General features: G+C 39.4%; 1 protein-coding gene across 2 annotated transcripts; it reads right to left on the reverse strand.

Moving 5' to 3' along the window:
* Window positions 1–9,146: 9,146 nt before the first annotated feature.
* PTCHD4 (patched domain containing 4) lies at window positions 9,147–228,785 on the reverse strand. Of its 2 annotated transcripts, XM_060403688.1 has the most exons (4): window positions 228,647–228,785; window positions 227,919–228,330; window positions 171,656–172,136; window positions 9,147–28,336 (listed from the first exon to the last, which is right to left on the reverse strand). In XM_060403688.1, exons 1-4 carry the CDS (start codon window positions 228,649–228,651, stop codon window positions 26,703–26,705), a joined length of 2,532 nt encoding a protein of 843 aa, XP_060259671.1. In that variant the 5' UTR covers window positions 228,652–228,785; the 3' UTR covers window positions 9,147–26,702. The 2 variants fall into 2 exon arrangements, with proteins under 2 accessions (XP_060259671.1, XP_004018922.4); XM_004018873.6 differs by lacking the exon at window positions 228,647–228,785 and having other exon boundaries at window positions 227,919–228,349.
* Window positions 228,786–281,005: the final 52,220 nt, after the last annotated feature.

Raw genomic sequence — 281,005 nt, forward strand, 5'->3', positions numbered from 1 at the left:
TCCAAAACTATAATATCTTATTTTTAAAATTTGATTGTTCTGGATCTTAGTTGCGGCATATGGGATCTAGTTCCCTGACCAGGGATCAAATCAAGTTCCTGCATTAGGAGTCTTAAACTCCACTGAATCATCAGGGGAGTTTCTATAATTTTAATAGTACAATTTTTGGATCTGAGATTTTTCTTTCTGATCTGAAGGGGAAGCGGTTAGTTATTTTAGGGAAAGGTGTAGTTGAAAAATTTTACTCATGGCTGGTGTTGCTTGCTTTTCAGTCCTCTTCCTTTCCTGTTAATTTTCAGTGGGGTGGGCCAGTGTCTGTGTGATAGCTACAAACTTGAGGGTTAATGGGCCATCCCCATGTACCCAAGACAATTTATCTATGGATCCCCATGGAGGCTTAATAAATTATTTTGATATCTTGAAACACTACCAAAATCAGAGGCCTGGAGATTGGGCCTGCTGTATCTAACTTTCTCTTTTTTTTTCTTCCACAAGAGAGGACAGAACCTTGTCAAGTAGGTCTTTGGAGGGTGTCCAACATGAACACTCCATTCTTCCCTCTTTCTGTATTCTTCCCAATTCTTACAGCTTCCTTACAGTTCTTTCTTTTATCCCTTTCCATCTGTTCCCCACTTTTTGCCTGTTCCCACACACCAGAGTTTTCTATCCCACAAGACAAAGAGCTTCTTAGCCCAGTTTGGGATCCTGCAAACTCTATTCTCATCTGTTTAGCTCCAGCTGACATTGTGCTGAGAGAGGGAAGCTCTGATCCACTGAAGGATGGCTGAGTCTGGGTGAGTAGTTCAATGCTGGTTTCTAGACCCACTTATAACACTAACTTGCATGTTCTCTTCAATCCCTTAACTTTCCTGAGCTTCACAGTGGAAACTGGTGTTCTTCTAATGAGTTGAGCAACTTACAGTCTCAGTTTTCCCCTCATTTGCTCTTCCAGATCAGATATCAAAGTTCCATCTGTTTTCAAGCTTCCAAAATTTTGTGGACATCTCCTGTTTGCTGTTGTTTGTCTGGTCTTAAATGCCTTTATGGATATATGCCTTCTTTATTTCTCAAATGTTTTGTTTGTTTGATTTTTAGTACCATGAGGGATAATTAATAAACCAGTAGGATAAACATGCCAGGATGAATCTGAAGTGTGGTCTCCTACTGTCTCTGACCTTTATGAATTCATGCTTTCCTGCAGAGCACATGGATTCAATATTCAGTCCCTTTTGATTGTTTTGGTCAAGTGTATAATAATTTTCAATGTAACTCCCTATCAGTGTTGGTTTAAATAATATCTTTGGGATCATTCACCTCCTTTTGTTTAAACGCTCAGGCTCTTAGGTGTTTTCTCTCTCTTTCCTGGCAATATGGCCTCTGAGTGCCTGATGGAGAGAGAAGACTTTGGATTCATGCAGTTTCTTCTGGATCCTCTTGGGTCTGTGACGTAGGGAGGTTGGTTTGGTTTGGCTCCACACTCATTGCTAGGGCTGTGGCCCTGGCTCTTTGCTGTCAATGATAACTTTTCTGTGTCATGTGGGCCTAATTTCCAGGTCTCATCAGACGCTTGTTCCCTCAAGGTCTTTTTATTCCATCTTCAAGGCACCCAGAAGCTTCTCTGTCTCCACATGCCCAGCACAGGCTGTGGGGGAGCAAGAACTTTATTTTTCTAGTCACCTCTCTGAGCTACTCTCTAATGCTGTCGTCCTTCATGCTGGGTTTGACTCAATCATCCCAGAAAGCTCTTTCCAAGGTTCTCTTGGGAGCATTGTCCATTCAAAGCAGAACAGAAGGAAATGTCGTTTGTTTCAATTTTCCCTAAGCCTACATAAAATGCCTCTCCCAACTGGGACTTTGGCACAAAGAAGGAGAGTTGGGACATGTGTTTTCTATGACCTCCCTCTACAGTGCAGTTAGCCTAGAAAGAACAGGCTTACCCTGCTCCTCACATTCTGGAAGGGTGTTTTCCTCCTCCTAATTCTTTCTTGGGAACATTAACCTTTGTGGTTTTGCTTTGATGGTGAAGAAATATTGACTTGAAGCTGTGCAAGAAACACTTTCTTCTGCCAGTTTTGTCTTTGATATATATAGGTGGTGCAAGACAGGTTGTAACTACAGGTCACCAAAGTTAGAATAAACCCAAATGTATACCAAGCATATCATCCTTTTTATAAAGGCTTAACTAAAATCCAAATACATCCTGAATTCTTTGGGGAAGGTGAAATTTTAAATGAATGAAAATTATTCCCGAAAACAACGGAAGACACAAACAATGGAGAGAGCCAACTAAAAGACCCTAAATAATGGAAAGGACATGGAAATCATATATGTTCTAGCTGTGTGAGTTGAGTTCCCTTTTAAAATTTCCCCTGAATCCAATACTACTCACTATTGTTTCGTGTATATGCAGATTTTTCCTTTTTTCTTTTGAGGAACAAAAAGATGTGCTTAGCTCTGCTTCAAACTTGGTCTGAGAGAGAACAAAGCTTACATTAAGGGCAGCTGACATTGGGTAATGCTTTGTTTTGCTTTGAGTGACAAATGATGGCCCACCAGATTCTGTCATATCTTGAGGGAAATATCCTTCAGACAGTACAATGTCTTTACCTTCAAATGCAAGCTCAGCAAAGAAAAGCTTTGTTCCTGAGGCTGTTTTTCCTGGCAGGAGGCAAGGTGGTAGAGTTTGGGAGTGGGATCAGGGTTATGGGCTCCACCAGGTTTACCCTAACTAGACCCTGACTATATTAAATTTCCCAGACTTACCATGAGGACAGTCTCAAACTCAATGTATTATGGTAAGAGTCTATGTTTCCCTTTCCTTATCACTTCATCAGGAAATATAAACAAATGCTATGTCTTAGTCTCCTTTGGAGCCCGAAACTTCCACTGGGCTCCTGGGAGAACAATAGCACCTAAGGCAAAAAGGTCTGTCTCCTAAGAGAATGTATGATCTCATCCAGAAATGTTCCCTAGGAAGTCTTTCTAGTTGTCAATGCCCACTTCCAATCAGGGAGAATTGAACATTCTTTCCTTTGAGCTCTTCCATACTTTGTATGGACTTCAGCCATATTCAACTATTAGTACCCTTAGCGCTTTTGCAGACCATGTGGGATGACCCTTGCTAAAATGTATTCAACTCAGGGAAGAGTGTCCTTATGTCCGGTGCTTATTCCAGAGCCTATTATGGAGCAGGCACTCAATGAAATGACTAATGAGTGTGGACTGCTGAATGAAAGCCTGGACAAACACTTCAGTATGGCAGCTCTATGGACCAGAAAAAGAACAAGCAGCCCTGGAAGCCAGCCTTCTTGTGGTCTTGGTGTTGCTCCAGGTTCTGCAGCCCAGCTGTGACCAGGAGAGGCTACAGAGGGGCTGGGATGGAAATATTTGAAGTTGTGTTATAGTGCCTTTCAAAAAAAGTCTTTATTAAATTTGTTACAATATTGCTTCTTTTTTTTTTGCTGTGAGACATATGGGATCTCAGCACCCCAATCAGGGATGGAACCTGGACACCTTGCATTGAAAGGTAGAGTCTTAACCACTGGACTTCCAGGGAAATCCCTGCATTATAGTGCCTTTTTGCCCTGAAGTCTGTCACAATGTATGTACATCATCTGTTTAAACTGCCCTGAAAGAGAACACTCCAGGTAGTAGAATGCAAGAAAGAAAAAAAAAATGAAGTTCTAGTAAATAGTTATTAAAAACCTAATTTTATACGTGAGAAACAAGAAGTTCAGAAAAGTTAGACCATTTGCCCATTATTCCATGGCTTGAAGATTGTGGAGTCAGAATACTCACAGATCAGGAAACTCAGAAGGGCAACCTGCCTTCCAGGAAGCTGGCCCCATTATGGACAAGGTCTCCTAAGGAGAAGCTTGTTATAGAGGATGATTTATTTCAGAACTCACAGGCAAGATGTGTAATAACTATTCCCATGAAGAAGGTTGGAAGAGAGCATACCTTAGGGCTTTCAAGAGTACTGGTTGAATACATTGTGGTTTTGCAGCAACATGGTTGGACCTAGAGATAATTACACTAAGTAAGCCAGAAAGAGAAAGATATATATTGTATGATATGGAATCTAAAATATGATACAAACAAACTTATTTACAAAACAGATAGACTCACATACATAGAAACAAATTTACGGTTACCAAGAGGGAGGGAGAGAGCAATAAATTAAAAGTTGAGATTGACTAATGTACACATTAATATATATAAAATAGATAACCAACAGGGACCTATAATATAGCACAGTAAAGACTTAATGTCTTGTAATAACCTACAATAGAAGACAATGTGAAAAAGGAATATATGTATACCTGAATCATTTTACTGTACACCTGAAATGAATACAACATTGTAAATCAGCTAAATTTTAATTAAAATAAAAAAAGAGAAGGTGGAATTTTTCCAGTGCTCATATTCTTTTATCATTTAGAAATCTTGATTTAATTGTTCAAGAATTTTGACTCCAGACATGAAAGACTATGGAAAATTCTTCAAGAGATGGGACTACCAGACCACCTGACTTGCCTCCTGAGAAATCTATATGCAGGTCAGGAAGCAACAGTTAGAACTGGACATGGAACAACAGACTGGTTCCAAATCAGGAAAGGAGTATTTCGAGGCTGTATATTGTCACCCTGCTTATTTAACTTATATGCAGAGTATGCCATGTGAAATGCCCAGCTAGATGAAGCACAAGCTGGAATCAAGATTGCCAGGAGAAATATCAATAACCTCAGATAAGCAGATGACACCACCCTTATGGCAGAAAGTGAAGAACTAAAGAGCGTCTTGATGAAAGTGAAAGAAGAGAGTGAAAAACTAGGCTTAAAACTCAGTGTTAGAAAACTAAGATCACGGCACCCGTTCCCATCACTTCATGGCATATAGATGGGGAAACAATGGAAACAGTGAGAGACGTTATTTTTTTGGCCTCCAAAATCACTGTAGATGGTGACTGCAGCCATGATATTAAAAGATGCTTACTCCTTGGAAGAAAAGCTATGACCAACCTAGACAGCATTTTACAAAGCAGAGACATTACTTTGCCAACAAACGTCCATCTAGTCAAGGCTATGGTTTTTCCAGTAGTCAAGTATGGTTGTGAGAGTTGGACTATAATGAAAGAGTGGGTTCCCAGGGCCTTATCCGCAAGATGATAGCTGAAGAGCTTTTGAGAAGTAATGGGGTTCTCTACTTGATCATGTCCTGCGCTTGTGCTAACAATGTGAAGTGGTGGCTGGGACCACTCAGATGATCTCAGGCTGCACAAGGAGGTGGTAAATGTTCCCTCTTGGTTTGCAGCCTTCAGGCTGTGTCCAGATCTGGGCAGGGAGCTTCCAGAGTATCGCTTAGAAGCAGGGGCATGCTCATACAGGAAATCAGCATAAAGAGGCGCTGGCAAACTGTGTTATCTGAGCAATAGTTGAAGGGGCTGGAGATTTTATTTCCTTCCACTTTTCTGGAAGGTGAGAGTCCTCAGGGGAAAAAGAGAGATATCTTTAAATACTGAGGATCTGCTTTGGGAAAAATGAGCTAGATTTATCTTGATTGCGCCAAAGGATGAGCATAAGTTTCAGATCAATGTGAAGATGAGCTTTTCAACAATTATCTGAAGATGGAAGGTGTTGCCTCAAAAGGGAGTGAGTCCTCTATTGTCAGCAGTGTGCAAACGGAAGCTGGATGTATGTAGACATGACTACCACCTTGGGTGAGAAGTTAGGCTGTAAACACTGAGTAGTGCAGAGTGCAAGTTGACCAGGAAAAAGGTTTCCATTTCTGGCATGGTTTAGCTAGTCAGTGTTAAGAAAAGCTATGATGGTTTTTATTTGCCAGATTTGCAGAAGCCACACCTATGTGTGACCAGAGAAATCAGGAAGAGGCCTTAGATATCATTAACGTAATTCATTCACTTAATAGGCAAGGCTAACTATTGTCACTCAGCCATAGAGAGGCAGAGATAAAGGAGATTCTCTGCTTTTTCATCTACCAATGGTTTTCAAAAATTTCCAGGGAGCTTAAGGGGTTGGAAGCAGAATGGGGGGAGTGACAAGCTCCTGGTTTCAGGCTACTATACTCATCTGCGTTATATGTGCCGTTGTTACGCCGATTTTTATTTGAAGAAAGGAGCTGATATCTAAAACTTCAGAAACCCAGATTTACACCAAATAGTGTCCCCTTTTATCTCCTATGGTTCTCATAATTGGAGTAATGGAACTTATCCTCTGCTTCTAGAAATGCTACCAATTGTTGTTTTGAGCACCGATCACCATGAGAACTCAACAGAGAGTGAACAAATGGTGCATATTTTGGGAGTATTGGCTCAGATCTACTATTTTCTTTCTGACTCTGACTTGCATTGCCATTGTGTGACATTGTTCTATTTTTTCCCTGAGCCATGGCTTATTTTTATTAGTGTATTCATCTAACTGCTTCCAATCTTGCTTCTCACTACAGATTCTTCCAACTTGTCCCAAATGTTATTGGGGATTTAAAATGGCCAGTCCCTTAATTTCTATAGTATATGAAAACTATTTTCATCTCTCAATTTAATACTGTATGTCACCCCAAATAGCACCAGCTATTTACGTCTTATAAGTACTACAAATGCATTCTCAGCTTGCTTTCTCATAGCTTTGTTGAGCTCTGTTGGTTTAACTATTTCTGTGCATGTATTGTTTTTCTAACCCACCCTCCAAACCTAGGTTTCTGGTAAATTTCCCTGTATGTTTCTCAGCCAAATTCTTTTGGGCTCTTTAATGCTTGCCTCTTTATGCCTGTATTTTTTGATTTTCTTCCCTTGTGAGGTTTAGGAACACTGACTGCTTTATTATCAGACACAGATTTGGTTTATCAGTTGTTCTGAATCGATAATGAAGATGTAAAACAACGTTTGACTCTAAGGGCTGTGGGTGACACCTCCCTTCAGCAAGAATCATTTCTATTCATTTATTGATGCTGTCAGCCTTCCAACCACAAGAATGTGTAAAGCCCCAGCCATTTGCAAGTAAGATTTTGGCATTTTTATCTAAAATGCTTTCTGCAAGTCAGACTCTATGGGCACCTTGCTTATATATTCATTTTCTCTCCCATTCTGATTTGAATGATTTTTATCAATATGTGGCCCTCATGGTCTTTTTGAGATGGCTTAGATATGTATTGATTTTCTCTCTACCACTGGATTGATGGGTCACCAAACTTTTTACTCACTACTTTACCAATTATCGAAACCTTTTTCTCCCAATAGGCCCCCACCTTTTCTTTTTTTTTTCCTTCAGTACTATCAACTCTCTGGGCTTCCCAGGTGGCGCTAGTGGTAAAGAACCCACCTGCCAACGCTGGAGACTCAAGAGACATGGGTTCAATCCCTGGGTCAGGAAAATCCCTTGGAGAAGGAAATGGCAACCCACTCCAATATTCATGTCTAGAAAACCTCACAGACAGAGGAACCTGGTGGGCTACAGTCCATGGGGTTACAAAGAGTCGGACACGACTGAACACACACAGCACCATCAACTCTCCAAGGAAAAAAATTCTGTTCATCCTGAAAATTAGAAGGCAATGGGCCCAGTTTACCAAAGCTAAGCACTTATGGTTGGTGCTGTGCAGAGTGTTTAATGAATAAAGGATGATGTTTTATCCTTCTAAACTGAGGATAGATGCCCAGATGAACAGCTCAGCTCTTGGTTGTGGCAGGTCATAGTGGGTAACAGTTTATATTGTCTTTTCTGTATTAAAATATCTACCTCGCAGCCCGTTGCAGCACCTACTCCAGCAGAACTGGATATTTTGAGACAAGTGAGCTTGCGTTGAAAATACTTACACTTAATTGGTTTTTTAAAAAATCATTCTGGGCCTTGGTAAATTAAAGAGGAGGTGAAATTTAACTCACCCTGTAAGCTTCCCTTTCTTCCAGTTAGAAAACTAACACACTGTCCCTCAGAGGAAAAAAAAGAGGAACTCTCATTTTGGCTAATACCTGCTAAATTGTTAATGAATAATGGAATGCTAAGCTGTTAAACTTTATCACTATTGATCTATAGTACCACCTTTTCCAGAGACTTTTGCATCTTGATGGGGAACTCTTAAAAGTAGTAAGCTTTCTAGATCACAGAAGGGAAAGCACAATGATACCTGGTCCCGAAGCTGATGATGGTGGCCATGTTGTTCTTGCTTGTCACTCTTATCATTTATCTCATACAGTTTTCTCTCAGCAAATTGGTTCCTTGGAGAAGAAAAGTTTCAATTAAGCACTGTATCTGGTAACATTTCCTTTGTACTTATCTGTTTCACAGGCAGTTCGGCAATGAGAGTGCGGATTTGGGCTTCCCTTGTGACTCAGCTGGTAAAGAACCTGCCTGCAATGCAGGAGACCTGGGTTCGATCCCTGGGTTGGGAAGATATACCCTGGAAATGGGAAAGACTACCCACTCCAGTATTCTGTCCTGGAGAATTCCAAGGACTGTATAGTCCACGGGGTCTCAAACAGTCTGACATGATTGAGCCATTTTCACTTTCACTTCTTACGGTTGCTCTGGTCCCCATTCCTAGACTATCAGGGCTTTGAGGTTTAGTGATTATAATAATCTCAGTACTAGTAGATATTTTGATTTGGGGTTTGGAGTGGAATAATTAGGGCCTACGAGATGCAAAGATTTGGCTGTATTGTTTGAGGGGAGGTCCCTGGTGGCTCAGCTGGTAAAGAATCCGCCCGCAATGCAGGAGACCTGGATTTGATCCCTGGGTTGGGAAGATGAAGGGAAAGGCTACCCACTCCAGTATTCTGGCCTGGAGAATTCCATGGACTATGCAGTGCATGGGGTCACAAATAGTCGGACACGACTCAGTGACTTTCACTTTGATAGTATTTACCATATCGTGTTCGTGGAATGAATTTCTAAGTAGGTGTGATTGGGCCTCTATGAATTGTATACTTGTTCTAATGGTATTCAGATATGCGCAAGGGCTTTTTGTTTATTTTTCCCCATAATGGGAAATTAAAATATCCCCAAATCCAGGTGTGTTGGCTGGATACGATTTTATTTGCATACCACATAGCGGAGGAGAGAAAATCTGGACGTATTTTTGGCATTTTTAAATAATATGCTTCCAAGGAAGAAAAAAAGCCACACAACTTATTTTCTTTGACAAAACTTTAATTAGAAAACCAGACTCCTCTGATTATAAAAAATTACACAAGCTGATAAATCTTGGTAAGTTATAGAGAGAATAATTTTACGAACATTTTATACCTAATAAAAAAGTTAAAATAATTAACAGCATTCATCAGATTAATTTTGTTTTCACATGATTTTCTAATATAAAAAAGCATATAGTCATCAACCTTTATAGAAATCCATATATGTTTGTAATAGCTTTTCATAATGGGAAGGGAACAGTATTTGTATTTAAAGAATGAAATTAATAATCAGTAATGAATTATCAAAACTGCCAAAAGCTGAAGCATGACAAAATTTATGATCAAAGGTGCTTAGGGAATATTTGAGTTTTCTGAATCCAACAAAATGATCTTTTGGAGAAAACCTAGACACAATAATTTGTATTATCGTAGTATTGCCTCAGTTGAAAAAAAAATGCATATGACTAGTGTCATTTTACATATTTTCAAAACAATGACTTTTGCTCTTCTTTCAACAGTTTTGTACCAGAGACGGGTAACCATGTGCTGGTGAATTGTGCTGCCTGCAGGAAATGGTGTTTGATCTACAGTAAAGTGGAAAACTTTTTCCTACCCAGACTCCTAAGAACAGACATATAGTGACAATACAAAGTTTCATGTGAATTCACAGTTTCCTGCAGGAGTTAACCTCTGTCCTGCAAAACTACATCATTTCAAAATATCTCACTCCTTACAGTTTCTGTCCTGGAGCAAAGCAGCATCACACTGATAATCCTGACAGTCGCTTTTCGATGAGATAAAAGAGTAGTTCTGTGTCAAAAAAAGAAATGAAGAGTCTGGGTAGAGTGGAGTAGTCACATGTAATATCTACATTTTTTTTTTATTGCATTCTAATTTTTTTCAGTTTTGCATTGCTGACCCAATCTCATACCTTTACCAAACCATTTTAAGCTACAGTGTTTCTGTTAAAAAGTGGCTGTGTCTCTTTCATCATATCTGAATACTATAAACTGTTAACAGATTGCTTATTTTCCTTTGGAGAATGGCAATGAAAAATGGTGAAGCAAATTGTCTAGTAAAGGTGGCACTATGTTGAGCACTAGAAATTAAACACACAAATGGTTGCCATTAAATATGTTTTTACTTGCTGGTACTTTAACACTTGACATCCCAAAGAAGATTTGATTAGAATAGTTTTTGAGCGAACTGTAGATAATTAGATATCCGTACCTTGAGAACTGAAGATAATACATTTAAGGATGCTACTTTTTTTCACACCTCAAATGCAAATCCAAACCTAAATGTTTCTGAAACACTTCAGTTGATTTATCTTGTGAGCTAAGAGTGGCAGAACCAGACCATCTATGGACTTTTAAACTTGAGTGTTGTTTATGCAGTCTCTGTTGTACCTTCCCCAGGAAGTGTTCCAATAGAAATTATAAAACCACGTGAGAAGCCTGAGTGAATATCCCGGCAATTATAGGAGAGGGAAGATCCTCAGAAATATACTTGATTTTGTAGCAGGCACCCCCCACCAGGTTTAGAATCAGAGGCAGACACAAGAAGAAAATGTGATTTTAGTTTATAATATTCATCACCTTTTTCCATAAATAAGTTCCTTGTGTAGGACAACATGATGCATATGAAAAAATATTGAATATATTCAGCTTACCTTAATTTCGAGATTCAGGTAGGTAAAAAATATAAACAACAATTTCAGCAAGCACAAGGTAGAGAGGAAAATATTAATGAAAATAAAATAGCTATCACATCTCCCAAATATCTACAGAACCTAAGAAAACTTCATGTATGCTGAAACCTGTGTGGTACAATTAATAAAGGATTTTCTGCCACAAAAAATGTAATACTGTTTCACCACCATAAATTACATTATTTTGGAGAAATTCTAATAAGGATAAACTAAGGCATGAAACAAAAAGCAATAAAAAATTAGAATAAGCAACAAGGCTACACTTCACTAGCCATCTGAGTTGGAATTTCTGTGGTTAGAATTGAATAATAAATATTTTGATGTTAAAGAAATAAAAAGAGTTCTAGAATAACAAAAATTTAGAAGAGATTTCTTCCAGAAAGAATGATACAGCAAATATCAACTGTACAGAAAAATGCTTCCTACATTTCTTCTTAAATTGATGAATTCAAACTACAACATTTCTTCTTAATTCTTGCAGCCATTAGAGGACTAATGATCTCACAGAACCTGTAATTTAATTATGAGCATCTGTTTTGAGGAGTAATAAATGAATCATTAATATGAGTTTGGGAACAGCAGGTAAAATACCAATAAATTATTCATTTTGCGGGAAGAAGAAAATGTTCCTGGGCATCAGATGATATATTTAACTTATATTTATGTCAGGCTAGCTTTGGGTGCTTGTGGGCATAACACTAAAATTCCAACTGAAAAGGTTTCAGGCAGAAGCTTTGAGCTCCTTGGCCAGGAAGAAGTAGCAAAGTGATTTCTCTTACTTAAATTTGTGGTTGGATGATAATCTTTCACGTTTTCAGTTATAAGATAAGATATGAACACACTTCCTGCCATGTCAAAGGAAATCACGGCTTTTGTTAAAATTTAAGCTACTGATAAATATTTAAGGAAAGGGAAAGCTGACATTAATATTACCTGGCAAGGAATTCATAGGCTAGGAACTTTCGAATTTTTCAGTAAATCTACCCTGACTTGGGCTTCCCAGGTGTCTCAGCCATAAAGAATCTGTCTGCCAATGCAGGAGATGCAGGTTTGATCCCTGGGTCAGGAAGATCCCCTGGAGAAAGAAATGGCAACCCATTCCAGTATTTTGCCTGGTAAATCCCATGGACAGGGGAACATGGTGGGCTACAGTCCAAGGGTTGCAAAAGAGTCAGCAAGACTTAGCAACTAAACAATAATAACAACACTGAATTACTTCCTAGACAATGAGATACATCCAATGGCTTCAACTTTATAATTGAAACACCAGAACCTTTCCAGGGCCTCCTGAAACTGGTCCACACTTTGACCTAATTCCCTCCCTCCCTTCATTCCTGCCTCTTTCCCTTTCTTCCATCCTGCCTTTCTTCCTTTCCCCAAATATTCATTGAATGCCTAACATAACCTGGCACTGTTCTAGGGTACTGAGGTCATAGCAATTTGTAGAGCAGAAAAAAAACCTCTGGCCTCATGGAGCTTTTAACCTACTGGGGACAGATCAATGATAAACAAATGCTGTGCTAAGGAGGGAAGCAGTGTTTCTGTGCTTTTATAAGATGGTCATGGAAGGCATTTCTAATGGCATAGTATTTATGAATAAATACCATGAAAAAAGAAGAAAACACTTATGGCTAGAGAGTGGATAAAAAGCATTCAAGTTAGTGTGAACAGCGAACACAAGAGGACAAAGGGGATTGTGGCCAGAGAGGAGGCCAGGGAGGAGGAGACTCAGGACAGGCTGGGTCTGGTTCCCTCTATCATGCATCTTCCACCAGCAAGAATGGCTGTAGGGAATGGGATCCTCGGCTTAAGCAGGTCTACTGCGTTCTTCAAATAAAGTTGCCTTTCCTTCATGCACTTATTCCCCTTTAAAGCCAACAGGCCTTGATGCCCAGATGTTCTTAACTTTAACTTATGGACCATGTGAGTCATTGTCAACCATTTTCTGTGGTTTATCACTCAGGACTGTTTCCTCTGTTAGCATCTTCAAATAGATCCCAAGCAATTTAGGGAAGAAACCATGTAATACATTTCCATACACTGCCTAACACTGCACTCAAGGTAATTAAAAGAAAGGAATACATAAAATGATCTGTTAATTAGGAGAACAAGAAGAAATCCACATGTCAAAAAAAAATTCAGGAAATTTTGAGGATGTTGCCATGGAAATGAACACCAACCAAAAAAACACTAGTAGGTCGAAACATAGTTGACCAATTTCCAGTTTGTCTGATGATTTATGTCATTGTCCATCCTAATCTAGGGATTATGAATTTGTAGACTCTTCTCTTGTGCCTTGTAGAAAATGGGGTCCCCATCTACGTAGCCTTCTTCCTTTCTTTATAATAGTACTGCTATCCATTCTCCTTAAGTCTGCCATCAGCTATAATTTTTTCCTCTGAATTTATATCTCCAGTTCCCCAAGATACTGTTACCAAGCAGGATGAGGGTTGTGAATGGAGCAGAGGATTACAAATATATTGGATATTTTAAGTTACTGAGTAAAAGTCCACCAGACCACTAAGTTATTCGGATCACCTGCCATTTGATTGAGATTACTTCCTTAGGTTACGGATGAACATTGGTGATGAAACCCTTTCATAAAAATGAATTCTCTCTCTTGTGGTAAGGTCTTTATGATTTTTCAGACTTACAATAATTTAATACACATTTTTCACCAGTTCTCTACTGAAGAGTGTAGAGTTCAACTAAGAAATAAATGTTGACATATCCAGGCCCAGTTGAACAAAGAAGAAAAGCAGATGCTGTTTGATGCCTCTCAAATCATTCAGTTCAGTTGCTTAGTCGTGACCGACTCTTTGTGACCCCATGAATCGCAGCACGCCAGGCCTCCCTGTCCATCACCAACTCCTGGAGTTCACTCAGACTCTCGTCCATCGAGTCAGTGATGCCATCCAGCCATCTCATCCTTGGTTGTCACCTTCTTCTCCTGCCCCCAATCCCTCCCAGCATCAAAGTCTTTTCCAATGAGTCAACTCTTTGCATGAGGTATGTTAGTGGAAAATATAAATCTCAGATTAATCTCAATCCAAAGCTTGAGATCTCACAATAATCCCAGTGCTAAATTTTCAACTGGACCAGTGTTTTGGAGCTTCAGATGAAGAGAGAAAAGCTGTCCCTCCGTGTATAGATGGACTCTTCTTTCAGAAATTAGTCAAGATTTCTCCTTTCTGTGAGCCATCCTTCTGAATATGTCTTAGTCATTGTCACACTGGATAAAGTGAGCGGAGGTGGCAACAGGGCAGGAATGATTCCTCATTAACATTCTTTGGTAATGCTCTTTCATAAAACAATTTTTCCTTTTTTATTTGTTTGGTTTTTTTCTTATCTGCCTCAGTTTTGGTCTAACTGGTCTATTTATCAGCTTTTTTCCCCTTTGGATCAAATTATGATTTTAGAACTTGTTTATACTTTTAGTCACTAGCTTGTTTTAGTATATTAATAGAGATTAAAAGGATTTACACCCTCAAAGGTTTTATCTTCTGCGTTGTAAATAACACAAATCTATTGATTAACCTGTCCTGGCTTTTTACCTTATCATTTTGTTCCAAACTCATCTAGCACTCACTTCCAGTAAACAAAACAATTAATAAAGTAACTGGTATTTATTATGGCAAACAAACATCGTCTAAAAATATTGAACAATTTCTAGATTAGGATAACAGTGAGTAATTGATAATTCTGGTCTTGCCAATGTTTCATAATACAACTGTTTGGGTTAAAGCAAATAGTCACTTTCCTCTTTTTATAAAAGACATTAAAATGTTCCTCTGAATTATTTGAACATTTTTTTGACCCTAGGATAGGACTTGGCCCATTAATTGGCATATTAAAAGTGCTTGCTAAATGTCTGTTGGATGAATTAGTGAAGGATATGGCTGGTTCATTATGCCATTTTACTTTCCAAGCTCCAAGGTAAATGCTCAAAGTTTCAGTTGTTGAAAACTTTCTTCCAATCAATAATTATTTTCTGTCCCTGTGAACTTTTAGCTATGGCTTCCTCTTTCTAAAAACACCTGAGTTCTCTAAGTATTTAGATATAATATGTAAAGAAAAACTATTGGAACATAAGTTAACAGATCTTTTACTTCTAGAGGTATTTTGGATGTGACTAATATAAGTTTCAGCAAATCTTTATCATATTTGTATGACTGAGAGGGGCCCTTTGGGGTGTTTCGTGGTGGTGGATTTTCCTAATGAAGTATGGGTTTGTCAACCATTGCTTTCGCTAGACAATGGCTAAAAATATATCCTCAGTTTGGCATATATCAAGTTCAATAGCTACAATATTGAGACCAAAGATCTCATTCATTTTCAACATTTATTATACTTATAAAATTTAGTTTAGCTGTTGCATTCCCTCTTAAGAAATTCTGCATTTTTTTAGCTTTTTTTTAAAAATCATCCCCTTTCCCTGTCCTTTGTTATTTTACTTCATGTCAAATCACATTCCCTTTTACTTCACTATTAAGATGTCTAAAGCTCTAGGTTCTAGCATTTCGACTTACTAGAGAGGCTAGTGAGTTTTGACATACCTGAAATTCTTCCCTTAAATGGGGCCTTATTCCCATGTAACCAGCTATACAAGAGAATTCCAGAGAAATTCATAAATCAACTCTCACAGATTGAGATTGTTCAATAACTCACTTCTCATTTGGTCACAGGCAGACAAGTCAGAGGCAAGTGATTTTTAATTTATTTTTTTCACTGAATAAATAATTAATGAGTATCCACGAAGCGGAAAGACCTGTCTGATCTACTCTTTGCCACGTCAGCTGCCATTATTAAAAGCAGTAGGAAAAAAAAATAAGTGAGCATAAACTATAACAGACAGGAACACGTGTTATGGTAAAATTTAAACTGTGATATGACAGACTGTTGTTAGAAAAGGGATTGTCAATGTTTTCACCACAAAAACAAATGGTAATCATGCGATGTGATGGTGCTGACTTATGCGAGGGTGGTCATCATTTGGCAACACGTAAGTGTGTCACCTTAAGCTCACATAATGCCATCTGTCAACTGCATCTCAATAAAGCTGGGAAAAAAGCAGTAGGCAATTTCAACTTGTTGCACATATAAATGATAACAAGTGATTCTTTTCCTAAACTTTACCTCCTGCAGATATGCTCACCTGTCCAGCTTAATTTTACCAAGTTCTTATTTCACTCCTTTCTAGACATGCTCATTCTTACCAAAGGAAATATGTTTTAATTCCTCTGAGGAAAATTATTTCAGAAAAAAATTGAATAGGATAAATGCAAAATAAATTACTGATTGAAATATTAAATCTTTATAGGAAATGGCTACTGAGTATATCAAATATTTCCAGACAAAATTCTGGGCCTCTTGTTTGAAAAAATATGAAATGCTAGATAACATGAAATGTTATTAGAGTTCTCTGGTTATTCATGCAAATGATGTCACTAATGAAATCTGCAATAACAAAACTTCTAAAGTGGATTGAAGTGAAAGTGAAAGTCGCTCAGTCATGTCTGACTCTTTGTGACCCCACGGACTATACAGTCCATGGAATTCTCCAGGCCAGAATACTGGAGTGGGTAGCCTTTCCCTTCTCCAGGGGATCTTCCCAACCCAGGGATCGAACCCAAGTCTCCTGCATTGCAGGTGGATTCTTTATCAACTGAGCTATGAGGAAGTGGATTACGGATTATTAATTCAGTATAATTTTCACATCAGGTTAAAGCTGGTGAAATATCGGTTATCCATGTATTCCCTGTAACGACATTGCATTATTCATTATATACAGTGGACTTGGTATTCAAAAATAGAATGTTCTTGACTTTAACGACTTGAAAATGGTGCTGAAAGTTCATGAATAATTTTATCCAGATTTGGAACTGTATCATGTGCAGCTTGAGGGATGTGCTTTGTCTGTAAGCTTGGGTACCACTCTCTGAGCCCCAGCTCTGAGTTCTCACATGGTAAGAAAACTTTTGTAGTTAATGTTCCTACTCTAATAAAATGTTAAGAAACTATGGCTTTCCAGTAGTCATGTATGGATGTGAGAGTTGGACCATAAGCAAAGCTGAGTGCCGAAGAATTGATGCTTTTGAACTGTGGCATTGGAGAAGACTCTTGAGAGTCCCTTGCACAGCAAGGAGATCAAACCAGTCCATCCTAAAGGAGATCAGCCCTGGGTGTTCACTGGAAGGACTGATATTGAAGCTGATACTCCAATACTTTGGCCACTTGATGCGAAGGGCTGATTCATTTGAAAGACCCTGATGCTGGGAAAGATTGAAGGCAGGAGTAGAAGGGGACGACAGAAGATGGTTGGATGGCATCACCGACTCAATGGACATGCATTTAAGTAAACTCCGGGAGTTGGTGATGGACAGGGAGGCCTGGTGTGCTGCATTCCATGGGATCGCAGAGAATCGGACACAACTGAGCTACCAAACTGAATGAAGTGAGATGTTTTAGAGAGAATTTTTTTGAACTGATGATAAATTACTTTAGATTTCAAGTTAATAAAATTATTAAGGATCTTTAGGACTTCCCTGGTGGCTCAGATGGTAAAGCATCTGTCTACAATGCGGGAGACCCAGGTTTGAGCTCTGGGTTGGGAAGATCTCCTGGAGAAGGAAATGGCAATCCACTCCAGTACTATTGCCTGGAAGGCCATTTGGCTTTCCCGGTGGTGCTAGTGGTAAAGAAAGTGCCCGCCATTGCAGGAGACATGAGGTGTGGGTTCAGTCCCTGGGTGGGGAAAATCTACTGCAGAAGGGCATGGCAACCCACTCCAGTAATTTTGCCTGGAGAATCCCATGGACAGAGCAGCCAGGGGGCCTACAGTACATAGGGTTGCAAAGGGTTGGACATGATTGAAGCAACTTAGCATGCATGCAGGCATGCACACAAAGTCCATCTATTTCAGTAACACTTCAGTGATTTATACATTATAAAAATATTTGTAAACGTAGAGACTTACAAAATATATGTTTGAAGAATGCCAAGGTATCTTGTGTTTGCTTCAAACCTTAGCCTAACCAAGTAAGAATCCTTGATATATAATATCATGGTATTATTTTAAATGCATGTATTGTATTTTTAAAGGGTAAATTTTATAATTTTTAACCTGTAATTCAATAAAAGATTGAAAAAATATAGATTGTTATGTTACACTATGATGTCATGGGATGTTATATTTAAGAAGTTTAATTCCTAGCCCAGAAGAATATTTCTCTAAAGAATAGGGAGCCCAAGGATCTCACTGAGGTTAGAGGAAGAGGTCATGGAACATGACTTTCTGTGGGGCATTTAATATTAGCAATAAGAAATGAAAGTAAGGAAAGTGAATCTATGACTATCCTAGTTAGAAGCATGTGAGACTGTGACCTAGAAAGAACTGGTAAAGTTAATGGACCCTCATAATGAAAGAGTAAGCACCTGTCTCATCTATCACTATTTTAATATGCTAACTGTTCCTTATTATGACTAATGGAGCCAGACTTTTGTTGTTTTTAAAATGAAAGGTCAACATAGCCAGAAATACTGTGAATAATTTTGTCTAGTGGTATTATAATAAATATAACTGAGATGACATTTTTGCAAGTAGCTAAGACTGTGTTATTTTTCTTAAGATTTTTACCTTTAGACTTTAGATCACACAGTTCCTAAACAAAATAATCATGAGAAAATTAAAATTATTATATCTCTGTGCACAAAGTATGAAAATAATGAAATAAGGGAACATTTGCAACATAATTTCCTTTGATTGAGTTAGGAGATTAATTATTAAATATATGTTTGCACACGTAAACCTATGGGGAATAATTTGTTATTTCTTTATTTTTATTATAGTCAGAAAAATCTGGTTTATAAATTATTTTTTTGCTTAGATAGAACTGAGATAAATTTTGATGACAGACCAAATTCAGGGAATTTGGAGACTTTTGAAGGACTCACATGGAAATTCTTGCTTCTTAGTGAGATTTAAAAACTGGGCATTCAGGCAGTTCCCGATTTTGAAGATATGTTGGAGTGAGAATACAACTTAGGAAATACACATATTTTTTTGACATTGACATTTTTGTTCAGAATTCTTTTTTAAACTTTCCTCAATAAGGAGCTTTAGTTTTAGAGCCCAAGATACAGAATTACAGAGAAGAGAGCTTTAAATGGCTTATTAGTTTTTTGCACTATTTTAGAAGTGAGGTTGTTTTCATGAACAACAGGTGGTAAGAATCTATATGTCACAGAATATTAAACAAAAGAATGTTCTTACAGAGAAATATGTCTGAAAATGCTGGTTTGCCATTAGATAAGTATCTAGATAAGACATTAGAATCTCACAATTTCACACTTTCTATCATTATCCTTTATTTTGTTATAGAAATTAGCGTTTGACTAGCTAGGATTAAGAGCAAGTGGGTTTTTGTTTTAGGGAAGAAAGGAAATAAAAGTGCTCAATGTTAACTCTCATTCCTACAAACTGTCTATGCATGAGTGGAGAGTGTTTCTTACTAACAGTTTTCTCTTCACTGATTCTAATGTTTCCAGAAGTGACTTCTGTTTCAGAACTCCAATTTAGCTAAAAATAATAGTAATGGCATCTAGTGAAAAAGAAAACCTAATTACAGTACCAAATACTGGCAACTTCATCTCTTTCTGTTTGCTTAGGGCAAACAAACAAGAGTTTTCCCTCCATTGATAAGAAGTGCACTTGGATTTTTTACTGAAGATTCCACAGATTATTTGATTGTGCACCTCACTATGTGGGCCACTGCCTCATAGGCAACATCACGTTGTTCTCGTTCTGAATCACGTTTTGAGATGTCTGCAGAGAGATACCAGACAACAGTCCTGAGAGATTTCATATAAATGAATATTATTAATCAGAATGCACAAGTAGGATTGCACAGAGGGTATTCCTTTCACATTTAGTCTGTCTAAATTTACAAAGTAAAAGAGCATCAAGAAGAGCTGACAAATAATATTGCTTTGTGGCTTTTAACATATTGCCATTTAATCAAAGGTTGCCTGCCATTTTGTCTTTTAGTACCCTTTTGAGGTAGCTTGGAGAGATCGCTGCCCTTTTCAACTGAGACAGATTTCCTATTTAAGAGCAAGAAAATCTATTGCTGAAAAATATGCATAATTAATGGGAAAGCATAATAAAATTGTTGCTTAAACTCTGCTAAAACTTTGAGATAACTTGCACTGGTGAGTTTAAAGTCTAATTTATCAGCATCTAGCACATTTTATGTTTGAGAAAAAAAGGTGCCAGAATTTCCAGGCTCTCCCTCAAAAGAGATGCCGCATACCACAGCAGAGCATATAGGAATATGGCAAGTTTGGTTTTCTTCCAACTTTCTTGGGTCTACCAATAGCCAGTGAATCAACCAAATAGAATGATGGAAGGTATTACTATCTCAGTTTCCAGGGAGAGATTTTGTTGACTGTTTTACATGAAATAAATTAAATGTTCCCCACAACATACTGCAGGTTGGCTGTACAAAAATGCAAGTTAATAAATTTCTACAAGACTGAAAGGTAACACATTTATACTAACCTCCCTTGTCCCTTACTGATGGCAGTCTTTCTAGCTTCTCCTAGGATATTCTTCAATGAAATCATCCAAAGCAGTAAAGTTCTTATTTCTCCACTGGTTTGACAGACCCCTTCGTGTAATGCAGTTGCTCTAATGACTATGGAAACAGAGGGAAGTGAAGCCATGCTATACTATCTGGCCATGCCATTAGCAATATGGGAAGTCAGAACACAGTGACATGTGACTTCTAAAGACCCCAGTTAAGATAAGTACAAACATGTGACATGGAGCAGGAACCACATGTAACCAGTAGGTGTTCTTATCTTTTTGTTTCTAAAGTTTCCTTCTGATTTTTAAGACTTCATAAATAGTATGACCCATAAGAACTTTCTTAGGGAAAACTTCAGGTAGGAAAAATAGCAGAGATTGACTTTACATAATCTATAAAAGTGCAAAATTAGCAATAATTTTAATAAATACTTTGTTATATTAAAAAATCTCTAGCTTTTAGAGCTCTGCAATTGAAGGTGTGCCCATTTGATCCTGATAACATCTTTAGAGCTGCAGAAGATATTTGATATTATCTGTAGACTAGTCAGCTATACTATTCCTGTATCTGATTTTTTAACCCTATATACATCTCTCTTTTGGACTTCCCTGATGGCTCAGTGAGTAAAACATCCACCTGCAATGCGGATCTTCCTGGGTCAGAAAGATCCCCTGGAGAAGGAAATGGCAACCTACCGCAGTATTTTTGCCTGGGAAATCCCACGGACAGAGGAGCCTGGTGGGCTACAATCCAAAGTGTCCCAAACAGTCAGACCCAACTAAACACATGCATGTGCTTTCTCTTTGAATCATTTTCCATATCATGAGAAAAGCAAGGGACTTCTCTAGCAGCAGCAGAGAGGCCCTAATTAAGTGCAGAGGAAAACATCAACAAAATATTCATTATATGTCAAAGATGCACAAAGTCAGAGCAATGCCAACAGCCTGCCCAGATAATGCTGATCTGGGTACTAACTGGAAGCTTGTTTTCAAGGAGACAGGCTAGTATCCTACTTTCATTCACAAAATGATCTATGGTTCTGATTCACTTGGAAATTCAGGAGTACTTTACCCGCAAAGGTCAGGTTATGAATCTGACAAATGAGAAGGCAATCTTCAAATGGAGTTAGTTGGCATTTGTTCAATTTTGCTAGCAGTTAAGAATCTATAGTTTTGAGGCACCATGCAGTTCTCTGTGCTATATCTTAAACTGTAAAATATATGGAATTTTCCCACCTGTTCTCTGCCCAATGTATAGACATCTGAATTTTTAAGCATGAGAGATTATTTCTCAATATCCTTTCAGTCTTATCAATTGCTGCCTGGTCTAGTTCCACAACACTTCAAGCACAGAACAACATCCTTGCCCTTCCAACTAAAACATGATGGTGGATCAAACCTTGGCCACTTAGTTTAGAAATCAAAGCCATTTGCTGTTGTGATATCTATATACAGTCCCTCCTGTGCGGAACCTGATGCAAACAGGCTTTTTGCTCTTATTCATGATTTCACTGCTCTCATTTGGTAAATATATTTGCTGTCATAATTCTGAAGACAAACCAGTAGAAAAATATTTAGCTCATTTCCCCTCTCTACAGCCTTTCGGCAAATCACTGCTTAAAAGATTGGGATAAATGCCTGCACCACAGTGATGATGCTGAGTTTTATATTTAGATTGAAGATGGGGAGATTTCAAGGGCATGCCAATTCAGGGCTGGATAGGTTTTGAGTCAGTGTCATAAAATTTGTCACCTTTTTTTTTTTTTTTTTGTAACACAGAAAAAGCAAGAAGTGTCTTTGCTTTGTTTGTTTTTAAAGGGAAGGAAAGTGCTCCTAAGTCTAGTTTGGTATAAATGACAGTTTTCAGGCTCACATTTGAAAGGATTATCAGTACCATTTGCAAACATCAACAAAATAGACTGAACAGAAGGATTCCTCTAGAAAGAGGTCAAGGGAATGACTGAGTTCCCCAGTTCACAGGAGACAACACCTAAATTCCATTCTCAAGGCATGATATGGTTCACTTTGAGATTAGCAAACACAGGACACTAAAGTGTGCTTAATCACTGACTAACATAAAAGCCAGACTTACTCTCCAGGATTTTCCAGAGGACATTCTAGAAGAGGTTGCTGCCATTGACACCCAGGGAGGGCAGCTTTTAAATTGTTCCTCCTGGGATGGAAATTTCTGTGAATTTTAGGCCCTTGGGACCAAAACTTACAAGGCATTTATGAATAGGTGATAGATTTTACTAAAAGTTGCAATAACCATGAAAATAGTGTTTTTAAAAGTCTATGTACTATTAGTAACAAGCATGCATAGTGCTAGGCATTCATAACTATTTGGTCATAAAAATATATGACTGTAATTATAATATTTACAGTCAACTTATAAAAAAATACATGTAATTCTGAATGGCAATAGTTAATCCCTAGCTTTAAGCACAAGCCTAGGAGGATCAGCTTGTTATGGGAAAGTGCAATGGGTAATTACAAAATGGACAAAGCTCTCATCCTCTTGAATTCAACAATCAAGAATGGCTATTAGGGCATCACAGGAGCTTCATTTATCTTAATTCTTCTTCTAATCTCACAAGGTAAAACCAAAAAGTCCGTGGAAATAAATAGGAATAAAATTGGAAAGGAACACTCACATGATATAGCCACAGTGGAGGATAATTCTTTCATAGAATATTCGTGCACAACCTTCAAAGAGGTTCACTGGTCCCTGAAAGAATTCATGGGATGACATTTAAGTATATTTTTTATTTAAAAAACTTGTGCAAGGTCTAAGTTGGCATATAATCATATGAATCTTTAATGAATAAGAGGGAAAGAATCTGTTAGCCAAATCTCTTTTCTGTCATTTAGGTGAGTACCTCTTTGAAGCTTTAGTAACCATCATGAAGACTGCAGCTCTTACAGTTCTCTCTAATTCATATTTAAATTCCAGTGGGAGGAAACAAATCCACATTCCAGTTTAAATTCAGAAAGGGTTTGGACTTTGGTTTTTGAGACTTTAAAATCCTCTCACTTTAAGGGAAAAACCATGTTTCAGCAAAATAAAATATTCTACACATCTGAGATATTTCTCATAGCTTTCTTCTTTTCTAGGACTCAATAGGTCATCTTCTAGAAGTAGAAAAGTTCCTAATTTGAACACCATCAATATTTCACAAATGGACCGAAGACAGTGGGAGTAAACTCGAAAAACTTGAAGAGTTGCACACCAGCTACTGATAAAGGCAAAGGTTTGGTGTCACTTGCAAATCATGATCTTCTATTTTAGGATTCATCTTGGCGTTCAGTAAATGGGATTCTTGGAAATGTCTGTTTCACAGTGAGGTTGGGAGGTCAGACGATGCTCAGTTACAGTCTATATTCTTCCTAGACTTAAATTGCTTCCAAGGACTAAGTTAGGGCATTTTGTGTGGTATATTAACTCTTCCAGAACAAGAAATTCCATTTCAATAAATTATTGCTGCAGTTCATGAAAGAGTACCATGGTGTCCTGGAAAAGATAATGTCCCTTCCAAAATTCCATACCTCTAGTCACCTGAACAATGATAAATTCATGTTTTTCTTAGTCACTTTGATCCTTGAAGATCTAAAAAGAACTGTTTTCCCTGTCCAAATAGAGACTGTCTCAATGATGGGGGCATGATATTAGAACTGCCCCAGTGGTGGGGTAGCTATACCACTATTCCCACATGCATTTGGCAACTAGCATGCTTGGTCCTTTCTTTATAAACCAACCTGCCAATCTTCTTTGCATGTGGAATTGTCTAAGGTAATCAAGAAAAAAAATGACTCAAATAGGCAAGCTTTTGTAAAAGTTGGTAAAGTAATGGTGTATGGCACATTTTACAGAGAAATGGACTGATAGCTAATGGGATTTCTCAGCTGATGACCTCCCATCTTTTGAAAAGGATGTAAAACCAATCTTCACAAATGATGAGTCAACTGTGAAAGGAGAGTCCCGTCTCCTCCATCCACCCAATGCCTCAGAAACTTCCCTTTCAGATGTAACAGCAAGGTCTATAGGTCTGCTAGTGTCAAATACCAGCTCATCCTAGCAGAGCAGCTCAGGAGGCAAAAGGCTAGGCTTATCCATGACGCGACGTTATACATAATGTATGACCAATAATCTTAAGTCATGACAAGTATTTTCCATACTCCATCTATTGCTATTTTCCCCACATGAATACAATTGAGAAGACATGGATCATTTCCAATAGAAACTCAATAACCTCGAGGTAGGACAAAACAAACTCCCCATTTAAGAAAGTGAAATTTAGTTAAATGTTTTTCATTTAACTAAAAAGAAACTGTAAAGAAACAGTTCTCCTTTCCCCTTAGTATTCAGGTAAATCGTTCATTCATAAAAGTATGCTCATTTGGTTGTTTCATTACTTCATTCACCTATCAATTTTATTTTTTTTAAAAACACTGAAATCAGAATGGAATAGTTTGCATCTCTTTTCTGAACCTGAGTCCAGAAGCTTGTTGTTTTTGTCAAAGATTTTAATATTCTAAATTCATTTAAATTATGCAACCAAAGTTGGTGGCAGAGAGTAGTGCTCTTCCAGTTAAAAGAGTTGACTAGCAGATTTTATGATCATTGGACATTTGTGAAGTCCTACCTGAAAATTAACTGATTTTACTGCTTGGCATGGGAAAAGGCATTTTCTAGTAATTTTCTGTGACAGGAAGCACAGCATTCATCCAAGGAAGCACCCAACAGATTGAGTCTATCTGCTGGCGAGCAGCTGTAAATTTTAACGCAACGAAAACATTTACCTCAGTACTTTTTTTGAGAGAGAATTCAGCAGCAGTTACAGTTACTATGTCACTCATGGAGAGCAACAATCGCCCTAAGAGGCAGGCCAACCGACAAGCACTTTTCAGGTAACAACAAAAAAAAATGATATCGCAAGAAGCTGCAAAACAATACTGCAGTAGTTATAGAGGCTATTACTGTGGTGATCGTGGCCTGGGTTAATGTTCCAAATATTAATGCAAGGGACACACTAGACTTTATAGGATTGGAATATTTTTTTTTACACTAAGAACCAGTTGAGGGCACATGACGAGTGGCGATGGTTCATTTACTCTATTTCATTCTGCAACAAGTTTCCGCGTTATGTCCACTTTCTGCTGTGTTCATTACCTATATCCCAAGGCAGTATATTTTCACCATCTAAAATGAGAATACTGTAACTATGGAATACCTCGACTTTCTCTCTCTCTCTCACACACACACTTGTGCACCCTTATACACATTTGTATGGACAATACATGCTCATTTGCAGTGGGTGAGCTCCCTAAAAGCAGCTAAATCAGCCTTCCAAAATACAGAGAACCATTTTAAGCCAATAAAAAGCCATAGTAACTATTTAGTATTAACATGAGATTTGAAATCTTGCCCCCATGGCAATTAATTCAAATGCCTTTTGTGTTTTTTTTGCCAAGTCATCCAAAGCAAGAATCTCAAAGATTGACAACATGGAGTATGAATCTAATGGGCCCAAATCTGTTTATTTTGCCTAGTGTACAGGTGAACAATGCTCTTGCTGCTGCACCACTTGAGTTGATGTAGAGTGGCCATTAACATATCTAGATTTGGCTAAGGCTGATGGGACTCTCTGAAGAAAGGCTAGCCCACCTGCAAATGGGCACCTCCCTCCACACAGACATCGATTTACACTAAAGACAAATCTATGTATATGTATATATGGCATATATACATATATATGTACATGTAAAATGAGTCGGGAAGTCCTTTGGTTTAGACAGGATTAGATGTGTACTTCCCAAGTGCATAGGTTTCCTTTGACCAACCTATTCAAAAAACAAATATGAAAAGTGCCACGGCAATTTTGACATTTCTGAAGTCTTCTCTGCTATTTGGAGGCCCTCATCTTCTCTACTCAATCTCTCGTAAGCATTTTATTTTTCAAAGTAGCTGTTCCTTTTGCCTTCTAACACTCTGTCAATTTGTCTGTTCCTTGGAAGAGCTCTTAAGATCACATCCAGAAACTTATCTTTAGTGGAGAACAAGGTTTCAAAGAGCTTTTTACCCTTCTTTGAGTCCCTCTTGCCCCCCTGGAAGTGGACACCATGTTATAAATAATTCACTCTTCATCTGACTTGCCTTGTTACCCCTGGCCAGCCCAAGCAGCTGAGGTCTGAGCTTTATCGGCCCTGCATCATTGTGCAATACTGGAAAAGAAAAATAATCCATTAGTCTACACCCTTCAGACGGTAGTGACGTGATCAGGGTTCTCTTGAATTTCTATGCATTCGATTTCCTCTCTCTCCTTTCGTTTGGCACGTTTCTTTTTCTTGTGGTGCTTTTTAGAAGGGGGGAAAAAGGTTAGGAACACAGGCAAGATAACAAAACAGTGCAGAAGTGTGCAACTCCCGGTGAGCAGCAAGCATTTGAACAGTGTGAAGGTCAGGTTCGAAGGCACAAATAGGAGGGGGACCAACCCAATAAGAAAAGAAGTAACATTTTGCAAAATGGCTGTCCCATGCTCTTGAAGGGAGCTTTTTATACATTGTGTTCGGGTGTGCTCAGTTGCTAATACAAACGTGTAAAGCAGTGGTGCACAGTGGTCAATGGCAAAATTGAAAGTGTAGATAAGGCACAAGATAGAAATGCAATCCATGTCGACGTTCCATAGTGTCATTAAGCCCAGAACGCCCAGCTCAATTGAGGTGACGCTAAGAATTAGCCAGAAGTTTCCCAGAGGGTGGATCACTAGGAAAAAAGTCAGGATTAACACCAGGAGGACACCAAAGCCTGCAATCAGAACAGGCACGGTGACAGATAAGCTGTAATGGTCCATGAACACGAAGGAGGGGTTGAACACGATGAACCGGATGCTCTTTGACAAGGACAGAGGCCTCAACTTTTCCAGCACTTCTATGACTTCCTTCTGCTTGTCTCTGCTTGTCCGGGCCACCAGATACAAGCGAGAAGCAATGATGTTGTTTTCATCTCCTGCCTTGGAGAAGATGATGTCGTTTCGAAAATGCTGGAATTCTGGCTTTTTTAAAAATGAACTTTGTAGGACACTAATAAAGTCACTCTTGTTATTGGCACTGATGTTGCTCACTTTCAGGAACTGGTAATACTGCTCCACCCAGGACACTGCAGTGAACCCACTACAGAGTCTCCGAAGGTCCTCCTGGACACTGTTGTTCCAGTACTCGAGGGGCTCGTAGACGTAGAATCCTATCACAGGGCTGTAGTTGCTGAAATATTTCTGCTGAACCATGGCATAAGATACGCTTGGGGAATCGCTGGCTAGTAGATTGATGATGTTGGCTCCATCACTGATCTGCAAGCACCCCATGAAGGAGAAGGAGGCGTAGATGAGATAGAGGATGACCACAAATGGCTTCACGTAGATGTTGGTAATCCATTCATTGTAATGTTCACGGAGGAAGTGCTGAATAAAGTGGTGCTGGTAGGGGTTCGTCTCGTGATGGGATGTCTGTTGATGTCCATCGCTCATCACTGTCTGGAACCACACAGGCTTGCGGCCCAGGTACTCTGCAGAAGGGATCTTACAGCAAAAGATGCTGTGGTAGCGGTTTTGCTCTAGTTGGCCAGCAAAGACGAGACAGGAGCCAAAGAAGGAGAAAATGTAGAAGTAGTTCAACAGGATGGAGACGCACATGTTCTGGCAGAAGACCTTCACAGCCTCTATGTTGGTGAACGGACTGGCACCCATGCCAAAGGTGATAAAGTACAGGGAGCTGGTCATGGTATAGGTCACCATCACATCCGAATACGCATCTGCCACCCTGTCTTTGAAGGGCAAATTCTCTTTGGTTCTCCGCCATCCAGATAGAAGCTCAAACACTCCTTTCGTTCCATGACCTAATTTAAAGAGAGAAGGAAAAGAACAATTGTTTTCATTGCTTCCTATGGTTCAGGTGGATTCTTTATAGCTTATCTATGCTAACCAGTATGTCCCACTGTAATCTTCAAAGTGCTGTGATTCTCCTATCAAGGTCTCAAATTTCAGGTACATACCAGGATGTATTTGATTCATGTTTCTATTTTAGTCAAGTCCAAACTAATCGGTATTCTGGGAAAAAAGAATCATTTATTGTCTCTTCTATTAATTTGACAAATTACAAATGCAATGTGACACTATTTCATGATTTCCCCCCGCACACATACTGTCTCTCTCAATGGATCATAAGTCATCAAGGGCAGGGGCTGTTATTCACCAATCTTCAAATGCTGCTCAACATAAATTCAGTGCTCGATCAACTGATATATCGACTGATAGTCCCCAGGCTCCATCTCAAACTGACTTATATGCTGATTTGGGAAATTTTAAGGGGATTTTAAACACTTGAAAATGGCTTTAAATTGATTTTACAATGTTAATAATCTGCTTTATAGCCAAATAGCTTAGAAACCGATTCCTATAGATTTGATTAATTAACACTGGATGTGAGTGAGAAAAAAATCTGCCAGGTCACACAAAATACAGAATAAGACCTTCTCGCGGAGAGATCATAGCAAGCAGTTCCTCAGAGAGCTTTTATTCACAGAGTGGGTGATGACTAAATGTTTGACTGCTCCATAAAGTGGATGGAGAATGCTTCTTTTTAACCAGTTTCTGTACATATTTTGATAAGGGTAAACAGATAAAAAGTTTATTCAAGAACTATTCCTTGAGCACCTATTATGTCCCAGATACAGTTAGATATTGAGTTTTTTCTTTTTTTTAGGAGCTTGACAGTTCTTAAGATACTATCACTTGCTTCTTTACTAAAATAACAGAGAGAAAGCAGCTGGGAAAATAAATGTATGATACCATATCTTCAATTAACCCTTTTTTTCACTTCTCTGGATTAGCTCTGTTGGTTATCACCCAGGAATCACAACTGGAAACTTTCTGACTGACTGGAAATCTTTATGGATCACTCTCGCTCTTGTAGGATTATCAACACTACACACAAACATTCTCTATGAATGGATACAAGCTGCGCTTGGGCTGTTCTCCAGGAAATTCATTAGAGAGAAATGTAGTTTAAAGGCACAAAATGACCTAGTTTAAGCAATCCTAGAAAATAGACTTGTGTGGCACCTGGATATTGGAGCTATGTGTTACCCAATTCACTTAGCAGTGTTTTAACAAACTGATCATAATGGTTAGGGTCTTAGCATAATCACTGATTTTGTGTTGTTGAAAAGAGTTGCTAATTGGTCTCTATAATGCTTCTATTTATTTATTAGTTTTATTTGGAGCTGCAATGCACACAATTAAAAACTATATTTCTCAGCCTGCCTTTCAGCTAGGGGTGGTTCACATGATGCACTTCTGGGCAATGCAATGCAATTGGAAGTCATCTAAGGATGATTATTAGAAAATCAGAAGGGACTTTGTTCTAAATGGCATCATGAAGCCATCAGTAAGAACCAAGGCCTACTTTCCTCTTGGATTCTCATTAAAGAAAACAAAATCTCTGTTTGGTTAAGCCACTGTGATTGAGGCTATTATATGCAGCTAAATATTTTCCCAGCCAACAAAACTTTATAGGTAAGTTCACATTTACCAAAACCTCTTTCATAGGTATCTAAGAATTCTAATTTTATAGTTAATTTGACTACAGTATGTATAGGTTTAAAGATATAAATGCTAATTTTTTATTTTAAAGATACATTGGTTCATTCTTCTTGGGAATTATGTTTGATTAATTATCAATTGTTATTGCATTGGAGTTCTTTTTGTCCACAATATAAAACCTATTCATTCTCCAGTGTTATTTCTTTTGGGTCTCCAGTCAGGAAAGATAAGTTTATCTTAATGATTAGAAAGGGTTTTGAAGAGCATATTTAAGTATAAGGCAATTTTTTTTTTTTGAGTCAATGATCTATTTTTTCTTGAAACTAATTACTAGCTCTACATTTATGTATACTGAATTAAGTTGAACAATTCTGAACAACATTAATTATTCATTTCATCTTCTGTAAGACTCCTTGACCAAATGGAATACTTGTTCTCTGATTCTCTTGACAAAAACATAATGCTAGGATATTAGTTAAAGTAATTAAAATCATTCTTTAATTAGAGGACTTCTCTTCTGAAATGAGGACTCTTGCTATCTTTGTAGTCACAGTGGGGAAAATGCTACCTGAGGCCATGGCTAAATCTGGCTTGTCTCTGCTTTTGGCCACTTTTGTGGAATATCAGGTACATTATATAGGCCAGGTTGTTGCTTTATATAGTAGAAAGGTCTGTACGTGTGGGAAGATGAAGCTAACTCCTTTTAGGTCAAATAATCACTCTGTGACGAAGGCTGAAGACACAACTTTGGGGATGGCATGTTCATCCCATTCACAGGTTTAGATATCTTACAAGGTTTTCGTTTTTTCTTAATTTTTATTGGAGTCCAGTTGCTTTATGATGTTGTATTGTTGCTGTTTAGTCACTAAGTCATGTCTGACTCTTTTGTAACCCCAATCTGCCAGACTCCTCTGTCCATGGGATTTCCCAGGCAAGAATACTGGAGTGGGTTGCTATTTCCTTCTCCAGGGGATCTTCCCAGCCCAGGGACTGAACCCAGGTCTCTTGCACTGCAGGCGGACTCTGCCATTTGAGTCATTAGTTTCTAGTATAAGCAAAATGAATCAGCCATACATATACATATATTTCCTCACTTTTGGACTTTCTTCCCATTCAAGTCACCACAGTGCATTAAGTAAAGTTCCCTGTGCTATCCAGTATGTTCTCATTACTTGTCTATTTTATACATAGTATTGATAGAGTATATATGTCAATCCCCATCTCCCAGTTCCTCCCGCCACCTGCTTTCCCCCTTGCTAAACGTATATTTGTTCTATGTTTGTGTCCCTATTTCTGTTTTGCAAATAGGATCATCTATACCATTTTTCTAGATCCCACATACGTACATTAATATATTTGTTTTTTTCTTTATTACTTTACTCTGTAGAGTATTCCTAATAATACTCATTTGATTTATACCATAATTAAATAGGTTTCACCATAATTAAATTCGAACTGCAGTTCAAATCTACTACCTGCTCAGCCGGGTAGTTCTCTGACTCCTTATCAACCTGCCTATGATCAGTCTTTCCAAGTTTTGTTCAGGCTATTTTCTCTGCCTTTCAATACCTTCTCCTGATTGCTACTTATGTTGAAATTCTACCCATCAGTCTGTTAATCCAATTCTCTTCTTTGTCTTACAGCCATTTCTGACAATTCCAGACATACTGACTTTTTTTCTGTTTCTTAAACTCCTATTGCACTAATTTGCTACTCATTTTGGCATGCAAACATGTGTTGTTTTGCTCTGGAACAAAATGATTTTCTCAGGACACGTCCTATCTTTTTGGTTAGATTGCCAGTTCCTCAAGGTCAGGGAATGCTTTTTATGTTACTTTTATACTCCGCAGAACATCTGACAAAGTGATGGATGCTCACTAACCTCCTACTGAATTAAATCAACCTTAATTCTTGATTCTAGATGGGTCTAGAGAATATACTTCTTAATTATTAATTCAAAAATTTACAATGCATCTTTGTACCTATATTAATTGTGTTCAAAAGAACTATATGCTTTAAATTCAACTCAACCCAATATATATTTATTGGAATTTGTTAAGACACGAGGATCTTGCTAGTCAATCATATAAAACTTAAAGGTAAACAAGAAACACAATCTTTTCCAATATCCGTCAGTCCAGAAATCATTTTTATTTGGGTAATTCTGAGATAGTGATTATATTTTCTAAAACATGAGAATTTTAGAAACCATTGTATATGTTATAGGATGTCTAGAAGCATCCCTGACCTCTACCCACTAGATGCCAGTAGCACACTCTTCAGCTATGACAAGCAAACATGTCTCCAGATATTACCAAAGGCTATTTGGGGGACAAAATTGCCCCTGACTGAGAATGATTGGTTTAGTCAAGTGAAAAAACAATATTACCATAGACACATATGTTTTAATCACCTTTTCTCTGATTATAAAAATAAGACACATTTCCATAAGAAATTGGGGAAAATGGAAAGAAAATGGTGAAAAAAACCCTCAAAGTCCCCAAACACAGATAACTGCTGCTAAAAATTTTGTACATTTATTTTAGCTACATATGTATGTACGTATTAACCTTATCTGTCTGTCTAACCTATCCATCCAGCCAGCTACTCACCCATCCATCTATCCAGACAAAAAACTCTTTAATAATTCACAGATCGTGGCTCCTACAAGGAGAAAGTAGGGTTTGGGATTATGTTGTTGCTCTGTCCAGATGGCCTGTTAACTACAAGGATCCTGTTGTCTAACTTAGTTTCTTAAACTGGTTTTCATTCTGAGGCTAGAGTCATTTTTTGAACATCTGCTCACCTGAAAGAATCCCTAACTGTCACTGTAGCTTTTAGAAAGGGTCATATTCACTATATTTTCACCCGTATTCTGAGAGTCCTATTTGAGTTCAAACAACTTACCTGAAACTAAAATACTGGTATCTACTCAAAAGACCATCTGAGGTGACGATGCATGAAATATACACGTGTCACTTGCCCCACTGAACAACGACGTGAACTAATTCCATTGTACTGCTCCCTGGTACCCCAGTCCTAACAGTTCTTTGCTTTTGTCTCATTCCCACCAAAATCCTTAATTCTCAGCTAAGGCCTCAGTTTGTTTTATGAACAACAGTGTTCATGTTCTTGAGTGGTGAAAGCAGCTAATATGCACGTGGCTAACTTGCATAATATGAAAAGAAGGCTTGCACTCTTGTTAAGTAGAGATGTAGGCCGTGTACTGTGAAAATACAGCTGATTCTCTCTGAGAGATCAGGGAAAGCTCCTAAAGGCGTTAGTAAGCAGAGGATTATGCCAATGGTGGTCTAGACTGATGGAATAACATGAATAAAGGCATAACACTCTTAAATTAAAGGAAGGTAGTTGTGTTTTTAACATTTATAATTGATTTTTTTTTCTCTTGGCAGAGAGACTCTATTGCCCAAATTGCACACTTTATTTACTTAAAGTTTCAAAAGAAGACTGCCAAACTTTGACCATAATTTCCTCCCACTCTATTATAATAATATACATTTGCAAACTATATTAGAATAAAATAATAAGTATCTGTCTCGCCTGGGTCATTATTAGATAGCTGACACTTATTTTGATATAGTTTCATGAAAGAAAAGAGAGAGAACTCTTAGGAGTAGAAATGATTGGGACAGAATTAGAACTGAGAGAACAATGCAAGGACGGAAATGAATACGAATAAAATATTTGCATGTGTATGTGTGTGTTGAGTGCAGTTGTGTGGTAGTTTGAGCGTTCATTGGCATTGCCTTTCTTTGGGATTGGAATGAAAAGTGACCTTTTCCAGTCCTGCGGCTACTGCTGAGTTTTCCAAATTTGCTGGCATATTGAGTGCAGTACTTTCACAGCATCATCTTTCAGGATTTGAAACAGCTCAACTGGAATTCCATCACCTCCACTAGCTTTGTTCGTAGTGATGCTTTCTAAGGCCCACTTGACTTCACATTCCAGGATGTCTCTGGCTCTAGATGAGTGATCACATCATCATGATTATCTGGGTCATGAAGATCTTTTTTGTACAGTTCTTCTGTGTATTCTTGCCACCTCTTCTTAATATCTTCTGCTTCTGTTAGGTCCATACCATTTCTATCCTTTATCAAGCCCATCTTTGCATGAAATGTTCCCTTGGTATCTCTAATTTTCTTGAAGAGATTTCTAGTCTTTCCCATTCTGTTGTTTTCCTCTATTTCTTTTCATTGATCGCTGAAGAAGGGTCTCTTATCTCTTCTTGCTATTCTCTGGAACTCTGCATTCAGATGCTTATATCTTTCCTTTGCTCCTTTGCTTTTCGCTTCTCTTCTTTTCACAACTATTTGTAAGGCCTCCCCAGACAGCCATTTTGCTTTTTTGCATTTCTTTTCCATGGGGATGGTCTTGATCCCTGTCTCCTGTACAATGTCACGAAGCTCATTCCATAGTTCATCAGGCACTCTATCTATCAGATCTAGGCCCTTAAATCTATTTCTCACTTCCACTGTATAATCATAAGGGATTTGATTTAGGTCATACCTGAATGGTCTACTGGTTTTCCCTACTTTCTTCAATTTAAGTCTGAATTTGGTAATAAAGAGTTCATGATCTGAGCCACAGTCAGCTCCTAGTCTTGTTTTTGTTGACTGTATATAGCTTCTCCATCTTTGGCTGCAAAGAATATAATCAGTCTGATTTTGGTGTTGACCATCTGGTGATGTCCATGTGTAGAGTCTTCTCTTGTGTTGTTGCAAGAGGGTGTTTGCTATGACCAGTGCATTTTCTTGGCAAAACTCTATTAGTCTTTGCCCTGCTTCATTCCGCATTCCAAGGCCAAATTTGCCTGTTACTCCAGGTGTTTGTTGACATCCTACTTTTGCATTCCAGTCCCCTATAATGAAAAGGACATCTTTTTTGGGTGTTAGTTTTAAAAGGTCTTGTAGGTCTTCATAGAACCATTCAACTTCAGCTTCTTCAGCGTTACTGGTTGGGGCATAGACTTGGATAACTGTGATACTGAATGGTTTGCCTTGGAGACGAACAGAGATCACTCTGTCGTTTTTGAGACTGCATCCAAGTACTGCATTTTGGACTCTTTTATTGACCATGATGGCTACTCCATTTCTTCTGAAGGATTCCTGCCCACAGTAGTAGATGTAATGGTCATCTGAGTTAAATTCACCCATTTCAGTCCATTTTAGTTCGCTGATTCCTAGAATGTTGACGTTCACCCTTGCCATCTCTTGTTTGACTACTTCCAATTTGCCTTGATTCATGGACCTGACATTCCAGGTTGCATCCTATGCAATATTGCTCTTTACAGCATCGGACCTTGCTTCTATCACCAGTCACATCCACAGCTGGGTATTGTTTTTGCTTTGGCTCCATCCCTTCATTCTTTCTGGAATTATTTCTCCACTGATCTCCAGTAGCATATAGAGCACCTGGGGAGTTCCTCTTTTGGTATCCTATCATTTTGCCTTTTCCTACTGCTCATGGGGTTCTCAAGGCAAGAATACTGAAGTGGTTTGCCATTCCCTTCTCCAGTGGACCACATTCTGTCAGAGATCAAATTGCCAACATCCGCTGGATCATGGAAAAGCAAGAGAGTTCCAGAAAAACATCTATTTCTGCTTTATTGACTATGCCAAAGCCTTTGACTGTGTGGATCACAATAAACTGTGGAAGATTCTTCAAGAGATGGGAATCCCAGACCACCTGACTTGCCTCTTGAGAAATCTGTATGCAGGTCAGGAAGCAACAGTTAGAACTGGACATGGAACGACAGACTGGTTCCAAATAGGAAAAGGAGTACGTCAAGGCTGTATATTGTCACCCTACTTATTTAACTTCTATGCAGAGTACATCATGAGAAACGCTGGACTGGAAGAAACGCAAGCTGGAATCAAGACTGCTGGGAGAAATATCAATAACCTCAGGTACGCAGATGACACCACCCTTATGGCAGAAAGTGAAGAGGAACTAAAAAGCCCCTTGATGAAAGTGAAAGTGGAGAGTGAAAAATTTGGCTTAAAGCTCAACATTCAGAAAACGAAGATCATGGCATCTGGTCCCATCACTCCATGGGAAACAGATGGGGAAACAGTGGAAACAGTGTCAGACTTTATTTTGGGGGGCTCCAAAATCACTGCAGATGGTGACTGCAGCCATGAAATTAAAAGACGCTTACTCCTTGGAAGAAAAGTTATGACCAACCTAGATAGCAAATTCAAAAGCAGAGACGTTACTTTGGTGACTAAGGTCTGTTTAGTCAAGGCTATGGTTTTTCCTGTGGTCATGTATGGATGTGAGATTTGGACTGTGAAGAAGGCTGAGCACCGAAGAATTGATGCTTTTGAACTGTGGTATTGGAGAAGACTCTTGAGAGTCCCTTGGACTGCAAGGAAAGCCAACCAGTCCATTCTGAAGGAGATCAGCCCTGGGATTTCTTTGGCAGGAATGATGCTAAAGCTGAAAATCTGATGCTGGGAGAGATTGCGGGCAGGAGGAGAAGGGGACGACAGAGGATGAGATGGCTGGATGACATCACTGACTCGATGGACGCGACTCTGAGTGAACTCCAGGAGTTGGTGATGGACAGGGAGGCCTGGCGAGCTGTGATTCATGGGGTCGCAAAGAGTCGGACACGACTGAGCGACTGAACTGAACTGAACTGTGTGTATTGAATATTCCAACATTCTTCAGGGATGTTGTTGGGGAGTCCTCTTTCTAAATGAAGGCAAATGGAAGGATTGTGCAATAACCAAGAAAACTTAGCTGGATGCTTGCTAACATATCATATTTAATAGTAATTTAATAAATTCTGCTACTCATAATTGAGAAATGAGAAAAAGAAGAGTATATAGATTCTCATCCTTAGTCATGGCAGTGCAGGTCAGCCAGAGTAAATATTTTAACAGATTAAAATATTAAAAAATAGATTTTTGCCCCCAAACACAACTCATTTCAGTCCTAGGTGAGGTGAACAATATTCAGAACTGTTTATAATCTTATCTGAACCCCAAGCAATCCCTCTATGATAAATAAATATGACTTCTAAAGTGAGCTGGATCTTCTCTGAAAACTGATTCCAACCCAGATTTTATAATATTTCTGCAAACTCTGGCACTTCCAGTGTAAACTTTTACACTACAGTCTGACAGTGCTACAGGAGATTCTCTTTGGTTCATGGCTAGATTGCAAGTGACTTCTTTCAAAGTAATGATTTTCTCCTTTACATCTAATACAAATTTTACAGTTGCCATTTTAATCCCAAACCCAATCTGTCAAAAATCAAGAATTCCAAAGAAAACAGTTTTAACAAGGATAAAAGCCAATCAGAACTAATTGTAATTGACCCAATTACTGGGGTTTTCTTTGATATATATATGGCTCTAATACACTTCTTGGTGGACTTTTGATTCTTCCTAATTCTGTTCTGAAGATGAACTGGTGGGTCTAACCCTTTCACTTGAACATGGTAAGCCCTCAGCAGGTCATGAGAGTTTGACATCTCCTATTGCAACAACATAAAAAAAAAAAAGAGGTGAAAATAATACTCCTCACAACTCACTCCAGAGAAAGCTTTCTACTTTCCCTGAGCAGTTATTTCTGCTTTGGTTAACTGTGTGTTCAGCAGTTGTGTTTGTGGAAATCACCACTGAGCTCGGGTGGGAAAAGTATTTAGATTTAAAAAAAATATTTATTTTAATTGGAGGGTAATTACTTTACAATGTTGTGGTTTTTGCCATACATTGAAATGAATTAGCCACTGGTGCACATGTGTTTCCCCATGCTGAAACCCCCCCCCCCCCACTCCCTCTCCACCCCATCCCTCTGGTTTGTCCCAGAGCACTGTCTTTGAGATCCCTGCTTCATTTTGATTTTTTATTGGGCTTCTAAGCTATGTGAGTCTTCTAAGCTATATGACATTTGACCTGGAATGCCAGCTTCCGATGGAGGAGAGAATGGCAACCAACCCCAGTATTCTGGTCTGGAGACTCGCACTGACAGAGGAGCCTGGGGGGCTACAGTTCATAGGGTTGCAAAGAGTCAGACGCAACTGAATCGACTTAGCACACACGCACGCCGGCTTCTGAATGCAACCTGGTTCCTACTTTCTTTCCCATCAGAGCTGAGTTGGCTTTTGAGGGCAACTCTGAGTTTATCTTTTCAGATTTCCTTGCTGCAGGAACTCAGTGCTGCCAAGAGCTAAACTCCACTGCAGAGCCAGCACGCACGTGGTGGCTTGCTTTCTTAGTCTCTCCCTCACGCTGGTGCTCCCATTCTGGGAGAAAGAAACTCCCAGGAAGCTTTTCATTTTCTTCCCAATGCATTCTATGTCTTCCAGTTTTACGAATGGAGTATATTTTTGAGAAAGGGGCAAACAGCCCTGGTAGCCAGATGCTGTCAAGTAGGTCTTGTTGCCTGGAACTGGTCTGGCCCTCACAGCTAGGTTTAGTGTTGCCCAGTTGCCTACAGATGATCTGGCAAAAAAGCCACATCAGACAGGACCACGTTGTGACCGGGGATGGACTGAAACAAAATAAGACCACTCCATCATCATGATTGAGCACAGACAAAATGCAAACAGTGTCCAAAACAAAACAGACCAAACATCCTTTCATCGAGACTGGTAGGATTGATTGCTGCTTCCTCTTTCTTTAAAATTTCTATTTATCTATTTTTGGCTGCAAGGGTCTTTGCTGCTGCACGTGGGCTTTCTCTAGTTGTGGCCAGCGGGGGCTACTCTCCAGCTGCGGTGTGCAGGCGTCTCCCTTGCAGTGGCTTCTCTTGTTGCCGAGCATGGCTCAGGGTGCATGGATGCAGCAGTTGCAGTGTGAGGGCTCAGCTGCCTCTCAGCATCTGGAATTCTTCCAGATCAGGGAGGGGACCTGTGTCCCCTGCATTGGCAGGTGGATTCTTAACCACTGGACCATCAGGAAAGTCCTGACTTCTGCCTCCTTATCAATTACACTTTTATCTTAGTCTGGTCTTCTTGCCTTCTAGGTATAAGAATTGTTAAAGACAACTGATGAGAGATTTACCCTCTCTTCCTGACAGTAACTAACCATGCTGCCTTCAACCCTCTTCCAAATCACCTAACACTATAAAAAATCATAGACGTCCATTCTAAAATCGTCTTCCCCAAATGCTTCATAGTCCCCAGGGGTGTGTGTGCTTCCTGATTGCAGAGAGGCAATAAACCCAAATTTGTTCAACTATCTTAGTATTCCAGATGGTCTTTGGCTAGAAGACATTGATATTTTATACTAAATAAGTAGTTTTGGAAAATGAGTTAATTAAAATTTTTATTACTGTTGACTTTATAAATTGAATTCTTTGAGTGTAGGAGTTAGAAGTGTAAGAGTTGGAACAGGAGCACTGGGTGAGAGTTAATCCCTGGAGGATCTGAATTTTCAAACCATGTCACTAGTAAAAGGGATGGTTTTCTGGTGGCAGTAATATTTCAGTTATATTCTCACTAAAAAGAGAAAGCCAGTTGGACATGTGGGTAGTGGAAAGATGCTCGGAAAGGAAGATAACATGGATGTTAAAACAGGAGAAGGAAGGAGGAGTCATGAGGAACAAAAAATCATTGCTTTAAGCAGAGAAGAGCAATGAACTGGGGAATGACTGGTGGGACTAAAAACCTTTGTCAAGAGTGATCCCTGGGTTGGGAAGATCCCCTGGAGGAAGGCATGGCAACCACTCTAGTATTCTTGCCTGGAGAACCCCATGGTCAGAAGTGCCTTCAGGGCTACCATCCATAGGGTCACAAAGAGTTGGACACGACCGAAACGACAGAGCAAACACACGCAAACTGAACATAAGCATGTACTTAAAAAATAAAGACCTAGAGTAGGGGATTACCTAAAAGAAAAAAATAGTAGGAACTTGAAGGAAAGAAGATAAAGATACGCTAAGTATTTCCTGAGCTAAAGACATTCAAAGAACAAAAATTAGTTAGAAAAATTGGTTCATTCATTTGAAGGACATTGCCTGAGTGCCTCCCATTAGGAAGATATGGTAAAATGTCATCACTTTGAAGTTTAATCATTCCCATTTGTCCCATTTGAAAACCATATCATATCCGTATGCCTGAATTTAATGGTTCATTAATTATAAGCTTGGAGGATCTTCTATCCTACAAAGAGGAGAAGTGATGATAACTTAGGATTTCTATAACACCAAGAGCTGGAGAATGCTTTTAAAATGTCTGCTTCAATCATTAAGAAACACGTTTGAAATGGAAGGACTCTTACATAGCAAATTTAAATTATGCACAGTTGTGGTTTCTTATGAATATCACTCAAAAGAAAATCTTCAAAGTTGTAGCACAAATCCTTGATAAAAGCATAATGCTTCAAAGGGAAAGTTTTCTGGGAGCATCCTTCAAGGTTTTGCTGCCTTTCTTACCAATGAAGATAAATTTAACATCCCATGAATGAGAATTCTCTCTGAACAGAATGGCCTGAAATCAGTGGAAACTCAATTAAACGAGAAGCTCAGGAATTGGATCATCTGATTATTTGAACCGTCATTAAATTAATCAACCAGAACTTCCTTTTTGATTCCATTTTTATTGGTTGATTAACTTTATTGGAAATCTTTCTAAAATGCATTAGACTTGTATTCCTCTTCTGTTACCAGTTCTTAAAACAAGGGGAAAAGCATTATATGCAGCAATTAAAAGGACATACTCTGGAGCAAGATATTTTGCTTCTAGTCTGGCTCCATCACTTTGTGGTGTGTGGTTTGGGGCAAATTAGTTTAACTTCTGTGTATTTCACTTTCCTACTTTGGAAAATAGGGATTAAAAAGGTACCTATTTTAATGGATTAACATGAAGATTAAATGAAGAGTTGTAATACACTTAGAGCAGGCTTGGAACCCAGGAAACACTCAATAAATGCTAGTTTTTTTAAATTTACTGAATAAGATACTTGAGGCTCATCATCAATAAAAGGAGGTAACTTGGCATATTGGTTGAAAAAAGGAGTTTTGTGGGTTTAAGCTTGCTCACTGTGCATATGTATTCAGTTGCTCAACTGTGTCCAACTCTTTGCAACCCCACGGACTGTAGGCCACCAGGCTCCTCTGTCCATGGGATTTTCTTGGCAAGAGTACTGGAGTGGGTTCCCATGCCCTCCTCCAGGGGATCTTCCTAACCCAGGGATCAAATCCACATCTCCCACGTCTCCCGCATTGGCAGATAGACTAAATCCCTGAGCCACCAGGAAATCCCAAGCTTCCTCACTACCGTCTATTAGATGTGTGACCTCGGCAAATAATGAACTCCATCATTTGGCTAGATTGCCAATCTGAAAAATGGAAAAAACAAGCAATACTTGCATCAAAGAATTGCTGTGTTAAGGAGACCCAGACCAATGAATCCTTTTATACAAATACCTGGTACACAATTAGTGTGGCCATGAATGACAACCAGTATTGAACAATATTACAAAGTTGCAGAAATGTGGGAGTTTGCACTGACTGTATACCAGGCCTAGAGAAATGCTTAAAAGTTTTCTTCTGTGATGACTGTTTTGAAATTTGCCTTCCCTGTCATTAAAAGTTCTTTACGGAAAAGTGCTGATTAATAGAGGTCTTTTGTTAACTGGATTTAACTAATGGTGGCATTCCTTACATGAATGCTCTTATTCAGGCTAAGCTAATAGAATCACTCATCCTGTAGGCAAGAAGCTGAAAGGGAGATTTCCAGCCATGAATCTGATTCATTCTGCAGCTCACAGAACAAACCAGACTCACTTCCAGAAAGTGCACCGCAGGGTTTCAGGGCAGCCAGCTCAACTGTAGCACCCCCAGCGGGGCGCCGAGCAAGGAGACCATTTCCTAGAGGGTCCTCTCTAAGCGAGAACTGGTGTCATTTGAATTTTTCCCTGATGAGTACAGGCTTTCTTTGCAGTTGAAAAGGCCATCTTCTCACTGTATTTCCCTATAATCTGTCCTCTTTCAGTGATCTACAGCTGAATTTAGCTCTATCACAGGGTAAATTAACCAGTAGGAGTCACTGCAGAAAAAATTAGATGTTAATTCCCAAAGGCAGGGCTAGAGGACAATGGTTGGGCAGACAGCAAGCTAGAAGAGGGGCGCTGAGTGCAGCTCTTGTGTTCACGCCCCAGTTCACACCCCAGCTGCATCGCTTCCTACCTCCACACCTTCAGCAGCAACCTCTCCGTGTCAATTTCCTCATGTGCAGATTGGAAAAGACCCTGATGCTGGGAAAGACTGAAGGCAAAAGAAGAGGGCAGCAGAAGATGAGATGGTTAGATAGCATCACAGACTCAAGGGACAAGAATCAGCAAACTCCCAGGGGCGTGCTGCAGTCTATGGGGTTGCAAAGAGCTGGACATGACTTAGTGATTGAACAACAATAGCCTGACAGTGTGTTGCTCAGAATAATAAACAAGATCACGCACATCAAGTGTTTACTTGAGTCCTTGGCACATATTAAAAACTCAATAAACAGTAGCCATCACCTTTTATTTATGGTCGAACATTCATTTGGGGTCTTAGCTAAACGCTCACAGTGTAGTACAGCCCACTGTTGTATTTCATTCTTGAAGTCATCAAGAGAGATGACAGTGAATCAGGATAACATACCAGGCCACCAAACATGGCTTCAAGGAGTGAAAGCTGTATGAAACTCTTATTGCTGTCATGGGATAAATCTTATTCCTTTCTGTCTTGAGAATCCTCAGGGACTTTATCCTGACCATTTCGATTAGGCAAAGAGTAATCAAGAAACAATGAAAAGAAAGAGTCAAATGAAAAACCTTTTCAGATAGCTATGACTCTGAAACAACTAACTGGACCTTGGAAGGATGAGTTTGCCCATTTGACCACCTGAAAGTTCTAATCTTAGAGACATAAGAAAACCCAGGAGTATCTCTGCAATTACAACAACAACAGAAACCCAAAGCAGGTTCACATTACTCTTTTCAGAGCATTTTTCACCTCTAATTAACTGAGAACAATTTAGGACCCAGAAATGTTAAGTAAAGAGCTGATGAAATAATGTCAGCAACTTTTAAAATGTATTATCTCTTTGACACTTTCTGAGATTTCTCAAGGGGTAGACTACATTAACTGGTATGGGAATCTTTAATAAAATAGAGGTCTCTCAAGGAAACCCATCAACTAATCAGCAGATATTAATTAAGCTCCTACAGCATGCAAATCATGGTTGAACTTAAGGGGTTAGTCTTCCATGAAAATGGAAATATGCCTGAGAAGATCCACTATGTAAGCATGGTTCTACATTCCTTTCGATGAATAACTCATTCATATCCTTTCCTAAAATGGACCTGTATTGAAAACGTGTGTGTTCCTGCAAAGGAGGAACCCATAAAGGAGGAGACGTACACAAAAGGAGTCCTGAGACACATCATTGCATGTGAGTCTCATGAACAGATCATTTTCCCCTTTCATTAAATGAGTAGGAAGTGGAGATTCAGAAGAAGCAGAGGCATGTAGAGTTTATAGAGTTATTTTGGTACTTAGAACTCAAATTTTCAGTGTGTATGAGCTGAATTTTTGTGACCCCAAGGACTGTAGCCCACTAGGCTCCTCCATTCATGGGATTCTCTAGGCAAGAATACTGGAGTGGGTTGCCATTCCCTTCTCCAGGGAATCTTCCCCAACCCAAGGGTCAAACCCATATCTCCTGCATTGCAGGTAGATTCTTCACTGTCTGAGCCACCAGGGAAGCCCATCTCACCCTAAAGAGAGTAGACCATGATCTTGAGGGCAGTATCTATATCTTACTTTGATTTTTTTATGTCCCTTTCCTAAAGCAGTACTTGGTACTTAGTAAATATTTATTGTAAAATTGATTAATAAATGTGTGCCCTTGAGCTTCCAAGATTTCTGGTGTTCTAGTACATTGGAAAGGGAATACTTACGCCTATTTCTCTTTTCCGTGAAGAGGAGACTTCAGTTCTACTCTCATTTAGATAGTGCTAGAGAGGACACTGGAGAAGTCCTCTTGCCTGGAAAATCCCATGGACGGAGGAGCCTGGTGGGCTGCAGTCCAAGGGGTCGCTAAGAGTCAGCACGACTGAGCGACTTCATTTTCACCTTTCATTTTCATACACTGGAGAAGGAAATGGCAACCCACTCCAGTATTCTTGGCCTGGAGAATCCCAGGGTCGGGGAGCCTGATGGGCTGCTGTCTATGGGGTTGCACAGAGTTGGACATGACTGAAGCGACTTAGCAGCAGCAGCAGAGAGGACACTCCCATTCTTTCCTTTTTCTCTTTGACCACACTCTTCTAAGCACTAGCAATAGCTGATCTGATGGTGAGAGCCTGATAACACTTGTAACAATTTATCACTGGATTGGCTCCTATTCCTCTAAAACCATAAACAAGCTGAACCCCATTTCTTTTTCCTGCACTACTTGTATAACAGATGAAGAAGCAGGGTCAGAGCTTGCCCTCAGCTTTCTCATCAAGATAAGGCACAGCTCCTGGCACTGCCCTTCTAAAGGAAGGCAGGTTATTCATCTCTTAAGGCAGATTATTCGTCTCTTTTCTGACAGCAACTGGATTTGTGAGGCAAACCACAGTCAGTCTCCCATGCAGCTGACTGTTAAGGAAATCTTAGGGAGGGATGCCTTAAAGACCTAATTCTCCTACAGGTAGGTGGGGAAAATATCTAGATTCAAGATGTATTAAGTAGGGATCACTGCATTGACTCTGGCCCCATATAAGGTCACCATTCCAGCTTTACCAGGGACTTTAGAAAACAGTGCGTCTCCATTTATAAGGATGAAAAGTTGTCCTTTAGCTCCCTGGGTGTATAGTCTCCACTGCATAGAACCCAGAGAGAAGGACAGTTGATTGGGTGAGATGACTGATTTCCACACTCTGTCTGTGAGATGACCAGTGAAAGAGCACAGAGCCTGGTGCTACATATACAGAAGGCATATCATAGACACATCATATCAAAGCTGCAGTTTGCTACTCATTATTAACAAATTCTTCCAAAACAGCATTTTGATTTTTTAAAACATTTTTTTAATGCGTACCATTTAAGAAGTCTTTATTGAATTTGTTACAATATCGCTTCTGTTTTATGTTTTGGTTTTTTGGCTGTGAGGCATGTGGTACCTTAGCTTGCCAACCAGGGATCAAACCCACACCCCCCTGCATGGGAAAGAGGAGTCTTAACCACCAGACCACCCGGAAAGTCCCACATTTTATATTTCGAAACTGCATTTTAACTATCACAACTCTATAGCTAAAATTCTAGGGCACTTCTAGAATCTTTTAAGCTAATGTTAATATTTAAATGTCTGCTTAAGGAGTACCATTCCCACTATTTGACCTGACTCTGTTCTTCTCAATTTTCTCCTCTTGCAGTAATTAGACAAAACTGTAAAACATATATAGTGTATAAGGAATCTGCCTCATGAAGAAGAATAGAAACATAGGGTCAGTGAAAGAAGGTCTCATCAATAGTGCTGGAGATTCAGGATTAGTGAGTGCATGCTACCACCCACAGATCTTTTCAAGGGGTTTTGGAAACAAAGTAAATACAAAGACCTGAGCTTAACAGCAGTGGAGCAGTTTGCTGATGGTAAAACTCAGTGGGAGGATAATGGAGCCCTCTACCTCCCAATCTAGAGAAAGCAATGGTAACCCACTCCAGTATGCTTGTCTGGAAAATCCCTTGGACAGAGGAGCCTGGTGGGCTATAGTCCAGGGGGCCTATAAAGATTTCAGACACAACTGAGCATAGCACAGCACCTCCCAACCTGATGTAGACATCCTCCTAGTAAAGGCAAAGTCACTCCAGAAAGACATGCATCTCTTGCAAGAGGAAGACCTCTATGTCACTGTGCAGAAATAAGAGGGAATGAGAACAGAATAGGAAGGAAGGACAGAAGGGAAGAAAGAGGAAGAAGAGAAATAAGTTTGCTTTTTAGGTCGCTACTGGTGGTAAGGCCACTGGATGTCAGAATATCCCTATTTCTCTAGAAATAGGAAGACAGGTCAATGTCTCCCTGGAGAAGAATCCAGTGAAGGGCTTAAGTGTGAAGGTATCTATTTGTGGAAGAGTATTTGGTCCTATAAGAGACAAGAAGTAAAAGACTAAAGCAGAACATCCAAGGGTTAATAGATCTGGATCAAGAAGAGCCTCTCCCCTTTAGAGCATGGCTATAAAGTATTGCATATACCACAAATCTGGGCCTCTCACAGTTGCCATTCTGTGAGTTGTCTTTTCACTTTCTTGATGCTATCTTTTGAGTACAGAAGGTTTTAATGTTGAGAAAGCCCAAATTATCCATCTTTTGCTGCTTTTGCTCGTAGTGTCATATCTAAGAAGACTTTGCTTAACCAAGGTCATGAAGAGATATTCTGACATTTTCTTCTAAAAGATTTATTCTTTTAGATCTTTCATCTAGGTCTATGATCCATTTTGAGTTGAATTTTACTTACAGTGTGAAGAAGTCCAACTTTATTCTTTCTCATATGGATATCTAACAGTCCCAGTATCATTGGCTGAAAATATCACTTTTCCCCCATTGGATTATCTAGGCATCTGTGTCAAAAAATTGACTATAAATGGAAGGATGTATTTCTGGATTCTCAGTTCTGTTCCACTGATGTGTATGTCTATGCTTGTGCCAGTACTACTGGTCCTCATTACTGTGGATTAATGGTAAGTATTCTAGTCTATGAACATGGAATGTCTTTCCATTTACTTAGGTCTTCTAAAAGTTTTTTAAAAAATAGTGTTTAACAATTTTCAGAGTGCAATTTTGTATTGCTTTTGGTAAATTTTATTGCTTAGAAATTTATTCTTTATAATGCTGTTTTAAATGGAACTGTTTACTTTTTTTTTTTTTTTTTGCAGGCATGGAGGCAATTTCATTTGCCTCCTGTTTATTTTTTTAAATTAATTTATTTTTTTACTTTACAATATTATATTGGTTTTGCCATTCACTTTTGGATTATTCATTGTTAGTCCCTGGTGGCTCAGACAGTAAAGAATCCAACTGCAATGCAGGAAACTGGTAGGTTCGATCTCTGGGCCAAGAAGATCCCCTGGAGAAGGGGATGGCTACCCTCCCCAGTATTCTTGCCTGGAGAATTCCATGGAATGAGGAGCCTGGTGGGCTGTAATCCATGGGGTTGCAAGAAGTCAGACATAACTGAGCAACTAACACTTTCACTTCATTTTTCAGAAGTACAGTTGCCTTTTGTATACTGATCTTGCAATCTTGCCAAATGCTTTTATGAGTTCCAACCATTTTGGGGTAGATTCCTTAGGATTTTCTACAATGAGATCATGTCATCTTTGAATAGATATAATTTTGCTTCCTCCTTTCAATATGAATGACTTACTTCATCTGCTTGCCTTACTGTCCTAGCCAGAAATTCCAGTACAATGTTAAATAGAAATGATGAGGGTAGACGTCCTTGTGTTGTTTCTAATCTTAAAGGAAAAATGTTCATTTAAAAATATGATGTTAGCTTTGGGCTTTCACATTTTTTATCCAGTTGACAGTTACCTTCTAGACCTAGTTGGTTGAGTGTCTTTTATCACAAAAGGGTGTTGAGGTTTGTCAGATACCTCTTCTAATACGTCTGTTGAGATGATCATGTCGTTTCTGATCTTTTTATTGAGATAATGTGTTATATTAACTGATTTGCAGATATTAAACTAACATTGAATTTATGGGATAGATTCTCCTTAGTCATGGGGTGTAATCTTATTTATATGTTGTTGAATTTTGTTTGCTAATATTTTGTAAAGACTTTTTTTGCATTTATATTCAAAAGTAATATGGGTTCATAGCTTTCTTTCCTTGTGATATCTTTGGATTTGGAATCAGGGTAATACTGGCCTCACAGAATGATTTAGAATGTGCTTATTTCTCTTCCCTTTACATTTCTTAAACACAAAAATTGTTCCTACCTCTCATATCTTGCCAGGTAACCTTCTTCATTTTGTTTATAAATTACGGCATATCTAAACTTCCTCATCAGTCAGCACTTAGGAAAGTACCTATGTGATTTGAACCAATTTATTCTCATCACCAAACAGTATTTATAATGCTCCCACATGATTTGAACCAATTTAGTATTCCCATGAGAGAAGTCAGGTGGGAGATGGTGAGAAATGGTGTGTATTACAGATGTACAGTGGTTAAGCACAAGAGGGAAGAAATGAGTCGAGAATACCGACCCTCAACGGGGCAGAGAGCTTGGTTCTTAGATCAGAATAAAATCCCAGTATTTCACAAATCACTTGCTTATTATTATTATGGCTATTATCATTATTTTATATCCTACCTTTAGACTCTAAGAAGGGAATCTCTGTGTTTAATATTCTAAATCTTGCTTCTTTTTTTCTTCTTCCTACCAGAGGCTTTTTTTCCCCTCCCTTCCTCCTGTCTTTCTTTTTTAAAAACTAAATCTTCTACTGGCCTGAGATAAACGTGGTAGAGATAACCCACTGATGCCTTAAAAATAAGCAAGTTAATACCTAATGTTAGAGTCTTATTTCCTTAGCTGAACTCTTATCTCCCACTTACTATTGTGAAAACTGGGGAATTAAAGATTTTACAAACAACAATAACAACAAATACCGTGTCTGACCTTGTCTGACTTTGGATAAATTAACATCGTCTGGCTCCTCTTACAAGATGAGGCTTTACTAAAATGCTTCATTTACAAAAAATATATATATTTTTTAATTGAAGGATAATTGCTTTACAATATTGTGTTGGTTTCTGCTGCCATACACCAACATGAATCACCATAGGTATACATATGTCCCCTCCTTCTTGAACCTTCTGGAGGTTCAAGCATTGTTGTAAGATGCTTCTGGAATTCTCAAGGAGGAAGAAAGGACAAACCTTTCCTTCTCTTCATTCCTTAGGATTATATAACAACAATGTATTCTGCCTGAGGACAGTCTCTGGACTAAATCTGCTGGCTAATTCTGTAAATTATGGGAGTAGGGACAACAGAGGATGAGATGGCTGGATGGCATCACTGACTCGATGGACGTGAGTCTGAGTGAATTCTGGGAGTTGGTGATGGACAGGGAGGCCTGGCGTGCTGCGATTCATGGGGTCGCAAAGAGTTGGACATGATTGAGTGACTGAACTGAACTGAACTGAGACCTGCTCGTTACAAGGATTATATAACAACAATGTATTCTGCCTGTGGACAGTCTCTGGATTAAACCTTCTGGCTAATTCTGTTATCTTAAAATGCAAATTATGGGAGTAGGTCTGGTGAGGTCTTTACAACCTCCAGACATTCTTTGGATTCATTGGAGAGTATATAACTTCATTGCTAACACTAACAAGGGGGTACTCTTTCTACCCACTTCTGATGTCTATGTCAGAAACTTTCTCTATCTCCTTTATACTTTAATAAAACTTTATTACACACACACAAAAAATTAAACGCTGAAAAATACAATCATCAAGACAGTATGGTACTGGCTGCTGCTGCTGCTGCTAAGTCGCTTCAGTCGTGTCCGACTCTGTGAGACCCCATAGACGGCAGCCCACCAGGCTCCCCCATCCCTGGGATTCTCCAGGCAAGAACACTGGAGTGGGTTGCCATTTCTTTCTCCAATGCATGAAAGTGAAAAGTGAAAGGGAAGTCCCTCAGTCATGTCTGACTTAGCGACCCCATGGACTGCAGCCCACCAGGCTCCTCCGTCCATGGGATTTTCCAGGCAAGAGTACTGGAGTGGGGTGCCATTGCCTTCTCCAATATTTTTGATACTCCGATACTTTGTGGTACTGGTACAAAGACAGAAATATAGATCAATGGAACAAAATAGAAAGCCCAGAGATAAATCCACACACCTATGGACACCTTATCTTTGACAAAGGACGCAAAATAAAATGGATTAAAGACAATCTCTTTAACAAGTGGTGCTGGGAAAACTAGTCAACCACTTGTAAAAGAATGAAACTAGAACACTTTCTAACACCATACACAAAAATAAACTCAAAATGGATTAAAGATCTAAACCTAAGACCAGAAACTATAAAACTCCCTGAGGAGAACATAGGCAAAACACTCTCCAACATAAATCACAGCAGGATCCTCTATGACCCACCTCCCAGAATACTGGAAATAAAAGCAAAAATAAACAAATGGGATCTAATTAAAATTAAAAGCTTCCACACAACAAAGGAAACTATAAGCAAGGTGAAAAGACAGCCTTTGGAATGGGAGAAAATAATAGCAAATGAAGCAACTGACAAACAATCAAAATCTCAGAAATATACAAGCAACTTATGCAGTTCAGTTCCAGAAAAATAAATGACCCAATCAAAAAATGGGCCAAAGAACTAAATAGACATTTCTCCAAAGAAGACATACAGATGGCTAACAAACACATGAAAAGATGCTCAACATCACTCATTATCAGAGAAATGCAAATCAAAACCAAAATGAGATATCATTTCATGCCAATCAGAATGGCTGCGATCCAAAAGTCTACAAGCAATAAATGCTGGAGAGGGTATGGAGAAAAGGGAAACCTCTTACACTGTTGGTGGGAATGCAAACTAGTACAGCCACTATAGAGAACAGTGTGGAGATTCCTTAAAAAACTGGAAATAGAACTGCCTTATGACCCAGCAATCCCACTGCTGGGCGTACACACCGAGGAAACCAGAATTGAAAGAGACACGTGTTCCCCAGTGTTCATCGCAGCACTGTTTATAATAGCCAGGACATGGAAGCAACCTAGATGTCCATCAGCAGACGAATGGATAAGAAAGCTGTGGTACATATACACAATGGAGTATTACTCAGCCATTAAAAAGAATACATTTGAATCAGTTCTAACGAGGTGGATGAAACTGGAGCCGATCATACAGAGTGAAGTAAGCCAGAAACAAAAACACCAATATAGTATACTAACACATATATATGGAATTTAGAAAGATGGTAACAATAACCCTGTATGCGAGACAGCAAAAGAGACACAGATGTATAGAACAGTCTTTTGGACTCTGTGGAAGAGGGAGAGAGGGTGGGATGATTTGGGAAAATGGCATTGAAACATGTATAATATCATTATAAGAAACGAATCGCCAGTCTAGGTTCGATGCAGGATACAGGATGCTTGGATCTGGTGCACTGGGATGACCCAGAGAGATGATGTGGGGAGGGAGGTGGGAGGGGGTTTCAGGATTGGGAACACGTGTACACCCGTGGTGGATTCATGTTGATGTATGGCAAAACCAATACAGTATTGTAAAGTAAAATAAAGTAAAAAAAAAAAAAGCATTTGAAAAAAATAAATCATAAAAGCCTAAAAAAAATAAAATAAATGCTGAAAAATGATAATTCTTTAATTTCTAAAATATATCCTGCATAGAAATGGTTCTATTTTTAAATAATCAAATCCAATAGGTATTTTAATAACTAGTGTGTTCTGGGTATTAAGGATTAGAGAAAAAAGGTCCAGATACCTTTAATTTTGAAGGGTTTATAGTCTCATTGAAAAAGGACATATCTTTAAGTGATAATTAAATAGGAATTCAAGATACTTTAATCCAGAGCACAGGCTCTCATTTACCTTCTATGTTCAAGACACTGTGTGTCACTCAGAGGTGAAACTATAAGAGTTCAGGAAAATGAATACATGGGACAGCTGAAATGAAGAAAATGCTTCCAAAACACAGAAAGACGATGAGGATATGGACTGATAAAGAAACGGAGGCGTTACCTATGATTTCAGCTTCAAGATTAATTAGCAATGATTTTCCCTTCCATTTCAAACAAAGCATCCAATTTAAAAACTGTCAACTAGTTTTCTTTACTTTGATTTCCTTTTAATCACATATAAATAAGTCCAAATTCTAATCTTTCTCTCTTTTGTTGGTGTACTTGTCAAATATGCCTTATCTTGAGTCAATTTCATATGCTTATAAGCAATCTATGCACACTTACAAATCCTGAAAAACTTGGTTTTCCTTTGTTCTAAAGTACAAAGGAAACATAGATTCACATAGTGCTTTCTGAAAGCTAGGAAAATCACTTGTTGTTGGATCTAAAGAGTTTTTCTGACATTATTTTGACCCATGAGCTAAGGGTCTGGTCAACACATTCACAAATACCCAGAGTATTTAAGTCAAACTTCTCAACGACCAATTTTTGCACGTGCATTTAATTTAGAAACAAGATAAAACTTCTTTTTGAGTTTTGAAACTTAATTTCCCTCCCTCTAGTTTCATCCTGTCAGTGGAGAGAGTCAATTCAAATGAAATGAAATTTGCTAAAATGTAACTATTAAGCATTCTTAATCTGAGTACTCCAATACTTTGGCCACCTCATGCGAAGAGTTGACTCATTGGAAAAGATCCTGATGCTGGCAGGGATTGGGGGCAGGAGGGGAAGGGGACGACAGAGGATAAGATGGCTGGATGGCACCACCGACTCTACGGACATGAGTTTGAGTAGACTCCGGGAGTTGGTGATGGACAGGGAGGCCTGGCGTGCTGCGATTCATGGGGTCACAAAGAGTCAGACACGACTGAGCGACTGAACTGAACTGAATCTGAGTACAAAGATGAATACAAAGTGTGTATATATTTTTCAACTAGAAACTTGACTTGTTTTCTTGAATATTAAAAGGAAATAAATTACTTGTGATGGTGTCTTGGTTCAGGCACATGAATTCTATAAGGGAAAATGACTTGCCTCATCCATTCTTCCATTCAATATATATTTATTGAGTATATAATATACTATACACTAAGCACTACTATAGCATTAGGGATACAGAAGTGATAAAGACAGAGGCGGCCCCTGTTTTCATGGGGGTAAATTCTAATGAAGAAGACAAACAATAAGATAAATAAGCACAAAATAGAATGCATTATGTATTGGTGAATCAGGAAAACAAACAAAAAAGGGGAGTCATATGTGTCTGGAGTAGAGACAGGCAATTTTAGAGTGGATAGGAAAGACTTTACCATAAGAACAATATTAGACGATGTCCAGAAAGAAGTGAAGAAACAGCTCTGATGTCTTCAGGAGAAGAGTATTTCAGGCAGAAGAAACATTAAATTCAAAGGCACCGAGGCAGGCACCTGCCTGACATGGTCAAGGAGCAGTCCAAGGCCAGGGTGGGCTGCAGTGGTTTCTCAGGTAGCTCAGTGGTAAAGAATTTACTTGCCAATACAGGAGACACAAGAGATGTGGGTTTGATCTCTGAATTGGGAAGATCACTTTGAGAAGGTAATGGCAAACCACTCCATTATTTTTGCCTGGAGAATTTCATGGACAGAGAAGCCTAGTGGGCTATATAGTCCATAGGATCATAAAGAGTCGACTGAGCGCACTCCTGTGCTGTGCTTAGTCGCTCAGTCATGTCAGACTCTTTGTGACCCCATGGACTGTAGCCCGCCAGGCTCCTCCGTCCATGGGATTCTCCATCCAAGAATACCCAAGTGCATTGCCATGCCCTCCTCCAGGGAATCTTCCCAACCCAGGAATCAAACTGGGGTCTCCTGCGTTGCAGGTGGATTCTTTACCAGCTGAGCTACCAGGGAAGCCCACAGTTACCACTTATCAGAGAGATCAAGATGAGGGCAGACTCAGCTGTGCAGATCAAAGTAAAGACTTTGGCTTTTACGTGGAGTGAGATGGGAGACCACTGGACGAGATCACCTTGGTTGCTGAGATAAGAATAGAAGGCAAGGATGCAGGTGAAAAAGGATCAGACAGGAGGTCTTTGCACAAATCTAGGTAATATACATGTGTCATCTAGAGCTGATTACATATGTACAGGGGTTGGCAAACTAGCCTGCTGCCCCAAACTTGCTTCCTGACTCTTGAAAATAAATTTTATTGGAACTTAGTTATGCTCATTCATCTACCTTTTGCCTACAGCTTCTCACCCCCTACAATAGCAGAGTTGAAGGGTCTCAACAGAGATCTCATGGCCAATACAATCGAAAATATTTAGCATTTGTCCTTTTACAGGAAAAATGTGCACACTCTGACTTATAATCTCCTGGGAGGAGGATTCCAGCAGTGAAGCTTGCCTTCTGGATGTTCAAAAGAGCCTGTGAAAAAAAATTATCATTTTGGTTCAATTCTGTGCCTTCTATGCACTTTGCAGAAGGTGGAGAGAATTATATCTGGGTTTTAGCAAATGGGCGGAGAAGGCGATGGCACCCCACTCCAGTACTCTTGCCTGGAAAATCCCATGGACAGAGGAGCCTGGTGGGCTGCAGTCCATGGGGTCGCAAAGAGTCGGACATGACTGAGCGACTTCCCTTTCTCTTTTCACTTTCATGCGTTGGAGAAGGAAATGGCAACCCACTCCAGTGTTCCCTTTCCCTTTAGTAAATGGGACAAAATGAAGATAAGAGTAGACTTTCAATAAGAGATCATTGAAAAATCATTCATTTGCTCAAGAAATGTTCTTTGAAAATGCCATTTACCATCTAATGAGCTAGAGAGATATCAAATAAATAAACATACAAGTGAATATAAAATTACCAAAGCACTTAAGTCATGATGGAAAAGACTGGGTTTGGTGGAGAGAACAACAAAGGACATACTTTGTATCTGGGGAGCGCAAAGGAGATGCCATTTGAGGTGAGAAGACCTGAAGGATGAGTGCTGGGGAAAGACAGAAGAATGATTTCATGCACAAGGAACAGGATGTACAAAGGTGGTGAACTGGAGAGAGAATTCGAAGAACTCAGAAGAAAACACACACACACACACAAACACACCCCTCATGGACACATACATATGTGAATGGCTGAGTCATTAGGAAACAACTGTAGAATGAGGCTGGAGATACAGTAAGGACTGAAAAATACTGGGCTTTTGTAGATGATGTGAAAGAGTTTTGCTTTTATTTTCAGTCCAGTGGGGAGCCACTGAAGGATGCAAGGCAAAAAGTCATGATTAGGTTTGTTTTCTTACACAGAATTCTGGTTCCATGAGGATAAAGGATTGAAGGGGGTTAAGGATCAAAGTCCAGCAACCAGTTAGGAGTTGGTGTGCAGCGGCTCTGGAGAGAAATGATGACAGTCGTTTATACTCAGTTGGACAGCATCGCCAGGTGTTCATTCTGTCCATCCTCATAGCACGAAGGGAGCTGAGAATGAGAAGGGAGTATGCCAAACACAAGGAGTTGACAGAAGCCTGGGAGCTGACAAGTGTATCCTGTCTTGTGGCCAAGAGTTCCTCAATTCAGTTTGGATCTATAGGAGGGTCCCGCCCCTCCATGAGCACTTTCACACACTGGGTGTTTAATGAACATTAATTAAATAATAATAATAAAACCCAAACAGTGAAACATGAGACATTTCAGTTCAACCAGTTCACAGCAGACATTGCACAAAGGATATTCTAGGCTGCTTTCCTGACGCTAGTGAGCGTGTGCCAAGCCCCACTCTCTGTCTTGTCCTCCAAGCTGACATCACTTCCACTTGTGGGATGAGTTTCAGCTAGCATGAGCTGGTTTAGGAAGAGAGTATAATATAACCCTTAATAACACGGAGCCGGAGCCTGAATTAGCCTGGGGCATAGACTTTGTCCTTGAGGGAATGAATAGAGCAGGGGTTAAAGGTGAGCCTTTGGAGCCTAAATACTTTCATTTTCTTTCTTTATGCTGCCATATTCAGGCTGTGTGAAATGGGGCAAATTTTTTAACTTCCCTGAATCCTAAGTTCTTCATTTGTAGAAGGAGAATAATGAAATCTGCACCGGATTATGCCTTTAATGTAAATCTTGACATCAAATCAGCAAGAGATGGGTGGTAGCTATGGTGAAACCCTGTGATGATGTGGCTCATGGACAAATGTTTGGTTAGAAGGAGATTAGCAGTTCTGTTTGGATGGCTCCCTGGTGGCTCAGAGGTTAAAGCATCTGTCTGCAATGCACGAGACCTGGGTTCAATCCCTGGGTCAGGAAGATCCCCTGGAGAAGGAAATGGCAACCCATTCCAGTATTCCTGCCTGGAGAATTCCATGGACGGAGGAGCCTGGTGGGCTACAGTTCATGGGGTCGCAGAGTCGGACACGACTGAGCGACTTCACTTTCCCTTCAGATGGCTCACCCTCATCATTTCACTGACTTTATAACAGTGTGACCTGGATGATTTTGGACCCACTTATAGATTTTGGTGGATTTTTACTGTGATGAGTTATTGTCATTTATTGAGTTAAAATATTGCCACTCATGCAGAAAAAGACAAGAAATTTCAAGTCTGACATGGTTCTCCCCAACTTTGTTTTCCAAAGGAGGACCTCGCTGAATAGCATACATCAATATAATGTTTGTATTGTATTCCATCTTCCAAAACACCCTTTGAAACAAACATGCCTTCAAATCTTGGATGCAGATACAGGTTTTTATTGGCCAAGTGGAACTGATGGGAAGGGATTTTGGAAATGACTGCTTGGAACTGAGAAAACTTTTCTCAGTAGAAGACTGTTTATCTCCCCATGAAAGCAATGATAATGTTTCCCAAGAACATGCCAGCCAAATGATCTTGGTCTTAACTTTACATTAGTTCCGATTCCCAGAAGAACACAGGAAGAACGTGCTTTGTTAATGATTATAACAATTAATGCTGTTCTTGAAGTGATACTTCTGGTTTCAGACAACATGGAGAAGACTCATTTCTTGCTCCATCTCTTGCTAAGTATAATCATAAAAGCTCCGGACTTAAAATGGCAAATTAGCATAAGAAGACTTTGAAATGTGGAATGAAGAGGTTACACAGACCAGGGACCTTGGAACATTAACAACTTGAGGTGAGTTTCCTATTCTTTCTTTTTGCCTTCCATACATCCCGGGTTTGGAGCTGGGCTTGGTGCAAGATTTTTGGAGAAGCCTTTAACTTAGAAGTGCCAAAAGACACAGACAAAAACAAAATCCCCCATAATCTGCCTTCTCCATCCAAAGGACCACCAAGTGAGTGATCCAGCAGGATGGCAATATTTATGACAATATCCAACTTACTCCAGACAAACATCATGAAGAAACTTTGCCCTCCTGTCTTACTCTCCTATGACATCGGCAGAGACAGAGTGGGAGCTTGAACTTCACATTCTATCTGGATATAGCGTGTCAAGGGGGCAGGTAGCTCTGAGTCCCCTGTAGATGTCGGCAAAGATCTGCAGAAACCTGGATTCCATGCCTCCTCTACCCTCAACCGCCTGCCAAACTATGCTGCTTTATCAATTTAGAGAGAGGGGCAGGACTTTGGAGAAGAAGGAGCTGGAGAAAAAAATTTCTTTAATGCTTTATGTGGGCAGATCCCTTGTAATTCACATGTGAAACTGGTCAGAATTTAAGACAGAAATACACTGTAGAACACGGCCCAAGAGTTCATGTTGGCCTCTAAGCAGACTGCACACAACGCAGACTAGATTATCACTGCATAGACTGTTAAAACTAAGCTGTCATTTAGAACCACGTCTCATAAAACCGGGACAAGACCTGTATCGACTTGACTAAAAGAAGACTAGGATCTGGAGTCTTAAAGCCTGATACCCTAAATGTCCAGATACTGTTACTGGCATGAACTTCAGACTCTGTGATGGCCAGCGTGTTCAGCACTGTCCCCACACTTCAGATCTTGCTCATTTGACATGACCTAGAAGTTGGGGGTTTGTCTTTCTTTTCCTGCTTAAAGCTTGGAGCCCTGATTCTAACTACCTCCCCAACACTGCTACTGATCCTGATCTCCCCGATTCTAAATACACCCCCCAACTCCTGATACTGATTAACATTTCCAACAGAGGTAACTGTTCTATGTGGTCCCCAGCAGTGCATAGACTCTTGTGCATGGGTCAAATGAATAGAAATATGATTCTGCACCATTTTGTGGGGGTTCTTTGTGTACATAATGCCCAAGGTTGCCTTAGGACTGAGTCAGTTTCCCTGACAGCACTCTTTGCCAACCCAGTCTGAGCTAGAATTACTTCTCCTCTCCAATAACCCAGGCTGTTGAGACCCAACCATGTTTTCTGTTAATACTCTTGTAACAAAATGTTCTGGTTTCTACCAGAAAAGAAAATTTAGCCCACCAAATCTCTTTTTTCATATCTAATTATGCCACAATTATATAAATTCCACCACTAAGGAGCCATATCTTTCCTACTAACTTCATTTCATGAAATATCCGTTTTAATAACTTCTTTTCTAACAGTGAAACTGTGGGTGGCTAATGAGTTGTTTGAGGAGATTACAATATGTGAATAATGAAATAATAATAGTGATCTAAACAGAAAAGACATAATAGTTCCCTTATTCTAAAAAACCTCTCTTGCTTAGGAATACCGCATGAATTGAATGTGAGGCTACCTAGCAGGAAGCCTGCTATACAGTGAGTGCTAACATGTATTTACTGAAATTAAAACCATAGGTTATGTTTTGAATGGTCTATTCACACTAGCGGATATTCCAAATGCCACTTTAATCGTGATGGTCAAAAGGAGTCTAGAAGTGAACTCTCATCTTGAGAAAGAAATTATCATTATAGTTTGAGACAGTGACCTTGCAAGGAAAGCAGATTAAATACCATAGAGAATACGTATCAGATACTTGAGACCACAGATTTGCAAAACCAGCCCAGTTCTCTCATCTCAGGCTAACATTTGCTTGAATATTTTTTCACACCATTTGAAGCACATTGGTAACAAGCACTGAATGCTTACCTAAAGGGAAAGTTGCTCACATGATGCTATTGTAAACCATTATGAATGGTGTGCACAATTGCTTAACATATTTACAATAAAGACAACAATCATATACTCAACATATGATTAATATTAAATAAAACTTTAAGTATTTTAGTATTCTCTAATGTTAAAATGAAGCATTTGATTTGGAGGTCTGGATTTTAAAACTAAGAAAATAGTTACTGTAAGTCAAGTGACAAATAGTTTCATTATCCTCAACTGTCTAATGATGATTTATTAGCTTATAGTTCAAACTCAGTCCCTATGCATTTTCTGTCTTTATTATTTCATCTCTGTGACTCTTTGAAGCGAGTCAATAATATTATCTTCCCTTTTTACAGATGAATAAACGAGCACTAACAACTAACTGATTGGGCCAAGAGGTTAACAATGGAGATGGAGATGAGTAATTGGACTCTAAATCTTACCCTTCCTGGGATCTGGTGTCTGTTGCCTTGCAATACTGGAGACCTTGCATAGGCATCACATTAGAACAAAAAAGCAGAAACTGTTCCTCAGAATATAAGGAGTGAGCCATCTGTCCTCACGGGGGACATGGCAGTTGATGGGGCGGGGGGTGGGGGGGTGGTCTCCTTCAGCATTCCCCCTTGACTAGGGAAAATAACTCTGCTTCTTTGTGGCTAAGTGGATCTGAACTGGTCATTTAACTTTTCTGACCTTCAATTTTCACATCTAGAATTTGCACTAAGAGGATCATAAGATCTTATCTGTTTTTCAATTCTCTGAAATAACATCAGAAGACAACAGCTTCCTTTGTTTTTAGGGTCTGTTCTTTTTAATGGAGGAACCTGTTGAGACTTGACTGTGAAGCTAAAAGAGGAGCTGAAAGGTCAGGGTGACATCTGGTACACTGCACAGGCAAAGATACACACACACACACACATACACACACACATTCCATGTATTTTTTTTAGGCACTTGGAATTTAGTTGAGAGGTCAAGGTATAATCTCTGTTTTGTGTAAAGGAACTATTTCGCCTTTTACGATCATCAGATTGTTATTTATTCATCAACTACTTCTTCATCCTTCCATCAATGCATGTCTTTAGTTCGAAACTAGGTCTTGGAAGCTAGAATAACAGAAACTAAACAGCACCTGGTTTTCTGATCTCAAATATTTGTGACATCTTTCTCTTTAAGATGGGCTGATCCATGATTGCCTCAGAAAGTAGCAAGAGCAAACAAGTAAAAACAGGCATGGGGCTGGCTCCTGGCATCCTTGAATCAGAAACAACCGAAGTTGTCAGTAACAGGCTTAATCTCTCACCACTACAATGGTTGTGTTTAAAGACATCAGCATAAACAAGAATAGATAGATATATGATGGATATATGTTCAGGATGTGTCACTGAATCACTTTGTTGTACACGTGAAACTGACACAATGTTGTGAATCAACTCCGACATATGTTGCTCCAACATAAAAAAAAAAAACAAAAAACAAAAAACCCTTAGGACTTCCATGGTGGTCCAGTGGGTAAGACTGTGCTTCCACTGCTGGGGCATGGGGATCCCTGGTTGAGATCTTGAGGTGGAGCCAAAAAAACTTTCAAAAAAAAAAAAAAGGCAGAAGAGGAGTGAACACAGCCACTCTACCTCCCACACCATCAACGTACTGCTGATGGCGCCCAGGCATCTCAACCCCATTTTTTCTGTCTCTATTCACCGAATTTCCTTTTGCAATCCATTTCATACTTCCCTCTCTCCCCAGTTTTATTTTTTCTTATTTTTAACTCCTTTTTTTAGACTTCCTTGGTAACGTTTGTCCTTCCTTTCTTCCTCCCCTCATCCCTCCCTTCCTTCCTTGTCTTTTATTTCATGACATTAGGACATTACATATTAATAATTACTCATTAACTTGGCTGGGCTAAGGGGTGCCCAGATAGCTGGAAAAGCATCATTTCTGGGTGTGTCCATGAGGACATCTCCAGAGGAGATTAGTATTTGAGACGGTGGGCTGAGTGAAGACAATGCCCCTCACCAATGCAGGCCGCCAGTCCACTGCTGACCAGACTAGAACTAAAAGGGGGAGAAAGACACATTCACTCTGTTGGTTTGCAAACTGGCCCTTGTACATGGAAGGCAGGGATGGACCAAAAGAAGGGCAGCTACTCCAGACTAAGTTGGCAGATTTAATAAGCAAGGGAACTTACATACGAGGTTTGTCTTAGGTGGCTGCAAGACGAATAATCTCTCCATTCGCCCATCAGAACCTTAAAAGTGTATAGCAAAGTCTTCACTGGGCTCAGTCACATATTCAGTCCAGAAGGTCTCACCAACACCTTACTTTCTCAAGGCTGCATCCTTGAAAAGGCTGCTAGTGTGGAATGCACATGCCAAGCACAGGGAGGGGCTCAGGAGTTCCCAGTTGTTTAGATTTAGCTCAAGGGTCAACCGGTAGTCACAGCTTCTCAGTGACCACTTCCAAGAGCTTTCTCTGTTTGAGCCAAGATATCCACTTGCTCCAGCCTTTGGACATGGGTGCTCCTGGTTCTCGGGCCTTCAGACTCAGACTGAGATTTACACCATAGGCCCCTTAGTTGGGGCCTTGGGACTTGGACTGAATTAGGCCACAGTTGGGGAGGGGGCTTTCCTGATTTTCCGGCTTGCAGAGAGCAAAATGTAGACCACAGTCTCCATAATCACACGAAGCAATTCCTATATAGCAAATCTTTATATATATATATATACACACATATACACACACATATATACATATATGTTTATGTATATATATGTACAGACACACACACACACACACACACACACATTAGTGTTTCCTACTGATTCTGCATTGCTGGAGAATCCTGACTAATCCACACACCACAGGCCCTGGCTCTGGTCCGGGCCAAGAAATGTCAGGATTGGTATCTCAAGTTTATGCCTCTAATATTTTAAGGGGCAGTCTGAAAGAAACTGCTATTGACATTTAAGTAACACTTTTGTATTGAGCTGCTTTTAGGAGCTCATTAATAACTAATCAATATTCATGACATCTGACCATGGTGAGCCCTGAGTGGGGGATGATTAAGATCTTGGCATGATTGTATTGGGTTTCCCTGGTGGCTCAGCAGTAAATGATCTGCAGGCTAATGCAGGAAAATGTGTTCAATACCTGGGTAGAGAAGATCCCCTGGATAAGGAAATGGCAACCCACTTCAGTATTCTTGCCTGAGAAATCCCATGGGCAGAGGAACCTGGCAGACTACAGTCATGGGATCACAGAGTTGGACACGACATAGCGACTAGAACAATATGCCTCTTTATTGAATGTACGAAAGTGAAAGTGAAGTCGCTCAGTCATGCCTGACTCTTTCGACCCCATGGACTGTAGCCTACCAGGCTCCTCTGCGCATGGGATTTTCCAGGCAATAGTACTAGAGTGGATTGCCATTTCCTTCTCCAGAGGATCTTCCCAACCCAGGGATTGAACCCAGGTCTCCCGCACTGTAGGCAGACGCTTTACCGTCTAAAGCACTTCAATTCTCTCTAGGACTTTCCTGGTTGCAGACATTAGCCTATGGATATTGCTTCAGAGAGTTCAGAGTTCAGTCGCTCAGTCGCATCCCACTCTTTGAGACCCCATGAATCGCAGCACGCCAGGCCTCCCTGTCCATCACCGACTCCAAGAGTTCACTCAAACTCATGTCCATTGAGTCGGTGATGCCATCCAGCCATCTCATCCTCTGTCGTCCCCTTCTCCTCCTGCCCCCAATCCCTCCCAGGATCAGAGTCTTTTCCAATGAGTCAACTCTTCGCATGAGGTGGCCAAAGTACTGGAGTTTCAGCTTTAGCATCATTCCTTCCAAAGAACACCCAGGGCTGATCTCCTTTAGAATGGACTGGTTAGTTAGCTAATATTTTGGTGTTTTGCTTTGGCCATCTATTCACTTTATGACATTAAATGAGCCAGCAGAGAAGATGTTTACTTGCTGTTTCACCTACCTAAGATGCTTGCTGCTGTTAGAGCTACTCAAAGCACTTGCTCCAGGATGTGAATTAATCAGTTCAAACCCACATTTGCCAGCCCTCTGTAGTGTGGACATTTACCGCACAGAGGCAGGACATACTGCTTGTGAATATATATGTTCCTAAAAGCATAGCCTTATGCTCATTTTTTGGGAATGTTTACTATCTTCTTATTTTTTGCTTAAATAAGCAAAAGTCACATTTTTCCTTAATAAAACCCTTCAGAAAAAGCTTTCCTGTCTAATTTTTTCTTCCTACATGATTTCTATGTAAATAATAAAGAGAATGTGTTTGAAAAATATATTCTTTTAGCTGTGTCAGAAACTCTGATCCTCTAAATCAAGATAGCCCTTGTGAGCAGCAAACTTATCCTGAATCTAAGCCTTTTCTACCTCCTGGTATGGCTTTATTCACAGCACTCTCTCCCAACCCTTAGCAGCCCTTCCCTAAATATTCCTTATTCTAAGAGATTTGTAGTCTTCTCTGTTGGTCAGAGATAATCATGGACTTCAAGATGTTAAGAGGTTTTGAAGAAAAATAAGACATTTATTAAGAGTTTGAGTAGAAGGGCACATCCTAAATATTTTGATTTAAAAATAACAATTGCCTCATTTGGTATAAGAATTTATTCAGATTGTATGTATGTATTCAGATTTTATGTATAAAAATCTATAAGAGGCTGTCATACAGAGTGAAGTAAGTCAGAAGGAGAAAATCTAATATCATATATTAAAGCTTATATGTGGAATCTAGAAAAATGCTACAGATGAACTTATTTGCAAAGCAGAAATAGAGACATAGATATAGATGACAAACTTATGGATACCAAGGGGGGAAGGGAGGTGGGATGAATTGGGAGGCTGGGATGGACCTCTATACACTGCTGCTGCTACTGCTAAGTCGCTTCAGTCGTGTCCGACTCTGTGCGACCCCACAGACGGTGGCCCACCAGGCTCCCCTGTCCCCAGGATTCTCCAGGCAAGAACACTGGAGTGGGTTGCCATTTCCTTCTCCAATGCGTGAAAGTGAAAAGTGAAAGTGAAGTCGCTCAGTCATGTCAGACTCTTAGCGACCCCATGGACTGCAGCCCACCAGGCTCCCCTGTTCCAGGAATTCTCCAGGCAAGAGTACTGGAGTGGGGTGCCATTGCCTTCTCCTACTATACATAAAATAGATAACTAATGGCAGCCTACTGTATAACACAGGAAACTCTACTCAATGCTCTGTGGTGATCCAAATGGGAAAGAATCTTAAAAAGGGGGGATATACGCACACGTATAGCTGATTCACTTTGCTGTAAGGCAACCGTACTCCAGTAAAAACTAACTGAAAAACCAAGGCCCCCTCATCGTGTACAAGAATCTATTAACAGTGCAGCATGTCAGGCACTGTTTTAGGCACCAGAGGTGTAGGAGAGAACAAAGTTGATAAAGTACACCTTTTTACGAAGCTTATGTTCTAATGGGGAAGACAGACATTGAACAAAGCAATAGCAGCAAGGACACGTAATTGAATATACCAGTTGGGTCAAGGGGTGGTCAGAACTTGTGCCGATCACTTGCTCACTGCTCTTGGATCCATTCCTAGACCTTCTCCTGGAAATTGCATTTCTGAGGGTTCCTTGCTCTCTGACTTCCAGCTAGGTTTGGCCAAAGGGAGACACTAACAGGAGACTGGAGGGCAAGGGGGAGGGAAAACCCAGGGCATTTCTCCTCCTTTCTCTTTTCTCAGGCAGGGCATTGTTGAAAAGCGAGGTCCCCTCCATACAGGCTGCTTTGTGAATCCACCCCTCGCGCTCCCTCCAAAGAATTGCATTTTAGAACAGTCCATATGGAAAAATGATTCATTTAGATGCAGGCACTTGTTTACTAGACATCTGTGAATCCTTTGCCCAGGTTATACAGTTTGTAAAAATCCTAAAGGCACAGATAAGACTGTATCTTATCCCCAGCACTGGAAAACCACAATCCTTGCAGTTGCAAAAGCAGCTACCCTTTCCTGGCATGGTTGTGGAGCATAATATACTCAACAGTGAGTTACTAAATTAACAACTGCAAGGAGTTTTTCAATAAATCTCAACTCCAAATTGACCAGTTATTCTAGAAGCAGAAGTGCTTGCATAAATCGCCCTCATTTAATCTCCCATTTCATTAAGGATGAAGAAAAAATTTCTTGTCTTTTTGCTTTGTCTCTGTCTACCGCTTGTTTTTATACTCTCGTAAGTTGATTTCTTCCCCACATTGTACAAACAGAGTGACAGTCATCTGCTCCTTGCTCTCAACCCCCACTCCTTTGCACTCTGCTGTGTGTTGTGTGTGTGCGTGTGGCGGGGTGGTGGTTGTCTGAAATGTATTTTCCAGGGTCTCTTGCCAGCTGGCCTCCATAGATGGGCACTGGTACAAGAGCAGACAGCAGGAAGGGGAGAAGTGGTTTTCTTCTTCCTTGTTTTCTCTGGAGCACTTTCTGCCAGCAGTACAAGTGACAGTGGGGCTTCCCAGGTGGCTCAGTGGTAAAAGAATCCGCCTGCCAATGCAAGATGACACAGGAGATGCCAGTGCAATCCCTGCGTTGGGAAGATCCCCTGGATGAGGAAATGGCACCCCACTCCGGTATTCTTGCCTGGAGAATCCCATGGACAGAGGAGCCTGGCGGGCTACAGTCCATGGGGCCGCAAAGAAACAGACATGACTTAACAACTGAACAACAGCAACAACAACAGTCCTCCCTTCTGCTTTTGATTTTCTCGTTTTTCCAGCATCTTTGTAACTAGTCCCCTGCAGCAAAATCTCCATTTACATATTCATAGAGATTATATTAGAGGTGACACAAATCAGAAATAGCTCAAGTGCAATTTCGTTTCTATTTAGAAATTGTTACACATACAATGTGACTTACCTGAAATTTCTGGTCGTGGCCTTTGGTTATAATTAGACTCTCACTTTTTCCATCAGTTGCTATAATTTGGGATGCTTCTATCCTGCAGATTTTCAAAACAAAGGCAAATAGTCTTGTCCAGCAGGGAGCTAAACCTCAGACTCAGAAAGCACAGCTTTGCAAAACAGTGGCTTCTCCAATAAGCAAGAGTTAACTCAGCTCCTGTCTGTTTCAAGGAGTTTCCTTTGTTCTGCTTGATACAAGTCGACTTTATTAGCGGTGGAGGATCCTGATGCTATGTATTCTGCGGACTTCACTTTATGGTGGTCCCCACTGGGGCACTGTTTTTTATGACTGTCCCCACCAAGAAAAATCTTAACTCATTCCCTTAACGAGGACAAGCATTTCACACTGTTTAGCTTTTCTTCAATCTGGGTGACCTGCAATTCCAATTCTATTATCAAAAAACTAAGGCAATGTTCTGCTCTTTCTTTGCTACAACTTCTTTTTTTTTTTTTTCAGTCTAGTGAAAAATCAGGGAAAGAGAAGAACTGGAATAAAAGATTTTATATTTTCATGGTGAACTGGTGCTTGAATGGATGAAATCATGATTCCTTAAGGGGAAAATGTAAACTCTGAAGAAGAAATTCCTTTGGAAAGCCATTTTTCCATCAGTGGTGGGGCTAGAGTTCAAAAACAAAATGTTCAAAAACAAGAGTCCCGACTCTTTCTCTCCACACCAGTTCCTGTTTTTAAGCATCAGTTTCTTCTTATTTGCCTCAGATGGTAAAGGTTTGGCCTGCAATGCAGGAGACCCGGGTTCAATCCCTGGGTAAGGAAGATCCCCTAGAGAAAGGAATGGCAACCTACTTCAGTTTTCTTGCCTGGGAAATCCCATATCCATGGGGTCACAGAGTTGGACACAACTGAGCATCTATCACTTTCACTTACTTCATTTTATTGCAAAGAAAGAGTCTGTAAGCAGAGATTCAAACTTCAGCATGTTTGAGATTTATGCTGTGGAGGTGTTAAAATGTAGATTCTAAAACCCCTTCCCCAGACATTTTTCTGTAGATTGAGTTGGACTTCAGAAACTTGGTTCTTCTGATGCAGGCCATCTCTGGATTAGATTTTAAAATTCTCCCAGTCACTTAGAAAAAAAAAACTTATGGTTGCCAAGAGGGGATGTTTGGGATGGACATGTATATACTGTTATATTTAAAATGGATAACCAACAGGGACTTACTGTACAGCACTCTGCTCAATGTTATGTGCCGGCCTGGATGGGAGGGGGTTTGGGGGAGAACGGATACACGTATATGTATGGCTGAGTCCCTTCGCTGTTCACCTGAATCTACCACAACATTATTAATCAGCTATGCTGCTGCTGCTGCTAAGTCGCTTCAGTCGTGTCTGACTCTGTGCGACCCCACAGATGGCAGCCCACCAGGCTCCTCCGTCCCTGGGATTCTCCAGGCCAGAACACTGGAGTGGGTTGCCATTTCCTTCTCCAATGCATGAAAGTGAAAAGTGAAAGTGAAGTTGCTCAGTCATGTCTGACTCTTGGCGACCCCATGGACTGCAGCCTGCCAAGCTCTTCCATCCATGGGATGTTCCAGGCAAGAGGCCTGGGTGGGGTGCCATTGTCTTCTCCGTAATCAGCTATAACACAGTACAAAATTAAAAGTTCAAAGTTTGAAAAAAAAGAAGCAGGTTAGAAAATAATACTATACTCCAGATCTAGAAGGCTGGTCTGCGATTAATTCAGAATATGCCTTAACTCACAAGTGTTAACAGGACACTGATTTTTTTTTTTCTTTTATGTTGTTTACCCCACTGCTCTCCACCCAGGGGCCCTTTTCCAATAAAGTATTTTCCTTTGTCAGCACATATGTCTCCTGGGCCAATTCATTTTGAGTATTAAACAAAAACCCACTCTTGGCCCTGGAAGGGGGCCCCCTTCCTGCAACAGAACTATGTGCTACAACCTCTCCCGGGTTTCCAGTTTGCATATATATATAACGGAACTTCTCAGCCTCCGTGATCACATGAAACAGTTCCTTATCATTTCCTTATAAACACATTGGTTCTGTTTCTCTGCAAACCCTGACTAGTACAGTTATACCAATCAATAAAGGAAAGGAAAAAGAAAGGGATGAATCCTGCATAAGTCAGTCTAAAGAGAGCATGAAAACAACACATTATTTATTATGAGGTTCTTTTTTCTCTCCACTTTCATCAGCTTTGTCAAAACTCCCCAAAGCTACTTCTTGAACCTTTATTAGAATTCATTTCAAATTTGGGGCAATAAAATATGTCTGCCTAAGGTAGTGATTAACCATCCATACTGAAAGGTCTACAAGGTAATTTCATGAAAAAGACACCTAATTAAATGTCATGGACTTTTTACTACCTCTCCGCTTAAAAAAGCAGAGCCAGGAGGAGGGTTGCCTCAGGCTCCCGCAAATACTTGTCAATATGAATTGTAAAACCTGAATTTAAACCTTTAAGTTCTTATTTATTCAAAAAAAACAATGCATTTAGTCTGCCAGTGCTTCTTTACGTTACTAGGTGCGGGGATTTCTGTATTAGCTTCATATTGTAGTATTTCCCATTCCTGAGGCACAGTCAGAATTTAAGTACAAGTTAAAGAAGAAAAAAATTTCTTTACAGATAATGACAATGCCTGGCTATGGAGAAGAGCAATGCATTGGTAATAAGTGTTGAATGCTTACCTAAAGGAGAAATTGCTCATATGATACTATTGTAAACCATTATGAATTCAGTGCACCATCCCTTGACATATTTACATTAAGAACAACGGTCATATACTCAATATATTATTAATATTAAATAAGACTAAAGATTTTAATATTTTCCAGTGTTAAAAATGAAGTATTTGGTTTGGAGGGCTGGATTTTAAAACTAATAGTTACTGTAAGCCAAGCGACAAATGTTTTTGTTATCCTCAACTGTCTAATGATGATTTATGAGCTTATAGTTCAAGGTCAATCCCTATGCCATTTTCTCTCTTTATTATTTCATCTCTAGGACTCGTTGAAGCGAGTTAGTAATATTATTCCCCCTTTTTACAGATGAATAAACAAGCACTAAGAATTGACTGATTGGGCGAAGAGGTTAACAGTGGAGATGGAGATGAGTAATTGGACTCTGCATCTTACCTGAACAGTAAATTGTGGAAAGTTTTCAGAAATTTCTGAGTTGGTAGAATAGACTCATGGGCGGTATAGGAGAGATTCTTTTCACATAGAAGAAAACTGAAGTCAAAAGAAAAGTGAAATATAAAATGCACAAACTAAAACGGGATACGGATAATGCCGTTCTATTTGTGATAAATTTGATAATACATTATAGTGCTTGGCATTTATATTTACTATGTTTATTAGAAACAAAGGCTGGGACTTTTCCCATTGCCTCAGAACTGCCCTGCCCTGGGACAGAGGAGCAGAAAGTATCCTGAGAAACTGCGTAACTCCTACAAAATCAGTAACAGTCTGAAAGAAACCTTGGAGTTAAGCATGAGAAAGAAAGTGAGGAATCTGGGGCAGAGAGAGGATGGTTGGCGGTAGCTGGCGGTGCTCTAGGCTTATCTTTTTCGCGTACCAGCTGTCCAGTTTCTGAGCTGCAAACTCCAAGGTCCATTTTAGTGTTGTCATCTACTGAATGGTGAGAAGTTTCTTGGGAGAGTGTGATGTGTGTGCAAGGCTGGAAGTTGTGAGTGTGAACAGAGACTGTTGGTTGCTTCTGGGCTGCCAACTCCACAAAGTGCAGGAAAGCGGCTGGAGTTGCTGGCATCAGCAGAATGACAGGGGACAGAAGTGTAGTGTGACTTGGGGGAAGGGGGTAGTGGTATTCTCCTCTGGGTTCTCATGGTTCTCCGAGAGGGTGGAAGAAGACCTTAGCAGTTCCTTTAGTTCCAGGAAGGTTAATATGGGGGCCTAGGTATAGGTAACCAAAGCATAAGCTGGCCAAGTGAGGTTATACTCCACGTAGGAACCTACATGCTATAGGACTGAAGGGAGACCCTGTTCCACCTCCATCACCCACGCGGAGACTACTATCGCCTGTGGATGTTGTCAGGAGCACGTGGGACCATTGTGAGCCACAGCAGGAAGTCTTCTCCCCATCACCTACATGTAAACAGTTGCTTAGGATCTGCTTTCCCTAATTTCCTCTTCTCCTTCCAAAGTATGGAAGAACTAGATCTAGAAGAGAGGACAGAAGCAGGTGTCTCTAAACCAAAGCTTCCCATTCACCATCCACCATAACCACACACATACACGTTCCCTCCAAGGGGTTAGATGGGGAGAAGTATACCATGCTCTATCTTACAACTAGTGAATGTTGGCTAATGGGACAGAAAGTTAAAGATTTAGAGTGAAACAGACTGAGTTGGAATACCTAAAACTGATCTGAAATTACAGAATCTGTCCAAAATCTGAAGGCTTATGTCGAAGGCAATAATTGGAGAAAAATAAAACCACTTTGTACTTAAATCCTTCTGGTTGGCATGCCTCAGTCTAGCATTTAAAGAAATCCTTTGATTTTAAAATATCTGAATTTAAATAAAATGCAGTTTTTGGTCTTCTAAAGACTCCTTCTCTGAGCTAAATTACAATATAATGTACAGTGAGCAGCTCTGAACTTAAAACACCATTATATCTTTCACAGTTCAATTTATAGTAATAGTTTCAACACTACCATTTTGGATAAAACAAGTACTATGTTTTCAAAGAATCAGAAGAAAAGAATTGGTCGTTCCTTCTAAAATTCCAAAGCCACAAAGAAGGTAAATTGCTCAAGGTCATGTCTTAAGCCTAGTCTAGACCTGTATGCATCGTCACTCAGCCTACACCATTCAAATAACAAATTAGGCTAAGGAAAATGCATCAGTGAAATGGATAAAGACTCTGAAATACTGATGGTGCATATTATCATGTAGGCTGATGTGTTAAAATACAGGAACTCCATAAATTGTGGTGTCCTGGGCTTGAAAGGTTTTCTTTTTAGCCTTCCTTTTTTAAGGATGCCATAACCCATTTAGATCATCTGCCAATATTGAGGAAAACACTTGATTTTTATACATATATTCTTTAGTACATTTTTCCAAACTTAAATAAACTGAGATGCTGGAGGAAAGAGGTTTGAAGGCTTGCAGGTGCCAAATGAATCCACTATATATATGTTTTGAATGTAGAGTTACTGGAAACTTGAAAGATTTATCTTCAGGGATCTCATCTTACTTTCTTGGAGATAAATATGCCTGAAAATTTATTTCTATCCTTACAGTGCTAAAGGCACTCATAAGGGAAAGAAAAAAGTAAATCCAAGTAGTAAGATGGTAAAAACAGTTGCAACCACTGAAAATGCATATGAAATAGAAAAAGTAAAACCCAAGCAGAACTTTTAATTTAACTAGTTGAAATGGTAAGGTCTAGTAGTGATTGGCGATGGGTGTGTTAGTGGAGCTATGGATATGATCTCTCAAAAGGAGATGGGAAGCTTTCACTGGAGAGAAGAGCTTCACAGTTTTTTTTCCTAGCCTAAACTCAAACTAGAATTAATCTTTTCTATGCAAAACCAGAAAGTCCTCTTAAACCCACCTCCAAGAACAGTTGCAGAGGACATTCACAGGCTTTTGGAGGTGGGATTGATCATGTTTGTATTAGAAAGCCACCCTTTCAAATTTTTCATAGCCACCTTTTAAAATTTGGACTTCCCTTGTGTTTCAGCTGGTAAAAAATCCACTTGCAATGTGGAAGACCTGGGCTCTATCTCTGGTTTGGGAAGATCGCCTGGAGAAGGGAAAGGCTACCCACTCCAGTATTCTGGCCTGGAGAATTCCATGGACTGTATAGTCCTTGGGGTCACAAAGAACTGGACATGACTGAGCGTCTTTCACTTCACTTTAAAATTTGCATAGATTAGGGTATTTCTAAGGAGAAAAAGAACTAACTAAAGGAATAGGAAGGTCATTGACAGAGTCAAAGTAATGAAGATGCAATGCCTTTCCATTAAACCTGAAATCGAGTTCTTTGCAATTAGTCCACTGGGCTCCGAACCAGGAAGAATCCAGATCAGCCTGGGGAAATAACACTGTGTGGGATGTAGGAGTGAGTAAGAGATGAGAGCCAGGGCCACTGAATGCCAGATAAGTTGCATCAGAGCTAATACAGAGATTGTTCTATAGTAGGAATTTTGTGAAGATACTGCTGCTGCTGCTGCTAAGTCGCTTCAGTCGTGTCCGACTCTGTGCGACCCCATAGACAGCAGCCCACCAGGCTCCCCCGACCCTGGGATTCTCCAGGCAAGAACACTGGAGTGGGTTACCATTTCCTTCTCCAATGCATGAGAGTGAAAAGTGAAAGTGAAGTCTCTCAGTCGTGTCTGACTGTTCACGACCCCACAGACTGACCCCCAGGCTCCGCCGTCCATGGGATTTTCCAGGCAAGAGTACTGGAGTTGGGTGTCATCACAGATACTTAAATGAAAAGGGATTGGTAGCTAATGTTAGAGTATTTATACAGTGTTTCTACTTGACTAGCTATTTAACAATCATAAATACTATAGAGGTCATTCCATATTGTAGGTTCGGTTATTAATAGTGTTTTTTTCCCTTGTAAAGCGACTAACACTTTCACTGTTCCTTGTAAAATTCTAAATGGAAAAAAAAATCATTGCAAATATTATGGCAGAGATTTTTAGTTTCCTTCTAGTATATTTCCCCTCTGTAATAACAGAACCCCATTCACCTGCAGTTTTTATCTTGACACATAGCTATGTATACTGAAGTTTTCATCTACTGCTGCAACTAAGTATGACTACATGACTAAGTTCTGGGCAATGGAATACAAGAGGGAATGGTGTGTTCAACTTCTGAGTCTGGATATAAAAGCTTAACCCCACCTGCTCACTGGGCGGTCTCTGAGGTATGAACCATGGTGGACCAGTCAGGTTAGGAAAGCCCAGAAGAGAAACAAGGAAGAAGGGCTCTTGTACTTTGATTCCATGAAGTTTAGTATGTTGAAACATGGCTTTTTATACCAGAACTGGGGCTTCCCAGGTAGCACTAGTGGTAAAGAATCTGCCTGCCAATGCAAGAGACTTAGGAGCTGTAGGTTTGATCCCTGGGATAGGAAGATCTCCTGGAGGAGGGCAAAGCAACCCACCCCATTGTTCTTGCCTAGAGAATCCCATGGACAGAGGAGCCTGGCAGGCTACAGTCCATAGGGTCGCAGAGAGGGGGATATGACTGAAGTGACTTAGCACGCACACACTCATACTGGAATTATTAACTGGTAAGCGAAATAAGTTTTAATCATGTTTAAGCTGAACTCAAACTCACATCTAACTGAAATGGTTATTTGCTCATTCATTCATCAAATTGATATTTTATGCATATTTTCTACTAGTCATTATTGTAATGATACCAGCTTCTTGCTCTCGGGCTTCTCTCATAGCTCAGTGGTAAGGAATCCCCCAGCAATGCAAGAGATTCCTGGGTCGGGAAGATCCCCTGGAGAAGGGATAAGCTACCCACTCCAGTATTCTGGCCTGGAGAATTCCATGGACTGTATAGTCCATGGGGTCACAAAGAATCGGACATGACTGAGTGACTTTCACTTTCACTTTCTTGCTCTTAATAGAGTAAAGGGGTTTCAGACAATAAATAAATAAAATAATATATAATTATAAATGTTGTAAACAGAATAGCACATAGTAATCTAACAGAGAGTGAGATAGTAGGTGTGTATGGTGGCTACTTTTAATGAGTTGATTATGGACAGCCTCTGTGAGGAGGTGACAATTAAGATGAGATCAGAATGAGAAGAAGCAGCTATAGGCATATGGCAAAGATATTACAGGTCTAGTTCAGAACTACCATGATAGAAAGAATATCACAACAAAGCAAATAACACAAACTTTTTGGTTTCTCAGTGTAATATAAAAGCTATGTTTATATTATACTAAGGTGTATTCAATATTAAGTGTGAAACCGCATTATGTCTAAAAGAAGAGAAACAATTATGTACCTTAATTAAAAAACACTTTACTACCAAAAAGTGCTATCGCCTGACAATGCAGGGTTGCCACAAACGTTCAATTTGTAAAACAAACAAAAAACCCCATAATATCTGCAAAGTGCAATAAAATAAGACTGGGAAGAGTGTTAGGAGCAGCAGCAGCAGGAGGAAGAGTGTTCCAGGAGAGGGGACAAGCAGGTGCCATAGCCTCAAGTAGACCACGAGCTTAGAATTGCTGAGCGATGTCAGAAAACAGTAAACAAAAAGCAAGTGTAGAAGCATCCAAGGTCAGAGAGACTCACAGGTGTCTGATCATGTAGGATTCCACAACAGGGGTGAGAAGCTCGCATTCTGATAGAATTGCAGTGGGCAGCTTTTGCATGGCTTTTAAAAGGGCAGTGGTATTCTCTGATTTTTAATCTATTTGAAAAGATGCTTTCACTGTTACAGAAGCAGGAAATGGGTGTAACAAAAACAACGCTGTGGGCTCACCAAAACATGTTTTATTTTCCTCCTGGCCCGACAGGAAGACTACATTACCCAGTCTCCCTTGCAGGTAGGTGGGGCCCTATGACTGGCTTCTGTCCAGTGGGATTCGGGTGGAAATGGTGTAGGTCAATTTAAGGCCTCAGTCCTGAAACTTCTCCTGGGAATGCCTGTGAGTTCTTTCTTCTCCCATCTTCTGACTGGATGCTGCACTTTGAGGACGTAAGTGATGACAAAGTCTACTTGAAGGAACCTGGTCCTGACTGCATGGAGCAGAGTCTCTTGCTAGAAATCATCCTTTATTGTGCTAAGCCACTGAAGTTTGGATATTACTTGCTGAAGCAGTAGCTGAACCTGATTGCACAGACAGCTGGCGTGGTAGTCTAAGCCAGAAATGATACTGGCTTGGACCAAAGGTAGCACTGGAGAGATTGTGCGGGGATTAGGTTTGGGATATAATTGCAAAGTGGAGCAAACGGAACTTCACTGGTGAATGAGGTGGAGATAAGAAAGATGAAAGAACAAAAACGCTAGGATTTTTACCAGAGCAATTAATTGTGTAGCTTGTAATTTCATTAACTGTGGGTGTTGGGTGGGGAGACATGGGAAGAGGCACTTGTATGTAGAGTGAGGGGGTCAAGCATTCTGCTCTGGTTAGGATACATTTTAGACACTTACGTCTACATTGAAAGGGAAATGCTGGCTATGTGCATCTGTATCCCAGAGGACAGGGAAGGGCTGAAGATCAATTTTGGAACCATCCAACATGGACTAAATCAATGCCTGTATTCACAGTACTTGTCCACTGACTAAGCTGTTTCTCCTGAATGTTTGGGTTCTTACACTGCTTTTTATTTGGGTTATGAAGGTACACACACGCGCATGTTATTAGAGAGGAACATTACAGAGATGTGAGCCGGGACAGGCAAGTAAGACAAAGTGTGAAGAATTAGACCATGAATAGACACATTGGTTTTTAGTTAAACTTCTCTTCCCAGAAGAATGAAAGCTACCACCCACGTGTCAAAGAAAAGAACAGACAGGAAGACTGGGAATCTCTTAAGTACAGCTAAACAGATTCTGCTGATTATCATTGAGATTACAGAAAGAAGGAAAGGTGACCCCCGCAGTGTAATACCATTTACCACACTGTTGGTTCTGGTCGCTGACGTGAGGTCTCAAACTGTCTACAGCAAAAGTTAAAGAGGCAAATTTTGAAAAAGTGCTCACATTTAAAGAAAAGATTATCACTGTCACTATTCTAAATTTAAGACTAGCTCTTTTGAAAAAAAGTATTTGTAGTTCCACTGCTCTAAGATAATTGCTGTCAACTATTACATTGTTCCATAAACTAATCCCCAAATTTATTTATTTTTTCTTTATGGGGAGTTAATTGGATAAGGAAAAGTGCCACCCTTCAATTTACATTCCTTTAAATATTAGCACATTAACATATTTACCTCTCTATTTGCCACCTGGTAACATTTATCCTTTGTCAATTAACTATCCTTAGACTTTTCCTACCCAAATATCCATCCTCCCATCTTTGAAGCCTTAGCTTTTAACTGTGCTTAAGACCACTTGGGAACGTCCCCTGGAGAAGGGCATGGCAACCCAATCTAGTATTCTTGCCTGGAGAATCCCATGTTCAGAGGAGCCTGGCTACAGTCCATTGAGTCACAAAGAGTTAGACACAACTGAAGTGACTTGGCATGCAAGGAAACTTGATATAAAACATTCCCCAGCCTCCTTCATAGAAAGGTGAAGCTATGTGACCAAATTCTAGCCTATGAAATGTTAGTGAAAATGCAGTATATCAGCTTACAGGAAATTTCCTTAAAAGGCAATGGCAAGAATCCCATACGCACGTACTTCTTCCTTGGACTGCAAGGAGATCCAACCAGTCCATTCTGAAGGAGATCAGCCCTGGGATTTCTTTGGAAAGAATGATGCTAAAGCTGAAACTCCAGTACTTTGGCCACCTCATGTGAAGAGTTGACTCACTCTTCAGAATCAGAATCAGAAAAGACTCTGATGCTGGGAGGGATTGGGGGCAGGAGGAGAAGGGGACGACCAAGGATGAGATGGCTGGATGGCATCACAGACTCGACGGCAGTGAGTCTGAGTGAGCTCCAGGAGTTGGTGATGGACAGGGAGGCCTGGCGTGCTGCGATTCATGGGGTCGCAAAGAGTCGGACACGACTGAGTGACTGAACTGAACTGAACTGAATGCTGAAGACATGGGTATGATGGCCGAATCTCTATCTTGGAAGCTGAGAACAAGGGCAGCCTCTATAGATGGCTGCCTGGAAGCACACTGGGTTCTAGATCATGGGACAGTCACCACAGCGGCCCTGGACTGTCCAAACTTCTACGTGAGAGAGCAGCAGCTTTCTATTTTGTTGCAGTTCCTATTTTATAGATTTCTGTCGCTCATAGTTAAGCCTAATCTTAGCTAATAGAGATATTGAATTCAGCTTCTCATTTTCAAATAAATGGTAGCTTTGAGAGACTTCCTGAATGCCAGATGGTTTTTGGAAGGGATCATGAACTACACTCATTCTATAAAGTCCCCAGGTTTCATATCTTGATTTGATCCCTCCCCCTGACTGTTTCTTTTCCTTTTCTCTTCCCTTCTCCCTGTCCCTGGTCCTCTTTTCGCCATCGCATTCCTGCTCTAGATGTGCGTGTCTGCTTTCCTCCACCAGGGCTTCCCCTGCCTCAGTTGGCCCCTTTCAGGCATTAGAGAGGAGAGGCCGTGTTCAAGCTGGTTGCAGTGCCATTGGTTCATGACTTGGCAAAAGGATTAATCATGAGACTCGGAAGAAGGTACCCCTTTCTCCAAATAGATCCAACCCCTTCCAGAGCATATAGTGTGGCTGGCAGAACCTGGGCTGGTTTTCAATCTCTACTTATTCCCTTGGCCAAGTGCCCTTGCACAGTGAACTATATGTCCATGTTTACAACCAGCCAGTCCTTTATCTGCAGGTTCAGCTCATCTGCAATGTAACTCCTATAAAAATAAATATATATGGACCTCCTAGTTTCAAAAAACAGTCATCGGACTTAGCATCAACGCGCTACTCTTTTTATTGGTTTTCCAGCTTAATGACTCTCTTTGCTTATCTTATTCCTGATTATAGCCAAGAATCCTACTGAGATTCATTTATTGTCTTCATATATCTACATGGTTGATACCATTTTCTGGTAGCTTCTACCTGTGTTTGCCTATTTGGATGTTCATTTTGCTTTTTTTAGCTCTTAGTATGTATTTGATTCTTATTGTCCCTATTCCTCTTGTGCTGATGTCTTTAAGACTGATGCAGGCTGGGGGGATGGGAATGGATATAGAAATTTATTAACAGAAATGAATCAAACTTACTGAGAAGTCCCTGAGTCGTGAATTAAATATTTTCATCATAGAAATGGTATTTTAAAATACTCTCCAAATTAGAGTGTAAGGGGGAAAATAAAAATATTCCATAGAGAGATTCCTCTATGTGCTTTCAGAAATAGTCTGATTTTCTTTATACTCTTTCCTCTTAATTTCTGGGACTCGGTAATACGTACTGTATTTTTTTCTTTTTTTAGAAATTCTAGTTGTCTTACTACTCTTTCCATCAATATAACCAAAAATCTCTGTCCTTACACAAGTTATGTCATTAAAAACCTTTTTTTCCCCCATTTTTCCAGAGTCCTCACACATAAATTCAACTTGCATGAGGCACAGTGTAAAACACCCAGGACTAACTAGCTCCATCTCTCTGTCACTTTCAACCAGATGCCCTTGGGGTTAAGAATGGAAGTCCTACTACTAATATTTTCCCCACTTGCCATAACCATACAGTTTGGTTCCTGTGCCCTTCATTTGATTCTTTTTTTTTTTTCCCCAATGCCAAAAGCAAAGATGAGTTCCAATTTGAGATTTATGTTTCATGTTCAAGATGATGGTGCCTGTAAATCTGCTGTATATGGTATAGGCTCCTTGTTAGGTTTTCCTGGTCTTAAATTTTATTTGTTGGATGGAAAAATGAGTTTGGACATGTAAGAAAATTTGATTGCAAAGGTAAAGAGCTTCCATGGAATCAGCTCAGGGGATCAGTGTCACCTCAGTCCTCTTGGGACAAGCTTCCTGTCCCAGCCAAGGGGATGAATCCCTTGAAATCCTCTGATTTCTGAGTGGTACTTGGCAGTGCTGGGCTGAAAGCTATCACTGACAAAGTGTGAATGGAGGTCAAAAGACTGTCTCAGATAGAGCTCCCTCTGACATTTCTGGGTCTTATTAACACTGCCTTCAATATTTCCACCTGTGTAGGCTCTGTAGCTTGCCTGCTGAATCCTTTATTCTCTGACTGATTTCTACAAGAAATTCAATCTCATGGTCAATATCAGCAGTGTCCTCTTCTGAGCCTTGCCCTCTCTTAAGCCACTGTCTCATTTGCTCAGCCAGATGGTTGGTCCAGGTCACTCCTGGTCAATACTGTCCCTCTGATGCCCAGCTTGGTGGAACTCTGACTATGTGGAAAAGCCCAGAGAGGGGAGACCCACTTCAGAATAAGCATGAGAGGAAGAGAAGGAGAAAGAGGAGGATGTCTAACAAGCTTCTTCAAATTTTTACCAACGTGAAGATTAAGATGGAGTTGAAACTCAGTGGTACAGAGGCATTCAAAATGAGGGAAGATGTTTGGAGGTGACATCATCAAGTGAATGGACCCAGGAGTAAATCTCAGCATGCCACTTGCTTTTGAGTATGCTGGGCAGGTTTCTTAATGCCATGAGTCTCAGTTACCCCATTTGTAAAGAAAAGATTATGGCATCTCCCTTAAAGTCATACAAAGATTATAGGAGATAAATAAAGTATGTGACCTGCTTAGCACAATACCTGGCCCAGAGCATGCATTCTGTAACTGGTATTTTGAGAGACCAGGTCTCAGAACCCTGTAAGAATTTTTTTTACTGAGGCTTGTTCAAAAACAGCTGAGAGCTCAGGACTTCCCTAGGGGTTCAGTGGTTAAGACTTTGTGCTTCCATTGCAGGGGGCATGTGTTCTATCTCTGGTTAGGGAACTAAGATCCTGTATGCTGTGCATTGCTCAACAAAACAAACAAACCAAAAAAACCCTAACAACAACAAAAGACAGCTGAGAGCAGATTGTAATGTTTTCAAGCAAAGAACACAAATACAAGCCTTTACCTCTAAGTTTTTCTTTCTTTCCTTTTACTCAATTCAAATCTCTACTCAAATGTTGCCTCCTAAGAGAAAATTCCTCCAACCATTCCATGTAAAACAGCACTACCCATCAGTTCAGCTTCTTTTCTTTATCTTGATTTGTTTTTCTGTACAGTACTTGTAATCAGACATCATATTATGTATGGTTTTTGTTACTGAGAGTGTGGTTTCCTTCCACAGCATCTAAGCTTCATAAGGCAAGAGACTTTGGTTTATTGCTATATCCCTACTGCCAAGAAGAATATCTGGAACAAAGAAGGCATTAAATGAATATTTGTTGAGAGTTATGTGAATCATTTTTCCTACTTCCTATTTATTAATATATTGTTTTATGGTGAATATCTGCAGCTACATATAGACAGAAGTTTAGGTATGACTGGCAGGGTATTTTCCTAGTATTCTCTGTTTTCTTGGTCATGAAAGTGTTAGTTGCTCAGTCATGTCCTACTCTTTGCGACCCCAGGAACTGAACCCGCCAGGCTCCTCTGTCACGGCATCTTCCAGGCAACAATACTGGAGTGGCTTGCCATTTCGTTTTCCAAGAGATCTTTCTGACTCAAGGATCAAACTCAGTTCTCCTGCATTGCAGGCAGATCCTTTACCATCTGAGCCACCAGGGAAAGTCCTTTAATTTACGGCAACAACTCATGTGGTGGAAATAGATTCTGTTCCCCAAGGACCTGACAAGTCCCTTTTGGATTTACGGTAGCCCGAAAAGAAAGCCAGAAGCATCATGGCTCCTTAAAATTGTTCCTGATTCTATCTCTCAGAGCCCAGGACCTGTGTCAACCTCCACGAGATTCGGAATTCAAAAGCTTTTGTGACCTTCTCTGTTGGTTTTAGTCTCTCTTTCCTTCTCATGAAATCTGTCCAGTTTTCTTTCCCTTTTCCTTCCTGTCAGATGTGGGACTGCTGCTTAGGGTGCTTTCAGTCTCAGGGACAATTCATCATGGCTTGTTTCCCAACTCGCTCCTGGTTGAACAGGCCTCTTTAATGTCGGTTCTTCTGTTGAGCAAAGAACAGGTTCTGGGGGTGGATGATCGCAGCGTCCTCCACTAATGAGCAGTTTGTTGCTCACAGGCGGCTTTTCTATCTGGGTGCCGGTGGGAGGGGCTTCCCGGACCCCTGCCTTGGACGCGGCTCATCTTCCTGCTTCTGTCAAGGCCAGCAGGCACAAAACACCACGCTGCATTCAAGAGGCCTGGGGCTTAACTCATCCGTGTTAGGAAAGGACATCTGAAGGACGTCCTCCTTTCAATATTGTGACTGTGATAGTGTAGAATCCTTGACAGGGCACTGGTCAGAAAGTCACCACCGGAGGTGAGGAAGAAAGGTGAGTTCTGGGTTGACAGTGGCCAATGGGCAGATATCTCCCCTGAGGGTGGGAAACTTCAGTTTTTAAAATGAAGTCTATCAGTTAAACATGTGTATGTGTATATGCGGCATACAGTATATTATGCTAAAGAGATATGACTATTTTTGAAAACAGCTACTTCTTTGATAAAAAGTGAAATATAACTATCCTTTATTTCTATGTGACAAATCTCTGATTTTCTGTAGCTTAAATCCCACATAAAGACTATGCTATCTATAAGATAACTTATGCATTTCTGTTCAGGGTATGAACTTTGGACAGATAGCATCAGCTTGACTTGGGATCTCTTTAGAAAGGCAGAGACTCAGGCCCCGTGCAAGATCTGTTGGGTCAGAGCTTGCATTTTAGCCTGCTCCCAAGTGATTCACATGCAAATTACATATCGAAGCACTGGTCATCAGCTCTAATATTTTGAGATTCTAAGATTATATTTCCTAGGTTAAATAATGTTATTATCTAAATGCAAATAATAGCATGCAGTGGAAAGAACATAGATCTCAATTTGAATGTCGGCTCCATCACTAATAATTTTTGGGAAAATAATCTACCTTCAGTTTTCTAATTTATAATGTGGAGAAAATAATATTGGCTTCAGGGTAGATATGGGGTTAAAAGTGATGCATGGAAAGCACTAGCACATGCAATGTCTGGCACCCAAATCTGATAACTAGTATGATTAGTTCATTAAAATCTATACAGTTATAGGATTCTTGAGACTCAAGTTCATTTGGTAGAAAGCCAGTGTGTGTGTGCTTAGTCGCTTAGTCACGTCCGACTCTTTGCAACCCCATGGACTGTAGTCCACCAGGCTCCTCTGTCCATGGGATTCTCCAGGCAAGAACACTAGGGTGCGTAGCCATTCCCTTCTCAGGGGATCTTCTGGACCTAGGGATCAAACCGGCATCTCCTGTATTACAGAAGGATTCTTTATTGTCTGAGCCACCAGGGAAGCCCAGAAAGCCAGGATCATTGTCCAATGACAACTGGAGCATTGGTAAGGGTGTGGAGCAAAGGGAACCCTTGTACACTGTTGGTGGGACTGTAAACTGGTACAATCACTCTGGAAAAAAAAATTATGGAGGCTCCTTAAAAAACTAAAAATAGAAATACCACATGATCTGGCAATTCTAGTTTTGGGTATATATCCAAAGAAAATGAAAACACAAGTTTGAAAAAATCCATGTACCTGATATTCATAGCAGCATTATAGCCAAGATGTGAAAACAACCTGAGTCTCCATCAACAGATGAATGGAGAAAGAAGGTTCAGTTCAGTTCAGTTCAGTCACTCAGTTGTGTCCGACTCTTTGCGACCCCATGAATCGCAGCACGCCAGGCCTCCCTGTCCATCACCATCTCCCGGAATTCACTCGGACTCACGTCCATCGAGTCCGTGATGCCATCCAGCCATCTCATCCTCTGTCGTCCCCTTCTCCTCCTGCCCCCAATCCCTCCCAGCATCAGAGTCTTTTCCAATGAGTCAACTCTTCGCATGAGGGGGCCAAAGTACTGGAGCTTCAGCTTTAGCATCATTCCTTCCAAGGAAATCCCAGGGCTGATCTCCTTCAGAATGGACTGGTTGGATCTCCTTGCAGTCCAAGGGACCCTCAAGAATCTTCTCCAACACCACAGTTCAAAAGCATCAATTCTTCGGCTCCCAGCCTTCTTCACAGTCCAACTCTCACATCCATACATGACCACAGGAAAAACCATAGCCTTGACTAGAAGGACCTTAGTCGGCAGGGTAATGTCTCTGCTCTTGAATATACTATCTAGGTTGGTCATAACTTTTCTTCCAAGGAGTAAGCGTCTTTTAATTTCATGGCTGCAGTCACCATCTGCAGTGATTTTGGAGCCCCCAAAAATAAAGTCTGACACTGTTTCCACTGTTTCCCCATCTATTTGCCATGAAGTGATGGGACTGGATGCCATGATCTTCGTTTTCTGAATGTTGAGCTTTAAGCCAACTTGTTCACTCTCCTCTTTTACTCTCATCAAGAGGCTTTTTAGCTCCTCTTCACTCTCTGCCATACTCAGCCACAAAAAAAGAATGAAATCATGCCATCTGAAACAACATGGATGGACTTGAAGGGTATTATGCTAAGTGAAATAAGTCAGAGGGAGAAAGACAAATACCGCATGATATCACTTATACATGATCTAAAAAATAAAACAAACTAGTGACTATAACAAAAAAGGAATAGACTCACTGATATAGGGGACAAGCTAGTAGTTACCAGTAGGGAGATAGAAAGAGGGCAGGAGAAGATAGGGATATGGGATTAAGAGGTACAGAGTGCTATGCAGACAATGAGTAAGTCACAAGGATATATTATACAGCATAAGGAATATAACCAATATTATATAATAACTAGAAATGGCAGCAAAACCTTCAAAAAATATGAATCACAATGTACATCTGCAAATATTATAAAGCAACACCACCTCAATAAAAAATAAAAGATAAAAAGGAAGAACCACGAGAGGGCAGGGGCTCTCTGTGGGGACGAGCAGTCTCCTTGTGTTAGTCTCTTTCGGCAGGATGCTGAGCTAGCAGGGTTCTCATTCACTGCTGGTCCTTTTGTCCATGGGTTCCGGCTCACAATCAGTGATGCTACTCACATTTATCTGAGCTTTTTGCCCAATATTATCTGTGTCAGGAATAAAGAGTGACAGATAAAACAGCCACCTTTTAATCTACGTGGTATAAGATGCTATGGTATAGAAGCCAGAACTGGATCTCATAAAAAAAAAAAAAAAAAAAAAAAGAGCAGAAGAACATTCTATCAGGGCTGAGAGTTGGGGTCTAATTCCATGTAGACAAATATCTGACTCATCTTTTCTAGTACATTTCATAAATCTAAGCTTTGGAGTTTTCATTTTTCAAAGGAGAGAATACTGGATTAAATATCTTTACACTTTAAAAGTGGATGATTTCTTCCTTCCTCCCATTCATTTTTTTTTCCTTTTTTTAATCTCATATGCATTGAGATGAAAAATCCATGGATTTTGGGGGAAAAATTATAAATTTCATTATCTTTCATATTATTTAATATCACCCTAAATAACTTATACTAAAACATTTTTAGGATTTTGTTTCTCTCCCTCTCTGTGTCCTCTAAGCCACCCCTCTCCCCCCACCAAGTACAAGTGGTTCAGTTCTTCCCATAATGTAAAGTTTTCATAAAGCATGGAAACACCGGCTTCAGATAACTTCTGCTTCAGTCGCTGACATGGACCTCTCTTGCAGCAGGGGGAGGCACAAGCCTGGCTCCCCCTGAGTGAATGAGTGTTGCCTGCTCAGTCCTGTCCCACTCTCTGTGATCCCATGGGCTGTAGCCTACCAGACTCCTCTGTCCATGGGATCATCTGGGCAGGAATAATGTGGTGGGTTGCCATTTCCTTCTCCAGGGGCTCTTTCCCTCCCAGGGATGGAAGCCGCTTCTCCTACGTCTCCTGCATTGGCAGGCAGATTCTTCAGCATTGAGCCACCTGGGAAGCTCTGGCTCCCCCGACAGGGACCGTAACACAAGGGGACCTGAGACTGGCTGCCTCGGCAGTCTGTCTGGATTCCTTTGCGGAAGTTCTACCACCAGTAGCTAAGGACACTCAGGCTGCCGGGTAGCATCTGTGGCGCTGGCCGTGGGCGTGCGGAGCGACCTCTCTGCCATCCTGCTCTGCGCTCAGGAGCATGTGCTTTGTACTGACGCGAATCCACGCAGAGAGGAGCGTGAGGTTGTCGCGAGAACTAAACCCAGCCATTAAGTCAAGAACGTGGAGCTGGGCCCGTCAGCAAGAGCTGTCTTTCGTCGCGAAGCAGGGAATTCACGCAGCTTCTTGAATTGTCCCCTCCTTAAGGGCTAAGGGCCCTTAAGCTGAACGCAAGTCGGAATCAACTTTGGGATCCCTTTCTGGACCCTCCCTGGAAACTCCTTTGCTAGCAGAAATAGAGCTTCTGTATCAAGCGCCATTCAAATGATTAAAGAGTAACAATACAAGTCTCAAAAAAACGGATGTGCCCAGTAGGCACCAACAATATAGGTGAGCATCCATTTGCCCCTACATTCCACCAAGACCAGGTATTACCATCTTCGATCTTCCCTTTTCCCTGGTGGACACAGAAGTTCAGAACTCTAGGATGAGAGCAGAGGTGAGTGATGGGGGCAGGGGTATGGATGGACAGAAACATGGCTAATCACTTCGCCAATCACCTCCTCATCAGGACCACCATTTTTGGAGAGGGAACAGAATGGCTTACAGTTATGACCTGGCAATCTTGAGTTTCTAGACTGCTGCCAGAAGGGTTATGCTTTCCCTCAGCCATGCTCCACTCCATCCCCATGCCTTTGTCTGTAACGTCATTATGAACTCAAATCCCAAAGAGTTGGGGGGTTCCCTGGGACTGGGATTTTATCAAATCTATGAACAATGTTCATGTGTAGAAAAACTACTGACCTGACCATGAGGTTGCAAACCTACTTATTTGTCTCTTTTCCTAAGTGTGGCTATTGTGAGGCCAGATTCCCTTTCAATCTGAAGTTTACTTTCCCAGAAGGGCCTTCCTCTGAATCACTAACCGTGTATGTGCGTGTGTGTGTGTGCGCGTGTGTATGTGTGCGCGCGTGTGTGTGTGTGTGTGCGTGTGTGTATGTGCGTGTGTGTGTGTGTGTGTGTGTGTGTGTGCATGTGTGTGTGTGTATGCACGCACATGCGTGTATGTTCAGTCGCTTCAGTCATGTCTGACTCTTTGCGACCCCAAGGACTGTAGCCCGCCAGGCTCCTCTGTCTATGGGATTCTGCAGGCAAGACTACTGGAGTGGGTTGCCATGCCCTCCTCCAGGGGATCTTCCCCACCTGGGATAGAACCTGCATCTCCCATGTCGCCTGCATTGCAGGTGAATTCTTTACCAACTGGGCCACCTGGGAAGCCCACCTAACCCAGTACCCAGGTCTAATCAGGTAGTTCTGGGACCTTTCTGCACATAGATGAGGTCTCACCAGGAACACAATTTAAAGGTTTAACTTGTCTCAGGCTTGGTTTTGGGGAGAAATATTTTATTCCCATATGCAAATAAAAGTATGTAAGCAATGCTGTTTGCTAAAGTGAAAAATGTGAGCATGGACTTTAAAATATAGTTTCTATTTCTATGTAAATTTTCCTGTAATATTATGGTTAAAGAGGAAATAACTTGAACTGGAATTTATAAATTGGTAACTTCCATCTTGCTTCTAGGTTTGTGCATTAAAAAAACAAAAACCAATTGCCTCTTCTCTCCCTGCTCCTCCTCTCCTCCTTCTTATTTTAATTCTTAATTCTTATTCTTGCTTGGTAATATACTGCAAGGAGATCAAACCAGTCAATCCTAAAGGAAATTAATCCTGAATATTTATTGGAAGGGCTGATGCTGAAGCTCCAATACTTTGGCCACCTGATGCGAAGAACTGACTCATTGGAAAAGACCCTGATGCTGGGAAAGATTGAAGGCAGGAGAAGGGGATGACTAAGGATGAAATGGTTGAATGGCATCACCGACTCGATGGACATGAGTTTGAACAAGCTCTGGGAGTTGGTGATGGACAGGCGTGCTGCAGTCCATGGGGTCACAAAGAGTCAGACACGACTGAGTGACTGAACTGAACTGAATACATTGTATTAGTTTTTCAAAATAAAAGGCTTTTAATCTTTGCGTTTTTTTTTTTTGTCTGTCATTATTCATATAAACAATTTGTGGTCCATGTGAGGTGAAGGGGGATTTCCTCATTCAGTAGCTCTGTTTTTCCAGGATATTGGCTTATCTAAGCACACATGGATAGCAAAGCCTGGCGTCCATCCATGGGGTTGCAAAGAGTCAGACACACCTGAGTGACTGAACTGAACTGAAGCACAGATGCACTGGAAGATTTCCTAATGACTGAGTTTTAAGAAACTGCTCCTCTGGCAGTGAAAAAAAAAAAAAAGCTTATCCAAATAATTTTGAAAAGAGCATTACTTATCTAAGATGAGTGAAAAATTTTCATCTCAAGTTTAGCAAGGAATAGCCTCTAAAATTGGCACTGACAATTATTTCCATAAATAGGAAAGAGAAAAAAATAAATGTAAGGGAATTCTGAATTAAAGTGGATCTTATTTAAGGAAGGGACTTACTGCTGGGGATGGAATTCACAAAAGGCCTTTTTAAACTAATAGGGAAGAAAAATCTAAAGTTACTTTTAGCCTTTTCTATAGTCTTCATTGATCTGGATTATATTACACCAGTGGGTAACAGGTCTACCATTTAACCTCCCCTTTTTAGCATTTACCCCAAACAATGGTATCTCCCTGAGCATTCCCAGTCCTGGAAAAGCTGATGTCTTCTATCTTTGTTATACCACTTGCGTTGTGTATAGCCCTAAGCTATTGTATTACATAATGTTACACTATGTCACATTAGAGCATCTATCTTGGTGCATAGAAATTCCTAGACTTGATACATTTCTGCCCACTCTACTTGATGCTGTGTTCCTTGAGGACAGGGACCAAATTTTAATAATCTTTTTTCTCCCAGGAGCTAAGACAGTTCTTGGTACAGTTGATACCAATAAATGTGTTTTTACTGTTGAATGAGTGAATCAATGTGCAATGTACTAATATAAGGAACTTATCATAATGGTAGTTGAGAGAAAAAGTATTATAAGTAATCATGGCCTTCCCACTTTAGAGTGGAAATTCATAAATGAAAACAAGATTTGAGCTGAATCTAGCCACATCTGGGATATAGAGAATGTTCTTGGACAGTAGTGCTCTAAATTTAGCTACATTTAGAACGAAGCTGTTTTTAAAATTATGAATTGGTACCTTACACAATTCTAATAACTAGACAATTTTAAATGTGAATTCCTATCAAGTGCTATGTAAGCAGCTTGATATGCAACGTCTTTATGATCAGCACAAAATGAAAAAAACGGTGAGGCAAGTAAAACAATCCATGTAAAAAAAGACTATTTACATATTAAAATTAAAAGCTTATTGGGGGAATGTCATGGAAACATGTATAATATCGTATAAGAAACGAATCGCCAGTCCAGGTTCGATACAGGATGCTTAGGGCTAGTGCACTGGGATGACCTGGAGGGATGGTATGGGGAGGGAGGTGGGAGGGGGATTCAGGATGGGGAACATGTGTACGCCCATGGAGGATTCATGTTGATGTGTGGCAGAACCAATACAGTATTGTAAAGTGATTAGTCTCCAATTAAAATAAATACATTTAAATTAAAAAATAAAATTAAAAGCTTATTTGAGCTAAGGATTTTAACTCCTGAAAGGAAGATATTAAAGTAAACAAAATTCAAATAGGTCACTGAATATTAAGAACCTACCTGCAGTTACCCTTCTTTCCTCTTTATGTTTATAATTAATAAACCCATAATAAGGAAGAGAACCTGGTTAGCCCACAGGGATGCTTCTGTGGCAGTTCACTGTAACCCTTACTCCCTGAATCTTGCAAGTACTTTGAGTATCTACCTGTCTTGAAGAAAACATAAATAACTTTATCCCTTCCTTTCTTGCAGTCAGTAAAATGTTGTAAACAATGACAAATCACCGTTGCATTTTAGTTTATGACACCCTGATGCCATAAACGTTCATAGATGTGGAATTGTGAATTTCCAGACAGGAACTCTAGGCTGCTAGAAGGGATTTGAATCATTGCCTGGGGAGTGGGTCCTGCTGGGTTTGGTGCTATTTTGTAGATGAGTTACGGACGTTCAGTGTGGACATTTATGGACAACTGGATGCCAGCACTGGCCACCTTGATCCTAGTTCACATCTAAGTATCCGTTAGTGGTCCCATCCTTCATGTATTTTTTATTTCACACTAGTGGGAGCAGCCCGCCCTCTTTACAGATCGGTGAGTCAGAGGTCAGGCCAATGGGCAGTGCCTCCTGCTCTTTTTTTTCTTTCTTCTGTAGCTTTTCTGCAGCCACTTAGACTCACTTTTTCTGTGACAAAATGTAATCTTAGGTAAGAAGCTTGCTTTGACGCATTCTATCCACCTCCACGTCCTGTGGTTGAAGCTGGGTCAGCGTCCTTACATCAACTGTCAGAAAATAGCATGATTTTTCTAAAGTGTATGGAAAAGAGGGAAAAAGGAGAAAGAAGTGAGTGGGAGGAGAAGTAGCACATTGGGGTCAGCACAGAAGCACACTCTTTGAAAGGGCAACAAAGCTGGATGTTCTGCAGATAGGACAATATTTTACACCTCAACATTCAGCTATACTAAATAATTCCAAGGATACATTTTCAGCCTATCTGAGTAATTTCGCTTTGCACATAGATGTTTGGGATCTGATAGAAATTCAGTAATAAGGACATTGATTCCTAAAGTAGAATTTATCCACGAGGTTTCTTTTTAGTCTCCACAACATCAAGTCTTACAAAATTTTAGCTATCAGTGTCGCTAGATCATCATATTTCTATGTGTTCCCAGGGGTCTACAGCATACACTAAAGAAAACATTTTAGGAGATTTTCTTTGCAGAAAACCCAAAATGAAACATTCATGAGAGCTATGCATGCTTAGAAAGTATGTGGGGATGCTGTCAAAACTTACACTTTAGGTGATAGTTCTGCATCAGCTCAGAGTAAGCTAGCAACTTCACATACATAGGCAAGGTCTTGGAAATATTTGTGCTTTCATATTATAACTGTTAGTATTATCCAGAAGTTAGTGTACTCATGAAGAGTAATGTTATACTCCAAATTTCCTTTCTGTTACCTGTGAAGGAGTGTGGAGTATGCCTGCTCTAATACCTTGTTTGCCATAAAAACATCCCATGGAACTACATCTGAATACGAATTTCTATATTGTTTTTTACTCTGGTTGTTTAAAAATGGTTAAACATTCAGGGACATAGGGAAGCACTTACTTGGATTCCTCAGGACACACTGTCTGTTTTGCATTTTTAGGAGAATTCAGGCAAAAGTAGGAATAATTTGACCCTTTTTTTCCTCGTAAGTGTAATAACATCAGGCTTCCTCTTTCTGTTTAATGGGACACATTGCTGACAATAACTAGCTAATACTTATTAACCTTGTGCCATGTGTGGTAGGGCTTCCTGGGTGGCGCTAGTGGTAAGAACCCACCTGCCAAAGCAGAAGATGTAAGAGACACGGGTTCAGTCCCTGGGTAGGGAAGATCCCCTGGAGGAAGGCATGGCAACCCACTCCAATATTCTTGCTTGGAGAATTCCATGGACAGAGGAGCCTGGTGGGCTATAGTCCATAGGGTCACAAAGAGCTGGACACGACTGAAGCAACTTAGCATGTACCCATGCATGTGTGGTAAGGTAAGCTCATAAAACTTCCTAAAGGAAAGGAAACATGCCTTTTATCTATCTGGGAACTCCCAAAGTGCTAGACACTACTGCTTGCTCAATATAAAAATAAGTATTCTTATAATACTCCTATTCAGCAAGGCAATACTCTTTTAGGAACACTCTTTCTTATCATAAACTTCCTTAAAATAGGTATGAAATATGGATACCAGGGCTTCCCTGGTGGCTCAGTGGTAAAGAATCTGCCTGCCAATGCAAGGGACTCAGGTTCAATCCTTGGTCCGGGAAGATCCCCTGGAGAAGGAAATGGCAAGCCACTCCAGTATTCTTGCCTGGGAAATCCTATGGACAGAGGAGCCTGGTGTGCTACGTCCATGGGGTCACAAAGAGTCGGACACGACTTACCGTCTGAACAGCAGCAGCAGAGCGTATTTCTTATTATCAGAGAAGGAAAGCTCAGTTCCCAAAACACAAAGATCAATATGTTAGGTATGCAAGGTTAAAGGCATTCATATCTGTGATGGGAAAAGCTGACAGAGGGGTACGCAGATTAGTTTCAATGGTGCAATGAGGGAGGGGTTAAGCTTTTCTTCTGCATTAAAGCAGGGCCCCTGGGAAGCTGTGTGCCCACAGAACCATGGATAAAGCAGGATGTGGTTCTAAGAGGGGATGGTAAATGAACAGGACAGGCTTTTGTGTCCTTAGCAATTACTTCTTGAAACAGTTGTTCATCAGCTGGAGGAGGTTGGACGGCAATTCCTGAGGTCACCCTGTCCTTCTCTACCCGTGGGGAGATTCCACACTGTCGCCTTGAAGCCACCCACCTCTGTCGTCCATAAACTGTCAGTCAGGTTTCCCTTGGTGGGAAGCCTTCAAGCAGTCTCCTCTGATCTCAGGAACTTCTGCACTACAACTTCCTAAGACCTCTTATTTCTTTGCTGATACCTAGCAAAAAATACCTTTAAGAAGGTGTATGTGTGTTCCAGGGAGACAGTTCATAATGGGGTTTAACCTGAAGCCGAAATAACACTGGTGTGAATTGATTTTAGCCCAAACTTAATTGGGTCTGTCAGTCTGTAAATGCCAGGTCACCTGTTCTTCACAGTGTGGATTCAGGGAAGCTGGTTAGGCCCAGTGATTTTTGTCAAGGAGGAATGCTAAAAGACCCACAGACAGAGAGGCTGGAGAGGGGCAGGGAGGAAGAGAGAGAGAGCTTTGAATATCTGATGATTTTGCCCTAGAGAGCCCTTGTTTTCCTTCCATCGAGCAGGACAGACAGCTGACATGCACTAAGGGGATTTTTGTCAGGCTATTGGAAAGGGCAGCTTCCTTACCTCACATGATTTATGAAGAGCACTTTAATTTATATTTGACACTGACTTTCTATACTAATCAACTCCTGAGGTTCCGGAGTGTGAGGTCTGGCCATGTCCTGCTGAGCACACTGTGTCCCCACTGAGCAGAAGCTGCAGCCAGGTCTCCCTGGAGTTGGCCTCCTTGTTCCCAGTCACTCGGCAGCTTGTTGCATGTAAATATCACCAGGGTCCAGTGAAAGTTATAGATACACACTTGGGACTTTTCTCTTTGATAGAGTTTTTCCATCTTTGGAAAAAAAAGTCTTTTCAGGTGGCCAAACTCGGGATTGAAGGTGCACATTGAAAGCCAAGTGTTTTGTCAAACAGCAGCTGAAAAGCCACAAATTAAATGCATGAGTAAAGGAGTACACTCCTAGTGGTAATTTCAGATGGAGGTAAGCAGGTAATTGTATAAGCATGAGTGTTTGAAGAGCAATGAAATGCTTCTTTTACTTGCTGTTAAAATGCTATTTGCTTTTTAAGTACATTCTCCAAGTAGGATGTGAAGAAAAAATAAGTTCTCATTTTCATTTAGGTTGTGTACTCTTTGAATAAATGCACAGATTCCTTTTTTGGCCTGAAGCTGATAAAAGGCGTCATTAGCATAATCATGACATAACAATGGCAGGAATAGTAATAACGCTCCTCTGGAAGGGGCCAAGGAATTTTCCGAGGTAGTGGGTCATAAATCCTCCCAGTATCAGGATGATATTTTTAAGGATGTATGCTTAACCTTCATCTGCTTATTTACTTATTTTGGCTTCACTGGGTCTTAGTTGTAGCATGTAAGATCTGACCAGGTATTGAACGCTGGCCACCTGCAATGGAAGCGTGGAGTGTTAACTACTGGACGCTGGTTATCAGGGAAGTTTCCATGGTGACTTTTATTGAGGGGGAAATTGAGATCTGAAGGTGACGTGATGCAGGGACACCGACTGCAGAAGTCCACGTAGTGCCACAAAACCCGAGAGGGGCCTCAAATTCCATGCAGCATGGGAACCACTCCCACCTAGCCCTTTGGCATTATTCTCCATACAGAATCTCCCTCCTTCGAGAAACATGCTCTTGGGTGCCTACTATTTCCCTCTTTCCTTCTAGCTCTGAGTTGCGGAAGCTGCAGGGTAAGGTGGTTAAGAACATCACCTCTGGACCCAGACTGTCTGGGTGAGGAGGCCCATTCTGTCCGCTGCTGGCGGAGACTTCACACAACCTAGCTCCCCTCCTTAAACTCCACTCCGTCCCCTGTAAGGAGGATTCTCGCCGTCGCTGCTTCTGGGATTGCGAGGAGGATTCAGCGTTCCTCTATGGAGGATCCTTAGGACGGTGTGGAGCCCAGGCTGAGCCTTATTTGCTAAGTGAATAAGAGTCTCTCCTCACTTCTGCTTTCCTCTCACATTTTATTCTCCAACAAAGGCAAGCTGTCTGTACTTTTATAAACTTGCCTCGTAGAGAGTTTACCTGCATGCCTTTGCTCCTGATGTTTTTTCCTTTCTGAAGGCCTTTCTGTCTCAGATAAGACCTCTTCCTTCCATGGCTCCCAGAGCTAAGGAGTCCACTGTGTCCTCCGAGTGGTCCTCTGAGAGCCCCATATATGCTGCAGGGTCCTCCCAGGGAGGACGGAGCCAGGTCACAGATGACACACGCTGGGCCTTGACTTCCCGTATATCCCCACTGGTTTCTGTCTCTCTTTCTGACCAGTTCATCTACCCCTCAGGTCTCTGTTCTGGATCTCTTTCTCCTCTACCTAAATGTCTGTCCACCCCTAGATGCTCTCTTTCACTCCCTTGAAAGCAAATCCTTAAACTGACCATTTCTAAACTTATTTCCAGAGCACTCTTTGGTGTATCTGCCACATATAACCAAACGGTTTCCAGCCTCTTTACTCATGTGTTCCAAAGGCACCAAAAACTCAGTGGATCACAACTGCCCTCAGTATTTCTCTCCTTTATCAACTCCTCCCCATAAAGATGTCACTCACTCTAGTATTTCTCTGAAGGGCCCCATGCTTAAGATTACCTCTTGTTTCTCTTGTTTTCTCACTTTCATAAAAACTCTAATCCATTCAGCTAATGTCAGCAAGGTCTTAGGAAAGCTAACTAACTATATTAGTCAACAGGGTCACATAATAGAGGCCCTTCCCACTAAGAGTGTTTTCATATTAGTTCAAAAGAATCTCCAATATTGGATTCTAGGTGCTGGGAGAGGCCCTTTGAAGGTATTTCTCTTGATGTATATAATTCAGTTGACTCTCGGAAAGCCCAGACTAGATGGCTTATTCCAGGAGTCCTTGGTTTATCATTAATTATAAATTGGAAACCAGAATATCACCTTTTTCTTTTGTCTCTATGTTTCCAGAGCTCCTCCTTACCTCTATGGTCTTAAAGTGGGCTCTGTTCTTTTTCCATTTGTTTCTAAGCCAGATCTAAGGGTTGACTCTCAAATTTCTTCGTCTCCCTTCAGTTTGTGGATGTAAGCCTAAAGTCTGAATACCTCTGCTGAATAAGCAGAAACCTGAGTGTCTGTGAACTCCGAGGTGGAAGTATGTGGTGGTGGTGGTGGTTTAGTTCCTAAGTCGTGTCCGACTCTTGCGGTCCTGTGGACTGTAGCCTGCCAGGCTCCTCTGTCTATGGGATTCTCCAGGCAAGAATACTGGAGTGGGTTGCCATTTCCTTCTCCAGGGCATCTTCCCGACCCAGGAATTGAACCTGGGTCTCCTGCATTGCAGGCAGATGATTTACCAACTAAGCTATGAGGTGGAAGTATAGCAAGCAGTTATCTCTAGCTCTTGACCCTAAAATGCTTGCTAGGCAAATGTAGGTACTGGTGACATTTCACACACACTGGAATAGCGTACCTCTCTGTCAACATGCATATTCCATCTTTACTGGATCTATTTAGTAATAATGATGATTCATTTTCAGGCTTGCTCTTAAAACTGCATTTGAAGTGATTCAAAGAGGTACAAATAACAGCACAAGGAAGATAAGTGCAGGGAAATAAGGTTGAATAGTAGGCAGGGTCAGTGCACAAAATACAGAGAGGGCAAAGACAGGAGACAGAGGTGGAGTAAGAATTAGGTTTGGAGATTTCCAGGGGCTGGAATATAGGGACAAATACAGTAAATTATGAGACTGGATTAACGTTCACACGACGAAAGCACAGCTTTTTTGATATGTTTGTTTTTGACATCTGAGAAATTCCTTTTCCTAAAGGGTAGTTGGTATGCTGTCGTGCTCTATATTCAGAGTAGTATCTTTCAACATGCTCAATGCTAAGTTTTATAAAACTACTTCTTAAGATGACCATCAATACAATAGGTGTTTTGATGCCAAAGCAAAGCTAAACAAAGACACGGTTCCGAGGGACTTGCATATTTTGGTATAAGTGCATGGCTAGTTGTGTATGAAGGTGTGAAGTCGCTCAGTCACGTCCGACTCATTGCGACCCCATGGACTGTAGCCTACCAGGCTCCTCCCTCCACTGGATTCTCCAGGCAAGAGTACTGCAGTGGGTTGCCATTTCCTTTCTTCCCGACTAAACCACTAAACTAAACCACCACCACCACATACTTCCACCACGGAGTTCACAGACACTCAGGTTTCTGCTTTCTTCCTGGGATCAAACCTGGGTCTCCCGCATTCCAGGCAGATGCTTTAACCTCTGAGCCACCAGGGAAGCCCAGGTGTATGGTATAGTGCAAAGATTAAGAGCATGCACTTTGGAGACAAATTGCCTGTGTTTGGACCCCAACATTGCCACTTTCTGAATATGTATGATTGAACAAAGTGCTTTATCCCTCTGGCTCAGTGGAGTCATCTATACAGTAGCAGTAATGATATTATCCACCTCACAGATTTATTCTTCAGATGAAATTAGTTGATATGTGTGAAGGGTTTAGAGTAGCACCCTGACGCAAAGCTTAAGCTATCACTCATCAGAGGGAAAAAGTATAAATCATCTAGAAGAAAAATTTCACACTGTTTAAGCCACACACAATAAATACCATTTCTTGTTGCTGCACTCTTGATCAGAGTTAGGAGAGGCAAGTTTGAGATTATGCTTTTTGACAAGACCCTAGCCTGCAGAAATTCTGTATGGCTGACAAAAGAAGAAACTATATGCTCATCATCAACCAAGTGAAAGGCCGTAGAGAAGGGCAGAAGCCAAGAGAACACAGGGTGAGTGGAAGACCATCCCGCCACTGTGAGTACAGCAGCACGATCTGAGGAGGAGTCCAAATGCGCCTCAAGAAGGAGTTCTGGATCCATTAAGATGCACAGGGATCTTCACGGGCCATAATTTTGTGCATCAGAGAGAGCTTGGCTAATATAATTTTAGTTTGGAGAGTTTTCAAAGCAAGTATCAACATTTATCCATCCTGACTGTATGACTTCTTAAGAAACTAGAAAACATTTTAAGTTAAGCAAATTCCTAATGGATCCTGCAAGATGAACTGGATTCAGATATAGCTCTGGATAACTGAGTTTTAGCTTTGTTATAATACATAGGTCAATCAAGTGTTGGAAAATCATAGTTTTATTAATCGCAGGAGCAGAAGGGGACGACAGAGGATGAGATGGTTGGATGGCATCACTGACTCGATGAACATGGGTTTGGGCGGACTCCGGGAGTTGGTGATGGACAGGGAGGCCTGGTGTGCTGCAGTTCATGGGGTCGCAAAGAGTTGGACATGACTGAGTGACTGAACTGAACTGAACTGAGTTAACTAAAGTCCATTCTTTTAAAAGTCCTCAGTATCAGTTATACATTGAGGCTAGTTTTCATTATTGAGGGGAAAATGCCTTGCCACAAATACAATGATAATGATGACTTATTTCTTCTCCATTTTGAGCAAGAGAAATTTACCTGATGATTATATTAATTATATTAATTTCCTGAACAGTTGATTATCATGCATTATAAAATTTGGAAATTTTAAGTTGCTATGTTTGATTCGATTATTACACTAAACTTAGGACAACTTGAGGTGTTGGCCTTATAAATGCTTTGTAGAATAGCTTGGTCATTTGCTAACAACTTAAAATACTCATGTATACCTATGTACATGTATATCCATGTCACCAAATCCTTACAAAACTATTACATTGAAAGGTACTACAGATGAAAGCGTTCTGAATATAAACCCAAGAAAAAAGGAAAATTAACATGCTCGGTTTCTAGCACATTTTATAGGTCTAAATCTAGTAACATAATCTAGTCACATAAAACTACACACGTATGACTTAACTTGCTGCTGCTGCTGCTAAGTCGCTTCAGTCGTGTCTGACTCTGTGCGACCCCATAGATGGCACCAGGCTCCCCCATCCCTGGGATTCTCCAGGCAAGAATACTGGAGTGGGTTGCCATTTCCTTCTCCAATGCATGAAAGTGAAAAGTGAAAGTGAAGTTGCTCAGTCGTGTCCAACTCTTAGTGGCCCCATGGACTGCAGCCTACCAGGCTCCTCCACCCATGGGATTTTCCAGGCAAGAGTACTGGAGTGGGTTGCCATTGCCTTCTCCAGACTTTACTTGTTAAAGCACATATAAACAGTTTAACTTGACCCCTATGATTTTTAGTTTACTTCTCAATATTCTTTCTTTTAAAATAGCCTCCTCAAACTTCTGAAACCATATCTTCTTCTTCAGAAATTTGGGATTATATTGAAGTGACATCTCTTTATTCCATCTACCACAATCCCAACCCCCAAATTTATATATTCACTCACTTTCTCTTTCACTCACTTTGATTCTGTTATCTTCATCTTTTGGTGAAGGGTATTGTTTGTATTTGACTGTAAAATCTATGTCAGTTTTGAAACGGGAGATTTTAAATAAATTCTCATACTTCTAAATCTTATAAAACAATTGAAATGACTGGCTATGCACAGTATTACTTAACTAATTCTTTAAGTATTTCATTCTTCCTAAATCTAAAATTAAACAAGGTCCATATGCAAGTAACTCTAGTGAAAAAGATATCATTTAACTGCTTTTTCAGTGTTATTTAAAATGACTATTTCATTTCCAGTAAGCTGTTTTGTGTAACAGAGTCACAAATTTAGAAACCAGATCTTTTAAAGAAGTCTCTTGTCATGGAATTAAAGCCATTCCCCTTTGTGTTGTTCTCATGTATTGCAAATAATCTTCCTGTGTAAGGCTGTTCTTAGGTTAAATACCTAAATTAAACTATAAAAACAACCAAGAAGTATATCATCCCTATCATTTGTGACTTTGCCTTGTATTAAGAGATTCGTTCTCACGGTAGTCCAAATTAGAGAAGGAATTCATATGTTGGATTCTTTTAAAACGAGAATATGCCATGGGGCACTCTGCATTGTTCAAATGTCTGCATGAACTCAAGCGGAGTAACACCAGCTGGCACACCCTGTGCTTTCTGCCACCTCTCGTCTACCTCACCACCACGGCTGTCTTAATAGTCTCTTCCCCACATACCAAATCACATCAACGGAGGCCTTACACTGTGAAAACATTTAGAGAGGCATTCATCAAGACCAATGCACCAGCATACCCTAGCTTGGCTGTGATTTCTTTATATAAGTTGACCCATATCTGACTTGCATTTAATTATGCTTTCAATTTCTTCCATCTATTCATTTATTCAGCAAATGTACAGGTTCCTGATTAGGTGCTAGGCATGGTTTTAGGTGCTGGGCTGTAGCAACAGAGAAAGCAGAGTTCTCACTCTTTGCTATTACATTCCAATGTGGAAGACAGATAATATGTTTAAGTATATAAAAAGCATATAATGTTAGGTAATGATAGATGCTATGGAGGAAAACAAAACTAGTGAAGAGATAAGGAGTAGAAAGTGCCGGTGGCATTGTGGTTCAGAGAGAGGACTTGTCATTTTGTTATATGGGTGATAAAGTGGTGTTTAAGCAGGGAGGTGAGGGGGATGGAGACATGTGAATAGGCAGAGAAAGGACTTTCAGGCAGAGAAAATAAGTGCAAAGGCCCTGAGGTAGGAGCATGCTTGCCATGTTGGAGAAATAGCCAGGAGCTCTGGTGGGCAAGAAGGAGGAGTAGTCACTGGAGGGAAGGTCAGTGATTAAATGGATCATTTGGTTATGCTAAGTAGTTGAGCTCATGAGGAGAGGCAAAGCCCCTGGACCATTTGAAGCAGAGGAGTGACTTGATCTGATTTATATTTAATGGCATGACTCAGAGTGAGCAGGTGAGGACACTTTATAGGGAGCTAGAAAGGATAAGATAGAAGGCTATTGCAGTGACCAGGTGAAAAAAAGATGATGGCTTGGACTAAGGTAGTAGCGGTAGTGGTGATGGAAATTATGAGATTCGAGGTGTATATTTTGAAGGTGAATTCAAATGAATTTGATATATATAAGATGACCATCTACTGATTTTCACTGGTCATTCTGGTTATAATTATCAAGAGTATCCTCTTCTGCTCTCAAGAGTGTTCTAGTTTAGATTAGTTTATATGGATCCCTATTTATAAAAGACTTTGTTTTTCAAGCATTTTCTCAAACATTATCTCAAAAAAAAAAAAGCTGATAAAATAGATACCACAGTTCTCCCTGGATAGACATGGAATCTGAAGCTGATAAAGTTTTGGTGACTTTTCCATGTTCACAGGTAGTAATGGTAAATCCAAAACTGGCTTGGCTTTCAGGTAACACTCTTTTTCCTCCTCTTTGGCATTTTTTTCAAGTTGCATCTACAAGGCACAAGCACACTATTCATCCTCTCGGTCAGCCACCCATTTATTCTTTAAACAGCTATTAGCATGTACCAAACACTGTTCGAAGCAGTTAGGACACAACAGTCAACCAAAGGTCCTTCTGCAGACTGTGTTCTAGCCAGACAGAAGAGATACTAAACACAAATATAAGAAATAAGTAAAGTACTTAGTATCTTAGAATATATGCATATGATGGAAACAAGTAGAAGATAGAGAGGATTTGTTCAAAGGGACTCCAGTCTCAACCTGGAAGTAGTCAAGGTAAGTCTAAGGACGTGAGTGAATCAAGTAGAAAAGCGTTTCAGGCAGAGGGAACAGCTGGAACTAGGGAAGGCTCTTGACAAAGGCAAGTAAAGTGTGATTAAAAAGCAATACAGCGGGAAAGCCCATATGACTGGGGCAGTGTGAGCAACAGGAATCATGGGAAGTCTCAGAGTAATAATGGAGCCAGGTCATGCAACACTTTGCGGCCACTGGGAGAACTTGCGATTTTCCTCTGAGTAGAATCTACTGTAGGGTTTTGAGCCAAGGAAAAGCATGCTATGGCTGTTGTTTTAAAAGAATGCTATAGGTGCTGGACTATAGCAACAATAGAAAGAGAAGAATTCTCACTCTTTGATGTTACATTGCAATGTGGAAGACAGACACTAAGTAAGTATATATAAAGCATATAATGTTAGGTAGTGATGTTATGGGGAAAATAAAACTAGTGACGAGATAAGGAGGATAGAAAATGCTGGCTGCTTTTTGATAATGGGCTGTAAAGGGGCAAGATAGAAACAGGCAGACTCATTCAGAACCTACTAAAGTAGCACAATGAGAAATGAAGATGGCCTGGACCAGCATGGTAACAGTGGAGAGAGTGAGAAGCAGTGAGAGTCTAGACATATTTTGGAGATAAAATTAATATTATTTCCTAATGGATTATGTGAGGGAAAGAGAGTTGTCAAGGGACTTTCCACAGATGGAGAATTTGTTGTTAGATAGAGAAGGCAGGAGGTAGAGCAGGTCTCTGGGGGATGGTCAGAATTTTGTTCTGTACCTGTTGGGTTTATGATGTCTGTCAGGTACCAAATGGCTATTAGGTACATGAGCATCAGGACATGCTTGAGTTCAGGATAGACATCTGGGCTGGAGATGTACATCCGGGAGTTGTCAGCACATGGCTTGTATTTAAATCCAAGGACTGTATTAAATCACTGAGAAAAAAAGAATGTATATGGAGAAGATGACAAAGAACTGAGCCCAAGGCAACTCAGTGTGAGAAGATAGGAAAAAGAAAAGAAACTTATAAAGGAGATTGAAAAGCCAGCAATGGCACTGGAATTAAAAAAAAAAAGAGAATTGATAGGCCAGTGGACAAAATACTTCAAAAAGGAGGAACTCAACTGTAAAATATTGCTTATTGGTGGAGAAAGATGAGGACTGAGAACCACTGAGTTTGGCAGTATGGGTGTCATCGGAGACTGTATAAGAGTTATCTGGTGGAATGATGGTGCTTGGGATTCTGTATGACTCAGAAGCTTTCAGGGATGATATCACTGCTGCTGGACCAGGGACCACTCTTTGAGTAGCAATAATCTAGTGAAGAAGCAGAGGGACTGACTCTAGAAACAAGTAGGGAGGGAGGGAAAGCATTGGCTACAGATGCGAAAAGTCAGATTCAGCAAGGAAGTCCCTGCTGAATGTTCCTAATTTCTCAGTGAAACATAAAGTGAGGTCATGAGTTGAAAGTGAAAGCGGGGTGAAGGTGTTAGATCTTTGAGGAGATATGAGAAAGTGTGATTGTCATCTAGGTGAGTAGGGCAGAAAGTGGACTGGGGATGATGGCCAGGCAGCATCAGGACCAACTTCAGGTATGCATGGCCACAAATTTAGAGAGAAGAACCAGTTTGCTTTTGTATTTTTGTTCAAGCATGTTCTGCAACACAGGTGCAGAGTAGGCAGAATTAGATTTAACCATGATTATAATTTCACCAGGTGAGGTCAGCTGCATGAGAAAGGACCAAGGAGTTGAGGGTCTTCCTGAGAGAGTGCTTATAATAATTAATCATGGAATTTAAACTAGGTGAGGAAGGGGGCTTCTCTGGTGACTCAGACAGGAAAAATCTGCCTGCAATGCAGGAGACCTGGTTAGAATCCTGGGTCAGGATGATCCCCTGGAGAAAGGAATGGCTACTCACTTCAGTATTTTTGCCTGGAGATTCCATGGACAGAAGAGCCTGGTGCACTACAGTTCATGGGTTGCAAAGAGTCAGACACGACTGAGCAACTAATATTTTAACTCTTCAAGGAAGAAAGAGGGGCTATGAGGGGATGAGGGACAGTGCAAGCTGGTAGAAGCAGTGTGCTGGAGATTACAGAAGGGTAGAAGGAGAGTTCAGGGTATAAGAAGGAGAGAGATGGAAAGACACAGGTGGTGTTCAGAGAGCAAATGCATGACACTGAGATTTAGAAGTGCGCTGGGGAAGGACTTGGTGATGGCCATAGGAGGAAGTGTCTGAGGCTAAGTGGGGAAAGCTCACCCGGTAAGAGGAATTCAGGGAACTCAGAGGCCATGAAGGTGGATCACCCACAGTGGTTGCAAAATTTCACCTGTATTAAGATGCCATTGAGAGGTTATTACAGCTTGTATGACTGGGCTCCACTCCCAGAAATTTTAATTCAGTTAATTCCCTGGTAGCTCAGCTGGTAAAGAATCTACCTTCAATGCAGAAGACCCCAGTTCGAATCCTGGGTCAGGAAGATCCTCTGGAGAAGGGATAGGTTACCCCTCCAGTATTCTTGGGCATCCCTGGTGGCTCAGCTGGTAAAGAGTATGACTTCAATGTGGGAGATCTGTTTTCGATCCCTGGGTTGGGAAGATCCCCTGGAGAAAGGAACAGCCACACACTCCAGTATTCTGGCCTGGAGAATTCCATGGACTGCATAGTTCATGGGGTTGCAAAGAGTCGGACGTGACAGAGTGACTTTCACTTTCACTTTCAGTCTGGAGTGGGGCCTGAGAATTAGGTGGCATTGATGTCACTGGTTGGAGAACTACGTTTGGGAACCCTGTCCTACAGGTACATCAAAATCAAGAGTTAAATAAGAATAGCAGGGGAGAGAGGGACACTGAATCTGGAGCTAAAACAGTTGCCAAAACAAAAGGAAAAGGATTGACGCAGTTGGGTGAACAGCCTCTATGAGCTGTAGTGGGGCGTATAGTCTGATTCTACTGCAAGGCGAACTTCTGTTTCATTCCTCTGATTCTGCTTTTATCAACAGACTCAACGTGAGGCATATAGAGTAAGGCTGGCCCTTTATCAGCTCTGTGATCTTGGACCAGTTGTTTACCTCTTTTGTTTCTCTGCTTCCCCATCTCTAAAGCAGAGCTATAAATAAATGTACCTGCAGAGGCTGATGGGAGGATAAATGAGTTCATAAAGGCTCAAGTTCTCAGGGAAGTACATGGTGTTCAATAGACTCAACACAGTTGTACCTGTTATTTATTTCTTCCTGTTCTGTTTAAATGAGCTCTCCTGAAGTCTGTCTCCCTCTGAAACTGATCTTTTGTCTCTGATTTGATGAGAAACTCTATACTTTTCTTAACTTCATTTGGAATTCTACAACCAATGGAACTTTGTGTGATTTAGATACCATTCCTTTGAACTAGACATGTTGTAAGGAACAGTGACATAACATGAAAGCACTGTCATTACACAGATGTAAACTATGATAATAACCATAATGGTTTTATTTCTGCAAAGGTCTCTCATCCAGTGTAGAGATGGATTTGACCACAGCTCTTTCAAGATCTTTCTGTCTTGAATCTCATGAGTGACCACAAAGTAAGTCATTGATGAAAATATAGAGAAATACATAGAAACATTTCAATTGCCTCACTAATGTGATTATATAATCTCACTGGACATTGTAACAAATTGAAACTAGTCTGTATGTTGGATTTACATTATTACCATGTCATGTTTCCTGCATTACAACCCATGCAATGTAATTTGGAAGGATTAGGTGGGTGCTTAGCAAAACTTGGAGTCTAGGTTGCTGATATATATATTTACCCTAGCGAATGACTTTCCAAATAAAATCAGAGAGAGAGTGTGGAATTTAACAAGTGAATTTTTCCATCTCCAAAGGGAGTTCCCCAGCTGAATATTCATTCAGCTGAATACTTTTCAAACTTTATACCATGAAGCATTAGCCTTTCTAGGTCACTGTATTGCATCTGAGCCTAAAATTAAAACCATAAATACTTAAAGCTTTAACTTCCATACTCTTTAAAAGCTGGTAAAAACAGGCATTTCCCTTTGCCACTTTCCTGTTCTTTTAAATATGAGAAATAGCACTTTGAAAAATGTGGCTTGAAAGCAGTCACACAGAGAATAAGGGAAGAGAAAAACCAATTTACATGTTTCCATTTTTCTTTCCGTTCTATTTATTCACTCCTGCTTAAGATCAGGCCTCACACGATTTTCTATTGAATTTAAAGAGGGAGGAATTGGCCATCCCAGACTTATAGTCAAATCAATATTAAAATATGGAAGGTGATTGTAAATCTAACATCTCCCATGGCACCTGTTCCATTGCTGGTCCAGGACAAATAACTAATAAATATTGATTCTCTGACACTGAGGCTAACGTATAGACCTTTCATTATCTGGCTTGCTTAGTGAGCCATAATATCGATTGTTTTAAAACAAACTTTCCCTGACTTCCAGCAGGCCTGTCAGCAACGAGATCACTGCTCCCTTCTATGTTCTCCCTTGTCAAGCAGGAGCTATATACATGGGAGCTACATTTTCCAGAATGTTCACTAGCAGGACTGCTAGTTAGAAGTCCTCCAATCAGACCTTGGAGAATATATTTGTGTATATCTTTGTGTTCTTCCAGTCGATGCAAAAGTCAAACGTGCTTTGGCAGATGTGCGATGTGCCGTGTGGAGGCAGCCACAGACTGCTGGCGTGTCTGCAGGTTCCCAGTTTCCTGAAGACTTCCAGAGCCCTTCCTGTTCTGCATGTATGGGCTCTTCTAATGGTTTGGAAGCTCCTGATTCTCTATATTAAATCTCCTGGCTTGAAGTACCCATTTTCTTGATGGAACTTGTCTGATATACCCAGATTGGGGAAAGAGCACGAATTGGGAGGCAGAGGTTCACCTTAGGAATTTATGCTACATAGGAGGCATAGCCATAAAACAGTAAAATCAATGCCACATAGAAGCATACTAAATGCTCTGGAGCTGAACTTGAGTGGGAGATCACTGAAGCACAGTGCTTGTTGTTTGATCTTGAATAAGTTATTTGACGTCAGTTTTCTCATCTGTAAAATGGAGTTAATGACAGTATAGACCTCCTAGAGTTATGTAGCTTAATGAACTAATATTCGTGAAATTTGTAAGATAAGGAATGGTTAGCACTATAGGATTTTTGCTTAAGAAAGATTAATTAAAAAGGCATACATGAACATTCCCTTAAAAGCATTCTTCATGGTAAGTTAGACACTTACCATGCAGATTTCAATGCTGCAAACATTCCTGGGATGTGGACATTTTTGAAATTGTGTTGACACCCCGTCTAGCAGTCACATTAGAAAACTGCAATTTCTAGAACTTGCCTGGCACCCCAGTGGTTAGGATGCTTTCACTGCTGAGATTCCAGGTTTCATCCCTGGTTGGGGAACTAAGAGGGCTTCCCTGGTGGCTCAGTGGTAAAGAATCTGATTGCAATGCAGGAAACCCGGGTTCAGTCTCTAGCTCAAGAAGGTCCCCTGGAGAAGGAATTGGCAACCCACTCCAGTATTCTTGCCTGGAGAATTTCATTGACAGAGGATCCTGGTGGCCTATACAGTCCATAATATTGCAAAGAATCAGGCATGATTGAGCGATTAACACTGGGGAACTAATGATTCCACAAGCCATGCATCTTGGAAAATAAAAGAAAGAAAACTGCAATTTCAGACCCACTTCTATTCTGCTTCCCTTTCTGGTGTAGAAAGCTCCCAAGCCCCAGGACATATCTCTCCCCAGCAGTCCATCTCAGCTTTGGATGAAAAACTGTTATGCAACTTGACCACTCACCTGGTTCATGTCCTTTAGTTCTGAATGACTTGGGACTGTTTATACCAATTCAAACACACTCTCAAAGGATAAAGCATTGCTACCCTCAAAAAGGTTCAAAACAGTGTTGCAGAGAATCCAAAAAGATTCCCACTGGGCAGCTGCAAATGCACCCTGGACAATGGCACCATCACCAGCATAAGCTCATAGCCTCTCAGAATAACTTGAAAAAGACAGACCTCTTTGGCTGATATATTTAAAGAAAAATAATTTTTCTACCTTATAATAATTTATGAGTATGCAGTGGTTGTCCTTCGTGAATTTTCAAGGATTGTAGTGAGAGTAGAAAATAGCAAAACACGACACCATTAAAAAAAAAACAAAACACCTCAAAGCAATAACACAAAACAGATTCCAGGACAGAAAATATAAGCTGCAGGGTCATGATGATCTTTCTCTGTCACTTCTGTCATAGCTGGCGAAGTTGGTAAAGTGGCTCTCACCTCTAGGTACAGACATATCTGCAAGTTCTAGTTTGGAAGAATGCAGGCTTCCTAGTTTCCTAGCAAACCAACGTTTACCCTTCTGTGCTTTTCCTTGTAGACACTGCTCAGTTTTGCAAAGTGAGACACACTTTTTGTTACTTGGCAGATGTCACTCAGGGGAGAAAGAGGAACAAACAAACCCTGTCTTTTTTCTCTCAGGTGTAAAAAAAATTACCTCTGGTTTCTTCCTGTCTCTGTCATCAGTTTAGAAATTCAGCATATGTCAGATAACCTGAAAAATATTTTTCACGTGTTTATATTAACATAAAATGAAACATTCTCTAGGTGTTTTGAAGCTTGTAACAACAGTTGGCAACTTGGTTGTGGATTAATTTTTTTACGCAGAGTTTCGCAAGAGAAATGATTTGGTTATTAGTGCTGTTTCAATCCAGCTAAATGCAGATATCAGTGATTTATTAAGAATAGTCTTTAAGATATGCCTAATTTGCTAATACTATCCATTTGAGGAAAATCTCTGATTGAGGATTGCAAAAGTCTCATTTTGTTTTGTAAATTTAAAATATTTACAAATGCAAATCAGAGATTTGCATATTTAAACATGTACACTGTTGTGCATGCTTAATGTAAAGATTGTAAAGAAAGGCCTGTAGATATTATTATTCTTTGATGATTGTGCACAAAATTTATTTATTTTCATGATTTTTTCTGGAGTTTTCCAAAGCATACATTCATTCATTCATTTGACTAACATTTAATAAATGACTAAAAAAGGCAGAGGAATCAGAGATCAAATTGCCAACATATATTGGATCATAGAAAAAGCAAAAGAATTCCAGAAAAACATCTATTTCTGCTTCAATGACTACACTATGCTAAAGCCTTTGAGTGTGTGGATCACAATAAACTGGAAGATTCTTAAAAGAGTTGGGAATACCAGACCACCTCACATGCTTCCTGAGAAATCTGTATACAAGTCAAGAAGCAACAGTTAGAACAAGACATAGAGCAACAGACTGGTTCCAAATTGGGAAAGGAGTATGTCAGTCAGTATACAGTCAATGTACATTGTCATCTTACTTATTTAACTTATATGCAGAATACATTATGCAAAATGTCAGGCTGGATGAAGCACAAGCTGGAATGGAAACTTGCAGGGAGAAATATCAATAACCTCAGATATCAGATGACACCACCCTTATGGCAGAAAGCAAAGAGCAACTAAAGGGCCTCGTGATGAAGGTGAAAGAGGAGAGTGAAAAGTTAGCTTAAAACTCAACACTCAAAAAACTAAAATCATGGCATCCAGTCCCACCACTTCAAGGCAAATAGATGGGGAAACAATGGAAACAGTGACGGACTATGTTTTCTTGGGCTCCCAAATCACTGCAGATGGTGATTGCAGCCATGAAATTAAAAGCTGCTTTTTCCTTGGAAGAAAAGCTATCACCAACCTAGACAGCATATTAAAAAGCAGAGACATTACTTTGCCAACAAAGGTCCATATAGTCAAAGGTACGGTTTTTCCAGTAGTCAGGTATGGATGTGAGAGTTGGACTATAAAGAAAGCTGAGTGCCAAAGAATTGATGCTTTTGAACTGTGGTGCTGGAGAAGGCTCTTGAGAGTCCTTTGGACTGCAAGGAGATCCAACCAGTAAATCCTAAAGGAAATCAGCCCTGAATAGTCACTGGAAGGACTAATGCTGAAGCCAAAACTCCAATACTTTGACCACCTGATGTGAAGAACTGACTCATTTGAAAAGGCCCATATGCTGGGAAGACTGAAGGCAGGAGGAGAAGGGGAATGACAAAGGATGAGAGGGTTGGATGGCATCATGGACTCGATGGACATGAGTTTGAGCAAGCTCCGCGAGTTGGTGATGGACAGGGAACCCTAGCATGCTGCAATCCATGGGTTTGCAAAGAGTCAGACATGACTGAGTGACTGAACCGAACTACTATGTTTTGGTACTATGTGCTAGGACCTGTAGATTTGTAAATCTAATCTGGAGGGACTCAAAATCTGGGGCTTTAAATATATTAATTATCTGTTGCTGTTTAATCACCCAGTTGTGTCTGACTATTTTGGGACCCCACAGGCTGTATCCAGGCTCTTCTGTTCATGAGATTTTCCAGGCAAGGATACTGGAGTGGGTTGCCATTTCCTTCTCCAGGGGATCTTCCCGACCCAAGGATTGAAACTGTATCCCCACATCTCTTGCATTGGCAGGTGGATTCTTTACCAATATCCCATACCTCTATATTTCTACACTAATAACTGCAAAGGCTAAAATGAAAAGGTAGGCCTGCAGCTGGAACAAGCACACACCACAGTTTTATGAAAATCAATTAAGGACTGAGATAAACCTGACTATAATTGCACCATCCAAGTCTCTCCAATTTTATTTTGTAAAAATAAGGATTAAATCCTAGTCAATAACACATTATTTAAAGAACTTTCAAAAAACAGCTATGAAAAAACATGGCAGAATTCACAATCCATCTCTGACACATATTAATTCTAGCAAGTGAATGTGACATGAAAAAAATGTCCTTGAATAATAAAAGACAAAAAAAGAAATTAACAGAAGACCTGATGGCAATAATTATTTCTCCTAAATTACCTAGTCTTGACGAACCATAAAGACACATGATAAAAACTTTGATGTGAACTTTTGACCTGAGAATGGGCTGGACGCAAATTAATTCAACTCTGAGTACTGTAAAATATTGATGAAAAGAGATCGAAGATGCAAAGAAATGGAAAGATACCCCATGTTCTTGGATTGGAAGAGTTAATATTGTTTAAATGGCCATACTACCCAAAGCAATCTAAAGACTTAATGCAACCTCTATCAAAATACTCAGGACGTTTTTCACAAAACTAGAAGAAATAATCCTAAAATTTATATGCAACTACAAAAGACCCAAATTGCCAAAGCAATACAGAAACAAAAGAACAAAGCTGGAAGAATAACCCTCTCAGACATCAGAAAATACTACAAAGCTACAGTAATCAAAACAGGGTGGTATTGGCACAAAAACAGACAAATTGATCAACGGGACAGGATACAGAGCCTGAAAATAAACCCAGTCGCACCTATGGTCAATTATCTATGAAAAAGGAGGTAAGAATATACAATGGAGAAAAGGCAGCCTCTTAAACAAGTGGTGCTGGAAAAACTGGACAGCTACAAATAAAACAATGAGATTAGAATATCTGTCACACCACATACAAAAGTTTTTCTTCCAGTCCCAGAGAGGCAATGCCAAAGAATGCTCAAACTATTGCACAATTGCACTCATCTCACACGCTAGTAAAGTAATGCTTAAAATTCTCCAAGCCAGGCTTCAGCAATACGTGACCTGTGAATTTTCAGATGTTCAAGCTGGTTTTAGAAAAGGCAGAGGAACCAGAGATCAAATTGGCAACACCTGCTGGATCACAGAAAAAGCAAGAGAGTTCCAGAAAAACATCTATTTCTGCTTTATTGACTATATCAAAGGCTTTGGCTGTGTGGATCACAATAAACTGGAAAATTCTGAAAGAGATGGGAATACAGACCACCTGACCTGCCTCTTGAGAAACCTCTATGCAGGTCAGGAAGCAACAGTTAGAACTGGGCATGGAACAACAGACTGGTTCCAAATAGGAAAAAGAGCACGTTAAGGCTGTATATTGTCACCCTACTTATTTAACTTATATGCAGAGTACATCATGAGAAACGCTGGGCTGGAGGAAGCACAAGCTGGAATCAAGATTGCCAGGAGAAATATAAATACCTCAGATATGCTGACGACACCACCCTTATGGCAGAAAGTGAGGAAGAACTAAAGAGCTTCTTGATGAAAGTGAAAGAGGAGAGTGAAAAATTTGGCTTAAAGCTCAACATTCAGAAAACTAAGATCATGGCATCCAATCCCATCACTTCATGGCAAATAGATGGGGAAACAGTGGAAACAGTGGCTGACTTTATTTTTGGGGGCTCCAAAATCACTGCAGATGGTGATTGCAGGCATTAAATTAAAAGATGCTTACTCCTTGGAAGGAAAGTTATGACCAACCTAGATAGCATATTAAAAAGCAGAGACATTACTTTGTCAACAAAGGTCCATCTAGTCAAAGCTATGGTTTTTCCAGGGGTCATGTATGTATGTGAGAGTTGGACTACAAAGAAAGCTGAGCACTGAAGAATTGATGCTTTTGAACTGTGGTGTTGGAGAAGACTCTTGAGAGTCCCTTGCACTGCAAGGAGATCCAACCAGTCCCTCCTAAAGGAGATCAGTCCTGGGTGTTCATTGGAAGGACTAATGCTGAAGCTGAAACTCCAATACTTTGGCCTCCTGATGCGAAGTGCTGACTCATTTGAAAAGACCCTGATGCTGGGAAAGATTGAGGGCAGGAGGAGGGGATGCCAGAGGATGAGATGGCTGGATGGCATCAGCGACTCAATGGACATGGGTTTGGGTGGACTCTGGAAGTTGGTGATGGACAGGGAGGCCTGGCGTGCTGTAGTTCATGGGGTCGCAAAGAGTCGGACATGACTGAGCGACTGAACTGATACAAAAGTAAACTCAAAATGATTTAGACCTATGTGTAAGACTTGAAGCCATACAACTCTGCGAAGAGAACATAGGCAGAATGCTTTTGAACATAAATTGTAGTAATATTTTCTTAGAACAGTCTCCTGATCCAATGTCAAAGAAAAGAAAAAATAAATAAATGGGACCTAATTAAGTTTAAAGACCTTTGCAAAACAAAGAAAACCATAAATAAAATTAAAAGACAACCTATGGGATAAAATATTTGCAAATGATGCAACTGACAAGGGGTTAATATCCAAAATATACAGCAGTACTTACAACCCAAAACAATCTAGAAACCTAAACAATTCAATTAAAAAATGGGCAGAAGACTTGAATAGACATTTATTCAAAGAAGACATATACATGACCAATAGGCACATGGAAAGATACTCACCATCACTAATTATTAGAGAAATGAAAATCAAAACCACAAGGAAGTATCACCTCATACCTATTAGAATGGCTACCATAAAAAAGTCTACAAATAACAAATGTTGGCGAGGGTGTGGAGAAAAGGGAACCCAGTACACTGTTGGGAGAAAAGTGGACCTAGTACACTGTTGGTTGGAATGTAAGTTAGGGCAGCCACTGAAAACAGCTTGGAGGTTCCTTGAAAAATTAAAAATGGAGCTACCATATGATTCAGTAATTCTATTTCTGAGTATATATGCGGAAAAAATAAAGATGCTAATATGAAAGATATATGTACCCCAATGTTCACAGCAGCACTATTTACAATATTCCAAGATATGAAAACAATCTAAGTGCCCATTAACACACGATTGACTTGAGAAGTTGTAATACACATAAACCAGCCAATCTTAAAGGAATTCAGTGCTGAGTATTCATTGGAAGGACTAAGGCTGAAGATGAAGCTCCAGTAATTTGGTCACCTGATGCCAACAGCCAATTCACTGGAAAAGTCCCTGAGGCTGGGAAAGACTGAGGGCAGAAGGGGAAGAGGGCAAGAGGATGAGATGGCTGGATGGCATCACTGATGCAATGGACATGAACTTGGGCAAATTCCAGGAGATGGTGAGGTCCAGGGAGGTCTGGTGTGCTGCAGTCCATGGGGCTGCAAAGAGACAGACATGACTGGGCAACTGAGCAATGAACAACACAATACACACACACACAGGTGCACGCAGAAGAATATTAGCCACACAAAGAATGAAATATTTCCATTTGCAACATTGTGGATGGGTCTAGAGAATACTATGCTTGGTGAAATAAGTTGGATAGAGAAAGCCAGTATATGCTATCACTTACTGTGGAATCGAAAATACAATGTAAATGAGCATATATACACAATAGAAACAGACTCAGAGATATATAAAACAAATTTGCGGTTGCCAGTGGGGAGAGGAAAGGGGGAAGGGACAAATTAGGGTTATGGGATTAACAGATACAAACTGCTGCTGCTATAAGCAACAAGGATAGACTGTACTGCACAGGGAATTATAGCCATTATCTTGTAGTAACCCAGAATGGAATAAAATCTGCAAAAACATCGAATTATAATGCTGTACACCTGAAACTTAACAGGATATTATAAATCAACTGTGCTTCAATTAAAAACACACCCTTTTGGAAGACGTCCATTTAACTAACAAGTATAATCTAAGAGCAGAGAAGAAGGAGGGGAAGCAAAGGACAGGGGCCGTTGTGTTCTTCTGAGGCTGCTGTAATGACATATATACTTGCTGATGAAGCTTGGGAGCATCTCTCTTGTCCATTCATTCATTCAACAAACATGTATTGAAGACCTGCTCTTTGCCAAACACCGAATGAGGCACTAGAAATACAATGCAGACAGAATAAGGCAAACTTGCTCCTCACTTCATTGTGCAGGTGGTTTAGCAGGTGAGGAGAGGCACTGAGCGATGATAATACAATATGATGTGCCAGTGTGGCTAGGGGAATGTGGAATCCTACAAGGACACGCCAGGAAAATCTGACTTGGTCTAAGTTGTGGGGTCAGAGCCTTCCCTGACTGTCACCTCGGACATGAAGGAAGAGAAGTGGGAATCCACGGGCTTTCCTTTTTCCCTACTCTTCCCTTCTTTGTATAGCTCCTCTTTCCATCTTTTCTTATTTCCAGTTGCTTAAAATCTGAAAAGGGAAATTGACCCAAGAGCCATTTGAAAATGTGGGTAAATGAGTCATGTGTTCAGCAGAAATCATCAGAGGGACACAGGTAGATGCTAAGCAGATGAGAAAAACAAAATGAGAGATCTAAAGCTGACAGGATCCGTTCACTTCTGCAAGGCGATGATACAAAAAAAGGCAATAGGAAAAGAAGACTGTCTTCCATGGAAACTGAGCAGCAACATTTTATTACAGTCATGAGGTACAGGACTCACTAGCTGGATTATGGTAACCTGCTTTAAACATTTTATATACGGTTGATATTCTAAGAATTCTATTTTTAGGATGAAGGTTTATACTTCCCAAAATGAGATGTAAAATTTTCTTTAAACATGTTTCTGGCATTTTAAGAAAAGAAAACCTAACATCTGTATACATCCCACCCAGCCTAAGAAATATAACATTACAAAATGCGTGTGTACATGCATGGGGGCTCAGCCATGTCCAGCTCTTTGTGACTCTATGTACTGTAGCCTGCCAGGCTCCCCCTGTCCATGGGATTCTCCAGGCAAATATACTGGAGAGGGGTTGCCATTTCCTTCTCCAGGGGATCTTCCTGACCCAGGTATTGAACCTGCCTCTCCTGAGTGTCCTGCCTCTCCTGAGTCTCCTGCCTTGGCAAGCATGCTCTTTACCACTGCGCCACCTGAAAAATCTCAGTACTACAAAGACTCTTTCTCAAACGTTCCCTCTTCTCTCTCCTCCCTGAGGTAGCTTTTCTCTTAACTTTTATATTAATCATTTTGTTCTTTAAAACATTACCTCATATGTATGTATGCCTAAACAATATTTTGTTTATTTTGCCCACTTATAAAATAAATCTAATCATCCTGTATATCTCTTTCTAAGATTAGCTTTTCTTTCTTTTCTTCTTTTTTTTCACATAGCATACATTTGAAATTAACCCACATTGAGTTATGGAACTGAAGTTCATTTGCCTTCATTTATTTTACTGCTTGTACATGGATCAATTTGGAAAAACAGATGCCTATATGACATTGTGCTTTCCTACCCATGAAAATCACAAGTTTCTTCATTTAATTTGGTCCCCTTTACTATCTTTAAATATAAATCTTTAGAGTTTTCTTCAATAAAAGCCTTAAACATCTTTTGTTAGGATATTCCTAACAGATTTTAGCTGCTATTCTAAATATTACCACATTAGATTCCTTGTACACATTCTCTTAAGTTGTAATCCATTATTCAACCATATGAACTTTAAAATTTTAGTTATTAATTTTCTATAATATGTACTTATTTTGCAGTATGCGTTTAATTTACAAACAAATTAGATTTGGATATTTTTTTCCTCCCTGATTTCTAATCAATAGCGTTGATGTCAGGATGTAGTCAATATACTGATTTTTTGCAACTTGTTGAATCTTGCTATACCATTAAGATCCTGGTCAATTTCTATTATTTCTTCATTTATACTTAAAAATATGTGCATCCTCCCATTCTTGGTGCATTATGGCCATTAAAATAAATTTGTTCTTTGTATTGTTCAAATATTCTCTATTATTACCAATGCTTTCTGCTAGATTTATTAATTATTGAGAGAAGAATGTTAAAATTTTTCACTATACTATTATATTTTCAATTTATTTCTGTATTTCTGCTGTTTTGCTTTATATAGTTTGAAGTTATGTTATTAGGAATATATAAAGTTAGAATTCTCATCTTTCTGATAGCTAGAGCCTTTCTGTCAATATACAGTGATCTCCATCTCTAGTGAAACCTTTTTGGCCTTTATGTCTTTTTCACTTGATATTAATACAAGGGAAAGTCCCTCAGTTGTGTCCAACTCTTTGTGACTCCATGGACTATATAGTCCATGGAATTCTCCAAGCTAGAATACTGGAGTGGGTAGCCACTCCCTTCTCCAGGGGATCTTCCCAACCCAGGGATCGAACGCAGATCTCCCACATTGCAGACAGATTCTTTACCAGCTAAGCCACCAGGATATTAATACAGTTGAACTGTTTCTGTTTGGTTTCCATTGGCCAATATGTATTTTCCTATTATTTTACGTTCATCTTTTCTCTACATTAGGGTATATATTTTTTAAATGTAATCTGAAAATTTTAAACAGGACAGTTTAGTTAATTTGCCTTGACCATGACTCCTAACACATGTGGATTATTTCTATCCTCTTATTTATATTGATTTTTATGCTTCCTTTTCGTTACTCTTTCTTTGCTTGCTTTGTATTGAGCTTTCCCCAAATAATTTGCTTTTCCCTGTTAATTTTGAAATCATGTGCACAACTTCTATTCTATTTCTTTATTTTTAATGGGTACTCTAGAAATGTTCAGTTGTCTATTTAAGTCAAGAAAATCTGAGGTTTATTGATATCTTTACTTTTCACCAAGGCAGCAAGAACATTTTATAATAGTACTCCTCACACATATACTCATTTTTTGCCCAGTCAATTCTTTCTTTAAAATAAATTTTTTTTAATTGAAGGATAATTGCTTTACACAATTTTGTGGTTTTCTGTCATACATCAACAAGAATCAGCAATAGGTATACCCATGTCTCCTCCCTCCCGGACATTTGTTTCCATCTTGGTACCTTTACCCACCCTCCCTCTGTCCTCCCCCAAAAGAAAAAAATAATAATTTTCTTTAAAAATGTTACTGGTTATATAACATATTTGTTATCAGATATTATTATTGGTGTATATAATATTTACCAAAAGTTTACATTTTCTTTTTCACATTTCTTCTTGGAGCTCACATCTTCTTTCTCAGGTCATTTTTTTCTTCTTGAATAACATTCATTAGCTGTTCCTTTAGTGTTAGTTCATTTTTAACTGTTTCTTTTTTGTCTGAAAATGTCATTATTTTACCCTTACTCATAGGAGATATTTTGTGCTAGACATAGAATTCCATGTTGATAGTCATTTTTTCTCAGTACATTAAAGATAATTATGTTCTACTTTTCATAGTTGTCAAAATGTCAGTTTAACTTTTGTTTCATGATGTCTTCCTTTTCATTCCACTTATTTTTTTTGCTTTTAAAATCTTCCTTTTGTCCTTAGTATTCTGCAATTTTAGTATAATGTAGTTGGTTGGGTATGGGTATGTTTTTATTTAGACTGCTTAAGTTCTTTCGAAATTTCTGATTCTAAGAAATGGGGTCATTTTATAAATTCTGAAATATTCTTACTCATCATTTCTCCCAATACAAATTTTATGTTATCCTTTCTTTCTGGGACTATGAACTAATGTTCATTAAACCTTCTCATTCTATCCTGCGTGTTCCTTAGCCTTTCTTTCATAATTTAGGTCTCTAGGCCCAGTATTTTATCAATTCTTCAGCTCTTATTTTCCAGTTTACTTTTTCTTTGTCTCATCCACTGAGTTTTTAATTATTGTATTTATTGTTTAATTTCTAGAATTCGATTTTGTTCTTCTAGAAATATGCTTCATCAGTTTTGAAAATCTTGAAATCCCCTTATCAATCTTTAATGCCCTCTTTAAAATTTTTAAACATACGCAACGCTCCTAGTTTGTTTATTATACTGGACAAGTCAAAGACCTGGAATCTCTAAGCTCTGATTCTGCAGTTTGTTTTTTCTGTTGACCCTTGTCCATTGTTGTATCTGAGCATGTGCTCTTTTGATACTTTATTTTCTGAAATTATTTGAAGATGGCACTTAAAGTATATTTTTCAAAAAAGTACCTATGTTTGCTTCTGAATGTAGAATTTATAGATAGGAATTCTCAATTTTTTTGTCTGTTTTCATTTCACCCAGCACTAGGGGCTAAAGAGACATGCATTGCCCACTGTTTCCTCTGCAGAATCAATTTTTCCAAATTCAACCAAAAAAGGTACCGTGCTCTGAAGCTCCTGGTCAGGTGTGCGAGCCCAATCCTGCCCCTTCTCTCTTCAGGGGACAGGCTTTTTCTCCCATCTTGCTCAGGCATCATGGAAACCCAAGCCTTCGGCCGTGGGGTCAGCGGTTCCCGTAGGGCAAATGCTGACTTCAAGGCACAGTTACAGGTCCAGATTCATGCTCCCATCTCATCTGTAACCTCTGATCTTTCTCTTCCTTCACTGCCAGATTAGCTTTGCTATATAAAAAAAGATATTCACAAAATGTTCTATGTAGCATTTTTGGGTGTTGGTCCTGGTTGAAACTTTCTTGGATATCTCATCACTGTGGCCTGGGTTCAATTCCTGGTCAGGGTACAGGTTACTCTTTGGGGGTTTCTCTGGTAGCTCAGTGGGTAAAGAATCATTCCAACCTTGGGTAGGTAAGATCCCCGGAGAAGGGCATGGCTACCCATTCCAGTATTCTTGACTAGAGAATTCCATGGACAGAGGAGCCTGATGGGCTACAGTCCACGGGGTTACAAAAAGTCCGACATGACTGACTAACCCTCACTTTTTCATACTGCCATATTTCTGAAAAGAAGAATAGATTAGTTCACTTTTCTTTCTTATTTACCACAAGGCAATATTGGAAGGAAATTACTATGATGTTTCCACTGGTTATTCTTTGATGGTTGGACTGTTTCCTTTTTCTTACCGACGTTTTTTATCTACATGTCTTGAGTGCATATTACTTTGGTAGTATTGAAAATAAAAAGATTATTCTGAATGAGCACTAGATTTACTCTGAGTTTTCTGATAGTGTTGTATAAATTAAACTCCAATGTAACTACTAGAGATGGCATCATTGGTAATCAAAGAGAAAAAATAAAGGTGCTAAGATCTGTAGATAGATAAAGTGAAATAGAAGGAACAAATTGAATAGACAACAGATAATACAACATCAAAGAGGTAGAAATTAGAAGCCAGAACAGTGAGAATTCTCGGAATACACTTTGGGAGAGAAAATGATGTGAAAAGTTGGCATGTGGGAATTTGGAAATGGGTAAAAGCCTGTCTTTGCAGATTTGATGCTAATTTTCCTAAAACCCTGATGGAACAATCTGTCTGGGGAATCTAAACAGTAACAAGGCAGGTCATACACATGTCACTAGAGCAAAGAGTATGAAGAATGATTCATAAAGTAGTTTTCTATAGTTTAATATTTTGCTTTTCAACGTTGAGAAGACAGAAGACAATACTTAGTGGAGAAATGCATCTCATGTTGAAAGTTAGGTGAGATGGGGTGAACAAAGCAAATCATAGCGATGTTGTCTTTCAATTGCAATGGACTAGAGTTCTTGTCTGGAGAATCCCAGGGATGGGGGAGCCTGGTGGGCTGCCGTCTATGGGGTCGCACAGAGTCCGACACGACTGAAGTGACTTAGCAGCAGCAGCAGCAGAGTTCAACAAGATCTTCCTGGACCTGATAAAAATGGCTCTTCTGTAGGAAATACTGTAACTCCTCATGTGTGTACATACAGCCAGATTCTCAGGGTTCTCTGCCAGGTGTCCCTACAATACAACTTTGGACCTCAGACACTAGATCCCAGGAACTTGCTGAAGTTTATTCTTTTATTCATCCATCAAATATTTTAAATAGATGTATTTTTGAGTGACTACTCCTCCTGTGCTAAACCTAGAGATACAATGGAGAAAAAAAAAAGAAAGACACATCCCCACTATTCCCTGGTATTAGTGAGTTTAAAGTCTATTTAGGAGACATAGGAGTCAAGCAAATACTTGAAAACTTACTTTACAGAACTTCCCTGGTGGTCCAGTGGCTAAGACTCCATGTTCCTAATGCAGGGGACACAGGCTGGATCACTGGTCAGGGAACTAGATCCTGCAAGCCACAGGTAAGAGTTCATGGGCTACAATTAAGACTCAGTGCAGCCAAAGAAATAAAAATAAATATTAAAAAAAGAAAATAATCAAGGACTTCCCTGGTGGTCCAGGGGTTACAAATCTGCCTGTCCTGAGAGTTCTTATGCTGCAGCTAAAGATCCCACATGCAGCAACTAAGACCCAGAGTGGCCAAACAAATAAATATATAACATTTTTTTTAAAAAGGAAATTTACATTATTATAATTATGGCTACTTATAAATACTATAAAAGAAAGCAAACTCCAAACCCAAGGGTACAGACACCAGACCTTTGCTGGCAGTTTACTGTTATAATTCACAGGGTGCTGCCCAGCTCTGAGAAGCTGTAGTTTTCATGTTTAGTCCCTATGGTCTTTTCCTTCTTACCTTTTTCCTATGTCATACTAATTATCTATTGCTGCGTAGATACATAACAACAAAAGTAGAGGCTTAAAACAAGGCATGATTGTTGTATCATGGCTTCTGTGGGGCACAAGTCTGGATATGGAATGACTGGGTCCTCTGCTTCAGAGTCCCCCAAAGCTACAAGAAAATGCTGGGCAAGGCTGAGGTCTCATCTCAAGGTTGAACCAGGAAAGGATCCACCTTCAAGCTCATGCGGTTGTTGGCCAGATTCAGTTCCTTGTGGTTGTAGAAATGGGGCCTTGACTGGCAAGGTAGCTAGACTCTGTGCATGGCAGAGGGCACAATGCTATGAAACATAATGATGGCCAAAACATCCATTATTCTTGCCTAATTCTACTGATTTAAAGGAAGCCACAGGTCTGGGACTCGGATTAAACAAGAGGGGACTCACACAGGGTATGAATTTCAAGAGCTGGGAATCACAGGACTTACTGTAGAGTTTTGCCACAAACACACAGTCTTCCAGCTTACTTTATTTTTTTTTTACTGCTACCTGTCTCATTTTGTAAATTTTGTCTTTTTATAAATTTTAGATTTTTAATTGAAGTATAGTTGATTTCCATAGTCATGTATGGATGTGAGAGCTGGACTATAAAGAAAGCTGAGCACCGAAGAACTGATGCTTTTGAACTGTGGTGTTGGAGAAGACTCTTGAGAGTCCCCTTGGACTGCAAGGAGATCTAACCAGTCTATACTAAGGGAGATCAGTCCTGGGTGTCCATTGAAAGGGCTGATGTTGAAGCTGAAACTCCAATACTTTGGTCACCTGATACGAAGAGCTGACTCATTTGAAAAGACCCTGATGCTAGGAAAGATTGAAGGCAGGAGGAGAAGGGGATGACAGAGGATGAGATAGTTGGATGGCATTACCAACTCAACAGACATGAGGTTGAGTAGACTCCGGGAGTTGGTGATGGACAGGAAGGCCTGGCATGTTGCAATCCATGGAGTCGCAAAGAGTTGGATACAACTGAACAACTGAACTGAATTGAAATGATAATTGATTTACAATTATGAATTTTATCTTTAACGAGAAATAGAAAGGATCAACATGAGAGAAGGAGTTGGAATCTGTTCTATTTTCTTATTCCTTTGTCTTTTGTTGGGATTTCTATAATATTCTCCTAACTAGTGCTTTGGGGCTTCCCAGGTGGCTCAGTGGTAAAAAAAGAAAAAAAAAAATGCACTGGCCAGTGCTTGAGCTGCAAGAGATGTGGCTTCGATCCCTGACTCAAGAAGATTCCCTGGAGGAGGAAATGGCAACCCACTCCAGTATTCTTCCTGGAAAATTCCATGGACAGAGGAACCTGGCTGGCTATAGTCCATGGAGTCACAAAGAGTTGGATACCACTGAGCGACTGAGCAACTGGTGTTTTTCTTTAATCTAGCTCTCTTTTGACTCTTACAAGCACACTAATCCCATTAATGAAGACCCCACTCTCACAACCCCCTCTAGAACTGATTACCTCCCAAAGGCCCCATATCCTAATATCATCATATTGGATTGTAGGGTTTGGGCCTGTGAATTTTGGGGGGACAAAAATATTCAGTTTACAACAGGCAGGGATCATCCAGTTTGGAACATAGAAAGGAAAAGAAAAGAAATACATCTCCTAACTTAATCTACGTATTGATTAATTTCTTTCTGGCGCTTTAGTGAAAGTCTTCAGTACATATCTAAATTGCTTTCTAGGTGATGAAATTGTGGTTCTATAGATTGTGATGCTGTGTTGATTCATTGGTTCTAAATTAGTATAGCAATTGTCTGTTTACCTGTCTGTTTTCCCTGGGAAACAGTGGTCTTTTCCTAGTTTTCTTGGTTGTCTGGACACTTACTGTGCCAGGCACATAGTATACATTAAGAGAGGGCTCTCTTCACAAGAATGTGACCTGTACAATCACGACAAGCTGCATGCAGAGAAGAGCCCCACACTTGGTGTGGTGTTCTGCTGTTGCATCTTGAAATTCTTAATTTTTGGACAAGAGTCCCACATCGTTGACACTAAGTCCTGCAATGCATATAGCCATCCTTCACTCAGGAATTATTGCTTGAATAACAGAGGATAGTTTGAACTCAGAACAAGGAAGGCTGGGCATTTTTTCATATTTAGATGCTTAACGACCTTTCCACCTAAGAAGATCCTTCTTTACATCCTAGGAAAAAATAGCTGGTCAGGTATCAGCCTACCAGAAAACAGATTAGAAGACTATTAAGGAGATAAATGTCAACAGCACAAAATAAAAACGGATTATTTTGTATATGAATATATTACTATGATGGGCTTCCCTGGTACCTCAGCTGGTAAAGAATCCACCTTCAATGCAGGAGACCCTGGTTCGATTCCTGAGTCAGGAAGATCCCCTGGAGGAGGGATAGGCTACCCACTCCAGTATTCTTGGGCTTCCCTGGTGGTGGCTCAGCTGGTAAAGAATCAGCCTGCAATGCAGGAGACCGGGTTTGATCCCTGGATTGGGAAGATCCCCTGGAGAAGGGAACAGTTACCCACTCCAGTATTCTGGTCTGAAGAAATCCATGGACTGTATAGTCCATGGGGTTGCAAAAGAGTCAGACACGACTGACCTATTGTCTGCAATGCATGAGACTGGGGTTGTTCCCTGGTTCAGGAAGATCCCCTGGAGAAGGAAATGGCAACCCACTCCAGTATTCTTGCCTGGAGAATCCCATGGACAGAGGAGCCTAGCGGGCTACAGTCCATAGGATCACAAAAAGCTGCTCAAGTTAGATAAGGAAAACAAACAAACAAACAAACAAACAAGATAGAGATGTTGTATAACATACAATGATAATACACCAATGATTCAGGGTATGAGAAAATTTCAGAGGAAAAGATATATTGCATGTCCAAGGAAACCATTTGGAATTGAGACAAAGTAACATTTAGTCCCTGATAATGCTATTACAAAAATTTTTTAATTTTTTGACAAGTATTGGAGGGGCTGTGTCAGGGAGGCTGGGTATGTGCATATACTAGAAAAAAATAGAAAATAAAAAAAGGCCATAAATACATCTTCCAGAGTAGCAGACAATGAAATAAATGATAATGGTGGTAGAAGTCATTTGAGTTTATTTTATTGATAAAATATTGATATTCCACATCTGTTGGAATGTAAGCTTTGGTGTTGGAGCTCCTCCGGGAAGGAATTAGTTGTCTTCTGAGCTATCCCGCTGCAACATTTACTTATCTATCTCTGCTACAGCTCACTTGTCTTTGTACTCCAATTATTCTGTAATTATTTGTTGTCAGTCTATCAACCCTAAGAGATATGAACTCCTTCAGGACAGACATTTTTATTCTTAGCTTCTAAAAGAGTGTCTGTCACAAAGAAAATACTCACCAAATGTTTACTAAAGTAACAGCAAAATAAGTATGTATACACATATGCAGGTTCATGCTCAGTCATGTCTGACTCTGTGACCCCATGGACTGTAGCCCGACAGGCTCCTCTGTCCAGGAGATTTCCCAGGCAAGAATACTGGAGTGGGTTGCCATTTCCTCCTCAAGAGGATCTTCCTGACCCAGGGATCAAACCCATGCCTCCTGGATCTCCTGAATTGGCAGGCAAGTTCTTTACTACTGAGCCACCTGGGAAGCCCTATACACATGTACACACACACACACACACACAAACACACACACACACAATTTGTCTTTGAAATTAAGCAATATACATTCAGGAACAATGAAAATTCTAAACTACTATAGAAACAACACCTATGATTGTGGTGATAATGATGAGGATGATAATGATGGTGATGAGGGTTAGGGTTAAAATACACCCTCCAGAACAAGGAGTTTACCCTTAACTTTTGGATACTAAATGTTTTTTGGGGAGCTTGGATAGCTTTGGCAATCGTATGCAAGACAACAACAAAAATGTTTGACTCTGTGCATGTGTGTGTTTGTTTTTACTCCTGAAGGTGAGGTCCTTATCTTTCATCAGCATTTCCAATGTTCTGGATTATAAAAAAACAAAGTTAAGAATTCTAGTTTGAAGGGAAAACCGTTTTGAGAAAATGCACTACCTGCAAACTAGTGGGAGTTTTATTTCTGAGTTTGGTTGAGATCTTTAACCAAGAAGTAATCTTTGCAGAGACAAAAAAAGAAGTAATCTTTGTGCTTTTTCGTATCTTATTTAGAATATAAGTCAAATCACTCCTACACTATACATCTTGGAAAGAATCGCATTAGGTTAAATGATCTGAGGTATCCTTACAGAAAAGATTCTGATGTGAACACAAAATATTACATTGGTTTAGATTAAAATCACAGGAGTATTTTAAAAATTGGAATCAGTCTGTAAAGCATAAAGCATATAAACTGCATTAATGGCAAGTAGAATGAGGCCAAGTATATCTTGTTCAAAGCACTTTGCACATACAAAAATATTCCAGTAAGAAAAAGTATTTGGGTGATGTATTGATGTAAGTAAGAGCTATGAAGTAATTTCCCAAGAAAACACTGACTGCTTAAATAATAACATCACATAAAACACTATCTGGAGTAAATTGGAAACTTCCTTCAATTTTGAATGCTGTCTGCCAAAATGGATTGCAGGAGCAGAAGCTAAACATCATAATATCTTCCAAATGTATAATTTTCCCCTAACATTTCCTGTAGGAGAGACGTCATATCCTAACTCAATAGTTTACCTTTTTAACTCCTTCCATGTTTCTTCTTTTGACATCTTCTTTTTCCATTTTGCCAGTAAATATTTTTGATCCAAGGTTGGTTGAACCTCCATGCACGTGGAACTCACTGACACCGACTGTAGAAGGATTTGGGTATTTACAGATTTTGGAATCGGGGGACCCTGGAACCAATACCTTATGGACATCGGGAGATGACTGTATATTCAGCTCAGTTCAGTTCAGTTCAGTCGCTCAGTCATGTCCAACTCTTTGCGACCCCATGAACCACAGCATGCCAGGCCTCCCTGTCCATCACAACTCCCGGAGTTTACCCAAACTCATGTCCATTGAGTCGGGGATGCCATCCAACCATCTCATCCTCTGTTGTCCCCTCCTGCCCTCAATCTTTCCTGGCATCGGGGTCTTTTCAAATGAGTCAGCTCTTCGCATTGGTTTTATTACTTGTGATGATTCATACTGCTGACCCACTCAACAAACACGTATTAAGTGCATACTCTGCACTAAGCCTTCTGCGAGGTTTTGAAATACAATATAACCAGGGTATAAACCCTGTTTTCAGGGAACCTGTGTCCAGTGAAAGAGATGGCCATAAAAACCAGAAAGTTCACTAAGGTGGGGCAGTTACCACAGAGGTATGTGGTAAGGCTTGCAGTACTAGTATTATAATATGTTTTAATATATGGCATTGCCAGCTGCAGTATTAGTATTAACTTGTTTTTCTTCAGTGGCTAAGTCATGTTTGACTGTTTGTGACCCCATAGATTATAGCACACCATACTCCTCTGTCCTCCACTATCTCCCAGAGTTTGCTCAAATCCATGTCCATTGAGTCACTGATGCTATCTAACCACCTCATCCTCTGTTGCCACTTTCTCCTTTTGCCTTCAGTCTTCCCCAGAATCAGGGTCTTTCCCAGTAGGCTCTTCGCATCAGGTGGCCAAAGTATTGGAGCTTCAACTTCAGCATCAGTCCTTCCAATGAATATTCAGGGTTGATTTCCCTTTGGATGGACTGGTTTGATCCCCCTGCAGTCCAAGGAACTCTCTAGAGTCTTCTCCAGCATCACAGTTTGAAAGCATCAAGGCTTTGGTGCTCAGCCTTCTTTATAGACCAACTCTAACGTGTGTACCTGACTACTAGAAAAACCATAGCTTGGACTAGGTGGACCTTTGTTGGCAAAATGATGTCTCTGCTTTTTAATACAGTGTCTAGGATTGTCACAGCCTTCCTTCCAAGGAGCAAGCATCTTTTAATTTCATTAGTATCAATTAACTTAGTACTAACACTGTGGTTTTAATACCTGGAATTATCAGCATTTTGTGGCACTAGTAGTGCTGCTGAAGTGTCAGTGAGGCAGGTACACAAATGTGGCCACAGCAGTATTTCTGCTCTTCCAGAACCTTCTAGAACAGTTTTAGATCCATCTCCCCCTCTTTCACACATTTTACCTAAATTGGACTTTTATTTAAATAGTTTATGAAGCACTCTTCTGCTTGAGGAGAGACATTTAATGACTATGTAATGAAGTTTTTGTTATATACTAAGTTTCATTATATATTAATTTTTGATATCTGAGAATGCATATCTATCTTTATTTTTTATTTTACTTATATTCCCATTCATGTTATTTCTGCATAAATAAGTATTGCACTGGGGTATATTATTCTCATCGAGAGATATTATATATGGGTGGAGAGAAAGCTTATCAAGCTACAAGTATTTAAGGATTTAAAATTTTGAAGTGATTTTCAATCTACTTCTGCTTTAGGTTGACTATGAAAGAAATATCAATTCACTTTTTAAAATAATTAATCTAAGAAACCAATTATATATTGGTACAGCCCTTTTGGAAAAGCCTCACTTACAAAACATTTTACATAATAAGCCCGCTCTGAAACATAACTCAACAGAATCAGAGATACATTTATGAAGATTTCCTTGTATCATGACATTTAGAGATAATTTGAATAAATATTAGAAGTTAATTCAGTAAATTACAGACCCTTAACATGTTAGAATGTAGTCAAAATATAAATAATTATGAAAATTCTATAGAAACACATATCTGTAACAATTGCAGCACTGACTGTGTATTACATGCTTGCCTCTGTTTCAAGTGCTTTACAGATATTATTCCATTAGCTTGTCAAGCTGTCCTCATGCAGTAGATAATATGTTCTCCATGTTATACAGATATACTGGGATAAATAACTTGTCCAGGATCAAAGAGCTAGGCAATGACAAGGTAAGGATTTCAGACCAGAGTGTACAGTACAGAATCCAAGTTCTTAAACACTATGCTATGGCTTAAACTGTTCACACACACACACACACAGATGAGGACTGGAAGATAACAGAAACATTTACAAACGATTATCTTAAGGTAGTGGGAACATGCATGTTTTTCATCATTTTTTAAATTGCCTATAATGTATTAAATAATTTTTAAACAGAAAAAAGGAAATAATGTAAAGAATTTGATAGTTAAGAGAAAAAACCCAGCCTAGTTTCATTCAATAAAGACTGAAGTGGACTGTGTAGCATATGAATTTTCAAATCCCATTTTGAGACTTATTACCTAAGATACATCTGTTATTGCAGGTCGTATTTCTATGATTTGTTAAGACTACACAAAAATACTATTGCTAAAGCTGTGCATTCTATTCCTGTTATGAATTTTCAGACCAAGTAACATATGGTGCATCTCTTGTAAAGTTTAATCTGAATTAGTTATTCTATGTTCCTACCCCACCCCCTCCAACCAAAGGGATACTGTAAATGTATTTCTACCAGTCAAATTTAAGAGTAGGTCCATATCAGCTCAGTTCAGTTCAGTCGCTCAGTCGTGTCCGACTCTTTGCGACCCCATGAATTGCAGCACGCCAGGCCTCCCAGTCCATCACCAGCTCCCAGAGTTTACCCAAACTCATGTCCATCGAGTTGGTGATGCCATCCAGCCATCTCATCCTCTGTCTTTCCCTTCTCCTCCTGCCCCCAATCCCTCCCAGCATCAGGGTCTTTTCCAATGAGTCAACTCTTCACACGAGGTGGCCAAAGCATTGTAGTTTCAGCTTCAGCATCAGTCCTTCCAGTGAACACCCAGGACTGATCTCCTTTAGGATGGACTGGTTGGATCTCCTTGTAGTCCAAGGGACTCGCAAGAGTCTTCTCCAACACCACAGCTCAAAAGCATCAATTCTTCGGTGCTCAGCTTTCTTCACAGTCCAACTCTCCCATCCATACATGACCACTGGAAAAACCATAGCCTTGACTGCTGCCGCTGCTGCTGCTAAGTCGCTTCAGTCGTGTCCAACTCTGTGCGAACCCAGAGATGGCAGCCCACCAGGCTCCCCTGTCCCTGGGATTCTCCAGGCAAGAACACTGGAGTGGGTTGCCACTTCCTTCTCCAATGCAGGAAAGTGAAAAGTGAAAGTGAAAAGTGAAAGTGAAGTCGCTCAGTTGTGTCTGACTCTTCTCGACCCCGTGGACTGCAGTCTACCAGGCTCCTCCGTCCATGGGGGATGGACATAATTCAATGCTAATAAGCAGGACTGTTATACTGGAGGCTGAAGGCAATCAAATCCACTTTGGTGTTCAAAAATATATTGTGTAGAATCCTCAGTATTTGAGACAACCCTTTTACTACTAATAGAAAGTCTCATAACTTTAACAAGAAAATCTTCAAAATTAATAATGAAAAGGAATAGAAAATCAAAGTTGTCTTAAACCACTGTGGATTTTGTTTTTATTCCAAATATTCAAAACAGCTGCTGTGCTCATAATCTTAATGATTTAAGGATAATATATGTGTATTAGTCAGGATAGACTAGATTTTGTAGTAGTAGCATATTAATCTCAAATGCCCTTTTTCTTGGACTTGCACTTCTGGCCAAGATAGAATTACAGGGGCCAGATCAACCATCCCCACTTACCTGAAACAACAAATAGTAGGATTAGCGGACAAGACCATTAAAACAGTTATTATAACTGCTTTAAAAAAACCCGACTGGACGGATGATATGAAACAATGGTATTTAAGGAAGTATATAGGCTTTAAACAATTGACAATAGTAATCCCTGAGAAATGGGAAACAAATGACATGACCTTTACTATTACTCCCAGAAGTGACACACACATCCTTTATGGGATTTAGTTGGCCAGAACTATTTACTTAGCTTAACTCTTCAGGACCTGGAAATTGCATGATGAGCATAAACGTCTCTGCCATAGACTGACAATAATGCATCTAATGTTACTACTTGGAAGACTATTTTCCTCTTGGGAAAAAAATGTAAATTGACAATTCTAAATACCTTGAATGCATTTCTAGATTTATGCACAGATTATTTAATTATTGGTATCTACAACAAACCTTTTCCATAAAGTAGTTTTATCTCGGGAATGAATGGCTCAATCCTATCACAATAGGCCTGTTTCTATCTGTTTCATAGCTGTTTGATTATTCAAGGGCTGTGATAACTCTCAGCGGTTAGCAGCATAAACTTTAGTCTAACACTAACGTTTAGTTTGAAATAATATTTCTTTTCTTATGCCATATTCCATATACTGTGAAGATTTGAAAATAGCACAGAAAAGTGGCTCTTTTTTGCAACTCAACTACCTTCTGGAGTATGACAGTACAATACTGATAACTGTATTGCACATTTTACTTTCTTTTTTTAAAACAAACTTATTGGAGCATAGTTGCTTTGCAATGTTGTGCTAGTTTCTGCTGCGCAGCAAAGTGAATCAGCTATATAATGTATGTATATGGATATACATACATATATATCCTTTTCTTGGAGGTTCCCTTCCCATTTAGGTAACCGCAGAGCATGGAGTAAGGTTCCCTGTACTATATTAGCTTCCCATTTGTTATCTGTTTTACACATAGCAGTATATATATGTCGATCCTAGTCTTCCAACTCATCACACCCGGCTTCCCACCTGGCATCCATATGTTGGTTCTCTACATCTTTGTCTCTATTTCTGCTTTGAAGATAAATTCATCTGCATCACTTTTCTAGATCAGACAATTAACAATAGTCATCTCTGAGAAACGGGAAACAAACGATATGACCCTTACTAAGACTCCCCGAAGTGACACACACATCCTTTGTGGGATTTAATTGGCCAGAACTATTTACTTAGCTTAACTACTTGGGGCCTGGAAATTGGATGATGAGCATAAACATCTCTGCCATAGACTGACAGTAACATAGCTAATGTTACTACTCTAAAGACATTTAAGCAATATAATAACACATTTAAGTGAAATGATACGATGTTTGTTTTTCTCTTTCTGACTTACTTCACTCTGTATGACAGTATCTCTGTCTATCTCTATCTCTGCAAATTGCACACTTTTGTTCCTTTTAATGGCTGGGAACTAAAGAGCCTCTTGATGAAAGTGAAAGAGGAGAGTGAAAAAGTTGGCTTAAAACTCAACATTCAGAAAACTAAGATCATGGCATCTGGTCCCATCACTTCATGGTAAATATATGGGGAAACAGTGACAGACTTTATTTTCTTGGGCTCCAGAATCGCTGCAGATGGTGACTGCAACCATGAAATTAAAAGATGCCTGCTCCTTGGAAGAAAAGTTATGACCAACCTAGATAGCATATTAAAAAGCAGAGATATTACTTTACCACAAAGGTCCATCTAATCAAGGCTATGGTTTTTCCAGTAGTCATGTATGGATGTGAGAGTTGGACTATAAAGAAAGTTGAGCACCAAAGAGTTGATGCTTTTGAACTGTGGTGTTGGAGAAGACTCTTGAGAGTCCCTTGGACTGTAGGGAGATCCAACCAGTCAATCCTAAAGGAAATCAGTCCTCAATATTCATTGGAAGGACTGATGCTGAAACTGAAACTCCAATACTTTGGCCACCTGATGCAAAGAGCTGACTCATTGGAAAAGACCCTGATGCTGGGAAAGATTGAAGGCAGGAGGAGAAAGGGACGACAGAGGATGAGATGGTTGGATGGCATCACCAATTCAATTGACATGAGTTTGAGTAAACTCCAGGAGGTGGTTATGGACAGGGAAGCCTGGCATGCTGCAGTCCACAGGGTCGCAAAGAGTCGGAGATGACTGAGCGACTGAGCTGATACTGACTGATATATGTATCATGTCTTCTTTACCCATTCTTCTGTGGATGGACATTTAGGTTTCCTACACATTTCTCTTTCTAACAGAGTTCCTGCCAGACTTAGTTGGGACTTCATTATTGTTCATGTTTCTCATGAGCTGCATTTACTCATCATTATTCTTATTATTTTGTGCCTTTATGATGGGATACTAATGAGATGTTTTTAAATTTAAAAAAATCTATATAATTTCGCCTCACTCTGAGTGCTTTAATAAATGAATTTGAATGCTATGAACATGTGTTAAATTAGGTTGACTTTTAACTTAAATCTATTAGAATATATTTGAAGATAGATAATTTTTCAAGAAAACACAGTTACAAAGCAAGATATCACTTGTAGGTATGCAGGCTTAAAAGTGCACTTTATAGCACTGTTGTTTTTGAAGTATTAAAAGCAGCTTCGTATCTTTTAAATGATCTGGTGATTTAAGCATTTCAATATTACTCTCCTTTAAATAGGTCTCGGAATAACCCGAAATATTACAACAGTGTGAGTCACTTATTTTAAAAGAAGCTTAATAATTTTAATTAATGATGTAAGAAACTTAAAGGAAAAAGAAGCAATCTTTCCTCGGGGCCTGCCAACTATAAATCATGGTGTAGATGTTAGTGTGTGTGTGTGTGCTCAGTCACGAAGTCACGTCCAACTCTGTGACCTATGGACTGTAGTCCACCAGCTCCTCTTTCCATTGAGTTCTCCAGGCAAGAATACTGGAGCGAGTTACCGTGCCCTCCTCTAGGGGATATTCCCAACCCAGGGATAGAACCCATGTCTCTTACGTCTCCTGCATTGGCAGACAGGTTCTTTACCACTAGGGCCACCTGGGAAGCCCCCAGTGTTAGTGTAATAATGGTTAAAAAAGTGAAATCTATTATTTCTTAGGAAAATAAAAACTGTTGGTCTGAAGGAACTCAATACTGTGCTAAGTTCTCATCCTTAGATTAAAGCATTTTGGGGAATAAAAGTGGAGGAAACATAAGTTATATGACATAATTCAGAATAAATGACAATATTGCTTCTTGCTTAAAGACAGTTTAGCATCTAGAATTGAGTAATGACAAACTTATGGCTCTGTGTACACAAAGAAACAGAAAAGATTCAACTGGTCATATTTGGAAATATACTCTCTGTGAGCCTGTAGCCTAATGAAAAGGGTATTTCTCTGAATCTTTTACTTTTTTCATACAGCAGCTTTAGTGCCATATGGAAAACACCTCAAACAGTATCTTATTGATATGTTTGAGAAGGCAGGAAGGTGACAGGAAAAGATGTCTTGGAAACCTGAATTCCTCTATAAATACACACTAGACTCTAAGACCTAGTCAAGGAAAATATTATGAACAATATATATGAGAAAGAGAGAGAAAGAAAAGAAAATGATACAATATGGCACATTTTATATTACATGCCCAACAAATTTATTCCTAATAATGTGTTGTATGGACTTCATCAATCTCTCTAGTTATTGAGCTAAATCCCTAGTGATTCGACTTATTTTGAATCATGTTAGAGTCATGTTCATTTTACTGATTAACCTGCAAAATTCCTATAGTAAAAAGATATATACAGTTTCTGATATATTGCATACATTTTATAAAAATCAATAAATGCTTCTAATCTCTTATGGTTTGAATTCCCTATGATATTGGTAAAACTTCTTGCTTCATAAAACTTCATTGGCTCTTGAGGTAAACAAAATAAAACAAAGACAGGACTGCACATTAAATTAAGATAAAATAAAAGAAAGTAGGGCTATTGAACATGTAAAGCCTTTAACTTTAGGATCTCAGAAGTACAGAGGGAGCTATTGTTTTCACATGGCTGTGTATTTCTCTTGAATACCCCTATCAGTGACGTGCTGACATTGATGGAACCAAAAACAGGGCATGAAATCTGACAAGTATGCCTATATTTGATGGGAGTATATTTTTTGCTGTGTTTTTTGCACTCATTGGTTCAGATAATATATTTGAATATCTAATAATCTTAGGAATCACACCAGAAAATCTGAAAAATATATTTGTTATATAATTTTTGGCTCATCCTTAAAAATTTACATTCACAGATACGTATTCTATGTAAGATTGGAAAATTCTATTTAAACTCAAAGATTAGTAAACTTAAATATTAAAGTTGCACATGAAATAGATTTAATTTTTCTAAAATAATTTTTTTAATAAAGGAAAGAAATGAAATAAAACTGTGCAGCTATTAGAAAGAGGATTTTTTCAGGGAGCTTAAAGAATTTCCAAGTGGGTAATTTTCATTTTACCTTAAGCTAGGTTACATAAAAACTCAGGGGATTTAAAATTTTCATAAAGCATAACTTAACTGAAAATGGGAGAATGCAATTTTCTAATCCAGTCTTCTTCCTTGAAATTTACCCATATAAACAGAAAATAAAAAATATAGAAAAAGTTGTCCTTAATGGAACAAGGGCATATCCACAACTCAAATAATAAGCTGTGATTGCAATACCATCAAGTACAGACCAAAATAATGAAGGAGCTGAGAAAGTTGACACATAACTCCGTCCAAAACCTTGGGTAGTTCACACTGACCCTACAAGTTAGAACACAGTCTGAGCTCATGAGTATATCATAGGATAAGACAGAACTGTTATCATAAAGGAGAAACCATATACCTATGACTGTGTCCATTGTTTATAACTTTGTTTTGTTCTAGAAAAAAGAAACTACGAAATGAGGTAGGGTGAAGGCAAAGAAGGAAAGAGAGATTTTTAATAAAACAGTAGATTGAACACATGTTTCCTCCTGGAGCCCTATTAAATGAAATAATTATTTTCATATTCATTTTTTATTGTATTAGTTTCAGGTGTAGAGCATTGTGATTCAGTATTTTTACAGATTATACTCCATCAACAGTTATTACAAGGTAATGGCTATAATTTCCATGAAATAGTTTTCTTTAAAGAAGGTATATACCTCATTAAAAAAAAAAGAAATTGGGAATAGAGACAATAATGAAATGTTAACAAGTGGGAGGAAAACAGAAAGCAGGTGAAAGAAGAATAATTAACTCATCATGGGGGAAATGAAATGTGTGTGCCTAAACAGAAGGATGCCAGGCAGACTTAAGATGCAGAGAGCTTAGAAGGATTCAGGAATTGGAGGCAAGTGGTACTTTGTCGCTGTTTAGTTGCTCAGTTGTGTCCCGTTCTTTTGTGATCCCATGGACTGTAGCCTGCCAGTTTCCTCTATCCATGGGATTTTCCAGGCAAGAATACTGAAGTGGTTGCCATTTCCTCCTCCAAGCGATCTTCCTGATCCAGGGATCAAACTGGGGTCACCTGCATTGGCAGGTAGATTCCTTACCACTGAGCCATCAGGGAACTCTAAGTGGTATGTTGGGAGGCAGGAAATGGGAGGTTGTACTGAAAAGACAAAGTCTAGTTGAACTCTTTAAAGGAACAGCTAGACTGTCAAATAGGGTGAGGTTTATTTTCTGATTAAATTATCAGAGGGACTATAATTTATAAGATACTAGGTACGAAAAAAGCTCTGGAATGAGAACTTTCTAAAACTGAAGGTTTAAGAGAAAGCTCAGTACTGCAGAATGACATTCCCAGTCTGATTCCTTTGCTCTGCTTCCAGCAGCAGAGGTAATCCCATTAGGCAGGAAATCAAATTGAGCTTTCTCTAGACCAATGCTTTTTAAACTGTGGCTCCACGATCAGGATCAGCAACACCACCATCACCGGCAAACTTTTCCAAACGTAAATTCTCAGGTTCTATCTGCCACCTAAAGATTGACACTTGCCATCTGGCTCTACAAGGATGAAGTGACCAGCCATTGCGACCGCTGGCCTTCAACACACCCTGGAAGGGGTTCAGAGTGAAGATGGGGAACGAGGCACTTCAGGGAAAAACTGGCAGAACATGCCTTCAGATAATTAGATATTTTCAGGAGGTTTTTATGAGCTCAAATTCTTACATCTTCTCATATCTAAAAAAGCACTAAAATCTAAAAGTAAGCACTAATAGTAAAGCCTGCTCCTCATGACTAGCAGCAAACCTCTGGCCAAATATGTGCTTGGTTGCACATACTCTCCTCCACTAAAATCACATGTAATACTGACCTTTCCTCCACCTCTTTGGAGCAGTCTGAAATGTGGTCTCCTGAGCTATAGTTCTCATTTTACCCCAAAGTTGTGAATTGACTCACAACTCTCACATTGTGTTTTTCTTTCCATCACCACACCTACTGAACAAAAATCTGAGGGTAGTGCCTAGCATTAGAACTTTGTGTTTCAGCAAGCCTTCAAGGTTTGTCTGAGATGTTAAGCTTTGAATCTCAAACTCAGATTTGAGTACCACTGCTCAAGAGTACTCTGATGCCAACCGGAGTACTTGGCCATGAAGCATGCCAGTTGGCTCTACCCAAGCGTGCACACAGAGATCCTAGTATGTTTTTAAAAAACTGACATGGAAGAGATCACAAGACAGTTTGAGGAGACAATTGCATAGGCAATACAGAAACTCAAACAGGAAAAAGAACATTGGGAGAAATGTGATACTGAAGAGAGCAGAAGAAGCTTCACAAATTATAAATGCTAACTTCAAAAGTTAAGAGGCTGAATTCACAAAACCTGATAGGATGTTTTTAAAAAAGGCACAATAGGAAAACAAAAATAGAGCTCTTTGGAAATTGAAAGCATGATTGCTGAAATTAAAAAAGAAAAAACCCTCTGGGAGACTTATAAGTGAAGGTCATTCAAACTAAAATTACCTTCTGTGTATCCAGTGTAAGAATGAAAAAAATACTCGCACCAATTCAGAACCCCACATTTCAGAACAATAGAGTTTAAGAGAGATGAAAGCAAGTTACTTACAAGGCCTGGGGAATTAAACTGGCATCTGGTAACTGTAGCAACCACATAATGGAACCTAGGACATAATGGGAAAATGCCTCCAAATTTCAGAAAGAAGTTTCTAACTAATACCCAGCCAAACTATTTTTAAGATGTAAGGATAGAAAAAGATCTCAAAAATTTCCTTGCTAAGCTGCCTTTCTTGGAATGTATTCCATGTGATGACAGATTGAAGTAATAATGAAGTAATCATAATCTAGTCATACAAATGGAGCTGGAGGCCACTTAGGATCTGGTCCCTACACCCTACCCTATTGCACCACTGAGAATTTGAACTTTCTATGATCTATACCAAACCAAAGTACACCAGTTGCTTTTAAAACATCTGCCAGCTGCAACCTTGTGTCTTAAGGTTGTTCCCCCTTGTAACTACTAACCATTTCCAAGCCCAACCAACCCTTGCTTAACAAGCACTCTACTTCTTGCCAGCTCCAATTATAATTCTTGACCAACAAGTCACATAACTAACTGTAGCTTTGCAGTTTTGCCTTTAAAAGATTCCTCCATTCTGTAATCTGGTTGGACACAAAGCAAGTGCTTTCTTGAATCTTATCTCCTGTGTTGCAGTCTAATAAATCCCAAATAAATCCCTATGTCCACTGACTCTCCATTTCTGAAACGAAGCCTAATGACATAAACAAGAAGCCAGAAGATTTGGGAAGTGGGGTTACCATCACAGGGCATAGAAAAAAGGGGTCCTCAAGATCAAATTCAGCCAAAGGTGACAAGCGTGCAGCAGTCTTAAAGAGTAATCAGTTGACTGGTTCTGGAGATACTGTCCAGAAGTGACATCTCCAAGAGGGAAAACTGAACCTAACCAACTACCTAAAGCATTTTGACATGTGGGAAATAACCCTGAATTTGGGAAGAATTAGCAACATTGAGTCGGACACGACTGAAGCGACTTAGCAGCAGCAGCAGCAGCAGCAACATTAACCTAGAAAAGCGAGGCGATGACTAATTTGAGGAAAAGTCTGAACAGGGTAGAAATGGAATCATGGCTCAGTTCTGAAAAATGTTTAGTCATATTAAAGTAATCATTGACTACTGACTTAATCAATGCGATGATATAGCCATAATGAAAAGATGTCAGGAGTGAAGCGTGTGCATCTGAGGTGGTATAAACAGGCTAAATGCTCACATTCCATGATTAGAAGTCAGTACATAATGGATAATTATTAAATAAATCACAAAACAGCAGAATAATTGTGTATGGATTCAGACAAAAGGCTAATGATGAGCCTGGACTCTATTTAACAGTAGAACTCAAACTAAACAATTGGGAAGATAAAGGCTATGTTAGAAATATATATATATATACATATATATATTTCTATGAGAGAGCTATAAGGAAATAAACTGTGCTGAGTTAAAAATATTTCATAATATGGAACAGATGGGGGGCCTTAAAAAGGGAAACAAATATTTTTAAAAATGCAATCCTAATATTTTTGCCTAGGCCTTTTCTCTTGTAGAAATTCTAGAGATGAAATTTTCTTGTGTTTTTTGAATATTGTGCAAAGTTTAGTAAACTTCAGCTCCAAAAATTCTTTTGCTTCTTACAAATTTAAAGTAAATAAAATGTATTCTTTTATGATAAAATACAGCATGTTATAATTTTATTTTCCAATCTGTCATCAATCTAAACTTTCATCCATCTGTCTATTCATCCTTATGTCTACATAGTGCATTGGGTAATATCCAGATTGAGGCTCACCAGTTGTTAATGATGACTATTCTGAGTGGGGAAACTTGAAATTATTTTTTACTCTTGTCTTTATACTTTTTGTTTTGATTGGACTTTTAAAAAATAATGATGCTATCACTATTAAAACATCTTTAATTTTGAAATTAAAGGGATCTTTTAATAAATTTTAGTGCTTGAAATTTGAATGATGTCATTCCCTTTTAATCACACTTCTATATTATAATCTTTCATAATATGCTTTTAGCACTCTGATAATTTAAATTACTTGTTTCCTGTTGCTCATTTCCTTCATTTACTATTTTTCTCCAAGGAAAAATAATTACATTGTACTTTTTATCCCTATGAGTCAGAAAATTGTGCTTAACATATACCGTTATTTATAACTGTCACATTTGAAATGGTAACAAACAGAATGGAAATATTTTTGCCATGGATATTTTTTGCCATAATTAATTTTCTTGCAGAAAGATACAAATATATACTTTGGGAGCTTTAAGATATTGTGGCAGATCAAGTTTTGGTTCCTATCTGAGGTTTTCTATTTTTCTTGAAAATGTTCAAACAAGTATCCAAATATCAAGAAAAGGAAGCTTTCCACCTAATTTTACTTATTGGGATCTAGGAATATAAGAACCACCCCTATCAACAATAATGATAGAATACCTTGACAACAGTTATAGCTGGGGATGTAATCAAAAGACTATTCAAACAACTTAACAACCTGGTGTGTGTGTGTGTGTGTGTGTGTTCTGTCTGTGTGTGTGAGTTGAAATCAGAGCAGAAGCTGTTAAGAGCTGAAGGCACCTACTAGGGCGATTATTAACCCTGAAGTTGCTGAACAGGGGGGAGATGGAGAAGGTTCTCAGTGGGGTTGGGTCATTGGGGATGATGATGGAGATTTATAAGGCTTAGAGAAGCAGCTACATATCTATCAATGTGGAAATATTTTAGTAGTTTAACCACTATCGGTGGCTAACTATAGTCAGTACTATAGCCAAGGATGATGTCCAATCTTTATGGATTCTTATGCTTACAGAGATAAGAGTTTACATACAAATTCAATCCTAAAGAACAAAGACAAAGTTGAAACTTGGCTTTAAAGAGTGCTTTCGAATAAGTCACTGCTTGAAACCTCACCATCATTGATCAATAACTTTGGATTAAGTTTTACTGTCTTTCTTAAAAGTCTGAAAATGTAGTTATCAAGCATGTACATCAAAGCGTGATATACCCTAACACTGATTCAGGGCCCCATCAGGTGATTGAGAACAGGACACCAAGACAAGGGCAATTTTGGGAGAGTGAGGGACATATATAATTACGATTAGGGGATCCTTATATAAACAATAGGATCCTTTATGAGTGAGGTGACAACCCACAAAGAGAAGACATAAAGACGTGGAGGAGGGTGAGTACCAGTAACGATAAGAGTAAGTTACGAGAGATGCCAAAGACATTCCCTACGTGTTAATTTTCCCCAGGCTCCCTTCTGGAAAGAAAACAAGAAAAAAGTTGGCTTCAATATTTCATCTCATTTTAGCAGCAGGCAAATGGCTAACTCTTCAGAGCATACTTCGTTCAAGAGCCAAAATTCATTTTCTCCTCCCTACTTCCTAATGTATTTCATTTTATTAAGGAGCCAACTATAATCATTGTAATAAAAATACAGATTTTGAGAGCTAAAAGAGTTCAGAGATAAAACCATCTCTTGATGATCACACCAAATAAGCAGACCTTGATTCAAATAATCCAGGGTTTCTCGACCTTAACATTGCTGTCATTTTCAGACTGGATATTTCTTTGTTGTAGTGGCCATCCTGTGCACCAGAGTATATTTAGCAGTATCCTGTCTCCACCCACCAGAGGCCAGCAGAATCCCTTCCATTTTGATAATGAAAAATATCTCCAGACATTGCAGAATATCCCCTGGGGGCTGGGTGCAGAGATGGGGAAATTGCCTCTGGTTGAGAACTTTGCAATACTCTAAGAAATAAGACTTGATTTTGGGAAGCATAGTATTTTTACTTCTTGCAGACTTTCCTTTCTAATTGTGTCTCAGTTCAGTTCAGTTCAGTTTAGTCGCTCAGTCGTGTCCGACTCTTTGCGACCCCATGTATTGCAGCACACCAGGCCTCCCTGTCCATCACCAACTCCCGGAGTTCACTCAAACTTGCATCCATCGAGTCTGTGATGCCATCCAGCCATCTCATCCTCTATCGTCCCCTTCTCCTGCCCCTAATCCCTCCCAGCGTCAGAGTCTTTTCCGATGAGTCAACTCTTCGCTGACCACAAATTATCGGCAAACAGGGAAACTGGCCAATAAATGTAAAAATAGCTGTCAGAAACCAATCTGGAATTTAAAACATTTCAAACTAAGCTTACATTTTTATAATCAAGCTGTGGCAGCATCATTCATTTTCACTTTCCTTTAACAAATATTTATTTACTGGGCACCATTCCAGATACTGGGGATTCGATGGTCAAAGAGATAGTTATGTCTGGTCTTTCACAGAACTTACATGTCTGCATCTGCACACACATATTACAGTAAAATGCAAATTCTCAGTAGGTTCTAGCTGATCGTGGACTCTCACGTCTCCTTGAACCCATAGCAATTCTAAAATAACATTCAGGAAATGTGGTTGTTTTAGGTCATGCCACTAAGAATATGACCAGTGGTTAAACATTTTTTGAAAGTGAAAGCGAAATTTGCTCAGTCATGTCCGACTCACAGTCCATGGAATTCTTCAGGCCAGAATACTGGAGTCGATAACCTATCCCTTCTCCAGGGGATCTTCCCAACCCAGGAGTCGAACAGGGGTCTCCTGCATTGCAGGCGGATTCTTTACCAACTAAGCAATTAAATCCAAGCAATTATGTATGCCTGTTTCTATTATAGGTTCCAGGTTGTAGTCACACCAAAATACAAGAGGTTCCCTGAGTGTTCCAAGCTCCTTCTCAACTTCATATTTTAGTGCATTCTGCTGCCCCTTTTAAACTTAAAGCCACCCCTTGGTATCCATGGGGGATTGGTTCCAAGATCCTCATAGATACCAAAATCAGTGGATGCTTAAGTCCCTTATAGAAAATGGCAGTAGGTGTAAATACAGTGTAAGTGATATGTAGACAGTTGCCAACACGCCACAAATTGAAGTTTTATTTTTTGGAACTTTCTGAATTTTTTTCAGATATTTTTAGTCTGCATTTGTTTGAATCCTTGGACGTGGAACCTGCAGATTCTGAGGGCTGACTCTCCAACTCTCCTCCTTCAGCTTAACTAATCTCTTCTGGGAAGCCTTCATCACCCTCAAGGCTGAGTTAGGCTTCCCCAATGGGAGTACGTCAAGGCTGTATATTGTCACCCTGCTTATTTAACTTCTATGCAGAGTACATCATGAGAAATGCTGGACTGGAAGAAACACAAGCTGGAATCAAGATTGCTGGGAGAAATATCAATAACCTCAGATATGCAGATGACATCACCCTTATGGCAGAAAGTGAAGAGGAACTAAAAAGCCTCTTGATGAAAGTAAAAGAGGAGAGTGAAAAAGTTGGCTTAAAGCTCAACATTCAGAAAACGAAGATCATGGCATCTGGTCCCATCACTTCATGGCAAATAGATGGGGAAACAGTGGAAATAGTGTCAGACTTTATTTTTCTGGGCTCCAAAATCACTGAAGATGGTGATTATAGCCATGAAATTAAAAGACACTTACTCCTTGGAAGAAAAGTTATGACCATCCTAGATAGCATATTCAAGAGCAGAGACATTACTTTGCTAACTAAGGTCCATCTAGTCAAGGCTATTGTTTTTCTAGTAGTCATGTATGGATGTGAGAGTTGGACTGTGAAGAAGGCTGAGCTCCGAAGAATTGATGCTTTTGAACTGTGGTGTTGGAGAAGACTCTTGAGAGTCCCTTGGACTGCAAGGAGATCCAACCAGTCCATTCTGAAGGAGATCAGCCCTGGGATTTCTTTGGAAGGAATGATGCTGAGGCTGAAACTCCAGTACTTTGGCCACCTCATGCGAAGAGTTAACTCATTGGAAAAGACTTTGATGCTGGGAGGGATTGGGGGCAAGAGGAGAAGGGGACGATAGAGGATGAGATGGTTGGATGGCATCATGGACTCGATGGATGTGAGTCTGAGTGAACTCCGGGAGTTGGTGATGGACAGGGAGGCCTGGTGTGCTGCAATTCATGGGGTCGCAAAGAGTTGGACACGACTGAGCTACTGAACTGAACTGAACTGAATGAGACTCCTTTATAAAACTCTTCTTATTCCATCACAACTTTGACTCTCTACAGTAATTGTTTGCTTCTTGAAGTTACAGGATGTACCTTGTTCACCAAAACGTACCTAGTAAGTAGCATATTCAGTCACATTGTGGGTGCTAAATGTATAGCTCTTAAGTAAGTAAATTGCTAATTTACTTGGAAGATGCTTAATGTTATAGTATCTATTAAATATATAACTATCCTGGCTGAAGAGTGTGTTTATTCCAATATCAAGACATCCCTTTGTTGTTTCCTTGTATGTGTGCCCTTAGACGCTCAGTCATGTTGGACTCTTTGCAACCCCATGGACTGTAGCCCACCAGGCTCCTCTGTCATGGAGATTCTCCAGGCAAGAATACTGGAGTAGGTTGCCATGCCAGGGGATCTTCCCAATCCAGGGATCGAACCCAGGTCTCCCGCATTGTGGGCAGATTCTCTACCGTACGAGCTACCAGGGAAGCCCTTGTTTCCTAATATCTGTATTCCCAACCAGTTCTCAGTTTCCATTAATTTCTCAATTCCTGACAGTTTGCCTAACTAATCTTGTCTTTTTTTAAAATCAATTTATTTTAAATTGGAGGCTCATAACCACCACAATATCTTAAAGTAATCTTGCCTTGTCTTTAGTGTTTCCTTACTTTGTGAGGTTGATTTTGATAACCACACCCCACCTCCAATCATTATTCTCCGTACCTGCCTTCCTCCAAGCATCCATGTATTACTGGTATACCCACTTATGCCTTTTCCTAACTGTGCTACAACGGTCATTCTTTAGTTAGAGCAATAATACTTTTAAAGTACCTATTATGAGTTTGGCACTGTGCTTAGCATTCTACATACAAAGATAAACACAGAAACTCTTGCTTTTGGAAAGTGTATAATGTGCCATATACTTTTTCTACTTTACACACACATCCCTGGTCATTTGTATACAAGACGGGGGCCAGAAGAGATGGGTCATTTTTGGAGACTGGTCCCCCAGCAAGCCTTCAATTCTTCTATTTTCCCCTGTATCTCATGTCTCCCCTGTTTTGGCTCCCAGATGCCTTGTCTGTCCTCTTCTTCTAGGTTGGTCATACCATTTGAGGACTTTTACAGCCCACATCACTCTCCAACTTTCTATTTTTTTTAACTTTGATAAAGCACTTACTGAAATGGGTATTCCATTTGATATACCTCATTCAGCTTGTTGCTGAAGCCCTCAAAACCTTAAAAAGCACTTATTAGATATGATACAGCACAGATGGAATGAACATGCTCCTGACTGTCTTTGGAGTTGGCGCAAACTCACCATTCTTACCTTCCCAGAGACAGAGGATGAGTTCCTCAGAGCCTTAACAACCTGCTTCCAAAAGGGAAGTGAATTCTAACCAGCCAAAAGCCTGCCAAAATCTCAATTCATCAATATTCCAGAGGCGTTTATGTTCTGAAAGTAGAAATTATAAATTAATAATTCAAATAATATATCCCACTTGAAAATGGACAAAGAATATGAATTGTAATTCACAAAAGAAGGAATTTATACTGCCAATAAGGAGATTAAAAAGTTCAGCCTCTGATCTAGCAATTCCACTTCTGGTTAGTCATCCAAAGAAAACGCCAGGTGACAACATGAATGGACCTTGAGGGCATTATGCTAAGTAAAATAAGTCACACAGAGAAAGACAAATACTACATAATCTCATTTATATATGAAATAAAAATAAAGCCAAGTTCATAGATACAGGTAACAGATCTGTGCTTGTCAGAGGTGGGAGTGGAGTGGTAGGCAAATGGATAAAGGAAGTAAAAAAGGTACAGATTTCCAGTTATAACATAAGTAAGTCATGGAGATGTACAGCGCATCATGGTGACTATAGTTAAGTATTGCATGTTTGAAAGTTGCTAACAGATTAAATCTTTAAAGTTCTCATCACAAGAAAAAAATTCTGTAACTATTATGGTGACGGGTGCTAACTAGACTTAGTGTGGTGAACATTTTGTAATATATACAAATCATCATGTGGTACACCTGAAACTAATATACTGTTATATGTCAGTTATACCTCCACAAAAAATGGAAAGAAGTTTAGGATCAATGATAAGGATCTACAAGTTAAAATTAAAATGCAATAGAATTTTTTGCTTTTCAAGTCATCATCAGTTATGAATATGAAACATTCCAGAACTGGTGAGAGTGTGAGGAAACAGACATTGTCATGTTCTGCTAAGAAGATAAATTACCATAAACTTGTTGAAAACTAACTTGGCAATGAATGGTATATATCCTTTGCCTAGCAATTTCATTTTTAAAGAATTTATCCTAAGAAAATAATTAGAGAAATGAAGAAAACTGCATGTTTAATGATGATCACAGCAGCATTTTAACCAATGGAATAATAGCAATAATGATGATGATAACATTCAATGAGTGCTTACTATGTGTCAGGCACTGTTCTTAACTCTTTGAAATAGGTATTAAGATTTGCTCCATTTTGCCAATGAAAAAATGAAGCTATAAAGAAGTTGAGTAATTCTTCAAGGCTTCACAAATACTAAATGGGGGAACCAAGATTCCAACCCAGGCAAAACATCTCTAGATTCTGTCCATAATTATCAAGAATACAGGGCTGACGGTATTAGCACACATCCATATGATGGAATGGTATACTGACTTTTAAATAATTTTTAAAACATTCATTGCATTGGAAAATATTCACAATATATTGATGAGTGAATGAAACAGAATTTGGGCATAGCAACAGTAGTAAACAGACTTCTAAGGTGACTTTCAGTCATCCCCATCTCCTGCTATTTTCACTCTTCTGTAATTTTTCACCCTTGAGCATGAGCTAGACTTAGCACTTGTTTTTAAAACATAGACTAGAGCAAAAGTGATGAATGCCCTTTCTGTGATTAACTTGCAAAAGATTATGGCTTCCATCTTGCTCACAGATCCACTGTGCTTCCATGAAACATGTTCTCATTTTGGAGAATTTCATGTGACTAGCAACTGAAGACAGTCTTTAGCCAACAGCCACTGATGAAATGAGTCCTTAGCCTACAGCCACTGATGAAATGAGACTGTCCATCCTACAGTATTTGAGGAACTAAATCCAATGAACAATCACTGAATGAGTTTGGAAGGGTGCCATACCCAGATTCCTGACTCCCAGAAATGGTAGATAGTAATTCTCATTGCTGTAAGCTGGTAAGTCTTGGGGTAATTTGTTATGCAGCAGCAGATAACTAAAACATATATTTACAAAATTTTACAGCATTATTTTTGAACACCACAACTATAATAATAAGAATTGGTAGCTTTGGTTCGATAGTTTTATCATGGTTTCTCCTTTTTGCATTTTTATTCTGATTCCCTTTTTAGTGACATAAAGGAATTTCTTTTTAAAGAAAGGGTTACGTGTGCTGTATTTTCTGAGCTTTTATGTAAAGGAGATAATTTACCTTTAACCTTAAAGCTTGAAAGACAGTTGGGATAATTATGAATATTTTATTTGTTTCATATTTCTATATTTTCCCTGAGAATCACAGCTTTTCATTATGTTGATGCCTTTGTCTCCCTCTCAATCAACTTTACTCTGTTCTCCTATTTTTGTTCTTTCTTATTTAATTTTATGTGATTCCCTCACTTTTGTGTTTCACGTTTCTAAATGTGTTTTCCCTTGTTTTGTTGCTTTCAAAGTAGCTCTTCTCTCTAACAATGGTTTTATTTTTTTTCTTCCTTTTTCTCCCTGAGTTTTACAAACTTATTTTTCCTTTTTTTTTTTTTTTTTTTACTGTCTCTGCAGTTTTCCTGTTTCCTTCCGTGTCTATTTTTCACATGTTCGTAGTTCCTAGTGAAGTCATGGTGTTCGTATCTTCCATGGAGCATGCTATTTTCCGGGATAAATTGCTCTTCTGGTAGAATTTCATCATCTGTATTTTGCTTATATTCTTTTGTCCTGCATGTTGTGTCTGGCACCTGCCTGGTTATGAAATGGGAGCAATTCTATCCGGAGCCATTATTGTTGAATCCTGAGGGGACGGTAGCAGAAGTGAGGAGGGCTCGCCCTTCACACCTCAGTTTGGACTTGGCCATCTGAGTCTTCCCTCACTGAATCCTCTCTGTCCTCTATCCACCTCGCCCATTTTCTTTTACCTTTTGCTCTTCAGGAACTCTGGATAGCTTGTGGAGACCCTCCTGAAAAGACAGTGTCTCTGAGATTAAGAGGTATCCACCCTGCTCCCCCTCTAGCCCTCACCCAGGCTTACCCACATCAGTGAAGACTGCTTTTTCCTCTGCTCCATTTTCCATAACACTTTACAGTATCAGGCTGAGTTCCTACCGGACATTTCTCCAACTCTTTCAAGGTTTGCCTTGGCTTCTACGTCTCATTGGGGCCTCCCAGGTGGCACTAGTGGTAACAATCCACCTGTCAATGTAGGAGACTCGAGAGACCCAGGTTCAATCCCTGAGTCAGAAAGATCCCCTGGCAAAAGGCGTGGCAACCCACTCCAGTACTCTTATCTGTAAAATCCCATGGAAAGAGGAGCCTGGTGGGTTACAGTCCATGGGGTAACAAAGAGTCGGACATGGCTGAGCAACTGAACATACACTTAATGTCTTATTCTGCTCTTAGAAAGATGGTCTGAGCTCTTCTCAGAATTCTGCCATTTAACTGCTAAGAAATCTGCAGTCTGCTACAAGACCAAGGAGATGGATACATGTTAACTTTATATCTTCTCTCAGTTCAGTTCAGTTCAGTCGCTCAGTTGTGTCCGACTCTTTGCGACCCCATGGACTACGGCATGCCAGGCCTTCCTGTCCATCACCAATTCCCGGAGTTCACTCAAACTCATGTCCATTGAGTCGATGATGCCATCCAACCATCTCATCCTCTGTCATCCCCTTCTCCTGCCTTCAATCTTTCCCAGCATCAGGGTCTTTTCAAATGAGTCAGTTCTTCTCATCAGGTGGCCAAAGTATTGGAGTTTTAGCTTCAGCATCAGTCCTTCCAATGAATATTCAGGATTGATTTTCTTTAGGATGGACTAGTTGGATTTCCTTGCAGGCCAAGGGACTCTCAAGAGTCTTCTCCAACACCACAGTTCAAAAGCATCAATTCTTCGGCACTCAGATTTCTTTATAGTCCAACTCTCACATCCATACATGTCTACTGGATAAACCATAGCCTTGACTAGACAGACCTTTGTTGGCAATGTAATGTCTCTGCTTTTTAATATGCTGTCTAGGTTGGTCATAACTTTTCTTCCAAGGAGCAAGTGTCTTTTAATTTCATGGCTGCAGTCACCATCTGCAGTGATTTTGGAGCCCCCCAAAATGAAGTCTGTCACTGTTTCCACTCATCTCGGTCCAAAAGTGAATATATTCTTCATAATTTATAGTGTAGATTGTAAGTTTGCTTTCAGTGGTTTGGAGGTGATGTATGCTATTAAAAATGTCTGTAGCAATATCTCTAATTAAAAGAATTGCCTATGTATGAAGCCGACATCAAGTTGTATTTTCCCTTGAATTTTCTTCAACTAATCAACCACAACTTGATCTCTTTTTTTTTATAGCCCTTTCATACTATTTACCTCTCAGATTGTATCCTAAATCAGTCCCTATTTTTTTAAATGTGTAAAAATTAGAAGTTAATCTCCATGAATGTTGGAACCACATCAGACTGACTTACCTTCTTTCCCCCACTATCTAGCATAGTGCCTGGAAGACAATAGGTGTTCAATAAGAATTTTGAATGAAATAACAAAATAACCCACAAATGTAGTATAAACTAAATTGCAAACCAAATTTCATTTTTTGAGGGCACCTGGGTCACAAAGATTCAGACACGACTGAGCGACTGAACTGAACTGAACTGAACTGAAAGCATATCAGGGCTTCCCCAGTGGCTCAGCAGTAAAGAATCTGCCTGTAATACAGGAGACCCAGGTTCAATCCCTGGGTCAGGAGCCTGGCAGGCTACATTTCATAGGTCGTAAAGAGTTAGATACAAATAAGGAAACTTAGCATGCATGCATGCAATGCATATCAAGATAAATAACTCTGAAAAAAATTTAAAAGGGCTAATAAAATAATATATATGATATATATGGCAAAGCACAGAATAGGCATGCCCTTAATGCCTTCAGGGGCTTCCCTGATAGCTCAGTTGGTAAAGAACCTGCCTGCAATGCAGGAGACCTGGGTTCAATCCCTGGGATGGAAAGATCCCCTGGAGAAGGGAAAGGATACTCACTCCAGTATTCTGGCCTGGAGGATTCCATGGACTGTATCTATAGTCCATGGGGTCGCAAAGAGTCAAACACGACCGAGTGACTTTCACTTCACTAATGCCTTCAGAATGGAATTGAATTAAAAAATTAATTAAATATTTGTTGCTTTTGTTTAGTTGCTAAGCCGTGTCTGACTCTTTTTGGATCCCATGGACTATAGCCCACCAGGTTCCTCTGTCCATGGGATTTCCCAGGCAAGAATGTTGGAAAGGGTTGCCATTTCCTTCTCCAGGTGATCTTCCTGACCCAGGGATTGAACGCATGTCACCCTCTTTGACAGGCAGATTCCTTACCACTGAGCCACCAGGGAAGCAATAAATTTAAGAAAATAAATCAAATTAAATATAAAAATACATTTTGGGAGATACTTAGAATACACATTTCTAAAAGTTAGAGTAAAATAAAAATGTAGAGATCAAAAGTTGCATAAATGACAAAGGCAAGAAAACCATGTTTGAGGTAATATGGAGGACAGAAAGAGAATTGTGTGGCTACTGTGTGCAAAGTATTTTTGCTTGCTTTTTTGGTTTGAATTTAAGCATGTTAAAAGAATATGACTGCAGAAAGTTTTGATGATGCCGTATAATGCCAATGTTGGATTTATTCATGATTCAAAATAAGTTTTTGAATCTCAGAACAGGAAGATTTAGTTCTCAGTGGTATATGTAGCTTTCTTACCGTTCAGGCAGACATTCTGAAAGCAATTTAAAAGCATGACATTAAAACAGTTTTGAATATATATATATATATATATTTTTTCTATTTAGGGAAGCACATTTACTATTTCAAGATTTGAAGGGCAAATAACTGAGATTTCCAGGTTTAGTCTTTTGTAGTGCAACCATATGCAACAATCAGTCTTTGTGTGTAATTGAATAAAATTTTGACAAATGCCTGAAGTTAATTTAGCATATTAAGGAAAAATAAAGAAGATAGTAAATGACCAATAAACTCGGCAAATGCTATGCTAAAGGTTCAAAAGCTTATGAAGTTCAAAATTTAACACTTTAAATATGAAGGTAATCTATGCTAACCTGTCAATATAACCTTAGAACCTAGAAAACAAAGTAATTCTAGTTTTTCATTTATAAAAATTCTATAAATCGTAAATGGCATACATGTCAGTAAACAGAATGATCTTTTAACCCAGTACCTACGTAACTTCATGGTCATATCACATATGTAATTTTTAAACAAAAAGAATGACATAGTTCCTTCACCTTGTATTATGGTATATTTAAATAGAAATGAGAGACTGTGTAAGAATAGCAACATTAATAGTCAATAAGTCTTTTATTATGAATATCTTTTCACTAGTAATATTTCTACATAACTATATAACTTGACAATTATAATTGACTTCATAATTACCAAAACCTACAAAAAGGGTTCCCTACTTTGCCATATATTATATTAAAAATTCAGAACCATGATTAAAGGGTAAAAATGATTCTTTTAAATAGAAAGCTACTATTTCATATAGAGTTTCAGTGAAAATCAATAGATATTTTAAAAAATATTGAAGGTACATATATAGGTGAGCACATCATATGAAATGCCGGGCTTGATGAGTTACAAGCTGGAATCAAGATTGCCGGGAGAAACATGAACAGCCTCAGATATGTGGATGATACCACTCTAATGGCAGAAAGCAGGGAGGAACTAAAGAGCCTCTTGATGAGGGTGAAGGAAGAGAGTGAAAAAGCCAGCTCAAAACTCAGTAGTAAAAAAAACTAAGATCATGGCATTTGGTCCCATCACTTCATGGCAAACAGAAGGGGAGAAGGTAGAAGCAGATTTCCTCTTCTTGGGCCCTAAAAATCACTGTGGATGGTGACTGTAGCCATGAAATCAGAAGACAAATCCTTCTCGGAAGGAAAGCTATGATAAACCCTGTGTTAAAAAGCAAAGACATCACTTTGCTGACAAGGGTCTGTATAGTCAAGGCTATGGTCTTTCCTGTAGTCATGTACAGATATGAGAGCTGGACAATAAGGAAGGCAGAGCACTGAAGAATTGATGCTTTCTTACTGTAGTGCTGGAGAAGACCCTTAAGAGTCCCCTGGAAAGCAAGGAGATCAAACCAGTTAATCTTAAAAGAAATCAACCCTGAATACTCTGTGGAATGACTGATGCCGAAGCTGAAGCTCCAATGATAATTTGGCTATCTGATAAGAAGAGCTGACTCATTGGAAAAGACCCTGAATCTGGGAAAGACCAAGGGCAAGAGGAGAAGAGGGCGATAAAGTCTGAGATGGTTGGATGGCATTACCGATTTAATGGACATGAACTTGGGCAAACTTTGGGAGGTGGACAGGAAGGTCTGTCGTGCTGCAGTCCATGGGGTCACAAAGAGTCGGACGTGACCTGGTGACCGAACAACATATATGGGTACAGTTTAAGAAGATATTTACGAATGATTATGCATCAGAAAGGAAAATAACTATTAATACCTTATGCTGCTGCTGCTGCTAAGTCACTTCAGTTGTGTCCGACTCTGTGCGACCCCACAGACGGCAGCCCACCAGGCTCCCCCGTCCCTGGGATTCTCCAGGCAAGTACACTGGAGTGGGTTGCCATTTCTGTCTTCAATGCATGAAAGTGAAAGGTGAAAGTAAAGTCACTTAGTCGTGTCCAACCCTCAGCGACCCCATGGACTGCAGCCTTCCAGGCTCCTGCGTCCATGGGATTTTCCAGGCAAGTACTGGAGTGGGGTGCTATATGAGTAAGTTTTAATTAACAATTTAATGCTCATGTAGTATGTCACAATTGCACCCATCAGGGAAGGAAAATTTTTCCCTCTACCTCAGTCTGTGGCTGGACTAATAATAAAAATGACACAGGCTGATTAACAGGAGAAAAGGAAACAAATTTTAATTTGTGCTCATGGAGCTCTCATAGAAATAAGGACTTAAGAAATGGCCAAAGCAGGCAGCTACTGTACTTTTTAGACAAAGAAAAAGATAAATTTGTGAGAAATTGACAAGAAAAAGAAACTTCAGTTTTAAGTACTTAATTGTTGAGAAATCTAAACAGAGTTTCAGTTCAATTGCTCAGTTGTGTCCGACTCTGCAACCCCACGGTCTGCGGCATGCCAGGCTTCCCTGTCCATCACCAGCTCCCGGAGCTTCCTCAAACTCATGTCCATCCAGTCGGTGATGCCATCCAACCATCTCATCCTCTGTTGTCCCCTTCTCCTCCTGACTTCAAACTTTCCCAGCATCAGGGTCTTTTCCAATGAGTCAGTTCTTTGCATCCCATGGCCAAATTCAGCTTCAGCATCAGTCCTTCCAGTGAATATTTAGCACTGATTTCTTTTAGGTGGGATAGTAAATTAAAGAAGTAATGAGGTTTGTTTATACAGGCATCACAGCCCAAATTCCCAATCTCTGGCAATAGGGTGTCCTTCTAATTCCAGATATAGCTAGGGCATCTTTCATATGGGAGATTTATTTCCTTCTTTCAGGGAGAGGATGGTCAGAGTTTCCTTCATCAGCTGCTTCTTGCTGCTGCTGCTGCTAAGTCACTTCAGTCGTGTCCTACTCTGTGCGACCCCATAGACGGCAGCCCACCAGGCTCCCCCATCCCTGGGATTCTCCAGGCAAGAATACTGGAGTGGGTTGCTAAGCAACTTCAATTCAAAATAATCAATATGCCACTGTGGCCTAGTGTGGGGAATCCCGCCCTGAACCCAGCATAATAGATATGAAATATAAGATAGACTGGAGGAATTTCAAAGATAGGGAAAGTAATTAAAAATTTATAATTTAAGATTTTATTTAGGTTTGTGGTTGAAGACAAATTTTCCTGTTTTCAATTGTGTTACAATTGTCCCTATAACTTTAACATGAGTATAGGGTTAATTCAGTTCTCTGCAGTGAAATGAATAATACAGGAATTTCTAATTTAAATTGTGACCATTCTAACACATTTCCATTTACTTTTCAAAACTGATTTTTATTCATAAAACATCATATATATCTTCATGTGATTCCTGGGAGTTATTCTCAGGCCTTAACTTCTTACTGACTCCTGCCTTCCTTGTACATAGCTGCCATTCTTACTGCTCCTTTAGGCTGACACAGTTGAATAAAAATTATCATAGTGATGGGATTGGTTCTCTGTGTCTTAAGTAAATATTGGAGAAAGCTACACAGCATAAAATGAAGGTCATGCTAAAAATTTACAAGTGGTACAAAGACAGGAGCTTCCCAAGTAGCTCAGTGGTAAAGAAACCTCCTGCCAATGCAGGAGACACTAGGTTGATACCTTGGTCAGGAAGATCCTCTGGAGGATAAAATGCAACCCATTCCAGTATTCTTGCCTGGAGAATTCCATGGACAGAGGAGCCTGGTAGGCTACGGTCCATGGGGTCACAAAGAGTCGGACATAACTTAGCGACTGAGCATAGCATGGTGCAAAGACAGATGTGAAGACACATGGAATTCTGTGAAGTAACTAGCTAGAATGGTCGAATATTTTTGAACAGCAATGAAATTATTTGTAGTAAAAATGGACTTGCCTATATAGTAAGAAGTTGTTTTAAAGCCAGTTACTTAGTCAAAATATTTTTAGTATTATGAAGTTAGAAATATATAAAAAGTGGAGGAAGAGAAATTAATGATATAGACTATAGATATATTCTATATACATATATACTCTATATATGTATATTCTCTATTCCCATTTAATATTCTTGTCTTAGAAGAAATCTTTCATTTAATGGAAGGTGAAAAATCTAGTTTTAGGTAAATAAAATTAATGCTGATTCAATTACTATTTATGTTGGATATCCATATTTAGAAAACGTTTTATTACTCTGCCTTATTTTTACCATTCATTGCAGGTATAGGAAGCTTAACATTTCAACATAAAATTTTTCATTCAAACATTGATAATTTTTAGCAATATTTTAGCAAATATCCGATTTTTAGCAAGGAGTCTAAATAGTGAGAAAAACTTATGGTGATATTCTCTTATACTGAGGTGAGTTTTTTCCTTTTAAAATTTTGTTTGCATTTTTTGGCTTGTTTTATTTTTCAATATCCAAATTGTTTCTGAGTAGAGACCAAAGCAGACGTACATCATGCTAAAATTTCAAACTATACTTATCTGAGTAATTATGTGTATGTGTATACAATTAATATATTAATATAACATATTATATAATATTATGTACATTTTTTCATTTTATCAGACAGAAAATACATCTGAGTTTTGAGAGAATCTGGTAGACAGTATTAATTTTGTTTCTAGAATATTAATTTGTCTAATAATTAGATACTTATCAAGACTTGGAGAGACCATATGCTTAGTGGCAGAGAGTGTGGATGGAGCCAGAACTCCTGTGTTTGTACCCTGGCTCCACCACATACTATCTGATATGACCTTCAGCCAATTAGCAAAATTCTGTCTCAGTGTTCTGATCTATAACAAAATTCATATGTTGATATGATGGATTATTGTGAGGATTAGGTAAATTAATACTTGTAAATGTTATTATTGAGACATACCAAGTGTTCGATACATATTAGTTACTATTAAATCTCTACTTTTAGTTATCTTGACTGCTTGAACATACAATCTTGCCTGCAGAAGTATCTCATATACATAGTTCAGTTCAGTTCAGTTGTTTAGTTGTGTCCGACTTTTTGAGACCCCATGAACTGCAGCATGCCAGGCCTCCCTGTCCATCACCAACTCCTGGAGTTTACCCAAACTCATGTCCATTGAGTCGGTGATGCCATCTAACCATCTCATCCTCTGTCATTCCCCTTTCCTCCTGCCTTCAATCTTTCCCAACATCAGGGTCTTTTCAAACGAATCAGCTCTTCGCACTAGGTGGCCAAAATATTGGAGCTTAATTTTCAATATCAGTCCTTCCAAAGAACACCCAGGACTGATCTCCTTTAGAATGGACTGGTTGGATCTCCTTGCAGTCTAAGGGACTCTCAAGAGTCTTCTCCAACACCACAGTTCAAAAGTGTCAATTCTTCAGCACTTAGCTTTCTTTATAGTCCAACTCTCTCATCCATACATGACTAACTGGAAAAACCATAGCCTTGATTAGACATATACATAGAGGATTTTTAAAAAATTAAATTTCAAGGAGTTTGGTTGCCTATATATATTCTCTCATGCACCAATCCCCAGCATTCTTTATTGTCTTATAATAGTCTATTGCACCCATCCGTGTAACATAGGAGAAGGAAATGGCAATCCACTTTGGTAGTCTTGCCTGGGAAACCCCACGGACAGCCTGGTGGGCTACAGTCTATGGGGTCACAAAGAGTTGCACACAACTTAGTGATTGAACAACTATGGTGTGAACACATCAGTATTAGCAAGTTGTCCCCTGAGGAATTTAAGTTCAGAACCTTGTGATAAAGAGGGATATGTATCTGTTAACTGTCTTCACAGGCTTTAAATGAGATGCTTAATATGTTTGTTGGCATCAAGTCACTGGATCTGTTTTGACTAGTAGAGATGAATTGTGTCTTCTGTCAATCTGGTCTAATGAAACTTGAACCCAGAGCATGTCAAAGACTGATATTTTTTTAACTGTAAGGTCAAGGATCTTCACTCGCACATGTGCGTGCACAGAGACGTGCACACACAAACACACATATATGAGAGAGATGGACAAACAGATAGGAATCTATACGGGAAGTATGAAAAGGAAGCACAAAGCAAGATGGTAAATGTAAACTTCCAAATACATAAAATTATATTAAAATAACTCAAGGGACTATGTTCTTCAGCTGAAAGACAAAAATCATTAGACAGGACAAATCTCCAAAACCACTATATGCAACTTACAAGACACATGCAAGAAATCTGAGAAAACAAAAGGCTGATACTTAAATAATGGAAAAATGCATATTTTCAAAGTATAAATAAAATATTCTGATGAAGCTATATTAATACAAGAAAACAGACTTTAAAGGGAAAGTTTTAGAGATAGAAAGTTAGTTTACATTGGTAAAGCATTTAGTTTACACTGATAAAGTATTTCGTTTACCAAGAAGAGATAATAATACATATTTGTATGTATCTTATAACATAGGTTGTGAAACTATAAAGAAAAGGTAAGAGCTGATTATCTTAAAAGTCAGGATAATGATTACAGAATTGCAAGGCAGATGACGTGATTAGAAGGAGACTTCAGGAATGATGGTTAATGTTCCACGTTTTAACCTGAGCAGTATTCATACATGTGTTAACGTAAAACTACGAGTGAAAATAGTATACATTCAGGTTGCATACCTTTTTGCACATAGGGAAATTGTTCAGTTATTGAATTAAGATAAGCAGGCTGCATAATAGTATGTATAAAAGTCATCTCATTTTGTTTTATACATTGACATATTTATTTATTTCTAAGCTACCCACTCCAGTATTCTTGAGCTTTTCTTGTGGCTCAGTTGGTAAAGTATCCACCTAAAATACTGGAGACTTGGGTTTTAAAGATTTCCTGGAGAAAGGAAAGGCTACCCACTTCTTTTTACCTTTATGCACATACGGAAATTGTTCAGATACTGAGTTAAGATAAATAGGCTGCATAATAGTATATATAAAAAGTCATCTCATTTCATTTTATACACTGACATATTTATCTATGTCCAGATATAGTTAAAAGATATACATGAAATTTTTATCAACAATTATCTCTGGATGACAGTTTTAGACTTTCTTTGCCTTTCTGTGTTTTCCTAAAAATGTATTGTTTTTGTAATAATCGAAACAAATCAATTTAAAAAAACCTTTCTACCCAGGAATAGGAAAATAGGGTTTCTAGCGAGAAGAGAGGTTGGTATAAGGATGCGTATCAACCTCAAAACTGGAAAATGAATAGCTTTGTGGAATGTGAGACACAGATAGGCAGTGGGAAGGAAATACTTGGAAAGCAGCAGTGTTGAAAAGGACTTTGGAGTGAGTGTGGACAGCAAATTAGGTAGAAGCTTGCAGTAAAATGTGCCAAGAATGAGCGCCGATGCTATTTTCAGCTGCAAAAGCACAGGCCCCATGGCACAAAACAAGGACACGCAGCCTCTTTTTATATATATTTTGGAAAATCTGACTCTAAGGCAACAATTTTATATCAAACTGCTTTTAGCTTAAACTAGGTACAGGGAAGAAAATAGCCACCATGACCTAAAAATGACTATGGCGATATGGAATTCTCCAACAAGATAATTTATCATTCTTGCTTTGTAGAGGGCATAACCTCTGTTAGTGCCAGCCTGAAATCTTATCAAGGGTGATGGTAAAAACATGTATGTTTAATTTTTTTTCTGCAGAATCTCTCTCAAAAGAGACATATCATAATAGCCATGAAAGAAACAAAAACATAGGAAGCTTACATGCCTCAAGACTTCAGCTCACTGGAGAAAGCAAAGTATAGGAATTATAAAGTAGGAGAAAGGAATCCTCACACAAGACCCACCTTTAAAAGGAAATACACTGCCCAGTGTCCAAGGGACATTGGGAACTTGAGAGGTCCAAAATGGCAGGCAGAACATGACGGCAGATGTCCAGATGTCAATTGGAAATCAAATTCAGGTAAGCAAGGTAGACTGCTCCTTAGGTAGGTCTACTGATGGCCAGGAGTTAGAATGGTATAGAGTAGCAGTCAGTGCCCTTAAAGAAGCTTGGTTGGCAAGAATTAAGCAGAGAATTAAGGCAGGCAGATGGACTTGAGGGCAGGATATCAGATCCAACAAGATACTGGGATGCTGTATATCTTGCAAGAGACTAAAAGGCTTGGCAGGACATGTAGAAATCCCTCTGATGGTATAAATAAGAAGGCCTCAATTGAAAGACTACTTATAGAGATACGGGCAAGGTCAATGGGAAACAAAAACAAAAACAACAAAAACAAAGTATGTTGAGCTAACAAGAGACTATCAAGGTCAGGAAGCTGTTACCACTTTTAAATCTAAAGGCATAAAGGAAGGAAATAGCATTTCCAGGGTCCAGGAAGAGCTACAGATACAGAGGAACGGCTGTCTGTCAGAGGCTGCAGCTGCTGCCAGAAAGAGTGCCAATGCGGAGAGGGAGCGAGCAGGGAAGGAAGACCTTGACCTCTTTCTCCTTCTGTCCTACTGTCTCCTGGTGATGCCTCTTATTGGCCAAAGCCAGAGAATAACAGAGGCCAGGTGACACAGTTCGTAGGAATCAGCCTTCCAGAACAAAGATCAGGGAAGAGAAGGGCAGAGAAGAAAATCCGTTGATGATGATGATAAGTGCAAACAAAATTATAGGCACAAGTGCTTTTTGAAGAATCCAAGGTGAAGACCAGTTAGGCATAGTGGAGCAGTATGGTAGATCAGTCCAAAAATAACTTACAAATACTTCCTGTATTGTGCTGCTGTGCTGTGCTCAGCCATGTCTGACTTTGTGTGACCCCCCGAGGACTGTAGCCCACCAGACTCCTTTTTTCATGGGATTCTCCAGGCAAGAATACTGGAGTGGGTTGCCGTTTCTTTCTCCAGGGGATCTTCCTGACCCAGAGATTGAATCTGCATCTCTTGTATCTCTTGCACTGGCAGACAGGTTCTTTACCAGTGCCACCTGCGAAGTCCTTTGTCTTGTGCTAGACCCACTATTAGTTGCTAAGGATAAAAAGCAGTAAATTGATTCTTTCTAATGAAAGCTTTGCAACCTAACGTGAAAGTGATGATAGGCATGTAAACAAGGATAGGCAAGAAAGGAAATCAGTTATTTGGGGGTTTGGAAATCATTAAAAATTCCCATAGAGCAAGAGATACTTAAGCTATGAAAATCAGAACAAAGCAGAGAAAGAAGGGAATCTCTAGAAAAGGAACATCAAGAGACAAGAAGCAGCCTTGTATATGTGGGCATACAGCAGTTTTGTCTTGGTCTGAGCAAAGAATGTGAAGGAAATTGGAATTAGAAGCTGCAAAGAGATGAAGCTCGTGGGTCTCCTTTGGCAGACAAGTCCCCCTTGGCCAGACTCCTATAGAAACACAGCAGTGCTAAGCTGAGTGAGTAGATGGGGTGTTGGTAACCATGTTTGGAGAGGCTGGGGAAATACAGGGATTCACCTAACCTGCTACTCCTTTAAGGTTCTCGTATTTCAGGAGAAGGTGAAGGAAAATGAACAGAATGGGCAAAGGGGTAAACAGACTGAAATAAATAGCACAACAGAAAAGAGACAGTAAAAATAAAATAAAATAAAATACAAATATTAAAAAAATAAAACCAAACAGAAAGTTCACAGCGGGAACAGAGAGAAGGAACTTCAAACACTTAGAAATCATAGAGAGACAGTCCTTCTCTGAGGATTAAACTCATTTCATCAATAATCAAAGGAGAAAGAATGTCTCCTACTCCGAACAGAACCACTATTTACTTACTTCATTTACTATCATAGTCAGCAATATTGAGTCATCTTAGAGAGAAAGCTTATCAACGGTGGTGGCCAACATAGAATGGTAAGGTCTAGCAATGTGAGTTCTGCATACACAGAACTTCCCAGAGGAGAATGACATTGAATCTTGGAGGCACAGGGTGGGTACTTTGGCAGTATTCTTTGTGGGGAACAAGAAGATTCATTAGACATCACTGAGTTTTAATTTATGCTCATCATATAGCCTTCTGAGCAATAGTTTGTCGTTTTAATACATTTTGAGAAAGGGAAGCCTTGCCAGTGTAAATCACTTTTTGAAAAGGTTATCAGAGCAGAGATTCTGGCTAACATATTACCCTTGTCAGCTTAGTTAATGGGATTCTTTCCCTGAGAATCTAGTTTTGCCACTGTGTTTTTATAATGCATTTTCTTGACCCATAAGACAGCCATTCTAACCCTAGAATATAGTAAAATTACAATTAATTCTATCCTTTGGAGTCTCATGGCAGTCCTACTCAGTTCTGGCAACCATACAACCTCACTGCCTCCATCTTTTTGGATTTTCTGCATCTTAAAAATAGCTTGACTTGTCTGCAAGAGAGAAAGGTAAGGTGTTAAGGTTTTCTTAGAGGTTTCTTAGAGGTTAAAAAAAAAAAACACAAAACTTAGAGGTTAAGTTTCTCTAGAGGTTTCCACCTCTAGAAACACTTCAGCAAAAAGACTACAGGCTGTCTGTGGATACAACAGATGATCAAAGTACAGCCACACAGACTATAAAATATACTTAATTCATCTCAAGTTTACTTTCTACCTTCCATTTTATTATGAAGGAGGCACTCTAGGAAGGTAAAGGATGGGCAGTTGTCAAACTATTTTTTAATTCATAAGAATTTTTCCTCAAACTAAGTCTCTATGGAGACTTGAGTTGTAAAAATATCAGAGTAAAGTGTACGTTTGGAAGAAGGAAGAAGTAGCCAGGAGTTCTGCCGGCTTCTTTCCCAGGCCTATTGCGCCATCAGCACATCCTGGGGAGCCCCTGGGGCTGAGTTTGAGAACTGCAAACAGAGTCAAGGAAGCAGATAGGAAAAATCAAATAATAAAAGTTCTGACCTTGGCTCCACACCAGGTTTGAGAAAAGGCCTCACGATTTTATTCCCTCATTTAATGGAAACAACTGCCCCACTTTCCTCTGGGCCAATAAGGAAGCCATTTTCATGATCACGTAGTCAGAGGGATACTTTGAAGGTGCGCTCACACCTGCTCAGTCCCTAAGTCATGTCTGACCCTATGACTGATGGACTGTAGCCTGCCAGGATCCTCTGTCCATTCCATGAGATTTTTCCAGGCAAGAATACGACAGAGGATTGTTATTTCCTTCTCCAGGGGATATTCCCAAGCCAAGGATCGAACCTGCATCTCCTGCATTAGCAGATGGATTCTTTATGGCTGAGCTACCAGGGAAGCCCAAGTGGTGCTTTAGGAGGCAGGAAATGGGAGGTTGGGCTGGAAAGAGGGTTCTTTACCGATTCTTTACCACTGCTCCACACGAGATGCAGAAAACAAAAGAGAAAACATTTAGACATATACTCATGTTTGGAAAGACAGTCTCCTCATTACACAATCATTTCACAGGCTTTGTTTAAAAGCCATGGTTCTAAAATGTTCCAAAGAACATGTGCAATTTCAAACAGCTTTTCATCTATTTCTAAAACATCATCTTTATCTCTGTTGTGGGCTAGTGAAATTACAAGTCTTTTCTTCAATAAATAATTATTGAGCATTTCTTAGTTACAAAACATTGTACCAACTCAGTAAACTATATGAAGTTGCCCTGGTCCTTGACTTTGACAGAGGAAAGGAAGAGGAAGATGACTGAATTACAGAGGGAATTTGTCAATTTGCTGTTAATTACAATCAGTCCTTCCTATATGCATCACAGTTTCACCCCAAATCCACAAGTTAGGTGCCTTTCACTGGTTTCTCTTTGAGTGTGTGTGTGTATTTGTGATTTTGATTGGTTTTAATTCAATGAATTGAGCTATCTAATCTTTTTCTGCCCCCCCCCCCGTTTTTTTTTTTTTTTGCTAAAACAGTTTAACCTACTCTTATGTCCAGTTCTGTCTGATAAAATTATCTTTTTCCTTCATTATTTGGCTTATAAAATTGACCATCATGGTTATACTCTATGCTTTTTATTATGTCATCTGAAACACTATTAGTAAATATTATTAGCTAATAGTTTGCTGATTTATAGTATTAAGTATGATATTTAGTTTAGGATGTTCCACTTAAAATGGGAATAATCACTGGGAATATCACTAGCTGGGACATATTCTTACTCCATTTAGGCCAAGTTAATGTGAAGAAGCAATTGAAAAAGTAGTAGTTTCTACTTTATATTAAATTGAAACTCAGGGTTTGAACCTCTCTAAGGGTATGATGTTGTGAAAGTGCTGCACTCAATATGCCAGCAGATTTGGAAAACTCACCAGTTGGCCACAGGACTGGAAAAGATCAGTTTTCATTCCAATCCCAAAGAAATGCAATGCCAAAGAATGCTCACTACTGCACAATTGCACTCATCTCACATGCTAGTAAACTAATGCTCGAAATTCTCCAAGCCAGGCTTCAGCAATACATGAACCATGAACTTCCAGATGTTCAAGCTGGCTTTAGAAAAGGCAGAGGACCCAGAGATCAAATTGCCAACATCTGCAGGATCATCAAAAAGCAAGAGAGTTCCAGAAAAACATCTATTTCTGCTTTACTGACTATGCCAAAGCCTTTGACTGTGTGGATCACAATAAACTGTGGAAAATTCTGAAAGAGATGGGAATACAGACCACCTGACCTGCCTCTTGAGAAACCTATATGCAGGTCAGGAACCAACAGTTAGAACTGGACATGGAACAACAGACTGGTTCCAAATAGGAAAAGGAGTACGTCAAGGTTGTATATTGTCACCCTGCTTATTTAACTTCTATGCAGAGTACATCATGAGAAACGCTGGGCTGGAAGAAGCACAAGCTGGAATCAAGATTGCTGGGAGAAATATCAATCACCTCAGATATGCAGATGATACCACTCTTATGGCAGAAAGTGAAGAGGAACTAAAAGCCTCTTGATGAAAGTGAAAGAGGAGAGTGAAAAAGTTGGTTTAAAATTCAACATTCAGAAAATGAAGATCATGGCATCTGGTCCCATCATTTCATGGGAAATAGATGGGGAAACAGTGGAAACAGTGTCAGACTTTATTTTTGGGGGCTCCAAAATCACTGCAGATGGTGATTGCAGCCATGAAATTAAAAGACGCTTGCTCCTTGGAAGGAAAGTTATGACCAACCTAGATAGCATATTCAAAAGCAGAGACATTACTTTGCCAACAAAGGTCTGTCTAGTCAAGGCTATGGTTTTCCAGTGGTCATGTATGGATGTGAGAGTTAGACTGTGAAGAAAGCTGAGAGCTGAAGAATTGATACTTTTGAACCATGGTGTTGGAGAAGACTCTTGAGAGTCCCTTGGACTGCAAGGAGATCCAACCAGTCCATTCTAAAGGAGATCAGTCCTGGGTGTTCATTGGAAGGACTGATGCTAAAGCTGAAACTCCAATACTTTGGCCACCTCATGCGAAGAGTTGACTCATTGGAAAAGTCTCTGAGGCTGGGAGGGATTGAGGGCAGGAGTAGAAGGGGATGACAGAGGATGAGAAGGCTAGATGGCATCACCGACTTGATGGACATGAGTCTGAGTAATCTCTGGGAGTTGGTGATGGACAGGGAAACCTGGCGTGCTGCAATTCACGAGGTCACAAAGAGTCAGACACGACTGAGCGACTGAACTGAACTGAAGGGCACACAGTGATATCCATAAGCCAAGGCTTGCTCGAATGGTAGTTTTTTTGTCTTGATCTGGATGAAGGCATCACTTTCTCATTACAGAGGAAACCAACCACAATGACGCACAGATATTTGATGTATACATAAATCACCATGTTCCAGAAAGACAGGTGAAAATCAGTGTACAAGGATTCCTCACTTCTCAGAAACCTAAGGCTGGCCTCTAGGATCTTCACATTAATGCAAGATTTATCTCATTTTTCTCTGCTAATATTCCTTTCTGTTCAATATTGGAATATGAAAAATGCTGACGTGAAAATGAACTGAATCTTGGAAGCAAGCCTCCAGTTTGTAAATGGTTTTTATCTGGATGAGACTTTGTTTTTCCTCAGAAAAGCAATGGCATGGGCTTAGTGCATTTTCACCCTTCACGTTTCAAGGTTTGAATGGCAGTGTTTACCTTGAGGCAGCACTGCAGAAAATCCCAATCTCATTGGCAACTGCAGCTCTCCTGCATCAGGAAAATATTTTTTCTTCGAACATTCTGATATGACAGTCAACTTCAATCAATGAGGATAGTTAAGGTTGCTTGTGATAGATGTGTATTTGAGAAAGGCTTAGATGTCCAAACTAGAGAAGTGGTATGAGTTGACAGAGGAACCGTTCTACCATATCCTGGATAAATTGATGCTTTTTCCTTTCCCTGTCTGCTTAAATATTGAAGCCTGATTCATTATCTGATTTAAGAAGTAAAAAGATAAGGGTACAACATATTAGAAAGCATGAGGCTTATTTACAAATTTTTCCATTTAAAAAATCTAAACTAGCGTGTCAGTTACCCTTGAGATAAACACGATCACCAAAATGGGACCATATTCTCCTTACCATGGGTAAAATTGTTACATAACAGTACTCTTCCTCATTCCTAAACTCCAGCTACCACTGGAAGAAGCTCATTAGCAGTAAAAAGTGCAATAGATGGAGGCGGATTCCAAAGAACATAAGAATCTTAAGGAGTTGGGACGTAATTATTAGCAATGTTGGACAGTGCTACACAATGCAAAGTACATATTCAATGCTATCTCAAATGCTTGGCATAAAATTCAGCTTTCTACTTGTTATGCCAAGATCGGTTCCCTTCCCACCTCCTTCAAAATATCTACAAATACCAGGTATTTGGATAACATCTTAACTTATTAAAAACTTTTGTCCCAAGAGGTCCATTTCACAGCTACAAAAAGAACAGAGATCAATATAATGAAATGAAAAGTGAGGAAATAACGAAAATAGGGACATTAAGATAAACAACCAAAGTTAAGCTTCTCCTTGCAAAAGCCACCAATAAGTCAGCATTTGTAAAAGGCATTCTATGGGCACTTTGAGTAGACCCTTGAAAAGATGCCAAAGAGACCCACTTTCGACCCCCAACAAGCCAAAAATCTAGATGAGAATACATATAGCCTAAATGTTAAATGAATGATTCATTGAGTAAAGAGTAAAGGTGGAAAAGACGTCAAGCACCAATGGGTCCAACTCCCTCATCTCATGAAAGAGAAAACACAGCCCCAGAAGTCACCTGAACTGAGAGGCACCTGACTGGACCCCAGGTCTCCAAGCTTCTAAACATAGAGACAGTTCCACATCATTGGCCAACGTTTTTCCAAAGGGGATAATTATGCATCACCAAGAGCGGGATGGCTGCAACAGACATGGCTAAAAAAGAGCTCCAATGAGAGAGCTTCTAGCAATGGGGTTGTTGTGGGAAGGCCTTTGATGAGTTTAATGACCATGAGTAAATTAGGTCCTGGGGCAAAACCAGCTTATTGAGAAACACTTCAAAAACCGTGATACAATTGTTAAAAAAACTTTAGCCAACCATCAAGCCTTAGAATGCTCATTATGTGTTAAACATTGTACTGGTTCAAACTGAGGAAAATAAAAGTGCCCAAGAAGTAACACATTATGTCCCTGGCAATACCTTCTGCTTCCTACATCCAGATCCTATCTCCAGAAGAATCAAGAAGAGCAGCTACCTGTGCTTTTGATGAGTTTTCCCAATTGCCTCCTCATTAATCACCTATCACCATGTAGGCTTAAGACATTAGTCCAAAGCAGTATTTAGACAGTGTTTTTTCCAAAAATTTTGACTGTGACCCAAATTAGGAAATACATTTTATATATCTAGTATACACATGTATATTAAGCTATAGCAGAAATAGGATGCAGTAATACACTATTATGTGCAACATCTTTTGATCTTTCCCATACCTTTCTACTCTCTTTTTTTCTCATAAGTTAAATATAAATGTGGATCATGATGTGTTAAATTAGTTTAATGACTCTAATAGATCATAGGACTTCTCAGGTGGCACAGTGGTAAAGAATCTGCCTGACAATGCAAGAGTTGCAGAAGATGGGGGTTCAATGCCTGGGTTGGGAAGAGCCCCTGGAGGAGGAAATGGCAACCTACAAAAGTATTCTTGCCTGGAAAATTCCATGTACAGAAAGCCTAATGGGCTACAGTCTGTGAAGTCACAAAGAGTCCAGCATGCACTCAATGGATCATAACCTATTTGAGAAATGCTAAGAGATCATCCATTCATTAATTCCCCATATATTTACTGAGGGCCTACCCAAGACCAGCACTATTTGAAGTATTTGGAAAACAGGAGTAAAGGGAACAATGGAAATTTACATCCTTTGGGAGCTTACATTCTATTGCAGGGAGAACAAGTTAAAATATAAAATATACTGTATGTTAGATAATGATGAACTTTAAGGAGAAAATTGGAACAGAAGGGGAGATAGGAAGTACTTTTGAGGCACTTGTGGTTTTCAATAGCACGGCCAGGAAAGTTCCCACTAGAAAGGTGACATTTGTATAAAGACCTGCAGGAGGTAAGGAAACATCTAAGGAGGAGCCTTCCAGGGGTAGAGGAGAGAGAGACAGGCTGGACCTGAGGTCAGAGGGGTAGCAGATGCTGGATTTGTTGAGCCTTGGAGATCCCAGAATACCCAAGTCTGTTAAATTTGGACCTTTGAACATCTAATGTCTTTAATCTAACATTTGTCTTCCAATCCCAAATGATCAAATCATAGCCATTTTCATTAGTAATAATCTCATCTCAAAACCTCTGTAGCAAGCAGCTCTAGAATCCACCTCTATCTCTCACTCACATCATGACTGTGCGGCGACTGCATTTTCCAAAGATGGCCACAACTGTAGCTCCCAAGCCACACGCTGTTCTGGAATGAAACTCTGCCACTCTCTCAGTTTTCTGCCACTGTCTCAGTAAGTGGAGACAGTGCCCTCCTCTGGGATCTGGACTAATACTCAGGCAGTAGAATAGGACTGATACGATGCTATATGACTCCTACGTCTAGGCCAGCCCTAGGACTTTTATCTCAGTCTCGTGAAATACTTTTACTTGGAGCCCTGAACTACCATATAAGAAGTCTGACTACCCTGGGAACACCCTGCTGGAGAGTTCACATTTGGATGCTATGTTCAACAATCCCAACTGAGATTCTCCTTCAAAATTCCCAGACTAGCCCTGTGAGCAAAGAAGTCATATTGAAAACTGTTGTTCTAGCCTCAGCTATTCCAGATCTCAGATATTCAAATTACTTTCAGCTAAGGCTCTAGACATTTTAGAGGTGGGAGGAACTCATCTCATTGAACCATTTGCAAATTACTGACCCACGGACTCCATGAGCATAATACAATGGTGGTTGTTTTCTACTGCCCAGTTTTATGGTTTTTACATGGGTTCATGCTAAGTCGCTTCAGTCGTGTCTGGACTCTTTGTGACCCCATGGGCTGTAGCCGGCCAGGCTCCTCTGTCCATGGGGATTCTCCAGGCAAGAATACTGGAGTGGGTAGCCATGCCCTCTTCCAGGGAATCTTTCCGACTCAGGGATCAAACCTGTGTCTCTTACGTCTCCTTCATTGGCAGGCAGGTTCTTTATCTCTAGTGTCACCTGGGAAGTCCCTTTGTGGCGTTTACTATGTAGCAATAGATAACCAGAACAGACTCCAACCTAAGGTGGTTATCTGACCCTGCAAAGAGTCATACTACTTTGATGCTACCAGTGTTTTGCCGTGATGCTGAGGCAGAGTAAATCCTCATTACCTTTATTGTTTGGCTTGGTTTATGTAGAAGAGACATTTGATGCTCATAAAATAATCCATTTACTCTCCTACATTTTCTCTTCTCCCTCGCAGTCAGCTTATGGCCATATGACTAGTTCTGAACCAACAGAATGTGATAAGAAGTAATTAAAACACTTCAGTGACATGGTAGTTCTAAGTAGGTGTGATTTCTCTAATTATTCTCTCTTGTGTATTCTCTCTTGTGCTGGAGCACAAACTCTGAGAAGATGTTGACTTCCCTGAATTTCTGTTGGAAAAGAGTGCCCAAAGAGAGCTTCCAGATCCCCACCAAACTGTGATATGAGCAAGAAATTGATCTTTGTTCTGTTAAGCTAAGTGGATTCAACACATCTTTTGTTATTGCAACATGGTCTAGCTGACCTAACTATTACAATTTTCATGATCTGTCATTATAGTCATTCCTTTGCATACACTATAAACCCCCTGTTTCTCCCCCCCCCCCCCAACCCGGGAGTTTCTATCCAATTGAATTCAACTCAATGCCTACTCAACTCCTCCCAAAAGCAGCGATATATGGTTGGAGGAGGGTACTGACTCAGCAATCTCTCTGACTGATTTCTTTTTTAAAATTCATGAACAGTAATTTCAAGGGGGCCCTTGTGCTTCTTAGTTTGTTCCCCTAAATTTTCCTCTTTAATTCATTCTCCAGTTTTCTGAAGTGACACTTCAAAATGCCTTTACTTTCTTCACATTAACGCCTCCTTCCCCAAATTTATTCTCAGCTGATGACTTGCTTCCTCTTTTACTGACAAAGTTGAAGCCACAGAAGAGGATTTCCACCCCTGCATGTACCAATCTGTCTGGATCTGTCCATATATTTTACCTTCCCTTTTCTTAACTGTAGATGAGCTCTAGTTGTACTCTGAATCTCATCCTATCTCTTCTGCTCAATGATATTGCTTCTGCAATCTCTTCTTCTCTCTGCTTTACTATAAAGCTGTTTCTACTGCAGGTCAACAGCACATAATCATTACTTCCCTTTAGGGAAAAATCCCTTGGAAGAATTAGCTTTACTCACTGTCTTCACTTTCTTTCTTCCCAGCTCTGCTGAATCTCTTTAAATTACCCTGAGCTCTCCTCTAAAGCAACTCTTGTCGAAGTCACCAATGACCTTCAAGTTCCTAAATCAAATGACCGGTTCTCACTAGACACAATTTCATAACAGCTATTGGAACAGTTGATCTCTTGCTCCTTCACGAAACATCTTCTTGACTTGCCCGCTAGAAGTCTATTCTCTCTTGATTCTCTTTGTATCTCACTTGATAGACTAATCCTTTTTAGTGCTCTTTTCTGAATCATCTTCATCTGCCCAGTCTGCAAGCATTGGAAGACTCCCGGGCTTGATTCTTAGACTTCTTTTATTTTTCATCAATATTTATCCTTCCAACTGATCTTATCAGATTCAATGGCTTTTGTTATTAGCTATTTCATGATGAATCCAAAATTTATATTTTCAGCTCCAGCTGAATAGATTTTACTTCTGAACCTGATCTATATATTGTCTTATATAGGCAGCTCCACATTTTCCTACCTGGATAATTAATAGCCATCCAACTTAGCAGATAGAAAGCTAAACTCTTGTATTTTCCCCCACAATGTATTCCTCCCACGATCCCCCTATGGCAGTAAATGACAACTGCTTTCACTTAGCTATTCAGTCCGCAAAGCTTGGGGTCATCTGTGACTCCTCTTTCTCTTACATACCATGTCCAGTCCTTCAGCAAATCCTGTCGATTCTATTTACCAGTTTCTATCCTGAGTCTAATCCCTTCTTACCACTGTCACTGCTCCCGTGCTATTTCAAGCCACCATTGAAGTCTTCATAGCCATGAAGACTTCGCAATAACCTCTTTCCTAGGTATGAGGTATAACCCATAACCGTTCTTGTTCCATTGAGACTCATTTCCATACAATGTAAGTCAGATCACACTCTCATCTCAAAATGCTTCAGATAGCTTAGCATCTTAAGTATTAAGTTCTCAGTGCCCTATATGACATGGCTCTGTGCTAACTTGCATGAAACTCAGGCAGGTACCCACTCTGCTCCAGCCACACGCCCTTTCATGCTTTTCCTTAACTTCACCAAGGAAGGTCTATTTCAAAGCCTTTGCATGGATAGTTTTCTTTGTTAGAGACATTCTTTTCTCAGTATATGGCTCCTACGTCCTTTTATTTAGCTTTCTGTTTCAATTTCACTTGTTTAAAAAGGCTTTTCTCTGCCCACTTATGCTCTTTATCTCTTATCCTGTTTTATGACATAAAGTAACATAAGTACTTTATGTTACTTATCAATAATATAACAGTTTATAATTATTTGTTTACTGCCCCACATCTTGCCTTAGTAGGCCTAGAATGTAGGATCCATTTGGGTGACAACTTGATCAGATCTGTTCAATACCTTTTACTCTAGGACATGATAGGTGCTCAACAAATATTTGAATAAATTAATAGCTAAATGAATATGGAGCTCAGTTTTGAATAATGAATGAGAAAGTCTTCTATCTGAAAACCCTGGGTTCACCTGAAAAAAAAATCACAAGTCATCTGCACATGTCCAGTAGAATCAAACTGACTAAAGTTAAGACTGCTGGCATATAAAACAAACTCAGGATGGACAGCAAAAATAATAGTGAACCAAGGCTCTTAATGTCCCTGGCAGTGATCCACAGGAGATCAGCAAGAGATACAGCAGGAGCCAGCTTGGCGTCTGTGTGTGATATTAGCCCATATTTCTCCTTCCTGAAAGAGGAAACCCATCCACATAAAGCAAATGAGGTGAAAAAAAAGCTGACAATGAGTTATAAATTAAATTAGTGGCATTCTCATTGGTTTATGCTTGTGCAGAGAAAGGACATTAGGCTGGAGCTAAAAGGGGTCATTTTAGGCATTTTTAAAGAAATTAAGTCTAGATTTCTCTCTCTGAAATCTTTTCTAGAAAGAATACACATGCTTATTTTTAACTTCTTTCTAAGCCTAAATCTTGAATGTACAACTTGACAAACATACCTTTACTTACAGGGCACATGTAAGCTGCTTCAGTTGAGTCTGACTTTTTTCAGTCCAATGGACTGTCGCCCCTCAGGCTCCACTGCCCATGGGATTCTCCAGGCAAGAATACTGGAGTGGGTTGCCATGCCTTCCTCCAGGGGATCTTCCCCACCCAGGGATAGAACCCACATCTCTTATGTCTCCTGCATTGGGAGGCAGGTTCTTTATCACTAGCACCACCGGGGAAGCCCTACTAATACGGACATCAGGGCAAAATATGAACATTGGTACAGGCTTAAAAAAATACAGGATACAGAAATATTGTACACACACTTCTGAAATGACACTGGGGGCATTGAGTGGATGGATAGTCAGAAAAAAGAACACGAAGATGAAACATAAAAGGAATACAGGCAGTCAAAAATAAAATGGTTGAAGAGTAGAACACCTCAGTGACATACTCAGCTTCAGGGATAAGTTCTAATGAGGATGAATGGCTTGAATCCTGGAGCATAAAGGAGCGAATATTCACTACCTTAAAGAAATCCATGAAGGAACACAGAAATAGAGGCTTATAAAAAGAGTTGGGCCTCTTTCCCTTATTTTCAACTGACATTGGACTGTGCAGTTTTGACACCATGTAAACTAATTCATCAAAGGACTACTTTTAAACAATGCTGTGTGTACCACCAGGAGGTATATATCCGCCAGACTCAGCTTATGGATGCTTGACATCACATACATCTCACCACTGTCACCGAGATGTGCTTTGTGGATCTGAGGCTCTGCATGCAAGGCTGTGATTTTTCTGTTCTAAAGTTCCCCTTCCATCTCTCTCTCTCTCTTCCACACACACACATACATACACACACACGCAAGTCAACAAAGTAGAATGGAAATAAGAAGTCTGAGGATAATACATACCTTCAAGGTTTTTACAAAAGAATGACAAAATTCTAACTTCAATTGAGAAATGAAACGAATAATATTATAGGATCTTGAACATTTTGACTGAAGAGTCCAAATACTTCATCTCATAGATGAAGAACTGGGACAAAGGGACTATACATAATTTGCTCAACAAAACATACAAAGTTAGTGGAAAAGCTGAGATGGAAAGCCAGATGTCTGAGCTCTGTGGCATGTCCTTTTCATTTCACTAGATCTCCATCTTGGTATCTTTACTATTAATATTAGGATCATTTTACAAGCAAAACAAAGCACAACAAAACCAACACTCCCTTGATGGAGTAAAATCTTCAATAATAAGTATATGTTTACAGGTCTGTTGGTGCCATGTTTTCAGAAGAAAGCAGAAAATTTCCTTTAAGAATATTTTAAGAACTTGAATTGCAGAAATACTGAAGAGTAACCATTCACCGGGCTTCTGGAGTCTGTACAAATCCAGTCCAGGGCTGATTTGTGGTTATAAAGATGACTGAGAGAGAAGAAAATGTGAAAGGTGTGGGTTTTAGGTTTTGAACATTTTCCTCACTGTGGCTTTCAGTGTTCTTATTCTTTCTTTAAGGAATGAAAACATCACTCTGATTTATCTGAGCGTAGGATACAACTCAGCACCACTAAAGACAATTTTTCTCCTTATTTGTAAAAGCTATGTAATTGCATACTTTATAGAATGTTCCTAATAAGTATTTCCACTACCTAATTATATTGCTACCAGTTTTAGAAAAAGCCTTCTCAGCTCTAAGGTGTCTAATTTGTCCATCTTGAATGATCCATGTTTCATTTGTGAATCATGCTGCATGATTTATAAGAATCTTGTATTTAGTTAAAATACTGAGCTCCCAAACATAACAAGTATAAATGGTTCAAATCTAGACCTATGCTTGTCACTGGTGGAAAAAAATTTCATATATTCCTTCAGGAAATAGAAAAACTTTTTTTGTTAACAAGATGAACACGCATTTAAAGATGATACACAGAATGCAAGAAAAACTCAATTTCTTGAATCCAGGGACTATTTCCTAGTCATCATTGAACACACTGCACTTAACACCCCTGGTTAAAAAGTAACACAATAAATCTTACTGAGTCTCTACTCTGCTACTCTGTACTAATACCTTTAGGATATTCTACTATGTTCAGAAAACAATTCTTTGACTTATTTTTTATCCTCATTACTTTATTCAATCATTACCCTCATTTTTAAACTGATAATCAAAGCTTTATTATTATTATAATGATTGTTGTTATTATTATTCAGTTTTAAGTAGGAATTCTATTGTACCACGGTGGTCAAATTGGTACTGACTTTTTGTTTATCCTCTTCTTATACAAGAGGAAACTGAGAAGGGGATGAGCTAACAGTGCTGCAGTGAAGATGTGTTTCTAGATAAATCCATTTTGCAGGGCTGTTTTCAAAAATGTTTGTTTCAGTCAATATGAAAAGAGTCCAGATCACCTTGAAGACTTTAACCACATGCCTATATCTTTGTTACTTAATAATGGAACTATAATTTATGGCTGATATTAAGTCAGGGAGTGCAAAGCAATTATCTTATAGCTGAAAACTCTCCTGTGAATATCAGTTCACCATCTAGAGACCATTTTCACAGCTTATCCTTCACTTTATGTAGGGAATTGTATCACAAGGGACAGAACTCTTCAGCAGTACCACAATATCACCATTATCATCTCTATTCTGATAAGCTCCATCAATCTTGTTGATGAAATGTCACTCACTTTTCTTCCCAGACTTGATATTCTCTTTGCAAGAAACACACACACACACACACACACACACACACACACACACACATTCCACTTTCTACACTGTTTATGTTTGTCTGGGGAAAACACATAAGAAGGAATAACCTTGACTGAGGATATTCATGAACTGTTTTCACCAAGATATCAAATAATTAGAAGACTCATCTTTAAGTGGGCTTCCCAAATGGTGCTAGTTGTAAATAATCTGCCTGCCAAAGCAGGAGACTTAAGAGACATGGGTTTGATCCCTGGATTGGGAAGATCCCCTAGAGGAGGGCATGTCAACACACTCCAATATTCTGGCCTGGAGAATCCCATGGGCAATCCCAGACTCCTGGCAGGCTACAGTCCATGGCTTCATAAAGGGTCAGACACAACTGAAGTGACTTAGCACAACACACACATCTTTAAGTGGTTGCAGGAAATTTTAAGCAGAGGTGGGGAAGTGGAGTATATTTTTGCAAAATATTTGAAATGAATTAATAGACAAAACTTCATGAAGAAGTTCTTTGAAATTAGAATTTATCAGTGGCTCTCAGAATTTTCATCCCATGATATCCACTCTTGACCACCATTAATCTGAGGATTCAAGACAAGTATGAACCATAAAGTTTTGTGTGAAGCAGAATTTAGATCTCTTTAAATTTGTACCCCATGATCTTCATCCTATGATCTTTGAAGAAGTTGAGCAGAGAATTCCAGTAGTGTGTACTTAAAAAAAAAAAAAAAGAAAGAACAGCATTAAAGTCCCTAGTGTAAATGGGAAGATGGCTTGGTCAGCCTACAGTTGACTGAAAAAGGACTAAGGGAAAACAGACAGACACCACCCTGAGTAAAATTTCACATCATCACACAGACACACCGATGCAAAATTAAAATAGATTTCCACCTGAGAATTCAAGAAATGTTCTACCTTGCCCCACACTGTAAGAAGCCGATTACCACAAGGATGGATAGTTACCCATGGCGAAGAACGGGATTCCCAGCAGGGTGGAATTGTACTTTCCATCTGTGATGAAGAAGATCCCAGCTGCAGTAATGATGGAGATGCACACGGTGAGCACCCCCAGGAGGCCCAGGAAGGGCTTGCCACGCAAACAGTCCTTCATGGAGCTGGAGAGGGTGGCTGTGGTCAGGATCAGCATGAGGCTCACTAGGACCTTGCTCCTGGCCAGGATGCTGGTCTTATGAAAGTCTCTCCAGAGGCTAAAGGATGCTAACGAGTAGAGCTGGAGGTCCTGGTGCTCCTCCTGGAGCTTCTGCATAAGTTTACAGAACTCATTCTCCCACTTCTCCCCTATGAGGTCTTGAGTGGCAGAGCCATAGGTCTGGAGGTAGTAGGTGATTTGAATGGCTCTGGCTGACTTGACCCGCTGGTCCTTGCTGTTTGGCACTTCCACTACCCCGCCCAGCTGGTGTCCAATAAAACTGTTTCTCCCATCCTTGAAAACAGAAAAAGGGGAGACTGAAGTTACCAGGGGGATGCAAATTCCAGAGAACAGATTCTTACTCTAAGTGAAGGGGCACAAAAGGCAGAGGTAGGCTCTAGCAGTTGAGGAACTGATGTGGGTGGAGTAGAATGTGATGAGTTTATATTTAACCTTTTGGAGCTCCATGAGATACCATGCAAGATGACTGGGATTAGAAAGAATGCAGAGTATCAGGAAGTTATACAAGACTCGCCACATGCATAGGAAAATGTACATACAGATTATGTTGATCTCACCCATAACCTCATTCTTACCGTTTCCTTTTGGAATAATCAATCATAACTCCTTTATGCATGATCAAGTTTAATTATTCACTTTTGTGAATAATTAAAAAGTGAAGCATGGCATGAAGTTAACAATCTTTAAAAAATTATAATAATAATGTATTTTAAAAATATATACTAAACTTTCTAAGGCTAACACACACACCTACATCAATACACACACCTCCATTAACACACACACACACATACACTAACACACCCAAGCATTACAAACATCCCTCCTTGTTTATACTTTGGGAGTTCACCTGTGTATTGTAGAACAAGTAGAAGAAAATATTGCTTTTAAACAAATAATTTAATAGCATTGAAATGTTTACTAAATATAATGTGAGCACTTGTTCTCTCATTACAACCCAATCCACTGGTTGTAGGTTGACCAGAAAACACAGTGGACAGACCCTCCAAATGAGATGGATAAGACTTCAGGTGGGGTTGTCAAAAGTCATTTCAATTTCAGGATTTTACATGAAGTAGAGTGGACAAAATCAAAAGAGTGAAGTGAAAGTCGCTCAGTTGTGTCCGACCTATACAGCCCATGGAATTCTCTAGGCCAGAATACTGGAGTGAGTAGCCTTTCCTTTCTCCAGGGGATCTTCCCAACCCAAGGATTAAACCCAGGTCTCCCACATTACAGGCAGATTCTTTACTAGCTGAGACACAAGGGAAGCCCACCAAAAGAATAGAGAATTCAAAAGGTGGACACCGAGTTGCTTAACCAGATTCATAGCAGTTAATTCTCAACCAGTGTGCTGTACATTCAGAAAGAAATCCCAGACAGCCAGCATCAAATTTTAATTAATTTTGCCACAACTGTCATGTACTGTAATGGCTGTGGTTTTTAGATGGATTATCGAACCCAGTGGCAGGTTGCAGGATGGATTCTGATTCTGAAAATGTGTATCAGGTCCTGGAGGAGACACAGGTACAAAGGTGAATTTATGTCATGAATAGATTGTGCACTTGCTACATCAGGCAAGACGTTTATCTTGTGAAGATATAAGGGTGGAGAGTCAGAACGGGAAACAGAAAGGTAGCAGATAAGGGCCCCAAATCCAACTCTGTGGTCACCACTACTATCTTCACAGGGCTGTGAGGCGCTGTGTACTCAAGGGACGTTATTGTGGACTCATTAGATCAGATACTTATATCTGAAGTATTTGTTTTTGTACCAAAGCAGCCCTAGAACTTGAGAATGTGTGGAAACACAAAAAACTTGAGAAATTTACAGAGAGTACAAATATTATTATGCAGGTCAAGAAGCAACAGTTAGAACCTGACATGGAACAATGGACTGGTTCAAAATTGGGAAAGAGCACATCAAGGCTGTGTATTGTCACCCTGCTTATTTATCTTATATGCAGAGTACATCATGCAAAATGCTGGGTTGGATGGAATCAAGATTGCTGAGAGAAATATCAATAACCTCAGATATGCAGATGATACTACCCTAATAGCAGAAAGTGAAGAGGAACTAAAGAGACTCTTGATGAAGGTGAAAGAGGAGAGTGAAAAAATTAGCTTAAAACTCAACATTCAAAAAACTAAGATCATGGCATTTGGTCCCATCACCTCAAGGGAAATAGATAGAGAAACAATGGAAACAGTGACAGACTTTATTTAAGTGGGTTCCAAAATGACTGTGGATGGTGGCTGTAGCCACGAAATTAAAAGGCACTTGCTCCTTGGAAGAAAAGCCATGACAAACCTAGACAGCATATTAAAAAGCAGAGACATCACTTTGCCAACAGTCAAAGCTGTGGTTTTTCTTGTAGTCATATAAGGATGTGAGCGTTGGACCATAAAGAAGGCTGAATGCCAGAGAATTGATGTTTCTGAACTGTGGTCCTGGAGAAGACTCTTGAGAGTCCTTTGGACTGCAAAGAGATCAAATCAGTCAATCCTAAAGGAAACCAACCCTGAGTATTCATTAGAAGGACTGATGCTGAAGCTGAAGTTCCAATATTTTGGCCATGTGATACGAAGAGCCAATTCATTGGAAAAGACCCTGATGGTGGGAAAGACTGAGGGCAGGAGGAGAAGAGAGCAACAGAAGATGAGATGGTTGGATGACATCATGGACTCAATGGACATGAATTTGAGCAAACTCCAGGAGGCAGTGAAGGATGGGGAAGCCTGGTGTGCTGCAGTCCATGGGGCTGCAAAGAGTTGGACACAACTGAGACAGAACAACAATAACAAATTTTATTAGTAAAGACCATCAAGAATTGCAAGAAAAATTTAATAGTCACTCCATATACCCATTTCCTCCCAGCATGTTAAATAAAAACAGTCTATTTTTCTGCTAACAGTCTCTATTTCTGCTTTGCAAATAAGATCACCTATACCATTTTTCTAGATTCCACATATATACACTAATATACAATATTTGTTTTTCTTAGTCTGACTTACTTCACTACAATATATGGATACCAAGGGGGATGGGTATAGAAGGAATTGAGAGATTTGGATTGACATATATACACTATTGATATCTATTGATAAAATAGATAGCTAACGAAAGAATACTGTATAGCACAGGGAACTTTACTTAATGAACAGTAGTCACCTGAATGGGAAGGAAGTTCAAAATGAAGTGGATATATGTATATGTATGGCTGATTCATTGTGCTGTACAGTAGAAACTAACTCTTCGCAAGAGGTGGCTGGGAGGGATCGGGGGCATGAGAAGGGGATGACAGAGGATGAGATGGCTGGATGGCATCAATGACTCAGTGGACCTGAGTTTGAGTGAACTCCAGGAGTTGGTGATGGACAGGGAAGCCTGGCGTGCTGTGATTCATGGGGTCGCAAAGAGTCAGACATGACTCAGCGACTGAACTGAACTAACACAACATTGTAAAGCATCTATACTCTGATAAAAATTAATAAAAAACAATTTTTCTATTTAACTAAACCTAACTCTAAATGAACAATATATTTCTAAATAGAGTTGTGAGAATATTTCCCCTTCATTTGGCATTATTTCCCACTCTCTATGGCATCTCTGTAATTTCCCCATCTTTTTTCATGTTAAAAGCCAAACTGAAATTCTGGCTGTAGGTTCCCAACGCTCTGCCTTTAGTAAACTCTCTGGAGTCCCCCAGTGAGCTGCAGGTGGAAAGGTGAGGTGGCATTGAGGGAGGAAGTGGGAAATCCTGCCCTGGTACTGAGAGGTTTTCAAGGATGGCTTTTGTTCTTTCGGTACAGGTCAATTTGCTCCTCTTTTAGGCTTGTTTATTTTCACTTTAAGCTTGGTATATGTTTTAGCTCCACCCTTGTTTCCACTTCTTTGAAATCCCATCTGCGATGTTGACTTGTGCTTCAAATTATTTGAAAAAAAAGTATTTTAAAGGCTTTATTTATTCACTTAAGAAAGTGCAGTTCTGTCTTTACTCATTTCTGTCATCAAAAAGATTTCTGAGGGATTGTTAGCAGCAGAACAAAGATTTATGTCTCCCTCAGGCCTCATTTGGAGATTATTCTGGATCAAAGAGGGTGCTGATAATGTGTCTGGACAAAAGTCAAAATTTTGAAGAAGGCAAAATACAGATTTTTAAATAGATGGTCTATACTGGGTTTGGCTAGCTGTTAACTGCTTCTTTTAAAATTGTCTAATATTCATTTTTTACAAAAATGACTTTATACAAGATATGCTTTCATCTCATTATATGTAAATGAATGTAACAAATTGAATGCCTTTCTCTCTCTTAACCTGCTCTACTTCACACACTAGGATAAAATAAACAGTCTTTGGACATCCTTGAATCAAAAGCTCTATTGAATGAACATCTTGTACAAACCATTGGCCCAATCAAATCTACTCAATACAGTCCAGAAATAGACTTCTGCACATTATTTGTAAGAGAGAATTCTACTCTTTTATGGTAGAAGATTCAATTCATTTCCCAACACATGAGTGCTTCTATGTAAGAGAATCAAAGAATGAATATAATAATCATTCTCTGGGTAGAAATTCCCTGGGTTTGTAAGGAGTCAGGTTGGATTCATGGAGGGAACATTTAATCATGCGACCTGGGCTGTCATGTGCATCTCTTAATAACTGGATAAGAAACCCTTGGCTGGTTCATTTCCCCTTCTAAGTTTCAGTTTTCTCATCTATAAAAAGAATGATATGAGTAAAAATGTTTACATAATACTGAAGAATTTTTTCAGCTCTATCATGAATTGAACTAATATCATTAAGTGAAAGTGAAAGCAGTGAGTATCAGTCGCTCAGTCATGTCTGACTCTTTGCGACCCCATGGACAGTAGCTTGCCAGGCTCCTCTGTCCATGGAAATTTCCAGGCAAGAATACTGGGGTGGGTTGCCATTCAGGGGATCTTTCTGACCCAAGAATAGAACCTGGGTCTCCTGAATTGCAGGCAGATTCTTTATTCAGGTCTCTAACCCATATCCTTGGGTCCACTTCTGCTCTCTCTCAATGTCTACTTCACATGGATGCCAGAGCCTGCTTGGACAGTTCTAAATAAGCTCACATCATTTATGCACCTAAAGCCTTCTACTGGCTTTCACTTGCACTAGGGATAAAATAAGAACCGCTTGCTAGGTCTGCCAGGCACTGCATGGCTTGCTGCTGGCCAAGCCCTCAGGCCTCTTCTCCTGAACCCCACTCCAGCTGTCCTGGTCCTTCTTTCTACTCTGAAACACACCAAGTTAATTTCCACCTCATGGCCTGTGCATTAGTCACCCCTCTGCCCGGTGCTTCTGTGCTATGGCTGAAGCTTCTTCCTCACAGAGGGCTTAGCTTCAAAGGGACCCTTTGAACCACGTAGTCTAAACTAGACACCTTCTTCCCAGTACTCAGTCCTGTTGGCTTGGCCCAAAAGTTCATTCAGATTTTTCCATAGGGTGTAACAGAAATATTTTGTTTTCTCCCTACTATTTCTACCTGAAACCATCTTATTTAACGATGTAGTTGTTCCTCTTCCGTTTCCTTCATTAGAATGTGTGCTTGTTGAGAGCTGGCACCATCCCGTTTGCTGGTAATCTCCCTGAGCCTAGAACAAAGCCTGGTATATAATAAACACTCCATAATATTTGACTCAGTGATTCACGCTGAGTGTATTTAACTAATCACGGGTTATCTTTTAGAGGCTGCTTCCCTAAGAACAGGGAAAGTAAGAGATAATATAAGTGTCTGAGATTAGTAGGCAGTCAGATGAAGAGAGGGATAGTATATAGAGAGATTAGAAGTTGGTAGAGAAGAAAATAAACTTTACCCTTTTTTCAATCTCTTTTATCTAATGTGACCTGAGTCCAAAATATGTTTTCTCTTCTATTTTTCACTGCACAAGCAAGCATGTGCCATAAGCTAGTGAACAGACAGGGGACTTGGGGAGTACCTGGAAAAGGCATTTATGTACATCATGGGGCTGGATCATGGATTATGCACATCATGGAACAGCAAATGATGTTTAGGGAACCAAAGTAAGTGATGGGATTTGAGACTAGACAAGAAAGCGAGCCCTCTTCTGTAAGGACCGTGAAAGCTTTAATAAAGGAGTTGGACTTACTGTCTTGTAATAGGAAACTACTGGTAAATTCTAAGCAGGGGATGACATGATTTACTTTCTGGAGTGTTCTCTCACTGTACCGTGGGAAATGATTTAGGGAGTTGGGGTGACTCTAAACGAAGGAGGTCAGTTAGGAACTCCCTGCAGTATTTCAGTTTCTCGATGCAGCATGAAAAAAAAATGTCTCTGGTAGGTGAATGGTTCCAAGGTGAATCAATAGAATTACAGGTCACGATGCTATCTTACAGCCAGGAAGCTCATCACATTATCACATTAACTCTTCAGGAGCAGTAATGCCAGAAAAAAAAAAAAAAATCTTCCATTCTTCCGGTCTTATTTTGTTTATGGCTACTACTTTGTAGCTTTTAAAATTACTCCCACCCAATCCACACCTCTGCAGTAGGAAATGAAATCAAACTCTTTAGAGATAAGATCAAAGCATAAATTCTCAAAGAAATACAGGAGGAAAGAGATGTTAATGTTTAAACTGTTGTGCAGAGAAACAAATTATTCAATGATGCTTTGAAATTATAGGGGACTAAAGTTCATATCTGCTCAGTATATGTGTTAGGTTGATATTAAGATACTTTCTGTACAAGATAACTTGGCAGCATAGCTCCTGTCTAGAACAACTGTACTTTTGATCTCATTGATTTTCAATACAGTCAACACTGCATGGATACTGGAAATTTTTAGATGGTCAATAGTCTTTAATTGCTGAGAAGAAAAACCACTATGTATGGTACAGATAGTGACATTTCTAAAAGAATGGTACATTTTGTTGTTCTTATTGTTTAAATAAGATATTTTTCTTATATTTATTTCTTAACATATCTCTGTTTTATTCTCAATACTGATTACACACACAAAGTAGGATTAAACAAAATCTTCAGTTATCTTGGATTTTTTCTCTAGAGCCTTATGCTTAGTAGAAACAAGCAAATAATGAGAAAGCAAGTTCCCACAAGGTACTTGGACTTTTTTTTATTAAAAAAGCCATTTTCAGAAGGAAGACTTAAAGGTATTAAAATGCCCTAATAAAGAATAAATTAAACCTCTTATGTGACCTTGCTAAGCTTGACATTACTAAGAGGTATACATTTTAAAATTTTTTTCAAAGAGGAAGGTTAAAAAAAGTAAGGTTTCAGGGTTGAAATAAAATGAGAGCTTTAGCCAATGAGAATGTAAAGTAAGTTTAACAAAACACTCTAGCTTATTAATTTTTAACACATGTGGCAGACTCAGTTTCTAGATGCAAGCACTTTATTTGCATTCTCCTAGGTAACTCTCCAGCCTCTCTCAGAGGAAGTGCTATTCTGGAGTAGCCTCAGGTCACCCCTGGGACATAGGGACCTAGCAAGAGGAGGAAAAGCAGGGTGACACAGCTCAGAGGCATAGCCAGTCATCTGATTCTTGTTTTTAACGCCACTGCTCATGTTCTTAACACACTTGCACATACGTTTGAATAATCTGAATATTCCTGAATGAAAGGAAATAGAAGGTTAGATACACAGATTCAAGAGGCCACTGTCTCATTTCAAGTTCCAATGTCATCACCATCAAGCTGTGGAAGTCTCTTGAGCTCTGGGCACGTCAGCTTTATTATTGGCTAAAATAAGATTTATAAGGGCTTCTCTCATAGCTCAGTTTGTAAAGAATCTGCCTGCAATGCAGGAGATCCTGGTTCGATTCCTGGGTCGGGAAGATCTGCTTGAGAAGGGATAGGCTACCCACTCCAGTATTCTTCAGCTGCCCTTGTGGCTCAGCCGGTAAAGAATCTGCCTGCAATGCGGGAGACCTGGGTTCCATCCCTGGGTTGGGAAGATCCCCTGGAGAAGGGAAAGGCTACCCAGAATCCCATGGACTGTATAGTCCATGCGGTCGCAGAGTCGGGCACGACTGAGCGACTTTCATCATCAAGATTTATAAGGTATTGTGAGGATCAGGTGTGTTAATATACAAAAAACACTTAGACTAGTGGTCAGAAAATGTTGGAAGTTGTTAACATGGCATCAATTAAATATTTGAGTGGGGCTGTTTATTTACTTAGCTATCTAGCATTATTTCACATTTCCCAGTAAATGTCTGTGAAGTGATAGAAAGAATACAGGGTCCAGGGTCCAGACTGGTTGTGAATTCCACGTTTGCTGCTCTATAGGAGGGTGACAGAGGACAAAATGTTTGCCTTGTCTGAATGCCAACTATATCATCTCCAAAATAAAAGATTTGGCTTATATTATTTCTGAAGATTTCACTAGCTCTTTATTTAATGATTCATCCATGGTAAAGTTATCAGACACTACAAAGCAGGCTAGAGAAATCTGCCCCAAGGAAAAAAATAAATAAGAAGAAAGAAGAAACGCATGATGACCCATGTTCATTTCCATAGAAACAAGAAACTTTTTATCTTCTCTTAAATCTGAACCAAGTAGCTTTTTCTCCTCTTTGAGGAATTTCCAGAGAGAATTTTTCTCAAATGGTAAAAAAATCAAGACTTTGCCCTATTTTACCTAGATGGAAATTATCTCTCAGTAACTCAGATGAATTCATTTATTTCTTAGATAGTAAAATTCACGTTTTCTTCAGATCTCTATTTCATGAGTATCCTCCCCACTTATTCACATACTAAAATAAATGCATTTAATTTCTCCTCAACTCAAATGAAATCTTTACACACACGTGTAAGTAATGTGTGGAAGTAGAGTTAATATCTACATTAAGTGTGAAGCATGTAACAAGGACTTTTTTATTTCTCTGTAAGTCATTAGTGACCCTATCCCCCACATTTCCTTTGAAATGACTCATTTAAATTTCATTTTAAATTAGTCTTTCACAAAGTGAAATGACCACTCAGGGCAAGTATCCACTATTAAAAGAGATTTAGTGCTGACACTGGTCTACACAAAAGAAGCTGGCTGTCACTCATGCCAGCATTTGAGGAATGCAGAAAGCTCCCTTCCGGAGAAGGATTGAACGTCTGCTTTGATAGGCTTTCTTTGGGGATAAGACTCTATTTTACAATCATGTGCTATGTAAGAAGTTTTCCTGGGTGGCTCAGCGGTAAAGGATCTGCCTGCAAGGCAGGAGCCGAAGGAGATATGGGTTCAATCCCTGGGTCGTGAAGACTCCCTGGAGGAGGGCATGGCAACCCACCCCAGTATTCTTGCCTGGAGAATCCCCATGGCCAGAGGAGCCTGGTGGATAATAGTCCACAGGGTCACAAAGAGTCTAACACAACTAAAGCAACTTAGCACACGTGCACGCACGCTTTGTAAGGAGTGTGATGTTAGCACCTGTGAATGGAACAGTAGATCAGACTAACAAACTACTGAGGCCAACCTCAGTGTAGAGCCCAGGACATCGTTCCATAGAGGGGAAAGTTAGGGAAGATCAAAGCTGTAGGTACTGCGGGCAGTAGTACGGTAAACTGATGGGGCACCAAGGACATGACAGAGGTGGAAACAGGTAAGAAGGGAAGTCATTCTTTCATTCCAGAAACATTCAGTGAGGACCTGCTCTATGAGAGCCAGCTCTTGAGGACAGAATCGTGAACAGATACAATTTTTATCCTCAAACAGCTTGTGGTTTTGCGGTGCCGTGGGAGATGGAGGAAGGTAAGTAAGCAGGCAGGCATTTTATATATTATGATACTAGTTAACACAAGGTGTTAAGGTACCACTAGATGGAATCACTAGCCTATCGAGGACTAAGAAGACTTCCAAAGAAGGTGGCCTCTTAGCTGAGACCTGAAACACGATAACAATTCCTTAAGTGAAGATGGGGGATTTGGTTGGTGGACCTGGGGAGGTGTGGTCTTCTAGGCAGAGGGACCAGCATGTGCAAAGGCCTAGAGACAAGCGTAAGATACTGCATTACTGGCACTTTGGTAATGACTGGAATTTACAGTGGGGGGCAAGAAAGGGTGATGCAGAGATGTGTACAGGTAGTGAGTATGGAGATTTGCTTATTCGAAAGTTCTCTTTAAGTGCAATGTGAAAAATGAACTTCATGCATGGCCTTAAGGAAGGAGATGGACACTAGAGAGGGTCCATGGGACCATTTTTTTGTTTTTTGCCTTCCTCACAGCTCTATCGAATCCAAGACTTATCTAACTGATCAAATGGGCATCAGAAAAGGATTTTTCAGATTTTATGGCATGCACATTGTCTGAAAATCAATTTTCCCCACACCCAGGTCCTTTTCCCAAAGAACAACTCATTTTGGAGTGCTGAGAGATTCTTGGAGGAAAGCTTACTGTCTAGAGGTGAAGGGGTTGCTGAAAGGGATCTACTCATTTTAATGATTTCCATAAATCTAATGAATTAAAACAAGACATGCTTTGACTGCTTAGGAAGGCATGTGTAGAAAGCAAAACAAGGACAAATAAATGGAAAATAAAGTCTCTTCCTTAGAAGAGTTTATGTTGTTGTTAAGGGCTTCCCTGGTGGTGCAGAGGTTAAAGTGTCTGCCTGCAGTGTGGGAGACCTGGGTTCAATCCCTGGGTCAGAAAGATCCCTTGGAGAAGGAAATGGCAACCCACTCCAGTGTTCTTGCCTGGAGAATCCCATGGACAGAGGAGCTTGGTGGGCTACAGTCCACGGGTTGCAAAGAGCGACTTCACTTTCACTTTCTTTATGTTGTTGTTATGAAAACAAAGCCCATTAGATGGTAACAAAATAAGACTGCATACGGCATTAGAACTTAGGAGACCTCCGTTGAAGAATCAAGGTAACTGCTGAGGGCTGCAAAATGATACACATAGAGCATGAACTCAACCATGTAAAACTAGATACGCACATATCAATATTCAAAGGCAACTATCAAAATTTTAACACTGGCTCTTATCTGGTATAAAATTATAGGTCATGTCTACCTCCTTGGCTAATTATGCTATTTTATATTATCCTTTAAAAAAACCTATTGACTCACCCACAAAAAGAATAAAAAACAAGTGTGTGAAGGGAACTGAATAAAGGGTAGATGGGAGTGAGAGGGATAAACTAAGAAAGACTTCAAATTTCACTCTAACAGGGAGTGGGAGAGGAGGAAGGCCAAGAGTGAAGAGTCCTTTAGTCCCAGATTCAAGTTCTAAACTTGAATTCAAGTTCCAGGCTTCTAAGGAAACAAATTATGGTGGTTCATTCATTCTCATGAAGGACTGTGGTTCTACCCACTGAGATGGAAGGAATGATGGTATTCAGCTTAGAGTAACAGCAGATTCCTGGCTTCTAAGGGTAGAGTACAGCACTAACATTCACTTAACTCTCAAGGTGATCTGACCTTGCCCTTGGCTGAAGGATGCTTTCAGAGAAAAGACCATGAGGACCTTGGTAGTTCAATAGTTTCCCTTGTATTGAACTTGAGTTCAGAAATGGTCCTTATGAGGTTCTCTTTTTGTCTTTGTACCTTTCCTTTCCATGCATTTTTCTTTAATCTGAAAACAAAGCCAAATTATTTGACCAATCAAATTAAAAAAATTTTTGAGGATTTGATATACATAAAACATCAAGCTAAGCAAAAGCTGATTTCTTTTTCTTAAATTATCCAGATAATTGTGATGATAGAGGTCTTCATTATCAGATTGATTAAAACTTCCAAGAGACAGGCCATTTAATTTAAGCAGTTTGAAAACAATGTTGCCAGTTATGGGCCCCATTTTTCTAATTTCTATTTTTCTTTGCTTTCCAAGATTGTATAAAATTTTCTTTCAAGAGGCCTCTTCCGATAATTAATATGCATTTTTTCATTGTTGTTTATCACTCCAATTAGATTTCCAAATTCAGTGAAGATAGGAAATGAAGGTAGGACCTTTTTCCAGCAAAAGGAAATTAATTTGAGGCACATATCTCAATGAAATGTAGAGAAATTGACATACTAAGAAAGAAGAAACCAGTGGTGCGGCCTTTATTTGCAGCTGTGGGTGAGGTTACCTGTGTCTTAATCCTTTAATAAAATGAAGGTGCACCTTTGTTTCTCTACTGAAGATGAATCAGATCTTTTTTTTTTTTTTAAGCATTATGTTTTAGTAGGAGGATAATTGTTTCACAATGTGTGTTAGTTTCTGCTGTCCAACAACATGAATCAGCTGTAAGTATGCATATATTCCCTTCCTCTTGAGCCTCCCTTCCCTCCCTGCCATCCGACCACTGTAAGTCATCACAGAGCTGTGTTGTACAGCAGCCTCCCACTAGCTATCCATTCTATAGAATGGTAGTATACATACTGGAGAAGTAAATGGCAACCCACTCCACTATTCCTGCCTGGGGAGTCCCAAGGACAGAGGAGACGGGCAGGCTAAAGTCTATGGGGTTGAAAAGGAGTTGGACACGACTTCCCAAGTAGACAACAACAAAGTGTATACAGGTCACTGCTACTCTCAAGTCCTCCCCTCCTCTCTTTCCTGCACTGCATCCAAAAGTCCATTCTCTACATCTGCCTCTCTATTCCTGCCCTGCAAGTAGGTTCATCAGTACCATTTTTCTAGATTCCCTATATATGCGTTAATATACGATATTTTTCTCTTTTTGACTTATCCTGAAGATGAATTAGACCTTAATACAGCATCTCATGGTCTTGTATCAACATCCTCCGTCCTCTTTCTTGACCCCACCTCCTTTCTCCCTACCCCTCCTGTCTTTCTCTTTCTCCAGCGCTCTCAATTTTTCTCATTCTTAGTTCCTTCCGCTCTGACCTTTCCCCTTCCTTTTCCTCCTCTTCCCCCTCCCATCTCTGTCTTTCCTTTATTTGAAAGACAACTACCGCAAAGCCACAGCGAGGGGTAATTATTGAACTATGTCAGTAAAATGCCAGATAAAGAATACAGCGCTTGCTTAAGTCCATTCTATCTTCCCTAAATTACCTTTTCTTTTTAATCTCTGAAAGGACAGACATGCCTTGGAAGTATTATGTGTGATATACATTCTAATGAGATCCATGCAATTGCTCTTTACCACTACCAACCTATTCAGTCTCAAAGATATTAAAATAATTGAAAGCCTTTTAATAAACCCAAGAAAGTAGGTATTCTCCTAGCTCACAGCTCCATGAGGGAGCTAAATATTACTTTTAGGAGATGAGGGTGTCATGAGGAGATGAGGCTGCCTTGACTCACTTTGCAACTATGTTAATATTTTTCAAGTTGATGGGACACATTTTAGTCAAATATATGGGTTAATATAGCTCTATATTCCTGGATGTTTAACAGAGGAGCCTCTGGCTGTCTTGGGAGGTAAACTTTTAAAAATTAATTAAAACTTTTGGGATTTCCCTGGACCGTCCAGTGGTTAAGCCTCCATGCTTGCAATCCAGGAGGTGAGGGTTTGATCCCTGGTCGGGAAATAAGATCCCACATGCTGCATGGCATAGCCACAAGACAAAAATAGCAAATAATAAAAATAAATAAAAATAAAAATTAATTAAAACTTTGAAAGCACTTGAATGAAAAATTAACCTAAAAGTAAAGTGCATGCTTTTTTTGCTCGATAACTTAACTTCCAGGAAAATATTATCCAAAAATCTTTAAAGGTTTGTAAAATAAATTTCTGCTTTAATTTTTCTGGTGGTTTGTTGCTTTTCTGGTTGTTTCTGTTTAAGGCTAATATTAAAGTTTGTTGGCATTTCATTTATAAATGCTTGTCTGGTGTAGGAAAAAAAGTGACTCATAAAGTTGAGTGTGTTAAGCAAGGGAATAAGTCAGAAGCACTTGTTATGTCCAATGACTGCAGACTTTAGTTTTAGTAAGGCAGATAAAACTTAGTAATTTATTATTTAAACAAGATCAATTCATGGAACACTTACAGGTGTGTGTTTTTAGTCCTATGCCTATGTGAGGCTTTTTAATTAATAATATTCACAAACTAGAGTCCTTAATTTGATTGCACATTCCTTTTGGCCTGGATCACATAGTAACCTGAGTAAGTTAGGTGGTAGAAAGTTATGATGGGTAAATAACAATGTGTAATGCTAGAAGGTATGACAATTGATTTACTTAGATTTTTAGGCAACAGGGAAAAATATGAAGACAAGACAATCTCATTATAATGAAAGTAATCATCACTGTAAATTTACTATTCAAAATCAGGCCAATTTTAAGTGGGCCAACCCACACTCCAGCCTTGGGGAGCTTAATTGCCTTTACTACATGAACATGATGGCCGCTTCTAGCCAGACATAAATACCCCTCTTCATTGCGTCAGTTCTTGTGTCACCTAGCCCTATTTCATGGAGTCTGGAGACAAGGCTTCTAATCAAAATTGCAGTCCTCTTTCAGGTTGGTTTCAATTTGCTTCTGGATTTTTCAAAACAGGGCCAAGTTTCAGCAGCCCAATTTCTCATAATCTGACAATCAACATATTTTTTTTCCTTTAACAAATCACTACCTTTCTTTTCAAACTATAAAACTTTGGCAGAGAGAATTTCTTCCAAAGCTCTTGGTAGAAAATGGACTGAGGTTCCCTCCTGTTCTTCAGAGGAAAGACTTACAGCACATACTACAGGTCATGGTTGCCTGGTGACCGTGATGGTGAAGCAAAAACCACTTCAGCATCAAGGGCCACGGGGCTGGAAAGAGCAGCTTGACTTTAAAGTTTAAAAACTTGGGTTTGAGTGTTGATTTAGTCACTTACAACCTCTGTGACTTTTAGAAAGTTACTTAGGTTCTTTGAGCCTCTTTTCTTTTATGAAATAGGACTGCCTAGCTCATAAGCTTTATTATGAGAAATGTTTTATGATATTGAAAGAGGGATGGCACCCTGTGTTATTTTTGCAAGGGCTCTATCAACAGTTGTTATCTAATTACAAAATGATGGTTGAGGGATACTGTGATTTTAAAATGAATTAAAAACAGACCATGACCCTTTATACCAAAGACATTCCATCCACCCCCAGCCTACGCTACAAACACAGGAAGTTTCCAGGGTTCCCTAAGTAGGGTATATTTAGCTAAAAGGAGCAACAAAAAGATCCTGTCTGGTGTTCCAATCCTGGGTGTCTACTCGCCATGTGACTGAGAGCTTGCTCCCAGTTCAGAAGACAAAATGTACCTAGTATTTTTTGGGGAAATCTAGAGGCGTTGGCTTAAAAAATTTTTTTAATATATGCCAAATGATCACCTGGACATAGGATTTCTCTAATCCAGAAAACAATCTATTGTCAAAGCAAACTTTCGGGTCAACTGAGCTTGTGAAGTTTATGCAGCTAAGACTACAATGGAAATAAGAATCAGATCTCCGGATTCCACAACACAGACGGCCCCCACTGCCAGTTCCTGTAACTAAAAGCACCTGGTGAAACCATGCAGGCACCTCACATAACTTCCCTATTTTACCACCTGTCTTTAAATTTCACTTATAAAATGGCAGCAGACAAGAGACAGATGAAGTGACCCTACACTCACATGGTTTCATTTTGTGTTTTCTGATGTGCTATCTGAGCACCCTACTGGATCATTCCAAGGGATATAATTTCATCCAAATATTTGATGAAACTTTGATTTTAATGTATTTGTTTCAGTACCAGTTCTCGTGCTTGCTACACGAGAATATTAGTGTTCTCTCTAATATTCTATCACATGTCACAGGCATTATTGATGTTTGTTCAAAGGACATCAAGAACAGTGTCTAACGCAGTGTCAATAAAAATTCCATGTAATTCATCTTCCCCATTGATCACAGATATCTTCATTCAAATGAGTCCATTACATCTAAGTAAAGAGAAGGAATAAAATGCCTACTGAGAAGTGCAAATACAAAAAGGGGACACAGACATGGCTTTCAACTGAGCACACTCAACAAAGAACTAGCCTTTTTTTTTTTTAAGTACCTGCTACAAATGAAGCTGCTTTACAGACACAAAAATATAAAAGGCTGGTTCATTCTCCTTAAGACTATTCACCGTCATTTTCCTTTACTGCAACAGAGATTAATTCCCTGTAATTTTTCAGGTAGTGAGAGAATTCATGGTGAATATGTCAGGCCTCCTTATTAAAAGAGGTGAGAGGCTCTCGTTTTTACAGAGCTTATGTAAAGTCTAACATCTTTCATTTACATGGAAGTACTTTGTGGAAGCAGAGTTAACTTGGTAAGTGGGTGTCTGACTTGGCTGAAAAGATCAGGGCTACTTGAAGCCACTGCAATCAGTTATATAAGCAGATATTTAGGGGAGACTTTTCAAACACACATTGCTGTCAATGCACTGTTAAAAACACTGGTCATAACACATACACACAAGACAGCACTCCTGAGAACTGGGGCTGGCAGCTGTCTGAACCGCATTGAAGCTCTTCACAAGGAAATCTTGAGTGAGGTTCCAAAGGAATAAAATGGCACTCAGGGCTAAGCTACCCAGTTTGGAATAATAAAGGACCCCTGCCTGGAAGGATGATGAGGGCCACTAACCCTCCAATAGCAGCTTGAGCAATGATGTTTGTTACTGCTCACCTAGGATGGAAAAGGATGATCCCACCCTAAGACAGACATCAAAAGGGGCTTGAAAGTGAAAGTGGAAGTTGCTCAGTCATGTCCGACTCTTTGTGACCCCACAGACTATACAATCCATGGAATTCTCCAGGCCTGAGTACTGGAGTGGGTGGCCTTTCCCTTTTGCAGGGGATCTTCCCAACCCAGGGATCAAACCCAGGTGTCCCGCCCTATGGAAGGACTCTTTACCATCTGGGTCACTGGGAAGAGTTGCCATCTTTAAAAGTAGAAGTGACCTGGTGGGATGTATAAGCTGGAAGTTCCCTCTGGTAGCAATTTGAGGGATGGTCTGAAATGCCTGTGCATATGTATTTATGTTTGTATGTGTGCGTCAGGATTTTATTTTTCCAATTTGGATTCCATTTCTTTCTCTTTTTTTTAAAAAATTTTTTTTTTTACATTGGAGGACAGTTGCTTTACAATGCTGTGTTAGTTTCTGCTGTACAGCCAAGTGAATCAGCGGTACATATACATCTATTCCCTCTTTTTTGGATTCCCTTCCCATTTAGGTCACCACAGAGCACTGAATAGAGTTCCTTGTGCTACACAGTAGGTTCTTGTTAGTCATGAAAATAAAAACAAAAATAAACAAGTGGGACCTAATTAAACTGATATCAGGATTTTCGAACAATATTGGCAGGGCAGCAGTAGATGAGTAAATTCCAGTAGAAATCCAGGTGAGAAAGAATGAATCCCTAAATGGAGCAAATGGCAACAGAGAGGAGAGTTAATAAAGGGGTATTTCAGAAGCACATGATAGAACTTGGTGCCTGACTGAAGGTGAGAAATAGAAGAGGGGAGAAGGGTGGTGATTCCACAATGGTGGCTTAGCAGCCCTGTAGACAATAGTAGTCCTACCCCAGCTGAAGATCACATTTAGGTGGGATGAGGGGAATGGGGTTTGAGCTTTATTAGGCACGTGAAAAACATTAAGGTGGAGATATTTAGAAATGAGTAAAGTTATGGGTAGAGTGTTTAAGACAGGCTAGAGATGAACACTTCAAAAATTAGTATGCAGCTAATGGACTGCAGGAAGACGAGGAAGTTATGGTGAGATTCCACAGGAATGAGAAAAATAAGGTCAGGAAATTTCATTAAGAGGCACAAAAATACAGAAAACTGGCAACATTTCTTGTAGAGTCTATATTGATGAAACATGTCCCAATCCCTGATGGGAAAATATGTATTAAACAAAGAAGGAATTATAATGGCTGGCAACCCATTTGCTGACATTTATTTATCCCAGAATAAATTTTCATAGGATGTGCGCTTAAAGTGCACTCAAATATTTAAATTCATTGAAATGTAAGTGGTACAGATCCAAAAAATAGTCTTCAGTTGGAATACTATTTTAGTGCTTTAATAGGAGAGTCCCACCAGTCAACTGAGGTTGCATCCTGTTCAGTCTTTCAAGATGAAGGATTTGCCTTTTAATGAGAACTTTGCATTTCGTCATTACAATGTACCCTCTGTCCTTGACTTGGTTATTCTCCACAGAAGCAGGAACTTCTTTGGACCATATGCTTAGCATATAGCAATGACAGATTCAGAAATTTTTAAAAGAGCAGAGTTAAAAGAAAATAAGTATGAAAAACACCACCCTCCCCTCTGCTGTACACAATACAGAGAAAATCCTTAGAGGTGACCTCATGAATTTCCGGTTTCACAGTCAGGCATCTGTGAAGACTGAACAGGTCAGAAATAGACTCAAGTTTAGGTTAGGTCATTGAATATGCTAAGAATTTCTGTAAAAGAGTTTTGGTCACTCAGGGCCACATGAGTCAGCAGTACATTTTAAGCAAGAAAATAGCAATGTGTGAGTGTGCGAAGGGGAGAGGGGTCCAAAATTCTACTTTAATTTGCCATAGCAACACCTTCAAGAGACAGACATTAGTTTAAATGGTAAGGAAATAACAAAAATGAGCTCCTATTTATGAAGCAATAGCATATTTACAATAAGAATAACTTTAGCAACTTGCTACATGTGCTGCTTATAACTAAATAATAAAATGGACAAATTTTCAAGTTGAATCAATATGACCATTAAAGCCACAATATTTCTTAGGAAACCTCAGAACTGTGTGAGATAACATCTGTAAGAGATTTTTTTTTTTTTTATCAGTTGTAAATAAAAAGTTAGAACTGATAGAAAACATTTCAAGAAATTTGAATTGGAAGAAAGCGCTTTCCTCTGAAGTCTTCTGTTCTGGACTGCTCTTGTGGCATTTACAATCATTATATGGTATTTTCATTATGTTAGTTCTTCCCCTTTTTAAACTGGAAGTTTCCCGGAGGCAGAACAAATCTTATGTTTTGTGTAATTGCCTAAAACAGAGTAGCTCCTCAAAAATCTGTTACTGAACCAAGAGTGGTGCATGCTTTATCAGCTAAAAGCTCTTCTTTTTGAATTGTGTGGAGACTTGTAACACTAGATCACAACAGAAGAGAAGGATAGGATGTTACAGTTGCAGAGAGAAGGATGGGGTCCAGGTAGGTCTTGGCTTTTTCTTTATGTTGGAATTGTTGCTGGGCTGGTACCAAGAAGGTCTCCGCCTTCTCTTAAATATCTTTCCCGTTAATTTCCAAGCCTCACCTTCACCTATTCTCTGGGGTCAAATTCTTACCACCAGGCACTATAGGTGTGTGTTATAGGACAAAGGGGGTGGAGGCAACATTCCCCAGAAGATCAACCTTAAGAATGTTAATTCCCGATGGAAATGGTTACCTTGGATACTGCTGCTTTCTCAGGTCAGCCCAGAGTATCTGCTACCTCGGAAGGCACAGAGCAAGGGCCTGAAAGAAGGACCGATTCAATAAACAGGCTTTAAAGAATCAAACAGGCAGCACTTCTTGAGGACTTGTAGGACCTGAAGGACACCACAGGAAACCCTGGGCTACCAGATATTGGAGAAGAAAAGGCAACTTGAGCATGTTGTACCCTTTTAACTAAAATTCGCTGTGGGATTTTTTTGTGTGTGACTGATGCAATAGTCCTTTTTATTTTACTAAAAATGAAAACAAAAACAAAGAAAGCCTACAGGTGCATGCAACCTAAATTGGTCTGTTTTAAGCAGACAGGTTTAGACCAGAATGATGGCACATTTGGATAAGGAGAGCTAAGGGAAGCTGTGATTAGGTGACTGGGTATGGTTGCCAGGGTAAACCCTGAGAGGTGAGGTTTCTGGGCAAAGGTCTCACTAAAAGGGACTAGAAGTAAGGACTATAGATAAAGATTGGAAGTTAACTGTACTGCATTCTCTAAGTTTCTTTCGAAAAACAGTAAAGATTGCCCGATGACCTTTTGAGTTACATCATATAGAACAAAGCCAAGGGTGGCACCGTATTCAAAAACATTTATGATTTCAGAGAATTGTAGTAATATTCATATTTGAATCAAGGTTAGAAATTTTAAAGCATACTGGGCTTCCCTGGTGATTTAGATGGTAAAGAATCTACCTGCAATTCAGGTGATCCAGTTTCAATCCCTGAGTCGGGAAGATCGCCTGGAGAAGAGAATGGCTACCCACTCCAGTATTCTTGCCTGGAAAATTCCATGAACAGAGGAGCCTGGCAGGATATAGTCCATGGGGTCACAGAGTCAGAGAGGACTGAGAGACTAACACAAAAGGTCTAATAGGCAGAGTGTTGGGTGGGAGAAAAGGGGACTTCAGACCTGTTTTCTGTTCATTTGCTGCTTTCTCTCGTCTAAGTCTTGGCATCCTGTGCACCTTTCCAAATCTGTCATCAAGTCTGTCTCTCAAGACCTGATTACTGCAGGCACCATCTCTTATCAGAATAAACTCCCTTTGCAATCAATGAAAACGTTGCTTTTCACTCGTTCATCTGCTCACTCCCCAAACAATGAGAAGAAGATAAAATGTTCGGAAGAACTGAGCAATAATAAAATGCTGGTTAAAGCTATCTGGGCAGTGAGCTACCTTATCAGGGACAGTGAAGTACCTTCCAGAATAGTTGCTGCACACATTTCGCACTTACCACCCCTACCCAAAGAAGACTTATTTCTCAAAGAATGGGACCCTTGCATCACGATGCACCACTGTCCTTGTATACCGTGTATCAAAGGCAAAATGTGACTGCTTTTTTCTTACTTTTCTTCTTTAAATCTTTTTTTTGTGTGTGTTATTCTCTTTGTGCTAAATAATGACCTCTTTATTTTGCAAAGAAATATGTGATATTAAAAAGGCTTTTTCCTAATACCTATAATATTCCACTGAAACACTTATTTAGAAGATGACAATGCATGAACCCACACTAACAACTGAGACTTTATAATAGAATAACAAAGTATGAAGATGGGTCTCTGAATTAGGAAAATCAATCTTTCAGAAGATTCTAGTATTTCACTTGACTACAGTGATTTTCTAAATGTGTTTCCCTGGACCCAACAGCATCAACATCACCTGGGAACTTGATAGAAATACAAATTCTATAAAATTCTGTTTCCATGAATCAAAACCTTATGAGTATGGCCCAGTTTTATGTGTTTTTTTTTTTTTAATTTTTATTGGAGGATATTTGATTTACAATGTTTTGTTAGTTCCTGCTGTACAGCAAAGTGAATCAGTTATACATATACACATATCCACTTTGTTTTAAGGTTCTTTTCCCTTTTAGGTCTTTTTTTTTTGAGTCATGTTTACTTTAATAAGCCCTTGCATGCATGGATGTTCAGTTGCTTCAGTTCTGTCTGCCTCTTTGCAACACCATGGAATATAACCTGCCAGGTCCCTCTGCCCATGGAATTCTCTAGGTAAGAATATTGGAGTGGGTAGCCATTCCCTTCTCCAGGGGACCTTCCCATTAGCATGATGGGTGATGATGAGTCAAATTTCATATCAGAAACATGGTGAGAAGTTTAGCTTTTTTGGGAGGAGGGGCTCTTAAGAACTTACGAATGTATATATTAGCAGAGAGATGGCTTAAAGAAGGGAACAAGACAAAAAAAAATTTTAAGAGAAAGTTTATGCTAATAAGGCAGATTGAGGCTCATGGGCCACCAGGAGAAAAAGTGAAAACACTAAAGTGAGGAGGTAAGAAAGTACTTAATGATGGTGTGTTATACTGAAGAAACACAAACTCTAGAAACAAAGGTTTTTTCATCATACTGGAAGTATACACAGATCTGTGTCTTTTTTTTTCTTCTTCTTTTTAAAAAACCTCATTCTGATCAAGTATGCTTAATCAGGCATACACTGTGAATTTCAGAAAGAATTTCAAAGGTTTAAAGAAAAAGCTGACATAATCTGTGTCATGCAGCTCCAAAACAGAAAAAGAAAGCTCAGAAATTGGGAAAGTCTTTAAAATACCACTTAGATTGCATTAATAGAAGAAAATGCGCTGAGGAAGGAAAAGGCAAGAAACCTACAGAGAATGAGACGGCACAGAATGTTCTCCAATGATGTTACCTTTTAAACGGAGAAGTCCAAAGAATGAAAAGAAGGAGGTAATTTAAAAGAACATCACGGATCTATAAGAATAATTTTCAGGAGGCTAAATTTAAAATAAGCCACCAAACTGCTAAAAGTAAGAAAAGAGTTTCTTTTTTTCGTTTGTCGTTGCTAATGTTTGACTTGTTTTGTTTTTTCTTTGGACAGAGCAGTTCAGAGAATAAATAGGCCCAGGGCTTTGTGCTCCTAATGTATCTCTTGGTGGTTAACAAAGAAGAAAAGAAATTAAAGACTAAAACTACTACTTAGTTCTTGTCTTCTGTTTCTATCAGAATGGAGGAGTGGGAAGAATATGGGGAAAAAGGAATTTAAGCTAAGGAATGGATAGAAGATGCTGAAAACAGTGCTGAACATGCTTTTAAAGGATCTGTCTCCTGACCTGGGTTAATTACCACCCACCGTTCCAAGAGAACAGGAGCTGCAAACAGTGATGTTGAGGCAACCATGGGGAACGATGTGAGATCAGGAGCCTGGGGATGAGCAAGTGTAATCCGGGTTTAAAAAGGAAAGACATTTCTCACCTGCTTCTATAAGGACAGATGTTGATTTGAATCCTAATATTCCAGGTAGCAGTGGGTAAACAATTTTAAGATAAGAGATAGGGTTAATGAAATGTTGGTTTGTTTTGTTATTAAAGCAAAAACAATCACAGACAGATATATGAAGAATTACAGAGGACCTCTCTACCAAGGCAGCATCTGAAAACATCTCTTTTAGACAGTGACCGGATTCTCACTTACTCTGCTGGTTGTCATGTAAACGTGAATGTTAGTGACAGGGCCACTTTGGAGAACTCTCGGCATCATCAAGCCAAACTGGAGATTCAGAGACTCCAGGACTCTGGGATTCCTCTCTCAGCTAGGTAGCTTGGATCAGCTTTGCACATAGATACTAGGAGATCTATATACAAGTGTTCATGTTGGTATTGTCCATAACAGCTCCAAAGAGCAAACAACACAAATGTTCATCAACATTAGAATAACTTGTGAAATCAGTAGTCAATGAAATACTACAACTGCAATGAAAATAAACCAATGAGAGCTAAACAAATCGACATGGATAACTTATACAAGCTTGAATAAAATTAGCAAGGGGTTCCCTGGTGGCTCAGTGGTAAAAAACCCACCTGCCAATGCAGGAGATGTGGGTTTGATCCCTGGGTCAGGAACATCCCCTAGAGAAGGAAATGGCAAACTACTCCAGTATTCTTGCCTGGGAAATCCCATGTACAGGGAGACTGGTGAGCTACAGTCCATGGGATTGCAAAATGTCAGACATGACTGTATAAAAGCAACAGAATTAGCAAGGAACACATGCCGTAAAATTCCATTTATATAATGCTCAAAAAAGGTGAAACACAATCATTATTTAAGCATGTATGCTGCTGCTGCTAAGTCGCTTCAGTTGTGTCCGACTCTATGTGACCCCATAGATGGCAGCCCACCAGGCTCCCCCATCCCTGGAATTCTCCAGGCAAGAACACTGGAGTGGGTTGCCATTTCCTTCTCCGATGCATGAAAGTGAAAAGTGAAACTGAAGTCGCTCAGTCGTGTCCGACACTGTGCAACCCCATGGACTGCAGCCCACCAGGCTCCTCCGTCCATGGGATTTTCCAGGCAAGAGTACTGGAGTGAGGTGCCATTGCCTTCTCCATGTATACTTAAATGAAAAAACTGTAAAAGAAAACAAGGAAAGAAGCGATCACAAAAGCCACACTTTTAGTATGGCAGCATCATCGAGTTGGTGATGCCATCTAATCTCTGTCATCCCCTTCTCCTGCCTTCAATCTTTCCCAGCATCAGGGTCTTTTCTAGTAAGTATTCATCCTAACTTTTTCTCTGTAACTCACGGGGTGGAAAGACTAGCCACCATGGTCCAGAGGCAATTTCCTCTCTCCCTCAGGGCACCTATATTGTGAATAAGTCAGGTTTTATCTCAGGGTGATCAAAAAGAAAGAAAAAACTATCAAGTGTGACTTGCTTTCTAGTTTTCATAAGTGATTATAATGATTAGTTATAAATTTCAGGGTCAATAGGATCATTGTGAGTGACATGGCACTAGTGGTAAAGAATCTGCCTGCCAGTGCAAGAGACTTAAGAGATGCGGGTTTGGTCCCTGGGTCGGAAGATCCCCTGGAGAAGGAAATGGCAACCCACTACAGTATTCTTGTCTGGAAAATCCCCATGGACAGAGGAGGCTGGCAGGCTACAGGCCATCGGGTCGCAAAGAGTCGAACACGACTGAAGCGACTTAGCATGCATGCGGGATGGTTCTAAATTATGAACGGTGAGTGTTTTACAGCATGGAGACTTTACAACATGGAAAACAGTGGGTATAGAGCAAGGAAGAAAAAAAAAGTAAAACCTGTCTATCAAGTTTGTACTGCATGCGGAATACATTGGTAGATGCTTTCTATGCTTTAATCCTCTCTACAAGTCGTGAAATGAGTATTATTACTCTTCACATTTTATAGGGTGAAGTCAAGTGGCGTATCCAAAGCAGCACATCTCATGATAGATGGAATAAAAATGAAAATCACCTAATTTGCAAGGCACTGTCCTTTTTTGGCCCATCATACTGCCTCCCTGTAGCTTCTAGAAAGGAGCAAAGAGATAACATTCACATTGGGCTTCCCTGATGGCTTATATGATAAAGAATCTGCCCGCAATTCAGGAGACCCAGGTTCGATCCCTGGGACAGGAAGATACTCTGGAGAAGGGAATGACAATCCACTCCAGTATTCTTGCCTGGAGAATCCCATAGACAGAGAAGCCTGGTAGGCTACAGTCTATAGGGTTGCAAAGAGTCAGACACGACTGAGTGACTAACACTTTCACTTCACCATTCACATTAGGTTATTCAGAAACATCTAAGAAACTGTATCTCTGATATATATAAAAACTCCTGGTGATGACTGTGGCAGGTATTCATTCTGATTCTCAAGTTTTAACTAAAATCCAGAAATAAATTCATTAGATATAAACTATCAGTGTTTTTTTTTTTTTTTAATTTCACTGAGATGAGCTTTGTTTAAAAACTGTTTGCAAGGTAACTTAGCAATGCCAAGTTCAATTTAGTGAGTAAACTAATTTATATCATCGAGAGGAGAGAAAGTTGTTCTTTATCCAGTTGAAAATTTCACTGGATTCTCAATTTTCATAACAAAATATCAACCCTGATACCACTTCCTCTGGTTTCTAAAAGCATACAACCTTCCATATTTAGGAATATAGGCCATCAGCTCTGAAGTTCCCTATCAAAGCATGCAATTTGGAACACTTTGAAATTCAACTCTTACCAAATGTTTAGCTAAGTAAAGTAACACTTGACTGCCTACATGTTGCCCACCAGCCCTGCTGAACTTGCTAAAGTCTCTCCTTGGTATCAATTAGAATTTGAGAGCTCTGCACACCTAGCTCTAGCAGAGGTTCCATCATTAAAATGTTTTAATGCTATGCTTTCCATTTTTAACACAGGTTACTGATGGCAACAACTACATACAATTTCCCTCTATGCTTGCCAAAATGTCACTGGGATTATTGTCCAGGATATCAGTTCTTTAAGATTCAGTGATGGGAAAACTGATAGAATTATAGTCTTCCTGTTGAGAGGGTCATACTATTTTTAGCTGTATCTCCCAGCATCTAGAAAACCATCCAAATTTGAAGTTGAAACTTAGTAACCATTTGGCCACAATTGCTTGCAAATGTGTAGTAACATTTGCATTTTTGTCTTTCTTCCGTTTTCATCTTTTTAAAAGCCACCTGAAATTATTTGTGAATATTTATATAACTAGTAAAAGGTTTCAAAATGTTTAGACTACTGGAAGAAAGGGTAACACACTATAAAATTCCTTTTGATTGGTATAGTTTAAGACATGCACAGAAACATATTGACAAATTGATCAGAATCTTGATGCTCAAGGTCATAGCTATAGGAACAAAACAGACAGACAAGTCTCTTAAAGTTTACAACCTGTGTGGATATTAACCAATGGTATGTCAGGTATAAGCACTTTCTTTTCTTCTCATTGATTAACTCCAAGAAAAGGTGGGGGGGGGGGAGTCACTCTTTAATGTTTTTGCTTACTTTCATCACCCATACTGAGCAATTCTTTACTCGAATATAGGTCCACAAACAGGGGCTTCCTATATGGGAGTAAGAATGGTTCCAGATAGTTTCCTATCAGGCAATGTGCAAAAAGGCAAACACTTAGCCTCAAGTCAGAAGTCCTGTATTTGAGTTCATTGTTCCCTAGCTCTGTGACCTTGGAGAAATCACTTCCTTCCAGGAACCTTAGTTATTTGATCTTTAAATGAGGATGCTAATGCAATACACTTCAGTACAATAGAAATACAAACTCCAACCTATGTCCAGGCCAGAAGAGCCCCTGTTCCTTATAAAACAAGTTCTTCACAGAGGCAGAAAAGTGTGGTAGAAATATGAGCTTAGTATTCTGGACAGAGAGATGGAAACTGGCGAAAACAGCTGCCCCTTCCAACCAAGTCACTGACCCAATCTTGTTTTCTTCTGGATACCATTGGCTGGAAGCACTTTCAGGCAACTACCATAGGCCACTGCATTGCAATGTCTCAATTTCTTCCTTTTAATTTTCTACTCTGCAGCTCTATTCTGCAGTTTCTAGGTCTTGCCTTAGTCAAAGCACTTAGGCAGACACCTGATGCTGTGGAAACTTAATAAATATTACATCAATCAATAAAAGGATTAATCAGAAACAACTGCCAACAAAATCCAGCACCACAAAGAGTTGCCTGTATTTTCTCGTTTGCTTAATCTTAACCCAAGGAATAGTAGCCAAAAAGAAAGACTGCCAAATTGCTGCCTACTCTGATTTCTGATGAATATCAGTAGTCTTGGGTCTGGTTCCTTAGCTAATGTATCAAATTTGTTGAGTTTCTACTGTGTACCAAACAGAGTAACAACATTAATGACTAAGTTGAAAATGTGAGGGAACAAATATTAGAATTCAGACAAATTAGTCCCCAGACACATGTACATTTTGAGAAAGGGCTGGAGGTGCAAGCAAACCCACAATTTAAAAATAACTCATTGCCAGGGAGGCACAGACATTAGATAAATATGCACAAGCACTATTTAAATTTTCTTTCATTTCAATGAATTTCCATGTTAATCCCAAACCTTCCCAGAGTGTTTTTTCCACAACTGCAATTTCTTGATCCAAGCTCTTCTTTTAGTATCTATAACAGTACTGCAATCCACAAAGTCACAAAGAGTCAGACATGACTTAGTGACTAAACAACAACATTAAAAATGTTCAGAAGCCAATCTGAGGCATACACCTCATAGGATGCATTCCCTATCAAGGTATTTAATTATTCTTTTCATGCTAACAGGCAATATTTTCTGTTGCCCCAAATCAAAAGACTCTGACTGGAAATGTCTAGATTTTATTTTCTCACTTTTTCATCTGAGTCTCAAAGTTCTGCTTCAAGCCCATTTGTACTTTCTGTACACTTCTTCACATTTAGTTTAAGCCACTGGAGTGATAACTTATATCACAGTTATATAAGTGAATATTTTTTAATACATGAGTTTGCTGGCACCTCCAGTCATACAGCAACTTATACTTGCTATAAAGAATGCTTTATATATGGCATGGCATGGATATAATCTTAAACTCAAAATGTTTTCACTCCTTAAATTCAAAGGAGTCCAATGCTTGCTATTCTCACTTTGTATGTCTCTAAGAAATGCCACCAAAAATAGTTGCCAAGCTCATAACAATATTCAAAAATTAAAAATGTGCTTCCAGATGCCAAATATTTGTAAAGTAAGGCTGTCTGCCTCTTTGAGAGTATGAAGCTTACCAGATGCACTGTAACAGCCACATGAAACTGTTGTGGATATAAGGATGCGATGCTATTTAACTTGCAGGCAGAAATAGAGAGTGTTCAGGCTTAGACCCCAATCTAAAATCTAAAGCAAAATTGTCTTCAGCGAGGATCCCCTTGTGGCTCAAGCAGTACAGAATCTGCTTGCAATGTGGGAGACCCGGGTTCAATCCCTGGGTTAGGAAAATCCCCTGGAGAAGGAAGTGGCAATCCACTCCAGCATTCTTGTCTAGAGAATTACACGGACAAAGGAGCCTGGTGGGCTACAGTCTATGGGGATGCAAAGAGTTGGACACCACTGAGTGACTACATTTTCACTTTCACGTGAGAATTAGAATGGCAAAAACTCAGGGATCTGCCAGGAAGGAGAGAAAAAAGGAATAAAATGGGAAACCTCATTCTGCCCTACTGAAACTTTAGGCAGGGTCCAGCATAAGTCTTATTTATCAGGCCTTTTTCAAGGGGAGCTTAATGCTCTTTCATGTATTTTCATTAATATTTTAATTTTTGCACTTGCCTCATGAGACATTTTCATAAAGGGAGCAATTTTGAACATGCAAAGGGGAAATATGACATTTTATTTTCCCTGCTTCCAGAAAGTTTTAATACACCATAAAGATATTCTCATGTCACTTGAACTAGATTCTTCTCAGCCATCCTTTAAGTGTCCACTAATTCTCTTTAAACTGAACGCATTTATAATACAGATCTGCGGTACATTTGTCTAATTTTCTGTGAGACTCCCTAGTCTAAGTGCAGCTCTAGACACTGCATTCTGCAGACTGGAAGAAAACAGATTTGTAAACCAGATTTGAAGTGGGGGGCCTCTGATACTCAGCTCAAGAAGATATTATTACTCATTTTGAAAAAATAGCTTAAAAAGTCTAAACTAGGAGTTGGCAAGCTACAGCCCACCAACCAAATTCAGCCCTTGCCAATTTCTGTAAGTAAAGTTTAACTGGTACAAAGTCATCCTCATTTCTTTATGCATTTTCTGGAATTTTACAGAAAAGCTTGCTGACACCTGGAACAAACTTTCGAGCATGCAAAACAGATATCTGTATGTTTCAGTTTTATTTATTCCCATGGTTCGTTGTGCTTAGAATCTCTTTTTTTTTTTTGCTGAAATGAGTGACATGCATTTTGAAAATGAAGGCACAGAGGAATTTTTAGGTTTAAAATAACAAATACTTTTGACACACATTCCAAATGACACCGTCCTCAAAATCTTGTCAAACAGCATCTTACGAACTGAAACGCTATTGGGCTTTTATGCAAAAGCACCATAAGATTCGGAGGCTGCAATGTTAAGCAACACTTGCAAACAGAATTTATATGTTGATATTTCCACATCAAGCCTTCAAATGACTATGCAATTCCACACATTACAGAATCTGCTCCATTCCTTATTAAAAATATAACTGCTGCTTCTTTCTCTGACCTTTTACCACAGCCCTTCCATCTCTGCCAGGATGGTTTATTACACGTTGTCAACTCTGCGTGTCATTCCTGCATCAATCACAGGAGAAGAGGAAGATCCTAGAGATTCCACCCCTCTGGCTTCAGTCAGCACCGCACCCAATTCATCCAGGGAAGACAGCTACACATCGTATTTCTAAAAATACATTTTGGGCGGTGACAAATTTTACTAACAAGCTCTAGAATCTTTTATTATTGTTTAATTCTATTTTCTTTAACTCAGCAGAGATGAGGAACAGAATAATTCCTTGAACTCACTTAAGAATGTTTGTATTGTCATATTTCTAAAATTGCAGGTTTTGATTATTCCACCAATACCTCCACTTCCTTGGTGGCCTGCTGCTGCTGCTAAGCCGCTTCAGTTGTGTCCAACTCTGTGCGACCCCAGAGACGGTAGCCCACTAGGCTCCCCCGTCCCTGGGATTCTCCAGGCAAGAACATTGGAGTGGGTTGCCATTTCCTTCTCCTTGGTGGCTTAGTAGTAAAGAATCCGCTTGCAATGCAGGAGACCTGGCTTCACTCCCTTGGTCAGGAAGATCCCCCGGAGAAGGAAATGGCTACTCACTCCAGTATTCTTGCCCGGAGAAGCCCATGGACAGAGGAGCTTGGCAGGCTACAGTGTATGGAATTATAAGTCAGACAAGACTTAATGACTAAACCACACCTCCACTCAGAAAGGATGGTTCACTTTCATTCTTCTTGTTCCTGAGATGCCAAGAGATCCTTGGTGTCCCTCCTCTAGAGACCTCTACAATATAGCTGTTTTGCATTTTAAAAGTGTGTTGCTTCAGTTTAGAGCATAAACACTGACATTTACTCATTGCTTATTTTGCTATAGATACTGAAAAGTGTTTATTTCAGTCCTTCCAGTGACTATAGGATCATTCCTATCATTACCCCATGAAGACGCCAAGGTCTAGAGAGAGAATGTCATTAGTTCAATTGTTGTTATTGTCAATATCACACTGCTAGTAAGTCTGGCACAAGATTGGGATGGAATCCTGGATTTGTCTGATTCCACAGACAGGGCTTTTGTCCACTAAGTTTTGTAACCTGGAGGACAGGGTTTGTGGTTTTAAGTCCTCTTGCTTTTCCAGGGTGCAGCACAAACTCTGATACTGAAGAGAATCTCATTCAAATGTATGCTGAATGAAAGGAGAGCTAAACCATCTCTAAACAGAGTGTGAAATGTTTACATAAAAATCTTTGCTGCATCTCTATCAGTTGTCATGCCTTGGTTTAGCTGTGACTGAGCAAGCCTGGCTACTTCACAATTTGTTTGAATGTCAGGAAGTGGCTCAGACAGTAAAGAATCTGCCTGCAATGCAGGAGACCTAGGTCCAATCCCTGGGTTGGGAATATCCTCTAGAGAAGGGAATGGCAACCCACTCCACTATTCTTGCCTGGAGAACTCCATGGACAGAGGAGCCTGGAGGGCTACAGTCCATGGGGTCCCGAAGAGTCAGACACAGCTGAGCAACTAACACTTTCTTCACTTTCTTCAGGTCTGAACCAGACATTCAGAGAAAACAAAAAATTAGAGAGTAAATACTCATACTTATAAATTAAACAATACAAGGGAACAAATAAAGAAAAGTTACTTGAGAGGACAAATCAGAAAATAAAACTTGCCATCTCTGAACTAGTTTAATTTTCAAACGTTTCAATATTAAGGCCTTTTCATAACCATTCTGCTGGGTCATTAATTAATTGATAAAGGGTGGCAGAGGATGAAATGGTCAGATAACATCACTGACTCAATGGATATGAGTTTGAGCAAACTCTGGGAGATATTGAAGGACAGGGAAATCTGGTGTGCTGCAGTCCATGGGGTCACAAAGAGTTGGACACAACTTAGCAACTGAACAATAACCCATGTTTAAATCTGTTTCTCTCATTCCTTCCTATTGGAATTGCTCTTTTACAGAAATAAAAGAATTCAAGATGCAAGTAGTTCTGTTGGGAAAGCCCCTTCCTACAAAGTGTAGGAACAATCTAATCTAATTCTCCTTTGAATGGAGATTTTAAAGTGTCAGTTTTATTCCCAGTGCCATGATTCATGTATGGATGTGAGAGTTGGACTGTGAAGAAGGCTGAGCACTGAAGAATTGATGCTTTTGAACTGTGGTGTTGGAGAAGACTCTTGAGAATCCCTTGGACTGCAAGGAGATCCAACCAGTCCATTCTGAAGGAGATCAACCCTGGGATTTCTTTGGAAGGAATGATGCTAAAGCTGAAACTCCAGTACTTTGGCCACCTCATGCGAAGAGTTGACTCATTGGAAAAGACTCTGATGCTGGGAGGGATTATGGGCAGGAGGAGAAGGGGACGACAGAGGATGAGATGGCTGGATGGCATCACTGACTCGATGGATGTGAATTTGAGTGAACTCCGGGAGATGGTGATGGACAGGGAGGCCTGGCGTGCTGCGATTCATGGGGTCACAAAAAGTCGGACACGACTGAGTGACTGAAATGAACTGAACTGAACTGAATCATGATTCCAATTTCAATTAAGCAAATATACGTTTAATTTATAGGTTTATAAATTATATGTATAGGTTTACTCTGTCATACCTTTTAATATTACTCATAAACTAGCATTTCAACTGTGCTAACTCTATTATATTTAGGGATCCTTAAACTTCATCAGCAACTTCTATTTTCCTTCCTTTGTATGCTTCCAAGTTTACTGATATTATATTAGAACAGCTTTTTCCATTGTTCCTTCTTAAAGGTCTTTACTTAAATGTGCAATATAACATCTGACTTATAAGTTGCAAATGCAATAAAATACACATAAAATGAGGTTTCCCCTGGAAAATATCTTTGAAATATAATAAAACAAAGGCTTATTTGAAATAAATGCTCCTTTCTGGGGTATATGAAAGCAAGCTGAGTTATTAAGAAGCTAGAGGAGCTCAGGTTACATTCTTAACTTCTGAAGAAAACATCATGGAGGAAAAAAGTATATGTTCCTATATGTCCCCTGGCATCACTGCCATAAACTTTAACACTGTTTGAAATGTCCTGGATTCAAACTGTCAGAGCGTGAATACTGGGTTGGTTGGCCCAAGGCCCAATCACCAGCGTAGTTTTTTTCCTTTCTGTTCTTATACAATGAAGAAAGACTTTAATAAATGAACCCAAAATGAGATTGTATTTGCTAGAACTCTCTCTGCTTTAATGACTACAATGACTTTTTTGAAAGAACATAGCTGCTACAAATCACACCTGGCCAATTTCCAGTTGGGAAATACAATTTTTTGTCTAGCTATGTACTCTGTGAAATGCCCCTGGATAAAGAACTAATGATCAGTATAAATCTGTGTTGCCTTGATAATCACAACAGTTGGAGGCAAACTTCCTCTATTACCTTTGTCTAATGTACTCTTAGACCCTAACCAATGGAAAAAATGGAAGTTTGGTAGTTTTTGGTATTTATGTCATGTGGGATCAACCATGCAAGCAGCCTGGATTAAAATGAAGGTTTCTGTATTTGATGTTGTTGTTGTTTAGTCGCTAAGTTGCGTCTGACTCTTTTGCAACCCTATGGACTGTATGTAGCCCATCAGGCTCCTCTGTCTATGGGATTCTCCCGGCAAGAATACTGGAATGGGTTGCCATTTCCTTCTCCAAGAGATCTTCCCGAACCAGGGAATGAACTCATCTCTCCTGCATTACAGGTGGATTCTTTACCACTGAAACATCAGGGAAGGCCTTCTGCAATCCTGGGGCATTATAAATTCTCATTTGCGTCCCACAGTCAAGAATCTTGGTTGAATTGAGCACACAGGTGCAGTAACACATGGAGACCCAGTCATAGATGAAGAAGAACATTGTCTATGGTTTGAATGTCACTTCTTTCAGGGCACATAAATAAAAGTTCTAAGATTACTAGTTAGCTGAAAAGCATTAATGAACTGCTCTGGAATACTATTTGAGGAGCTGTGCATTTTGGAAGATTTAACATAGCTTCAAAGAAATAATATGAAAAGCCCAAAATGAGCTCAGGATAGGTACTAGGGGCAATTTTGACTGAAATAAATTATGCAATAAATAGCCAGCTGTGATAATAGAACCATTAATGAGAAATATGTATCATTAGGCAATTGTTCAAAAGTCACCTATGTTCTAGCAAGTGCTTCCCCATTCCATTATTAGTTTCTGATTTCTGGGGAAAATATATTTTAGAAGGGTCAAAGTATTTCACTTGAAAAATGAACTATAAGTGTGGGTAACACAGGCATGACAACGTATAAAATGTGGAAAGGCTGATTTTGCTTAACGGAGCCTCATAAAATTCTCCCAGGGAAACCTATCTTCCCCATGTTAGCAAAATGGGGAAAAATCAAGTTAGCAAATCGCATCCTCTCTCCAGTTTCCCCTAAAGCCGTGGAGGATGGCTTCTGTGATTTAGGAGGCCTTTTCCCTCCTTGCTGCCAAGAACTAGGTTTTGCAATATTACCTTGAGGATTTAGCATCTCACCATGGCTGTTTCTGACTCTCCAAAAATGAGGAAGATGAATTATTTAACATCCAGGAAGCACCAGCTGTGCTTGCTCCTAAATGCTGCGCTTCTCCCACCAATGGAATTTACAATTGAAATAGGTTTCTAATCTAAAATGGACTACAATTTTGACAAGTGAACAAGCCTGAAGAGCTTCTCCTCCTCCGAGAAGAGATATTGGCGAGCATGTCTTTGTGGATTTCACTAGGCATCCTAGACATTCTCTGGAGATAAAAGCCTGACGCCATGCCAAGTGGGCTGTGTACCCCTGACATGCAAGGCACATGCTCCCAGGCCACTGAAGAAGAGGATTTACAACATGCACTATGAGGGCTTCAGGTTAGATAAAGACTATTTTCCTGATGCTTTGTGTTTCAGAAGGTGGGAAGAATTCTAAGAGGACTCTTTCCTTCCATGTTCAAATAATTAGAGTACTGGTTCTCAGTGGGGAGCAATTTTGCACCCTTTGGATGCTTACTATCTGGAGACACTGTTTTTGTCTGTCACAACTTGGGACAGAAAGCCAATATTACCAGAGTCTACAGAGTAAAGGGCAGGGATGCCCCTAAACACCATATGATACACAGAAAGTGAAAAAAGGGTTAGTGCTCTGTCGTGTTCAACTCTTGGCAACCCCATGGCCTGAAGACCACCAGGCTCCTCTATCCATGGCATTTGCCGTTTCCTTCTCCAGGGGATCTTTCCGACCCATGGATCAAACCCAAGTCTCCTGCATTGCAGGCAGATTTTTTTTTAACATCCGGGTCACCAGAGAAGCCTATGATGTGCAGAGCTGCCACACAACTAAGAATGATCCCACTCAATGTCAAGAGTACCTAGAAATCTTCCACAGTTTTTCAGTTCTCATGAATTTGGCATACTCAGGGAGTCTTATAATTCACTGTTTCAAAAGGGCTTTCTATAAGTCGAATTAGCTTACCAGGGCCAGCTCAAGGAAAGAAAATAATTCTCATTTATTTAATGCAAAAAAAAAAAAAAAAAAAGCTGACTTACCACCCAGTGGGCACACTCTACAGGCTTGCTCTTCTTTTGTCTCAAGAGCTATCCCTATACTTCTTCAGCTGACTCTAACTTTTGCTTTTGGAACTAGCTCAAATCCTACTTCATCCTTAAAGTTTAGGAAAAGGTAAACTCCTAACTCCTTTCTATAGCAAGCAGTGTCTGCATTCTCACTGGGCACTTACTGCCTTATACACTCAACGTACACGTGTGACATGTTAATGAAGTTGTAAATTCCCTGCTAGTAGGGACAGAAGACTGCTTCAGAAACACACAGTCAACTCTGACTTTGCACATAGTAAGAACTCTATCAATGTTTATTTATCATGTCTTCAAATATTATGGGTACCCTCAGCATAGTGGTTACTAAATAAAATTTAGAAGAACATTAGCCGCCAGTTTCCTCCAGTCTAAATTTGGGGCAGGAAGAGGTCATTTAAAAATGACATCAAATATGTTTCTATTTACAATGGCTCCTATTCCACAAAACTGGGATGTGGGCTTTGATTTCTGGTCTTTTAAAAAACTGGGAATCAGCATGACATATTAGAAAAAGAATTATTTAGGGTCAATTTAAGTTGTTAATAGAAAAAGGAATAATGAATCACCATAATAAAGAGAGAGAGTTTTATAATAGAAAAGTGTCATGATATTAGGTTTATTAGGACTTTAGAGAGCTATTCCAAGAAAGTGGCAGAAATTCGATCAATTAAGTGAGGTGCACATAAATTGAACTTAATAAAACTGCCTAAATTGCTTCGGAAAAGAAATGCTATGGGGAATATACTTTTATTAGTTTTGGGTGAGGATGAATTTGATGATACTGTGAGTCCTTTTCCACTTTTAATCTTGAGTTTCCCATGAAAACCATCAGGAATAACCTTAGAAATATTATGTGCAACCAAGCTAGAAACTGAGAGACCCATATGATCAGCAGTCAACTGTGTGGCCAGTGGTTATAGGAGTAAGAGTGGTTGGCACTGCAATAAGGATACAGGCTCCCTGTTGTCTGAATGAATTTTGACAAGTTACTTAACTAACCATTTGTGCCTCAGTTTCCTCCTTGTGAAGAGATAAAAGATAATATAAGGTAGCACCTCACTCGGTTGCTGGTGAGAACCAAATGAATTCCTGCCTGTTATCTGGAAAGGTAGCAGCTCCCCATAAGTGTCCTGGTTCTTTTACATTATATGGTGGGACTGTTCCCATGGACCTTCATCACAAATGCCATGGTCTATCCTTGCCTCCAAAAAATTCAAAGAAAGAGAGTTGCCAACTTTCAGTCATACCATGTGTGAATTCAACAAATAACAACAAAATCTCAGAGAACTAGTAATTACTAAGATAAGTAGAGCAAAATAAGTGTGGCTTTAAGACAGTCAGACAATTATGTCTCGATTTTCTATCCATAAAGATTGAATTCACCGGGTGATTTTTTAATGTCCCATTTCACTTTGTTAGTACAAAAGATCTTATGAAAAAAATAAGGCACACTTTCATGTTATGTTTCTTAACACAGAGACTTAAAGTCCTAGAATTTGCATATAAACATTAACTCTCCGAAGCATACATCTAACATCCTTTCAATCAGCAAAGATGTGAGATACATTTTGTTGATTTTATTTACCTATCCTGTTCCAGAGAGATTTAACTCATTTGTTTAGTGGAAACAAAATTGCTGATTTACCATCCAAGCAGGCATTAAGTCAGAGATGTTTATTAAATCAGACATTACCCCTCCAGCCCCAAAGTAAGAATTAACCTATTCTTTGTCGTTATTAAAAATGCTCAGCGTTTTAGCAGTGGTTTTACGATTTTGTTAAGGTAACTGTGGGATTATTTAGCCAGCAAAATGATGCATCTATGTAAGTACAAGACATCTTTAATAAATCGTGAAACAACCCTCTTGTACTTGCCTAAATCCTTTATTTTTGCTGGTTAAATAATCACACAATTACCTTACCAGTTACTCTCACTTGGGAAGAAAGATCTGAGGGTAGGAGGATTTGAGGGGATCGTGGAAAGTTCCAGTATCCCTCAATCTTCTGGCCAGATCTTGAGGAAGATGAGCAACCCTCATGTTTTTCATTTTGATATTTCTTGGTCCATACTCATAAAATTTTTCTGCTTTGTATTCATTTTTTAAGTCTACAGCATTATTGGGATTTTATGCTGACTTCATAACCTTCAGAGTAACCGATCATGGCAAAACATTTCCCTGCTGACAGAAAGCAGCTCTCCCCTGACCTTAGTTTTAATGAATACATTTCAAAAAATAAAACATTTATTACCAATTGAAATAAGCATTCCTGAGAGACCTCTCCCACCAGTAAAGAGTATTTGTTTTTATTAGAGAGCCCTGGAGGATTCTGAATCTAATGCAACACCAGTTCTGGACTTTTCTGGGCTCTGAATCATTTTGAACTAACCTTTAAGTTCAAGTGACCATGCTCTACGGCTGCTTTCCCATTTACTTGCTCTCCTTCCTCACTAGACTGTAGGTTTCTAGAAAAAGAGGGTCTGTAACTTTTCTCTATAACTCCAACACCTAACCCAGTGTCTGAAACAATATAAGCATAGCATACATTTCTATTGAGAAAAGCGATTCACTGGGGTATGACAAATACGGAGAGAATGTTTGGATCAGGAAAGATAATTTGTATATCTTTCGAACATAGGTGTTCGAAACTCAGGAGACATCAATTTCCCAAAACTTAAAAGTTTGCTAAAAACAAGAAGGTTGTGTAGTAGCAAATGAGGTCTACGCAGAAGAGAGTATTCAGTTAAACAGAAGTCCAAGAGAAAGTAATGGCCATTTCCAAGGTCATTGGATGATTAAAAAATGATAGCAAAGACCAGTTTTCTTTTTCACCGAAGGAAGAACAAATAGAAATACCTGTTTTAAATAGATATGAGGAGTAATTTTCTTCTGAAGAGATAGTGAGTAGTTTATTGAAGCAATTATATATAACAGGGCTTTCTGAAACATGTAGGTTAGATAACCTTCCCAGATATCTTTCAATGAAGCCTTGTAAAAATATGTGCACACAAAACAAGGATTAGGTCAAACTCCCTTAAGGCATGTCACAGTAACTATTTGTGAAAAAGTAAGGAAAAGTAAAAAAATACTTTCTTCTAGAACAGTAAATAAGAGAAAGGTCAATTCCTTACTTGATTATATATGGTTCTGCAAAATATAAGTATGGATTCAACTCTGTAAAATACTTTTATTTTTTGCTAAAGATAAAATATTTAATATGAAAGTGATAGTGGGACGCCAAATGTTTGGCTTTCCTTCTGCAATGTATAATTTCCAGGTACTGGTGGCCAGTGGTGCATACCCACATCATTCATATTGATGCGGAAAACATCCTTTCACCTCACTGTATCAAGTGATTTATAATTGCCATTTAAAAATAATAAGAGAGGGAGTATAAGATTTGTGAACCCACTGGGATGCCAATGGAAAGCTTTCTACTGACCCAGGAAGGGCACTTAGATTTTTATGGCTCCTCTGTAGTTTGAACTATTTTAAATATTCATTGCACTTTAATGAACATACTTTTTCTGTAATTAGACATCGTGTTAATATTGTTTTATATGAATGGACTTGCCACATTGATCTGGGGGTGCCAAGATCCATTTGTAAAGGAGTTAGAAGTCTCAAGCTTGCTAAAACTAGAGATAGTTAGCCTTCCCAGAACTCATTCATCTAGAAAAGGATAATAGTATTTTCACAGATGAAAAGATAGAAGGTGTGGGATTTGGTTGAAGATTAAGTAAATTTTGACTAAGTTAAGACTGAGAGTATTTTGAAATTCTTTAATATGATACTCTCAAAGCTTGAGCATGCTCAGTCACTTCAGTTTGTCTATTTGCCACCCCATGGACTGGAGCCTGCTGGGTCCCTCAGTCCATGGGATTCTCCAAGCAAGAGTACTGGAGTTAGTTGCCGTGCCCTCCTCTAGAGGATCTTCCTGACCCAGGGATCAAACCTGCATCTCTGATCTACATTTAGCTTCTTTACTACTAGCGCCACCTGGGAAGATCTTTAAAGCTTAATACGGGACGATTAAAAAGCCAGATAGTTAATTCACTTGATCCTTCATTTATGCAAAACATATTTCTTTATTTCCTGCTGCTGCTGCTAAGTCGCTTCAGTCGTGTCCGACTCTGTGTGACCCCAGAGACGGCAGCCCACCAGGCTTCCCCCATCCCTGGGATTCTCCAGGCAAGAACACTGGAGTGGGGTGCCATTTCCTTCTCCAATGCATGAAAGTGAAAAGTGAAAGTGAAGCCGCTCAGTCGTGTCTGAGTCTTAGCAACCCCATGGACAGCAGCCTACCAGGCTCCTCCATCCATGGGATTTTCCAGGCAAGAGTACTGGAGTGGGTGCCATTGCCTTCCTACTACACGCTTATTACAAGAATGGACTAACAATGAATAGTATTAATGAACTGGTTACAAAGCAGCAAACACTATCTCAGGATATGAAGGGATTTAGGTCATCCTAATGGGCTACAGTCCATGGGGACGCAGAGTCGGACACGACTGAACGACTAACACACACACACAATGGAAATCAAGGAGCTAATAACAGCTTAGTAAGAATTGAAAGCCTGTAATTTCCTTTGGCTCTATCACCATAATAATAAATATTTACAGGTTTTCTTATTAATCTCCTGGAAGAAGTATATTAAGAAAAGATGCCTTCTAAAGTGTCAAGGGATACCAATGATTGGCAATCCTGGACATCTTTGGAACAGAGCAAAATGATTAAGACATCATATTTCTGGCCAATCAATATCGGATTAGGGAATTACAAGAGAGAATGAAGTTGTTTACTTTAGCTACAGAGCTCTTGTGGAGGCAGCTTACGTGCCAAGGAAATGGTACTGTGATTGATTGTGTCAAGGCAAATGCTCTATTTTTTGAGACCCCAGATTAAGACTTGAAGTGGAAGGTCAAAGGAAGCGGTATCATTCCCTTTTCTTTTCATCCTATGAATCTGTAAAGGAGGTGAGTAGGACAGGAGGATCTTTTTCTGGTCTAAGGTGTCTCAGTGTTTCTCAACCCGGTTATTCATTAGAATCATACAAGGAGCTTAAGAAAACACCAATTCTCAGGTCCCTTCTCCAGAGATTCTGATTCAGTTGGTCTGAGGAAGGAACCCAGACATCATTTAATAGGAAAGTTCCTGAAGTGTTCCTTTTGAGAATCATTGAGCTATACCAAATGAAAAGCACTAAAAATTACTTTGTAATAGGACAAGCCACATGGTACTCTTATAAGCTTACTCTTGGATGTGGTCCTTAACAAAGCAATTTACAGCATTTTGTAGTTGGTCTATAAATAAATCAGGTCCTTCTAATTTCTATCCACGGTTTTTCTTGGGACACCTGCTCCCCTGGAACTTGTTGACCTAAATTTATATCGTGCTTGCATAAGTGCATATACTTATGAAAGCGACATCTTAAATCACATAAGAAAATGCTCTTTTTCTCCAGCTTCTGTTGACAAGCCAGAATATTTTGCTTTCTTCCTTTTGTCTGTTAAGGAATGTAGAAATCAGCTCCAAAAACAGTCCTACTCTACTCTCAAGATAACAGTAAATGAACAATTAAGTAAATTATGCTACAATCACTTGCCAGGCTTTTGAGCTACAAAAAATAATAATTATGTAAATTTTTATGGAAAAATTTAACAGTCTCAAGAAAGACATGTACTCTATATAGCATCTATGTACTTCACAGTCAAAGACTGGAAATCAGTTGTTTATAAAATTGGTCAATAGGATTGTGAGCGAGTTTTCACTTGGTGTTTTTATGATGTTGATTTAGATTAAAAAGATTCAATTTATTAAGAAACCACTAAGTGTCTGAAAATTTCAAAATATGGAGAGTAGATAATAAAAATACTTTTGGTGTCATGTAAAAAATGTTAATAATACTTTTTTACATAGAAAAACTGGGACAAAAACATTAAATAACACATCTAAGGTCATACAGTAATAAATGATAGAATTAGATTCACACATAGATCTATTTCCTTTTACTACCCTCTTCATCATTATTTAATAATTTCAAAAGAGGGGCTCAATCAATTTGAGCCTCCTCCATCTCAATCCATTAAAAACTATGACCTACCTCAAAAAAAAAAAAATGCTGTTTTAAGCTAAATGGGCCACACTCTCAATGCTTATAACTTTAACATCATCAATAACTTAAGGATGCAGAGTTGAGGGCAAGAAGGAAAGTAAAAATCTTATGTCAATTTAGTTACCAACTACCAAAATATTTTTTCTGTCAGGAAGACGAGTAGGATAACATCAGTTTATAAACAACATTTTGAAATAAATTAACTCAAAATGTAAGTGAACATTGTTTAGCAAGAGACATGCTGATGTGATTAGTTGATAAAAGATGTCTAAAGTTTCATAGCCTAGAGAGGATCTAAGCCCTTAAAAATAATCCCCAAGGGAACAGTGGTTGAAAAGAATGCAATGATAATAAAGTCGAGCAGCTAGTACCAGTTTTGTGTGCTATTCCCTTAGAGAGGTATGCTAGATCTACAAAAAGGGGTCATTAAACTAGTGCAATGGCACCCCACTCCAGTCCTCTTGCCTGGCAAATCCCATGGACGGAGGAGCCTCGTAGGCTGCAATACATGGGGTCGCTAGGAGTCGGACACGACTGAGCAACTTCACTTTGACTTTTCACTTTCATGCATTGGAGGAGGAAACGGCACCCCACTCCAGTGTTCTTACCTGGAGAATCCCAGGGACGGGGGCGCCTGGTGGGCTGCCATCTGTGGGGTCGCACAGAGTCGGACATGACTGAAGTGACTTAGAAGCAAACTAGTACAACCACTGAGCTCCTCAGGCCCCCCGGGGAGCTTAGCAGGGTGTCTGTCTCCAGGGGCACTTACTGATGCCCACTGACCCTAACCTCACGCTCTGTTGTTCAGGCTCTGCCTTGCCCACCCAGGAGTCTGCTCTAGAGAAATCACCCCCCAAACTGCATTGTGCAAGAATACCTGGATCCTGGGAAGGGAGAAATGACATGCTAGAGTTTTCGCCCATTTCTTTTACAATATTGCTTCTGTCTCATGTTTTGGCCTTTTGGCCAGGAGGCATATGGGATCTTAGTTCCCCGATCAGGGTATCCAACCGGCACACTCTGCATCACCAGGGAAGTTCTTCCCATTTCTTTCTAAGCAAGAAATGTGAAATGAGAAAAAAAAAAAAAAAAAGAATGTATGTACATATATACATATGTAATGGAGAAGGAGATGGAAATCCACTCCAGTACTCTTGCCTGGAAAATCCCATGGATAGAGGAGCCTGGTGGGCTACAGTCCACGGGGTCGCAAAGAGTCGGACACGACTGAGCAACTTCACTTTCACTATACATATGTAATTATATAAGTTTACAAAAAAAATTGATTAAAATATACAACAGGATGGTGATTTCTCACTTTACAAATAAAAGGCGACTTGCAGATTTAAATTACAAACAGAAAGTTTATCAGTGCAGGGATGGGGGACTCATTACCTATTTTTAAATTACTTTTTTAGGGTAATTTTAACAGTTTTGTTCAAATGATCCTTTTTTAAAGACTGTTATTTTTCTGAGTGGAACAAATGTCACAAGAGAGGATAACAACAGCCCAATAAAAACATATCTGGTTATTAAAACAAGCTTGATAATCTTAAAGAAAAATAAGAAGGGTTCTAAATAGTCCATGTGCTTAGTGCTAGTGCACAGACGTTTAAGAGCATGCTTCATCTTTGATTTTAATGCCACATTTCATACACAGAAAGGGTAACCGATCCTGTCCAGGGGTTTAGCTTTGGCTTTCTAATATTCTCACTGAACAAATTTTCACTAATCTGCTGTATCATCTGTTTTCTTTCTCCCTCCCTCTCTTCCTTTCTAACATAGGACTTCTGCTCACTTTTTTAACCAATTCCCTTAGTTTTAAGAAATCAATTTCACTCTTTACCATCACATGAATAGAAATGATAAAATCTCTTACTTTACATTTGATGACCTTCAGTATTTCTGCTTAGAAAGTGTCAAAGTGTCACGTCTGACTCTTGGCGACCCCGTGGACTGTGGTCTGCCAGGCTCCTCTGTCCATGGGATTGTCCACACAAGAAAACTGGAGTGGGTAGCCATTCCCTTCTCCAGGGGATCTTCCTGATCCAGAAATCGAACCTGGGTCTCAAGCATCACAGGCAGATTCTTTACCATCTGAGCCACTAAGAAAGTTGAATTTCTGCTTATGATACTTTCAGTCCTACATTTAGCATGGGTAGCTAAATAAATATCCCTCTCTCCAATTGAATGATTCTCAAAATTGAGTAATTGAGGGACCCTTTTAAAAAAGAACCAAACAAAAGTCTTCTGAAACCATACTGTTGACCGAAATTATTTTATGTATCATAAATTGATGTTTTCAATATAGATATGGTTCTGGCAAATGTGGGCAGTATTTTTTTCTTTTTTACATTTTTAAAAATTGAGATAGAAGTGACATATCACACTATATTAGTTTTAGGTATACAATATAATGATTTGATATGTTTACATGTTGCATTAGTTAACATCTCTCTTTCAGTAACCTTCAAATATACAAAGCAGCATTGATAACTACAGTCTCTGTGCTGTGCACTGTACCCCCAAGACTTATTTATCTTATAACTTAGTTTCTTTAATTATAGTTCCCTTATGTATAAATACTTTCATCTTCTCATAGATAAAATATAAAACAAAAGACGTCTTCTAAATGGAATATTTAGTGCAGCTTTGAATAGGTTTCTTTCATTTATTCATTCAATTTTCATTTTACTAGCAAATAAAGACTTGGAACTATTAAAACGACCCATGTAAGTTATGTTTCCTCAGGACAGAGTACACATATGATGTCATATCAAAAGGAACTTAAATTTCATCTGCTTGCATCCCTACTTGAATAAGACAGAAACTCTGGCCCGTGAAAATTTTTACCCATTCTGGGAGTCTTGAGAATATCTTTGTGCTGTGCTGTGCTAAATCGCTTCAGTCGTGTCCGATTCTGTGCCATCCCATGGACTGTAGCCGGTCAGGTTTCTCTGTCCATAGGATTCTCCAGGCAAGAATACCGGAGAAGGTTGCAATGCCCTTCTCCACGGGATCTTCCCAACTCAGGGATCGAGCCCTCGTCTCTTACACCTCCTGCATGGGCAGGCAGATTCTTTACCACTAGCATCACCTGGGAAGCCCCTAATATCTTTATTATTTCCCAAATTGGCTTTCACGCTCTGCTCTTTGGCCCCCTGGCTGATGGTGACTCCTGTGCATTAGAACTGGTGCTAGTCCCCTGGCATTCTAAAGTCTGTGCATGGGTCTTCAGATGTGATTCTGTGAGTTCCCACTGTCTACGCTGCCAGATAAAATACAGGACGCCTAGTTAAATCTGAATTTCAGAAAAGTGAAGAATGCAATATTTTAGAACATACTTATACTAAAAACGTAAAATTTTTGTTTATCCCAAATTCAAATTTAACTGGATGTCCTGTATTTTTATTTGCTAAATCTGGTAACCCTACCAGGTGTTCAGGCCGCCTCCCTACAGGCTCTCCTGAGCTGAAGTCACACATGTACTGTGTACAGGTGGAGAAAGACTCTCCTTATTCTTGTGGTCCCTTGTTTGCTAAGCCCCAATCAATCTTGCTTGTGGCTCATGCATCTCAGGACTACTCAGAGACGCAATTCTCAGTGACTTTACCAGTAGCTATCTCTCTTTAAGGTTTAGGCACAGCCATAGAAGGGAAAGGGGATGACAGAGGATGAGATGGTTAGATGGCATCACCAGCTCGACGGACATGAGTTTGAGCAAGATTCAATGGACAGGGAGGCCTGGCGTGCTGCAGTCCATGGGGTCGTAAAGAGTCGGACATGAATGAACAACGAAACTGAACTGATAGAAGGGGAGGCTGGCTGAGATGGGCTTTTTTTCCTGTTTCCTTGCAACTTCCCCACATACCAGCTGGCTCCACATAGGCAAGTCAATGTATGCAGTGAAAGCTACCAGCCCTACTAGCTTATCAGGCACATACAGTTTAACAAAGACTTCTTAAAATGCTACAATACAAGCTAGAGTGTGATTAAGGAAATTGCCATCAAAGTACCTCTTAAAGTGTATAAAAGTGGTTTCTACCTTTGGAGCCACTTTGGAGAAGTTCCATGGAAAAAGCAACTTTTAAGAGATGTGAATTTGATGGTGTGAAAGAAATTCCAAGCAAAAGGAACATTATGAATGAAGGTAAGAAAACAGGAAAATTCAGGGTGCGTTTGCTTTGGTTTGGTTGCTGCATAAGATGTACTGCCACCTGAAACTGCAAGCAAAGTTGGAGGCCTGGCTAAGCAAAGTTCTCAGTGGCTACGGTCAGGAGTTTGCCATTTCTCCTCTAGGCAATGAAAAACTCTTGCAGGATTTGGTCAGAGGAAAAATATTATCAAGAGATGTATGACCCTATTACACAGGTTAGGTTCCAGATGAGAGAAATCTTGTGATAGAGATTAGATTACTACCTAGATAAAACAGGTACAAGGTAATGAAAACCCAAGGGAGAGACAGTGAGAAAGAAAAGGAAAATAAATTTGAAACAGAGAACTTAGTCTTCAACCTTGGTAATCCATTATGATCAACAGAGGAGATTTTAAAAATTACAGTGTCCATGCCAGCTCTTTACTAAGAATCTCTGGAGATGAGACCCACACATCAACATTCTTAAATCTCCCCTCATGATGCCTACACTCAGCCAAGACTGAACATCTCTTCTGCAGAAGAGAAGTTATATTTCAGCAGGAATCAGAAGCACCTAGAGGACTTGTGGGACCCGATCCTTAGTTTTAGCAGATCTGGTCCAAGAATGTGCATTTCTAACAAGCTTTCAGGCGATCAGGATGCTATTGATCTAAAGGCCATCTTGGCCTAGAATGAATCAGCTCCTACTGTTTCTATGTCTTGGCTGGGTGGGAGTCAAGGGAAGGGAAGAGTTAATCATAGTGACTGAGCCTGCGTAAACGACAGAATAGAGATGCCATTCAAAGAGTTATAGACATAGAAGAGAACTGATGTTTGGCCTGAATGAGAATATTGAGAACACACCAGGAAAAAGACCGTTCCATGGGAATAATTATAACTATGGAAGTAGCAAGGTGAGTCAGCCAGTAAGAAGCAGAGAGACATCAGAGATGTAAGAGGGGAACTGAATGTCACAGAAACCCAGAGGGGAGAAAGGGGTCAAGGCTAGCTGTGCTGAAAGTGACAAGAATATACCACTTCTGAGACATTTCCAGACCCAATGGACACTGAAGCCAAGGTCTCGCAGTTTCCTTATTTGTTTGTTACTGTCCTTAGCAAAGACATGCCATATTCAGAACGAAGGCAGCTCAAGTTCTTTGGAGCAAAAATCAGAGGCATCTATGCCCGTCAGTCATACTCTACTTACTAAGGAAATAGCAATGACTATAATAGGATAGAAACAACTTCAGTTTTGAGGACTGAAACAAAAAGATTTTCATCTAATCAAGAGATCACTATAGAGAATGGACTGGTGCTTGTCAAGGGGGAGGGAAGTGGGAGAAGGTTGGAATGGGAGTTTGGGATTAGCACATGCAAAATGCTATATACAGAATTGATAAACAAGGTCCTATAGCGGGAAACTATATTCAATATCCTGTGATAAAGCATAATAGAAAAAATATGAAACAGAATAAATATATTATTACTGAGTCACTTTGCTATATAGTAGTAAATAACACATTGCAATTCAGCTATACTTCAATAAAAGATAAATTTTAAAAAAGAGTTCACAAGAAAAATCAATTAACCAATTCTGAATAAGGGCAGAATATCAGTGCTCGAAGAGCTAAGCTGAGAGCGTTTGTTAAGAGTTTGCAAACAATCAGGTACTGTTCTAAGTGCTTTATACTCTTCCTGGTCAGTGTGGTTCAAGGACCAGAGGCCTCAGCTTGCTAGAAATGTAGAATTTCACTCCATCCCAGACTTACTAAATCAGAATCCACATTTTTATCAAGATCTCCAGATGACAATCAGAATTTGAGAAGCCCTTCTTTAAGTATCATACACTTACTTAGCTAACTGAATGATAAGAAGTCAGGGTTATGATGATAGAACTGAGTTACAGGGAAGTTAAAACATCTGAACAAAGTCATACAGCTAATGGGACAGAGTAAAGATATAAACTGGACTATCAAGCTTCATAGATCTTGATCTAAATTGTGTGACACCAACTCTTAAGAAATTCTCAACACAGCCCTTAGCCCCTTCACCATGACAACGTTTTACTTCCACCCACAGTGGCTTTCAGTCAACGTACCTAAGGTACTAGATGCTTCCACCATCTAACCGCGACATCAGCTCACAGTTCCTTGCTCAAGAAAGTCATTTCTAAGAGCCCACAACTTGGTATCCTCCTCTCACTGTTGGTGTGTGTCCTCAGTCCTTGGTGACCCCATGGACTGTAGCCCGCCAAGCTCCTCTGTCCATGAAATTTTCCCTCTCACAGCACCAGGCAGTTTTCCTCTGTGATAATCTGTAATGATACGTTTATCTGATTTTTGTCTTTGGTATTAGACTCAAGCTCCTGGAGGGTCACACATCATGTCTCTTTTTGTTCTTCACTCAAGTCTCCAGCACCCAACACAGGGCATGGCATGCAGCAGACACAATCTGTTACATTAGCTGAATGGCTTTTTTTTTTACTGAAGGATAACTGCTTTACAGAATTGTGGTGTTCTCTGTCAAACTGCAGTAGGAATCAGCCATAGGTATACCTATAGTTGAACAGCTTGGGTGCATCTCACCTACTTTAGTATGATCCACAGTAACAATCAGAACTGAACATTCTCTTCCTCCACGTAATCAAGAAACCCGGTGAGGTGAGAGAACAGACCTGAATGTTCAAAGGGCAGAGAGAACTTTGAGGCTGAGCGCTCAATGTCCAGGCAAGCCTCCATCGACCCTGAACACCTGGAACTGCTTTAAGACCCTCCAAAAGCTATAAGAACCCTTTAAACAGGTTTCTGTTTTCCAGAAGCTGAGTCATCCTCTGTCTTTCGCCTTTGAGACAGCAGAGGGAAGTAAGCATGGCCCAGATGAAGCCTCTTCTTACAGGCAGGGGAACTCTGAAGGGAAATCATCGGCTGTTCCAACGCAAAGCCTGTAACTAAACAGACTCATTCATTTTTAAGTGCTGCTCATCAGGTACCTTTCAGAGGCCCTGAATTTCCCTGAATTACAGAGAATGAGCCTTGATTTCAATGAATGGCTCTGCCATAATACTCCTGTCTGAGAAAGGCATGGATTGCAAAGCCACTTCAAAAATCTACTCCACTCTAATTTTGTGTTTCACTTTCCCCAAATACCCTTGTGCCTATGTATAGTTCCTATACCTTGTGTTCCCATATAATATTAACATGATTAGGCTAACGAGGGCTTAATGCTGCTACTGTTGTGAACTAATCTCAAAGAGGCTTGAGAAAATCGCTGCTGATTTTTTTTCTTACAGACACGATTAGATTTAATTTCAACGTTTTTAGAAAATATTGACCGACAGTAATAGGCTTTAAGCTCAACCAGGTGACGGGCCCAACAACAGAGGATAAGGGTGAGCCTTTCTGTGTGGACTAGCTGCTTGATAATTCTCTAGGCATTTCTCTAATGTCTCTATCACACATCTACATGAGATGGGTGCAGGCTCAATTACTCAATTTAATTAGGGTGTTTTTGGTCTAAGTCGATACACGTGACTTCAAACTCAAGCTGTGAATAGGGAACACTAATATCAACCTTGCATCTGAGACTTGAGTTTCCCAGACTCTCAGGGGCCTATGAATCACTTGGGGAGCTGGTTAAAACACAGGTTCTAGTCAGTAGGTCTGCGGTAAGACCTGGGATATTTCCATTCCCAGTGAGTTCCCCCAGGGATGCTGATACCGCTGGTCCATACACAACACTTTGAGGAAAAAGGTTTTAGAAACGAAATTAATTCTGTAGTTTACAATGCAGCTTGGCACGCTTTTAAGTCAGAAGGATTGCCGTAATGTTTCTGGGTGCCAGGGCTGCGATAGCTGTCTCCCTGTCCCCCAGCAGCCTAGCAGAAACAATCCGGAGACAAGAGTCGCTTCCACGACTTCTCCGTGCGGAGGGGGCTTGACCTGTCTGGTGAACTAAGTTAGGGAAGAAACAGGCCTGCTCTTTAATCTAGAGCTGTCTCATGAAAATCCAGAATCTTGGAATTTCCAAATTTCTCCTTTAAAAATGCTGATATTGAGCATGTGAAGAAATGTCTGGATGTATCTGGATTAGGTATGCACATCTGCAGATTGATCAACTCTAAACTGAGATAAAATCAATGGGTTCCAATCATGTCCAAGAGACATTTCTCCAGGCAAGAATACTGGAGTGGGTAGCCATTCCCTTCCCCAGGGGATCTTCCCAGCTCAGGAACTGAACCGCAGTCTCCTGCACTGCTGGAGAAGGAAATGGCAACCCAGTCCAGTGTTCTTGCCTGGAGAGTCCCAGGGACGGGGGAGCCTGGTGGGCTGCCGTCTATGGGGCCGCACAGAGTCGGACACGACTGAAGTGACTTAGCGGCAGCAGCAGCAGCTCCTGCATTGCAGGTGGATTCTTTACCATCTGAGCCACCAGGGAAGCCCTATCGAGCTGTGAGGGCTAATGGGTTAAAATGAAAATATTCTCCTAACACAATATATTTTGAAAAGCACAACACCATAGCTTGTTTCAGTTATAACAGCATTAAAGTAGAAAAGATTAAGGAAAAAGCTATTAAATTTAAGTATTGCTTAAAGCAATACTTCAGAACAGTGAGAGCAAAGGAATGTTTGTTTTTTTCTTCGTTTAGGGGGTAGACATGGCTCTAGGCCCTCCTACACTTCCGTCTTGCTCTGTGTGTCCTTCGGACTTCTCCCCACTCCAAGCCCTTGGTGGTTCTGAACCACTGAATCAGCTCAGCTGAGGGTAAGAAAATTAGAAGGGAGAAAATCATTTCTCTGCTTTCTAAAAAATTCTGCCTTAATCTTTGAATTCCAAAACTATGGAAAGAAGCATGAATAAGTACTTATGAAATTTACTTAATTTAGTTTAAAGTAGGTCTTTGTTGAAGCCAAAGAGCAGAATCTGTGTCCCAATACCAGGCAAGATTTTTGCCCACCTGGTTGCTCAGAAAAGTTTAACGCCTGAACTGATCCTGATACAGTGGCTTGGAAATATATGTACAACTAGTTAGTTAGGAAACTATGATTACTGCTTAACAGCATAGTTCAAATCTAACTAATCAAGACATCTACTTCACTCCAGAGAAGAACTACTCTAGAATATATCTCCAGATCCACTGCGATGATATTTATCTATGGCATGGTGGAATGTCACAGAGAAATCCCAGAGCTTGAAGCACAGATTGATGACAAGACTTGTCCAGTGTCACATAACTGGTCTTTACAGAATTGGGCTCAGAACTCAGGTCTCCTGAATATTTCTCAATTTAGTCTGCATTGTATTATCCCATGATATCTCATTGATTCTTTTTCCTGATGCCAATTTTAAACAGAAGGACTCAAGCCTGTCTGGCACATAAGACCCTGGCTCAGAACTCGGTCACCTAACAGGCTTCCCCACTCTCAGTGGATCATTAGTTTGTGCTGAGTTGATGTGAAATAATATGAAAGGTGAAGTCACATGTTGGTAAGGAATCTGTTAAATTGTTTGTGGCAAATCCATGTACAATATGGATGGTAGACAGGGACTACCTGCTCAGTTGTGTCCGACTATTTGTGATCCCAGGGACTGTAGCCTGCCAGGCTCCTCTGTCCATGGACTTGTCCAGGTGAGAATCCTGAGTGCGTTGCCATTTCTTCCTCCAGGGGATCTTCCAGACATGGGGATCAAACCCTGAGTCTTTTGCACTGGCAGGCAGATTCTTTACCCCTGCAGCACCTGGGTCAACATCAGAGTTTACCCAGACTGGAAGCACTACTCCCTTATGGGTTAGTAAGGGAAGAGAAGCTTCACTGCACCTTCATCCGGGCTGGTCTCTCCAGTAAGCAAGGGGACTGGTATGAAAGAGCAGTGGTCACAGTGTGGATCTGAGATGACTTGGGAGTTACAACTCTAGCTCTTCCTTAGTTCAAGGGGTTGCTGTCACAGAGAAAGATGCAGGATATGCAAGAACCCAATACAGTATTCATGGTTAAAAATAAAAACTTTAGTATCAGACAGACCTGGATTTAAAGCCCAGCTCCAACATGAACTACCATGGGGACCTCTTAAAATTTACTTAATCTCCTGGTCTTTAGGTTTAGGTTCTCAACTCATAAAATGGGAATAAAAATATTATTCCTGATTCATCAACTTGCAAAAATGACATGCTGTGTATGAAATATCACATCCGTTAAGACACAGACTATGCATTCAATAAGGTAGTGATTTTTTTCTATTATTAAGAGAGAGAATTAGGAATGCAAACTTAAATCTAAGAAAAGATCCTGACATAGCTAGTTTTTAAGGTTTTAGAATGAATTAGAGAAAGGAGTCTATGGAATAGCTTTTCTTGGAAATCTTTAAAAGTAATGCTTGGTTTTTACTTTCCATGTTGGCTTTAATTGCCCTTCCATTGAGATTGGATCTAAATAATTAATGGCAACAGCTTCCAAATTAGGAAGATGTACTCAAAATGTGCCCAGAGAAACACTCTTTTAAGAAGCAGGAAAATCTATCTTTGTTTCTCTTCTTAAACGTGGTACCTTGGAAAATATATACTTCACTTAAACATCTGTTCAGAGGTATGTATTAATGGAATTTAATGGGGAGGACAGGCTGCAGGGGATTGCTTCACTTCTTTCTTACCATTTGTCATGGACCACATTTCTATGCTTCTTCATTACCTGGCCTTTTTCAGCGGCAAAATTAAAGAAACAGGGACATATGGAAGTTGATACTTTCTTAGAACTAGCCAGATGGAAAAGTGAGGTCATCATGGCCTACCTAAGAAGGAAGGAACTATTACCTGTAACCACCTGAGCCCCTTGAATTATAATGACAATATGTTTTGGAGTCCAGAGCAGTCCTTGCTTATGGATTTTGAGTGCCTGTCTCATTTCAATCAGGAGACTGGTTCCAACACTAGGTGTTTAATTTCAAAATTCAGCCTGGCTACACTGTGTCAATTTCTACAATATGTATGCTTAAATAAGTGGGAAAAAATGGCCCCTGAATTAGTAGGGTCAAAAAATTTATAGAAATCTGGAGAGTGTAGAGAATATCTTAAAGTAAAAGCACATCATAGAGGTTTGAAGGTTGATATAGCTTTGTGATGTTACAGTATAAACGAACACATTAGTCGACAGACTAATCAATGATACAAATACTGCCTGCATAGAACTGTACAGACTGGGTTTGGGGGATATGAATAGTATAGAAGGAATGTAAGACTTGAGCTTTGTGCCTGCTCAGGGATATAGTAACATTAAGAATATAATGACAGGCACAATTGTAGAGTTTGTATTATATAGGTGTAGGGATTTCCAATCCTGGCACCTTTCCTACACAGCTTTTGAAAGTGTATATGTTTCTTCTGTAGTATTCTGACTGCTCCTTTTTTCATATCAGCTTTATCTGAGCCTCTCTTTAGAATTCCATAGCAGCAACTTTTTGTGTTCCTGCCTGTCTGGATCACCTTGTCAAGATAATCATGTTTATCAGAAGTTCTAAACCTTTTTGTGCTCAGAACTACTTGGGTGTCTTAATAATATTTGGAAGATGTCCTTCCAATTGTCATAACCTAAGAGGTCAGAAAGCTTTCTGTCAATCAGGGTTTATACATCTTCAGACTATCTCCAGGCTCTGACCTTCTATGTCAGGAGATTGCCAGTTCCTATCCACACCATCCTGCCCCTGCTATTTATTTTGCATTTTCCCTTAACTATTGATTCTCTGCCCACCAATGGCATTATCCAGCACTGAAATTTTCCATACTGGCCAGAGTTGGGAAGATTGGTGACCCAAATGTAACAGACGAAAGCAACATTAATTAAAGGGCCAAAAACAGTGAATATAAAATTTCTCTCAAATATCATACCACAGAAGTTCTCAAAGTTTACTGTGGGTCAGCATCCTAGGGACATTCTTTGAGCATCACTGTCACATATGAATTAAAACCATTTCCATATCACATATAAACAAAACAAAGGGCCAACTCACTTAGTGAGTTGACTTGTGAGGGAGTTCTTCACCTAAAAGTCCCTGCAGACTCTGATAGGATTCTAGGTATCCCTGGAATTCCACCAGTTGTACTTTATATTACATTAGCATGTGTGATATTCCATCTGGATGCTTCAGAGAACCCACTGCTCTCAGAAAGTGAAAGTGTTAGTTGCTCAGTCGTGTACAACTCTTTGGGACCCCATGGTATGTCCAAGGAATTTTCCATGCAATAATACTGGAGTTAGTTGTCATTCTCTTTTCCAGGGGATCTTCCCAACCTGGGGATTGAACCCGGCTCTCCTGCATTTCAGGCAGATTCTTTACTATCTGAGCTACCAGGGAAGCCCACTCCTCTCAGAAGACATTTACCCAAAAATAGCTTAAGGACCCCCTGACTGCATACAGAAAGAGTCAAGCCAATGCACTGGAGGACACATTGATATTATTGATAGAATGTAGCAGAAAAAGGGCTTTATAAATCAGAGAGCCAGTGTATAATTTTCCTGTTCTTGTTATGGTTAGCGGAATAATTCCATTAATACTACATGGCCCTTTGTAATTAATTACTCCATTCTTTTATGATTATCCACTGATTCCTATCAAGATGTAGATGAACCAACCAATCAGCCAGAAAGTTTAGATGGAGAACCTCTGAATCCAAAGATTAGAGTCCCTGCTTGCAGATAATCAAGGGAAGGTCCTTGACATTGACAATTAAGACCCCTGAGGGTAAGAACTTTGTTTTTCTTGCTCCAGCCTTGTCCCATGTGCCTAGGAGAGCATCCAGTAAATCATAGGAGTACAGTCAGTCATTATTAAAGAGGTGAATTAGAGGCCTTAGGAGTTTGTACCATACATATCATAATGATATTGCTGGATAAATAAAATGCCCATGGTGGCTGATTGGACAGAGCCTTTACACCTGGAGAGTACTGCTGACTAAACTAAATAAGGGGCTCAATTAAGACTGCATATTAATAAACTGCAAAGTTACTTCAATAGGAAAAACAAATTGAAATTTAAATATGTCACAATTTCAAACCTTTCTTTACACCCGATGTTTGACATAGGAAAGAACTCAGTTAAAGACTGTAGGTGAAGAAGATCACCTCTTCACCGCATCCTTCTTTTGAGCAAGCAATAATGTTGATGGCAAAGGGTCTGGGAAATGAAAAGCATGCAAGCCGACCACATCGATTTATCATGCTCCCTTCAATAAGTGTGAGGCAGGCAAGCCCTTACCTAATGAATCATCTGTCTAGTCTCACTAAACTCCAAGGGACTGCTCTTGCGAACAGGGGGCTGAAACCTTGTCAGCCTCTGGATCCATAAACAAGGGCAATATGTTAAAAGGAGGCAGGTTACGGGATTTTCTGAGGAATCCCTAGTTTCCAAGTGCATTAACTTCTCCTCCAATTCAGGAAAAAGAGCCCTTTATCTCAAAACTCCTGAGAAATTAATTTTTCTAAATTGTGTACAGATGCTGATTGTATCAAATAAATTAACAGAGATATGAGCAATTTCCTATATCTGGCCACCCATTCATTGAAACTGGGATCACTTCTATTCCATGATTTCCCTAGAAGCACACATACATCCTCATACCCGTTAGAAGAAAGAAAATTCCTTCTTCTTGGGAAACACCTGCCTTGGGAATTCTTGACTGTGCAGCCTCTGAGCTGCTCAGGGCTGAGCAGACAAATGGTGCAGTGACTCTTTTGGAAGTCACATTTGTCCCTGAAACTTCAGTCACCTGGAGACTGCATGCCTCATTGCCTGCAGCAGCTCAATCCTGACAGTGTGGAATGAGTTTAAAAATCTCATTTGAGCAACAAAATCTGATTTAAGAGTTTAAACAGTACTGTCTATTTAATGCCAGAATTATCATTCATGGCAACTTTTGCTGACTGTGGAATTTTTTCTTTTGCTATTGGGCTATTATAATAATCTTGCTTTGGTTTGGATTTAGTGTCTGTGTGTGTGGCGGGGAGGAAATAACAGGACTCAGTTAACTACTACATCAGTTAACTGCACATCTCCATTTTCACACAGAGAAAATTCCTGCTTCTTTCCCTGTGCAAACACACATACACATAATTCCTGGAATCCATTCATACCCACTGCTTTCAGACACACACTCGCAGGGGAGCGAAGCACAAACTCCCTACATGTTAAAATCAAGCAAGGCTGAAGATGTAAAGGGGTGGATATGGCACCAGGTGGGATGTGTAATCAGTAATAAGAAATACATCGAGCCCCAGAATGAAAAGAAATCCCCCAAATTGTTCAGGATTCCCCCTCCCCCTTCCAGTCACTGATTTATTAACCCTGAACAAAGATGTAATTGCAGGGTCTCAGAAACAACTTTTTTTTTTTTTTGGTCCATTTTTTTTTTTCTCATTTTTGGCATTTGTTTGGCTTTGAATTGCTTAATATCTAGTCATGCCATTTATTGCCTGTTTTCTTCACTCGGTTGCCCATCGTTTCCCACCACCCCCCAAAAATGAAAGAAGCATCAGCTTCTGAGTCTTAAGGATGAGACCTCTGCATTCTCTTTGCTTGTTTAGGGCAAAAAATGAAGTGCTGCCTCTTTAACTGGCAGAAGCATGCAGGAGGAGCATACCTTTAATTTAGTGTTGGGATACCTCACTTGCACCCTGGCTGTTGTCTTATTGGAGACGGCAGCCTGCCTGAGATCCTCTAGCACTGAAATAATATCATCCAGCACGCATTTCTTATCCTGATTTCTCAACACACACAGATGGGAAAAAGTATAATTATAGCCCTTGTAGTTCACCTTCATTTCCAGCACGGCTCGATGGGTCTGCAGAATCCCCTCAGCCTGGAGCAAAATATTGTCCCCGGGTGGGGAGAGGAGGATCACCCTGCCATACCTCCCGGGGGTGTGTAAGTCCGAATAGAGCTGGCTTTTGGACTGGTCCAGGGGGAAAAGGCTGCTGGCCAGGCTGCGCTCGATCTTGGCCAGGCTGTGGCTGGGAGCGACCAGGCGCTCCAGGTCGCCCTCGGGCTGGAAGCGGTTGAGCGCGCTGAGGCCGAAGGTGATGGTCAGGACTGCGGGCACGGTGAGGAAAAAGACGGGGTGCCGGCTCACGCACAAGCCCAGCCTGTGGCAGAACGACTGGAGCCCTCTGCGAAGCACCTGCCGCAGCATCCTCCACCGAATCCAGCTCGCAGGCGCTCCCGGCCGTCTTAAAAAGCACATGTGACATGTGTAAGCGCCGGGCTTCCCCCCTTCTCTCCACGCCCCCCCGCCTCCTGCCCAGTCTCACCCGCTCCGGGTCGGCCCCCCGCCCCCTCGGCGCTCCCCGCGCCCCCCTTCTCCTCCGCCGGGTCTTTCCCGGGCCCCACCTCCATGCGCTCCTACTACTCTTTCAAACACTGCAGCAAGTTGCAGCAAGGCGGGCCGATAGAGACCGCGCGCGCGGGGGCGGCCGGCGGGCGCTGCGAGGGCCCCGGCCCGCCCCTCCCCGCCCGCCCCGGCCGCCTCCCGCGCCCCCTTCTCACCGCATGGGCAGCGATCCCGCGGTCTAGCCCTTCATCTCCGTGCTGCAGTCCCCGGTCTCCCTCGCTGGAGCGGGTTCCGTGCGGAGCGTCCCACAGATGTGAATTTCCTCTCCGTCCCGGTGGGGTTCGGCGCCTAACTGGAACCATGTGGCTCGGTGTTGTAAGAAGCAGACATGTGCCCCATGAAGGGGGGTGGGGGGCGGGAGGAGGGAGAAGGGGAGGGCGGGAGCGGGGGATGGAGGGGGGTGGGCAGCTAAGCTTTTCCTTTTTTTTAAGAGGCTAACAGTTATTTTTAGAGTTTTGTTTTCCCTCTTCCTCCTTCCCCTCCGGAGTGAATGGAAGAGATGGGGAAGGCGCTGCCGGCCCATTGGAGCGGTGGCGATGGGAGCCTCAGAAGGGGAGTGGGGGGGCGTAGAGGGAGGGACTCGAGGGCTTCCGGAGGAGGCAGCCTTTTCGCCCCTCCAGTTTCCCTGTGCTCTCGAATTCGGCTTGTCGGACCAAGAAAAGGAGCTGAGAGGATGATGCTGCATTTTTAACACACCACACAGCTTGCAAGGGATTTCCCTGCAAAGCCTTCCACGCTGTCTTTCCCCAGGCTGCAGAGACCCCATCTATTGGCGGTGCCTTGGGGCTCTAGGGATTTTTCCTTGCTCTGGTGATTGGAGAGGAGGCATTTGCCAATAGCAGTCGGCTGTGGCTTCGGAGTGAGTGAGTGAGTGAGTGAGTGAGTGAGTGTGTGTGTGTGTGTGTGTGTGTGTGTGTGTGTGTGTTGGAAGTGAAGATCCGCAGGCAATATGTGGTTTCTCAGTTTTCACTTCGTATTTTTGAAGTTTAGGACCAAAAGTTCCTAAAACTGGTTTTAGTCTTTTTCTCCCATTTCCCCTTCTGCCCCTCATCCTTGAGGACTGAGAACCTATCTGATTTTTCCCCTCGGAGGGAAATTCCAGAAACAAACAAAGCGCCTAGTCTTTGTTTGAAGAAAGAAGGTGAGCTAGGTAGAAGGTATACACATTGGAGTCAGTTAATGTATAAAACCAGAGAAGGCGATGGCAACCCACTCCAGTACTCCTGGCTGGAAAATCCCATGGACGGAGGAGCCTGGTAGGCTGCAGTCCATGGGATCGCTAGGAGTCAGACACGACTGAGCAACTTCACTTTAACTTTTCACTTTCATGCACTGGAGGAGGAAATGGCAAGGGATACACATTGGAGTCAGTTAATGTATAAAACCAGAGAAGGTGATGGCAACCCACTCCAGTACTCTTGGCTGGAAAATCCCAGGGACAGGGGAGCCTGGTGCTGCCGTCTATGGGGTCGCAGAGTCCGACACGACTGAAGCGACTTAGCAGCAGCAGCAGTGAAACAGTCACCTTCACCATTTGGAAAAGAAAACCCCCCAGGTCCTCCCTCAATATATACCCTCCACAGTGTGAAGGTGAAGAACCTTTACCTGCAAAATCAGATCAATTTCAAAAACTTTAATGAATGTGTATATGTTGTTTATTATCTATTGGGACTTTCACAAATTCATGTTCTAGAAAGAATAGGCAGAAATTTTGAGGGAAGGTTCTAAAGTTTGATGGTGAACTGGAGATCGACTCTCCACAGTTTCTACCCTTTTTGCATTGACCTAATAGAGATGATTCCACTCACACTCTCTTAACCACATCCTTCACAGGATACTTAGAGATGCACCCATCAAAGCATACAAACTAGCCAAAGGATTTATCCACCTAATTGATGCCTTTATTCTTGTTAATGAATCTGTTCTTCAGTTGAGAGACCAAGGAGATAGGAAAGAGCTCAAAAACAGGGTCACTACTAAAGATGGTGTTGCTCATAAGAGTAAAGAAAAATCTTAGCCCTTAAAAATGGAAAGTGTTCTCAGTGACCATTCAGCTTGAATTTCTACCCAGGACAGAAATACTTTCTGTAATATTCTCAATGCTTCTCTATCGAGCCCAGGCTGCAAAACTCTCACAACTAAAAACTCACTAATTTTTCTAGGAACCATTCTGGTGTTAGACAGTTTTCTTAAGTTCAGCTAAACTCATTGTTCTCACAACATTCATGGACTAGTACTCCCTCTTTTTCACTCGGAAGAGTCCCCTGTGCATCCACCAGTCACTTTATGTAATGTATTCCATTAGTGCCACGTGATGGAGAATTGTTTTTGGCTGTACAACGAAGAGGAAATGTATCTGTTGTCCGTTTTCTACACCCTCTTCATTATATTAAGTATATTTGGCTGTATCACCTATGTGAAATTTTCTAAGAAATAGTCTTGTTGCAAAATATAGATTCCAGGAATGGAATTTTGCTTGGTGTCAAGTAAGTTATGTACTTTATGTGATGGATAAAGACATTTTATAGATAAACTGTAGAGTGAAGTAAGTTTAAGGCTACACTTAGAGTTATTTGCAGAACTGATACCAGTGACTGGTCTTGGTCTCCTGTTTCTGGGCCCAATGCATTTTCCCTGGCAGCTCTGGATCGTGCCCATTCCTCTCTTTCCCACAAGGAACAAATATGTCAGAATTGTTTCTTCTCTTCTTACTCTGTTCATTTTCCATACCTCCTTCCTCAGTAAATTCAGTAAGATTAAAGAATAGTTCAGTTCAGTCACTCAGTCGTGTCCGACTCTTTGCAACCCCATGAATCACAGCACGCCAGGCCTCCCTGTCCATCACCAACTCCAAGAGTTCACTCAAACTCATGTCCCTCGAGTTGGTGCTGCCATCCAGCCATCTCATCTTCTGTCGTCCCCTTCTCCCCCTGCCCCCAATCCCTCCCAGCATCAGAGTCTTTTCCAATGAGTCAACTCTTCACATGAGGTGGCCAAAGTATTGGAGTTTCAGCTTTAGCATCATTCCTTCCAATGAACACCCAGGACTGATCTCCTTTAGAATGGACTGGTTGTATCTCCATGCAGTCCAAGGGACTCTCAAGAGTCTTTTTCAACACCACAGTTCAAAAGCATCAATTCTTCGGCACTCAGCTTTCTTCACAGTCCAACTCTCACATCCATACACGACCACTGGAAAAACCATAGCCTTGACTAGATGGACTTTTGTTGGTAAAGTAATGTCTCTGTTTTTGAATATCTAGGTTGGTCATAACTTTCCTTCCAAGGAGTAAGCATCTTATAATTTCATGGCTGCAATCACCATCTGCAGTGATTTTGGAGCCCCCCCCCAAAAAGTCTGACACTGTTTCCACTGTTTCTCCATCTATTTCCCATGAAATGATGGGACCAAATGTCATGATCTTCGTTTTCTGAATGTTGAGCTTTAAGCCAACTTTTTCACTCTCCTCTTTCACTTTCCTCAAGAGGCTCTTTAGTTCCTCTTCACTTTCTGCCATAAGGGTGGTGTCATCTGCATATCTGAGGTTATTGATATTTCTCCCAGCAATCTTGATTCCATCTTGTGTTTCTTCCAGGCCAGCGTTTCTCATGATGTACTCTGCATAGAAGTTAAATAAGCAGGGTGACAATATGCAGCCTTGACGCACTCCTTTTCCTATTTGGAACCAGTCTGTTGTTCCATGTCCGCTTCTAACTGTTGCTTCCTGGCCTGCATAAGGGCTTCCCTAATGGCTCAGCAAGAATCTGCCTGCAATGCAGGAGACATGGGAGATGTCTTCCTTGGGTCAGGAAGAGCCCCTGAAGGAGGAAATGGCAACCCACTCTGGTATTCTTGCTTGGAGAATCCTATGGACAGAGAAGCCTGGCAGGCTACAGTCCATAGGATCTCAAAGAGTTGGACCCGACTGAGCGACTAAGCACATGCATGCAGAAGAATAAAGACGGTCAGTAGATAATTGACTAAATAATTTTGGATACATCCCTAAGATGAACTACTGTGATATAAATACAAAGTATGTTGTAAGATTATAATGACATGAAAACATATAATGACATAAAGTTTAATTGAACAGGTATGTACAGGATGAAACCATTTTGAAAAATGAAGATAGACCCATTTTGAAAAAAGGTTAAATCGGCATTAAAATGTCTGTCTATTGCAAGATGATAGGATTAAGATGTGCTTTTTTTTTTTTAAAATGACTTCTAAATTTTAGAACTGTTTTAGTTATGGAAAAGTTGTGAAGACGGGACACAGAGTGCTCTTACATCTCACATTCAGTTCCCCGCTATCAATTTCTCACATTAGTATGGTACTTGCATGACAATTCATGAACCAATATTGATACATTATGTTTAACTGAAGTCCATACTTTATTCAGATTGTCTTCATTTTTACTAACATCCATTTTTTTTTTTTTTTTTTTTTTTTGGTCCAGGATCCAATTCAGGACATCACATTGCATTTGGTTATCCTATTGCTCTAGGATCTTCTTGGCCGTGATAGTTCTCAAACTTTCCTCCTTTTTTGATGACCTTGATAGATTTCAGGAGTACCGGTCACATACTTTGTAAAATGTCCCTCACCTGGGTTGTCTGATTTTTTTTTTCCCTTGTTTAGACTGGAGTAAGGAGTTTTGTTGAAGAAGAATACAGAGATAAAGTGCCGCTTTCATTACAGCTTATGGAGGGTACGTTCTATCAATGTGACTTGTCACTATGGATGTGAACCTTGAATACCCTACCTGAAGTACTGCTTGTTAGGTTTTTCCACTTTAAGGTTACTCTTCTTCCATTTGCCTTTCCACACTATCTTCTTTGGAAGGAAGTCAATATGTACAACCTACGCTTAAGGAGTAGGAGTTATGGTCTATCTCCTTCCTCCTTGAGATTGGAGTCTCCATAGGTTATTTGGAATTTTTCTGCATGGAATACTTGTCTATTCTATTCTGTTGATTTAGTCTATTTTTGTATCAGTACAGACCCATGGATATTTCTTTTATATTTTGGGCTATAATTTTGATATTACTTTGTTACCCAAATTGTTCCAGTTTTGGTTATAGGGAGCTCCTTTGACATATCCCATTATTGTGGGATACCTTTTTAAAAAGTATTCCTTATTTTCTGGCACTATAAGATACCCCAGGCTCATCTTCTGTCTTTCCTGCCCCAGTTCTAAAATCATCCATTTTTCCAAGGAGCCATGCTTCGTTTTATTGTACAGTGGTCATAGAAACAAAGATCTGGGCACCTTATGTGCTGCTTGTTCTTGGGATGTTATTGCTTCTAAGCCCTCTCAGCGGACAGAGAAAGGAAATGCATGGGTCTTTTCTAATCCCTGCATATGTGTATATATAGAGTTCTCTATGTAACTCTCTGTATCTATGTTAAGCTAAATACGAGTTTATACTTACATCTCCAGCTATAATCTATTGCCAGATGGATAACTGTAGCCTCTTCCCCTTGCTTACCTGTAACTTCCCCCTCCAACAATGAGATACTGGCTCTGTGGGAAATTTTGAAATCACATTGCTACAATGAAAGCATACTAACTTTTAATTAGAAAAAAATATTTAAGAGAAAGAAGAAAAGTATGGTGTCTTCATTTCAATTTTACAAAAAGTTAATGCCAAATACCATTATGGAAGAAAAGCATGGTTTTTAATTTTGATACTGTTAAAAGCTAATGCGAAATATCATATTAGAAAGATAAATTATATGCCAAAATTAAAGGAGATGTTAGCAATATTCTAGTTCAACCTACAGGTTAATTTGCACTAAACCATTCAGTGGATACCAGTTGTGTGATAATTCTAGTGAATCTGATGTAAAATAAACTTAGTATAAAGATGAAAGTAGTGCATTTAGGGACCAGTCAGTAATAGCACAATAATCTATACTGTTTAGTTTATACATGATTTGTTTTTTCTGATGTATCTTGGTCAAGGTGAAATTTCAAGACTTGGGACCAGGTCAGATTTTATCCACTTTGTCCTTTCGTAGGTTAGGATACCAGAAGGAGGTGAACTTGGACACAGAATGGTTGAGTTCTAGGTCAGCTCTACAAGTTACTTCATGGATATTTTGGGCAGGACACTAAATCTCAGAGCCTCAGTTTGTCCTTATTTATAAACCTAGACTATATTAACCTACTTGCTTACTTCAGTCATATCACTGTTCACCAAAACTGTGTAACTCTGCTGAATTAATACAGTAATAAGAGCAATTGTAGCAAATAAAACACTAAAACTCAGCAATGTAAAACACTAAACGTTTATCCTCATTCTAGATTAACAGTCTATTTTGGATATTCCTGCTGAGCAGAACAGGTAGAAGACAGGGGCCTGTTTCCATGGAGCACTCATCTGCCTGTAAGTCATGGCTCCCAAGGTCATTTCTAAGGCCAGTTTCTAGCTAGCCAGCTGGATGGGGAAGAGAGCTGGGAAGCGCACATCTGGAAGGGTTATGGCTCGTCTGGAAAGAGGCATACATCACTTTATCTTATATGCCTCCGATTAGTCACAAGAGAAGCTGAATGATGCAGGTCAGCTGTGTATCTAGGGAGAAGAGACGGGGATGACGGTCATGGTGCCAACTCTCTCACCCCTTTCCTGGACTCTGTTGCCCTATCTACCCTAAACCCCTGTTGTGTGTTCAAGGTGAATATCTGGCACCCTTGGCCATTTCACAGAGGACTCATTGCTCTGCACTGCCAGCAATGTTGGCTTTGGGGCTTGAAGAAAATACTCAAAATTTGTCTCCTTCTATAATGGCTTTAAGGAACTTTCCTTAGCTTTCCCACCCTCTTGGTAAGGCTGGTTGTATCCAGAAAAAGCATGTCTGAGCGGGAAATTTTAGAGGCAGTTTTGGTCTTTTTTCATGTTGGATGTTTCCAGTCGCAACATTCCTTACACATAACAAGATGTCCAGAAGAATGGCAGTTATGGAACTGGTTAATTTGGGTTCTAGCGTGTCATTAGGAATCCACGTCTTTTTTCTCATTCTGCTTTGCACTGTGCATCCATCATGCTTAGTTGTTCAGTCATCTCCCACTCTTTTGCAACCCCATGGACTGTAGCCTGTCAGGCTAGTCTGGGATTTTTCAGGCAAGAGTACTGGAGTGGGCCTCCATTTCCTTCTCCAGGAGATCTTCCTGACCCAGGGATTGAACCCGTGTCTCCTGCATTGCAGGTGGATTTTTACCCATTGAGCCACTGGGGAAGCTCATTCTGCTTTACCCATCCCTAGAGCATGGGCTCTAAGCTCCTGCTGACTCTATGGGCCATGAGTTCAGTTCAGTTCCCTCGCTCAGTCGTGTCCAACTCTGCGACCCCATGAATCACAGCACGCCAGGCCTCCTTGTCCATCACCAACTCCCGGAGTTCACTCAGACTCACGTCCATCGAGTCACTGATGCCATCCAGCCATCTCATACTCTGTTGTCCCCTTTTCCTCCTGCCCCCAATCCCTCCCAGCATCAGAGTCGTTTCCAATGAGTCAACTCTTTGCATGAGGTGGCCAAAGTACTACATCTAGGCAAGATAAGATCCCAAAGCAAAGGAAGCCACCTCTTTCTCTTAATCTCTTCTAAAAGTGAGGAACTCTTTCCCAGAAGACCATCATCTAAATCAGTCACTGGTGAGAGGAATAATAAGTGGCTCAGAGGTTAAAGCGTCTGCCTGCAATGTGGGAGACCCGGGTTCAATCCTGGGTCAGGAAGATCACCTGGAGAAGGAAATGGCAACCCACTCCAGTACTCTTGCCTGGAGAATCCCATGGAAGGAGGAGCCTGGTAGGCTACAGTCCATGGGGTTGCAAAGAGTCAGACACGACTGAGCAACAAACTAAAAAAACTAAAACTAATGGACTTAGACCAATCTGGACTCACACTGTGGCTGGGAAAGGGGCGAGCTGCCTCTCTGAGCACTTCCTCAAGTGGAAGTTTATGTGGGGTTTATTTTGTTAGTTTGTTTTGTGTTGTTGCTTTAACCAAAGGTTTTTGTTTGTTTGTTTGTTTTTAGGAAGAAGTATGGTGTGATGGCAGGGATGTTTGAATGTGGGGCATCTGACATTAACTTTGGTGCTGAGTCTTTCTGTGTGGAGGAAATTATTTCGGGGGGACCACATTTTCTAAATGGAAATTAGAGCTATAATCTAACGAAAGGATTTCTGGTTTGAAATTTATTTATGATAAAATACTATGTATACAGAGAATACTTGGTATCTTAAAATTGCCTTCGTTTAAATAAGATACAGACAGATGTTACTCTCCTAGAAAATTCAGTCTCTGATCACTATATTTGTATAGGATGAAACTGACTGACCCAGGTGTCTATGCAAACATCTTGCCTTAGTAAAAATTATAAGGAGTTCAGACAGGATTTGCATTAATTGATAACCCAAATATTTTCACATATGATTGTGCATCAGATGTGGCAGTATTCCATCTCACTGCTATGTTGTTGCACCCTGTATGCTTAAAACCTAAAATAAAAACTGTTCTCATTCTACCAGTAAAATATCCACACTATACATTCCAAAAAGGAACAGAAGGTGGTAGACATCCATTTTCTACCATTTATAAATAAATCATCAAGACTCTTTTTGCCATAACTATTGGAACATGATTAAAGTTCTGGAGAAGATTTCATGCAGCAAGGTTCTGCTTTTGTCTTAGTCATTAGTTAGTTTCTTCTCCTGCTTAACAACTGCATCACTTTGGTTAAATCATTAAATGTCCGTATGCATACAATTTATATTTGTAAATTAAGTTTTATAATTGAGCTAAAGTGATGTTAATTTCACTCCAGGTTTGATGCCTCCATCCTTTTGGAACTTGACTTCATGGGGTTCATTTTCTAGGTTTGCTACATCGGAACAAGTGTAACCTCTGATTTCCAAGTCTCAGTTTACCTTTCCTGGTTACTATTTGGGCCTCCCTGGTGGCTCAGACTGTAAAGAATCTTCCTGCAATGCAAGAGATCTGGGTTTGATCCCCAGGTCAGGAAGATCCCGTGAAGAGGGAAATGGCTACCCAGTCCAGTATTCTGGTCTAGAGAATTCCATACTATTTATACAATATCAAATACAGAATCTCTGAGGGTGGGGAGTGGCCCAGCATTCAAGGAGACCACAAGCTTTGCCATGGGTCTAGAAAAAGATAGATGAAGGCTGGAAAAATACTTAGAATACTCTGGCCACAAGGGAGAAGCTGGACTGAAGATTAAAAACTGCCTGCCAAAATACAGTTAGTGCAGAGTCTTATTGGATCAGTGCACAAAGATGGCATGCTGCTTTGTACACAGTCAATTTTCAGCCATTTAAATACACATTTTCTAACTTAGGTAGATATAGACCACACTCTTTTTTTTAAAGCATTTTAAAATTTAATTTAGCTTTTTCTAAAAAAATCCAAATGTAGTACACTTTTGCTCTAAAAGGTTGAAGAATTTCCTACACAGTTTCCTTTCCCTCCTTATTTCCTCTCTTTTACCCTCTCTCCCTTCCTCTCAATATGAATTTTGTTTGCTCAAATATTCCTATCAAGGCCTTCTACAAATTATTCTAAAAAATATCTCTTTCTTCCTGATGAACTCAGGAGGCTGTTACTTACATGGTATTTGTTGAAAAGTTATACATTTTCTAAAAGACTTGAGTTTAAATTCGAAATGGGTTATTGGTTTCCAAAGTGTGAAAGTGTTAGTCGCTCAGTCGTGTCCGACTCTTTTCAACACGGTGGACTGTAGCCAGCAAGACTCCTCTGTTCACGGAATTCTCCAGGCAAGAATACTGGAGTGGGGATCTTCCTGACTCAGGGATTGAACCTGGGTCTCCCACATTGCAGGCAGACTTTTTTGCCCTCTGAGTCACCAGGGAAGCCCTGAACTGGGCTTTTATTGGTGTTACTGCCCCCAGGGAGAAACCTGTTCTTAAAGGACCAGTGATCATTAACTACTGTGCTCATCACTTTCAGGCCTGACTTGAAAATCACTCCTATTCCCTGATAAGGCAGTTCTCCCATCAGATCTTGGCAAACTTATTTTGTGAAGCCATTTGCTGAGTGGAAGTGGGCATCCTATTTGCCAGGGAAGAGATATTCTACTAGGGAAGCAGTAGGATGTTGCCCCTTGATAGAGCTCCACCTTTACTATTGCAATGTAAATATTGCATCAAATAGCAACACTGATGCCACTGTAAAGAAAACAGCAGCAGATGACAGCAACACTTCCTGTCTCTGGTTAACAGCAGCCTTTGTTCAGTAGGCGCAGGAGAAAGAGACTCCCTTTGCAGGAAGGGTGTGGTGCAGTGGGAATAGTCTAACTCTTCAGAAAGGAGGATTTTTACCACTGACATTGTTTAGAATGACATTATATGGGGATAAAAAGAAACAGTCAAGGCTTTAATCAGTCTTATTATTTCTTTCAGTTTTGTACAGCCGGTGCTATTACTGCCTATACTTAGGTGGAGAGCTTCTACCACTCTGCCCTCTTCCCATACCTAGTAAACCACTGTTCCTTGGAATTGCAACTGTGATTTCTGAGCAAGTCCCTACTTTGCATATTCAATACAGCATATTTCTGAAAATATTAGGGTGGCACATTTGGGATCATAAGTTGCGCTATTCATATGATTGCAACCCCCGTCCCTTGGCTGATTGATTCCCCATCTCCCCACCTCCCACAGTGGTGTGGAGATTGAAGGAGGAGACACAAAAGAGCCTCACTCCTGGAACATCAGGACCTGCATATGACTTAATTTCAAATAGAGTTTTCATGCTGGGGAAAACAGATTGCTTCAGAAAAAAAATATAAGTGAAATGGCATTAGACATCGGATAAACTCAAACTATTTTTAAGTGTGCTTGACATTCAAAAATTTGGTCTTCAACCTGTCAAACAAAGTGAGGAATTCCTCTGTGACCTTTGGGAAAGATTCAGCCTTTTAGCTAGGTAAAGCCATGTCAATAAAATGAATTCATATTCAAACGGGAAAATAACAGAGTTTCATATGACCATTTACCTGTTCTATATAAACAACCATGCATGTCCATGAAATGTGTAGACTAAACATCGGGATATTTAGTTATCTTGTTGACATAACCAAAATCAATAGACGTTTATAGAAACTGTGATGAAACCTTTTTCTGCAAGACCTCATCTTTGGCAAAGTACCCCTCCTTTGCTGTGCAGCTATAAAATTTAGTGCAGTCTGTCTTCTATTGTATTGAAATAACCAATATCGCCCGCCTACATACATTGCAGTCTTCATAAGGGTGATGACTGCTACCCACTGATCTTGCACCCTCAGTTTTTAGCAGGATGCCTGGCATATAATAACCATGTAGTAGCATAATAGCTACTTAACTCAGTCCAGAAAGGCTCTTCCAATCAATGAAAGGCACTAAGGTAGGTAGGACAGGTGTACAGACAATATTTGATCCAGAGATTTGGTCCTTGTGGCTGATGACATAGGTCTGTACTCCTGTTCACCTACCCATTGTCTGTTCGCCTTTTATTCCCAAGAATATCTGTTTGGCCCTCCTAACTCCCTGTCACTAGCCTCAGCTCTCCTCATTTTATCAGATTGTCTGAGTCTTGGAGCTTTTACCTTTCTTTTTCTTAGTGTTGTGCTTTTCTGATAACTGTTTCTGTTTTTGGTGATTTTCAGAATCTAAACAACATTCATTATAGCTGCAGTGTAAATTCAATGGCAGCAGTTGGCAAGAGATGAAGCTGACGGTATGGTCAGGTGTAAGAGCATAAAGAGGCTGGAAACTAGGTTCATGCACTGACTGAAGAGTCAATGAATAACAAAAATGTGCAAAACTTCCTCTGCAAACTGGACAGGATGGCTGCTGTCACCCAGAGCTTATACTGTAAGAGGAGCAAAAGGGTTGGAGCTTCTTCCTTAGAGCCACATCAGGGCTACTGAAGTGTTATTGAAACAGATGGGGTTTTAGAGCACAGCTCTGCTGCAGTGTATACAGTGAGCTGGATGGTGCAAGAGTGAAGAGGAAGCCAAAGCAGTTGTTTGAGCCAATGACAACAGTGTGCTAGACCAAGGTAATAGGCACAGGGATATTAAGGAATGAAATGATTTGAGGGTCACTTGTAAGTGAAAATAGATCTGATTTGCTGCTGGATTAAATGTGGATGTGTACAATGGAAAGAGTATACCCCTCAATCACCTACAAAGATAAGCATGAAAGCAATGGCAGCAATGCTGAGTCCTGCCCCAGGCCACAGGTGTGGGGTCTTATACCAAGGTCACAGAAGCAGATCCAAGAACCAAGGATACCTCCAAAATTGAGCCCCTTTGTAATAGTTGCCAAAAGCACCTGAACATCACCAGGAGGCTTCCTGACTCCAAATTAGGCCAGGATGCCCACTTCATGAAACACCCAAAGCTCCCCAATCACCTAACGCCAACCTTCCAGCAGGAATTTTCTTTGTCTCAAGGCTATAAAAATTGGCTATTAACTCATGAAAACTGTCGACTCTCCCTGGCCTGTCAGGAGTTGTCAGCCCACTGCGTTCACAGTGCCCACTTTATCTCTGCTCTTTGTTCTTAATAAACTCACTCCCTTCTGCAATACCCTGTGTCTGGAAATTCTCTTCCAACCCGTGCTCAGAATGCCCCAACATCTCTTCCCTTGCAGTTTTACAGGTGATGGCAGTACACCTGTGCTGGGTATCTGGCCTCTGGGTAGACACATCCCTCAGACCTCTTTTCTTCCTTCTTCTAGTGATATTACTTTGGCCAAGATATTTAATAGCCACTCTGAGTTTTTGCCTTTTCATCTGTAACAGTGGGATAATACAAGTTCATACCTCAGGTGCTAGTGTTCAGATAAAGTGAAATACTGATTGTAAATATTCAAATACATTAGTAGAAGGATGCAGGTTTGTGTAGAGTTATATGAGAATTATTAGATGTGCTTCTTGTCTTCAAGTACTTAAGTAAGGTGAAAGGAACTACATAATTACTTGAAAGTAAAACAGATAAATTTATTTGTATTTATTTCAAAGTTGTATCTAAATGTCTATATAGAGATAGGTTTAGATGTTATTTATAAGATTGCAGATACTTGAAAGGATGTAGTTTAAGGGGAGACATTTATCTTAATAGGCACAGAGACTTAGCTATGTTGAATGTTTACTGAATGCTAAATATTTGGCTCGTTACTTTATATTCATTATTTAATTAATTGCTAAAGAATCCCGTGACCTATATCTCACTTACTTAGTGTTACAGATATTAGAACTGAGGTTCGTAGGCTTAAGGATTATTGAAATTTGAAATTGGTTTTCCCTACTTTAAAGCATGTGCTTATTCTGATATTCAGACTGAGTAGAATTTTCTGTGTTATTACTGTACCATGGATTTTTCCTTGTTTAGAAAAATTGTTTATCTATTGACCTTTTCTTGCTTTTCCTCCTCATGTATTCAAGGGAATTATTCCACTGCCTGCATCAAATTTCCCGCTGGGGAGAAAAAGACCTTTGCTTAATTATTTCCCTTATTTTGGTGGGAAAGAAAAGCTTTCTACAACACAGCAGAATTTGGGACACTTCTCTTCAGGAAATGAGTGTAGAGAGAGCAGGCTGGATGAAAAAGAAAATGTGACCTACAAAAGATTGTTTTCAAGTCCCATGAGATTTCATTCAATTTATGTTTCTTTCACTTAAGCTCTGGCCTGTTTGGTCAAAAGGAGCAAATTTAGTAATGAGCTCTACTTCCAATTCTTCAGTCATTTCTGTTTTGTGGGGTATAATGATTTCTTGAGGAAAGGACAGCCTCCATGCCACATTTCTTAAAAGAAGAAACCACAAACACACACGCAGACACACACACACACACACACACACACACACACACATATGCACAATTCCTATTTTTACACTGTTATCAAGGTAGAATTAAATAGTACACAGACCTTGTAATGAAAAGCAAGGCTCTCTTCTCTAAAAATCCCCATTTTCAGTCTCACTCCTGAGAAACAACTCATTATTTTTTATCCCTTTCTTCTGAAAGATTTCTCCACATCTCTAAACAATAGTCATAGAGCTCTATTTCAGGATTAATCATTTTAGACCTTTTTCTATTGCTTTTTTTAATGTTCTCACAAAATTAAGTCAATTATTTTTATAAAAATAATTATGGTTATGTCTTTAAATATTATAAATATGCATAATTAAAAACATTAAAATGCAGATAGTCAATGATGATTAAAAATAACTCCATTTATTACAAAATAATTTTAGTACCAAATAGCTCTACCCTACTTAACCATTCTCTTATTGGTACATACTTAACTACAAATTTTGGCCTCTATAAATGATGCTAATAAAATCTGTTGCTAAATTTGAACACATACATCCATAATTTCCTAGGAAAAATTCCTAGTGGTATAGTTTCCAGTTTTCTGTTTGTTTTTGTCTTCTTGGTTTTAGTTATTGAAACACATTGTTAAACATCCTTCCAGAAAGTCTGGGCTGACTTATTTTTCCTCTAGAACAGGATCAAAAAACTTTCTGTAAAGAATCAGATAGTAAATATTTTAGGTTTATAGGCCAAAGAAAAAATTGAAGATATTAAGAAGGTGTTTATATAACAAGAGAGAACCACATTCCCATACATTTTTATTTAACAAAATGCAAAGTATAACAATAGTAAGGAGAATAAGAATAAAAGACAATATTTTTGTAAGAGATTTGCTAATAAAAAGAATAGATTCTTTTGGGAAATAGCATTTTGCTTAGTTATATATGTTAGGCAGAATAATGACCCTACAGATATGTTCACATCCTGGTCCTTAAATCCTCTATATATGTTAATATGTTATATATTAAAAGGGAAGTTGCAGATACAATTGAGACTATGGATGTTAAAATAGATTAGTCTAGACTATTCATGGTGGGTAGGTTTAATTGAATCAAATGAGCTTTTAAAAACAGAGAGAATACTATTAGACTCAAGACCAAGAGATTCAGTGGAAGAAGTTGTAGAGATTAGAAAAATGAGAAGGACTTGACCTCCTGTTGGTGGAGGGACCATATGGAAGGCATGAGAAAGATCATGGTGGGTATCTAGGAGCAAGGGTTGGCCCCTTGACAACAATCAGCAAAGAAATGAGGGCCTCAGTTCTACAATCATAAGGAACTGAATTCATGCAACATCCTAAATGAGCTTAGAAGTGAAATCATTCCCAGCGCATCCAGAAAAGAACATAGTTTTGCAGGCACCATGATTTTGGCTTTTTGAGACTTTGAGCAGAGCCATCAGTCTGAGCTGCCACTCAGACTCAGATTTACAAAACTGAGATAATAACTGAGTATTGCTCTAAACCACTAAGTTGTGGTCATTTGTTAGATCAGTGACTGAAAACTCACGACAAAATTTGGGCTTTCGCATTTTGTTCGCTGTATCATCAAAATTCGTTGGGAATGTCCATCTGTCAGTGTTGATCTGAAATGAGATTTTGTATATTTCGTGAATGAAATGTCTTTTTACACAAGTTCAGTTCAGTTCAGTCCCTTAGTCGTGTCTGACTCTTTGCTACCCCATGAATCGCAGCACGCCAGGCCTCCTTGTCCATCACCAACTCCTGGAGTTCACTCAGACTCACGTCCATCGAGTCAGTGATGCCATCCAGCCATCTCATCCTCGGTCGTCCCCTTCTCCTCCTGCCCTCAATCCCTCCCAGCATCAGAGTCCTTTCCAATGAGTCAACTCTTTGCATGAGGTGGCCAAAGTCCTGGAGTTTCAGCTTTAGCATCATTCCTTCCAGAGAAATCCCAGGGCTGATCTCCTTCAGAATGGATTGGTGGGATCTCCTTGCAGTCCAAGTAGGTACTACCAAATGCTGTTAACAATCCGCAAATATATGGTTTTTAATTGAACACATTCATCTCTTGGGAGGAATTTATAGACTGATAGGTGCTCTTCTTAATGTTTACCTTTTAACATGTCATTACCTTGCAGACTGACCACGCCCAAAGAAGCTTAGATGGAAGCTCCTCAGCTGCACCATTAAATTGATTTCAAAATATGGAAAACTTCCTTTCATATTCATCAAGGGCAAATACTACTGTGATTGTAGTTTTAGCTCAGAACTGTAAGTTAGCCCACTACCAATTCATCTAAGAATGGAGATCTAGCTTGTTGTTTTAACTTTTGACAGCATAAGTGAAGTCGCTCAGTCGTGTCCGACTCTTTGCGACCCCATGGACTGTAGTGTATCAGGCTCCTCCGTCCATGGGATTTTCCAGGCAAGAGTGCTGGAGTGGATTGCCATTTCCTTCTCCAGGGGATCTTCCTGACCCAGGAATCGAACCCAGGTCTCCCGCATTGCAGGCAGACGCTTTACAGTCTGAGCCACCAGGGAAGCCTTTTTTTTTTTGACAGCATAAGACTTATTAAAAAAATCTTTGACATTATTAGTGATTCAGCAACATCAGCTGTTGTGTAAATGACCATACTGAAGTATGCATTTTACATATAAGTACTATTTTGCTTTTCTTCTGTTCATTAAGAAACATCAAGTTAGCAGCAAAAGCTAATTTCAGAGCTGCTCAGGATTTGATAACAGTATTAAGAGAACTTCTCATTCAGAAAAATTGGTCTTGAGTTCAAAATCATCCAACTGACAATGATTAAGTCCACAAGAGTGAATGAAGTTCACTGTTGACAGCACTGGTTCAGTGATACCAGAGAGATTCAAATATTCAATATTCCAAGTACCTGTTGATGAATAATGCAGGGAATAACCTTAAGCTTTAAACACTTGAATTCATCAAAAGGTCTGTGAATTAATTTTTTTTAAAAAAGCCCTTTTCTCCTCCAGATGTTTTTACCATCATCAGTGGTAACACATCTTAGCAGATTCCACTTGAGTTGTACTGAATTAGTTTTTCTCAACTTCCTTGAAAATATTCTCACCTACATATGTTCCATCCAGCTTGGTCCCAGAGAGTAATTCTTCAATTACTTCTCTGACTAGCCACAGCTGATTAGTAGGATGTAGGAGACAGGAACAATAAAAGAAAAGAAGGCCCCGGCAAGGGCTGCAAAAGAAATTTATAATTATTGATAAACTGGATGCTATAAGGCATGAGACTCTTGGAACAAGTCCAGAGGGAACAGTTCATAATCTTGAAAACAAGATTATGATCCTGGGGTCGGAAAACTGACCCCAGACTGTTTCTCAACTGGCGTCTCAGAGTCACATGTTTTACATATCTGGTGGAAAATAGTTACTGATTTGTTATTGATTACTGTTTCCTAATTACTCAATAGTTAATGATCATTTTGTTCTTCGGCCCTGAAGGCCATATGAGTTATAGTTTAACTCCCCACATATTCTTTCATTCACGGCTAAAAGTATAATAAAGCTGGGTTGGATTCAGTTTCGACACCTTCACCTCGGAGTGGTGTTGGTCCCCTGACCCTCACTTTTCTCTAAATTCTTGAGTCTCGTTTCTCATTCTCTTGCTGTATCGCACTTTCGAAAACCCTGCTTGTCGAGCTGGTTTTGACAGTAGTAGTAACATTTTTTGACATTAAGTGCCAAGGAACGCCACTCAAGACCATTTGCCTTGTTTATAACTGACTATTGATGTCACTCTGTTTTCAACACCTTGAGAAACTGTTCTTGCTAAAAATTCGATTCACTTCACTCACTTACTTTCTCTCATTACATTTCTTCAGTTGCTAAGTCACCATTGGTAAATGCATTTCTTGCTTGGCTAATGAGTGAGCTGCTGAGGAATTTCATTGTAGCCTCATTTTTAATTTAATTTTTGTGAAGAAATTCTACTGTGATTATTCTACTTAAAATTTCCTACTTCCCCCTGGTTGTTGTTTTTCCATGATTGGAGAAGTGACGAGTGCATAGTCTGAAAAGATCAACATTTATTATGTATCATTGCTTAATAAAGAAGATATTTTGTCATCTAATTTGATAATGAAATAATCTATAGTCTACTGTATCATTAGATTGCAATATTCAAACTCCACTTTGTTCTTATTTTGACATGATATGTCATGGTGATAAAATAAATGCTGTGGTACAGTGATAGGCATGGCATCAGAAATGCCATAGAATTAGAACTGTCACTGTGATTTTGTAGTGAACGAAGCAATGGTGCAAAGCAAAGAGAGTGTAACATACGGTCTGTGTCATAATTACTCAACTCTGCTGTTGGAGCAAGGCAACAGTCATAGGCAATGTGTAAATGAATGGATATGTTTGAATTCTCACAAAACATTTACTATGGATGCTAACATTTGAGTTTTATATAGTTTTCACGTGCCACCAATAATTATTTTTCTTTTGATTTTGCTTCAGTGATTTATAAAGGAAAAGCCTGTTTAAAGCTCATAATCCATACAAAAAGAGAAGTTGAGATTGGCCTTTGGGCTGTAGTTTGCAGACCCCTGTTCCAGAAGAATAGCCTTTAATAAAACATCAAAAATTTCAAATAAGCGTGTGTGTTTGTGTGTGTTAGTCACTTAGTTGTGTCTGACTCTTTGCGACCCCATGGATTATAGCTCACCAGGCTCCTCTGTCCATGGGATTCTCCAGGCAAGAATACTGGAGTGGGTTGCCATTTCCTTCTCCAAATAAACCACTAAATATTCACCACTTTTTTTTTTTTTTAAATAGGGTCCAGTGCAAAAGTAGTTGGGAAAAATGGTGAGTAAGGAGGTTAAAGGAGAAGGACATGGACTTATGTCTCAGGGCAATCTCTGCTTATAGATGAACTAATGAACTAAGAATTCAGGTCACTATGAGGAGATGGCAGTAGATTAACATAAATGAAAAGTGACATTTGGATTTTTTTCCCTTTAAATTTTCAAATTTCAGTTGGGTGGGGGAATGCTTCAGCTCAAGAAAGTGAGAATGCCTGCAGAGGAAAATATCACATATACAGGAGGAAATAAACATTCCCACCATAACTCTCTACAATTACTAGTTTTGTTTTGTTTTTGCACAAATGATCAAATTTGCACTAGATTTTGTAATCCCTGTTGTTTTCTAAATCTGCAAATAAGAAATCATTTATATCAATATTCTTGTTAATCTAAAGGAGGTAATGAGAAGAATCCCTTTATCTTAATATTCTAAGCTTCTCTTTCTCTTAATTTTCAAAATTTTATTGTAAATACAAAAGGGCTATTTGTATCAAAGTAAACATTATGCAGAGATGGAGCAGCCTAGTATTTAAAACATTGAAATGGAAGACATGGAGGCTGCTCCAACTTCACTCCTATCACTTACCTATTGCCCAGCTACCCCTCCTTAGGCCTGGTTTTATCTGTGTAGTGATATGACATAGAATTTGTTTCAGAACAGGACTAGGCTGAACCTAGATACATTTTGAAGTGGGATTTGGTGTTTGTCCCTTGTGACAACCCTCAATGCTTGCTTCTTCTGGCCTTTTTGATGCTTTCAGAAGTCCCAGTACCCAGAGTCTAATATTTAGTACTAGTTTTCATGCCCTATGACAGGTATTCAAACTAGTACCTTTGGTGATACAATAACAAGTTTGATAAACCAAGTTGTGCTATCATAATACTTCTTATTAATAAATGCTGAATACTCATTGGAAGGACTGATACTGAAGTTGAAGCTCCAGTACTTTGGGCACCTAATGCAAACAGCTGACTCATTGGAAAGACCCTGATGCTGGGAAAGACTGAAAGCAGAAGGAGAAGGAGGGTGACAGGATAAGACGGTTAAATGGCATCACTGATTCAATGGACATGAATTTGGGCAAACTAGGAGATGGTGAGGAATGGAGAGGCCTGTGTGCTACAGTCCATGGGGTCACAGAGAGCTGGACATGACTTGGCTACTGAACAGCAACAATATTAATAAAGCAATTATAATGCTAATGATCTCAATCATAATAATGAACATTTATGTACCCTCGCTAAGAGCCAGGACCTTTGCATGCACTGTTTTATTTAATTCTCACAAAATTGCTGAGTTGATGGTATTTATTGTTATAGGGTTCTAGATGAATTAATTGAGACTCCCAGAGAATAAATGACTTTCTTAAGTTCTCATAACTACTAGATAGCAGACCCTAGATTCAATCCAGAGGGTTTTTGTTCCAAAACCTGTATATAGATTCTAAAGAGAAAGCTGATGAGGTAAATGAAAACATAACTATCTAAAAAACAACTAATCTGCTATTGTGTGAACTGTTATTTCCCTCAGTTCAGTTCAGTTCAGTTCAGTCGCTCAGTCGTGTCCGACTCTTTGCGACCCCATGAATCACAGCACGCCAGGCCTGCCTGTCCATCACCATCTCCCGGAGTTCACTCAGACTCACGTCCATAGAGTCCGTGATGCCATCCAGCCATCTCATCCTCGGTCATCCCCTTCCCCTCCTGCCCTCAATCCCTCCCAGCATCAGTCTTTTCCAATGAGTCAACTCTTCGCATCAGGTGGCCAAAGTACTGGAGTTTCAGCGTTAGCGTTATTTCCCTCAGCTCTCAATTATTAAACAGTTAGGCAGCCAAGACAAGGGTCAATTATAATGTATATGTATCTCTATTTTCAATGTATAATGTATCAATTATAATGTATGTACCTCTCTATTTTCAGTGAAACTATTATGAGGTAGCCTCTTAGGAAATTAAATCTCAGATGAAGTGGGCAGTATACAGAATATATTAATGTAAGAACAACTCAGATAAAATGTAAATGCTATTTTATGCTATGCAACCTGTTGGTTGAAATAAATTGGGAGTATAACCACTAATTATATTTATTTCAAAACCAAAATAATTTTTTGAGGGGACATCTTAGATTACAACACTAACAATAAGAAACTCAGGGTCGTAGATTCTTTGTCCTTTCTTGTAGAATTTTTATAAGAACGCATCCATCTTTTGGTTGATCTGATAAAATGCAAATAATATTTTTTAGAAGTCTCTATTGATAGCATTGTGGTGTGCCCTATTTGGAAGACTGGGCCTCACCTCTCCAGTCAGCTGATTGATTTACCCCACATAGTTTAGCTGCTCCAGAGTCTATTTGATTTTAGAAAACTTATTTAATGAAAACTCCAAGTTCTAAAAAGGGCAAGTTTCCAATACTTCTTGTCTCCATAAAAAAGTAGTTGACTTTTTGGCCTCTATTTAAATCATTATCAACTGATTGTGTTAAAGATGACTATGGTATACATTTTTTTTAAAGCAGTGCTTGAAATGACTACTCATAAGTCTGGGTTGTTGTGTAAATGTGAGTTGTTGAAGAGGTCTTATTATTTCAAAGCTGTGAGCAAAAAAACTCCAGCAAAGTCTAACATCATTTAAGAATATCACTAAGTGTTTGGAGGACTAAAGAGCTCTGTGGTTTTAAGGCAGTGGAAATGTACATATATGAAATATGTACAAATATGTACGGGACCTGTATTGTTTCTCAGCATGCAGGCTTTGCCCAAATTTCTAAGTTAAAGAAACACGGATAACCATCACGCTGATGCAAGCTTGCCCATGTTGAAAACAAAGGGATGCTGACACCATAACAGGGTGAGGTCAATAGTAATAGGGCTAGATAAGATGAAAATTCCTGGAAGATTGACAGTAATTAAATGATAATGACAGCAGAACAATTTACAATGTGCATAACCTCTAGGATAGACAGGGTTTTAAGGATGCTCTAAATATTATTTATTTGATACTTTACGTAACAGTGGACTGTATGGAAAGTTATGGTCACTAAGTCAGTGGTGAATTGGGTATATAAAGCCTATTAGTCTGTCTCCATAAAGCCAAGAATCACAATTAGCTATACCTATGTAGAACTTACTGTTTTAACAGATTCTGACTGATAGTAAAATATTAACACATTTTAAAATGTAGTCAACCATACAGTCTTTGTAAAGACCACCAGTAACCATACTCATATGAGATGCTAAATCTTTTGAGAATGAATATTTAGATTACTGGTTTAATTTTGTCACTCATTGTCATAACACCCACTGTTGAACTGTACTCTTGTGTAAAATTTTGGAAGTTTTTTTTCTTAAATTTAAATTTCCTTAATCAGCTCTAGAGTATATATATCATTCAGCAGGTTGAGAAAAATCTTTTCATTGGGTAGTATTCAATACATTTATCAACTGCATTAAAAATTTTTATTCCCAGTGTTATAAATTAGAATTTTATCTCACGTGTGACCCGTCCAATGCCTCCCGTGTTGATTATTTTTCTTATTGTTCACATCCTGCACCACTACATGATTACTTTACCTCTCTTTTCATTTCTATTTGTTCTTTTTCTTTAATACTGTCCATCTACCTTCTTGTATAGAAGTTTGTTTTGGTTGAAGAGTCAATTTGATGTATCAATTAATGTTTCATCACCATTTTACTATAGCTTATCCATTTCAATAATTCTTGGTATATTATACTTTGATTTAGTTAGTAAATACTTAGAACCTACATTGTTATTATAAGAAAATTAATGTCTTTCTAAAGTTAAAATAGGTCTTTTAATGTTAGCTACAGTTCCAGACCTAATTATGAACAATGTTAAATGAATACACATTCAGAAATGCACATAATTTTTTTATAAATTGTCACTACTTAACTACTTACCTGCTATCTTTTGTGTCAATATTGATAAATTAACAAGAATTGTTTTACATGATCATTGGGTATTTGACTGGAGAGAAAGTCATTCCCAGGGAAGCTTATGAAAACATTGCTTCTCCTTAGAAAACTGTGGCTATCAGCTGGGCACTTTACAGGCTGCTTAGCTTACGTTGTCTCTAATCCTCACAGCAGCCCTGCCAAGCAGATATTTTCACTGCTATTTTGCAGCAGGCTCATAGAGGTCATCCTGCTAATGATTATCGGTGCTAGGATTTGAACTGAAACAGCCTGATTTGAAAACATATATTGTTTTTCCACAGTAGGCTGCAAACAAATCTCAGGAGAAAAAAATAATTATTCCATGAGAGGATCAGGCTGCTAATGGCTGCAGATCCCTATCCTTTGCCGTCTAGCCATGCATAGCACTGGCCACTCAATACTGCAGACAAAACGTCAAAATACAGAATGAGCATTGGTAGCTACCTTAGTAGCCATAAATGTTCAAATAATAAAACAAGTCGTGTGTAATATTCATCAACTATCGCACTTCAATCTTGACTTTGCTTCCTTCTTGAAAGAAGTAAAGTTCAATAGTGCTCACTCATCTTGTAAAAGAGCATGCTCCCTAGTACTTTAATTTTTCACAGCTTTCAATTCACACCAAAAATTTCCCTGCACACTTATTATATAAAAAAATGTCTAGCAAAGCGCTTTTTTTCTATTAAAACTTTCTTAAAAATTATACTATAAGCAATTTCTGATAGAGCCTGTATTCTGAAAGCTTACCATCTCTTTGTTTGATGGTATCTAGCATCAAGGTATATATGGGCAAAATCACCATAATTTAGGATAACTGAGGGCTTCCCTAGTGGCTCAGTGGTTACGAATCCACCTCCCAATGCAAGAGACCCGGGTCTATCCCTGGCTCGGGAAGATCCCCTGGAGAAGGAAATGGCAACCCACTCCAGTATTCTTACCTGGGAAATCCCATGGACAGAGGAGTCTGGCAGGCCACAGTCCATGGGGGTGGCAAAGAGTTGAACATGACTTAGCGATTGAACAAGAATAGCAAAGGATAATTGAGGTGAAGGAAAATACGGAAACATAAAATCTTTATATTTTAGCACATTTTAGTTAGCCTTTTTTATTGTTGAAATATAGATGACCTGCAATATTACACTAGTTTCACGTGAGCTACATAGTGATTCAGCGTTTGCCTGCACGTTTAGTTTAGTGGCCATCTGTCCCCACACAAAATAATTAAAATATTATTGACTATATTCCTTATGCTGTATATTATATTCCTGTGGCTTATTTATTTTGTAATTGGAAGTTTCTACCTGTTAATCTACTTTACCTATTTCATCTAAACCCTCACCACACTCCCCTCTGGTAAACTCCTGTTAGATGTCTGAATCTATAAGTCTGTTTTCATCTTGTTTTTTTGCTTGGTTTGGTTTTTACATACCACATATATGTGAGATCATACAGCATTTGTCTTTCATCTAAATTGTTTCACTTAATATGATATCCTTTAGATCATCTGTGTTGCAGCAAATGACAAGATTTTATTCTTTTTATGGCTGAGTAGTATTCCATTGAATATAGATATAACATCTTTATCCATTCATCTATCAGTGAACAGTGGGGTTGCTTCTGCATCTTGGCTATTATAAATAATGCTGCTAAAAACATTAGGGTATATGTGTCTTTTCAAATTAGTATTTTTGTTTTCTTTGGGTAAATACTCAGAAATGAAATTGCTGGATCATGTTAGTTCTATTCGTAATTTGTTGAGGAAGCTCCATCTGTTCGCTGTAGTGCTGCACCAATTTACATCCCACCAACAGTGGGATGTTTGCCAGTGACAGTGTCACTGACGTAGAAAAAGCTCCCCCAAATGGCTACCACCAGCATCTTAGTCCTCAGGAGGAGTCTCAGTTGTGTCCTGCCTGCCTAAGAAGCTCTCTAAGATCAGCAAGTGGGTCTGACACAGGCTCCTTTCAAACTACTTCCTCTGCTCTTGGGCTTGGAGCAAAGGCATTTTCTACGTGGTTTTTGACAGCATATTCTGTTTCCTGTAGCCCTACAGCTTTCCTAAACCAAAGCCCCACTGGTTTTCAAAGCCAGATATTCTAAAGACTCATCCTCTTGATGTAAGACCCCCTACAGTGGGAAGACTGATTCAGGGTCTGAACCTCTTTTTCCTTGGGGACAACTTCTGTGGTTTGAAATCTCTTTCATTTAACTATCACTGATCTGGGCTTGGGGTTCTAACTATACCAGGTCTCCATTCCTCCAACCCAACTCATTCCTCCAACTCCATTCCCTCAACCCTTTGTTGAGGGTCCTTCTTTATATCTTTAGTTGTGGAAATCTTTTCTGCTAGTCTTCAAGTTGTTCTTATAAACAGTTGCTCTGTTCAGTTCAGTTGCTCAGTCGTGTCCTGCTCTTTGTGACCCCATGGACTGCAGCACGCCAGGCCTCCCTGTCCATCACCAACTCCTCGAGTTTACTCAAACTCATGTCCATTGAGTCAGTGATGCCAGCCAAACATCTCATCCTCTGTTGTCCCTTTCTCCTCCTGCCTTCAATCTTTCCCAGCATCAGGATCTTTTCCAATGAGTCAGTTCTTGCATCAGGTGGCCAAAGTATTGGAGTTTCAGCTGCTCTGTAAGTAGTTATAATTTTGGTGTGCCTTTGGGAGAAGGTGAGCACAAAGTCTTCCTATGCTGCCATCTTGGGGAAGACCTCTACTTTAAACCTTTAAAAATGTTTGTAACTTTTACTCTTCTTTACCAAAAACAAAAGCACAACTTCTTTTTTATTGCTCAACATCTGGTGATGGTAGTAATAAAAATGAAATTATAGGGGTTTTCCCAGTTGGCTCTAGTGGTAAATAACCTGCCTACCCAAGAATACTGGAGCGTATGGGCCAATACTGGTTTCCATACCCTTCTAGAGCATTATATTTTCTGCTACCCTAGCTGTCAACCTCCCTGAGTACCTGGTGCTGCCAGAAGCCCTGCAACCCAAGCAGCTGTACCATCTCCACACCTGGCTCTCACAGGGCAAACCCAAGCCCTCCAGGGAAGCCTCAGAAGCTAAATCCCAGTGGACAACCCACATGCAGAGGTGGAAATGAAGCCACAATTGAAACCCAGGAGCAGTGTGGCTAAGGAGGAAGACCCAAAACCTTCCCACCAGCTGTACTAGCTACAGATTAAATCCACACGATCAACTATGCAGACTCTGTGTCTACAGAATATATAAAAGGCCATTGAGAGCTCCCACAAAAGAAAGTGCACTACCTCTGATACCTGTGGATATTGGAGGCAACAACACACAGGAGTAGGACCAGATTAGAATCTGAGCTGCTCCCACAGCAGGTCCAGAGATCAGCACAGTCTTGGAGGGCATCCTAGGGAGGTAATTTGGGCTGTGACTTCCAGCAAGGGAAAGGACTCTGACAGTAGTGACTCAAGAAAAACATTTATTATTCGTATTTTTTGACTTGTTCTGTAGATTCTTTTGGATTTTTTTTCTCCCCCCCCTCCCCCTTTTCCCCTCTTCTATTGTAGTTGTCAATTTCATTGGCAATAAGAAATCCAATTAATCTCTTGAGCTTTTTTTTTTTTTTTTCCCTCAGTCACATTTTTTATTGTTGTCATAAACCTCTGCCTCTATATTGGGCTTTTGCAGTACTCTGGAGTTTTCCTCTTTTTTATTTATTTATTTTTTCTCTTTTTTTAATTTTGATTTTTAAACCTATTGTTGTTTTTTCTACATTTGTTCCTTTGTTTGCTTTTCCCACTGTTTTTTCCCCCTTGCAGTTAATTTTTAACATATATAAATCTTATTTATCTACCTCTATCTAACTGCATATCTAGTCTCTCTTTTTTTTCTTTGTCTGGTTTCCTTTCAACATATTTGTTAGTTTTCTTTACATTACTTTATTCCCCAATTGGCACCTTACTTTAGTTTTGTTTTCCAGTTTGTGCTTTAATTAGTTTTATTCTGGTAGATATAATTCTTGGTTTCCTTTGTTTGCTGGGTCAATCTATTATACTTTATTTTTGCTGGACTGTTTTGATTTTGCTTATGGGTGTATATATATGTGTGTGTATATGCAGTCACACTTTCTATTCTTGTTACAAACCTCTGCCTCTATGTTGGGCTTTTGCAGTTCTGTGGAGTTTCCCCTCCCCCCTTTTTTTTCTTCTTCCATTTCATTTTTTCTCTTTTCTATAATTTTAATTTTTAACTTTTTAAACCTATTATATTTTTTGTTTGCCTTTCCTACTGTTCTTTCCCCCTTGCAGTTAATCTTTAATGTATATAAATCTTCTTCATCTACCTCTATTTTATTTTACATGGCTATTCTTTCTTTTCTTTCCTTTCAACATATTTGTTGGTTTTGTTTTCATTGCTTTATTCCTCCACTTAGCACCTTGCTTTAGCTTTGTTTTCCAGTTTGTGCTTAAGTTAGTTTTGTTCTTAACTGGTAAATATAATATTTGATTTCTTTTGTTTGCTGTGTCAATTTACTGTACTTTATTTTTGTTAGACTGTTTTCACTTTGCTTATGGGTGTATATGTATATGTGTATATTGCGTATTTGTATTATTATTTGCCTGATTTTGTAACTACCATTTGTCTGGGGTTCATCTTTGGTTTCTTGTTTTTGGATATTCATTTTAATCTCACCTAGTGCCATAACAAACCACTTGTGGAATCTTCATTCCTGACCAGAGATCAAGCCCTGAGCCTTTGGAGTGGGAGCACTGATTCCAAGACCCTAGACTACCAGGGAACTAACCCTAGGGAGTATCAAATAGTGAGAACTCACACAAAGGAAACCACTTGAGTAGAAGACCCAGCATCACCCAACCACAAGTAGCACCCTGTGCAGGACACCTCATCCAAACAACAAACAAAGCAAAAATACAAACCCAATCATCAGCAGGCAGAATTACCACCTCACTCAGCCTTGCCCATCAGAGGAAAAACAAACAAATAAGCAAAAACTCAGCACAAATCTCACCCTATATGAAGTTTACACAAACCCCTGGATGAACCTTAGGAGGGCAGAAACCAAAAGGAAAGAATTCAACTTTCCTTGAAGCCTGGGAAAAGGAGATCTCAAACACAATAACTTTAAAAAAAGTAATGAAAAGGCAGAGAAATACTGCCCAAATGAAGGACGAAACTAGAAACACAGAAATCCAAATAAATGAAGAGGAAATAGGCAAACTACCTGAAAAATAATTCAGAATAATGGTAGTAAAGATGATCAAAAACCTTGAAAACAAAATGGAGAAAATGCAAAAATCAGTTAACAAAGACCTAGAAGAGTTAAAGAATAAACATGCATAAAAGAGACAAACAACACAATTATTGAAATTAAAAATACTTTAGAAGGAATCAATAGCAGAATATCTGAAGCAGAAGAATGAATCAGTGAGCTGGAAGATAAAATGGTGGAAATAACTTCAGAAGAGCAGAATAAAGCAAAAAGAAACAAAAGAGCTGAGGACAGTCTTAGAGACCTCTGGGACCATATCAAAAGCAATAGGGGTTTCAGAAGAAGAGGAGAAAAAAAAAGGATATGAGATAATTTTTGAAGAGATTATAGTGAAAAATTTCCCCAACATGGAAAAGGAAATAGTCAATCAATTCCAGGAGCCACAAAGAGTCCCACACAGATAAACCCAAGGAGAAACATGCCAAGACACATGCTAACCAAACTAACAAAAACTAAACACATAGAAAGAATATTAAAAGCAGCAAGGGAGAAGCAACAAGTAACATACAAGGGAAACACCATATGTTTAACAGCTGATCTTTCAGCAGAAATTCTGAAGGCCAGAAGGGAATGGCAGGATACATTTAAAGTGAAGAAAGGGAAAAGTCTACAATCCAGATTACTGCACCTGGCAAGGATCTCATTCAGAATTTATGGAGAAATACAAAGCTTTTCAGACAAGCAAAAGTTAGGAGAATTCAGTACCACCAAACCAGCTTTACAACAAATGTTAAATGGATTTACATAGTCAAGAAATACAAAAGAAGGAAAAAGATCTACAAAATCAACCCCAAACATTTAAGGAAATGGCAACATGAACATATATATCAATAATTACTTTAAATGTAAATGGATTGAATGCTCCAACCAAAAGACACAGACTGGCTGAATGGATACAAAAAACAAGACCCATATATATGCTGTCTACAAGAAACCCACTTCAGACCTCAAGACACATATAGACTTAAAGTGAGAGGATGGAAAAATATATTTCTTGCAAATGGGAAGCAAAAGAAAGCTGGAGTAGCAATCCTCATATCAGACAAAAATAAACCTTAAAGAAGATTGCAAGAGATAAGGAAGGACACTACATAATGATCAAGGGATCAATCCAAGAGGAAGACATAACAATTGTAAATATCTATGCACCCAACATAGAAGCACCTCAATACATAAGACAAACACTAACAGACATAAATGAAAAATTGACAGTGACAATAACAGTAGGAGACTTTAACACCCCACTCACACCAATGGACAGATCATCAAAAACAGAAAATTAATAAGGAAACACAAGTCTTAAATGATATATTAGATGAGATAGATCTCACTGATATCTTCAGGACATTCCATCCAAATGCAGAAGAATACACTTTCTTCTCAGGTGCACATAGAACATGCTCCAGGGTAGACCACATCTTGAGTCATGAACCAGACCTCAGTAAATTTAAGAAAATTGAAATCATGTCAAACATCTTCTCTGACCACAATGCTATGAGACTAGATATCAATTACAGGGAAAAAAGTGTAAGAAACACAAATACATGGAGACGAAACAACACATTTCTAAATAACCATCAGGTTACTGAAAAAATCAAAAGGTAAATTAAAAAAATTTTAGAAACAAATGACAATGAAAACATGACAACTGAAAACCTATGGGATGCAGCAAAAGCAGTTCTAAGGGGGAAGTTTGTAGCAATACAATCCTACCTCAAGAAACAAGGAAAACATAGAATAAGCAACCTAACTTTACACTGAAAACAACTGGAAAAAGAAGGGCAAAACCCCCCAAAATTAGTAGAAGGAAAGAAACCATAAAGATCTGAGCAGAAATAATGAAAAAGAAATGAAAGGACGATAGTAAAGATTAATAAAACTGAAAGCTGGTTCTTTGAGAAGATAAACAAAATCGACAAACCTTTAGCCAGACTCATCAAGAAAAAAAGAGTGAGGAATCAAATAAACAAACTTAGAAATGAAAAGGGAGAGGTTACAACAGACAAGGTAGAAATACAAAGGATTATAAGAGATTATAATGAACAACTATATAGCAACAAAATAGATAACCTGGAAGAGATTAACAGATTCTTAGGAAAGTTCAATCTTCCAAGACTGAACCAGAAAGAAATAGAAATTATAAACAACCTAATTACAAGCACTGAAATGGAAGCTGTGATCAAGAATCTCCCCAAAAACAAAAGCCCAGGACCAGATGGCTTCACAGGAGAATTCTATCAAACATTTAGAGAAGAGCTAATGCCTATCCTTCTAAAACTCTTTCAAAAAATTTCAGAGGAAGGAACACTTCCAAACTCATTCTATGAGGTCACCATCACCCTAATACAAAAACCAGACAAAAATAGAAAACTACAGGCCAATACCACTCATGAATATAGATGCAAAAATCCTCAACAAAATTTTAGCAAACAGAATTCAGCAACACATCAGAAAGGTCATACACCATGATCTAGTTGGGTTTATTCTAGGGATACAAGGATTCTTCAATATATGCAAATCAATGTGTGATACACCATATTAACAAATTGAAATAAAAATAAAAACCATATGATCATCTCAATAGATGCAGAAAAAGCCTTTGACAAAATTCAGCACCTATTTATGATTAAAACTCTTTTAAAAATGGGCATAGAAGGAACCTACCTCAACACAGTACAGGCCATATATGATAAGCCTACAGTAAATATTATTCTCAATGGTGAAAAACTGAAAGCATTCCCCCTAAGATCAAGAACAAAACAAGAGTGTCCACTTTCACCACTATTATTCAACAAAGTTCTGGAAATCCTAGCTACAGCAATCAGAGAAGAAAAAGAAATAAGAGGAATCCAGATCAGAAAAGAAGGAGTAAAGCTCTCACTGTTTGCAGATGAGATGACATGATACTGTACATAGAAAACCCTAAAGACAGTATCAGAAAATTACTAGAGCTAATCAGTGAAATTAGCAAAGTTGCAGGATACAAAATCAATACCCAGAAATCACTTGCATTTCTATATACTAACAGTGAAATATCAGAAAGATAAATTAGAGAATCAATACCATTCACCATTGCAATAAAAAGAATTAAATATCTAGGAATAAACTTACCTAAGGAGACAAAAGAACTATACACAGAAAATTATAAGACACTAATGAAAGAAATCAAAGACAACATAAACAGATGGAGAGATATTCCATGTTCCTTGGTAGGAAGAATCAATATTGTGAAAATGACTATACTACCTAATGCAATCTACAGATTTATTACAATCCCTATCAAATTACCAAAGGCATTTTTCACAGAACTAGAACAAAAAAATTTAACAATTTATATGGAAACACAAAAGACCCTGAATGGTCAAAGCAGTCTTGAGAAAGTAGAATGGAGCTGGAGAAATCAGCCTTTCTGATTTCAAATTATACTACAAAGCTACAGTCATCAAGACAGTATGGTACTGGCACAAAAACAAAATATAGACCAAGAGAACAAGACAGAAAGCCTAGAGATAAACCCATGTACTTATGGATACCTTCTTTTTGACAAAGGAGGCAAGAATATACAATGGGGCAAAGACAGCCTCTTCAATAAATGGTGCTAGGAGAACTGGACAGCTACATGTAAAAGAATGAAATTAGAACACTTCCTAACACCATACACAAAGATAAACTTAAAATGGATAAAAGACCTAAATGTAAGACCAGAAACTATAAAACTGTTAGAGGAAAACATAGGCAGAACACTCGATGATATAAATCAAAGCAAGATCCTCTAAGATCCACCTCCTAGAGTAATGAAAATAAAAACAAAAGTAAACAAGTGGGACCTGATTAAACTTAAAAGCTTTTGCACAGCAAAGGAAACTACAAGCAAGATGAAAAGAGAATCCTTAGAATGGGAGAAAATAAAAGCAAATGAAACAACTGACAAAGGATTAATTTCCAAAACATACAAGCAGCTCATACAACTCAATACCAGAAGAACAAACAACCCAGTCAAAAGGTGGGAAAAAGACCTAAACACATTTCTCCAAAGAAGACATATAGATGGCTAACAAACACATGAAAATATGCTCTACATCACTCATAATTAGAGAAATGCAAATCAAAACTACAATGAGATATCACCTCACACCAGTCAGAATGGCCCTCATCAAAAAGCCTACAAACAATAAATGTTGGAGAGAGTGTGGAGTAAAGGGAATGCTCTTGCACTGTTGGTGGGAATGTAAATTGATATAGCCACTATGGAAGATGGTATGGAGATTCCTTAAAAAACTAGGAATAAAACCACCATATGGCCCAGCAACCCCACTCCTAGGCATACCCTTAGGAAACCGAAATTGAAGAAGACACATGTATCCCAGTGTTGGAGCACACTGTTTACAATAGCTAGAACGTGGAAGCAACCTAGATGACCACCGACAGATGAATGGATAAAGAAGTTGTAGTACATATACACAATGGAATATTACTCAGCCATAAAAAGGAACACATTTGAGTCAGTTTAATGAGGTGGATGAACCTAGAACCTATTTACAGAGTGAAGTGAGTCAGAAAGAGAAAGATAAATATCGTATTCTAATGCATACGTACAGAATCTAAAAAAGTGGTATGAAGAATTTATTTACAGTGGAGAAACAGACATAGAGAATAGACTTATGAACAAAGGGAGAGGGGAGGAGACGGTGAGATGTATGGAAAGAGTGACATGGAAACTTACATTACCATATGTAAAATAGGTAGGCAATGGGAATTTGCTGTATGGCTCAGGAAACTCAAACAGGGGCTCTGTATCAACCTGATCAGTGGGATGGGGAGAAAAATGGGAGGGAGTTTCAAAAGGAGGTGCCAGGCAGGAGATGGTAAGAGACATGGTTTGATCCCTAGGTTGGGAAGATGCCCTGGAGGAGGGGATGACAACCTACTCCAAATTGCTGCCTGGAGAATCCCCATAGACAGAGGAGCCTGCAGGCTACAGTCCAGAGGGTCTCAAAGAGTCAGACACGACTGAAGTGACTTAGCACACACACAGATTATTGAGAAGTGCTGCTCAAAATAGGGACTGCATGCAGTCAGCCAAGCATTACCTGGAGCTTGTTAGATGTGTATGTCTCCACCACAGATCTACTGAATCAGAATGTATGAACTGCTGATGTTCATCCACTATGGACAACATTGATTTTCTGTTTTTGATGGTTTTAATTTTAACCCTGCCATTGGATATTTATGGAAAATGAAACCCAGAGAGTAATTAAAATAGTAATCCACCAATGGGCTAAGTCTATGGACCATGGTTCCCTGATATCTGTTTTCAATCAAGCCCTCCAGGGGATTCTGATGCATGATCAAGTTTGAGGAGCACTGCTGTAGATCTCTGCTATTCAACATGGGGTCCTCAGGTTAGAAGCATCAGCATCACCTGCGTGCAGAATCTTTGTCTAGATTCAGCTCACTGTAATTATATTTTATTAGATCCCCATGTTATTAGTACACATGCTAAATGAAGATGTAAATAAGATCTCACTGGACAACTGGTTTCAATATATTTCTACCCTCTGTCCTAAAACTGCTGATGTTTCACTATTATGAACAAAAATGAATCTCTGTTTTTGATGGTTTTAATTCTAACCTTGCCATTTCATATTGATGGAAAATGAAACCTAGAAAGTAAAATAGTAATCCACCAATGGACTAAGTCTATTGACCAGGGTTCCTTTATTATTCCTAAATGGTGAGGTGGAGTTTCTACCAGCACTTTTAGATTGGTGTACAATTTTTTCTCCACTGCCCTTGCCAAGGGGTAGATTATTTTCTTCATTCAACCATTTGTGTCAACTCATTGAAAGTTTTTGTCAACATGCAGTCAGGTGATCTGTTATGCTCTCAACTAGTCAGTATTGAGACTAGAATGAATTTTTAATGAATATTAAGCTGTGGTGAAATAAGCATTGGTTATGAGTCACAGCATGCTATTCAGTCCTGTATAAATATGCATTAATTATGATTTTTGGTAGTTCATTGACTACTCTGAAGTTCAGTTTATCGACAAGAGAAATATGGGGGAAATTGAATTAATGATTTTATGCTGTCTTGAATTCCAACTCAGTGATTCAGTAATCACTTGAGTTACTTTAGATAATCAAAACAGGGTCATCGAACAGGTTTTGCGGCAGGAATCAGGCAAAGAAAAGTTCAGCACAGAGTGGAAGTTTTTGGAGATACACCATGCAAGCAGGCACACAGACATCAATTCTTCTTCCCTGGCATGTTAATGAGTGTTAGCAGGCCATCAAGATGTGATCTTTTCACAGACCCTTTTCTGTAAGCTTAATGTTTGAATGTACATGTTATCACTTCCATGTTTGAATTTTGGGAATATTTGTGTTCTCTACTCATCATAATTTCTGGATCTATTAAAGGAATTCTTGTTCTTTTTTGTCCCTTTCGAGTCTGTGTTGGGCATAGGCAGTGCTGGGGACTCTGACGGCAGCTATCCCCAGACACGACAGACTTCCCTAGCATGCTTCATTTAATAAAAATAGTTTGGGGCACTAGCATAAAACCTTTCATCCTTGAGTCTTAAATTATTTCACAAACATTAATTCTTGCAGAATTCCTTCAAGGTGGATATTATAGAGTCACAGATTCATGGAGACTTGAAGATAAAAAGAACTTCAGAGATCATCCACTTCAAGTTACTTCATTTATCACATGAAAAAGATTGAAATCCTCAAAGGGAAGTGACTTGCCCAAGTAGTTCTCTTTTTAAGAAAGTAAATGCAAGACAGATGAATAACTCCAAGCCATAGAATGAATTTTTAATTATCAAACAATTTAGCTTTAAATTTCATTTACTAGTCTTGGGAGAAAGTTTATTCTATGTCTTAAAAGGCAAGCTTAGGGGGTAAAGAAATGGGCAGACATGGGTTAATTGAATTGTGTGTCAGTAATGAGTGATAATTTAAAGTCGCATACTAGTGAGCAGAAGAAACAATGTTATTTCTACTCACTTAATTTTAAGATGTGGGATGAAAGAAATTGCTAGAAATGAATCCTTCTTTATTATACCTGACAACCTCTCCTCCCATCTTTAATCCTAGATAGATCTAATCACTTCTTACCATTCTGTCACTCCCTTTTCCCACCTCCATGTATTAATCATCCATCACTTTAAAGGAAGAAGGAGTTTGGAAGGAGAAGAAAGAAATTGGCCCTGAAGAGACCTACTGGTCTGTAAGGCTGTTGATGAGATCATCATGGGAACTTTGTGCTTCTGTTCAGACAAGGTAGATGGGCACAAAGCCACTGAAATAGTAATATCTATCCTTAGGTGCCGGAGAAGGCAAAGGCACCCTACTCGAGTACTCTTGCCTGGAAAAATCCCATGGATGGAGGAGCCTCGTAGGCTGCAGTCCATGGGGTCGCTAAGAGTCGGACATGACTAGGCGACTTCAATTTCACTTTTCACTTTCCTGCATTGGTGAAGGAAATGGCAATCCACTCCAGTGTTCTTGCCTGGAGAATCCCAGGGACGGGGGAGCCTGGTGGGCTGCTGTCTATGGGGTCGCACAGAGTCGGACATGACTGAAATGACTTAGCAGCAGCAGCAGCAGCAGCAGCAGCAGCAGCAGCAGCAGCAGCAGCAGCAGCATCCTTAGGTGCAGCCATTTTCAGGGGTTCAAACCTGCCATTTGAGACTTCACATGCAGCAGAAAGATATCTTATACATACTTAAGCCTACCACAAAGTTATTGGTACTAAATGCATAAGACTGGTGCAAATAAAGTGGTATGGGAGCATATGGAAAACATATGATTTCAAAATGGGTGGATTTGTGAAGATTAGGGGGAAGAATTTAAAGTGAGTCTAGAAAAACTAATTGGCAAAAAATGAGGTCGACAAGCACCCAGATAAAAATGAATACATTTTACCAGAGCATCATGTTCTTTGCTTCCCTAAAAGACATCAATGGAAGAAAGTCTTACGGGGATAAATGACACACATTATGTTGGAGCCAAAGGACTAATTTGTGAAAAAATAACACAAGAAAATGAACATATGAATCATGACTAGTGACAATGAGAAGATTCCACTTGAGGGAAGATACTTGGAACATTTTGGAACTTACTGTTGGGTTGATGAATAAAAAGAAAAAAAGTGGAAATAGGGTTACATTACAGAGAAAATGAAGAAATATGAGATTGATTATAAGACAAGGAAGACCACAAAGTCCTCACTTAATGCTGTGTAATGCAATCGGCTAAGAACATCATTGACAGAACATTGGAAGACGTATGGATTGGACCAAAGAAATAACTTTACCTTTCTAAATTCTTAGGGCTAGCTTTTCAAAGTCTTCTTTTTCAAGAGACACAACTAAATCTAGAAATAGTTATCTCAAAAGACAAACGATGGAAGGTCTGTGATTGATGGCCTAAGAAAATGAGAAAGATTTAGAGTAAAATGGTAAATGTTAGTAGATGATGATATTTTAAATGGTCATATTTTAAGATACATGTGGTATCTCCTCCTTGCAATCATAGCAGGTTAGAGCAACTACTAGCTTTAGGAGGTATTATTAATATTCATAACAGTATAGATGAGCCTCAAAGTATTTATATTGAGTGAAAGAAACCAAATCTCCAACTCCCCTATCGCCCTCCTCAAAAAAAGAACCCATAGTGTATGATTCCATTTATATAAAATACTAGAAAAAACAGACTATAGGAATAGAAAACAAACCAATGGTTGCTTGGGGATTGGGCAAGGGAGGGTAGATTATAAAGGGGCGTAAAGAAACCTTTGGGTAGTACAGATATATTTACTATCTTGATTCATAGTTTTGTACTAATAGAAATATACATGTGTCAAAAAATCAAATTGTACAATTTACTTATGTGTGTTTTTATATGTCAATTATATTAATTTAAACATGAAGGAATCACTAGTTTCAAAATAAGAAAATATATAATCAATGTAAAACTAGAATAAATATGTATTGCATTACACAATTAAAATTCATGAATACACTAAAATAATCAGTTCAAAAATAATTCATGATCAAATATTTGACTTTTACAATGGATAATTTAAGAGTTACATAAATAAAAATTAATATAAGATTGCAACCACTAATGCCCATAATTTTATTTCCTGTTAAGACAATTCTTACCATGCAAATCTAGATTAATTTATAGCAACTAGTTAAGTTGTAATAATACTTCTTTGTTATTTAATTGTAAGGTTTAATATTAGTGTGCTACCATAGATCAAAGACTGTTTTCTTAGAAAAATATTGACTACATTTAGTTTCCTCTTGGGAAATGAAAACTTGCAAAATTTAAATATGCCTGTGAAATGTAAGCACAGTTTAAAAAGTAATGGTTATTAATGGCTTTTAATCAAGAATGGCTTATTAATGCAGAGCAAAACAATTAATAGATTATTTTCAAATGTATGCAGTAGAGAACTTGGAATCCAGTACATGCTGCACGCCAAGTTGCTTCAGTTGTGTTTGACTCTTTGCAGCCCTATGGACTATAGCCTGCCAGGCTCCTCTGTCCATGGGATTCTCCAAGCAAGAATACTGGAGTGGGTTGCCATGCCCTCCAGTTTGATCTTCCCAACACAGGGATCAAATCCACATCTCTTATTAGTCTCCTGCACTGGTAGGCAGGTTCTTTACCACAAACACCACCTGGGAAGCCCTTGGTATCAAGAGTATAGTGTTATTTCAATACAGCTTTTCATGTTGGGAAGATCTGAATTTAGCATAAACCACAAGAGTTTCTTGCTGAGTAACTTTAAGAAAGTTATTTGGCCTCTCTAATACTTAATATTTTCACTGTCAAATGGGGATAATACCAATACTCAAATCATAGGGTTTTGCAGTAGTTAGATGAAAGTGATTCCAAAATATATAGTTTGATACATAACAAAATTCAAAACAAATCAGATAATTGCTTTTGTTTCTGTCGTTGTCTGGACTTGCTTAGACTGAAAGACTAACGTGAAACCAATTATCCTTTTCACACTAAGTGAGTGTGCCACCGTCTAAAGAATGCAGAAAGGACCACATTGAAAACTAAGAAACGTGGTTCCTACCTCAGGTCTGATATTAATGTATAATATGATATCTCTGACTCAGCAGTTTTTTAAATGTTAGAAAATGTTATTCACTAGTGTTTCTATTTTATTAAATTTTATTGAAGTGCAGTTAATTTACAATGTGTTAATTTTTGTTATATGGCAAAATGATTCAGTTATATATATATATATATATGTATACACACACAAATATTTGTATATATATTCCTTTAATATTCTTTTCCATTACGGTTTATCCCAGGATATTGAATACTGTTCCCTGTGCTATACAATAAGACCTTGTTGTTCACCCTGCTCTTAGCTTTTTTAACCTCTAATATTAGAGAGCTAGATTATTCACTGGATTTCAAAAATGCATATGGGGCATCCTAGAAATTTGGAGAATTTCTTAGTTGAAACAAACTGAATGGGAAAAAAAGGGGAGATAAAAGAGATGGGGCTCAACTATATCTTTGCTTTAAACAGGACATTCTAGAGAATTAATGTTTAGTTTTGAATCACTTATAAGGATTTTGCTTAAACAGAAATCCCATAGCTTAATAAGCTTGAAAAGCACTAAATTTCATAATATCTAAGGTATCATTTCCCTGATAGCTCAGTTGGTAAAGAATCTGCCTGCAATGCAGGATACCCCAGTTCGATTCCTGGACCAGGAAGATAATCTGGAGAAGGGATAGGCTACCCACTCCAATATTCTTGCCTGGAGAATCCCATGGACAGAGGAGCCTGGTAGGCTACAGTTCATATTCACAAAGAGTTGGACACAACTGAAGCGACTTAGCACGCATGCATCCACTCCAGTATTCTTGAGCTTCCCTTGTGGTTCAGCTGGTAAGGAATCCATCTGCAATGCGGGAGACCTGGGTTTGATCCCTGGGTTGGGAAGATCCCCTGGAAAAGGGAAAGGCTACCCACTCCAGTATTCTGGCCTGGAGAATTCCATGGACTGTATAGTTCATGGGGTTGCAAAAAGTTGGACACGACTGAGTGACTTTCACTTTCAAGGTATTGTTAGCGCTATGGTTTTGCCACTGTGTTTGACTGTTATGAGATTAGACTACAAAGCCTTTCTTTAATACAATTATGATAAAGGTTGAAACAGCTGTATATTCTTGTTAGGGAAGAAAAATTCATATAATATGTGACAAATATAATGATTAACAGTTTTATGTCTTTATAAAAACCTTTTAGAAGAGGCATTATTATCCCATCCAAAAGACAAAGACAATGAGACTCAGGAAGTTTAAATCATACCATGAATAAATGATAGATTTGGAATGTAACTCACATCTAGCCAACTCCAAATATAAAATTCATGCTTTTATAATTAACAAACCACTAATAAAAAGGACAATAACAGAGGAAGAAATATCCCAGGGTGGCAACCAACCTGCTTCTATAAGGTCCATACTGGGTCTCTGGATTGTTGAATTCAAGCTTTTACTGAACACTCTGGGTCAAGCAACTTAGAGTCTATAAGGTTAAGTAGGGCAGAGCCCATATATTCTAAAGGTTTATCGTATAGCCAGGAATGATAAGAACAGCCTTTAGTAGGAAGCTGCTGTACATGTATGTAGTATAGGCTAGGTTTGCTGGGGGAAGGAAAAATCAAAGAGATCATCAATATAGAAATTCAGGCCATTTGCAAATAGTAACAGTTCAGCTTTCTAAATATATATGAAAAACAGTGAGCCTGGCCAAGTGCTTCAGCAGGGAGAAGGCGCAGGTGTCTTTTATCCTTCAGAAGGATAAGGCAGTTGCAAGCAGAGAAGAAGTTATGCTAGTCATTAAAGTCCTTTGTTGGTAACTAAGCTCCTGGACAAAATCTGTCACACTAGAGCAGCCAGGTCTTACAGCCTTGTAAGCATGGACTGTATCCTTTTAAAGCTGCCAGCCACAATCACCCAAACTGACATTCTCAGGAATTAGGAAAAGTCCAGGAGCAAGCAACACTGAGGACATTTTCAAGTATCATTAAGGCCATTGCAATTTCTGCCAATGTAGGAGATGCAGGAGACCACGGTTCGACCTCTGGGTTGGGAAGATCCCCTGGAGTAGGAAATGGCAACTGGCTTCAGTATTCTCGCCTGGGAAATCACATAGAGGGGCCTTGTGGGCAACAGTCCAAAGGGTGGGTAGCCAAGAGAGACTTGACCGACTCAAATTCCTGAGCGACGGAGCACTTGCAATTACTCTGCGGCAATTCTGCAAGAAGAACAGAAATTCTGAATGCAAGGTACAGAAGAGCAAACATAGGAGTTACTTTAGCTTCGGGGGAAAAAAGTGAAATGAGTGTTAACCTAAAAGGATAGGGGGAATTCTATGATGATGAAACTGATGTTTCCCTTGACCAAATTACAGCTAGGATTGATACTATCTACTCCACAAGAAGAGTGATCTTTTCAACACAAATTTTTGGGGGTTTGGGGAAACTCTAGGACTGTCTTCATTCAATCTGAGTGGCTATGGGAAAAAGAAGATTGAAATAATGGAATAAGAATTGCCCTCAACTCTAAGGTATATCTGAAGATTGGAAGTAAAATTAAGTACTATACTGCAAAACTGAAATCCTTTAAGATGTTCAATAAAGGGCATATTGTATCTCATGTTCTTTTCAAAGGCTTAAGTACCTAGATACAGATTCCTTAAAATGAAAACAAGCTCTGTACCTCTACAGCAATTTGCTTCATATTAAATATGTTTCAGCTATTTTTGTCTGAAATTGGTATGACAAAGAAGCTTGTTTATCTTCTTTTTATTTGAGAAGCTACTTCCTTCCTGGCAGTAATGAGGTTGGCATGGCTGATGCAGAACGGATCCAGATTTCTAATGCAGGCTTGGAGAGGGCTTTCCAAGTGGCAGCATCTCTGGAAAGTGGTCACCATTCTGCACAGTTCCGATCCTTAAAGGAGAACCTGATTCCAGTAATTAATGTGACGAACACATGGTAAGGGCCTTCAATAGAAGCGGGCCTCTGGACACCTCTGGACTTTCTACTCTTTCAGAATTGAGCATCATGACTATTTGCACTCTCTGCTTCATCGAGGTGACCCAACTCTGGTTGCTTCTTTTCTGCTCCATGCCCTCCAACTCCATAGGATAACAGCAAGCCATTTACTCTCAGCCATGTATTCCACATTATAATTCCAGCAATGCACTGAGGTATTTACAACAAAGGAAACATAATTTTGACATGAGGTTTAGGGCGCAGTTTCTGAATCACTTCTGTCACTATTTCCTTGTGCGTCTCATGTAAATCTCTTGGCTTGTCTGAGCTTCATTATCCTTTACAGTAAAATTCAGATCAGCAATCTTCAAGATTCTTTGTACTTCCAAAGACCTAGGATAGCACAGTTTTATAGATATTGATTTTAAAAGATGCTTTAACAATCATAGAAGAAAATGAATACAAAAGAGCTCACTCTTCAGAAAGATACATTTTATATGTAGTGAATACCAATATATAGACGAGAATAATACCTATATAACACAAGCTTATTTCTCTAATTGGGGTTCTACTGTTCCCTGATGTTATGTTTAATGACATTTTCGATCTGTGACTTGTGTTAAATCCAGTGGTTGTTAAGTGCTAAAAAAAAAAAACCACAAAACCCACAGGTGTTTTCAGCTCTGACTCCAATAATGACTTATAGTTAGGGGTTAATTTGGGAAATTGTTTGAAATTGCAGAAAAGGCCCAGATCCTAATTTCCTGAGGTAAAGTTGGCTGACAGTTGGTTCAGTTCAGTTCAATCATGTCTGACTCTTTGTGACCCCATGGACTGCAGCACGCCAGGCTTCCCTATCCATTATCAACTCCCAGAGCTGGCTCAAACTCATGTTCATTGAGTTGATGCCATCCAACCATCTTATCCTCTGTTATCCCCTTTTCCTTCTGCCTTCAATCTTTCCCAGCATCAGGGTCTTTTTCAATAAGTCAGTTTTTCACATCAGGTGGCCAGAGTATTGGAGCTTCAACTTTAGCATCAGTCAATAGTTGGTATGTCGCACTATGATTTTTGTCCTTCATCTTGATACATCGTACTGATAGATAAAACAAAGTTATAGGTAAGTAGAATGGCATAGCATCATAAACTTCCAGCTTATAAATTGTCTCAAGGATCATCTCACTGAATCTTTATTCTGTACTTGAATCTCTACCAACATGTCCCTATGCATCCATCCCATATTCAGAATGGTTTCCAAGGTGCTCTAGGATTCTGACAGAATGGAAGCTTCAGTGACGTCATCTCCTCTGGAACTGCATCTGGAATGTTTTCCGCACTCTCCCCTTGTAAGTCTTGTCCTATATTTGCACGCTCTACCCCAAGTCTCATTATGGCTGATGCATGTTGGCTCACCATTTAAATTCAGTACATCACTGCATCTTCTCGGTGTGTTTCTAACCCAATTCTAATAGAAGGGAATATCTGTCTCCTTTAGAACTTTTCTTCTACTAAACATTATTGTGATCATTTTATTTTATTGGTCAATTTCACTGGATTATCCAGGATTTTCAAGAGCATCTTTTTAGTTCTTTTGCTCCATGGATTTATTTCTCTAGACAAAGAGCACCTTTTTTACATCCCAGGGGTATCTGATGCATCTCATCAAATTGCTACTGCTTGTACTCTTCACATTAAGGCACTATTATGGTGTTTCTTAAACCAAGCGTATTTTTTTTAATAGAGTAGTATTTTTTTTTATGGTATTGATAGATGAAATGAATAAATGGTTAAACAAAATAGATCTTCAGCTTGTTAAAACTTTTCAGGAACCATCTGGTTAAATCCTCATCTAATCTTTGAATGCTTCCTCCCTGATTTTTCTAAGTCATCTTATATTCCATATTCAGAATATTTGGTCCTATAAAATGTCCATTATTCAAGAGGCTAAATATTGACTGTATCATATGATTCACTGATTCTACTTCTAGGTCAATATCCAAAAGAATTGAAAATAGGGACTCAAAAGATATTTGTACAAAAGAGTGTTCATCAGAGCATTACTCATAGCAGATAAAAGATGGGGTATAAATCAAGTGTCCATCAACAGATAAATAAATGTGACATGAATAGAAATATCAATATATATAATGTAATATTATTGAGCCATAAAAAGAAACGTTAGCCAGAAAAAGCAATAGCTTGGACTTTTACTTCTAGACTATGTTGTGAGCAGAGATTTTGCAACAGGCAATCTGATTCAGATCTCAGGATATAGTTTTTCATTGACTGAGTATATGAAAGACTGTTTGCATGCATATGCAGACAAGGTTTACACAAGTAAATTTTCTATTAACAATCTCCCTGGAAACATGTCTTATGTAATTTCTGTTAGTGGCCATTTTAATGCAGTTCAGCACCACATGCTGGGTTGATGATTTTCAATGGCAAGGTAAATGTAGACAAAATTATTATTATTGAGGATAGTGGGCCAGAAAGAGCATAGTTAAAACAAATAATTATTGGAACATGCTTATAAAATCGAAAACAATCTGGAATTTTCAATCTTCAGATGATATCAACATGGTTGAGAGGATATGAAAGCATGCTAAAATTTCTGTTGTGTTTAAAATTTGGATATAGGTGTTGAAAAATATCTTAGATGAATGAATTAGTTAAATACAAATAAGAGAGTAATGTGTCACTGAATAATACATATAGTTTATAAAATGTCTAAACGACTAGAAAAAATTAGATTGACCCCAACTGAGTGAAGCTTAATGGAGATGAGATACCTATCTTTGCACAGTAGTTCCTGCTCTTGTTCTTTTATTGAGAGAATCACTCTTTCTAGTCATGATATCCAAGTCCCAAGCAACCACAATTGGCCTCACAGTAGTCACAAGATCAAAACACAAGTCAGTCAGAATTGTTCTTGCATTTTGTCTTACTGAGGAAGAGGTGGAAAGGATTTCCCTGGCATGCTTCATTTAATAAGAATAGTTTTGGGCACTAGCATAAAATCTTTCATCCTTGAGTATTAAATTATTTCACAAACATCAATTCTTGCAGAATCCCACAAGGCAGATATTATAAAGTCACAGAATCATGGAGGCCTGAAGATACAAAAACTTCAGGGATCATCCACTTCAAGTCACTTCATTTTTCACATGAAAAAAATCGATACCCCTAAAGGTGAAGTGATTTGCCCAAGCAGTTCTCTTTTTTAAAATGTGAATGTAAGACAGTCAGGTGGATAGCTTCAAGCCATAGAATACATTTTTCATTACTGTAGGAGTTAAACTTTAAATTCCATTTACCAATCTTGGGAAGAGGTTTATTCTATCTTTTTAAAGGCAAATTTGGGGGTAGAGAAGTGGGTAGGGATGGCTTCATAAGATGATGTGCCAATAATGAGTGATAATTTAAAGCGGCATACCAGGGAGAAGAAACAATGTTATTTCTGTTCACCTGAGATTCTGAGCTATCAGACTGGGAGCTTATAGGTGTCACTATTCAAGTAGGAGAGGAAACCTGAGGGAATGGAACCAACAAAGAGAGGAAGCTTCCGCTGCTAACAGAAACGTGGGGAGATTACCTGACACTGTCTAAACCCTAGTGTCCTATCAACACTGAGGTCACCTTCCCTTTCATTATTATTCTGTTTTCCTTGCTTTATCCTGTACATAAACATAAACACACGCATATATATTTTTGAACTGCTTATCCGTCACTTGGAATAGAGAATCCTGATCAGAAGTTTAAGAAAACAATCTAGGTAACAAGCTCTCAGGATAAATTATTAACCTAAAATAATTCACTAAGTTTAAGCCTCATGATACTGAGATAAATAAAAACAATAAAATAAATAAAAAGTAAATCAAAAGTAATTTAAATAAACATGAAGAATCAAATTTTCCTTTAGGGCAGATATCGGTGGATTGGGTACAAAAATTAAACAGTAAAACCCAGAATAAAAAAAACATATATATAAATCAAACAACATTAACTAAATGCTATTTTCAAGAAACACATCCCAAACAAAATGACACAAAGTGTAAAAATGAAGGATGGAAGAAAAAAGTACCAAGTAAAATCTTACTTTAAAACCTAGTGTGATGACATTAATGCAACAAAAAGACAGAATATAATGTGAAGATTATTTATTTGGATGAACTGAAAGTGAAAGTATTAGTCACTTGGTCATGTCTGACTCTTTGTGACCCCATGAACTACAGTTTGCCGGGCTCCTCTGTCCATGAAATTCTCCAGGCAAAAATACTGGAGAGGCTATTTTGTTATGACACAAGATCATTTTTCCAAGAACTTTTAAGAATCAGAAGATTTTATTCTTCCAGCCTCATCAGTTTAAAATACACAATGCATCTATCCCCTCTTGGGATTTCCTTCCCCTTTAGGTCAGCACAGAGCACTGAGTGGAGTTCCCTGAGTTATGGAGTAGGTTTTCATTTGTCATTTATTTTATACATTGTATCATATATACAAAAACTCTGATCTTGGCTTAAGACATCACCTGGAGGTCCCATTGCAGGCAAAAAATCTAAGGAAAGAAGTTTAGTTGGCTTCCTCTCCCTTTCTACCCCTATTTCTTCTACTGCTTCTCCCATTTTGGATAGTGGATGACTATAATTATGGCATGGTGGACAGGAAGTTGGGAGAGAGGCCGTGCTGCTTTCTAGGACTGTCTGAACCATGGACATTGTAAGTCCTTTTCCAAGATTTTGGAAGAGCAGTTTCCTTTCAAATTTCAGGCCACTACTGTGCTCCCATAGAGGTATCCACAGCCAGGATGTTGTGCTTTATTTAATCCTCTTGGTCTTAACTCAAATTCCTGTATACTACTATGTGCATCTAACTACAGAATACACAGACTAAGAGTGTTCACCTGTGGTCCCCTTTCTAGTGATGTGAATGGGGACCAGGGATAGTACATTCCTCCTTTTTCCTTGTGGGAGAGAGAGTGATTGTGACTCAGAGCAGAGTTTAAGCTAGCAACACACTCTTCAATAATTTCCTCCAAATTCAGCTCTTGACTCTATACCCTAGATGTATTCCCTTTGACAGTTCTGCATTGTCAGAGGCATTTGCCACCTCACCTTGAGATGTAATTTCCAATTCTCATGAGTTTCAATCCAAATGCCCATTTTCACATCTTTTGATATAAGTGATGATGGAAAGTTTTGGATAACAATTTATTCTCTTGTACTTTCTCCCACCCAACCAGTTCTCAGAGAAATAGTTACAGCCTTAAATGCATTTAATAGAAAATGAAATAATAAATAGACTAAACCTTTAGTTTGAGATGTTAGAAAACAATCGCAAGTAGGTATAGAAAGAGAAAGAATAAACAAAGATAAATTTGGGATTTATAAAGCAGAAACATTTTAAAGTACATGTGATTTAAAAAACTGAAAGATATATTTATAATATATATTAATAAATGGAGTATTAAAAACTCTAGCCAGTCTAATTAACAGGGAAGAAAGAATTCTCTAATAATTCACATTATGAAAAAGAAACAGGATATAATTACAGATACTGAAGAAGTGAAAAAAAGAAGAATATAATATGTGCATATGTATAGCAATATACATGAAAATCTTGATGAAGTAATAATTTTTTAGGAAAATATGAGTAACCAAAAGATGACTGAAAACAAAATAACTTAATAAATCAAAAACAAAAAAAATTTAATGAAAGTATGTAAAGCATAAGTACTTTAAATGACATCTATTAAGCTTCTGGTTTCAATCAAATTATCCTATAAAAAACTTAAAAGTTGTCTAATAACTCCTGTTATTTAAGTTGTTTCATAGTAAAGAAAAAGATTAAAGCTTTCTTATTCATCAAAAGGCGACTATAACATCAATCTAAAATACAAGACTATCATAAAAACTTAGTAAATGTCACATAAGGACATAAATAAAATTTTAAATCAGCAAATTAAGTTCTTACTTGTTGGAAGACTAATATAACCAAATATATTTATCCCAGGACTACAAATGTAATTAGTAATTGAGAGATTATTTTTAGTTTATAACAGAAATGTTATTTCAAATACTTGGTAGGAAAAGCTTGCTATTCAATAAATAGTGTGTTACAGTTGGATGTGGGAAAAACTCCTGGAGAAGGAAATGGCAATCCACTCCAATATTCTTGCCTGAGAAATCTCATGGACAGAGGAGCCTGATGGGCTATAGTCTATGGGGTCTCAAAGAGTCAGACACAACTTAGCAACTAAACAATGGGAAATCTAATGTTATAATTCTACTACTTATCATATTCAAAAAGAAATACCATATAAATTAAATACTTATATTTAGAAGTTCAAGGGGTTGTTGGAGGAAAAAAAAGAAAATATTTTCCCCCTCTGGGATAGCAAAAGATCTAATATGCTACAAACCCAAAGTTCCAAAAGGAAGATTGATAAATACAACTCAATGGATAGCAACATGTCCTGTAAATTGCCAGGTTTTTAAAGTGAAAGACAAGTACCAGATTAGGAGAAAATATTTGTAAAACAAACAAATAAAACTACAAAAGTTTACTAAATTTAATGTATTTTAAAAATGTCCATTTTTCTAATAGATGAGCAATCTGATATAAAATGGCACAAATAATATAATACAAAGTATCAATAGAAATTACTAATAATTGGTAATAAATATAAAAGGATATGCTGAATCACATAAGTATTCAGGAGAAAACATTTCAAAACCACAACAATATCCCATTTCCTGCATGGATGATTGGGTGGAAATGCTAGAATAGTGAGATTTTGCAAGGGATCTGGAGTGACTTGCATTCTCATTGGTGAGTGTGTGAATTGATGTAGTTTTCTGGAGAATTATTTGACTGAGTCTTACCCACTCCAGTATTCTGGCCTGGAGAATGCCACAGACTGTATAGTCCATGGCGTCAGATAGAGTTGGACACGACTCAGTAACTTTCACTTTAAGTTAAAAAAATTCCTTCCCTTTGACTCAGCAGTTTCATATCTAGGTATCTTTTCCATAAGATCATGCATGTGTGTGTTCAAGAAAATGTATTTTGTTTGGAATTGTTGTAAGAGAAAATAGAAAGGAAAAAATGAGTCACCTATGATTTTTGTCATTAAGTTTATGCTATTAAATTATTTACTGAAGCAGTATATGAAAAGTACTTAGAACAATGTCTGGAACAGTACCTGTACATTTAGTATGTACTTATTTGTGTTTATTCACTCAGTCATGTCCGAGTCTTTGCGACTCCTTGACTGTAGCCAGCCAGGCTCCTCTGACCATGGGCGTTTTCCAGGCAAAAATATTCGAGTGGGTTGCCATGCCCTCCTCCGTGAGATCTTTCCAACTCAGGCATTGAACCCAGGCCTCTCACATTGCAGGTAGATTCTTTACTGTCTGAGCCATCAGGGAATCCCTGTACATACATAGCAGGTCCTCAGTGAATATTTTTAGAATAGTCATATACATGAAATGGTCTTTATTTTGTGATTGCCCCTCTATATCCATGCTCTGTCCTTCTCTGATTCCTGGGGAGCTGACTCTGGCTTCCCTTATGCTCTGATTTTCCATTGGTTTGGATCAACCTGAAGAGGCACCAACAAAATAGGAGAGCAAGAAGGTATTTCTGGTATTTCTCCTTCAATAGTTTCCTGCTGTATTGTGCTTTGTAATGACTACAACCCTCTACCTAAAAGGCCAGACCTTCCACTGGGTAAATGTGGGCAAGTGCCCCAGGCCCACAGCTCTCACTGGGTTCTAGGACCAAAGCTCGTTCGCTCCCATCCCTCACTGATTCCTTTAGTCCTGTCCATGCATGTTTCTTATTAGGACCACGACTGATACACAGGCTATGTAATACCAATAGCTATTAAATAGCTATTTTAAATAGTGTGAGAGGGAACGAGATATACTGACATAAAGACAATTCCATAATGGATATGTTAGATTTTAGAAAGGCCAAAAAAAGATACCCGCAGATGTATCATTTATCCATAATCAAGATTTGCCATGTTTTGGTGTAAGGCTGTTTCCAACACAGATATTTCAAATCCACACTGCAGTTTGATAGTAAGATTTGAATATGTATTCAAAAAAGATTTGAGCTGTTTATAAATACTTGGACAGTTCAATGGTTTATAAAGAGCTTTAAATGTCAAAATATATAGATTACAGATCATTTTAGACAGCTTAAGCCATTCCAGCAGCAATACTGGGACATTAATGCAACCCAGCCTTAAGGCCTACACCTTTGGACTGTATCACAAGGATTCCATGGCAACACCAGCTGGCTGTTTATAGAACCACAGCCAATCACCGTGCACTCTAGCACAATGACATCATGCATGCACTCTAATATCTTTGGTTATGATGATGCTTTGGTTTATAAACTGATGATCGAGGAAGAGACTGCAAAACCTTAGAAAGTTCTTGGATTTAGACATTTAAATTCTGTTTGTTCAAAACCAGGTGAAATCTGAAACTGAGGCCCATACATGAGGGGCCTGGAGAGACTGAATGAAGAGGCAGCCACTCCAGAGTGATAGTCCCCAGGTTTAATAAACAAGACAAGCCTCCTTAATTAGGAGCTTTGTCTTTGGTAGCACAAGATGAGTAGATCTCCACAATCCCCACCAGGATCTTGAAAATTTATATAGAGGCCTTATCTGGGTTCTGTCATGGACCCCATCCAGGAGGTCTCAAGGGCACAGGGCTCTCTCCAGTCTGCACTCTTAAAAATGGTTCCCTCTATGGAAAAACAGTGGTGAGAATGTGCATCCCAAGGACAGCAGAGGGAATGAGGAGCCTCCCAGTGCCTGGGTCCAGCTCACAAGGTCAAGGTCAACCAGTCATCATGTCCTCTCCATTATCTCCTCCAACATATGTCTGGAAAAGGATACTGAAACATCAAAATATGAAAAACTACCTCTGGGAATGGAATTAAAATTGGTATGATCACAATGGAAATTGATCTTTTTGTTCTCCAAATCTCTGTATTACTGAAAGACAACTTAACAGGGAACCCATGTTCATTTTCTATCATGTGAGGTTCAAGCTGGTTTTAGAAAAGTCAGAGGACCCAGAGATCAAATCGCCAACATCCACTGGATCATGGAGAAAGCAAGAGAGTTCCAGAAAAACATCTATTTCTGCTTTATTGGCTATACCAAAGCCTTTGACTGTGTGGATCACAATAAACTGTGGAAAATTCTGAAAGAGATGGGAATACCAGACCACCTAACCTGCCTCTTGAGGAACCTGTATGCAGGCCAGGAAACAGCAGTTAGAACTGGACATGGAACAACAGACTGGTTCCAAATAGGTAAAGGAGTACGTCAAGGCTGTATATTGTCACCCTGCTTATTTAACTTATATGCAGAGTACATCATGAGAAACGCTGGATTGGAAGAAACACTAGCTAGAATCAAGATTGCCTGGAGAAATATCAATAACCTCAGATATGCAGATGACACCACCCTTATGGCAGAAAGTGAAGATGAGCTTAAAAGCCTCTTGATGAAAGTGAAAGAGGAGAGTGAAAAAGTTGGCTTAAAGCTCAACATTCAGAAAACGAAGATCATGGCATCCGGTCCTATCACTTTATGGGAAATAGATGGGGAAACAGTGGAAACAGTGTCAGACTTTATTTCGGGGGGCTCCAAAATCACTGCAGAAGGTGATTGCAGCCATGAAATTAAAAGACGCTCACTCCTTGGAAGAAAAGTTATGACTAACCTAGATAGTGTATTCAAAAGCAGAGACGTTACTTTGCTGACTAACGTCCATCTAGTCAAGGCTATGGTTTTTCCTGTGGTCATGTATGGATGTGACAGTGTGACTGTGAAGAAAGCTGACCACTGAAGAATTGATGCTTTTGAACTGTGGTGTTGGAGAAGACTCTTGAGAGTCCCTTGGACTGCAAGGAGATCCAACCAGTCCATTCTGAAGGAGATCAGCCCTGGGATTTCTTTGGAAGGAATGATGCTAATGCTGAAACTCCAGTACTTTGGCCAACTCATGTGAAGAGTTGACTCATTGGAAAAGACTTTGATTCTAGGAGGGATTGGGGGCAGGAGGAGAAGGGGACGACAGAGGATGAGATGGCTGGATGGCATCAGTGACTCGATGGACGTGAGTCTGAGTGAACTCCGGGAGTTGGTGATGGACAGGGAGGCCTGGCATGCTGCGATTCATGGGGTCGCAAAGAGTCGGACATGACTGAGTGACTGAACTGAACTGAAGCAAGTTTAAATAAAATATGATACAAAGAGTGATAGGGTCTTTTAGAATGGAATTCTGAAAAACTTTTGGTAATTCTGTGGAAGAGAAAAAGAGAAGAGAACAATTTAAGTACATACTGAGCTCTCTGAGGTCAGCATTTAAAAGAATAGGTTAAAAAAAAGAGGGAGAATTTATAGAGATCATTAAGATTACTAAATGGATAATGTAAATGAAATGCCTCAAAGGGAGTGGGCAGATCTGCAGCAAAATGGCCCGGATAGACTAAAACCCTGACTATATAGAGACATATGAAAAAAGCTTAAAAAAATTACTTATGTGTGTGTATATATATATATATATATATATATATATATATAGATTGATAGAGAGAGAGAGAGGGAGAATATTTGTTAAGGGCAGACAAGAACATAAACTGAACAAGAGGGGAAACTGTTTAGGGAAGAGGTACTTTTGTTAATGTGACAGAAACAACACACACACTCAACTATTAACAAGGAGATGTAAAGGAAGGGTGTCAAGCAGATTTGAAACTCACAAGAGAAGATAAGAGGGGAACACCTGGACCATTTAAATGGGATTCAGTTTGCAGACACCAAAAGACTATATTCGAGTGTAATAGAAGAATTTACAAATGTGATCAAGAGCTTAATTGATAACTTTTCTGACAAAGGTTTTGAGGTAAATCAATTATCTCAATATTTTAAAATCAGAGAAATGGATTCTAAGGACTTATTGAATCTTAAGGAGGGTGTGTGTATGTGTGTGTGGGTATGTGTGAATTGACCTTTTCTTTCATTTTCTAATTCTGTCAGTGATTTGTTGTTTCGTTTTGGGTTTTTTGCTTGTCTGTTTTTGTTTTGTGCAGAGAATCTGTGTTAGATTGCTAGAGTTTCCATAACAAAACACCACAGCCTGGTTGAAACAGCAGAAATTTACTTTTTCTGACAGTTCCGAAGACTAGAAGTCCAAGAGCGAGGTGTCAGCAAGGTTATTTTCTTCTGAGGAACTTTCTCCTTGACTTGTACATGGCTTCCTTCTGATGTCTTCACATGGCCTTACCCCTGCAGGTGTCTTGTGTCTTAATTTCCTCTTAAAAGGACACCAGTCATACTGGATAAGGGTCTACTCTACAGATCTTGTTTTACCACTTAAAAAATCCTATCTCCAAACACAGTCACATTATGTAGTACTGGGCATCAGAGCTTCAACATGTGCATTTGGGAATAACATAAATCAGTCTATAACAGATATTTATGACCT

Source organism: Ovis aries, chromosome 20, assembly GCF_016772045.2.
Source record: "Ovis aries strain OAR_USU_Benz2616 breed Rambouillet chromosome 20, ARS-UI_Ramb_v3.0, whole genome shotgun sequence".
Taxonomy (NCBI): Eukaryota; Metazoa; Chordata; class Mammalia; order Artiodactyla; family Bovidae; genus Ovis; species Ovis aries.

What these genes read in the sequence shown, in the direction of transcription:
- PTCHD4 (XM_004018873.6), bottom strand. Translation starts at nt 228,344, where the DNA reads ATGTGCTTTTTAAGACGGCCGGGAGCGCCTGCGAGCTGGATTCGGTGG. An exon ending in GAGCCGTGCTGGAAATGAAG is followed by an intron (nt 172,137 to 227,918) that starts GTGAACTACAAG and finishes TCTGTTTTCAAG; the next exon opens with GATGGGAGAAACAGTTTTAT. An exon ending in AATCCCGTTCTTCGCCATGG is followed by an intron (nt 28,337 to 171,655) that starts GTAACTATCCAT and finishes TCTTTAAATTAG; the next exon opens with GTCATGGAACGAAAGGAGTG.